Below are 288,358 nucleotides of genomic sequence, written 5' to 3'. Positions count from 1 at the left end.
GTGAAATTCCTATTCCGGGGGGGGGGGGTTGAATATTTGAATCTTTTTAAAGTAAATTTAGGAACAATTATGTTTGCAGCGACAAAAAGTGGGGGGAGGGGGTGAACCTTCTTTTTTGCTATTTGCCTAATGGTTAGGTCTAACTTTGCAAAAAGAGTGGGGGGGGGGGGGCTAAGCCCTCCTAGCCCCCCGGTTCCGACGCCTATGATAATAAAACAACTGAGCAAAGGGGACTGAAGATCCATGTTGCAATTTATTTCAGAGACCTTAACAACCTCTGTGTGAATAGTTCTGGAAGCATGCTTTTCAGATAAAAATCATTCAGTCTATTTAAACATTTCAACCAGAATGATTCATCAAAATATATTCTTTCTACAGAGAGTGGTGGCTTCAGTGTCCATATTACAAAATCACACCATTGTTTATTACAAATTGCCATTTGACCTTGTACCTGAAAATAATAATTATGGTTTGTTTTTAGTTTTAAATTTTGATTTTCATCAAGTGAACAACAAAATTCAGAATCAAGTCCACATTCAGCTGGTGAAAGGATTCGCCATCTGTCTGATGCTGGACATTTAATTTCTAGCAGACCAATCTCACCAGTTGGTAATGTAACAATACCATCAGGACTACAACCTAGATGAGGGTATTTTGGATTAACAATAAGTCCTGACTGACTCACTATATATGAAGGATATAGTTTACAATAAAATCTCCTAGCAGCAGGCTCGTGTTCAATTCCCCACCTGACAAATTTGTTGGTGGGATAGGAAACATTATACAAAAAGCATTTCAATAAATTTTGGGGGTCAGTTTCTGGCCTTAGCTTACAAATTTTTCCAAAATTTGAACTTGTCAACCTTCCTTTCCTGCATTCAAACCAGTTCTGACTTTTGTTTTGACCCTTTGTAAGTTTTTCAATTTTGGCACAATCAGCATCTGACACAGAGAGAGACTCAAAATATTTGCACAAATCACTTTGTACTTGTGAATTACACATATCTACACTATCATGATACATAAATAAAATATTATGAAGCAATGGTATATTTTCCTCAGTACCATCTTTTTTCTTTGCAAAATATGTAAGCCAGCCTGCTTTAGATTTTTTTTCAACAAGAGTTTTTCTTAATCTTTCTACGTTGAATGTTGTTGATGCTATGATGCTGTTAGTTGCAGATTTGCTGGTTTTATTTTCTAGAACTGATGAACAGCCAAATGAAAACTTTTTGAATTTTATTTCACTGCACTTTTTTGGACTAAGTTTTCTTTTCCTTGGGTTGTTCCACACACATTTTGTTAACGTACATGAAAGAAGACCACTTTTCTTTTTTTCAGCAATGTCAGCAATTGTATAAAGTAATGCAGAAATGTGGTTGCACGCCTCACCAAAACTGTGATTTAATGATCATAATAGAAAAATATATCTGTGATTATTTATTTAAAAATAACTTTACACTTTTCATGAGTTATATCTAAAGTGAAACAAGTACTTCATAGAAACACAAAGATTAAGTTTTTAAGTGTTTTCCCCATCTTTTTTTTACTTAAATTTTTTTTTTGGTAATTAAGATATTGATTATATGTATTACACTCGGACCAGTGCCAAGAGTATGTCAATTTTTTTTCTTTTCACTCTATATATCATTGAAAACCAACATTTTTTAAAGATTCGTTAAAAAATAACCCTTTAATTAATTTTGAAAAAATTGGATTGACCAATTCAAAATATAAAGTTCTCTATTTTTTTTTTTTTGGCATCATATTGATTGCAAAAGATATACAGTATAATAGAGTCTTTAAAAAATATCTTTGTGTTGTATTTGAAATATCATAATTTACAAATGAGTTGTCAAAAAACTATTTCAACTTTTGTCAAAAAGTGCAAATTGAATCTAATTAAATCAATAAAAAATTATTCAAAATCTGACAAAAAATAACAACAAAAACCCTTTTAAATATGTCTTGTTTCAATGAAATGTATAGGGAAAAAGGAAAAGTGTACATACTTCTGGCACGATAGTGTACACAATTACAATTAACATACCCTGCTGTACAGGTGCAATGTGCAGCGAACACATTGCCTGTAACCTTTGACAAAAATGTTGACACATCATAGTCAGGACGCTTGCTCATGTCAGCTGATGGGAATGATGGTATAACTTTACAACGTATGGCACAATGAGAACTTTCATTATTGATAGGGTTGTATTCCACCGAATGGACATGTTTATCTTCAAGGAACACTTTTGATTTAAGTTGAAGTTTAGTGTTCATTTTGATTACAAGATAATTATAAATATCTTTCTCTGAAAAATCGGGAATGTTAGTAAAATCTGATGACCAGTTAGACAGAGTGCGGATATCGGGTATAGGTTCTCCATCTGGAAAAGTTGACGATTTGGAGTTTTTCTCAGACTGATTGTTTTGCCCTTGGAAAGTCGTTAGTTTAAGAATAATAACGCCGCGTGCTCTTTCGACAAGTTCCTTTTTGCTACCTGATATTATTTGATTATTCTCTCTCAAAAATTCTCTTAGTTTGGCGATCGTCCAGTCATTAAATAGCGTTAATTCGGCGGAGGCGTCCATAACAACATACGTTGTAGTCAGCGGAAGTTACGCTAACAAAGAAGAGTTCCAATTTTATAAGGGAAATAACTCACGTTCTTGAAGTGGGGAATAGAGGAAGATTCTGGATCTCAGAATGATGCTTTTCCACTAGCAGTTCATGTTAACTAGAAGAAAATATCCGTGGATCAGTGTTATTGTCAAAGTTGTCCAAAGTGTCCTGCATTCAATGACAATTCTTATTTTTGATATCTAAAAACACCCATCGGCTGTTACATCAACCTTCAAACACCTAGAATGTGATGATCCCATATTTCACAAATTATCCATCTATTTTTGTCTTAAATCTTTAAAGTTATCTAAGGGTCAGCAATAAATAGATATTGAATCATTTTCCTCTCATGACAGTACAAGATTTTGCCGAACACACAGGCATAATTTTTTCTTATAAGTTTAACAAACTTGTACAAACATTGACCCCTTAATGAGCAGCAATATGGAGTTTATACGTCAGAGAAAATGTGTATCCTGGGTAAACATAATTAACCTCCAAAAACCTTTCACTGATAGCATTAAATTGAGAAATTCTAATGATAATAATAAACAAAAAAATTACAGGCCTCATTACTAAGTTTAGGTTTTAATTCAATACATAATTCATCCGAACAAATCCGTATTCGTACAAACAAATAAGTTTTTGTTTGCACAATTTGGGATTCGTTTGTCCGAACATATAACTTATCTGTCCGAAGAAATGGGTATTTTTTCCGAACAAATCCAATTTCGTCTGAAAAAATCCTAATTCGTCGGAACATATACGTCATATTCATCCGAAAAAAAGTTAAATAGTTTGCCATCTAGTTTGTCCACGCCGCCGTAATTATTATATAAAATATGATACACACAAAGCGTTTTACAGAGTTGATATCTTGATTTTGTTGTTGATTACAGGGGGTAAAGAAATCATATAATTTAAGAAGTCATTGTAATATAATCATCGCAAGAGTTTAGTTTTACCAATGAATTGTTTATACATTCACAGTTCAGAATGTTTTGATAGTCATATTCAATCGTAAATATACAAATAAACAATGCATAAAAGTTCACATACAAACTACGTTCGTGGTTAAGATCATGAGTATGCTAACAAACTTATCAGGCTTCACAAAATAAGAACACGTGACCAATTAAATTTATTATCCCAATGAACACACTGAAAATAAAGTATTTTGATTCATTTATTTAGCAATATTTGACGATACATATTAATTATTAGATTTGAAAACCCAATAATCTTTTTAAAAAAATTCTACAAAATGAAATGTACAAAACAATATATCCTGCAAAGTAAAAATAAAACACCAAGGATAAATGCAAATGTCACTAACAAAGCATTAACCAAAAGATTGTTTATAAAAAAATGTATTTCTGAGAAATTGCAATTATGCGTATGATACTTCAAAGAAAGCTGTATTTAAATGTTTGTGGCATTTATCACCATCTCTTGTCGCACTTTAATGTCCCATCCTGCCTATTTCTACTAATGTGTAAATCATGTCTATGTTAGAGAAATATATGATTATAAGTTATATAAATAACACAAATCCGAGAAAAATTAACAAAACTAGAAAACAATTAGCTTATATAGATTTGCATTTTATTTCTTATAAAAGGTATAAAAGTGAAACGTACTTAAACATAAGAAGTTGTTATCAACATACTCTAACGGTGAGTACAATATACAACCAATATGTATAATCTCACAGAAAATTGTTGCTTTAATTTGTTTCTGACACAGGTTTTAAAAAAAATAGATTTCGTATACACATATTGTTAATAATTATAATAAGACTGTAAATCAAAGACGTGTAAACGTATAAAAAAAATGTTCTACTCTTGTCACAGTTTCGAGACGATTATTTACAAATATGTTTAAAAAAATCTGGCTGGAAAAGTAGGTGAACAATAAACAACAATACAGGTTGTTTCTTCGAACTGTGATGTACGGCTCTTTAGCTGAAATAATATATTTTCCCTGCTCATACCACGTACATGTACCTGCAGACAATATTTCTGATAGCTTTTTGAATGTTGTTTCACTGTACGTAATGTCTAGAAAATATTTTTGTTCTCGTGAAAGCTTTCATATCATATACATGTCTATGAATAGTTGATGATAGGATGATAAAGTTACAGTATAATGAAATGTAAGATAAAAACAGGAATGCCGAAATAATCAAGCATTGACAGGGTAGGGGGGCTTCTTATTAGTGGTTGTCTATCTGTTACATGTACTGTGATTATATCAGTATTCTTTTAAAACCAAAATAAGTTTATTTTGTTGTTAAGTTGATCCACTAAATTTCATTAAAGTGCAATTTCTAACAACAAATTGCGTAACCACAAATTTACATATCAATGAAAATGTGATTTTCACTCAGTCCAAACAAAATATTACCCTCATATTTTTATAAAACTCCAAGATAAGCTTCTTTGACACCATTGATCACACAGTCACAACTTATGGATTTCGAACTAACGATATATTATTCAATGCAAAAAAATATTTTTAAAAATCTAATAAATTTCTGCAATAAAGAGAAGTTAAAGTAAGTTAGCCTTAACAAATGTCCACAAAACCAAGGGCAAGAGTACTACATTATAAAGTTGTCCAATCAAGCGCGTATTAATTAATAATGTCTAAAGATTTAAATATACTACCTCAGAATTATTTTATTTTTATGTAGAAAGAATATAATCAAATTAGAATTAGAATTGTAAAACTGCTTCTGTGCTATATATGTTTTACCAGATCTTACAAAACTATATAAGGAGTGGTATCAGAGCGAACTTTCAAAAATGAATAGACATAAATAGGTTAGCTAGTCAGATGCAAGCTTCAACAAACAAATTGTCTTTGAATCTAAGAATGACAATAATTTAATTCTACTTTTAACGTTTCTAATTAATAACGATTACAAAAATTAAACATAAGTTTATTAATGATAATTTCTTTCGTCAATGAAATTATGAATTGCATTTTTGACAGTTTAAATAATTAATTTTTTTAAAACTGAAAAATTTACGTATGTTTTTCAAGTTCCAGTTTAAAGAGGTCATCAGAGTTAAGAAAAAATAGTTCTTAAGCTGTTGAACAATGAAATTAATCTCACGACTTTAAGTCTCAATTTTACCAAAGAAAAAATATCAAGCTGTTGAAATATAACCCTTGTGTCAATATTCAACATTCAAAAAATGACTTACGAGTCAACCCGGTTTACAACGAGTTTACAACCCGGGTCAATTTTCTTCGTTACACCGACAAGGTCATCTTTCTAGTGAATTTTGATGAGAACTGAAAGTGTGTAGCAACTGTATGGTGACATTCCTCTGCTCCTTGTGTGCAAGTTATTTATCTCTAAATATGACGACATGCCAGATACATGTAAATATATGTTGACATTAAAGATAGTTACATGGTACTATAGACATATGGTAGACATTCTACCTTGTTCATTTCTTGTGCATCTATTGCGTCACGTAAATGGGTTACAATGTAATTCCCGAAACTGTTCATCAAGGATAGGAGTGTATATTCTAACGGGATACGCAACTCTCACAAGTCTTGCCAAATCACGCGGTACGTGATCTCGTAAGTCAATTTCAACTTTATATATCTATGATATGACTTGATACAAAACCTTTAAAAAACTATATTGAATTTTTTAAAGATATTTTTTATGTACTTTTTAACCCTGATTTGATCATTATTATGACGGAGTTCTCAAAACCCCGATACCCGTTTTTGCCCCATTTCCGAATTACGTAAAAATCAATGTTGATTTTCTTTCTATCTAACTTAATTCACTACATATTATTTAAAATGTTTGAAAAGCTATCCCATTTAACAAGAGGAGAAAAATTATGGAATAAAAAACGACATACTGATTTTACTGGGATTAAACAGAGTTTTAAAAACATGTCAAGGCTCGCGTGATAGTTTGGGAAATAAACATGTCGAATATAGAAGTTGCCTTTCCCGTTAGTATGTACGTCCTTGTCAAAGACAAGGGAAATTGTTTTTGGTTGTAACAAAGAATCCAATCTTTTATCTCAATCCTTTTTGTCAATAGAAGAAAAAATAAAAATATATCACGTCGATTGCTGATTTTTTTTAATTAGAATACAACTTTAAGTTAAGTGTTGTTAAGGCAACTTTGATACAGTATCCGTAATGTTATTTTACACAGTCGTATTCTATCCAAGTTTGCGTGTTTAGTGTTTTATCGTGCGTTATATATCGTTTTATAAATTAGTTTTTTCAGTTTATCCTATCGTTTTTTTTTTCGTATCTTCTTTATAAGCAAATTAATTTATTTTGAAGTTACAAGTCGTTCAGTATATTCAGTGTTCGATACAGTATGTAATTTATCGAACAGATATTGCCTAAATTTTATCAAGAATTCTATCAAACAAATATCCAAATTCGTTAGACCAAAAATTATTTAAACTCAAATCAAAGAAAAAAGAAAGTGTAACATATTTTTGAGTAATAGAGATAAATTTTAAAACAATACACACTCAGTAATAACAAGTTAGCAAATTAACTCGTATGTCGAATATATAAAATCGTACGCGGCGTTAACATTTACTCGTATAGGTGTGTAATTGTATACTATAATTATATAATATATAATATTATATATATATAATATATTTATGTATAATATATTTATATATAATATATGATATTATTAAGAATTATTTAATCCTGTTTTTATGTTCTGGCCGATGTACACGATAATTGGGTTAAAAATGAAACATTTCACACATTCTAAAATGCATAATTGTTGATTGCGGTCTTTTTCATTTTTTTAAGGAGATGCAGGTCGTTGATCACGGGACTTTTTGTTGATCACATGATAGTCATTATACGATAAAAAGAGTATAAACATTTTCCAGTCAATTTGTCTGTGATAACACTGCCAACTATTTTATAATACATTTTATTAATTCATTTTTCAATATTTGATGGAACAATTACTAAAAAGTAAACGTTAATAATATGAGTTGATTTAATAAGATCAGGCGTTATAAAATATATCCTAAAGCCCTTTGGGATTTATTACACCCCCCCCCCCCCCCGAAGGAGATGGGGATAAATTGTTTAACCTGTGTATGTCTTTCTGTTCGCCCAACTGTCTGTCCGTAACAAATATATTCCTGTTTCATTTTTCGCAGCAACTATAAATTGAAAATGCTTGAAATTGTAATACACTCATTATTTAGGCATGCATATCGTGGACTGTATTGCTGTAACAATAGGACGTCAAATTTCTTCTATATGACGAGTTTGCTAAATTTTAGCCTAAATTAAAAGCAATATATATATCAAAGATCTATCAGCAACTTTATATCACAGATGCTTCAAATTTTAAAACGTTGTTTAGGTACGTACAATATCATGGTTTATATTTTTGTACCAATCGGACGTCAACTTCTTGTTAAATATCTACTTTAATCATTTTTAGCTTAATTTTTTTTTTTTTTTTAAAATCGTCAAAGATTTCTCAGCAACTACTTATCTTAGATAATTTGAATTTTAAAAATTTAATATGTTTTTTTGGTGTAGGTATGCCATATTGTGTGATCTCAGTTTTGATTTGTTCCACATAAACCCAATTTTTCAGTTCTTGTTTAGTAGGCCTATATTCTGATCAGTTGTATTTTGTCAAATGTTCTTATAAAAATTACATTAACTTAAGGAAGTTTACAGTTCTTAATTTAAGAAATGCAGATGTAAAAAAATACTTCGGGTTAATTCCATCACCGATAAATTCTAAGTATTATTCTTTAAATGTTATTAATAATTTATTTATATATATAAATCCAAAGGATCTATTAGTTTTTTTATGTTTAAAGCACACACTTTCAACAAAAGTGTTATAATACTAGAAAGAGGAGCAGGGCTAATCCCTTTTTTAGTATTCTCATTTAATGCCAAGACAGTACAAGGCCATTAATTTTATACTTTTTAAAGCACATGCTAAGGTTCATATATAAAACTAGTAGGGGGATTTCATAAGTATTTGTCATATGCCATCACTTTCTGTTCAATAACTGTTTAAGAATCATTAACTTCAAATTTGAGTTGTTTTTTCTCAATACTTCTATAAATGTATGTTAAAAGAACAATGTTGTGTTAATTTTTAAAATTTATTTCTGTTCTCAGACCTATTGAAACAAATGTGCAGATATATTGCATCAATTAAGTTAATTATTTAAAGAAATTTTAATCATCAAACAAATTCATTATACCAGGTAATTCATATCAAAATAGATCATTTACAAAACAAGAAGTGGCTGCGAAATAACAAAAATTGTAGAAGATGTCTCATTCTTTTCATTAATGTTGATCAGTAAACAAAATGCGAAAAAGTTAATTGACAAGGCGTCTTCAATATCATCATAAACACCTCTGGACATAGTTAAAAGCTACTTTGTGCGCAAATCAGAACAAGATTAAGTTACTGTTTATTCAATATCAATAACAAAAACTTATTTATTTCCCTTGTCTCATGCAGATTACGCGAGAAACAAAGATGTATACACTGCTGTTCTTGGGTCTCGTAGTTGCATTTTGTTTGGCTGACGGTGATTTTACTGATGAGTATGAATATAACGACGAATATTCCGCACATGGCGTAGGTGGAGGATATCCCAGAGAAGGTTTTATAAGACAAAGAACAAGTCTTGGGGAAGGTATCATGAGACCTCTCTTAAGGGCGGTTACCGATGGTTTTGAAGTAATTGACGGAGGAACCTCTGTAGAAGGTAACGGAGGAAGAGCTGAAGAAGGTAACAAAGGAACTTCTAAAGAAGGTAACGGAGGAATTCCTGAATATTGTTATGAAGGACCTCCTAAAGAAGGTAACAAAGGAACTTCTAAAGAAGGTAACGGAGGAACTCCTGAAAAAGGTAAAGGAGGAACTCCTAAAGAAGGGAACGGAGGAACTCCTAAAGAAGGGAACGGAGGAACTCCTAAAGAAGGGAACGGAGGAACTCCTAAAGAAGGGAACGGAGGAACTCCTAAAGAAGGGAACGGAGGAACTCCTGAAGAACGGAACGGAGGAACTCCTAAAGAAGGGAACGGAGGAACTCCTAAAGAAGGGAACGGAGGAACTCCTAAAGAAGGGAACGGAGGAACTCCTAAAGAAGGGAACGGAGGAACTCCTAAAGAAGGGAACGGAGGAACTCCTGAAGAACGGAACGGAGGAACTCCTAAAGAAGGTAACAAAGGAACTTCTAAAGAAGGTAACAGAGGAACTCCTGAAAATGGTAAAGGAGGAACTCCTAAAGAAGGGAACGGAAGAACTCCTAAAAAATTAAGCGGAGGAAGTCCTAGAGAAGGTGCCGGAGGAGCTCCTGTAAGAGTTGACAGAAAATCCGTAGCGGAAGTTACAAGTCTTCCATTACTTCCAAGTTTGTATAAATGGTTTTTAAAAAATTCAATATTTCAAAAATGGAACGATATAACTGGAAAATTTTCTAAACAAAAAAAAAGGATCATACAATTTCGAACAAATTGATGTAAGAGTAAATATCCAATTTAAGGTATTCAAGGTATGTAATAATGAAGGGATTTCGATCATAAACAATTTTTAATCATTTTACATTAGTTAAATATTTACTAGAAGATAAAGATGAAAGTGATATAATCCAAATTCACATGACTGATCACATGAAGTAAGCTGGTAATTCTGCACCTAACACTTTTTTTGAAAAGTTATTTCATTTTTCTTTAAATATTTGCGGTAAATAATTTTTTTGTTACATATTTGAAAAAAAAGATAGTTTATGCAAATTATCACAGGAAAGTTGCATGAAATGAAAGCTATTTTTTACAATATCTTAATAAGCCATACGCTGCTCATATACTTTAATGTAAAATTTAAGGTGTACATGTAATTCATTAGAAAACATTCAAAATTTGAAAAATTCCTCTGTGGGGTAATTTTATTTGACATCACTTTCAAAACGATTCCATAATTTAAAATACAGAGCAATTTATTTATCAGGTACAAATATTGGTCGTTAAACATTAAATACCTTAACCCATGTAAATATAATTATGTATGTTTTATACATTAAAATGAATATGTTACATCGATGAGTTTACTCTGTAGGGTTAGTGGTTTTCATTTTGCGTTATATTGAGATGTAAGTCTCTGAGAAAGTTCTTTGATTTTATGCCAATTATTTTCTATTCTGTTCTGTTCCACTTACTTGTTCTTCAGTTCTAATCCTTTATACCAAAGTGTAATATTAATATTTATAATCCTTTTATAAGTCCATTTTTACTTTTATCTTTTTCCTGCTTGACAGTATATATATATATATATATATATATATATATATATATATATATATATATATATATATATATATATATATATATATATATATATATATATATATATGCTACTGACGATTTGTATTTTTATTTATTCTGTATATATAGTCCTCTTGTACCTTTTTTTTTTTTTGGTTTGAGTGAATAACCTAAAATTGATAAACAAATTATCAGAAGCAGAAAGCAAAAGTCATGTTGATATTTGTGTAGCTCAGACGTCTCTGATCAAATACTAAGAGTAAAAACAGAACTAACTTCTTTTTTTCTACCAATTATTACTAAGTACACACTATCAGAAACGTCTTCAACGTCTGATTGCCTTTGGTCAGGAGTGTAAAGTTATGTAATAGTTCAGTCGATAAATCTTCCAACTTCTATAAAAATACGGAAAATGAATATCGTTTTATCAATGTGAAATTTGTACTTTTGGTTAACAAAAACAAAACATTTTAGGTGTACCAAAGCCCGGGCGTTGCCCATCAAAGAAGATTTACCAGGAAGTAGACCTGGGCCCACATTGTAACATTGACGAACAATGCCCCGAATTACAGAAATGTTGTTATGCTGGAGACAAGGGTCAAAGATGTCAATATATAGCAGAACTCGAGCGCCCAGGTTCCTGCAGCGAAAACTATATAATAGTCGGTGGTATGCAGGTATCTTGCGGCTATGACGCAGTATGTCCATATGGAGGCAAATGCTGTAAACGATTTTCAACTGGTCTAGCTGGCTCATGCACATACCCGTCCAGTAAAGGTCCTTTACCACGTGTCCAAGGTGGTCCCAATAGAACCGGTCCTGTCTATCCATCTTTGGTCACGAAGGTCACGGAAGTCATACGTATCCCAGGTGGTTCCGGTAGACCCAATCCTGTCTATCCATCTTTGGTCGAGACGCTCACAGTAGCCACACGTAACCAAGGTGGTCCCAGTAAATCTGGTCCTGTCTATCCATCTTTGGTCGAGACGCTCACAGTAGGCACACGTAACCAAGGTGGTCCCAGTAAATCTGGTCCTGTCTATCCATCTTTGGTCGAGACGCTCACAGTAGGCACACGTAACCAAGGTGGTCCCAGTAAATCTGGTCCTGTCTATCCATCTTTGGTCGAGACGCTCACAGTAGGCACACGTAACCAAGGTGGTCCCAGTAAATCTGGTCCTGTCTATCCATCTTTGGTCGAGACGCTCACGGTATCCACACGTAACCAAGGTGGTCCCAGTAAATCTGGTCCTGTCTATCCATCTTTGGTCGAGACGCTCAAGGTATCCACACGTAACCGAGGTAGTCCCAGTAGACCCGGCTCTCTCTATCCATCTTTGGTCGAGGAGCTCACAGTAGCCACACGTAACTGAGATGGTCCCGGTAGACCTGGTTCTGTCTACCAATCTTTTGTCACGGATGTTATTCAGGCTACGTTAAGAACAAGCACACCCCAAAACACCGAAAGATCACTATACAAAGTTTAAAATGCCTGTTTTGTTATTCTGTATCTTTAAATTAAGTGTTTGATTTATATCAAGATATTGTGTATCACCAGTGGACGCTTATACAGTAATAAAAGTTAACTTTATCAGCTAATTCTTGGTCGTTGACCAAATATTTTGTGTTAGAGAGAAAGATCGACTCTTAAATGTTGACTAGTAAAACAAGACAACAAGTTATGTTTAGAAAACATATAATAACATTTATACGCAGGTGTTTTAAATATATGCATTGGATGTAGTTTAATTATTTCACTCGTAAATAGCAAACACAGGACAAAAGAAGGCGTGAGTAGTTCTAAATCAGATAATAAATTTCAAAAACGATTGCTACGCTCTTATAACTATAAATTGACAGTTTCGCGTGGAAATAAGACGAACAATATTATTGTATATACATGTGTAGTCAATTGTTGATATAAAATATTTCTATATCGTTCCTTACAGTTTTAATCTTCAGAACTGAATAAGAATTATTGGAAGGGTTTTTATGTAAGGTTAAGCCAAAGAATAAAAAGCATTGGCATGCAACTTAGTTCAACATTTTTCAACAATTATTATTTTTTCGTGACGTTTGCTACCGTATGGGTTTAATACTGGTCTAACCTTGAGATCATTATCTTGTTGTTGGGCCTAGCTTTAAAAAACTTCGAACTGACCAAAACGCGTTTTAGTTTTCAAAATTTTATCTAGAACGTGCATGGAATAAACTTTTACACGAGTCAGATATGCATCATATACTTTTCAAAAACATATATAGTGAACAAGAAATAACACTATAAACTTTAAGAATTAACATAATACATGTATGTGCAGATGTAAAATAAATCAATTATCAAACAGCTATTGTGTAAATAATGACATTTAAGCAACGCGTACATGAAAGGATTACTGTAAATTCCTAATTAAACGCGAGGAATTTATATCCGCGTAAAATCGCGAGAAACACCCCTCGCGGATATTAAAACCTTGCCATTTTTTTTCTGAGTTTGTAACGATAAGAAATATGGACAAATGTTCCGCGTTCGCGATTTTATATTCTCGCGATTTGATACAAAACAGCGGGATCGCGGAATTAAGTACTCGCGTAATATAAGGAATTTACAGTAATCATATGTGAATGCTTAAAATTCAAAGGAACTTTAGAAAATCTGTAATCACGAAATTTTACTAACTCAATAGTATCAAAACTTACAACTTTTCTACACTTTATACAACGGTTTTACCATTCCCTACGATAACTTAAAGGCAAGACTTTTTGGCATCATTGATAGCTGCTTTTAAAAAAAAAAAAAAAAAGGACCTCGTATATTAACTTACCTTGTCATTGGTCATCTACAAAACTATTTTGTTATTTGCCAGTCTAATTGCGTACACAAGTACTCAGATTATGAGATAAATAAAAAAGATGCTTGCGTAAATCTCCGTAGTTTTTTAAAAATCAGGTTTTCCAACAGTCTGTTCGAATTCCCATGGGTATCGGCTGTGCTCTATTTTTGGCAGACCTGTTTCCGTATTCATATACAGCAGAATTCAGTCAAAGACGTGTACATGAAATCAAACGTTGTGGCCCACAACTCGACATTTAGGTAAAAAGACGACGTATTATCAATTGATAATTGTTACTTTCAATCTTACATCGACTAAATATATCTTTGTGAATATGAAATAAAGGATACCACAGAGTACAAGTCATTTGTTTCATATGTAGGTGTTTTACTAAGAAAAATGTTAATGGTAGCTTAGCAAAAATACTTTGTGATAAACGTGATGACTTCAAATCTTTTATCGTCAACTTTCCTTATTTATGTAGCAATATACTTTCATCGCTTGCATATGATGTGTTTTTTTTTATCTCAGTTGAAACGATACGCAAGGGTATGCTCTATGTATTAACAATTTCTAAAATAAGGCAAGCTACTGACATACTAGTTGATGAAAGAAGAAGTTCCACGGACAAGTTATAACCAACATTCAGTTACCAAACGGTTTCTGTTCTAAAAGCTTGTCTGTCAAGTGCATGTGTAACATAATAGGCACCATTTATACAGGTCTGATGAGGTTAGGACCAATAGTAACTTAGCTATGGCTATCAAATGGCACATGCTCCAAAAACTTTAACCTGCTCCAAAAACCTTAACCTCCCCCAGAATTCAATACATGGGGGGACTCCAAGTTAAATCAATTTTTTGTGTGTAAAGTTAAGAAAAATCTTTTCCGTGCAAAGAGTACCCCCCTCCCCCTCCCGATGCTACGTGCCTGATTGAAATGAAAAATCCAAGGGTGTCCGATGCATTACGAAACCACCTCATGTGGCCACGAGTTTCCATACGGGTTAATTTCGACTAAACCTCTGCGAGTAAATGGTATGCATTTTAAAGGAAAACGAATAAAAATTAATCACAACCTGTAACATAAAGTAAAGCAAATAGAAATGAAGCAGTTTTGATTCGATACGTACTTTTGAATTTTGATACAAGTTAAAATGTCAACAATCGGTAAGAGTTGCCTCTCTTGTATTTGCCGATGTGAAAGCAAGCGTTCTGAAAAAGGGGATTTCAAAAAAGAAAACATTATCATGATCAATACATGTCCAAGACCAACTTTGTTGTCGATATCGACGATATCGACAACAAAATGGCGATATCGACATCGATATCAAATTTTGAAAAATGCTAAACCAATTACATGTATGATGTTGATATCGACGACATCGACAACAAAATGACGATATCGACATCGATATCGAAATTTTAAAAATGCTAAACCAATTATGATGTCGATATCGACGATATCGTTCACAACTTGACGATCTCGACATCGATTTCGACATACAATGATTAAGTTGCAAAAACTTCACCAATGCGCCTCACAGATGTTTCTTTAAAAATAAATTCTAATCTCTCAGTTTTGTTTACAATATTTTTATTTCTGATCCCAAAAAGTGATATTCGTTATAATAATCTAACGTCTCAAACGTTTGTTATTCTTAATAATTTTGTCTTGATTATACATGTTACACATCGTCAAATGAAACAAACCGTAGCTTGCGTAAGTCATCTGTTTTGTTGCATGCTTGCATTTTGATACAAATTTAAAAGTCTGTTCACACGCTTCAGTGTTCAGATTGCAGAGCTCCAGAACTTTGTGTGGATTTACGTTCTGCTTACACCATTTGTCAACATGGTTTTTAAAATGCATCTGTGAGACTAGCTAGGAACTTTCCTGCAGCTGTTTTCTGCCTACTATTCACAAAGCGCTTTAAATGGCAAGTATCGTCATATGCAAATAACTTTGGAAAAGTCGCTATGGTATACCAAAGCCATGTGAGGAATACGTACACCTGAGAAAGTGATTCACAACCAAATAACTCGGTTATGCCTACTATAATACCACGGTTATAAACTGCGCAGCAGATTCCAGCGGATCTGTGTTTGTTAGCTGCCTGTTTCCTCTTTTCGGTTTTACATTGGAGCTGATTTTCATTGTCTGTATGGCTCACCAAATAACTCTGAAAAAAGGAGTATGTATATAGTGTTTGTTGTCAGAATCGTATTTTACCTACCAAAAATATAATGACGATTTTGATAATCCCTACCTGTTCTGTGGAGATTGTAGAAAACTGGTGATTTACACAATAATAAGATCCTTTGATTGGCGTCTTCTTGCATCCCACCTATACGCTACCGATTTCCTCACATTCAATTTCACCTTCCGAGTAATCGCATACAAGTCTGGTGCCCTTCACATGGCCATCAACTATCATCGCTCGGCAGCAGTCTATTTCAATATAAGAAATTACATTTACCGAAATAAGATATTAAATTCTTAAAAAAAATAGTTTTATTTTTAGCATAGCAAATTAAAACGAATTATTGCATCTGATCTGGTCGTGGTCAATAAAACTATGGCTAGCTTACTTATGATCTAAATATTAATTTTACAAATCTTATTTTGATACAATGTTTGACGTCTTACATTACACACCTTTTGACATGCAGTTGTCATGATGATGATTCCCAGACCATTTTCTAGAAAAGTGCTCGCCTATATTTGTCATGTAACTCTGAATTTCAGCATCCACTTCAGCGCAAGTTAAGGGTTTTATTTCTGTTTCCCCCAGCTCTATCTTCCATTTTATTAAGTGCCTTTGGAACCAAGCCTCCGACAATCGTCGCCTATCCAGTACACGAACATCGCTTTGAAGTGACCAATCTTGTCCAAAATGAACGTCATTGTATGCATTTGAAATGCCTTCAAATGATAACCAATTCCTGTACCTAAAGTTAAAATAAGATCTGCATATAATTATCAGATTTTCTTTTAGATGTTTATAATACGCTGTCACATTAGGTTTTTGTATTCTTAGGATATGTATTCTACATATATTCAAATAGATTCTCTAAGCATTTTACCAATTATAAACCTATATTTATATTCATCGGGGGTTTTTAATTCATTAAATAACAAAACCCGAACGACAAAATTTGTATAGTTCACCCGTGTTAAATTATACAAAAGGAGAATTAAATACCCAGCGATGTAAACTTTACATAAAAAATACTATGCTATATACTTTTTTGTATTTGTACCAATACCATATATATGTAAAATTGTAAAAGACTTACATACGGTCAACAGCAAAAATCAAATGGTTTTCAAACACGGTATCCCTAGTACTCATGAAGTACCGCTGTTCCAAAACATCATTGTAGTAAGATTCAGCCGTCTCCTTTTTAAGCGAGTTGATGGAATATATGGTTTTGCACTTTTTGCATGATCCTGTGTAAATTAATCCGGGAACTCCTCCACTATTTTTCTCAAATACAATACATTTGGACGATAGTTTAAAATTCAAAGCTGTCCCACAACAGATTTTAACCGGAGGGAATAGGTTTCTCAATCCAACGTTACAGTCATTTCATGCATATCTTCTACAATTTTCTGCTAAGCTATGGTATGCGATTTTAATTGTATGCTATGATATTTGTATGCTATGCTATGAGATTTGTATGCTATGCTATGAGAAATTGAAATGAAGGCTTAATGATATCGTATGATACGTTATGCTATGAGATTTGAACAAAAACGCCTCCGTTCACAGGAGAGTTCCACACTTTTCGAAGTAAAATAATAAGATGCCAAAGTTTACCAAAAGTCTATTATGTGAACATTTAATTTTTCAAATAAAAACATTTAAAATCGAGTTAAAAAAACCTGTTGTATGCTATGCTATGCTATGCTATGATATGATATGACTAATGCGATTCTATGAGATTGTATGCTATGGTATGAGATTCCAATGCTATGCTATGAGATTTCAATGCTATGCTATGAGAATGCAATGCTATGCTATGCTATGGTGTATGTTGTAAAAGATCTGCTTGAACTGACTGTACTAGATTCCTTCTCCTTAATGTACGCCAACACTTCTTTTTCTACAACATTTTCAGAAATACTCATCGGCCGGTCCCCATATCTTGGCAGAATATCATCTAATGTTTCAGTGGCAATAGCTACTTCTTCCTTGGTATATATCTTTTTCCCCGTCGTTCTTTTCAGTACCTCAGCAATAACGTTTTCTCTATTAGTCATACCATTAGGAAAAATGTTCATCAAATTGATGCATGTCAGTATATCTTAGAGCCTACGGAAAGGTCGCAATACTATATTGAAATGCATTCCAGTCACATTAAACAACTGCTAACTTCTGATTGTTTGTTTCTTTGTCGTGATTCAAATAACGTAATCTGATTACGTTAACGTAATAATGTGGGAATTATCATGACACATTTTTATATTTAAAAACTTTTTTTCTCATTTTAGTTTGAAAAATAAAAAAAACGTTATGCATGTTATTTATGACAATTCTTTAACAACCAATAAAACCAAAAAAAAAAGAAACAAAAAAAAATCCAATTAAATAGTCATTTTTCAGTAATTTTTTTAAAATATAAAATGTATTTGCCTCTCACGCGAGTCACGCAAATTAAAGATTATTAATGGAAAATCATTTTAAAGTGTTGAATACATAGTTATAACCAAAATTCATTTACATTATACAGATTTTGATAATCTCAATGTGTATCCGCACAGTCAAATATTTATATCTACATGTATAAATAGATCTCCAATACTATTGTCTTCTTTTAAGTTGTTAATTTATCACAGTCACCTTCAAATAGATTTAATCCTCCATGATGAATTATTCAGTAATATCACATTCGAAATTATCTAAATTATGCATCTCTCTCTCTCTCTCTCTCGCTCTCTCTCTCTCTCTCTCTCTCTCTCTCTCTCTCTCTCTCTCTCTCTCTCTCTCTCCAATCTCTTATTTCTTCCCGCGAAACTGCCAAACAAACAACGCCTGTTTTGTGACGTTATTGACGCGGTTGCCACGTAACGCATTGTTTAACAACCGTCTCAATCAGAAAAAAGACTGGGTTGTTAAGGCTCTAACAGGATTTGCTTTTTTTCTACCTTTTCATATATAACCGAGAGAGGATGGCATTTTCGTTTCAAACAAGAGCAAAATTGTGCTATGAAGAACGAATATCAGTTGGGGAAGTGTTCGATTTCAAAACCGGGGAAACGTTGGAGAGTATTTCTTCCGCTAACAGCATACCACCCGAGTTTCTGCTGCCGCCCTTTTTAGCTGCCTGTGGGCATTTTTTAGGACAATCAGTTGTCTGTCCTTGGGGAACGTGGAAACAACCGGTGTAATGAAGAATAATGACCCCCGTAGAATAATGACCGGGGGTCATTTTGCGACGTAGAATAATGACCCCCCTAGCTGAAGAATAATTGGATTTTTCTGAAGAAAAAAGACCCAGGGGTTATTTTTCTTCATGTTAAACATGAAAAAAATGAACTCCCATAGAAAAATGACCTCCCCCCCGTAAACATGAATAGAAATTGGTTACCCCGTATCCAAGATATGACCTTAAAATTACTTAATTGTTCACTCTGTTCAACTGATTTTGAAGTTATAAACACAGAATTTGTAAATAAATCGCTGTATATAGTTTTTGATATCCGTAGCAAGCACACACACTCTTACATTGTCACAAATTGATTGTTAACAGTTACGTCACTTCTCTCGTCGACATACGGTGGGAAATGACGCAAATAAAGAAAGATTCATACACATTGAGGATATTGTGTGATAGTTAAAGAACAATAATCATGAAAGAATAATTGTTGTAATTATATAAGCAATATTCATCGGTGAATGAATTGTCAATCTTAGAACGATACATGTATATATCTTTATGGAAAGAGACTAAGGGGGCAGGTAACGTAGGAATATGAATACTTCTTATTTGCATTTCTTGAGGAAAGTGATTTTTAAACTCCTTTTGCGTTAGTTTTGTTCTCTTCTACCTAAAACATGAACATTAATATTCTAAACTTTTGTTGTAATGTTGTATTTGTGATCATGAACAGACGTTATTCTTTTAGAGGAAATGTGTGAATAGTACCTGACTATAGTAAATCTTAATAGATAATAAACACTGATCGATTATAATATGAAAAAATTGTTTCTAAAAGCGTTGATAAGAGGTTAGAACCCATGTTAGGGGTTTATGTCTCCCTTGATTTTGATCACAAGATCTTTATTGTATCCAAAGTTACCAATGCTCATACAAACTATTGATGCATTAAGGATATGTGAACCTGTCATGAAACTAATTGAATAATTGAAAAAATTGTTTAAACAGACTCTAATCGATTTGTTTTTGTCAAAAAAGACTTTTAAGCATATGTTCGTGAGTTCGTTTCCATGGCAACGACCTTCAAACTTACCCATGTTCAAAAAATTAGAACAAGAAAAAAAACCTTAAATGCAAATTAAAAATGTCATATAAGACATATTTACAATTAACTAGAAAACTTTTCTCACCAAAATATTAAAAAGGTTAATAAAATACTCTATTTATCTGAAAATGGATTATAAGAATTCCTTTTATTTAATCCGCAATTTTAGTTTGAATTTCCTCTGACCACTAAAAAAGTGACATTTTTTGACGTGACCAGAGCTAGAAAAATTGCAAAAAATACTATTTCATATATTTACACTCTTTTTTTTTAATGTAATTTTGAAGAAATGATAAATAGCAAAAAATTAATAATAAATAATTGGCATGTTGGTGAATTAGAAAAAAAGATAATAACGTCTGAATTTCCTCTTACCTCTATTGAAATAGAAGCTACAAACCCTACATGCTGTTAAAAAAGACGTATAATTCAGTTTTAAATGGCAATTTCTTTCAACTAGTTATACTGTGAACCTGCATAAGTTCTTGTAGAACAAAATTAATGGAGTTGTGTTGCAAATACTACAATTAATTGAATAAAAAAGGCTGAAAATCCGAATTTCCTCTGATCTGACTTTTACAAAAAATCACCCTGCACGCTTCATGAAAGTCAACACTGCCATAAATGGTTGTATTTCTAAAAACCAATCATATAAAGAGAAAATGATTCTTTCATTTAACAATTTTTTCACTTCCTAAAGAGTTTATTTTAATGGTAATTAACAGAGTGTCATAGTTGTGCATCTGATATAATCAAGAAACTCTAGTCTCTGTACACAAAAAAGAAAAACAAGCATGAAAACTTTAATACACACAATCTTTATTAAGCCTTTGTTGAAAGATTTAAAATACAATCAAACCATATAAATCACAGGTTTCATAAAAATCATATACTGTTTGTAATTAATTTGAATTTCCTCTATCAATCTTTAAAAGTTTTGTCTGATTTGCAAGGTATTGCATTAAAATGGGTGTCGGAAAATAGGAGAATCTTTTAAATTATTACAGGTATAAAATGAAATTTGATACTTAATCATAATAATTCTTTAAATCATATTATCTGATATTGGACTTAACAACACTGCAGATTCTGAAATGATTTATGATTTGTCGTTATGTATATACATGATTGTATGCAATCCTAAAATTCCTTTGAACTTTGAACCCTTCCTTGGTCCCCATATTGGTCTTGATGCTATTTATAATGTATGATTTAGACTTTATCAAATTGATTATGCAGGGTAATATATTACAATGGTTCAGCCTCAATTTGAACTAAAAAATAGAAAATGTGGAAGGCCACACCAATTAAATTTCTTTTTCATCGGATCCTGCATGCTCGTGTTTAAATAAAACTTTACAAATCTATCATTACAGACCGCCTAAAAATTTCGGCTACAAAAAATAATAATCTTATTATTTTATCGCTCGCCCGCTTTTACCCTTTTCCACTTAATGTCCGACAAGCAAGAAATTATATTGGTGTGGCCTTACTAGGATATGTATATTTTTTTTCATGCAAAAATGATAAAAATATAGATAAGGATAAGTTATAACAAAAATATTCTTATTCACAAAAATCATTTCAAAAAATATTTAAAATAAAAATTTTACTTAACCATACATTCATAACTCATTCAAAAACTCTGTAATTTAAGAGGACTGATATTTTCTGTGAGGCTTGTTGTATATAAGTGTCATAATGATGATCTCAACTTGATCTACATCAGTTACCTCATCAGGATTATAAAATAAAACAGACTTCAGACAGATAAATGGATGGACAGACAAACACTAATAGACAGAAATGATGATTTGATATACTATGCAATCATCAAATTAAACATAATTATAAACATAAGACATATATTTTAAAAACCAGTTTCTCCACATGAAGAGTATATAGCCATTACAAACTTCATTACTGCACTTGGTCAGTATAAACACCGTTTGATATCTATCTATATTGTATTTCTTATAGCATATGCATTATCATAATATATATTCTTTTACAATACTAATTCTTAATTGTATGCATTATATGTCCAAATTATTCATGACTTTTGGAGTTTCAGAAATGGTTTTCAAGTCCAAGTAAATGTAATAAATCATAAATGGTAGATTATCACTGGTTTGGTCCAGTTTAATATTTCAGGATATGTTGTGCTGCTTATTAATTGTCTTAATATTATATCATAAATGTTGAAATAAATATTGTCATCCTTAAATTACCAAATAAATGATCCTGGGCATCAATCGGGAAAGGCTTTATCAGGATGAACATAACAGAGACAATAATCTGATTATCAGCTCTTCTCTTCATCACTCATGGTTTCAGTTCTTTACATTAGTCTTATATTTTTCCGCATTGTGTCTTGTATTAGGAATGACCTCGTTAACACATACCAGTGATGTTCTCATCTCTTGGAGGTTTGAAAAGTCTGTATTAAAAAAAAACCCTGATATATCTGGTACTAATACTTATAACATATAAGAAGGACTTATATGAAAGGATGATTTTAAGAAGCTACATGTAGAAAAATAAAATTCATATAGGCATATTATGAAAGTGTATGCAACATAGACAGACAGAACCTTATATAAATGGATTATTCTATATAAAAATTTGATATCAGGTGAAACTTGTCAACATTTTATTCTAATCTTGAAAATTTAAATTAATGTTACTTAACTTGACAATTTCATATCTTATATAACTGTGTGTATTTAGAAATCTTGCGTTTTAATGATTTGAAAATAATGGGGAAAAAATAAGAATTTGTAACAATAATGAACCCAGCTCATGAAATCTAAATATGATGTGAGCAATTCTATCAACCGATAAACCATGATTGATATACTAATTTTTCTTTCAACTGTACTTTGATTTTTACAGTTCAATAAAGGTGAATATCAGTCAGCTATTCAAATGTTTTCACAGTACAGAGAATCAACATTATCAGTTATTGATAGTGAATAAAAGATTAATTCTTCATGTTTAACATGAAGAATAAATCTTTTATTCACTATCATGCACATTAGCTTGAACAGTATATTTGTAAGGAATAGGTTATATGTTTGTATTGATGATTTTTTTAGCACATAATATGAACTAATATGAACTATATGTGCTAAAAAATCATCAATACAAACATATAACCTATTCCTTACAAATATACTGTTCAAGCTAATGTGCATGATAGTGTTACACTAAAATATTTTGTGAGTAAATGTTAGTAAATAAGCTTGTCATATGCTAGAGTAAACTCAGGGCCCTCTATGCGGTTAACCTTACCATTTATCATCAGATGGTTAATTTCATTTAAGAAAATTCGAACTAAAATTGTGATTATTTTAATTACAAACACTGACTGAATTAACAATGAATAATTTTCATGTTTGAACAAATTAGGATTATTGTGTAGCTATTCTGCATATAGGCTGGGCGATATTGTTTTCACGTGGATAATATACGAGCATAATAATCTGTAATGTGAACATAATACAATAGCACATGTCATGATAAGACACCTACCATGCTTACTGCTTGCAAATGGCAGGTTTAGATCACAGGGAACTGGTGTATGGTCTCGTCCTTTTTTTCCATTCCCTTTTTATGACACCCGACATCAGTTTGTGTTCGCAATATTCGTCATACACTAATAATATCCATCTGTTTTTGTCATTCCGACTTGTTGTTTACATCGAGATTTGGGAAATTACCGGAAATCGGCGCAAGTATGTCGTAAACTTTCAGTTTGTAAATTATTAAAAAAAGTAAAACCCTTTGATGTAAATTTTGATATAAATAATATTTTATCCAAATTCATAAACTTACAGATATTATATCACTGTTTTAAATCTTAAATTAAGCAAATTAACCGTCGATGTGGAAATACGACAGCTCATCGCCAGACGACAGTTCGCGTTGCGCAGTGAACTTGTTTTTGTCAGGTTCACATATCCTTAATCATCTTGATATTAACTAAACTTACTAAACTATGCCGACGATAAAGTAAAATATATTTTCTGTACGAGTACTCTCAGTACTTTGATGATTTTCCTTATTGGCCGTTAACCTCTACTGGCGTAATGGCTGCTGTCAGTGCTTACTACCTTTAGCTTGGTTATAATGCCTAACAGTGGAGTAAACTTTTCATAATTTTGCTTTCATCATTAATTTTGGGTGATGCACTTGCATACCCAGCAGTTTGTAATAGTGAAAATCTTCAATGCAAGTATAATTCATGAAGAATATAGAAGATGTGACGGCGAAGATGCGAAGACGAAAGTGCAAAGTTGCGAAGGCGAAGAAGTGATACTACTATCGCTTCTTCGCCTTTGCAACCTCGCACTCTCGCCTTCGAATCTTCGCACTTTCGCCTTTTTAGCTCACCGAGACGGAGCTTATGCTATACCACCGGCGTCGGCGTCCGAAGCTGGTTAAAGTTGTTGTTGCAGGTCCTGTATCTAAGCTATTACTTGGCCTATCTTCACCAAACTTGCTAACTTTACCTAACCTGAATGGATGGTGTGTCTTATAATACAGATGCACCTGACAGGCTTGAATGCTGAAACTGAACCATAGGTTTATGATGCTTGATGAGGTTTAGTTTTTTGAACAGGTCACGTGTATTATTGATGATAGCTGGCATAGTTGATTTAACGATATTATAAATGAAACGCAGAGGTTGCTTCAGATGCAGAGCCTGATCTCCATTATCAAGGATGTAAAGAAATTTCCTACCTCACTCAAACCTGCTTGATAGATGGATGTGGTTGTTGTTAAATGATATAACATGATTCCTATGATATAGTATTGTATGACATGAAACACTATTGTTTAATATGATACAATATAATACCATATGTTATATTGTCAAAGGTTATTTAATACGATATAATATTGTATCATTTTTTTATATTTTATGATATGATATTATATCATGATATTGTTATGCATCGTATTGTATATTATGATAAAATATTGTATAATATTATATTGTATTATTAATTAATTATTTAATCACATGATACTATTACATATGATATTGCAATATATAATATTGCAACCTATGATATAATATTGTATATTCTATAATATTGTAACATACAGTATTGTATAATATGATATTGGTTTCTGTAATATAGAATTATATCAAATGAAATTGTATATATGATATTGTAATATCATAAAATATCGTATCATACGATATTATATAATATGATATTGGTTTATATGATATATTATCATATCACATGAAATTGTATTTTATGATGTCATATATAAATATTGTATCATATTATACAATATGTATAATATAATTGAATAATATAATATTTCATTTTATCCCATGATTTTGTATCATTTGATATGATACAATGCTGTATCAAATAATATTGTATCATATAATACAATATATTTTTTAGCAAATATGATACAGTATCATACAATACAATATTATACCATATTATATAATATAATATCATATGTTTCAATGTTATGATGTATTCTTGCAATATGATATTGTTTCATATAACACAATATTGTATTATGTTTAATGACATTGTATTATTTTATCAAATACAATAATGTATAACAAAATACAATGTCATATCGTACATGACAATATCATATCTCACAATTTTTTACGGTATTTTATGGTATCATATGATAGATATTGTAAGTATGATAGGATGCAATTTTTAATTTTATATTATTGTATTGATTAACATATGATCAAATGATTATCATACAATTTTTTTTAACAGATGATATACGATATTGTGTCAAAACAAAATCCATGAATATCCAAGATCATAAAGGATGGTTTTCATAAAATATGATAAAGGTGGTCTCATAAAGGTGATGCCTCATAAAGGTGATGACTCGTCTCGGTGAGCTTTGTAATGTGATTACCTATGTTTTATAATTGCGGAGCTCTCTATCGTTTAAGGATCCGAGGCATATTTTGGAAATTTTATTTTTATAAAATTAAAATTAAATTATCCAAGGGGATAGGGTCCGGACCCCCTCTCCCCTTTTACTGCCTGAAATTATTAATATTAAATTTTCCGGGGGTACCGACCCCCTCTCCTCCTCTAGATCTACATCCATCCATGAGCAAGGAGTGTCGCATAATGAAATTAGAAAGTTACTGTGTTTGGTCCACGGTAAACAGACGGCTGGTAAGTGACAGGAGTCTGGAAGTGCATATGTACACATTATGGTGGACATTAAATTTTGTGTGGAGTAGATAATGATTAGGCATAGCTAGCACTGGTAAACATATATGTCACATGTACACATTAAAATATTTATAAACATTCATAGTAAGCGCGATGGCCTAGCGCATGCGTACCAATAATAGCCTGGATTAATCGGAAAACCTTGGCGAGTACTGTGCCTGCATTAAATTCTATGTAAAAGACCGTGACTTGCTGAATGCAATCAAAAAAGGCGAAGGCGAAAGTGCGAAGATACGAAGGCCAGAGTGCGAAGTTGGAAAGGAGCTATAGAAGTATCGCTCCTTCGCCTTCGCACCTTCGCACTTTAGGCATCACATCTTCACTATCGCCTTTGCACCTTCGCATCTTCGCCCTAAGGTCGAAGTGGCCCTATCGGAACATATATATATATATGTAAATGTAATTGTTAAAGGGGCATGGTCACGATTTTGGTAAAATTCTATTTTTCTGTTTTCATTATTTACAATGCTTCAGGAAAGCATTTCTACTGATCAAATGAAATTTGAGGGTCAGTTTTAAAGTTATAAGCAAGATACAGGGCTCAAAATTCTTTGTCACATAAACAAGGCTCGGGCCCTGTTGTTGTTTACATAGGTTCAATATACAAGTAAAAATTCTTTTTCAAGGTGATTTGTCTATCTTCTTATTCATTTTAAGCATAAATAAACAGTTCCTTACGTTTAACACATTCATTAGGTCTAAAATTGGAATTTTCACTCCAACATTTAAAATGTAAACAAAAACTTTGTTTACATAGCAAAGAATTGCAAGCTCTGCAACTTGCTTATAACTCAAGGAATGACACTCAAATTTTAGTTGCCTATTGACAATGCCTTACTGAAAAATAATCGGAAAAATAATTTTTGACTAAAATCGTGACCATGCCCCTTTAAGATGATAACCATACCCCAATGCAATACGTCAATGTCTTGTTATAACGGAAGTATTTTTATTTTATAAGATATACCCCTTCTTTCACTTTAAGTTTATTTGAATATAAATTATAATTTATGTTACTTTCTGTAAACTGCAGCAGTAAAAATTGTAATAATGTAAAGATTATTTCACAAATGATAAAAAAAATATACTGAAAAACTTTAATCTACAAGGGGGTCATTATTCTACAGGGGTCACTTTTCTTCATGTGGAGTGTGCTAATTTTTATGAAAATGACACTTATTCTTCAGGCAAAGGGGTCATTTTTCTACGTAGAATAATGACCGGGGGGTCTTTTTTCTGCGTAGAATAATGACCGGGGGGTCATTATTCTACGTCGAAAAACGACCACAATTCGAGCGCGGTAAACAAATGAAACTATCCGGTCAATTTAGTTACTGTAAATATTTTGCACATATTTTACTCTTAAGTTGACATTTCACTGTTTATAAAGAAAAATAAAGAAAATCGTACGTTTGAAACATTCGCCCCTGAGAATCTTTATACAATTGTAAATTCTTTGAAAAGATACTTAGTAATGGGATAATAAATATTTGGTATATCTCAAATATTTATATGTAAGCCTTAGTGATAAAAAGTCTATTATCTATGATATGTAATTCCTATCTCAATTATTTCAGCCGCAACTGTTGAATCCCTTCTAAAGCAACTTACCCATGACAACAGACAAATCATGATGTGGGACGAGTTAAAAACCTGGCAGACAAGCCTTGGGCTTTACAAATCTGGCAGTGCATCGGATTATGATACAACTATTTACCTTACCGCTTACAATGGCGGATCCCTAAAAAGACAGACTTGCAACAGTAAGTGCGATGTCTTACATAATATACCTTGGAACGACATCGAAGACTTTGACTTTTATGAATAATATAAATTTTAAAAAAATGAATTCAACATTCATCACTCTCAACATTCCCGCAATACTTAATATACAAATTTAAAAATATCTGTATACAATAGAGTAAAATTTAAACACGTGTTTTTGTTACCTAAATCTTTTGTGTTTGTGTGTTTGGATCCGGGGGTGAAGGGGGGGGGGGGTACAATTTCTACGAACCAGTTTTTCTATATTTATAGTGTGTGGATTTTCAAAGCGTCATATCATGAAATAAAGGAAAATAATAAATTAATTATATATTTATATAGTTTTCTCTTTTAATTAGGCAACACTGCTATTACAAGTCCTGTATTAAATTTAACGGGAATGTTGCATCCCGGGGAAATTTGCAAAAAACTAGACGAAGAGAGAAAAACCTCAAACAACAATGATGGACTCTACTGCCGTTTTTTGATATGCATGCCACAACCAGTGTTTTCATTCGCAGACGAAGTACAAGACTTGAAAGAGGACCTACCAAGCCTAGCAAAGTAGTATACATGTATAACGCATTTTTTGAATTAAAATATCTGCGGAAGTTGAACTAGAACGGTTTAATTTTTATTGAACATAATTCAAATTTTGGTAATAATAAGCGTAGTTAAAATCCTACGGAAGGTAAGCCCTTTACAGCTTGATTTTCTGTCCGTAGAAGCTTTTGTCAAAGGTAACGATGAACAACAATAACATAATGCAATGTATTTCTTTTTAAATTAATGGTTTTAATAATATGTACATATGCCGTTTAAGTAACTATAAAGAGTGAAAATGCTCTAAAATTAGAAATATTTTCTTTTCAATTTCAATTTTAGGATCTTAAATTACCATGGAATTTCAGGTTATTCTATGTAGTAGAGAAATTGCATGAAGGAATATCCTCTTACTCATACGGAACCTAAGGACTGAGCATCGAGAAAAAATACTACAACGATCAGCACACATACCTGCAGACGAATCATCAAAATGACACATTTCTATCAGGTAAGCCACTTAACACAAAACAAATTCTCTAAAATCTTTTATACGGTTTATGATTTTTATTCATTATATGAATTCGTTCTCTTACTAGAGTGTCTTGTTTATGTATAATTAAAACACTGTACACTTTCTAGGACTGATTGGCAAAGCCAAGGGGCAGGTACACAGACTTGTAATGATATTCGAGGCCGTATCAAATGCACAAACCGTATTGCAGGAAATTGGAGAGGCAAATATCCAAAAAATTGATGAGGAATTCATAAGGAAAGTTGACATCCATTTGAAGGAAACCAGATATGCCAAAGTGATATCTGAATCCTCCACAATAAAAAGTATTGCTGTAAATAAATATTTTCTACAGCAAAAAAAAAAATCTGGCCGGGTATTCCAAAGACGAAGATTCAGTACCAGACAATTTGAACCCAGCTCTCACAAAAAAAAATCCTGCTTTGGCCAGGAAAAAATGTCAAGATGTAGCGCGCTGCTGCCGATCAAATGCAGAGACAATAAAGTTTCACATGAAAGAGCTAGCAGCCATCGGTCTTGGAGGAGTCAACTTGGAAAAGCCCATCGGAGGGGGTCGAATAACCGTTGTGTTTGACAAAAAATATGTGCCCAATTCCGATATGGAAGGAGCAATGGAGTTAGGGGAAAAGATGGTTCGTTATGGTGTCAAATTCGACGAGTACAAATCACAATTGGATAATAACGAAAATATTCTCTGTCCATCAAAGAAACAATCTTTAAATCTTTAAAACTGAATTGATTTTCCAATATTGAAAAATTAAATAATAATTGAAGTTTTCACAATACTTAGTACGTAAACCTTCAATCTCGAATAATACAATACATATATAATGAATATCAACAAAAATGATCATACAGTCTTATTAATTAACATGCATGCAAAACGGTTGACCTTACATTAAATGACATAATCGGAAACAACATGCTGCACAATATGTGAAATATCATACAATTTCATAGCATAAACAGTTTAAAGTAATTTTTAAAATTGTATAATGTTATCGAAGCGATATCCTCAATAGCGACAAAAATTATAGATTTGATTAGTCCAAAATTCAAAATTTGATTTACTTGTTTACATATACCAATCGATATCAATTAAATTTCAATTAAGGTACATACATAATCAGTTGTAAACATAGGCTAATCAATACTGAAATAACATCGTATATATCAACACCAAGATAAGACAATAACAATGAAGTTGTGAAACTCTTAATGATAGAATTTCACGATTGTAAAATGATAATATTGCAATCGTCTGTATCTTAAAAACTTAAGATAAGCATGGTACAGTTTTCCAAAGTACTTGATTACCTTGTGCACATATGCAAATCAATACGATACCCGAGATCGTTAAAATATGGTCAGTTGTAGTTTTCTATGAAAAACGATATCGCTACGATATCACCTATTGAAATAACACATGGATAGCTGTCATTGTGAACAAATGCGTCTCGATATCGATAAGATATCGACATTGATATAGACAACTTCAGTTGATGACAAAGAAAATCGATATCGATACGATATCGATACGATATCGTCGATATCGACATGATTATAGACAACTTCAGTTGTGGACAAAGAAAATCGATATCGATACGATATCGACGATATCGACGTTAAAAATGAACAGCTATAGTTTTGAACAAATTCGACTCGATATCGATACGATATCGTCCATTTCGACGATATCGACATGGATATAGACAACCTCAATTGTGGACAAAGAAAATCGATATCGATACGATATCGTCGATATCGTCGATATCGACGTTGAATATGGACAGTTGTAGTTGTGTACAAATGCGACTCGACATCGATACGATATCGTCGATATCGTCAATATCGACGTTGAATATGGACAGTTGTAGTTGTGTACAAATGCGACTCGACATCGATACGATATCGTCGATATCGACGATATCGACATGAATCTGAACAACTTCAGTTGAGAACAAAGAAAAATCGATATCGATACGATATCGTCGATATCGACGATATCGACGTTAAATATGGGCAGTTTCAGTTGTGTAGATTTGCATTAAGTTCTATATTATCAAAATAAGTGAATCGATACATGTATCGATATAATATCGTCGATATCATGGATATCGATACCACATCGTGTCTTGGACATAACTCAATAGTTTAAAACGAAAACAAATTTGGGGACTGATTTTCTCTAATTCCGGAAACATCATACGTTTTTAAATACTTCCCTGAATCCTTGTGTTGAGTTTTAGTGATTTGGTCGAGATTGACCGTTGGTCGAAATTACCCCGTTCTACCCTAATTAGCTTTTGAAAAAAAATCACTCTGGATAATCTTTCAGTTTTCATATCACACAAACACTTCGTAATCACTGCATTATTCAGTTCCAATTGCTTTTATAAAAAGCATGTTAGCACGATAAAAAAGATTCCCTTGAAATTATTCACTGGAAATTAGTGAATGCATAATACATAATCAATTAAACAAATAATGTAATTAATTGTAAATATAAAAGAACACGATTTTCGGATAGTATGAATTAGTCAATAAGGAAGCAACTGCCTTTGAGTTAGAATATCTGCATTTCGATAATGCCAAGACATTTGACAGATAAAAAGACATTAAATAAAAAGAGTTCAACTTAGTTTAAACTTAGTTCAATTTAACTGGTGCTGAAGTCATACAATACAAACTTCCCTAAATTGTTATTCAGTCTTAAACAATGCACATGTTTAAAATTATGTAATTAGTTAAAATTAAAGTAAGTTTGGACTATGATTGTTTACGTTGAATGTTGTTTTGTTGAAACACTCTGAATTCTTTAAAAAATATCAATTTATTAAAACATAAAGTTAATATTATATAAATAGTGCCTGTTTGCGTGGGTAGCAGTTGAAATTGACACCCCGAAAAAACCATTGTCAACCGACGCGAAGCGGAGGTTGACAATGGTTTTCGAGGGGTGTTAATTTCAACTGTTATCCTCCCAAACAGGCACTATTTATTTTGTTATACTGAATGTCTTAATTTTTAAGAAAATTTTACTGCTTTTATATAGGAATAACGTGAATTCTACAGCAAACAGTACGCGCATAATTTTCGCGCATGTAACATTTTTTACTGTTACCCGTTGCTAAGTGCGTTGCTAACGCGGAGGGTAATAGAAAATATTATTAACTGCGTCCTAACCAATCAGATTTCAGTATTTAACATGAAAGTATAACAAAAAGATTTAATAACTATCAGGTTAATATATAGTTTATTGTTGTCATTGTGTTGGTAGCATGATTGCGGTTTTACCCAGCATGCTACGTGCCTTTCAGGGACAACACATGGAAATGTTGTAGTTTGGGATGAGCCAGTTATTCGGCAGTCCCACTGTTGTATATATGTTGCAATATTATATGAGAACCAATGTAGCCAATTTAAGCCATTACTTAATACAACAGTGATGATTGTTTTAAATAAACCCCAAAACACTGCCTATATAAAACTCAAACCAATGAGTGAAAATGATAACATCAAAAAACTGAGTTAAATTTTCAGGTGTGCGGTAGTTAATAAACTGAATGACTCAACTGACCAGGATATGAAAGACACACAATTGCGTTATGTAGTTAAAAGAGATAAGCAGTTTTTTAGATCAACCTATGCTTAATTTGTAAGTAAAAAATAATTATTGTATTTTATTTGGTGTGTACGATATTTGGCGGAAATTAGTTTTGAACAAGTTGACGTGGATTTGAAATTCCGTAATCCTGAATGTGACTATACTTATTCATATATGCATAACATTTGGCGATGTGCTTGATTTAGCGGTTACCGCATTCCGCCAAAAGCGCTTAGAAGAATATTCAGCCAAATATAGGGAGTTTACAGTATTTGAATACAAGAGCAGAGCTCGTTGCAAAGCAACGAGTAGGTCTTCTGATGTTGCTGCGAGTTGAAAATATATATGATTTTGTGTCAAACGGTTATAATGTATAAACTCTCAGTTTTGCTTTTGTTATAAAAATGTGTTGTGATTGAAAGCTTGTATAAAAAACGTGTTTTGAAAAAGATAGGAAAAATAATGTTTTGGAAAACTAAAACAAAGTGTTATCGTTTCAAAAACTCTCTAAACAATGAGAAGTTTAAATTTTTAAAGGATAGCTAGCATTGTTATATACATGCACTTACGATTTATGTTAGGAACTGTATTTAAAAAAAAACGAACCCGCTTACAAAACACGTAACTTTTTCTTTAATAACTTCTGTATTTATATTGTTCTAATTTTTTAAGACTGTCCGCGAGTTTGAAATGTTGCGTGCTGTCAATATTTAGTAATTACATGTAGTCAAAATTGATTGCATCTCTGAACATTTCTATATGGAAGATTGTTTCGTCTACAGTCCCTACAAATTGCAAGCTTCTGTCTTGATTAGTTTTGGAGGAGATGCTTGTACATAATAACCCTTAAAAATCTACAAAATCGTCAACATCTGAAATCGGAAGAGACATCATCAAATAAAAATTTAAAAACAAGTAGCACCAATAATGCGTGCTTTATTAGTAATGAAAATATCATGCAAATCGGTTGAATAGGGTTTTTTTGAGAAATAACGCTCCAAAAAAGTGAGAAAAAGAAACGGATAAACTCGTTTAATACGGACGTGGATATAGCAAATTCTCGGATATAGCGAAGTTTGTAAGTCCCACGGGAAATTCTTATCAACTCTTTAGAATATTTTACGATTTTAACGAATTCGGATTTTAACGAATTTATGGATTTAGCGAACTGTTTTCGAGTCCGTAGAGATAAATAATAACGAAATTTAACAGTTTAATTACGAATTTCTTTTAACATTAAAAAAAAATTGCACTGCCATTTAACATAGAAGTTTGATTAAATTTATTTTCATATAATTTTTTTCAAATCACAATCAAATGTTTTAAGGTATCAAGGTAATGTATTTTTATTTTATGCCTCAATTAACAGAATAAATGGAGTACGTTGAAAGAAAACATGTATATAGTGAATTCGCTATATTTATATTACGAATTCGTTATACGGATATAACCAATTACGAATATAACAAAGTAAATCCATTAGTCCCTAGGACTTTGCTATAACCGAGTTTTACTTTAAAGAAACCGTATTATTTATGGATAGACATTATAAAATATATATATATATATAAATAAATAAAACATCAATCAACCAAACTAGTGTAAATCAACTACATGTCAGATCCGACAATCTAGACCACTAATGGGTGAAAGCTGAACACCGCGTGTTAATAGGCACCGTCACACAGGTACCTGGTATATAAACTTTTAGATTTGGTTACATCCAACTACTCACCTGAAACTCGTGGCCGACGTTTAGTATTTCTTTGCAGTCTTTGGATTTTATAAATTTATTTCTTATTCTCTATGCATATTCTGTTTGTAAATAATGCATTGACTAATTTATTTGACGTTATTATTCTCGTGGCTTGAAAAAGGTGCGAACAATTTGATAATTTTATTGCGACAGAGTAACACGGCGAGACAAGATATAGGTCAACACAGGTGAGGTCTCTACAGCAAATTGCTTTGAACTGTTTAGACGTCTTCGCCTTATGTACGGTCTGTAGGGACAGCAGTGATAAAATAAATATTGCGGACAATGCCTATTTACGAGCGGTGTTCAGTTTTAAATGATATAAAATGTTATTATGAAAGCATAGAGTGTGTTGAGTGTTTGTTAATGAAAATATCATTTTATTACTCTTAAGACCCTCTGTCAGGGGTCCACCTTATATATAAGTCTTTAGCTACATTCAAGTAACACTCGAGTAACTTTAATGTACTTTTACGTAGATGAGATATAATGGTTTCGTTTTAACCGACATCACACATTCACCAGGCGTTAATATATTAGTACGTGCTGGTTTTGTGGATTATCTTTTTGATTTTGATGATACCGCAGCCTGAACGAGACCTGCAGAGACCTGCGAGACGACAAAAAACATAGCTGTGGTCTGCTCCTTCAAACGCTGGTTTTCGTACCGTTTTTCAACCCAGTCGAAAAAACCACTGTAAGAGTGTGGTTAACTAAAAAAAATATTGCTTGATTAAAGAAAAATCAGGAGGTTTTTTTCTGAATTAGATTTTTTTTTTTTGGGGGGGGGGGGGGTCTCTTATGACGGGAATGATTGAAATTGTTAAGTTCTGGGTGTTTCATAATATCTTTGAGAAGATTTTTGTTATACAAGTGATAGCTAGCCTATATAAAACTGTGTGTATTGTTATGTAAACTGGTGTTGATCCATTCATTTTTCATTTTTTTTTTACAAAGTATATATGCAATATCTCAGATTTGTTCTTGTTTGCTTATTTTGTTTTAAGTAAAAAGTAAAGTATGAAAAAGTTAACAATAAAAATAAGTCCAACTTGAATGAAGCCTGTATAAAATTGAAAAATATTTAGTTAAGAAAAAGTTTATCTATTAAAAGATGATATATAATATATTGATGTGCATAAGTTAATTATTGTTAAAAAGTATTATCTCTTATTTTTAAGTTTAGTAATTCAATGAAAATGAAAATAAGTTTAAAATTACAAAATTGTGCGAACTTTTAGTCTACTCCAATAGAATGCAAATGTTGTGATTTATATAATCCTCAAAAATTAAAAAAGCTATGTACTAGGTTGTTTTACATTGCGGTTGTAACATACGATCAGATGATTTACTTTAAGAAGATAGGAGTGTCACTGTATCAGAAAATAATCAAAGAAAAGTTTAAATGATGCATTAGCAAAAATTCATAAAAAATATTGCAAGTTCCTGATCTATGTGAATTATGTCAATAATGCGTCTAAATACCTGCCAAAAACGCTTTATCATAATGTCAGCTTAATTTTCCTTGTGTCAATTTAAAAAAAAAGTTTAAAAGAACTAGGTTCATCGTATTTTTAGATCTAGTTTTAAGTATTTAATGTTTCAGAATCTACTAATACCAAATTAAAAAAATAATAAAATGCTTGCAATAATCAATGTTCTTAAGAGCATGTATACGATAAAACCATGCAAAAGGTGGTGGGAGCAAGGTTCTCTGATCAACTTCATATTTTGTGTGTAATAGTGTGCATGTATATGAAATAATTTGCCACAATTTTTGTTTTGATATGGTCAGTCTAAACTTGGTTCTGCAGCACTGTTACTTAAAATAGCATTTTGACCCTTTTAAGAATAAAAGTTTGCTTAATTCGCCAAATTATTGTTAAGAATCCTGGGTTTAGTTTAAATATAAATCAAAAAGTCATTTAGAGTTAACACTATCAAGATACATTTGTGTAAATCATTTTGTGAGAATTCCCAAATATTCTTTCTGTTTAAGTGAAGATAGGTCACGAATCTGGCATGTTTCCAACTTTTTGTAAAATTCTAAAAATATACATTTTTAAAATGCTTAAAAGTCAGAAAGTGGCACTTTAAATTCACTAAATCTATTTCTAGTTATTAAAGAACATTTATCTTTACAATTTATCAAAAATCTGTCTTTGGACCCTCAAAAATATTGCAAATATATTGTCTTAAAGTTGGACATTTATCTACTTTTAAAACTCTCCAGAATCTGTAGTTGAGCGTTAGCTTTACATTGTCACATGTATTTAATGAAAAAAAATCTGACATATTCGCGAGCCAAACAATATTTTACTGAACTGAAGGGTTGCTTCAATACATTTTAGGGTTTTTTTTTAAATCAATGCCATTAAAATTCAAGAAATCATGGGAGAATGAGAATTTGAATATACATGTGAGCTGAAGTGGACTTAACCATTTTTTAAAAAAAAATCTTATAAATCTCGCTATCAATGAAAGAAAAAGTAAGTAAGCTTACATACCCCCCAGACCCCATTATTTGCCAGTGCTACACTTTAAGACAGGCAGAGTAACCATTTGATACACAAATGAATAATTACAGGGGCCAAACTACAAAACTCAAAGTACTGAAGTATTTAAAGCCGGATCTTTTGGTGTGTAATTTTACAAACTGTTTACTACAGATTGACAATCTCTCTCTCTCTCTCTCTCTCTCTCTCTCTCTCTCTCTCTCTCTCTCTCTCTCTCTCTCTCTCTCTCTGTGTGCTAATTCGATAAACATAGTGATACATGTATTGATATTGATCTTTTCATTTTTTTTATACTTGAACTAGAGATTTTTTTAATTCAAGAAGTAGGACCAAATTTCAAAGCAACCCCCCCCCCCCAAAAAAAAACACCAAAAAAAAAAACACGTCAAAACAAGCAAAAAAAACAACAAAACAAAACAAAAAGATCACCTCCATGGAAAAAAATGATGAAACATATATTTGTTGAATTTAACAGACGATTTTTAAAATGACAAAGTGGTTGGAACCCATTACCAATGAATGTCCATCGCATTAAAATGATCATAGAATGAGGAAGATTTGGTAATCATTTTTGTCCAACAGTATAGGGGATTGAACTTTTTTTGTTTGAGGGATGGAGGGACCCAATATCAAGCCTGAAAAATTGTTTATAAAAATATAATACATTATAAATTACGCTGAAAATTAAATATCAGCATAATATCAGCGTAATATAATATAGCGACACATTTTATTAGCATTTCATTTTTTCAATTATTTTAATCACAAGACAATAAGAGAGCGTAAAAAATTTGCCTTTTTTATTAGACTGCTTCATAATTCTGGGACCAGGTCTTCTTATGATAGGTTTTACGTAAATAACATCCCAAATAACAATCCGACAAAAACACATTATGATGTCTTCATTAATATTTGGGATAACTTTTTCATAGTTTATGTTTATATTTATATGCGGATCCCCGGAGGAAAGGGTCAACTAACACCTCCTTTTTTCCTTTACAACTACATTTTAATTTTAAGAAAATGTACAAACTTTATTTTTTTCAAAAAAGGAGATAAACTGCTAATAGAGAGGTAGGGAGTAGAGCTCTTTATTTATTTCATTTGTAGTTACTGTGTTACATTCTCAAGAACTAAACAAACCCTGGCCCCTCCCCGTCATTTCAAGATTCCATGCATATTATAACTTAGAAAAAAGTCTGATTCATAAAAAAAATTATCTAAAAAGAAGGATCGAAGAAATGAACCATAGCTTACATTATAAATTCTTCCATCAGGCGGATCAAAACTTGCAATGATACTGCGTACAGGTATACTTATATTTGATAAAAGTGATTTAATTATGATTTAAAAATTTAAATGCGAATCACAAAAAATTCAAACAGTCAAAATTAATGCTTATAGGAGTCTAACCTTAACATCTGCAGGGTGGTTTAAAGATGGCTAGTGAAATATGCACGTACAAATATTACAACAGACTCCGATGATAACGATGAAAAATTGCACGAGACATTCCTAGTGAATTCCGAATGATTTCAACATAGAAAGAATAATTTTACCAAGACCAGGCTAAGCTCAGGTCAAACCGAGTCCGTAGGACATCTCTCATTTTAACGATATATAATTCTATCCAATTTCAACATACCCCATTATAAATTAAATGTTTGTAAGAAATCAGTACTCGTTTTGTGGATTTTTTCGAGTAAAATACATGTATGATAATCTGTGAATGAGATTATCTTGGAAAATTTTCCCTTCATCTATTTTAATTGCACTTCTATCACAGGTTTGTATATTTTGATTAAAAGTCGCCCAAATGTGCTGCTTAAATATTTCAGGACAGAAAATAGCAGTTTATAGACAAGATACAAGTCTCCATTAAACTTAAATATGTGATATAGTGAATAACAATATTCACAAGATGGGGCAATTTTTGTGCAATTAAAATCATTCAATATCATTATATATTGACAACACTCACAGCATTTCTCAATACTGTGCCTGAACTTGAACTTGTATAGCTTTGTCAACATTCTGACTAGTTTACCTTCTCTACAGAAAAGCGCAACAGGGAAGACAATTCTAACAGTATTAATGAAATGCAAATGTAGTGAATAAGAATTTTTTGAGAAACAATGATACAAACTATGATTTTTTTTTAAAATTAAAAGCAAAATAAGGTGATTTTTCATGATTAATTACATTATTGACTTCAGTGGATTAAAATCGCTTGTAAAATAAAATTTTAAAAACAAACAAATTTTTATTTTATTTGAAAATGGGATGTTTTAGTTAATTTATTACTTTTTAGTCCTTGAGTGTCCAAAGATGGATTTTATATTTTTGTAACAAAACATCAGACAGTTTCTTATTAACTCTCTCTCTCTCTCTCTCTCTCTCTCTCTCTCTCTCTCTCTCTCTCTCTCTCTCTCTGTGACAATATATCCACCAGCTCAATTAACCTATTTGTCCAAATATCATATTTGTTCGTGCAAATTCTATTTCGTCCGAAGAAATAACTTATCCCTCCGAACAAATAGAAAATTCATCCGAACAAATATTTATTTGTCCAATCAAATAAGTTTCTTTTGTTTCCACGAATTATGATTTGTTAGGACGAATTGCGATTTGTTCATCCAAACATATAACTTATCTGTCTGAAAAAATAGGTAATTCGTCCGAATAAATAAAACTTCGTCGGAACATATCCTATTTGTCCGAACAAATACGTCATTCGTCCGAAGAAATCACTATATGTTTTTATCTGTTTTTTTTTTAAAACCAATATATTCTGCAACGTAAATTTTACATAATAATATATCCCGAAAAATAAAATAAAAATGCCAAGGATCAATGCAATTGTCACTAACAAAGCATTAACCAAAAGACTGTTTATGGAAAAAAATAGGATTTCTGAGAAATTGCAATTATTATCAGTATGATACTTCATGGAAAGTTATATTTGAATGTTTGTAACATTTTGTAACATTACCATTTGTTTTCTCTCCTTTATGACCCTTACTGCCTAATTCTAACGTATGATTTATTTCCATCCGTCATAAAAGCACATCCACGTATACCATCAGTTGTTTGTAAAATTACAACATATGCTTTCTAAGTGTAATATGTGCATAACATAACAAATACTAACGTATATATCATGTCCATGGTAGAGAAATATATTATTATAAAAATAATATTCATCCGAGGAAAGTATGAAAAATTAGAAAGTTATTAACTTGAGGCTTGCACTTTTTTTTCAAAAAGTATAATAGTGAAAAGTACATAAACAAAAAAAAGCAGTTGCTACTGCCAGACTCTAACAGTGAGTACCATATAAAAACAGTATGTCTAATCAAATGAAACTTGTTGCTTTAATTTATTCCTGAAACAGGGTTTTGAAATTATTTTCGTATTCTATATGGCACATTTAATGTAAAAAATAATAATAATGTAAAACAAAGACTTGTATCAAATTAATATTGACTTTGGTGATATGTTTTGTTTCTGAATTTATGTATGTTCCACTCTTGACACAGTTTCGAGATTTGCATTTACATGGTTTTTTTTAAATTTTGCCCGGATAATTTGGTAAACATTAAACAGTAATACAGTATGTTCCTCCTGCTGGAATGTAAGGCTTTCTTGCCAAAACTTTAAGACATATTTCCCAGCCCATACGATACATATATCTGCAGACTGATATATTATCGAACGTTGTTTCACTATATTTAATATCTAGATGGTATCTTCAGAACTATTAAATAAGATTTGCAAATGAATTTCATCAATTTAATGAATTATTTGAGGAAATTATATTCGTCCGGGAAAAAAAATCATTATGCCAGAAATTCATATAAAACTACATACATGTATATCATTTACAAGAGAAGAAAGTGCCCGCAAAAATAACAAATATTGTCGAAGACATCTTACTTTTTTAATGTTAATGTATACACAAAAAAATAATTGACACTTTTTTACACTTCAACGTTCTGATCCCGCTTAAGCAAAGAATATCTAAAATGCTTTTATTCAACATTTCAACATGTTTACTTAATTTGACAACCAATTTTTTTTTACAGCATAATTTTTTTGTAATATAAACTTATATGTATAAGCAGGTCGACAAAAATACACGACATCACTTTTTAAAGTTTGATACAAGATGAAACAAATAGTCATAAATATCTTCAATACTTTCTTTAAACGCTTTTAAACAGAGTGTTAAGCTACATTTTTCACAAATCAAAACAAGTTTAAGTTACTATTTGTTCAATAACAAAACCTTCTTGACTGTCCCTATCTCATACAGATTATACAATTACCAAAGATGAATACATTGCTGGTCTTGGGTCTTGTAGTTGCCTCTTGTTTGGCTGACGATAATTTTACTGAAAAAGATTACTATATCGGCAACTATTTAGAAGATGATGTAAGTGATGGTATAAAAGGAGATTTCAAAGGAGAGAATGTAAGAGATGTAAGTGATGGTATTGAAGAAGATGTCAAAAGAGATAATGTATACGTAGGAAACGTAAGTGATGGTATTGAAGAATATATCGAAGAAGATAATTTAAGAGACGTATGTGATGGTATTGAAGAAGATGTCGAAGGAGAGAATGTAAGAGATGTCAGTGATGATTTTAAAGAAAATGTCGAAGGAAATAATGTAAGAGATGTCAGTAATGGTATCGAAGAAGATGTCGAAGGAGATAATGTAAGAGACGTAAGTGATGGTATTGAAGAGGATGTCGAAAGAGATAATGAAAGAGATGTCAGTTATGATTTTAAAGAAGATGTCGAAGGAGAAAATGTAAGAGATGTCAGTGATGGTATTGAAGAAGATGTCGAAGGAGATAATGTAAGAGACGAAAGTCATGATATTGAACAAGATGTCGAAGGAGATAATGTAGGAGACGTAAGTGATAGTATTGAAGAAGATGTCGAAGGAGATAGTGTAAGAGACGTAAGTGATAGTATTGAAGAAGATGTCGAAGGAGATGTCAAAGGAGATAATGAAAGAGATGTAAGTGATTGTATTGAAGAGGATGTCGAGGAAGGTCTTGGAAGAAATGTCAGAGGAAGTCCTGGAGAAGATGTCGGAGGTGGTGCTGCAGAAAATGTCACGGGAGGTCATGAGAAGGGTGTAAGAGAAGGTATCGATGAAGGTGAAAGAGGTCTTAAAAAATAAAAGAGGAGGGAATGGAGAAGAATGGAGAAACGGAAGTGTCAGAGGAGGTATTGGAGGGAGTCTTAGAAAAAGTGTAAAAGAAGGTGTCGGAGAAGGTGTTGGAAGAGGTCTAAGAGGACGTGTCAGAGGTGTTAGAGGGGGTCTTGGAGAAGATGATAGAAAAGGTCTTGAAGGAGATGTTGTAGGGATTTTTAGACAAGGTGTGGGAGGAGGTCTTGGAGGAGGTGTCGGAGGAGGTCGAGAAAACGGTTTTCGTAAGATTTAATGACATATCATAACAAATGTTATTCACAAAAAAGATGGTGGTAGTTTTATTATTCTGATCAATGATTTGCCCGCAGATTATTTCATATAATTTAAAAAATATATTTAAAATCATGTTTCAGTTAATCAATAATGCTGAGCTTTTTATTCTAGAAATGATAATTGCAAAGTTATCATTGTCTGTTTACTAAAACCTTTTTTTAAATCCATAGTTCAGTATCCCAGCTGCATTCCTTGAAGAAGAAAAACAAGAAGTACGGTATTCAGTTGGTATAAATGGTTTTTAAAAAATTACAATATTTACAATATTTCGATATATCTGAAATATTATTATTTCAAGTAAAATAAGTAAACCAATTTAACCAATAAAAGTATTATTATGTATTTTTTATACATAAAAATCATTACGTTATTTCTGTGAATAAACTCGTGGTACCTGGTGTTATTTTTTTAATCTCTAATAAAACTATGTATATTAATTTTAGATTTTTAAAACAAGAAGTACGGTTTCCAGTTGGTATAAATGGTTTTTAAAAAATTACAATATTTAAAACATAGGTCGATATATCTGAAATATTATTATTTCAATTAAAATAAGTAAACCAATTTAACAAATAAAAGTATTATTATGTATTTTTTATACATAAAAATCATTACGATATTTCTGTGAATTTACTCGTGGTACCTGGCGTTATTTTCTTAATCTCTAATAAAACTATGTATATTGATTTTAGATGTTTAAAACAAGAAGTACGGTTTCCAGTTGGTATAAATGGTTTTTAAAAAATTACAATATTTAAAATATAGGTCGATATATCTGAAATATTATTATTTCAAACGACATATTAATGTAATAGTAAAAAAGTAAACCAATTTAACCAATGAAAGTATTATTATGTATTTTTTATACATAAAATCATTACGTTATTTCTGTGAACTTACTCGTGGTACCTGGTGTTATTTTTTTAATCTCTAATAAAACTATATATGTATATTAATTTTAGATTTTTTCAATTCTCTTTGTTCCTCTTAGTTGTTTTCCAGTTCTAATCTTCCGAAGTCTTACATAAGTTTTGATTTTATTATATGACCATGTTTACTTTAATCGTTTTCCTGTATGACAATGTATACATTATACAATGACGATTATGTTTTCTTATTTTGTATTTTGTAAAGATCATCTTCTACCAAAATACTTGTTTTGTATGAATAAACTGAGCTTGATAAAGTTATCAGGGACAGAAAGCAAAAGTTATGTTAAGGTTTGTGTAGCTCGGCTTCTCTGATAAAATACTAAGAATCAGGTTACAGAACATAATGCAGTTATTCTAACATTTATTAAAGTATATTTTATTAAAGTATACTTTATCACAAAAGCCTTCAAAGTCTGATTGCCCTTGGTCTGGATTGCAAAATTAGTAAAAAGTTTAGTTGATAAATCTTTAAACTTTTCTACCAAATACTAAAATTGCATGTAGTTTTTAAAGGGGAAATATGTAGTTTTAGGTGAAACGGTGAAATATGTCGTTTGAGTTAACAAAAACAAAACATTTTAAGTTTACCAAAGACCGGACTTTGCCCAACAATGCCACGGAGTACAGAAATGTTGTAATGATGGAGACAATGGTCAAAGATGTCAAATACCAGCAGAACTCGAGCGCCCAGGTTCCTGCAACGAAAACTATTATTCATCGGTGGTAGCCACGTACCCTGCAGCTATGACACAATATGTCCATAAGGAGGCAATTGCTGTAAACGATTATCGACTGGTCAAGTTGACGCATGCACATACTCTTCGTGTAGCTCCTTTCCCAGGTATCCAAGGTGGTCCATAAAGACCCGATCCTGTCTATCCATCTTTGGTCCACCTTTACTAACGGAGGTCACGGAGATCATTGAGACCCGGAATATGGACAAGCACACCCTTAACGTTAAAATTCACACAGTTAACTCAGTTTGGAAAGTCCATCTTTGTTATGAAAAAATAAATTATTATTCTGTATCCTTAAATTGAGTTATTGATTTATTTTAAGATATTGTGTATCCCTAGGGAAAGCATATACAATGAAGACAATTTCATCAGATAATTGTTGGTCGTAGACAAAATATTCTGTGTTAGAGAGATAAATGATCTAATGTTGACTAGTAAAACATGACAACAAGAAATTATTATTAAGCAAGCATTTGTTACCAAAATAAACACAGGTGATTTGAATCTTGCATAATTTTTGTACTAGTATATAGCAAAACCGGAAAAGAGGAAGACATGAACAGTTTAAGTAAGATTACGAGTATCAAAAATGCTTGTTACATAATACTACTACTGATAATAATAATAACATCCATCAATCAATTTTTTATATAAAATAATTGTCTATCGTTCATATTATCATGTTTTTATCTTCAGTGCTGAATCAGAATTATTGAACGGCTATTAATGTAAGATAAAGCCGAAGTATCAAATGCATTGGCATGCTATTTGAAGTTCAACTTAGTCTTATTGTTTTACAATTATTTTTGGACCTTTTCTCTCGTACGGGATTAATAATGGTCCAAAACTGAAATTAATATTCTTTTGTTGCTTGACCCAGACTCGTTAAAGCTCTAACAAACCAATACGCGTTTTAGTTGTCAGACTTTCATCTAGAATTTGCATGGAATAAACTTTTACGTGAGTTTGGTATGCATCAGCACCAATGGTCTGATTCTAACTGACTATAGTTTACAATTCAGAATCATATATAGTAAACAAGGAAATAACACAATGAAGGATTACCATAATATGAACAGATGTAAGGAAATCAATTATTAAATAGCTATTGAGTAATTCCTTAGATTACATTTTACCAGCAAATATATAAAGGGATAAAAAAATGAAAGATGAGTTGTAAATAAACATGAACAGAAGGCAAAACAAAAGATTAATTGTTTATCACTGACTATGCCTCAGGTGGAATAAAGGCTGTGCTGAATTTAGAACGTCTTTAAAACAGTTGTCGTAATAGAGGAATTTTTTTGTGTTACAAATAACACAATTAAAATTAGTCCGAATGATTAAATCCCAACGTGACACAATCAAAAAAGAAAGGTTTACATTTACCCGATGAAAGATATAAATCTGCACAATGAAGCTTTAATCTCTTCTCTCCTGTTATCGTTACATAATCTTTATTTCATGTTTAGCGTCCATAATAGACCTTTTAATTGAAATACGACCTTTTTGGGCAATGTAGAAGTCAGTAGATAATAATTGGATTGACATATACACCATTAAGTCATTGTGTGTAAGAAAATATGCGATGACTACAAGTTACATATAATCACAAAAACACGGATCTAAAATAATGAATTAATTACTGTTAATCTCGCTTTGCATATTTAATCTCATTTTTTGACCACATGACCCCGTCTATTTGTTTACTGTTAACCGAACCTTCAAACTAAAAGAAGCGCTTAGAACAAATCAATTGAATCTAGTACGCGATAGAAAAGAGTGCAAAAAGTGTTCCTGTATTTCATTTAATATAATATAAAAAATTAAAAAAATTAAATCTTTCTTGGTATCTTATGTATAATCCAATTGAAAATCTATTTTAAACAATAAACAAATGATAGAATTTATTGGTAAAAATATTCTTGCTCGGGATTAATAGTTGGATGATTTGTGAAATGGGTTACCTAACTGAATGCACATAGTCCTTATTCTTTCAGTTTCTTGGACGAGTTCATTTTTCTTTTGAGGGGTTGAAGGTTGAATCGTACATCTCTCCAACCACAGTAAAGTTAACAACTTGAAGGAATTCAGCTATTTTTGAAAGGATGTCGATTTTATTATCATTATATCACCTGAATACTAACCGAACCTCATGTTTAAGCTTTGCATCTGCACGGGGTACACACAGCTGTCAATTAAATTTAATAATTTCTTTAATTTTTTTCTCTCAAAGTCTAGTAGCCTACGAATGCACTTACATTGTATGATATGAACACTGTTTTCGTATTGTAAAAAGATTTATTTTTGATGCCATTTTTCCCATTTTCCCCTGCGTTCACCGTAGGCTCACAGTGCGTTCACTTGTGCTCTCCGCTCCTTTCGCACTCGCCGTTCACAAAGCGCTCATCAAGCGCTCACCGTGCGTAAACCGTTCGTTCAGCGTTTACTTATCGCTCAGTCATATACTTTTATATTTAGGCTGATGACAACACATACAGTCATGTAGTTTATTTGTTATTTTTTACCGACGAAACACAATGTAAGGAAAACTCCCGAGGCACTCAGAATAAATCGTTCACCATGATTTCATATAGTGTTCACATATCGTTCACCGTTCACTTTGGGCTCGCATTTGCACTCCGTTTGTGATCTGCGTTCGCTCACCGTTCATCGTTCATAAGCTCTCACTAAATTCCATTCAGCGTGCGCTCACCGTTCACTCAGAGTGCGCTCACCCTTCACTTACCGTTCAAGGAGGAAAGTAAGTTTCAGGAACAGTACTGTACCTGTTGCATACGGCCTGCATCACTCATACGTTCATCATGAACGGAAATACAATCTTCTCCATGCAATGCTGGAAATTGAAATTTCTTGATTCTCACAATTACTTACATTTGCTTTGTAAAAAATGCCTTCGGTATTTGGATTCCAGGAAGTAAGAAGTAAGGATATTTCCCCCATTTTTTTCAATATGGAACCAAATCAAAATTATGTCTGACCCTATCTCCCGATGCCTACTACAATCAGGACAATATGACAACCTCGGGGCGTCAAGCATTCTATGATTGGTGGGAGCAGCAACAAGGAAAATGTTTGATTTTCCAAAGGAATTCTTGGAATACTGCATGATGGATGCTGACCTTTTTACAACGTTGCTGTGCGCAATTTAAAAAGAACACCCAGAGCTTGGAGCATGTAAATCTCTTTCAAGAAGCCATCCCTTTTGCTAGCGCCGCCAGTTTAGCCCAACGGAGATCATTTATGCCCCATGAGAGTATTTCTATCATTCTCAAAATGGGATACGACCCAGCGCGACAATTTTCAATGAAACCCTGTCGCTGGCTATCCTTGATGAGTCGCAACGGTAGAGTCATTCAACATGCCCTAAACGGAGGTTAAATGCAGATTGGGCCCTACACGTTGGACGGATACAATCAAGAGACCAACACCACATACAAATTATACGGTTACCCTTCCTGTCATCCTGAACTTGAGACCGAAACTCACCCTCATTGAGTCGACCGTACTTACGGTGCCTTGTACGAAGAGACATTAAGACGAGAACACCATTCAAGGGAACAGAGATACGAGATGGTGATTCTCTGGGAACAAGACTTTGTACAAACTCTAAATTTTCAAGATCTGTTTAACCCTGGGAAGCTCTGAAGCGGGGGATCACCAATGCCACGCAATTGTATTGTATTGAAGGAGCCATCAGATAAGTAAGTGTTTTTCCTATACTCATTTGCCCCGAAGAACAAACATTTCCAATGGGGCAACCAGAATTTATCACTGACCCCATGATGATCAAAGTTATTTTGGTATCATAAAGTGTCGGGTCTTACCCCTTTGAGGGCTTTATCACACTGTGTTTCCGTAACGCACTGGATGGAAATTATTGTCTCCCTTATGTCGAACATGTGTCAAGGAATACCCTCAGGATCCCAACTACAGCTGTCAGCATTCAAATTCGGAACACCTTTTGACGGAAACCTTTACAACGACCGAGCTTCACAGAGCCCTAGAATACGGATATCTGATAAAGAAAATGTTTGAAGTGCGGCGTTGTCCTCAAAACAACTGTGGTCTACTTTGCGGTTACGTCGATACTGAAAAATAAACAAGAGGCCTCTGGGCATCCCCCCAACTGTCAGACGGAGGAACAAATGCGATCTTACAAAAACACAATCGACATTTTTCAGCGAGAGAAATTGGTACTGGATCCCTTACAGAATGAGAAAAAACCCTGTCAAGGAAGATATTTTCCATCTCTTTTTAAATTGTTAATGTGACAAATTTGATCAACAACTTCAATTACCAAAAATTCATTATTTTACCGAACAGGCAAATCTCAACAAATTATTACAAGACTGTGCCATTCATGTAAAAGGAATAGAACTGTTGAATAACCAGAATCAGCCGAAATCGGACATAATATATATCAATTTTATAAAAAAAAAACCCAACAACCAGGAATTTATTGATGACTGCTCATTTGGCAATGTCGTGTTAGTTGCTTTCACCTCAGCTCATGCTCGTTGACACCTGTACAAGACGTTAGAAAGGTATTGATATCGTGTCCTTTAATTATCTATCAACATGTCGAAGGACAGTACAACCACACCATTGTGAACATTTAAGACGGATGAAGAGATGAACTGATGATTGATACTTTCAACAACCCAAAAATATATACCGGTATATAAAAAAATCACAGACTGCACGTAATTACGTCAGACTTGAATTACCACACATAAGCATGAACCATTTCTTTTATCTTACGCACTGATGCACCAAACAATAATCCATTTAATTAAAGGAAGTGAATATGAAAATAAAATCAAGGGCTTAAGTTTCTAAGTTTGATTTATATAGATGTAATGGTTATGATCAACTATCCGAATTTCGAATCTCAAAATTTGAATCTCGAATGGGCTTTCTGAGCTTTTCTAGGAAGTGAAGAGTTAGCTTTTTTAAACAGAGTTTTTGAAGGAAGATTTTGGATCTCAGAATAATGCTTTTCCACCAGCAGTTCGTGTTAACTAGAAAAAAATGTACCTGGACCAGTGTTATTGTCAAAGTTGTCAAAAGTGTCTTGCATCCTAGGACAATCTTTATTTTTTTTTTACAAGTTTGTAGGAACTTTGACCACGTAATGAGCAGCAATGTGCATTATATACATCAGAGAAAAGGTGTATGCTGGGAAAATATATATTTACCTCCATAAACCTTTCACTGAGAGTGTTAAATTGAGAACATCTCATGATAGAAATAAATAAATTACAGACCTCATAATTAAGTTTAAGGTGGCTTTAAAATTTACTAAACAATATTTTTTCTTTGATTTTACTTACTCTTCACGCTTGATCCATTAATTTGTTTTAAAAAAAATTAAGTATAAATAATCCAAAAGTACTCTTTTTGAACCTATTTTGCGTGCTTTGAGGGCAGCGATCGTTGCAAAAATGATGGTGAAAGTATGAAGACTTTTTCTACATCAATTACATTTAAGTAATAGCGAATCTTTCTTTTAGTATCATAAGATATTACATACAAAATTATAGCGTTTGAATTCACTAGAACAAAAATATATAGAGATGGGAGTCGCAAAACATTAAGAACTGTTTTTTGTCTGAGTAGCTTATTCACTTGTGTCGTCTGGAACTCCCGATTTGATTTATTTTAAAATGTACTTTTCAATGTGACGTTAACAACATTGCTTATAAATAAATGGTGATCATTAATCAGCTGTTGAATTTTTAAATGGTGTAATGTATTATAAACATAATTAATTAGATTAATGCTGATTACGTAGCTGAATTGATAATATGCTTTCTTGGATCTGGAAGAGTTTTGCTTGGAAATAATGCTAAATTAAATTATCATGAAAATTAAACGTTTAATGGAGTTTCAAGATACAAAAGGAACTGGGCCAGAACAAATTACAGTTGTATAAATTGTTTATCATAAAACTGCTTTATGTACTGTTTTACAAAGATATGCTCACTCTGTCATTTGGTTAATAGATAAAGAACAAAATATACATTTTAAAATGATGTATAACAAAACATTTAAAAAATCTAAAGAACATTCAATGTAATTGCTTTATTACACATTGTTAGGTACGATAGAGTATACCAAAGCAGATCCTGTAATCCTTTTTAATTACACTTCTGGCTCTAAAAACCCCCGTCTGTATGAAAATCCCCTGACTTCAAAATACAAAATACTCCGTACATGTAAAATTCTACAGGTACCCACATATCTCTAACGGTAACACTACAGGCTCTAAAAACCCCTGTCCTTTTGTTCACCCCTGTCTTCCCCTGTCACACCCTGTGTTTTCACTGTCATTCCCTGTTCACCCCCTGTGTGCCACTGTACAGAGCCCCTGTATACTCTGTCATCCCCTGTGCACCCCTGTACACATCCCTTGTATGCTACTGTAAGCCTATGATACCCCCTGTACCCCACTGTCATCCCCTTTAAGCCACTGTATACCCCTGTGCATGCCCCTGAAATCCCCTGTGCAATCTTTAACTGCCCGCTAAGTAAATAAATAGATTTAATTAACTCGGATTTTTAAAATTTTTATTTAGCATTCATGTTTAGACGGTGCTTGTTTTTTTTTTACATTTTTTATAGGGTAATATTATTACAAACGTGAATAATTTTGACTCAATATTGACACAAATAAAAATATATTTGTATACCGATAAAGCACTTATTTTATTACATGCATTTAAACAAATGACTGGTTCTGTGATATGTACAAAAAAAGAAAAAAAAGGGGAGTGCGTGAAATCTGCAATTTTCTGTGCTATGTAACCTGTCTAAGCTGAAGCGCTTAAAAACACACAACATGATCAGCATTTGCAGATAACCACACACCGATCGAAATGATGAAATGATCACCTATATTTTGACTGTTTTGCCCAGTGTAATGATGCATAGAATTAAATAGTATTTTTGAAGTTCATGTAAATTGCTGATATTTGTGTCAGACTTTTTTTATAAATCATGAGAGAGAGAGAGAGAGAGAGAGAGAGAGAGAGAGAGAGATTTGATTTTTTAGGAAGAGGGAATAGACCGGTTCATTGACACTTGTAACTTCTATCAGTGTGCATTTTCCAGTTTAGTTATTTATATGCATTATTATATAGAATTGTCCTCATACAATCAGCATATAGACCAATGATACGGGTAATGAATGATTTAATTCATGACTGTATACAAATGCCGGTAACGGGGTAACATATATACTCACATGCATTTTCTTAAACAATGTTCTGGGTTTCGGATTAGAAAAGATATTTTTTTTCAAAATTGATTTGATTTGAAAAATAAAAAATATAAAAGAATAATATATAGTTTTAATTAACATTACTGTGCCAAATAATGTTCTGAATTTAAAGTTCTTTAATATTTTCATGTTTGAAATTCTCAGAAATGACAAAATCGAAATTTTCAATTTATTATTTCCTTACTTGACAGACCACTTTAAATATATGTTTATATATATATATTAACACTTTAAATATATGTTTAAACACCATATATTGCATTATTGTGTAACATTACCGAGCATCCAGAACTGAGGACGTGTGTGTATATACAAGTGCACGTGTGTCTGTCACCTCATTGTTCCCAATCTCGCTACCTCGCACTACAAATTGTCAAGGAGGGCTGTATACAGCAATTATATCATAACTGACCGACCATTCAGATCTTAGGAAGTGTGTGTATATACATGTGTACGTGTGTCTATCATCTCTTTTTCCCTACCTCGCACTGTGCACTGCAAATTGTCAAGAAGGGCTGTGTAGAGTAACTGTTGTATAATCACTGACCGAGTGGAAAAAAAATGTCAACATCCTCTCCTTTGAAAACTGTAGCTTCAATCAGCTAGTTGTTAATCATGTGTCATCAAGATTTTTGATGAATTGATCTGGTGTAGAATAAAACATTGATGAATTAAAAATTAATTTGACAGCTCTTAGTTAATCTAACTAATAATAAGAGAATTGGATATGACAATTAATAGGATTGCATGTCTTCTTATAAGGAAATTAATTCACAGGTAAACTATTAATAACTTTTAATTAAAGGTCAATGCAAACTCTCTCTCTCTCTCTCTCTCTCTCTCTCTCTTTCTCTCTCTCAGTATTTTTATAAACTCCTTAGGCTACATGTATAGAAAACACTTGTTTTACATTTACATGTATGTTGTGTATGTTCTGACCAGGGCTGCAGGATGATACAGAATAGGTAATGAAATTAGGATTGGGTGTTTACTTATTAGAAAATTAATTCCCGGGTAAACTATATAATTAATAGATTTAATTCAAAACCAATGCAAATTCTCTCTCTCTCTCTCTCTCTCTCTCTCTCTCTCTCTCTCGCTCTCTCTCTCTCTCTCTCTCTCTCTCTCTCTCTCTCTCTCTCTCTCTCTCTCTCTCTCTCATGAGTACATCTATAGAAAACACATTTAAATGTTCTGACCTTGGCAGCAGATTTCTGTTCACTAACAATTAATCAAATTATCTTTGATATCTTCCACTTTGCAGTGAAAAGAAATTTCATTTTAGAAATTAATGAAATTGATTATGAGAATAAATCATCTTTTTAAATTCAATTCAAGAGTCCAATAAGCCGGTCAGTAACAAATTAAACAAACATACTAAATGATTTCTTAGGCAAACCCATATAAGCTATTGAAGCTTTATTTTGCTATTCACTGGAAATTAATAAAGGTATAACCAAGAACTTGGTTTGAAAAAAGAAGGTGTACTCTATTTTTACTCGGCTATTCATAACCTCTACATTCTGACTGATTTATTGGTTATAGTGCGTACCTATATGATTAGATCTTTAGATATATACACAATTGAAAACTATGTGGCGCGCTTGATCTTAGTTTCCAGTATTATGTTTATTACCAAGAATCATGAGTCAAGGTTTACGATATTCATAAGTAAAGTGTACATATATCTGTAGACAACTTTAAAAAATGAATAATTCACTCTATGCATGTTGTATTTTTTATGTCTGTTTTTCAAACATAAGGGAGTAGCGATGTTCCCGAGCTTTAAAGGACTATATGCCCCGAGGGCTTCCACACCTAATATAAAAATACCCCCTCCACTCACTTGAGGTTAACCACCCGGTGAATCTCAAATCTTTGGTTGTTGACATGGATATTTAACTATCGATAAATTATCAATTAAAACATATGATTTCTAAAATTACGATATCAGTTTGACTTGTGATTCGGTACTGTTGAGTGCAAATACTGACTTATACCTCAAAACATAAAATATGTGATTTCAATAGTTGAATTAAGAAAATAATATTGAAGAAAAACCCAGTCAAAAGCCGCACTGGGGATGTCAGGGACATGTACAGGGGTATACAGTGGCTTACAGGGGTTGACAGGGGCTTACAGTGGCACACAGGGGATGTGTACAGGGGTGAACAGGGGATGACAGGGTATACAGGGGCTCTGTACAGTGGCACACAGGGGATGTACAGGGGAAGACAGGGGATTTTCATACGGACAGGGGTTTTTAGAGCCAGTAGTGTTACCGTTAGAAATGTGTGGGTACCTGTAGAATTTTACATGTACGGAGTATTTTGTCCTCTTTTTCTAAAGCAAATTGATTGTTATTAATAGGTCTTTAGAAACTGACTCGGCTGAAATCTACACGATTCAGCTCTCGATACTTGATCGATTAATACTTTCAACAACTAAAAAAAAATGATAAAAATATCACGAACTGCCCGAAATAACGTCAGACTCGATCTCCCACACAAATAACCTTGAACATTTCTTCTTTCTTACGCACTGATGCACCTATCAATAATTCAGTTGATTGAAGGGAGTGAACATGAAAACATAATCAAAGGCTCAGGTTTGTAAGCTGGATGTATATACGTGTAATGATTTCTGAAAACCATCCGTTTTTCAACTCTGGAATTTGGAATCTCGAATGAGCCTTCTGAGTTTTCCTAGGAAGTGAAGAGTTATCATTTTGAAACAGAGTTTATAGAGGAAGATTTTGGATCTCAGAATAATGCTGTTCTACAAACAGTTCATGTTAACTAGAAGAGAATGTCCCTGGATCAGTGTTATTGTCAAAGTTGTCCAATGTGTATTGAATTCAAGGACAATCTTTATTAACCTTTCACTGAGAGTGTTAAATTGGGACAATCTTATAATAGTGATAAACAAAGAAATAACAGACCTTATCACTAAGTTTAAGTTTTAATCTAGTAGATAATTCTTCCGAACAAATTCGTATTCGCACAAACAAATAAGTTTTTGGTTTGCACAATTTGGGATTTGTTCGTCCAAACACATAACTTATCTGTCCGAAGAAATAGGTTATTTGTCCGAAGAAATCTAATTTCATTTGAACAAATTCAAATTCATTCGAACAATTACGTCATATTTGTCCGAAAAGAAAGCTAAATATTTTGTCATCTAGTTTATCCACGCCGCCGTATTCATTACATGGTAATATGATAAACACTTAGTGTTTTAGAGAGTTAATATCTTGATTTCGTTGTTGATTGCAGGGGGTAAAGAAATCATATAATTTAAGAAGTCACGGTAATATAATCATTGCAAGAGTTTAGTTTTACTGATGGATCTGTTTCTTGTTTATACATACACAGTTCAGATTGTTTCTAATAGTCATATTCTATCGTAAATAGACAAATAAACAGTGCTTAAAAGTTCACATTCAAACTACGCGCGTGGTTAAAATCACGAGTATGCCAAAAAGCTTATTAGGCTTCACAAAATATTAACACGTCACCAACAAAAATCAATATCCAAATCTTATTTCTTAAATGAACACACTAAAAATAAAATATTTCGATTAATCTATTTTGCAGTATTTGACAATACATATTAAATATGAAAACTCAATCATTTTTTTTACAAAAAAATATATTCTACAAAGTAAAATTCATTAAACAATATATCTAGCAAAGTAAAAATAAACACAAAGGATCAATGCAAATGTCACTTACAAAGCATTAACCAAAAGACTGTTTATAGAAAAAATGTATTTCTCAGAAATTGCAATTGTGCGTATGATACTTCAAATAAAGCTGCATTTGAATTTTTGTGACATTTATCACCATCTGTTGTCTCACCTTAATGTATCTGCCTGCCTATTTCTGCCGTATGATTTATTTTCCTTCGTCATAAAAGCACTTTCACGTATACTACCATTTCTGTTTTGTAAAATTACAACACATGATTTCTAGGAAATAATATTTATATTATATCTATAAAAAAATGTGTAAATCATGTCTATGCTTTAGAAAAATATTATCATAAAGTATAAAATTAATACACTTCCAAGAAAAAATATAAAACTAGAAAACAATTAACTACAGACTTGCACTTTTATCTTTATAAAAGGTATAAAAGTGAAATGTACTGAACAAATACTATAAGAAGTTGCTATAAACAGACTCTAACGGTGAGTACAATATACAACCAATATGTATAATACCACGGAAATTGTTGCTTTAATTTATTCCTGACACAGGTTTTAAAAATACTTCTCGTACACATTTAATGTAAATAATTATAAAATGACTGCAAAACAAAGACTTGTATCAAATAAACAATGGATTTGGTGATATGTTTTGTTAATGAACACATGCATGTTCTACTATTGACAGTTTCGAAACGTGCATTTATCAATATGTTAAAAAGAATTGGCTGGAGAAATTGATGAACATTAACAGTCATACAGTCTGTTTCTCCTTCTGAAATATAAGGTCCTCTTGCCGAAAAAATAAGATACATTTTTCCAGCCCATAGCTTACATGTTCCTGCAGACATTATTTCTGATAGCTTCTGGAACGTTGTTTAACTTTGATTAATATCTAGATGATATGTTTTCGTAAAAGCTTACAGGAACACTGGAGTTTCTGTTTATTACACATGGTTTTTAAAATCTTAACATTTTTTCATAATGCAATTTTTTATTAAACAAAACAAAGTTGGCCTTCTTTAACGTAAATAATTGATAAAAACACTAATTTTTCGCAAATGCACTAAAAATACGTGTCAAATTCATATGCACTTCTATGGATTGTTGATGATAGGGTCATAAAGTTTCATCTAATGAAATGTAAGATCAAAACAGGAATGCCGAATGTTTAAATACAATCGGGCAAGATCAAATCAATCATAAAGCCTTTGAGGTTTATTATGCCCCCACTCCAAAGGAGAAGGGGTATACTGTTTCACCCTTGTGTGTCTCTCCGTCCGTCTGTCTGTCCGTCTGTATGTTCGTAACAAATATTTCTGTCATTTTTTTTCCAGCAACTAATTAAAAATTGCAAATGCTTGAAATGTTAATACACTCTTTGTGTAGGCAATCCATATCGTGGGATGTATTTTTGTACCAATTGGACGTCAATTTCCTATTAAATGACGATTATGTTTATTTTTAACCTAAATTATCAATCAAATTTTGTCAAAGATTTCTCAGCAACAACAGATTGAAATAGTTTAAATTTTAACACACTCTCTGTTTAGGCATGCCATATCGTGAAACATACTTTTGTACCAATCAGACGTTAACTTCCAGTTAAATGTCGACTTTATTTTTTTTTAACCTAAATTTTCAAACAAAATAAGTATTATTCTATAAATCATGTTAATATATAAATCCAAATGATGTATTATTTTTTAGATTAAAAACTTTCACAAAATGTTATAATTCTAGAGGTTAGTGCTGACTCCAATTTTAGTATCTCCATTTAATGCCAAGACACTGACCATTAGATTTATACTCTATAGAGCACATGCTAAGGTTGTTATATAAATTAGTGTGGACATTTCATTAACTATTTCTTATATGCCACCACTTTTTGTTCAAGTTAAGAATCAATAACGATGAATTTGAGTTGTTCTTTTTTTCAATATTTCGATAAATTATAATATTGCTATGTTAAAAAATGTTGTAATTAATTTTGAAAATCTATTTTTGTTCTCAGATCTATTGTATAAAATTTGCAAATAAATTCCATCAATTAAATTAATTATTCCAGGAAATTTCAATCGTCAAACAAAATCATAATGCCAAAAAATGGGGAAATTCATATCAGAATATCTCATTTTCAAGACAAAAAGTAGCAACAAAACAACAAATATTGTGGAAGATATCTCGTTGTTTTCATTAATGTTGATAAGTAAAAAGGGGAAATAAATCATTGACAAAGCGAAAAATATTAATATTGCTTTTATTAAGCATGCCAGTATGTTTAATCTATTGGACAACCAATTTATTTTACATCATGATTTTTTGGCAATACATATATGAACATACATGTATAAGCAAGCTGACAAATATACACAACATTACTCTCTAGAGTTTGATATAAGATATATAAATTTCTTAAGTACCATCTTAAAACGCATATGAACATAGTTTAGAGTTGCATTGTTCACAAATCAGAACAAGATTAAGATAGTATTTATTTGAAAAAATAACAAAAACTGCTTGACTTTCCGTGTCTCATGCAGATTACCACATTACCAAAGATGCATACATTGCTAGTTCTGGGTCTCGTGGTTGCCTCTTGTTTGGCTGACGATTATTATACTCAGTGGAACCCTATGATCCTGGGTTATGGCGGCACATATTCAACATATGAAGTAGATGGAGGATATCCCAGAGGAGATCTCATAAGATGTTACAGAATAATTCCTGGAGGAGGTGCAATGAAACTTTTCGAGAGAAGGGTTATCAAAGGTCTTGATGGAGGTGCTGAAAAAGTCCTGAAGAAGGTGCCGGAGTAGCTACTGGAGGATTTGTCGGTCCTTTTGTAACGGGTCTTCCAAGTCTTCCAGATCTTCCAAACTATGAAGTGTATTTAAAAAATCATGAAATATTCTAAAGATAGAACGGTATTATACCTTATATATTTTCTATATAAACAAAGCTAAGAATTATTCAATTTCAAACAACAAATTGATGTAAGAGAAAATAATTAAACCGATTTAAGGTATTCAATGGATAATGAATGGAAATTAAACAATTGTTTATAATTTTACATTAGTTATTAATAAATATTTACTAGAATATAAGGATAAAAGAAATATAAACCCAATTCACATGACTGATCACAACAATTTTTTTAATAGAAATCTTCCTCTGAGGAAAAGGACAAAATTTCACTTTTTTTTAAAATATGCAGTAAATAATTAATTTATTTTACATATCTGAAAAAAGAGATTTCATGCAAATATTCAGGAAATTCAAGATATTTTTAACATTATCTTAACAAATCATACGCTGTTCATATACTTCAATGTAAAATTTAAGGTGCAATTGATAAGACAATAATCAAAATTTTGAAAAATCCTTCGTTAGGTATTTTTATTTGATATCACCTTCAAAATGATTCCATAATTTAAAATATTGAGTATTCATTTATCTGGTGCAACTTTTGGTCGTTATTCATTGAATACTTTAACCCATAGAAGTATAATTCTGAATGTTTTATACATTAAAAACAATATGTTACATCATTGAGCCTACTGGAAGAAAACTGTGTGTTTTATTCAAATATTTTCTATTCTGTCTGTTTCACAGACTTTTTTTTCCAGTTCTAATCCTTTATACCAAAGTCTTACCTAAGAATTGATTTGTCCGTTTTTACTTTTTCCTGTATGACCATGTATGTATACATCTGATGATTGGTATTGTTTGCGTATTCTATATATATATATATCTTCCTCTTGTACAAAAGTATTTGGTTTGAGTGAATAAACGGAACTTAATAAATTTATCAAAAGCAGTAAGCAGAAGTCATGTTAATATTGGTATAGCTAGGACGTCTCTGATCAAATACTAGGAGTCAGAACAAAACACAATGCTTTTCTTCTACCATTTATTACTAAGTACACTTTATTAAAAAAGTCGTTAACATCTGATTGCCTTTAGTCTGGGGTGTACAATTTTCTAATTGTTCAGTCAATAAATCTTCCAACTTTTGTTAAATTACGGAAATTGAAAATCGTGAATGTGAAAATGGGAAATGTGTACTTTTGGTAAACAAAAACTAAATATTTGATGTGTACCAAATATCGGACGTTGCCCATCAAGGAAGATTTACCGGGAGCTAGAGCTTGACCCACATTGTAACAATGACGAACAAGGCACGGAGTACAGAAATGCTGTAATGATGGAGACAATGGTCAAAGATGTAAAAAAAAAAAAAAAAAAAAAAGCCAAATTCGAGCGCCTAGGTTTCTGCAACGAAAACTATAAAATCATCGGTGGTAGGCACGTATCTTGCAGGTATGACACAATATGTCCATATTGAGGCAAATGCTGTAAACGATTTTTCGACTGGTCAAGTTGAGGCGTGCACATACCCGTTCCCCTTAGGTCCTTCCCCAGACATCCCAGGTGGTCACAATAGACCCAGTCCTATCTATCCATCTTGGGTCACAAAGGTCAAAGAAGTCAAACGTTTCCCAGGTGGTCCTAGTCCTTTCTTTCCACCTTTGGTCACGGAGGTCATGGGGCCATTGAGGACCCGGATATGGACAAGCACAACCCAAAACGTCGAAAGTCACACAGTAAACACAGTTTGGAATCTCGGTCTTTGTTATGAAAAATGAAATTTTTATTCTGTATTCCTAAATAGAGTTATTGGTTCACTTCAAGATATTGTGTAACCCAAGGGGAAGCGTATACAAAAAGGTCAACATCATTAGCTAATTGTTGGTCGTAGACCAATTATTTTGTGTTGGAGAGATAGATGATCTAATGTTGACTAGTAAAACATGACAACAAGAAAAATATTACCAAATTAAACGCAGGTGATTTGAATACATGCATAACTTTTTTACTTGTATATAGCAAAACCAGTTAAAAGGAGGACATTAAGAGTTTTAAGTGAGATAACGAGTATCAAAAACGCTTGTTACATAATAATAATAATAATAATAGTTATAATAATAACAATAATAATGTTTGACGGAAACTTTGGTGACGACCATTTCCAAACTCAAATTTTGAATCTTGATTGAGCCTTCTGAACTTTTCTAGAAAGTGAAGAGTTATCATTTTGAAACAGGGTTTATGGAAGAAGATTTTGGATCTCAGAATGATGATTTTCCCCAGCAGTTCATGTTAACTAGAAGAGAATGCCCCTAGATTAGTGTTATTGTCAAAGTTGTCAAAAGTGTCTTTATTGTGTTATATCTAAATTCCGTACTGACATTCACTGATAAACTGACAATGTACTGACATTACTGATAAACTCAGAAAAGTACTGACGTTTTACTGACAGTACAGAACAACTTAAAAAAGTACTGACAAACTTAGAGAGTACTGATAAACTTAGAGAAGTACTGACACTCTTTACTGACGGTACTGAAAAACTTAGAGAAGTACTGACAAGTACTGAAACAATTGTTCATACTCCCGCTAAAGCTTAATAAGTGTGAAATTGTATTAAAATAATGTATATTTTTAATTATAATGAAGAACTAAATGTTTAATCTTAATGATAACATTTTCTTTGTATGAAAATGTCATTTTTATTTGTAATTTCATAGTGAAGAAGAAATTGCGCACTGGTTTTTGAAAAGAAATTGACGGATTCTATAATATTTATGATGTTAGCATTGAGTTTTGATAATTATTTAGAAACGGTAAATCAGTAAAAAAAAAAGTACACTCGAGCTAAACATCAATAAACTTGATCACCCATAACAACACCTGTTTATTGTTATTAGCATTCAGTGTACCCGTAATACCAATGCGTAGATTTAGCGGGGGTCGGGATATCTGGACCCCCTCACCTTTGCACCCTCCATGGAAAAATCTAATTTATTAAATTTGCTTAAATATGGCTCAAGAAGCCTCCCCACAACCCGGAAATGATTTTTGGGTCCGCACATTTTACATAGTAAATTAATACGCTGTCTGTCCGTATACTTATGCTGTATTACATATATTTAAAACCGTGTTCTGTAATTTGTAAAATAAAAAATAAAGAAGGACGAGTGCGGGAAAATCATGAGAGAGAGAGAGAGAGAGAGAGAGAGAGAGAGAGAGAGAGAGAGAGAGAGTGTGTGTGTGTGTTGATTGTTATTTTTATTTGAGATGGGCCCGGGGTATTAGTATGTTCCTTTGACACTTTTAACTTTTATCAGTGTGCATTGTCCAGTTTACTAATTCATATGCATTATTGTATAGAATTGTTCTCATGCATATAAAGCAATGATACAGTTCATAAATAATTTGATGCATGTTTATTAATGCCGGTAACGGGTAACGTAAATACATACATGCTTGATTTTAAAAAAAATGTTTCAGGTTTAGGTTTAGCAAAAATATGATACAGTTATTTAAATTTGATTTGAAAATGAAAAATATAAGAGAGCAAATAAGTTTTAATTCATATCTTTGTGTAAAATGATGTATCGAATTTAAAACTCTTCCTTTTCAAGTTTGAAATTCTTAGAACTTTCAAATTTGGTTTTTTTTTTACTCGACAGACTGGGGAAAAGAGTATCAAGGGATTTAAAAACAACTTATGAAGTTGTTGTTTAGCATTACGAGTATTCAGATCTTAGGACGTGTGTGTATATATAAGTACACGTGTGTCTGTCACCTCATTGTTCCCAATCTCGCTACCGGGTACTGCAAATTGTCAAGAAGGACTGCGTATAGTAACTATTATATAATCACTTCCTGACCATTCAGATCTTAAGGAGTGTGTGTATATATACATATACTCTCTCTCTCTCTCTCTCTCTCTCTCTCTCTCTCTCTCTCTCTCTCTCTCTATATATATATATATATATATATATATATATATATATAGTTATATTAACTCTATGTATAGAAAACACTAGTACTACATTTACACGTTGTGTATGTTCTGAACGTGGCCGCGGAATGATAAAGAATTGGTTATGAAATAAGGATTATTAGGAAATTAATTCCCGGGTAAATTATTAGTAAATCTAATTCAAAATCAATGCAAACTCTCTCACTCTCTCTAAGTTTCTCAGAACTGTCAGTAAAAACGTCAATACTTTTCTAAGTTTATCAGTAATGTCAATGCATTGTCGGTAAATGTCCAGGTTTATCAGTAAAAAAATAGGAATGTCAGTACTTTTATGACTTAGTGGTGTACAGATCAAAACGTATGGAAATTTTGAATCAAAATTATGTCCCAATTTTCGAGCCTAGGCGATTTACAAAATATTGCGCCACTGGCGTCAAAAAACTGCATTATGCACAACTTAAAACTATGGTCTACCTATCCTGAAATTTTCATAATTATTTCTCTGATAGCTCTTGACTTTATGTCTGCACAAAATTGGCCATTGAAACTTACAAAATCGGCTGTAAATCGGAATAATTACAAAATGGCCGAAAATCTGGCACCGGAAGTGACTACGAAAAAAAACAACAAAAAATGTATGAAGTTCACGTCCAAACCTCTGTAAAAAGACGGAAGACCTTAATGATAATAAGAAGAACCAGTACGAAAACAATAAGATCTTCCGTTTCAAACGGAAGACCTTAATAAGAAGCGGTACAAAAACAATAAGGTCTTGCGATAAAAACGGAAGACCTTAATTAACAACCGAAACGAATATACAAAATTAGAAAGCTATTAAATAGAGACATGCATAATTTAGTAGGTAAGGTATAAAAGTGAAACACACTTAACAAAACATTCAATAAGAAGTTTCCTAGGACAGAATCTAACAGTGAGTACAGTATACAATCATTATTCGAAGAATATTTTTTTGGTTCATATATTCCTGAAACAGACCAAGTTTTAGAAATACTTTCCGTATACATATAATGTAAAAAAATGAATTAAATAAAAACGTTTGTCAAATTAAGGACGTTGTTTACTCAGGGTTTGAGTTCTCAAATCTGGATTGTTAAAAAGTTCAATTTCTTGAGTAAAATTTGTTTTAAATACAAAAAGTATTTATGAAATGAATTATTATTGACAAAACAATCGATATGTTTACTATATTATGGAATTAGGCTCTGACAGTTTTGAAAGTTTGACTTTTAGCAAAACAGAGGAAATTCGGACTGAATTTTTCAGAATTTGTTTTCCACTGAAATATTTTAGGTAGTACTATAAAATATAAAGTTAAGATTTTATCTGTTAGTCAACGTAATAATTATTTCTGTTGGTTTTATCTTGGTTTTTTTTCGTTTAGATAATCGTATGGCACGCACTTCAAAAATATTGAAAAATGCTTAAAATTGATAAAAGATACCATATCTTAAAATTTTGATCATTGACCTCATATAAATTTAATTCCAGCAGAGAAAGGTCCATATAATTAGATTAATACTATAAATGTTTTAGCGTTATCATCATTCAGTTTTTGTTATATTGAATCAAAATTGGGTAATAATTTGAAAACTGATAAAGGAAATTCGAACTATAATATCTATAAAAAATGTTGAATGAAAACTTAAGATTTTGTATCTGTTTAATCTCACTACCGTTTATAAACTGTATTTGATATGTTGAAGAGTTAAGCAATTTGTATTATTTTCACTATTAAGAAACTCTCAATCATATTGTAAATTTTTTATGAATTTTTCTTAAATTTTCAAAAAATATTTAATGGCCATTAACTCAAAAAGTAGGTCATTGACCTGCTTTTTTGAAAGTGGGGAATAACACTACCATGTAAGGTCTATAACACAAAATACTTGGTTTTACATTATCATCAGTGGAATTGTTTTTCATTCTGAGTAAACCTCATCCTTAACCTTGAATTTGCCAATATGTATTGTTGGTGAACTCAGGTATGTTATCCTCATTACATAGATTTTGGATTTGCATATACATATACTTTTGAATCAATTAAATCCATGGCGGTCAATTTTCATGGATTGCTAACCATTTATATCAATTCAATGTAAGAATAAATGATTGAGGAAAGGGTCTGGCTACGCAAAGTCGTCAATTTTTCTAATATTTCATACATGAACACACTTAGATGTAAAACAGAAAAAGACAGTAAAAGTTTAATGTTTGAAATACAATGAGTTCAAATGATGCATATGCTATTTTTTGCTATATATATAAAACAAACTTTAATGTCAAAAAGAGGTATTCTAAGCTTAATTATTACAACAGCAGAGAGGGGTGGTAAATATAGATTTTAATCTGATGCGGTTTTTTTACATCAAGTTTATTTATTAATTAATTACTTGTTTATATTTTTCATATCATTAGTTACAAATGTCATGAATTGAGATACGTTTTCTTTTCTCTCTTATATTGAAATCGGGTTTATTATAAATTTCAGATCATCTTGGATTGTTTCCCCCACTTTCTCAAACATGAAGACTTTGGTGGTAATGTGTCTAATATTTGTGTCCTGCTTTGCTGACGACAACCCTACTACCGTGCCTAAAAATGTAGAAGATGATGATGGGGGACATGATAACGGTCAACATAAACCTGACAATTTAAAAATGCAATCATATGCAGGTGGATATGGAGGATTTGCTGGAGGATTTGGTGGAGTTGGTGGAGGATTTGGTGGATATGGTCGATAGGGATAACTGAGGGTGGATACAAAATGTATGAAGTCGGCGATGATATTAAAGAAATGTTGGCATTGAGATTTGAAGTTGGAATCAGTAGTGCTGTTGCTGGTATTGGGGACATTATGTGAGGATCTGTCATTTGTAAATTTCAAGATCTAATGAACATGTCCTTTTGATTTAAAGAAATGGTACAAGCCTATATAGCTAGATGTTTCTTCCTTTATTTAAGTTACAGCTATTTACTTATTAAATCAGTTTTCGAATTTCAATTACTTATCTAATAAATACCCGATAGGTTGAAATAAAATCACATTATCAAAGAGCATAATTATACATGTCTTTGTACAACTTTCTTCTTACATAAAAATTGGCTGCAACCGAAGATGACATTATTTATGTCGAAAACAAATACGCATTTTATAAGTGTTTCCCGATTTACAAAACATGTAATGTTTTGTATTAATCATAAATCTATTTATAGAAATTAAGTATGTTTTTCTATTACCTAGAATATATTTGCAACCTAGGTCTGTGTTGATGACTGAAGTCAATGTGACAAACAAATACAAAGTTTGATGTACTTCTTTGATTCATCGCAGAAACACCAATTGATAGATTCATAATTATGTCAGTACGACAGTTCAGATTGAAAAAAAACTTTAGAGAGATTTATGAGCGTACAAACAAATGATTAAATGAAATTCCAGCGAAGGAACAAAATTCACTGTCTAGGACAAGGTGGAATTTCACTATACCAAACGAGTATCTTCCTCTGATGAAAAGAACAAAATTTCACTATTTTTTAATATATGCGGTAAAAAATTTATTTATTTAACATATCTGAAAAAAGAGATTGTATGCAAATATTCACCAGGAAATTCAAGATATTTTTAACATTATCTTAACAAATCATACGCTGTTCATATACTTCATTGTAAAATTTAAGGTGCAAATGATAAGACAATAATCAAAATTTTGAAAAATCCTTCGTTGGGTATTTTTATTTGATATCACCTTCAAAATGATTCCATAATTTAAAATATTGAGTATTCATTTATCAGGTACAACATTTAGTCGTTATACATTGAATACGTTAATCCATAGAAGTATAATTCTGAATGTTTTGTACATTAAAATCAATATATTAGATCAGTGAGCCTACTAAAAAAAACTGAGGTTTATTCAAATATTTTCTATTCTGTCTGTTTCACTGACTTGTTTTCCAGTTCTAATCCTTTATACCAAATCTTACCTAAGAATTGATTTGTCCATTTTTACTTTTTCCTGTATAACCATGTATGCATACCCCTGACGATTTATATTCTTTGTGTATTCTATATATATATATCTTCCTCGTGTACCAAATTATTTGGTTTGAGTGAATAAACGGAACTTACTAAATTTATCAAGCAGTAAGCAGAAGTCATGTTTATATTAGTGAATCTCAGACGTCTCTGATCAAATACTAGGAGTCAGAACAGAACACAATGCTTTTCTTCTACCATTAATTACAAAGTACACTTTATCAGAAACGTCTTCAACGTGTCATTGCCTTTGATTTTGGCTGTAAAATGTTGCAATTGTTTAGTCGATAAATCTTCCAACTTTTGTAAAAATACGGAAATTGAAAGTCGTTTTTAATGTGAAATATGTACAGTACCGATCAGATCCAACCTAACAGAAAGTAAACCCCAACTAAATCTGGGTTTACTTTCTGGGATTACTCTGGGTTTACTTCGGGTTTACTAGAGTGGACCCAGAGTAAACCCAAAGTAAAACCAGAGAGTAAACCCAGTCAGAGGTATACCCCTTAAAACAGATTCTAACTGTGTATTTGGAATATACAAGGGGCAGAGATTACAGGCAGTAGGATGGTTAGATACGGGTCTGCTTCACACTTCAGTGCGTACATTGACTTCAAAAGCAAAATCCAAGTAAACCCAAAGTAAACGCCGAGTAAACCCAAAGTAAACCCCATGTGGACTCTATTTAAAGAGTAAACCCAAAAAGTAAACCCGGGGTTTAGTTAGGGTTTACTCTGGTGTAAGGTTGGGTCTGATCGATACTGTACTTTCGGTTAACAAAAACAAAACATTTGATGTGTATCAAAGATCGGACGTTACCCATCAAGGAAGATTTACCTGGAGCTAGAGCTTGGCCCACATTGTAACAATGACGAACAATGGCACGGAGTACAGAAATGTTCTAATGATGGAGACAATGGTCAAAGATGTCAAATACCAGCCAAATTAGAACGCCTATATTTCTGCAACGAAAACTATAAAATCATCGGTGGTAGGCACGTATCTTGCAGCTATGACACAATATGTCCATATTGAGGCAAACGCTGTAAACGATTTTTCGACAGGTCAAGTTGACGCGCGCACATACCCGTTCCCCTTAGGTTCTTTCCCATATACCCCAGGTGGTCCCCATATACCCGGTAATATCTATCCATCTTTAGTCACAAGGGTCAAAGAAGTCAAACGTATCCCAGGTTGTCCCGGTCCTTTCTTTCCACCTTTGGTCACGGAGGTCATGGAGGCCATTGAGTACCCGGATATGGACAAGCACAACCCAAAACGTCGAAAGTCACACAGTAAACACAGTTTGGAATGTCCGACTTTCTTATGAAAAATGAAATTTTTATTCTGTATTCTTAAATAGAGTTATTGGTTCACTTCAAGATATTTTGTAACCCAAGGGGAAGCGTATACAAAAAATCAACTTCATTAGCTAATTATTGGTCGTAGACCAATTGTTTTGTGTTAGAGAGATAAATGATCTAATGTTGACTAGTTAAACATGACAACAACAAAATATTATCACATAAAATGCATGTGATTTAAATACATGTTCTAAATGAGATAACGAGTATCAAAAACGCTTGTTAATTAATGATAATATAAATAATAATAATAGTAACTTTATCGATTTATTTTTCAGATAAATAATTGTCTGTCGTTCATATTAACAGTTATAATCTTCAGTGCTGAATCAGAATTATTGGAATGCTTTTAATGTAAGATAAAGCCAAAGTATCAAATGCATTGGCATTCTGGTTAAAGATCAACTTGTTTAATTTTTACAATTATGTTGGGCTTCATGAAAGCTCTAACAAGTCAATACGCGTTTTAGTTTTCAGACTTTTATCTAGAATGTGCATGAATAAACTTTTACGTGAGTTCAGTATGCATCGCTCCAAAGATCTGATTCCATCTGACTAAAACTTACAATTCAGAATCATATGTAGTAAAGAAGGAAATAACATAAAGGAGGATTAACTTAATATATACAGATGTAAGGAAACCAATTATCAAACAGCTATTGAGTAATTTATTAGATTACATTTTCGCAACATGAACATAAAAGGATACATTAGATGAAAAATGAATTGTCAATAAACATAAACAGAAGTCAAACATAAGCTAACTGTCCATCTTTGACTGTGCCTCAGGTTAAATGAAGGTTGCGCGAAATTTGGAACGTTTTTAAAACAGTTGTATAATAGATGAAATGTTTTGTAACAATTACCACAAAGTACGAAAAAATTGATTTGCACAATAATTAAAAATAGGCCGTATAATTGAAGTTCACACCATGGTACATTAAAAAAGAAAAGTTTATTTAAGTGCGAAATTTACCCGATCTGAGAAATAAATCTGCACAATGAAGCTTTGATTTATTCTCTCCTGTTAACGTCACATAATCTTTATTTGACGTTAAATATCAGTGATCGACCTTGATCATTTTTATTGAAATGCCAGCTTTTCACCAATGTATTAGTCACTTAATAATAATTGGATTGACATCTACAACATGAGTCATCGTGTGTAAGAATAAATACGATAACTATAAGTTACATTTAATCATAAAAACACAGATCTAGAAAAAAAAAATTACTTACTTTTACTCTTACTTTGCGTATTTTGAATCTCATATCTAGACAGGGTCACTTGACCCAATCTATTAGTTTACTGTCAGCCGAAGTTTAAAACCGGAAGCCGCGCGTAGAACACATCAATCAAATCTACGCAAAAGAAAAGAGTGCAGATAATTTTCATGTATTTTATTAAATATAATATTCAAAATACACAAACTAAATCTTCCTAGGTCTTTATGTATAACCCAATTGAAAATCTATTTTAGACAATTAACCAATAATACAATTTATTGGTTGAAATATTCCTGCTAGGGTTAAACAGTTTGGGGATTTGTGGAATGAGTTAAGTAACTGAATGCACATAGTCCTTGACCTTTCAGTTATCGGACGAGTTCATTTATCATTAGAAGGGTTGGTGCATCTCTCCAACGACTGTAAAGTTAACAAGGCATTCTGCTATTAATCCTCCCGATTAATTTATTTTAAAATGTACTTTTCCAAGTGACGTAAACATTATTGCTTATAAATAAATGGTGAATATTAATAAACTATTGCATTTTTAAATGGTATAATTTATAATAAACACAATTTATTAGAATGATGCTGTCTACGTGTCTGATTTGATAATATGCTTTCTTGGAACTAAAAGAGTTTTGCTTGGAAATAATGCTTAAACTAAATTATCATAAAAATTAAATGCTAAATGAAGTTTCAAGATGCAAAAGGAACTGGACCAGAACAAATTGAATTACAGTTGTATAACATACATGTATATTATAAAACTGCTTTATCTACTTTTTTTTTACAAATATATACTCAGTCTTCCCTGAACTATTGGTTAATAGAAAAAGAACAAAATACATATTTTAAAATTCTGTATAACAAAACATTTTTAAAATCTGAAGAACATTCAATGTTATTGCTTTATTACACATATAAGGTACCAGAGAATATACCAAAGTAGATCCTGTAGACTTTTTTAATAATCGTAAGAGATAAGTGGGTATATGTTGATTTTTACGTGTACCGAGTATTTGTCCTCTTTGTTTTTAAAGCAAATTGATTGTTATTTATATCTCCTAAGAAATTGACTGGGCTGAAATCTACACGATGCAGTTTTAACCAGATATTTAATCGATTGATATTTCAAAACAAAAACAAAATTTTAAAAAATTGGTCACGGACTGCACGAAATTACGTCGGACACGATTTCCCGTACATATTAGCATGACCATTTTTTCCGCCTTACGCACTGATGAATTTAACAACAAGTATTCCTTTTAAAGGAATGATCGGCAATAATGATATATTGATAGCAAGAAGCAATCAAGATGATCAGTTTGATGTAAAATAATTTAAAAAGTATTGTATTTTTAAAAAATATAGAATATTTTGAATCTGTACACCATAATTTCATCATTATAAACCGTCAACAAATTTAATTTTGAAATAAATTTGGGGAAAGCCGTTCGTAAACTCCTTGTCTAGTTTAATATTTTTAACGTAATTATTAAATGTTAACATATCTTCTTCTTCAGAATACTGAGTAGGACTCTAAAAGAGCTTTAACACGTATACAAAGAAAGAGTTGTATTAAAATAATTTAATGCGACTGAAAAACATTGAATGCCATCATAACTTGCTATTGAGGTCGCATTACAACGCAACCTTGTTTATAAATCAAGCCGTCTTCCTAGCTACTGTTATGCAACATCAATAGATCGAGGTCAGTTCATGGAGCATCTTCTTATGATTGAGGTCAGTTCATCGAGGTCAACTGCATTACTGAATGAACCTTTCGATCGAAATTCTTACGCGTGAGACAAAATGTGCAATCTTGAAGTAACGGGTCGAACTGTATTTTATGTATGTTTGCATCTCTTAGGGTAAATGAACTGAAATAAAACTGAGTAAAATGTTATATAAATACAAAACCAAACTTCAAGTTTTAATAAGAACTACTTATGCAAGCGTAATGTGTGCGCACGTGGAAGCATTTGCCGGATGCCTCATATGGACACAATAGTGATCGGCCGAAGCCGATCACAAAAATTCAGTTGATTAAAGAAAGTGAACATATAAATATAATCAAGGGCTCAGATGTTTTAGTTTAATGTATATACGTGTAATAATTTCGGTAAACCGTCCGTATTTCAACTCGGGAATCTGGAATCTCAAATGAGCCTTCTGAGGTTTTAAGGAAGTGAAGATTAATCATGGAAGATGTTGGATCTCAGAATGATGCTTTTCCCCAGCAGTTCATGTTAACTAGAAGAGATGACCCTGGATCAGTGTCATTGTCAAACTGTCTTGAATTTAAGAAAAATCTCTCTATTTGATAACTAAAAACACTGATCGAATGTTACATCACCCTACAAACATCTAGAATGTGATGATCCCATATTTTACAAATCATCCATCTATATTTGCCAAAAACCATTAAATTTACTTAAGGTCAGCAATAAAAATATATTGAATCCTTGTCCTCTCGTGAGGGTACCAAGTTTTGCTTAACATCCGCGCATAATTTTTCTTAATAAGTTTTAACAAGTTTGTACCTGGCATAATCAAAATATACGAAAATTTTTGCCATGGCTATGTTATTCAAAGTCACATAATTAATAAATTCAGTAGACATAATTTAGCAATTGGTTCAAACAATTTGAAATTTAAAAATTCCATAGATTCCTTTATTTCTAATAATTATTTAGAATCTTATCTTGCAAAAATGAGGTCACGCCGCACAGTCAAACTTTGTGTTCTCTCAACAATAAACCATATTAAGTTGAAAGTAATATATCCATAAATTCGGCTTAGAACCAAATATTATTAAAACCTAAAATCAAGAATTATCATGATATTCTATGCACCAAAATTTGACGGAATATAAAGATTTGTTGAACAGATATCAGTAACTAAAGGTACATAGTTGTCCTTAAAATTGAAAAAACCGCTGATGTCGCCGGACGTTACGGCGCAACAGAACGTTTAAACAGAATGGATTTAACTAAAAAAAAAAAGCCGATAAAAACAGTGAAAATGCTCAATGTTGTAAAAAAAAATAAGTAAAAAATATATGCACATTTGCGTGTAACTCTTACACATTTAGTCGGGGTTGTGACAACTGTGTTTTGGTCATCAAACAAGAGAGAGTACGATATAACTATGTAAATATTTTGTTAAAAGAATAATCAAAGTTATCTGACATTTAGGGATTTTTTTTTACTGTAAACGAAGAGACATGTGAAAAAATAAGAAAACTACGAGGAACAAACTAATGGTTTTCGAAAAATTGTAAACAAATTAGACGTCAAGTGATTTCAATGTTACCGTGCGCAGTGGTGACAAAACATGTTGATTTTAAAACCGGGTAACAGAAATACCTTTTCATCAAATGTTTTCGTATTTTTTTATTGACCCTTGTGTAAACATTGACCCCGTAATCAGCAGCAATATGGAGTATATACTTCAGAGAAAAGACGTATGCTTGACAAATGCAAATTACCTCCATTAACCTTTCACAGAGAGTGTTAAATTGAGAAATTCTCATGATAGAAATAAACAAAATAATTACATACCTCATTTTTAAGTTTGAGTTTTAATCAAATTGATAGGTCATTCGAACAAATCCTTATTTGTCCAAACAAATAAGTGTTTTGTTTGTAAGAATTGGGATTTGTACGTCCGAACATAAAACTTATATGTCCGAAGAAATAGGCAATTCGTCCGAACAAATTATTTCGTCTGAAAAAATCCTTATTTTTCCAAACATATACGTCATATTCGTCCAAAAATATAGCTAAATATTTTGTCATCTGGTTCTTCCACGCCGCCGTAATTTTCTACAATTTAATATGATAAACACCTATGGTTTTAGAGAGTTGAAACCTTGATTTTGTTGTTGATTATAGAAGGTAAATAACTCAAATAATTCAAGAGGTACCTACAATATACATGATATCATCGCAAGAATTTAGTTTTACTGATAAATTTGTTTGTTGTTTATACATACACAGTTCAGAATGTTTTAATAGTCATATTCAATCGTAAATATACAAATAAACGATGCCCAAAAAATCACATACAAACTACACACGTAATTAAAATCATGAGTATGCCAACAAGCTCATTAGGCCTCACAAAATATGAACACGTGACCAACCAAAATTAATATCCCAATGAACACACTGAACATGAAGTATTTTGAGTCTTCTATTTAGCAGTAAATCTTTGACAGTACATATTGAATATGAAAACTCAATAATCCTTTGCAAAAAATATATTCTACAAAGTAAAATTTACAAAACAATATATTCTGCAAACACCAGGGATCAATGCAAATGTCACTAACAAAGCATTAACCAAAAGACTGTTTATAAAAAATATTTTTCTGAGAAATTGCAATTATGCGTATGATATTTCAAAGAAAGCTGTATTTGAATGTTTGTGACATTTTACACCACCTGTCGTCTCATCTTAATGTCCCTTCCTGCCTATCTCTGCCGCATGATTTATTTTCCTCCGTCATAAAAGCACTTCCACGTATACCACCATTTCTGTTTTGTAAAATTACAACATATACTTTCTAGGAAGTAATATGTACATTATATCTAAATAAAACTAACTAATGTGAAAATCATGTCTATGTTTGAGAAATATATTATTATAAATTAATAAAAAAATAGATATCCGAGAAAAATATACAAAATTAGAAAACAATTAACTATACAGACTTGCACTTTAATTTCTTATAAAAGGTATAAAAGTGAAACGTACTGAACCAAAAAAAAATACTACAAGAAGTTGCTATAAACAGACTCTAACGGTGAGTACAATATACAACCTATATGTATAATCACATCGAAATTTCTGCTTTAATTAATTAATTTATTTTCAAAAACACTTCTGGTATACATTTGATGTAAATAATTATGATATTTAAGTAATACAAAGACGTGTATCAAATAAACAATGGATTTGGTGTTACGTTTTGTTTATGAACACATGCATGTTCTACTCTTGACACAGTTTCGGGACGATCATTTACAAATATATTAAAACATTCTGGCTGGAAAAGTTGTTGAACATTAAACAATCATACAGGTTGTTTTCCAACTGGAATACACGGCTCTTTTGCCGAAATAATATATTTTCCCAGCTCATACTATGTACATGTACCTGCAGACAATATTTCAGATAGCTTCTTGAATGTTGTTTCACTGTACTTAAAATCTAGATAATATTTTTTTTCGTGAAAGCTTAGACATCATATGCATATCTATGAACAGTTAATGATAGGATGATAAAGTGTGTGGGGAGGGGGGAAAATGAAATCATAATTCATTTTCTAGTATATAGGTACATGAAAACATTATTATGCACACAGTAAAAAATATAATAAAGCATACATAATTATTCATAATGTATCGTACGAAAACATAATGATACCTGCAATTATTGGAATGTTACATTGATTGGTTTACGTAGTAAAATAAGTTGAAACACTGGCTTACCCGGTGGACATAACACATACATATGCATACAGTCTATCACTACGTCCCCGGGTAAAGCGCTAATACACATATACAGTCCCTATGTGTATCGCGTATATCATAGTTTTGAAAAGAATTACAAATATCAAAGTTTAGATATCAAAAGTTGAAAAAGCTCATTTTCTTTTGTATTTCTTAGCATTTTCAGAACTGCACAGTGTGTCGTAAAATACTCTTTGAATGAGTTTGTTATCAATAAGATTGATTCGGGTAAATTTTCAAGTCTACAATACATTTTACATTCGTATATTCTATATGCAATAATGACAAAAAATAATTATATATTTTGGTGACCTGTGTTTCTTCCAGGTAGAACCCCACAACAATATGCTTCCAATTAATATAAGTTTATTTTGTTGTTAAGTTGATCCACTAAACTTCATTAAAATGCAATTTCTAACAACAAATAACATGACCACGAATTCACGTATCAATGAAACTGTGATTTTCACTCAGTCCAAACAAAATGATACCCTCATATATTTATAAAACTGCAGGATAAGCTACAATTGCTCACATAGCAACAGTTTCTGGATATCGAACTAACGATAAATTCTTCTATGCAAAAAAAAAAATATTTTTAAAGATCAAATAAATTTTTGCAATAAAGAGAAGTAAAAATACGTTTGCCTTAAAATGATGTCGACAAAACCAAGGACAAGAGTAGTAAATTATAAAGTTATCTAAACAAGCGCGTATTAATCAATAATGTCTATATATTTAGTTATACTTCCTCAGAATTATTTTTTTTATTTAGTAATAATATAATCAAATTAAAATTAGAATTGTGAAACTGCTTCTGTGCTATGTATGTTTTACCAGATCTTACAAAACCATATAAGGAGTGATATCAGAGCAAACTTTCAAAAATGAATAGACATAAATAGGTTAGCTAGTAAGATGCAAGCTTCAACAAAGAAATTTTCTTTGCATCTAAGGATGACAATAATTTAATTCTGCTTTTAACGTTTCTAATTAATAATGATTACAGAAATTAAACATAAGTTTATAAATGATAATTCCTTTCGTCAATAGAATTATAAATTGCATTTTTGACAGTATGAAATAATTTAAATTTTTTAAACTGAAAAGTGTGGAGAACATGGTTTAGTGGTCATGGGCGTAAGGCCAGTAACCGAAGTGTCGCTGGTTCAAACCCCGCTGTTGTCACTTGATGTGTGTTGTGCACTTAGACAAGGCACTTTATCTACATTGTCTCAGTCAACCCAGCTGAAAATGGGTACCGGCTTACGCTGGGGGTTAACCTGCGATGGATGGACTGGTGTCCTATCCAGGTGGAGTCCAATGACTCTCATCCGCTTAGCACCACGGAAACCGGGGATAAGCACCGGCCTTATGTGCCTTCATGGCACGGAGAAGGATTTAACTTAACTTAATTAATGATAATTGCTTTCGTCAATGAAATTATGAATTGCATTTTTGACGGTATGAAATAATTTATTTTTTTAAACTGAAAAGTTTACGTATATACATATGTATTTCAAGTTCCAGTTTAAAGACTGAATCAATTTTCAACGTGTCGAGGTCATCAGGGTTAAGAAAAAATATTTCTCAAGCTGTTGAACTATGAAATTAATTTCACGACTTTAAGTCTCAATTTTAACATTGAAAAAATATCAAGCTGTTGAAATATGATTCAGCATTCAAAAAATGACTTACGAGTCAACCTGGTTTACAACGAGTTTACAACCCGGGTCAATTTTCTTCGTTACACCGACAAGGTCATCTTTCTAGTCAATTTTGATGAGAACTGTATGCGTGTAGCAACTGTATGGTGACATACTTCTGCCCCTTGTGTGCAAGTTATTTATCTCTAAATATGACAAAATGCAAGATACATGTAAATATATGTTGACATTCAACTGAAGACAGTTACATGGTACTATAGAAATATGGTAGACATTCTATCTTGTTCATTTCTTGTGCATCTATTGCGTCACGTAAATGGGCTAATTCCCGAAACTTTTCATCTAGGATAGTGATGTTTATTCTAACGGGATACGCAACTCTCAAAAGTCTTGCCAAAATCACGCGATACGTTATTTCGTAGGTCATTTTCAACTTCATCTATCTATGATGTTACTTGATATAAAACCTTTAAAAAACTATCTTGAATTTTTTTTTAGATATTCCATTTAACAAGATGAGAAAAATTATGGAATAAAAAACGAAATATTTTACTGGGATTAAACAGAGTTTCAAAAACATGTCAAGGCTCGCGTGATTGTTTGGGAAGTAAACATGTCGAATGTAGAAGTCGCCTATCCCGTTAGTTTGTATGTCCCTGTCAAGGATGTGAAAAAATGTTTTTGGTTGTAACAAAGAATCCAACGGTATCTTTTAACTAAATCCTTTTTGTCAATAGAAGAAAAAATAAAAGTATATAACGTAAATTGTTGATTTTTTTAAATAGAATAGAAACTTTAAGTTAAGTATTGTTATGGAACCTTTGATACAGTATCCGCAATGTTATTGTACAAAATCGTATTCTATCCTATTTTGTGTGTTTACGATTTTATCGTCTGTTATATATCGTTTTATAAATCAGTTTTTCAGTTTATCCTATCGTATTTTTTTTCTAAGCAAGTGAATTTATTTTGAAGTTACAAGTCGTTCAGCATATTCAGTGCTCGATAATTTATCGAACAGATATTGCTTAAATTTTATCCAGAATTCTTTCAAACAAATATCCAAATTCTTTAGACCAAAAATTATTTAAACTAAAACCAAAGAAAAAAGAAAGTGTAATATATATTTCAGTAATAGAGATTAAAAAAATACACACTCATTAAGAACAAGTTAATATATTAACTCGTATGTCGGATATATTTTAAATCGTACGCGGAGGGTCTAACTGCATTAACATTAACTTCTATGGGTGTGTAATTTTATTAAGAATTAATTGATCCTGTTTTGTTTTGTTTTTTTGTTCTTTCCGATTTACAAGATAATAGGGTTTCAATTTAAACATTGCACACGTTAAAAAATACAAAATTGTTTATTGCGGTCTTTTTCATTTCTTAAGGAGATGCAGGACGTTGATCACGGGACCTTTGTTGATCACATGATAGTCATTATATGACATATAGAATATTAACATTTTCCAGTCTCTTTGTCTGTGATAACACTACAAATCTATTTTTTAATACATCTCATCAATTAATTTTTCAATATCTGATGGAACAATTACTAAAAATTATACGAAAATAAGTAATAAGGAATCATTGAAATACATCCCCCCCCCCTCTCTTCCAAAGGAGAAGCGGATAAAATGTTTAATCTTTGTATGTCTTTCTGTCCGTCCTGCTGTCTGTCTGTCCGTAATAAATATATTCTTGTCACATTTTTCTCAGCAACTATGAATTGAAAATGCTTGAAATTTAAATACACTCTTTGTTTAGACATGCCATATCGTGGAATGTATTGCTGTAACAATCGGACGACAACTTTCTTTTATATTACGAGTTTGTTTAATTTTAGCCTAAATTAAGCAAAAAAAAATTATCAAAGATCTATCAGCAACCATTTTTCACAGATGCTTGAAATTTAAACACTCTTTGTTTAGGCATCCAATATCGTGGTTTATATTTTTGTACCAATCTGACGCCAACTTCATGTTAAATGTCGACTTTAATCATATTTACTTTAAAAAAAAAGGCAAAGATTTCTTAGCAATTATTTATCTTAGATTATTCACATTTTAACATATATCTGTGTGTAGGTATGCCATATTTTGTTTCGTTTTTTTTGTACAAATCGGATTCCAACTTCCTGTTAAATGCATATGGCTACATATTCACATCAGAGCGGGAGAATTACTAATGAGCATTAGCTCACCAATACCTGTTGGATTGGATCACCCCCGATCGTATTTTATATCACCTCATTATACTCAAAGAATGGTTGATTTACTTATACCTTACATTCATGGTGATAGTTTTTATTCATTTTTGTAGTCAAATTGTTTTAATTGTTAATATATAACCTAAAAATATGATAAAGTAGACATCTCAATTTGATTTGTTCTACATAAACCAATTTTTTTAGTTCTTGTTTAGTAGGTCCATATTCTGATCAGTTGTATTTTGTAAAATATCCTTATTAAAATCACATTAGTTAAGGGAAGTTTACAGTTCTTAATATAAGAAATGCAGATGTACAAAATTGTAAGTGGTTAATACCATCACAGATAAATTCTAAGTATTATTCTTTTAAAGTTATTATAATAATTTATTTATTTATAAATCCAAAGGATCTATTACTTTTTGGATGTTTAAAGCAAAAACTTTCAAAAAAATGTGTTGATACTAGAATGAGGAGTATGGCTGATTTCTATTTTAGTATCTCCATTCAATGCCAAGACAGTGCATGGCCATTACTTTTATATTTTTTAAAGCACATGCTTAGGTTCATATATAAAACTAGTAGGGGAATTATTTGTCATATGCCATCACTTTCTGTTCAATAATTGTTAAGAATCAATAACTTCAAATTTGAGTTGTTTTTCTTTATACTTTTATAAATTGTAATATTGCTATGTTAAAAGACCAATGTTGTAATTAATTTTTAAGATTTATTTCTGTTTTCAGAACTATTGAATTAAATTTGCAGATAAATTCCATCAATTTAGTAAAACATTTAAAGAAATTTTAATCGTCAAACAAAATTATTATGCCACCAAATGGGGGTAATTCATATCAAAATAGCTCATTTACAAAACAGAAAGTGGCTGCGATATAACAAATATTGTCGAATATATCCCATTTTTTCATTAATGTTGATCAGTAAACAAAAAGCGAAATAAATAATTGACAAAGTGAAAAATATCCAATGTTTATGATTATTTATGATTATGATTATTTTTGTTATTTAGATTATTATTATATTATCTATATATTCAAATATACAGCATGCCAGTATGTTTAATCTACTTGAAAAAAAAAATTTACAGCATACTTTTTGGCAAAAACGTACATGTAAAAGCAAGATGACAAATATACACAACACCACTTTCTAAGGTATGATACAAGATGATATATTGTCTTCAATACCATCTTAAAACGCATCTGGACATAGTTAAAAGCTACGTTGTGCGCAAATCAGAACCAGATTAAGTTCCTATTTATTCAATATCAATAAAAAAAACTTTACTTCCCTTGTCTCATGCAGATTACCAGAATAACAAAGATGTATACGTTGCTGGTCTTTGGTCTCGTAGTTGCCTTTTGTTTGGCTGAATGTGAATATAGTAATGAGAATGATTATAGCGACGATTGTAACGGAGGAACTCCTAAAGAAAGTAACAGAGGAACTCCTGAGGAAGGTAACGGAGGAAGTACTGAAGAAGGTAACAAAGGACCTTCTAAAAAAGGTAACGGAGGAGCTTCTAAAAAAGGTAACGGAGGAAGTGCTGAAAAAGGTAACAAAGGAACTTCTAAAGAAGGTAATAAAGGAAGTGCTAAAGAAGGTAACGGAGGATCTTCTGAAGAATGTAACGGAGGAACTCCTGATGAATGTAACGGAGGACGTGCTGAAAAAGGAAACAAAGGAGCTTCTGAAGAAGGTAACAAAGGAACTCCTAAAGAAGGTAACGAAGGATCTTCTGAACAAGTTAACAGAGGAACTCCTGAGGAAGGTAACGGAGGAAGTGCTGAAGAAGGTAACAAAGGACCTTCTAAAAAAGGTAACGGAGGAGCTTCTAAAAAAGGTAACGGAGGAAGTGCTGAAAAAGATAACAAAGAAAATTCTAAAGAAGGTAATAAAGGAAGTGCTAAAGAAGGTAACGGAGGATCTTCTGAAGAATGTAACGGAGGAACTCCTGATGAATGTAACGGAGGACGTGCTGAAAAAGGAAACAAAGGAACTTCGGAAGATGGTAACAAAGGAACTCCTAAAGAAGGTAACGAAGGATCTTCGGAAGAAGGTAACGGACGAAATCCTCAGAAAGATAACGGAAGAAGTGCTGAGGAAGGTAACAAAGGAACTTCTAAAGAAGGTAACGGAGGAACTCCTAAAGAAAGTAGCAGAGGAACTCCTGAAAAAGGTAACGGAGGAACTCCTGTAGAAGGAAACGAAGGAAGTGCTAAAGAAGGTAACAAAGGAACTTCTAAAGAACGTAACGGAGGAACGGTAGCCACACGTAACCGAGGTAGTCCCAGTAGACCCGGTCCTCTCTATCCATCTTTGGTCAAGAAGCCCATGGTAGCCACACGTAACCGAGGTAGTCCCAGTTATTCTGTATCTTTAAATTAAGTGTTAGATTTATTTCAAGATAGTGTATATCCCTAGTGGAAGCGTATACAGTAATAACAGTTAACTTCATCAGCTAATTTTTGGTCGTAGACCAAATATTTTGTGTTAGAGAGACAGATCGATTCTTAAATGTTGACTAGTAAAACAAGACAACAAGAAAGTGTTGTTTAAAAAACATGTTACCATTTATACGCAGGTGATTTAAATATATGCATAACATTTTTGGTTGTAGTTTAATCAATTCACTCTAAATAGCAAAATCAGGACAAAAGAAGACATGAATAGTTCTAAATCAGATAATGAATATCAAAAACGATTGCTACGCTCTTATAACTTGAAATTAAGTTTCACGTGTAACAAAAACGAACAATATCATTGTATATGCACGTGTATTGTTAATGATATGGCATATAACTCCCGTCAATTGTTGATATAACATATTTCTATATCGTTCCTAACAGTTATAATCTTTAAAACTGAATAAGAATTATTGTAAGGGTTTTAATGTAAGATAAAGCCATAGAATAAAAAGCAATGGCATGCTGGTTGAAATTCAACTTGGTTCAACATTTTTTAAATTAATAATTTTTCGTGACGTTCTCTTCCGCACAGGTTGAATACTGGTCTAACCCTGATATTATTATTTTGTTCGTGGACATAGCCTTATAAAACTTCGAACTGACTAAAATGCGTTTTAGTTTTCCAAATTTTATCTAGAACGTGCATGGAATAAACTTTTACACGAGTCAGATATGCATCATATACATTTCAAAAGCATTTAATTTAGTAGAACTCATTTTTAGTTCATTTTTAGTATATAGTGAACAAGAAAATAACACAATAAACTTTAAGAATTAACATAATATGTGCAGATGTAAAATAAATCAATTATCAAACAGCTATTCTGTAAGTAATGACATTTTAGCAACACGTACATGAAAGGATTAATCATATGTGAATGCTTAAGATTCAAAGGAACTTTAGAAAATCTGAAATCACAAAATGTTACAAAACTCAATAGTATCAGAACTTACAACTTTTCTACACTTCATACCACCATTCCCTACGATAACTTAAAGGCAAGACTTTTTGGCATCATTGATAGCTGCTTTTTGTTTTAAATGGACCTCGTATATTAACTTACCTTGTCATCGGTCATGTACTATTTTGTTGATTGCCATTTTGATTGCATACACAAGGTAACAAAGGAACTTCTAAAGAAGGTAACGGAGGAACTCCTGAAGAAGGGAACGGAGGAACTACTAAAGAAGGGAACGGAGGAACTCCTGAAGAAGGTAACGGAGGAACTCCTAAAGAAGGTAACGGAGGAACTCCTAAAGAAGGTAACGGAGGAACTCCTAAAGAAGGTAACGGAGGAACTTTTGAAAAAGGAAACGGAGGAACTCCTGAAAAAGTTAACGGAGGAAGTCCTAGAGGAGGTGCCGGAAAAAGTCCTAGACGAGGAGCCGGAGAAGCTCCTGTAGGAGTTGACAGACTTTCTGTAGCGGGTCTTCCAGGTCTTCCATATATTCCAAGTTTGTATAAATGGTTTTTTAAAGAAATTCAATATTTTGAAAATGGAACGGTTATCTGAAATATTGTCTAAACAAAAAAAGAAGTATTCAAATCCAAACAACAAATAAATGTAAGAGTAAATATTTGATTTAAGGTCACAGGATGAATGACCATCTTTAAGTCCTCCTTAAAGATAGCTTAAAGGTGTTTAAAGGTAGCTTAAAGACGATCTTTAAGCCACCTTTAAGCTATATGTGTTGCTTAAAGGTGGCATAAAGAAAGCGTAAAAATGACTTAAAGGCAGCTTAAAGACTATCTTTAAGCCACCTTTAAGCCACCTTTAAGGACAACTTATAGGTCCTTAATGTCCAAACTTCTTTAAGCCACCTTTAAGCCACCTTTAAGCCATTAAAAAAATTTTAATTCAATATTGTGCTTAATTTCCAACAAAATGTATTAACTTAATGAAAGAAAAGGTATTAAAACGGTTTTTGTTCTAGAAAGAAAAATGAAAAAAAACCCACAAAAAAACCGGCCACGGCGATAATTGAACCCGGGACCCTTAGTTTACTAGTATCACCACATTTCCACTGCGCCACGGCAACTTACATATATATGAGCGTTTTTATATCCTATATATCAGTGGATATTGAATCAATGTATTGAACGTGTTTACTTGAAAAGATTTTGACAAACCATTCAGTTTGTAACAATCAATTATATCTAATTTATAAATTACATGCATGCATGTATTTAGAATGAAATACGGAACTTGGTCTTCAGTGAACAAAAATATATTATACCTAAATGGAAACCGTTAGGTTCACTATAGAAGGCTTTCTTAGTTAATAAATTTAAACCGAGTAGATATACGTTCATCTAATTTATAGCTATAATAATGTAAGAAAGAAAATGAAATCATTTCTTTTATTAAATGCATTGATACTATTAGGGTATTTGTTCAATTTCCCGCAATTTCCCGGTTTTCATGATCGCGGCGCCGTTCCAATATGTTTAAATATTTACATGTAATTGTATGTACATGATTTTTAAACTATCAATTCTATAACAAACAAAATTACCAATTACCGGTGACGTATTTACTGCATGTGGAAATTGCAAATGACTTGTACATACAATTGTATGATGTGCCAGGCTGGGTATATGTGACATATTTACCCTTATACATATATTTTAATAATCAACCCCTATTTATGATCACCCGTACATTAATTAATTAGCCTCAAGATTTTACTCTTACATACATGTATCGTTAATTTGTAGACGTAACATGAAACCCAGAGCTAGGAAATAATACTTTGAAAATGAATTACAAATGTAAATTAACTTTTATTCACTAGACTTATATTATACTCGTACATACTAAGATTCAACGCCTTTAGAAACCCTGACGTGCACCTGGGCACACGACACACCTGTTGTGTATATCTTGTATATTCTGTGTTAGTTCCAGGGGTTTTCTTAAGTTGGACAAACAATATACTTTAATTAAATATACACAAACATGCACCTGGGCACACGACACAACTGTTGTGTATATCTTGTATATTCTGTGTTAGTTCCAGGGGTTTTCTAAAGTTGGACAAACAATAGACTCTAATTAGATATACACAAACGAACAAAACTGTGTCTAGACAAACAAAGCAGTAATATCCCGCCCGATATAACAAAGGCAGTTGAGAGTCTTTTCATCTTTAACATGTATCTAGCAGATCTAGAGTTAGAAATAATGAAAATTGAAAAAAAAATACAAACCTTAAACTGATTATCAAATTAACTCATGCATTTTTGGTTCATTATCTTTATTTTGTTTAATAACCGGATGAACTGAGAGAGAGAGAGAGAGAGAGAGAGAGAGAGAGAGAGAGAGAGAGAGAGAGAGAGAGAGAGAGAGAGATTTCACCGATTAATTTTTAATAGGAAACAAACATACTTTAATTAGTTTTATGCACATATTAAGATACAGAGACTGCGCTCATCCCTACAATAATTTTGAAACCCCCAAAAAATTATAAAGAATTTTATAACGGCAATCTGTGTCCATCGGAGCGTTGCTGATGATAGCGATCTGTGTTTAATGGAGCGACGATTAAAACCGCCTGGAACACCCCCCCCCCTTCCTTGTAAATTATATTATCACTCGGATGACCCCCTTCCATCCCTATAAAAGAGCTTTTGCATTTGATATATGTTTTTATTGTTCAGCTTGATCAATATTGACTTAAAGGCCACTTAAAGACAGTGTAAAGGCAGTGTAAAGAGAGCGTAAATGCCACTTAAAGATGCTTAAAGGTGGCTTAAAGGTGGCTTAAAGGTGGCTTAAAGAAGTTTGGACATTAAGGACCTATAAGCACTTGCTTAAAGGTGACTTAAAGGCGGCTTAAAGGTTGTATAGCCTTTAAGCTCCTTTAAGTCACCTTAAAGCCACCTTTAAGGACTTGCTTAAAGATGGTTTTTCGCCATGTGGGTATTCAAGGTATGTAATAATGAAGGGATATCGATGTTAAACAATTTTTAATCATTTTACATTATTAAATGTAATTTACTAGAATATAAAGATGAAAGTGATATTATCCAAATTCACATAACTGATCACATAAAATGAGCTGGTCATTCAGCACCTAGCACTTTTTTGAATGGTTATTTTATTTTTTTTTTTAAATATTTGCGTTAAATAATTGTTTTACATATTTGAAAAAAGAGGGAGTTTATTCAAATTATCACAGGAAATTTGCATGAAATTCAAGCTTTTTTTTTTTTTTACAATATCTTAATAAACCATAGGCTGCTCATATACTTCAATGTAAAATTTAAGGTGTAATTGATTAGAAAACATTCAAAATTTGAAAAATTCCTCTGTGGGGTAATTTTATTTGATATCACTTTGAAAAAGATTCCATCATTTAAAATACAGGGCTATTTATTTATCAGGTACAAATTTTTGGTCGTTAAACATTGAATACCTTAACCCCTGGAAGTATAATTAGGTATGTTTTATACATAAAAATGAATATGTTACACCGGTGAGTTTACTCTGTAGGGTTGGTGTTTTCATTTTGCGTTATATTAAGATCTAAGTCTCTGAGAAAGTCTTTGATTTTATGTCAATTATTTTATATTCTGTTCTGTTCCACTTACGTGTTTTCAAGTTCAAATCTTTCTTACCAAAGTCTTATATTAGTATTGATAATCCTTTTATATGTCCAGTTTTACTTCTATCTTTTTCCTGCTTGACAGTATATTTATGCTTCTGACGGTTTGTATTTTTCTGTATTCTGTATATATGGTCCTCTTGTACCATTTTTTTGGTTTGAGTGAATAAACTAAAATTGATAAACTTATCAGAAGCAGAAAGCAAAAGTCATGTTAATATTTGTGTAGCTCAGACGTCTCTGATCAAATACTAGGAGTAAAAACAGAACTCAATTCTTTTTTATACCATTTATTGCTAAGTACACTTTATCAGAAGCGTCTTCAACGTCTGATTGCCTTTGGTGAGGAGTATAAAGTTATGTAATAGTTCAGTCGATAAATCTTCCAACTTTTATGAAAATACGGAAATTGAATATCGTTTTTCAATGTAAAATTTGTACTTTTGGTTAACAAAAACAAAACATTTTAGGTGTACCAAAGCCCGGGCGTTGCCCATCAAAGAAGATTTACCAGGAGCTAGAGCTTGGCCCACATTGTAAGAATGACAAACAATGCCACGGAGTACAGAAATGTTGTTATGCTGGAGACAAGGGTCAAAGATGTCAATTACCAGCAGAACTCGAGCGCGCAGGTTCCTGCAACGAAAACTATATAATCATCGGGAATATGCATGCGCACGTACCTTGCAGCTATGACACAATATGTCCATATGGAGGCAAATGCTGTAAACGATTTTCGACTGGTAAAGTTGACGCATGCACATACCCGTCCCGTGAAGGTCCTTTCCCACGTATCCAAGGTGGTCCCGATAGAACCGGTCCTGTCTATCCATCTTTGGTCACGAAGGTCACGGAAGTCATACGTATTCCAGGTGGTCCCGGTAGACCCAATCCTGTCTATCCATCTTTGGTCGAGACGCTCACGGTAGCCACACGTAACCAAGGTGGTCCCAGTAAATCTGGTCCTGTCTATCCATCTTTGGTCGAGACGATCAAGGTATCCACACGTAACCGAGGTAGTCCCAGTAGACCCGGCCCTCTGTATCCATCTTTGGTCGAGGAGCTCACAGTAGCCACACGTAACTGAGATGGTCCCGGTTGACCCGGTTCTGCCTATCAATCGTTTGTCACGGATGTCATTAAGGCAACATTAAGAACAAGCACACCCCAAAACACCGAAAGTTCACTATACAAAGTTTAAAATGCCTGTTTTGTTATTCTGTATCTTTAAATAAAGTGTTTGATTTATATCGAGATATTGTGTATCACCAGTGGAAGCGTATACAGTAATAAAAGTTAACTTTATCAGCTAATTCTTGGTCGTAGACCAAATATTTTGTGTTAGAGAGACAGATCGACTCTTAAATGTTGACTAGTAAAACAAGACAACAAGAAAGTGTTGTTTAAAAAACATATGTTACCATTTATACGCAGGTGATTTAAATATATGCATTGGTTGTAGTTTAATTATTTCACTCGTAAATAGCAAAATCAGGACAAAATAAGGCATGAATAGTTCTAAATCAGATAATAAATATCAAAAACGATGATACGCTCTTATAACTATAAATTGACAGTTTCGCGTGGAAAAAAGACGAACAATATTAATGTATATACATGTGTAGTCAATTGTTGAAATAAAATATTTCTATATCGTTCCTAACAGTTTTAATCTTCAGAACTGAATAAGAGTAAGAGTTAAGGGTTTTCATGTACGGTTAAGCCAAAGAATAAAAAGCATTGGCATGCATGCTGGTTGAAATTCAACTTAGTTCAACCTTTTTCAACAATTACTAATTTTTCGTGACGTTCGCTACCGTATGGGTTTAATACTAGTCTAACCCTGAGATCATTATCTTGTTGTTGGACCTAGCTTTAAAAAACTTCGACCTGACCAAAACGCGTTTTAGTTTTCAGAATTTTATCTAGAACGTGCATGGAATAAACTTACACACGAGTCAGATATGCATCATATACTTTTCAAAAACATATATAGTGAACAAGAAAATAACACTATAAACTTTAAGAATTAACATAATATGTGCAGATGTAAAATAAATCAATTATCAAACAGCTATTGTGTAAGTAATGACATTTTAGCAACACGTATATGAAAGGATTAATCATATGTGAATGCTTAAAATTCAAAGGAACTTTAGAAAATCTGAAATCACGAAATTTTACTAACTCAATAGTATCAGAACTTACAGCTTTTCTACACTTTAAACAACCATTCCCTACGATAACTTAAAGGCAAGACTTTTTGGCATCATTGATAGCTGCTTTTTTTTTTTTAAAAAAGACCTCGTATATTACCTTACCTTGTCATTGGTCATCTACAAAACTATTTTGTTAATTCAGTCTAATTGCGTACACAAGTACTCAGATGATGAGATAAATAAAAAGATTTTTGGAAATCAGATTTTCCAACAGTCTGTTCGAATTCCCATGGGTACCAGCTGTGCTCTATTTTTGGCAGACCTGTTTCCATATTCATATACAGCAGAAGTTATTCAAAGACGTGTACATGAAATCAAACGTTGTGGCCCACAACTCGACATCTAGGTAAATAGACGATGTATTAACAATTGATAATTAGGGTCTTCCGTTTTCCATCAGAATATGTTTTAAACTAATCAAATTTTAATATGAGCAGGTCGTCCGTCACTTCCGGTCGTACTGAATACAAAACTGAAAACCGTTTTAAAATCGGACAACGCATTGCAGAGATATTGAAGTGAAAAATGACGTTTTCCGGAAATCTGCATTTCTCAGTGTAGGTTGAAAAATTAGTTTAAAAGGAAGTTAATATGATAGTAAATCGTACCAAATGTCAACAGTTGAATTGAACCCTATCAATTCAAAATCAAACGAGACCCACTTGTTGCTCGCAACAAGGTGCTTTCAGGTAATTCAGGCATTCTCCAGAAATTAAGCGTCAAAGTTCTGAAGCGAGAGTCTGAGTAGCTCAGTCGATAGAGTCGTGGACAGGGCCCAGGTGACCCGGGTTATAGCCCCGATTGCCGCAATTTTTTTTTTACTATTTTTCGCTTAGATCTACGATTTTATCTTTGAAGTGATAAGTTTAATCTAATCTATTCAAAAATCGGACGGAAGACCCACTCGTTGCTCGCAACTATATCGTGTCTAGTTGTTACTTCCAATCTTACGTCGACTAAATATATCTTTGTGAACATGAAATAGAGGATACCACAGAGTCCAAGTCATCTGTTTCATATTTAGGTGTTTTACTAAGAAAAATATTAATGGTAGCCTAACAAAAATACTTTGTGATAAACGTGATGACTTCAAATCTTTTATCGTCAACTTTCCTTATTTATGTAGCAATATACTTTCATCGCTTGCATATGAGGTGGGTTTTTTTTTTATCTCAGTTGAAACGATACGCAAGGGTATGCTCTATGTATTAACATTTTCTAAAATAAGGCAAGCTACTGACACACTAGCTGATGAAAGAAGAGTATGAACAGTCTGATTGAAGTCATCATATCTTAAGTTTCACGGACAAGTTATAACCAAGACTCAGTTATCAAAGGGTTTCTGCTCTAAAAGCTTGTCTGTCAAGTGCATGTGTAACATAATAGGCACCTTTTATACAGGTTTGATGAGGTTAGGACCAATAGTAACTTAGCTATTGATATCAAATGGCACATGCTCCTAAAACTTTAACCTGCTCCAAAAACCTTTACCTCCTCCAGAATTCAAAACGTATGGCTAAGATTAAGTTTTTAAGTCTGTCAAGTGCATAAGTATTATTTGACACACCATCCTGCCAAGTATTGCGAAGTTTAAAGTAGTAGTAATTGAGATAATGGTCATCAAAGGGCACCAGCTCCAAAAACGTTAACTTGCTCCAGCATCTGCAATTCATGTCCCAGATTCAGCATCCAAATCTTTAAGGTCCTAAGTAGGTCCAGATGGATCATCTATGCAAGGTTTTTAAATATATAGGACGAGTAATAAGTTAGATACAAGGCCTGCTACAAAAAGTTTAATTAAGTCCGGACGCTGACACCAAGGGTATAGCATGAGCTCCCCCGACTTTGTTTCAGTGAGCAAAAGACAAAATAGACCACAATGATGAGATGAGTAAAACCTGGTCGCAACATCAGATAGATTGATGACGGCCAATCTAGCAACTGTGTAATAAGAATACCCCAAGCTGGACTGAGGGCGAAGACGATATGAGCGGCAGCATCTGACCACACCTTAATCAAAACAGTTACTCCATAGTTCCCAATCCTTCTATCACAAACAATTTTATCAATATAACAACATTCTTTAATATAACTTAAAGTCAACAATAAAATATCCGAATCAGATATGAACTTGTCAGAACAAGCTTATTGAATGAAATGGCTTCTCCAAGCTTGTAAAAACGAGGGTTTATATTATGCCATTTGTTCCAGGAAGGGTAATTTCACGGAAAACGAGAATAACCAGCACTACGTATGGGAATACGGCTGCGACGTAGACCACCTACGAAGTACATATAGATGACACATTAGTGAACGCATGGTAATTCCTTTCCTTACTGAGAGACAAAATCTTTTGTTTTTCCTTGTTTATTTTGAATTTTAATTTTTTTTTCATAGAATTTGGTTAGGATGTATATATGACACAAGATGACTGCATCAAATGCGGTTATGTTTGCTTGGGACAGGACATTCAGCTTACTGTTTGAAACGTCAACAATATGATCTTATCAGTAGTATGTATTGTGTTGCAGAATAAAGTTGTAATTAACCTAAATCAATTCTGGCTAATGACCTTTTTTAAAATACAGGAATTGCTAATTCCAATTGCTTGTAATATTTCAAGTATGCATACACATTTTATGGAAATAGACTTTTCATGCAAACCACTTTTCAAGTAGATTTGACACCTTTGCTGAGAGCTGCAAATGTCATTATTCGAGCACACAAAAAGCATAAACTGATTTTCTACCTATGAACTCCAATGCTTTAAATACCTTTAGACTGATCGGGTACACAACACCTTAAAAAAAACCCAAAATACATTCTTACATAGATGCTAACAGTTTTATTGATAAAATATATTTTTACGTCGGTATTGGACAACTAATACTATATTAATGTAAAAGTCATAACGCAGTCTGAATTTCTGATGTTCAGCTTTATATTGCTTTATTACAAATGTCTCTTTACTTGAGGAATTCTGAGCGGGAGATGTCTGGTGACATTCTGGTTCAGTGGGTTGAGGTTCCGCTCACAGGACACAGTGACATTATAACAAATTTGTATGTAATACACCTGCCCCGAGACCTGCAGACACAGATTTGCCTCCTTGAAGTAGTATTAATCTAAAATCAAATACAACAAATGCTATAAAATCTGAAGGCTCTTCCAGAAGTTGAGAAACACGTGGGAGTTATCTTCCTTTTAAAGTATCAAAGATATATTTGACCATAATAAACTTTCAAAAACTTCCAATATACCAGGTCTTTGAAAACCTGGAACAGACTGTCCAATAATCTTTCACATACGTTCAGTGGCCAATTCCGGGTGGCATTTTTCCCATGGCAGCTCACTGGTGAAGGAGGTGAAGAGGTACAGGATACACTAGGCGATGATGACAGTGTATCCTGGGATACAATCCTTAATACACTGATCATTTCCATTGCCCATACCTGCATAATTCAGCATAAATCTGAAACTGCCTTAAGAGTTCTGCATATCTCAAAACAACGCATACATGTTTCTTATATTAATACAAGTAATAGTTATTGGGAACTGACGTTACATAAGTTTGATACAAAGAAATTGAGGTGGGTTTTTAATACTTATTAGAATGCTGATCTTGCCTGAATGGTTATGATCAATATTTATTAAACTTTGTTTTATAAACACACTGGCAAAAACAAATATACATTAAAACAGCTCTTAAATTCTTAATAACTGAGTTGGCATGGCATAAAGGTACAGGCAGTGTAAGTAATGAACTTTTTAGATATAGTGAAAAAATGACTTAATTGAGTTTTTTTCTTGATAATTCACTTTAAAGTATATTTGCTTCTGCAAATTAAACACTGCTGCAGTCAAATGATAAAGCTTTGTAATGTACATTTTATCATGTGTACTCAGACCTCTCCTATTATGAAGTAATAATTTCGGTCGGGCGTGATCAAATCTATCATAAAGCCCTTAATTGGATTTGATCACGCCCCGTCCGAAATTATTACCTCACAATAATCAAAGAATTATTCCTTATTTCGTATATAAATGCAATCAAACCCACATCCACGATTGTACCTGTGCCTGATAAAAAAAAAAGCATGATCCATGCTCTATTAATGCAATGCATTTAATATCTTTGACTTAACTCGTGACTGATCTTTTAATAACGTTCATGTCTGTACTCGTCAAAAAAGCAATATAACTTACATTCACGAATGAACATGTCATAGAAATGCATTCAAACCCACATCCACGATTGTACCTGTGCCTGATAAAAAAAAAAAGCATGATCCATGCTCTATTAATGCAATGCATTTAATATCTTTGACTTAACTCGTGACTGATCTTTTAACAACGTTCATGTCTGTACTCGTCAAAAAAGCAATATAACTTACATTCACGAATGAACATGTCATAGAAATGCATTCCAACCATCATCCACGATTGTACCTGTGCCTGATAAAAATAAAACCACGATCCATGTCCTATAAATGCAATGTATTTAATAACTTTGACTTTACTCGTGACTGATCCTTTAACAACGTTCATGTCTGAACTCGTCAAAAAAGCAATATAACTTACATCCACGAATGAACATGTCCTATAAATGCAATCCAACCATCATCCATGATTGTACCTGTGCCTGATCAAAAAAAAAAACCACGATCCATGTCCTATAAATGAAATGCATTTAATCATTCATGACTGTACTTGTCAAAAAAAAGCAATCTAACTCACATTCACGAATGTACCTGACCTATAAAATTAATGCAAAACTGCTTACATCCACGACTCTACCGTGCTTTATTAACAACGTCCACGAATGTACCTCTCTAATAAATGCAATACTACATACATCCATGACTGTATCCGCGATTCGTTAACAACATCCATGACTCTACTAGTCCCATGAATGCATTATAGCTTACATCGTACCCGTGCCTGATTAACAACACCCATGACTAAACCTGTGCCTGATTGAAAACATCTAAGACTGTACCTGTCATATCAATGCAATTATTTAGCCAAAACAGTTTGAAGTTTATGATTATTGAGATTTGGATGAATGGCGAAATCTTTGTTGAAGGAAATAATGATATCAATTAAGGCTGCCAATGGGAAAAAACGATGATAATATTGTTTGTGCATAGAATTCGTTATTATATATGCATAGTTTGATTGTTTTATAAATGGGTTTTTTTTTCAAGTGTCAATGAAGTGATTATAACATTGTTATGTGTTACAGATTGACAGGTTTGACATACAACTTATTTGACAAAAATTTAAAAATACATACATACCTGTAAAAGTAGTTTTAATAATATTTGGACATATTGGTCAGCTCATATAGATTCAAAGACTTAGTGAATAATGCAAAATAAGGTATATAAACTTGGTAATAATGATATTAGGATAAAGTGTTTCGCCATAAACCCACGTGTTTTGTTAATGACCTTTGTATAAATCTTTCATGTTTTTTCATGTTTTTATGAATCCAGCGTTTAATAATTTTAGATTATCAATTTTCGAGTTTTATTTTCCTCTTTTCTATTCTGAGTAAATATAATGCTTTTCGCACATATTAGGTATTTATGGCTTGTTTTCATTTCAAAACAAACATTTCATTGATCTTAATGCATAGGTGTCGGAACCAGGGGGGGGAGGGCTAGGGGGTCTTAGCCCCCCCCCCCCCTCCACTTTTTTTGCAAACGTAGACCTAACCATTGGGCACATAGCATCATAGAGGGTTTAGCCCCCCCCCCCCCCCCCACACACACACTTTTTATCGCCGGAAATATAGTTGTTCCTAAATTAACCTTGAAAGATTTAGAAAGTTTCAAGGAACTCCCCCCCCCCATTCGCAATATTTCTGAGGATTAGTCTAGCCCCCCCCCACTTTCAATTTGCTTCCGACGCCAGTGTAATGATAAGAATGTTACTATATTCCACAAAAGCATTGCAACGACCAAAAAACCCTTAAAAATATTTTCTTCTAACTTCAGAATGTAAAAATTAAAATTACACTGATCCTCAAAGATCATACGTTTTATTAAATTTCAAATCTTGAATTAAACTTTTTTTTCTTAAAATATTTTTTCAACACCCTTTAACGATCTGTTTCCTTATGTACATTTTTTTTTAAAAATCATTGTTTTATTTCCTCGTCTTAATGTTAAAGTAATTCTTGTTTATAAATAAACACATTAATTTGCATACGCAAATTCCGTCTTTTACAACCTCTTGGCCTGATAAGCTATAAATACCTACATTGATAGCAAAATATTCAAAGTATGAAATAATTCATCAAACAAACGTCAAAAATAAATTTATGTTGCAATGTATAAATACATAACATGTACAATTAACGTAAAAAAAAGAACGTCGCGATATTCTATTTCAATTTTATTTGACTTCCTAAATTTATCAGTTGAAATGTTAGGTAGTTTTTTGGGGGTTTTTGTTCAAATAGAACTATGATATTCCGGTATGTTCTCAAATGTGTAAGAGTTATGAATGAAATTTTATAAAACGTAATCATATATTTCCCTATGTTGATGTTAACGAATGGTTGCTAATGATCTCAAATTGTGTATGTTCTGAAGACATACTGTGAAGAGATTTCATTGGATAACATTTCTGTACCAATCAGAATCCTTCCTTAATTCAATTTTAAATTAAGCACTATATCGGCCTTTGTGATCAAACAATGACTTTTTGATAAACAAATACAAATAGTCTTCATAAAGATTGAGCATATACCTATCTTTTTAAATCGCTTCTCTATATCATGAACACGATATTTTACATGTATGAATTTGCACACCCAAAACACAAAAATAAAAGGTAAAAACAAAACAACTAGGCCAATAAACCAACATTAATTCAATTAATAAACGTCATTATACCCATAAATCATGCAAAGCACAAATTTATTGCACAAAATATTTGAAATGTCACAAGGGGTCAAATTAATTAACTAAATCAATTAAATGTTTTCGGTTTACCTATCGTGAGCATAGATGGAAAGATTACTGCTTCAATTTCAAACTTATTTTACAATTTTCCCCTGCATATTTGAAAAGTATCATTTCGCAACTATTTTCATTAAATTTAAGATAAGTGTTCATGTCCGTTTCGTGTTTTTTTTACTCAATTAATGCAAAAAATTCAATATATATAGAAACTGCAAGGCATTATGAATAATTCAGTAATGTCACATAATATTCCTTAATTGCGGTTATAAATTTCAAAGCAACCTAAACATAAATAATCCATCCAAAAGTATTAAGACTCCTTTAAACAATATTACCTTGAAACAAATTACAAATTCTCATCGCATAGGGGTTTTTATCACAAGTCACCTAAAAGTCAAAGTTCAAGAGATAATTAATAAGATGAAGAGTATAAAAGAGGCGATCATTTCTTGTTTCAGTATTCCAGTTTTTCCTTTCGGAATCAAAAGGTAAGATTTGCAATGATATTTACATGGTTATTTTCAGTAAGTGATTTTTACCGATAATCTTAACTATTGCAGATTCTCGATCTGTTTAAAATGGCCTTAACACTGATCAAATTACAAGTAAAAAATCAAAGTACTGACGGGAGTTGATTTTATCGATATCAATTTTTAAAATCAACTTATCTTGCGTGGCAATTAGTTTCTAGTCTGTATTTAAATTACGTACTTTTTTTTTAATATGAATTTTCATACGACTTTTCAGACAAGAATTTAGAAAAACCCCATATGAATCATGTTGTGTAATATTTAAAGATAGATTTCAAACTATGTATAAGTAATCGAAACAATTCTAAAAGCACTATTGATATTGAACTCCAGTTTCGTTCAACCATGCAGACTCTCAGCTCTCTCTGTTAATCTCCGACAAGCAAGAGAGCGTCTCTGTTTGTCGGAGATTTACGGAGACAGCCGAGCTTTTGGTTGAACGAGACTATATTAAACTCTGGCGTATAAATACATGAGGCTACATAAATATCTAAATTGTTCGTATTATATAAAATTTTACTATTTTCAAAGTGTTTATAGATAAGTTTCCTTGAAAAACAATGCTTCAGCATACATTACATCGAATTTTTCTATCATATTCAAGAACTAAGTAGTGTCAGCGTTGATGATTTGTGCTTAGGTCCAAATACTGTTTCACTTTCGGTTTGCCAGAGTGACTGCATAGGAGAGTTGATTAAAATCAACTCCCAAAAAAGTAAATTGCAGTTTTTAAGTTTCGATTTTAACTAGATTGATAATATCTTACACGTAAAACAACAAGTCAAAAATACTCTAATGTTTTATATCTAATGTAATTTTTTATTGCTAACGATTTGTATTTGTATAACAATTTTTAAAAATATATCCATGTACACAGTACTTTAGTTTTAAATATTATACACATGATTGTTCTCTTGTATTGAAAGTCCGTGTGGAAAAAATTCTAAGAGAAATTTGGGTTTTTTAAAATTAAAATGAAGTACATCGCAAGAAGTTAAACGTGTTCCTTCCTTTTCATTTTTTTTTTTAAATATTTCTAAAACAGTATTTTTAATTTTAGAAGCAACTATGAACGCCTTTGTGATTTTATCCGTGTTGGTGGCATCTTGCTACGCTGGGTACGACAAGAAACAAGTTGGAGGCCCATTCCCAGGCCCATACCCTTTACCAGGTAATCATCAAGTTGCATTTATATCTTCTGGTATCGCATATCATCAACGTATAATCTCGGAGGAAGTCAATGAAATATCATAATCTACTGTATATTTATGTGAAATAAAGTCGTCTTCAAAGTTTTGGTCAAAGAAAACTAATTCAGGATTTGATGTGCCATTTTACCCTAAGTGAATATGGTAATGATTAATTTTTACAGTATTAAAAGTCTTCTACATATAAAATATTCTATCGTAGGTGGTGGTCAAAAGCCAGGAACCTGTCCCTACATCTCTGAAGCTGGCTCCCTTGGAAACTATTGCTTCAATGATTATCAATGTCCAGGCCAACAAAAGTGTTGTTACGTATATTACTCTGCACAAAGAAGATGTCAAGTTCCCCAGGAACTTCAAAGACCTGGCCAGTGCCCTTACCATTACTTTGGACAACAATTTGGAACTGGATATTGCAACACTGATTGGCAATGCCAAAACGGATATAAATGTTGCAGTGGCGCTAATGGGGGCGTAAACACATGCAGAAGAGCTACGTACGGATACCAAGGAGGCGTTAACCCAGTCGGAGGTGGTGTTTACCCAGTCGGAGGTGGTGTTTACCCAGTCGGAGGGGGTGTTTACCCAGTCGGAGGAGGTGGTGTTTACCCAGTCGGAGGAGGTGGTGTTTACCCAGTCGGAGGAGGTGGTGTTTACCCAGTCGGAGGTGGTGTTTACCCAGTCGGAGGAGGTGGTGTTTACCCAGTCGGAGGAGGTGGTGTTTACCCAGTCGGAGGTGGCGTTTACCCTGGTAGTGTTTACCCAGGCCTTAAGAAGAAAGTCTATTAACCATCTCAACAATCTGTTTTTTCTACTCGTTAAATCGTAATAAATAATACTTCAGCAGAATTCTTTGTGCATGTTTGTCTATATAAAATCATCTTATACTATCATAGCATAATACATGACTCGGCAAACAAGGCGGATGCATGAACAATGCACCACAAGGTCAATAATTGATTTTTCTTAGACTATTCAAAAACTTGCAGCACGCCAATGACAGAAAATATATCATAAAAATATAAATATAGATATTGGAATTTGTTATTAGAAGATTTCTTAAGTTTGTCTTTTTTTTTTTAGGTTTAAATGATAACATTATTATTACTGTGATTTATCAGATTTAAAAAGGTGCACCCAGATAGTCGAAAAGAACAATAAAATGTAGCTGAATCTTTTTTCATGACTTTGATCATCCCTCAAGCGAAATGTTCAGTAAGCCGCTCAGTTACCTTTTTTCAGTCCCATTTTTTCACTTTAAAGATGACTGATTTGCAGGGAATTAAAATGTGGAAACTAAATTTAAAGATAATAGGTTTACAAGCTTGAATTTGTCGTGGTAATACATGGTGATACATACACTAGGCAAAATTGCTAACGCACAACTTACTATATCTTTGATTGTTTTTGATCTGAACGCAACAAAGATTGATTAGTATATTATCTTAACAGTTTATTATGATACAGAAAATGAAACATCATTTGTTGCAAACTTATTGACCAGTTGCTTTGAGTACTGTTCATGAAACATTGGTACCCCCATTATGTGATTCACATATCAATATCGGGTGTGGGCTCCATTTGCTCGGATAAATGCGATGTGTATGTCTTGTCGCCTAGTATTTACGCGGCACTTCGGAATTCTTGCTCGGTCCCTTACACTTCCGGTTTGTACAAATTTCCGGTACAACCATGCAATTGACGTGTGGTGCCTTTTAAACACTGTCGCTACCTAAAACGACATTGTTTTTATTTGATAAGTATGCTGCGTCATGTTTTAGCCAATATCACCGGTAATTGTTATATTATTAACATATTTTCTAACCTCACTAAAGGAGCATCTTGCAGAGCCATACCAACTACTCTGCCCTGCCACGCTCTTTTGTGGTCAAACGCGCCATACCGCCATACCCGTCAAGTTTTTGTGAGGTTTTAGTAATGCATGCATCAATTATAAGATCACAAAAAAAAGTAAAGATTTATCTATCCAAAAGAAGTGTGAGCACGATTTGAGCATTTCTAAAGAACAGTTACGCTACGGTTAACATTGCATCCATTTATCCGTTTGTGCATTTAAATGTCTTATTTATAATTAAGGTCACCTATTTAAACATTGAAAACATCTTTTAAAAATTTTAGGATGTAAATATTATTTTATTTTAAATAATGCGTTAGCACTTTTGTCTAGTGTACATACGTGGTAGTACATCTGACGAACTGATGGATTCGAACTCATGGTCTGCGTTTCACAAACCCGATACTTTAACCAATGATCTTTAACGATATACTACCAAATCGAATCATACCAAGACTTTACAAAAACATTTAAATCGTCATCTTGAGACGCAGTGTGTTAAAAAGTGTAAGTCTAGATGTAGTTAGGTACTTTAAAGTACCTTCCTTTTGTCACACTCCCTCATCTCACATTTCTTTCCTCAATTCGTGGTTCGGATGATTCTCCAATCACACAATGTTATGTCTAAAGTTTTCAGTTTTAGCCAATGTTGCAAGTCATTCCGTTGGTTTGCTTTAAGTTCACTTGACGGCTCATCGGCCGGATATGTACAGTGATGTTTACAATCAGCGCCCAGCTTTTCAGCAAATTCTAGAATACCAGTAGAGTTTTCAATAGCTTGCTGGGTTGTTCAATAAGGTATACAAGTTGTTCAGTCAGGTATCATATTAGATTTGAATTTAAGTCATGTAATTACGTGACATCAAGAAAGTGAGTTATATATAGCAATTATGTACACTTTTTGAGGTTTGAGATTTGAGAGTCGAACTATTTTGGTTAAGAATGTATTTTCTACATAATTTATCCAACAGCATTGTTTTAGTTTGAATATTAAAACTAAGCAGTCTTGGCGCAAAAATACTTTTAGTGTTCTTCATGTACCATCAATTGATGAACTAAAATGTACATTAAAAAATCATATTTTTCATCTTTTACTTGAAAGTTTCACTTGAAGTTTTCCTTTTGTTCCTTCAGAAATGACTTTTGAATAACATGTAACAAATATTTTCCACAAAATACTGAGCAGAACTGATACACTAAAATCCAGCGCTAATGTTCTTTTGAAAAGACTAAGAATAGATAACTAATAATTGGAGAAAGTGTTCTAGTCTCGAGGCTTTTTTGTGCAATATGAATGGATAGCAATCTACACTGGAGCAACCACAAGACCTAGATTGATGTGTTACCCTGCTGACCAAATTGAATACAAGTTTGAGCAATCCAGCAGGCTATTGAAAACTCTACAGGAATTCTGTTATTTGCTGTAAAGTGAGTTGTCCAGTAGTCAGTCCGCTATCTGGTTGTTATAAAGACAGTAAAGTGATGAAGTTTATTGTTACCGCCCACCCTATAGCTAGGCAAAGATATTCTTAAGTTTAAAGGCAGAAATAATTTTATGTTTCTAATGGATTGTTTTAACTCACCTTGTATGTACACTTTGCTGTGCACGTTGCTGTACATGTCGCTGTTAAATAACGAATTTCAAATGATGTTGTGATATGTGATACCTGTCCATTGATAACCAATTTATACTCTATTTTCATATACGATGTACAGTTTTAATACAGTAGCTTCTGCAACACCGAGAAGCTTTGAAATGCTGAGTCCTGATTACATATTTTTTAAAACAAAAATTGCCTCTGTTCTCCCTTTTTCCATTTTGCCCTTTTTTTGTTTATTTTTTTAAAATAGAGATGTTGTTTTTTCTCATTCACATGATAGTGTTTTTGTGCATTTACATGTTGAATACAAAAGCTATATCGAAAGAAATATCAAAACAATAACAAATAAAGGAAATTTCAATCTGACTTTTGTTTTAGTTATATTTTTATAAACCTTCTCCTCTACTGCATAATTTTAGCTGTGCAGAAACATGATATCTCGCTCTATACAACTGTACAACTAAAAAGGATTATGCATTTAGCTTTAAAACACATGTATAGAAACTCGTGAATTATAAAAAAAAAAAAGTCGAACTTTATATCCTGAATATTGATTGCATGGTTTATTCTTTCCTAACCAGGTTTTTCCAAAATGACATTTTTAACATTATAAGAAAAAGGTTCCCAAAAACTTCTTCTGGTTTTCATTTAAAATAATGTTCTAATCAATCATAAGCCTTTGATTAATTTACTTTCTACTGTGGTATTTTATGTCATTAATTTTTTTTTGTAATTTATTGTTACTAATGATTTTTTAACATAAACATTTGCACTAGTGGTTTCTCTGCTTAATGTTTGGAAGCACTAAATCTTAATACAAATGGCGTTCACTACTTATAAAAACTCACACTCTTTTTCATTAATTAGTCATAAAAACCCTATTTTCTGTTTTCTTTTGTGTAGGATAAATTTTGATATCTAAGTCAATGAAAACTGTCAGAATATTTTTTTTTTTTTAATTTAAAAGAATAGTTTTTAAATCAACGCATTTGGTTTATAAACACAGACAAAAATATTTCAACACAGTATATTTTAAAGTGTGAGGGCAATAACTTATCTGTTCTGAGAATAATTAACTTTAAACATTTCCTTATTTAATAAAAAAAAAAGCAGCAAAAGTATACATATATATTTAATTTATGTTTACTAACAGATAAAGGATGCATACCCGGCATATTACAAAAACTAAGAATATAACTAAACTGTTTTGGGAATGGTTAACTAAAACATGTCCTAAATCACACATTACATAGAGAATAATACATACCATTTTCCATATCACGGCTTGTATCAGCCCAAGACTCCAATGTCAGCCGGAGGGCCGAAGGCCCGAGGGATGATATTGGTCGAGGGCTGATACAAGCTGTGATATGGAAAAGGATATGTATTAGTAAAAATAAATTCTTAGTAATAAAATTTCAAAAGCTATCGACTTGAACAAATTTATTTTACCTTTTACTTGAAAAAAGTCTGTACAAGTACATGTTTTTAATAAAAAAAAATGAGTTCTAATTGTTTAAACAAATACAGAGCTACAGAACAGAATTTCCTCAGGTTTTAAAATTTGACTTCTTCAAAACATTTGCTAGCATTTGAAGTTTTAAATTGCACTTAAAAATGTCGACTGTAAAAAATGTTTAATCTATTTTTGAAAACATACAAAAATACCGAGGCGAAAAAAGGCAGAGGAGTTCCGCAAGGGGTGTGATACGGATCAGTATCAACCCTGGAAGGCTGATAACCTGTATCAGCTCCGGAGGCAAAAAAACCTGTATTTATTACTAAGTATGTAATAAAATACATTACATGAGTTTATAAGGTTGATCAATATTAAAGATCCGACTTAAAGATATCGATAACCTTTCTTGTTGGCAAACATGCTTGACATGTTTGCTTCAAATATAATGCTTTCAATTCCTGCAATTGCGTATCGACAATATTTATGACTCATTAAATTTTACAAGTGCATTTATTAAGGACATAAATTGTTTGAACTTCTGTTAATAATGAAATTGTGATGAACGTATCTGCTTAAACCTTCGGTCACATTTTAATTAGAAAATGTCCAAGTTGCATAATGCACTTTTTATTTAAATGTTCGTCAACATAAAATGTAAAGTGCACAGTTATAAAATTATTTGATCCATATTAGCCCTAGATTCAATAAATTTTGACGCATTACAGAAATGTGTACTTATACAAATATTTTGTTTGCTTTTAATCTATAAATATCAATTCTAAAACAATCTATCCGGTATTAAATTTGTTTTCAATAGGTTTTTTTTTCTTTTTTCCAATGATTAAATGCATTTTCCACCAAAGCATTTATTGGTAATCTCAGTATTCATGTTTCTTCCTTAAAAAAAACTTGCTTGTTCCTATAGACTGAATATAATATTTATCAATTAACTACTGCTTAGGTCCTAACATTTTTGAAATTTTCTCCTAATAAGTCATTTTCTACTCTAAAATGCTTCGAATAAATGTCAGTCAGATTATTTTACACATGATGGATATTCAAGGTTAGAAAATTAGGTCCTTATATGGATCAGATACCTTAAAGGGACATGGTCACGATTTTAGTCAAAAATTATTATTTCCGATTTTAATATTTACAATGCTTCAGAAAGGCCTTTTTAATGGGCAACCGAAATTTGAGTGTCATTTGTTGTGTCATAAGCGAGTTACAGAGCTTGAAATTCTTTGTAATGTAAACAAAGCGTTTGTTTACACTTTGAAAGTTGCAGTAAAAAATTCAGTTTTAAACCTAAAACGAATGCATTAAACGTTAGGAACTGTTTATCTATGCTTAACATAAATAAATAGATAGACAAATAAGCTGGAAAAAGATTTTTTACTAGTATATTGAACCTATGTAAACAAAAACAGGGCACGAGCCTTGTTTACATGACAAAGAATTGTAAGCCCTGTATCTTGCTTATAAATCTACGAGTGACTCTCAAATTTTATTTTATCATTCATTTAGAAATGCATTTCTAAAGCATTGTAAATAGTTAAAACATAAAAATAGAATTTGACAAAAAACGTGACCACGCCCCTTTTAGAGAGCTGGATGGTCATATTCATTTAGAGCTTTATTGAAATCCTTTAAAAGGGGAGCTCAGTATTGAGATAAAGGACAATTCTAAAATTTTAAAACCGATAGTTTTGGGTCTGGAATATCAGATTTAAAAATTTATGGTAAATCTGGTGGTTACTTTCTTGACTGCCTCCTTAAATCAGCAAACAAAAAAAACACATGGAATAAAACAAAATTGATGGTAATTGACCTTTAAAGGCATAATGTGTATATATATATATATATATATATATATATATATATATATATATATATATATATATATATATATATATATATATATATATATATATATATTTATCACATGTTTATCCCAATATACGGTGGATATCACTCATGGGATAAATTTTTGATATTCCACTGTGTGTTCTTACGCCACGTGACGTCATAGTTAATCATTACGTAGGTTTAGACGGTTGATTGACGTAGAATGAAAAAGTAAATAATTAATTCAGTTGAGGGGTGTTGAGATATAAATTTTAAACATTTAATGTTGTTTCAGTTATTTGTCATGAATTCATAAAAAAAAATGTTCGAAAATGAATGTATGTTTGTTATACTTTAAGGAACTTTTTTTCCATGCGTAACGTTGTTGACGTGTTGTAAATAATGTGTTGTGCGGCTCACAATCACAATTTTTACAGAAAAAGTTGGGATTAACAAAATACTTCGTAAAACATGTGATAAAAAGAATCTCTCATGATTTGCGATGGTATATGATTTTTATCCAACTCGTTGTGTGTTTTTTATCCCCTCGCCAAGGCTCGGGGATAGAAAACACACAACTCGTTGGATAAAAATCATATACCATCGCAAATCATGAGAGATCCTATATATATATATATATATATTCTACAATAATTATTTTTATCACATGTTTATCCCAATATACGGTGGATATCACTCATGGGATAAATTTTTGATATTCCACTGTGTGTTCTTACGCCACGTGACGTCATAGTTAATCATTACGTAGGTTTAGACGGTTGATTGACGTAGAAGAATGAAAAAGTAAATAATTAATTCAGTTGAGGGGTGTTGAGATATAAATTTGAAACATTTAATGTTGTTTCAGTTATTTGTCATGAATTCATAAAAAAATGTTCGAAAATGAATGTCTGTTTGTTAAACTTTAAGGAACTTTTTTTCCATGCGTAACGTTGTTGACGTGTTGTAAATAATATGTTGTGCGGCTCACAATCACAATTTTTACAGAAAAAGTTGGGATAAAAAAAATACTTGGTAAAACATGTGATAAAAAGAATCTCTCATGATTTGCGATGGTATATGATTTTTATCCAACTCGTTGTGTGTTTTCTATCCCCTCGCCAAGGCTCGGGGATAGAAAACACACAACTCGTTGGATAAAAATCATATACCATCACAAATCATGAGAGATCCTATATTAATCTATGTTAATAAATTTCTTCAATTCATCAACAACTTTTTGGGGGGTTTTTTATCTTAATATTTTGGTTCATCGATGCGATGTGTATAACTTCTGCCAAATACACATAATATCACGAAATACAGGTGGTGTGTCTTGAAACAGAAAATTATTAAGAAAAATTAAAGTTACCGACAATGTTTCTAACGTTGGTTAATAATACTCTCGAATTCACAGTGTTATTCTATAATTCATATAATTTAATTTATAAAAAGGTGCATATCTGTATTTGTTTCTTTGGTGAAATCCAAAAGCTGTATAAAATTGTATATATTTCATCAACACTTGATATTTAGTAGTTATTTACAAAAAAAAATGACTAAATGACTGACAGGCTAAAACTGTCATTTTTATTCAAAAGTGATAGAATCATAGCTATAAATTTTGGTTATATTCATTAAAAAAATCTGAAATATATTCCCTCTTCCTTATATGATGAAGGAATAGCTAAAAACAATAGACCACATCTAAATGTCGATGAAACTTTCACGGTATCACGTGATATTTATCAGCAAAAAAAATTAAAGTGGAAACGTTTTATAATTACAATAAAAAAAACAAGTCAATCAGAGTATCTTTTTTATATAATGTTTAATCATTTCCGTCTAATTAATATGCTTCTGAGGCTAATAGATGATCGATCCTCAATCTCTCTGACAGATAAGTCACCCAATGTGTGCATTTTCCGTGGCAATTGCAAGGTATAAAAGCTCTGCAGTCTCCCCTTAGTGTTGTACGTCTACTACTGGAACACACGGTAAGTTTCTTCAGACAATTTCCGTTAAGCAAATAAGTTTTCTTAAATAATTAATGTTACAAGAAACCTTATTTTGAACAATTTTAAATTTGATGCATAGAAACTTCTAGAAGTTTGATTCATTTTGAGAAAAAGAGGGAGAATGTTTCGGAATATATCATAATCGGTATGAGTTTGTGGTAGAACATAATTTGTTAATTTGATAAACTGAATGATTTCTTTCATCAAAATGCTCTTACTTCATCTCTCTCTCTCTCTCTCTCTCTCTCTCTCTCTCTCTCTCTCTCTCAGTGTGTAGGTATTTCCTAAATCAACATTAGAGTTATCCACATATAGAATGTTCATTTCTTTTCTTTTTAGAAATCGTCATGAACACCCTAGTCGTCTTCTCTGTCTTGGTTGCTTCATGCTTTGCCGGCTATGACAAGAGACCCCAAGGGGGTAAGATCAAAAACAGTGTCTATCAAATCAACGGTTTAGAAAAAAAAATAAAGAAGAAGGTATTACAATTTCATTTTTTTTTACAGGCTACAAATATGGAACTTGCCCTTACTTCATAGACTATGGTGGAGTTGGACAATCTTGCTTTTCGGATTACCACTGCCCTGGCGCCCAGAAATGCTGCAACTACAGATGCCAAGTTCCTCTAGAAGCACAAAGGTATGGTAGCTGCCCAAACAATCCAGCCAGCCCAGGAACTGGACAATACTGCAACACAGACAGAGATTGTTACTACAACCAGAAATGTTGTACCGGTATTTACGGCACCGTCAACACATGCAAGTACGTTGGCTATCACGGATATAATGGACCAAATGTATTCGGTTCCGGTCAATTCGGAGGCAACCTGAATGGCCTCCCGGTGGGACCTTTTGGCACAGGACTAGGACAATCCGTTGTATTTGATGACGATTTCAGTGGAGTTGGCGTTCCCGCTTTGGGAGGCGGAGTTCCCGTTTTGGGAGGCGGAGTTCCCGCTTTGGGAGGCGGCGTTCCCTTTTTAGGAGGAGTTTCCCCTGTGGGAGGTGCTCCTCTTTTTGGAGGAGTCCCCGCTGTAGGCGGTGTTCCAAGCTTTGGTCCAGTAGTACCAAGAAAGAAGACCTATTAACAACGTACGCCTTAAACATGTCCTTTCTGTCTTAGTTCTCAATAAACCATATCAGCATTTTATTATATTCTTTATTCTTTCTTTTCCTGGTTTTTTTTTTAACATAAGACTGATTATCAACCTTTATTTTTGTTGTTTTTTTATATATTAAAATAAGTACGTCGGAACTTTTTTTGCGAAATCCGTAGAAGATATTGAATAAAAAGTTTCTCAAATCAAGAGCAATGTATACTCTATATTTGTATTTTCGTGTTTAAATAATGAAAGTATCAAGCAATTTTTCGTTGACAAAGGTGTAAAATAAAAACGTTAACAATTTTTTAAACATATCGTTAGTGTAAACTTCCAACAAAATCAAAGTAATATGCACATCTCTGTTATATTTGTACAATCGATCTGCAAAATATCAACTTCCTATTTTTAAACTGCATTTATCCGTGAAATAGGGGTACATGTACCCTTTTGGCAGCCACCCGCCCCTTCACCCCCGCAATTTTCATGTCAATAATTGGATTTTTCTTTCGAAAAAACACATATACAAAACTAGGCAAAAATATTTTTTCATGTCCTTAACATTGTCTGTATATAAATGAAACTTCAATAAACATAGTTGTATCATTCTTATCTTAGTGCAAATTTACCGTATCGTTTACTCAGCATTTACATAATAAAGGGCCATTGCGAAGCACAATGCACCTTCTTTACTTCTAAAACTTTAATGTTAATTAACATAGCCAACTATATGACAGTTTACCTTTTCAAAAACGCAATTTTGAATCTGTTCCTTCTAGTATCGCATCTTTACATCTTTAAACTCTATCAAAAAGAGAGAGAAATTAAAAGCATCAGATTCTATTTTTTTTTTTTGCTCTTCTTAAAATACATGCATATGTGTCACGTGTATGAATCATTTCATTTTCTTCCAAACAATGAAACTACAGACCAAAAACCTTGTCCATTATAAACTACAGCATCGTGATTTTCTTCTATTGGTACAAGGATCTGTAATCACACATTTCGAATCTGAATATGTCCAGACCATAATTGTGGCATTATATACAGAGCCTTTACCTACACCACTCCCAAAAGACACGTTTAAGTGTGCGTTAAGTAGGTCAAAATGGCGATTCAAAATGGCAGACGGCCAATCTTCAAAATGTTCTCTTAAAGTCTCTTCAATGGGTGAAATAATGACAAACACTAATGAATTGATCCAAAATAGTATTTCATCATATCCAATATGTGGTGAGTCTTACCAATTATGCTGGCTTTCCACAAATGTGGTTAATTAGGTCAAAGTGGCGATTTAAAATGGCGGATAACAAAATTTGGTTAATTCGTCTACTATTTCTGAAATGGACATAAAGCGTGAGACAAACAATAAATATTCAGTCCAGCTAAGTTTTAAATCATAACTTATGTGTGGATAGTCAGGAATAATTTGCCATTTTCAAGAAAATGTCGCAAATTGTCTAAAAAAGAATGGCGATTCATAACGGTGGACATCCAGATTTTATATTTTTCCCTTTAGTTTCTTATATGGTGAAAAAGCGAGAAAGAAACAATTATAATTTTTCAAATAATTCTTTAAATCATAAATAAGGTGTGCTAAGTCGGAGGAATCATGCTGGTTTTCACTAAAGCAATGCTTTTCATGTCAAAATGGCGGACAGCCAGATTTCATATTTTTTTCTTCAAAGTTTCTTAAAACAGAAAAAAGCATGAGACCAACCAGTTTAATTTGGTCCAGCAAAGTTTATCAATATAACTAGGACAAGCTGAGTCTTAAGAAATATGTTAGCTATGACGGAAATTCCTTAAAATAGGTCAAAATGGCGATTTAAAATGGCCTACAGCCAGATTTCATCATTTTTTTAACAAGAAACAAAGTATTAAAACAATTATAGTCCAATCCAACAAAAAGTTTTTATTCATAATTAGGGAATACTGAGTTTGCTAATATATGCTTACTTTTACAAAAATTGCGTTATTTGGGTCAAAATGGCGTTTCAAAATGGCCGACAGCCAGAATTCATAATTCTCTTTCAAAGCCGTTTACAGGGATGAAACGTGTAAGTATTACATTATACAAATATGCACATGAAAAATTAGATTGGAACACTTTAACGAAGAACAAGAACAGTTCCATATTTTAATTTTTTCCGTTTTGTCTTATTAAGGCGTATACCGGTATCTTATTTAAACATTCTGTGTTCATGCTTTTCAATATCCGTCTTGTTCATAAACCTTTCTGGGGTTTTTAAAATTATACTTTATGTACCGATTTCTTCGACCTGCAAGTTCGTGAAATACAACAAATGCTTACAAAGCAAAGATTGAGAGAGGAGAAATATTTCTGCACTATAAAACTGGAGTTTTTAGGCTTTATAGACATCGATGGCAAAACCTTATATGATAACGGAGATACAATCAGGTACTTAGGAACAGTGTACGGCATGAAGAACTATTCTAGTATTTGTCTGTCTCTTCCTTTAATACATTTCCAGCAAATAAATCTAACTAATATATCATGATATACACTGGAAAAGCTCGTGATTCAAAATGAGTCGAGATCAACATATCGTCCAGCTTTATATATTAGTGATAAGTATGCGCAAAATGTTTTAGGCAACTCAAAGAATTTTACTCATTTTAACATCACTTGGGACAATTTATATATTGTAAAAGGAATCAAGCTGTCTATGTCTTCGTTAAAGATAAAAGAACCTCTTGCAAAATTGTTAAAATATGTTTGGCCAAATGTGCTGAGGAAAGTATAGCAATGCGTGTCCATATTCAGAGGCAAAGTTGAGGCTTTTTTATGCTAGAACATGTCATTGTTAATTTGCAACTTATCCTCACAACAAAGTTTGCTGATGGATGTATGAACCTCTTTAAAGCCAATAAACATCCCTGTCAATGTTGTTCAAGATAAAATGTTCCATTTTATAGAGCTTTGAATTAGCATTTGGTTCATTTCATTCACTGATATGGCGTGACACAACTTCTTATTTCTACAGCATATCGAGAAAATCGACATAATAAATGAACAGAAACAAGTATGAAAATGGGAATTTACTGACCAGAAAATCAAATAGTTTGAGAAGTTCTTTAGTTATATGGATAACCAAGACACATTGCCCACTGAGACGGTTTAATTTTCTTTCTTCCTAAAATCAAAGCCCGGGAATATGTCCCAACTTGGGATTTGCCTTACGTTGCTTATGACACAAACACACACCAAGGTAATGGAAGGGAGACAGGCATATATAAGCATGCCCATATTACCATGCCCAGCCGAGATGGGATAATAAAATTTAGTGATGGATGTTTGTTGCTGGAACTAATGACCTTAAGATCTTATACCTAAAGCTTTCTTAGATTTGATAGCTTGCAACTGCTCCACAGGTTGCAGAACCTGTATGCGTGAATGTAAACGTGCCTACTTCCCGGGTAAAGACATTTGCAAATTTCAATCACAATATTATCATTTTAAAAAAAATTGTATAAATAACATAATTATATACTGTAGCTTAATTAGGGAAAACAGAATGGGTTTTTTTTCCAAATTAAAAGCTGGGGGGGGGGGGGGGGTTCTATTAATACAAGTGTTCAAATTTGATTGTCAGTTACATCATTAGTATTGGAATTATGATATTCAAACATTTTCCCCATTTAAGATGCCTTTAGTAGTCTATATAGAGATCAATGAAATTTAGTTACTAGTAAACACCAATTTGAATTGCCATTTTGACAAAATTAACGTCATTGCAAACACATTTAATCAAACTTGACACTACCTAATTATGATAAATATGTTTGCTAGACCAATATGTGATTTTGTATTGTTATTTATTTATTTTTTCCATTAAAGAGACTATGAGACGAAAAATGATGAAATCTGGCTGTCCACCATTTTTAACTGTTTATCGCGATCAACATATTTTGTTGGACTCAACACACCTTAGTTATGATAAAATGCTGTGCTGAACCAATTTATCATCGTTTGTTACCTCAATTTTTAAGAGAATTAAAGAATTTGCCTGTCGACCATTTTGACCGCCATTTTGATCTAATTAGCGCCATTTCTGTCATAGCAAGCATATTTATAGTTTAAGAAATATTTTATCCAAAATATACATATAAGTATATAAACGAATCTGAATTGAACAGCAGGCAAAAATAGTCTATATTAGTTCTCTCCATCTGAGATTAAGGTATAAATATTTATAATACTAATAGTATATACTTTCCAAAGATTTACAGGAGTATCCACATCTTAGACATTTTGATGATTCAACTAAATCATGATTATACAAGACTGCATTAAGGTTACTTGAAAAATTTCTTCACTGGCAATGAAGTATATTGAATTTTTTTTGTCCATGGTTGTATAATTTAGATTTTATTTTTTCTACAAGTTTATTGTTTTGCAAGCCTAGCTTAAATTTTGCTATACTTGTTGCAGATTTTAAACCGTTTGGCAAAGCATATTTTTTGGACTAAGCACGTCTAATGCAAAAATAACTTTGTTGGATTGAATTATTATTGTTTTTTATGCGTTCACCCAAGTTTAAATTTTTTAGGAAAACAATTATAAAATCTGGCTGTCTGCCATTTTGATTTGCCATGTTGACCTAATTAACGCTTTTTGGGGAAGGCCACCAAATTTTTTAAAACTAAGCACACTTTAGATATGATAAAATACTAAGCTGGATCATTTCATTATTGTTTGTCAATAATAAAAAGACTTTATATATATATATATATATATATATATATATATATATATATATATATATATATATTATATATATATATATATATATTATATATATATATATATATATATATATATATATATATATATATATATATATATATATATATATATATATATATTTGGTTGTCCGCCATTTTGAATCGCCATTTTGAGCTACTTAACGCCATTTTCATGAAGGCCAGCATATTTTTTTGGAATCAGCACACTTAAATTATGTTTAAAAACCATGCTGGACCAAATAATAATTATTTTGCCGTTAAAAGTTTTTTTCGACTAACTCGGACTAGACTAAAATATAAAAAAAATGTTAATATATTCTTTATTTCACAATATAGAATAATAAGGTTTGAATGGTCGTCGTAACTGTTTAATTTTTCATTTCATAAGTATTTTATTCAAGTATATAAGAATACATGAATTGGATCGAACAGGAGGCGCAATGCCTATATAATATGTTTTTTCCTACAATCAAGGTACGTGTATAATATTAATATACAGTTTTACACAGAATGTGTTATCATTGTCATGCATTTCAATTTTGTATAATAGGTCAATATCATAATTAGCATTGGAAGGAGGTACAACAAAAGGACAAAAAATATATATATTTAAAAGACTGTAAATACTTCAATTCACAATATAGAATAACAAGGAGCTGATGGATGTGACCAGTTTTAGACTACATATATCAATAATATAACTAGAGTTTTCTGTAGAAAGATTAGGACTAGATAAATCAGTTCTAGAACATGAATACTGGGATTCTGTCTATACAAAATAATAGTTAGGGGCTAATTAACATATCCTCTTGAAATTTCCAGTTGGATTTGATGGGGAATTTGTTGACCATTCAGTCCCCTTTAGGTAAGTTTATATATTTTATATATATTTCTTTTTTTTTACAAAGACATACACAAAGATTTGTCGACAAAAGTATTGAAGCATTAAGATTAAGATACATTTATTGAAATATGGAATTCCGCCTTTTCCATCAACGTGAAATATATTTGACACCTAAGGTTCTGACACCTAACATTTTAATTTTCTCTTTAATAATGATTTAATTTTGAATTAAGGTGATATTTTTTTCGTTTCTAGCGACCGGCATTCCTTATGCTGTCTCAACACAACGCCTACGGATGACGCCTCTGCGCTGCATGGTTGTTATTTTCCTTTCCTTTCATTTATATGGTAATTTGCTAATGTTTGTTTTGTTCATTAGTATCTGTATGCTGTTTATAATGAATGCTAAAAATTTTTACAAAGAACAATCGTGCAATTGAGTTTCGCAAATGCATCTGTATTAAGACTATGGAAAGGAACCAAACATTTAATCAAGATCATTGGATTAGAAAAGACAAAGGAGTAAGTTTATCAGCAGCAAAAAAAATAACCTTGACGGCAAATAGTAAGAGCAAATTTGATTCTGCCGCAGAGCACTTCATTAGGGGAGGAATGTTCATCAACTTTAAAGAAATTGTTGATTGATATCCACAAATCATTAAAAAACCACAGTGTCACAATAGGTTAACGTTAATGAATATATCTGCCTGGCGGATTAAATGATTCACTTTTCAAGTATATGTACATAATGATTATTGAACACAATTAGACATTAACAATGGAGATAAATCAATCAACATGCATAAAGAGTAACGCTAGGTTAATGATAACACATTTATCATTTGGCTGTTCTTTTTAACATGTACTTTAAGATTTTATCAGTGTGTGATTAGAAAACTTTAGAATGTGTATTAGCATATGAAATTCAAAAGGGGTACAGTCATAATTATCAAATTACTTTGTATTGTAAAAGTGTTTTGAATAATGTAGAAGTTCGTGCAAAAATAATTGCCGACGGCTACAATTGATCCTCATTTCACACTTTCAACCTTAGCACAAGTAGGTTATACAAGAGGTCTGTTGGCTATATATACCAAACTTACAAATGTACTTAGGTAGTCAACCAGCTTCCATAATTCTGGACAACAATTCAATTAAACAACAAATTCATTCTAAATGCATCGCATTAAGTTTAAGGATTCGTTTTCTATTGATTTTGGTATCGTTTTTATAACCCAATGAGTCCGTTTGCTCATATTCCCCCAACGCCAATGCTGTTGATACAATAAAATATGAATATGAGGAAGTTCTGGGAACAACAATTTTTAAATTCTTTGAAAATTCTTTTTGAATATCAAATTGGAGAAAAATAATACAATTTTACAAAAAAAAAATAAAAAATAATACTTGTATTACAGTTTTTACTGAATGACTTCCTATCTTATCATTTAAAATAAGTTTATCTTCCATTCGGTTTGTGGTCATTTGCAAATCTTAAAGAAAGCTTTAAAAACTTTAAAGCGTTTTTAAACAAGATTTATTCTTCAAAACTTGTCACCTCCAATTACAGTTACCATCATTTCTGCGTTCAGCAGACTTTTTTTTCTAAAATATAATTATTTCTGACAGGTCTCTACTCCTACCCCACCCCCACCCCCTCCTACAACAGTTGTGGGCCATTCACTGCAAATAATTTTACACAAAAAATATCATCCTAGCTTTCCACGGTATTGATAATAAACATCTTTTCGTTCAAACTCATTTGAAAGTTGTTGTGTGAAATTGAACACTACCCTGATCCCTCTCACACACACACACACACAAGCGCGCAATTTATTGTTATTTTGGACGAATTATAAAGGAGTGATTGTATATTAATTTAATTTCATTTTCTTCGAACTGGCTTGTTTCCATATCATTTTAATATGATAATATCGTCCATTTTCTTTCAGAGAGCTTTTTTTACCTTAATTTTGATTTTCGAAATTGTAGTCAAGCAGCCAAACGCTAATATTTTTGACCATGTCCTGAGGTAAAACATTTAAATAGACATTCTTTAAGGCACTTTATCATAACGCATTTTCGTTTAAAAATTTGTGCAATAAAAAACGCCATCACGCAGTGATATCAGTTTGTATTTATGAACATTTTTGGGAGAAAATACCAAATAATAAAACAACGTAGTACTACGTATATACATGTACAAATGCACATGCATGAGTGTTCTAATTATTAGATTCTAATATAAAATAAAATTCATGCAAGGAAGCATAACTTCTCACATATATCTCAAGAAGGCAATTAATCACAGTAATATATGCAATATAATTACAACAATAATTAATCATAGTTGAACCTTGCTCTAGACGCCATCAATATGTCAGAGAATGATTTGTGTAATGTTAATTGGCCATTGTTGTCACCTTTGAAGAGCGACAAAAAACGAGTTGTCTAGTATCATTGAAAGTACGCTTCTTTATAAAACCTGATTCAGATTTTGAAGCAATGTGATATTCATTGTCATTCTTTTCTTTATATTGAGACATCTGTAATACCTCATAATTTATGTTGGGACTTTTGTAGGGTTTTTTTTTCGAAACTAAAGATGCCATATCTTTCAATCTTTGAAAAAAAATGAAATAACTGCAATTTGTTTTACTATTTCATATTTGATATAAATATAAATGCAGATAACATATTTTGTTCACAAACATATTTCCTGTGATGTATTATGCCGTAGTTAGTATCTAATACTCTGAAAAATAAAACGTTTTTATCAATAGACAATAATAATAATACAAAAAACACCTTTTATGTTTTAGAAGCATTTAGTAGGAGTATTGATTCATCACAATGCATTATGAGTTTTAAAATTGCATACCTGTAAACTAATGTTACAAATTAAAATGGTTGTAATGTTATCACGCATTGAGAAAATAAATTTAAAGGTTTTTTTTAAAATTAAATACTTACGTGGCTTCCCATAACTTCCTCCAATAGCTCCTACAAAGAAATTTAAAATAAAACCATAATTAATACATTGTCTTTGTAATCTTTGACAATTCACATTTCGTAAGTGTTGAGCAACAAATGTGTGTGTTTTGCATGATAAAAGACAATTTTATACCCCCTTTCCTGCCCATCAATCCGCCATGGCCGCCTCCTATTAGTCCACCTCTTCCACCCGCAATGTATCCAGCACTTCCTGAATAATCGTCATAGCCATATCCGCCTCCGATTCCACCGATACCACCAACACCTCCAATACCACCAACTCCACCTAGTCCGCCGTATCCTCCACCTAGTCCGCCATATCCTCCGCCAAGTCCACCATATCCACCTCCTATCCCGCCGTATCCTCCTCCAAGGCCGCCATATCCTCCTCCTCCTCCTCTCCCACCATATCCTCCTCCTCCAAGACCGCCATATCCTCCTCCTAGTCCGCCATATCCTCCCCCAAGTCCACCATATCCTCCTCCTATCCCGCCATATCCTCCTCCTCCGAGTCCACCATATCCGCCTCCTATTCCACCATATCCTCCTCCTATTGCACCATATCCTCCTCCTCTCCCGCCATATCCTCCACCTATTCCTCCGTGTCCTCCCCCTATACCGCTATATCCACCACCACCATAATATGTTGCAGATACTGCTACGAGTAGTGTGCAGAAAATGAAAGTGGACCTCATTCTCTGGCGAAATTAAGAGCAATTACTGTTGAATCATTTAAATTTGTTGCCAATTTTGGTGAATGGTAGATTTTTTGCTTATTTGTGGGGATGTAATTTCGTGGATGCGTCGGTTTTCAGTTTACGTATCAAAGAGTACTCTTCCTAAATTTGTTTTCGTTAAGGATATAAATTCGTGGGAAGGGGGGGGGGGCGCTACCCACGAATACCACGAAAATTGAGCCACCACGAATTCTAATGATTCCACAGTATTTCCACAAACATTCAAATATGGCAGAAAAAAGTTCATTCTTATTTGTAATTTGTATCATTTTTAGTGACCAACTGGCCTGAAAATCACTTTGTGTTTATGACTAGAAAAAAACATGGAAAGCATACGATATTTGAAACAGTGAAAAAACAGGAACTTTAAACGATCAACTTTCTTTTCTTTCGATGATTATAGATCATTACGGGCCGCCAGAAGGCGGTCCGTTATTTGATATACATTTAAATATTGTAACTGCGTTTCGGCGGGATAGCTTTTTGTTTACAGATTTGATACTATGCTTATTTTTATGAATTAAAAGTAAATTTGCACTTAGAAATATGTTTTATGCTTTCAAAAAAATAGTACATATTTTTTGTTTTGTTCGTAAATGTAAATTAGGTCATAGATTGTCTTGTTAGGTGCATTTTTATCGAGACTATATAATCTATTCGGAAAATTTCGGAGTTTTTCATTCTTTTCAAGACAATGTAACTGGATCGGTATACGGGACATACTTTAAAGACCCGTAATACAAAAGACCTGAATGACATAAAATTTTATATAAATGATATTACTTCATACTATGGCAATGATCATACAATTACCGTTAGAAATGCTTACAGTAACGAACTCGATTCTTAATAATAGTAGACAAATGTTAAACTTCAAAACTTGTTGCTGAGAATATACGAGTATTAAAATTTACCATAAAAATTAGTACAACCAACTCGTTATTTTCTTCTTTGTGGTGTGTTTTTGATGTAAACAACCAATGATGATTCATACAACAATTATATTTTTTGCGGCCCATTTGACGCTTGGTTCAATATGATTCCTTGTAAGTTATTGATATAGAATTTACTACTTATAATACACTTAAAAAATTAAGTCTATTAAATTTTCTCTAGCTTTTGTTAAAAAATAAAATAAAATGATTAAATCCTAATATTGATAGCGAATTATATTCCATAAGTTAATTTTCTTACCGTTGGGTTGGCTTGTGGACTGGACAGCTGGTCTTTGGGCTAGAGGACGACCCGTCGCTATTTATTGAACACCGGTCAGAAACATCGTGTGTTAACCTGTCAGGAACATGTGTCCATCTGACGATTAGCAGACACTGCTCTTGTTCACTTGAAAGGTAAAATGTTTTATGCAGTGACTCCTGTTATAACTCTTTCAAAATGGACCAAAAACGTCTTACTTAACAGTTCATTGTTTCATATCAAAATTTGATTCTTATTGTATAGATAAGTGCTATTTGTTGTAGCTGTTCTATCTAACACGTCTTCAAGTTATGTTTTAAAAGTTGTACATGGTATGGATGAACAGTCTGTAACCTTTCTTGATTTATAAGTAAATTGCTTTACGTACAAGTAATAGATTATTGGTGTATCTCACATGAAATTGTTTAAGAACTATAAATATTAGATAACTTTTTAAATGGTCGCCATTATTACAGAAATGGTTGGTACAAAGTAATATACGTATGTATCAAAACTATGATAAAGTCGTAGTAATGTTTTTTTAAATATTTTTTCTTTTTCATTTAAACACTATTTTATTCAGTATAATTAGGCATCAGGCACAGCCTATTTTAGACATTTCCCTACATGAAGGTCAAAGGAACAAATTGGAATGTTCAATACTCATAATACTATTCAAACTATAGCAAAGATTCAAATAAAAAAGAGAAGAAAATACATGATACTGGAATAAAAAGAAAAGTTAAGACTTTAAGTAAATATTTTTTCACAGATATTTACTAAAAGCGTTTTGTTGCTGTAATAAACGTATACACTGCTTTCAATATTTTAGTTAAGAAAGTTGGCGCAGAAGATTGTAAGCTTGAGGAATCATTGACACGAATGTCTATAACCTCGAAAAGTTACAGGTTTGAACAAAATTTATTACTCAAATATTGCAAGTTACATTATGTTGAGATTTGAAGTACGGTACATGTTTATTCGGTATAAAGTAGTACTGAAAAAACATATTCAAGATTTTTGACATGAGCTATAATTATCATTCAAGATTTCTTTTGAAAAAGTGCATAATTAGTCAACTCTACGTCACCTCTCAATATTTTTTTTTCAAAAAGCGACATTTTTTATGTTGAAATATGTCATCTACATGGTTCAACCTTGTGAATTAAGAGAAGACCTAGAGACAACAACAAAATCATTTAAAAACAGCATCAAATACGTCGTGTTGCTATATTTAGACCTATAATATGATTATAATAAAACCATTTTCATTTCAAACATTTTTTTACCCATTCCACTACCAACAGAACCCAAATAACGGTTATAATTTAACCGATGGAATTTTTACTCCCCCTGTCCGCTGAGATTCTTGCCGAATCTATACATCTTAATAGCTCACTTTCTTTGCGTGAATGAGATACATATTTAAAAAAAAATTCAGACTACAGCCTCGCATTTGCCTTACATGTAGGTGACATTAAATATCATTAAAGATGACAGCTTAATTTTATTAATATGCAGTCAGATTGCTTTATTTTCTGTCTATATACATGTATGCAGTCAGTCGTAGAGGCCATGAATTTCATAATTTAGGTAGAGGAGCTTGTGAACATCATAACCATGCATTAAGTTTTTTCCCACATGTGTCTGAGTAAAGAGGATTTTTTAAGATTCAATACATTTCACCATAAGACTATATTGGCCCCGCCCTAGGGCCTAATCCCCTGACCCAGGGGTCATTAATTTCACAATTCAGGTAGAATATTTCGTGGACGTCATAACCGTTCATTTAGTTTTTAACAAATATACATGTATATGGGAGTAAATATATATATGGTTTCTAAGATTAAATACATTTTTATCATATGGTCATATTGGCCCCATCCTAAAGCCTGAACCCCTGACCCAAGGGTCATGAATTTCAGAATTGTGGTAGAGGGCCTCATGGACATCATAACCATGCATTTTTTCCTCAAATGTGTTGGAGTAGAGAAGAAGATTTTTTTTTAATTCGGCTTTTTTTTGGCATACTTGGCCAGTGGCGCCCTGGGGGTAGTAGGGTCATGAATTGCTCTTACCATAGAGATGCTTCACAACAAAAATGGTAACCATTGGCCTTGTAGTTTTCAAGAAGAAATTGAAAATGTAAAATTGTTAACGCACAACGCTCACCACACGACGACAGACGATTAAAACAACTGCAATAAGTCACCTTAGTGACTCGGGTGACTTTAATACCCCCCGTTTTGTTTCTTTTTATTTTGAAACAGATCAATTGATTGTAATGAACAGGTTAATTGTTAATAAGTACTATATTGATCAAAATATTGGTCTTACGACCGAGTCAATATTTTGAAAAGTGTATATAACTGGTTATTTACTACATGTATAAGAACAAGTTCGGGATGCTTCGAGCTAATTACCGACACAAACACAAAAAGTTGTTAGGAATTGCAAAGAAAAATATCTATTTTTTCTTTGAGATTTTGAAAAAAATTGCAAGCATGTGCTTACCATGTTTCAATGTACATTTAGATACGCCATTGCAGAGTAAACACATAATTATGTCTTAACTTTTGGTGTAGGAAATTATAATCATAAACCGCTAACACAACTTTATCCTTTTGGTAAAATTCAGAAAGCAAATTCTAACTATAGTTTTTTGTTTTTGTTTTTTAAAGAGTTTGGAGATTTGGGAAGTAAATATTGCAAAAATGTATAATAAAAGTGATTTCTTTCTCGTTTCAAGAAAATAACAAAACTGTACTGCATGTAACCATATTCTATATCATCGTTTATTATAACAAATAATAACAGAGAATATTCATCATAGAGTTAATATTGGAGCAGTTTCATCACTTGGTCTGGGGTCCTTGGTACGATTCCTTGGGGCTCTTTGTATTCATTGGCTGGATTCTTTATCCTGTCAAACAGCAGTCTATAGGATTCATTGATAAGTTCCATAGATCTTTTCTTTATTGATTCCCTGGAAACGGAAAAAGAGAAGTAAAGTATTTTTACAAGCTTCTAATTATAATACATGTACATGAATCTTAACAGTTTTCAAGGTTTAAAAATGAGTATCAATATATTAGATTTCATTGAGGATGGCGAACAAGTTAACAACGGTTAACATTCAATTTATTTGAAATCTGAACTTTTTCTTTTACAGGGACATGGTCACCATGCTTTTGGTAAAATTCTTTTTTTATTACTTGCAATGCTTTAGGCAGGCATTTCTAATGATCAAGTGAAATTTGAGAGTCAGTCGTAGTTATAAACAAGATACACAGATCACAATTCGTTGTCATGTAAACAAGGCTCATGCCGTTTTTGTTTACATAGGTTGAATACACCAGTAAAAAATATTTTTCAAGCTGATTTGTCTACCATTTAATTCACCGTAAGCATAGATAAACAGTTTGTAACGTTTAACAAATTCATTTTAGATCTAAAAGTGAAATTTTCACTTCAACGCTCAAAATGTACTTAGTCTAAATAAAAGCTCTGTTTACATAGCAAAGACTTGTAAGCTCTGCAATTCGCTTATAACTCAACAAATGACACTTAGATTTTGGTTGCCTATTAAAAATGCCATACTGAAGTATTGTTAACATTAAAATTGAAAAAATAATTTTTGATCAAAATCCTGACCATGCCTCTTTAAATTCTTACATGTAATTACAATGTAAGAGGTTTATACATTTTGTATGAGAAGTTTGATATCAGAAAATGACATTTATTTTACATTAAAAAAAAAATAAATCTTAAAAAGCTGATTACAGTGATTTTAGCATTTCATTTTTATTTTGATTTTTTTTCATAAACAAAAAAATGTACTATTATAATGGTTGTATCTTTTCCAAAGCTCTTACCGTATTCGAGCACTTAAAATTAGACTGCACTGTGGTAGAACCAGGGCATCTGGATTGGCCAGGAAGCTGTCAAACTGCATCTGCACAACAAAAAGAAAAAGAAGCACATTAATTTTACACAACGCTTTTTTTAATTAGCTTTTTACATTTGAGCTACTTGACTTGCACATGTATATTCATAAAACAAATTGTATTGAATCAAAAATTTAATCAAATGAAAGAAGTTACGAATAATTTATGCCAACAATTAACATCATATTAGCAGTACAGTATAAACTGTTCTCTCAGTAGAAATTTATCATATTTTAAAAGAAAAAAAAATGAATTTCTTTCTTATCTTTACACAACAAAATGTATAGATCTGAAAAAAGCATGCCATTTCTTACCATTGCAGATTTCAATGTCCCAGCATCCATGCCTTGGAGAGAAGAGAGAGGACCCTGAAGATATAGGTCAAAATATCCATTCTAAATAATCATCAGTTTCTTGAAGAAACGTATTAAATACAAGTTTAAAAAATACATTATGCAATAAAACCATTTCATATACAAGTCTCATAAAAGCAACATTATATGACAGATGTGAACTAAGTAATGGTACCCTGCATTACCTGTTTTGGTTGATAGGCTTGAACCATCTTGTAGGCCTCTGCCAGCCCAACCCTATTCAGTACCATTGCTGCTTGTTCATTTACTAACGTGTCCAGCTGTGCCTCAACCTGGAGATGAATGTCAACAACAAAATTTTCAAGTTTTTTTTTGTGCATGTTTATTCATAAAATTTCAATTTTTGACCCAAAGACAATAAAATATGAAGTCAGATTGATTTTGAATACCTTCTTCTATTTCTGACAGAAAGGTTTGTAAAATTGCCAGTTTGCAAAATTTGTAAATGCAATTACATGATCAAAATATCATTTCTTTTTAGGAAATTATTTAAATTTTAGTGCAGGTAATTTCATGACTATATTATTTCAAATGCTGACTTTTTTTTTCAATTCTTGGAACCAGATCTCCTGCAACAAACCCCTAATGCACAATTATCTAAATGGCATAAGCAACAAAAGAGTAATAATCTGATGACTTACCTGGGCTTGCAGCATTTCTAATCTAGTGTCTGTGAATTCATACAGAGACAACGTGGTCTGCATAATGTATATACAGTTGATCATGTAACAGGCCATGTCTATGGCATTAAGTCGACTTGCAGACACTGAGCACATCTGGACAAGTGGATCCACTATACAAGACAATATCTGTAACCAAACGAAAACATGTCAAACTTAAGCCTGTAGAAATTTCTTCCACTAAAAAAACCACATAGCTCTGAATTGAAGCTAAAACATTTTATATTCAACTAATCACTAAAATGATTTGATTTTTTCTTTTTATTTCAAACGTTTTGAGTTAAGTTCCCAAATTATGTCAAGAGATAGTCCGTTTATGGTAGCTTTTTTGATAAGTATGAGAAAACAAAGAGATGAGCCTACCAAGTGTTTCCATCCTTTGACATAATACAGGGGTTGACTTTTCAGTTAAGCTTTGCTATAATGTCAACTCATTTAACATATCATTTAACATTACAGTAATTCTAAAATTACTGACGTCTGATGAATATTTTAAAACCTGTTTAAAGTCCTGTTTCTTGTCATCAATAGCCACAACAGAGGCATCATGACAGGCAAGTACATCCTTCAACAACTGCATTGTCTGACTGAGTGCTGCTGGGGTCGAAAGGTCAGCCGGAGGCAATTCCACCTAAATTTATCCAAACAAAATTAAAACCATGAACTGTCAAAAAAGAAATTCATGAAGCATCAGCAAAGTATTCATAGCATACAAATTTAAATTTTTTTTATAACAAATCATGCCGACAATAAAATGAAATACAAATCCACACATCACAGAGAAATGATAACCACATCTAACTTCATTATTTCTAATTTTAAAGAATTTACTAATTATTCAATCTAATTAAAATTAGAACTACCATCCACCCCCCGGTTTAACCAACCGAGAGCGGAATGAAGTTCAAAATTTAATTAAATTGGTAATTATTTTAACGAACTTTGCTGGTACATTGCACAGATTAAAAAAAAAAAATTGTCAAACCTTGTCTAGAAGTTTATTGGCATGACAATTGAGACTGTTGAAGAACATCCTGTGACTGAGATCTTGGATTTCTGTGATGGTAGTCAGCAAGGAGGCCTCCTTGTTCACTATTTGTCTGTGTTGGAAAAAAAATATCAAAATTTAAAAAAAAATCAAAATAATTACAATTAAATTTGTATTGAAATAACATTCAAAAATAGGAAACTATACAATTTTTTAAGTATTAGTATTAATAGTGAATTCTTATACTGTCATGTAGTTATATGCAATAGTTATAATTACAGCTCAATATTTTGCAGATAAAATTTAAGCACTAAATTTAAATTTTATTGATGCTTCAAAATACACACTTTATTTTATTGCATAATTATATGTCTTTAAAAGCAACCAAATCAACTCAAATCCCAATAAAGAATATAAAGTTACTGTATTTAAATAACAAACTTTGATTAAAAAAGCTTATAAAGATAAAACTGTTGTGTTTATAGCAGATAGAACATGTCATGCTAGGGATACAGAATTTGGCCCCTTTCAAGAAGCTTAAAGTCAAAAGAATTTCATTGTTGCTGCAGAAAAAGAGATACATTGTACTTGTGAAATTTGATAGAATGAAAAAACTACTGAAATTACAGCTGATCTTAGGTAACCATCTATTTCATGAATCAAAGTGTCCAAAACATATACTTACCTATGCCCTCTATTTGGTAATCATATAACTGACAATTACTATACATGTATGTAAAAACAGTAATTTTGGGCTTTCTTTAAAAATTCCATTAAAAGATTTTTTTTCCCTTTTCTTGGTGTCAGTAGGAAAAACAGACCTTGCGAAATTGGCCACTCTGACATTGATTTTATCAAATGGCTTACCCTATTGTATTGTGATAGAACTTGAGTAGGTTGTTTAGCTTGTACAGTGTGACTGCATCTTGTTCGGACACCAATACTTGCTCCACCCTCACCTGAAAATGAGACAAGACTAAGACAATCACATTACCTTCAGTTGCTTTATGCACATCACATTTATCAAGACAAAAAATTTATACTGTTAAAATGTCTTTTGGAGATTGTACCTACTGTCAGGAAAAAATACAATGAATCTAAGGGGGTCTAGGGCCTTTTCAATAATTTAAGATCTTCCATGGGGGACCACCACCTCCCTTCCCCTTCCTCCCCACCTCCCACCCACCCCCCTCTAGATCCATGTAAAAGGCAAAATCATGTCTTCCATGGTCTAAGTTTACCAGTCTTATTAACTACTTGGACTCTCAGAGCTGTGAGAGTAGCATACCTTGAATGGTCTACAGACGCCCTCTGTTATGTGTCCAAGGATATCCTGTACTTGCTCTGTGGTTACTGAAAATAAAATAATTCATGAATATTTTAAAACAGAAATTTTCAAAACTTTAGCTATTAATCTGATCTACGTTTTCTTTAATTTGAAATCTTGACCAATGAATCAAAAGTTGAACATTTTGAACATTGATGAAATTCATTCAACTGGTATCAATCATCAATTTGAAAATGTTATTTGCTTTTTCCACCTGTGCACTTCTTGAGCAGAGAGTGAACATATTCCTTCTCTGAGGCAGCTGCTTGATGTAACCATGCCAACATGTCTCCAACGTACCGCAGGGGATCATGGGAATGAAGTTCAATAGGTCGTGGGGTACCACCAGGTCCTATCAAAATCATCAAAATAAATATTTTCATATTAAGATTGCTATTTAAAATCATGTTGAAATCATTGCAATAGGTAATACATATTTATTTTTCGTAACGCATTGAAAATATGATTTCATAAATTGAATTTCTTGTTCTTCAAATATTCTAGTCTGCCATTGATTTTAGGAAGATAAAAATACCACATAATTTTTTTCACATGTGCATTAATACTGTAGTGTGTATTACATGACTAAATACCTTGAATTTTTTATCAGATTAATTAAACAGCAGGATTAATTTGCATTACCAAACACTAGAACATCATTTTTGCAAAATATACATTCTAGAATCATATTTTTTACACACTATTAAAATCTAGGCTAAATGTACTGCCATGTAAACATTTTTTTTAATCTGATCAGAGGTACAATACATGTATAGGTATTTCGACTCATCTATGAAATCAATACAGAACATATTCCAAGCTTCTACTGTTATACACTCTGACAGTAAACCAATGATAAAGAAACTTAAATTGCACTAAAAGCATACATTAGAGAACATTTGAATCAAAGTTAATATACCTTTGCCAAGCATATACTATGAATCCTTTTAGTACTTTGATTTGGACCATATGAACCCAATACTCACCCCCTCTAGTGAGTGCATCTATAAGACCCCTAACTACAGCTGTTCTTCTTGCTGTCCCATACTCATCTAAAGAATATCTAAAACAGAAACCAAGATTGGAAAACTGGCATAAAAAGGTCTGATTCTCATAAGACAGCTAAATGTAGTACAATATGGGGATATTTTGGGCCACCAATCCAAAATCATTATAAATGTAGTATACATGATCAACACACAGTCATATGGTAAGCAAAACAATGTAAATATCTACAAAATTTCTGAATTAGTCAAAATAGGTTTTAAGGCACTTTGACTTGAGTTATCTTTCCTGTCATACAAATCAAAGGCCGGAACGGCCACAAAGGCGTCGAACTGACATTTAATTCTTTTATATAGAATGATATCAATAATTTGAATTTCTGTTAATTAAATAGTCGTGTATCAAATAATTTTAGACATAGAATAGAGAAGTATATGAATTATGTTTTGTGCTGCTTTAAAAACAAAAATAAGTTTATTTTCTTATAAAATAGGTATTGGTGCTTTTACAATGCATAACTCATTATGGTTACAAAATTCGAAGAAATTTCAAAGTTCAAATAAATTATTTTCTTTAAACAATTTTCACGGGTTCATGATTTGAATACATTAACAGTATGTCCCTAATTATAATAATAAAACATACTTTTATTTATTTCAATTCCCGTTTGAAACAAGATTCCCTATGGTACGGTTGTTTACAAACAAATCCACGACACATGCTATCTAAAATGCTCGACCAGACCAACTACATTATCGTGTTTATTTTTAGCAACAAAGTCACTAGATACGTTTATCGCTTACATTTATTTTGGAGACCGTGCCCGATAACAAATAAATTTACATCGCAAATTTTATTTCTATCGGGCACGCTCTCCAATTAAAATGTAAGCGATAAACTAAAATAATATTTAGTGAATTTTTACACCTGATTGTATTCATCCGCCATTTCTTGATTAAGCAAATTTATACTTATGCAATGAGTTGTCAATAACCAGGTAGGCAATGTTTTTTTTGTACACAATTTAGTTTGATAAATGGAATAAAAATCGTGTAATACGTTTAATACTTTAAGGAACTTATTTCTTATGCACATTTAAAAGGCGGTGCAGAGCATGAATTTGGACGATTGCCAATCCAGACGATCGCTAGAAGGCTGTCGAGCATTAGCTCGACGCCTTAAAAAACTATGCTGAGAATTCAACAGATTTGGAAAGCAGTTAAATCCTTAAAATACAGGGCTGAGTCTTATACAATTGATGTTCTATAGTGTATAAGCAAGACAATTATATGTTTTCAAGTCTAAAACTAAAGAGAGGGAATATTTTCAAATAATATGCAAGTACAATATGTAGCATAGTAAAATCTAACATCAGATTAGTATTATATGTATTACTTAAATGTTCAGAAAGAAAAAAAGTTACAACTGTCCCCCACATATAACAGTTTTGCATACTTCTTACCATACTTACTGAAATATTCTTTTTTATTAAAATTAATAAACAATTCATATCTTTGTAAAGGTGATTTTCTGCACATAGACGTAAATATGCAAGCATGTAATATATCATGCTAATATAATGCAAATGTAGACTTTTAAATAATTGTCACAGATTTTCTGGTGATTTACCTAAAGAGCACCGGCCTGTCCTGCAGGGCTTCCATACTTTGACAGAGCATAGGGGAGATGTCAGGGGAATCTCCTGTTAAAGTTCTGCATTCATCTATAAGTACAATCCATAATATTCAATGTTATTTGCTTCACTGCAGAGTTAAAAATAATATATGGGTGCATGTGCCCAGCAACAGGATCATTCGCACACTTAAATGTAATGTTTTAAAATTTGTGCATTTATATATACCTTCTTGCCATTTGATTTTACATATTTCAAACCTTATTTATCTAAAAATAAATATGTTCATAAAATAAGATTATTCTGTATATGTTACTGTTATAAAATAAAATAAAAATCTATGTACTACATGTTTTTGGTAGGTTTTTTTTATTCTTAATAGGATACAAGTCATGAACATGCTAATTTAATGCTTTCAGATACTTGCATTTACATATATATGCTACACATATCAATTAAAAAACAAAATTACAGAATTCAAAGGGAGCTTACTCTGAGTCCATCTGTATAATCTTTCAAAGGCAGATTCCTGATGAAGGGCCATTGCCTCCATTATTTCCAGACTGTACAGTAAACATAGGTTTTTTAATTACAGTTTTGTTAAAGATCAATGTTATACAAATAATGATTGTAGTTAAAGGCAACACTCATCAGATTTAAGCCCATGAGGGATGATATATTGCCCTATACGAAGCTGAGGGCACTTTATTTGTCCCAAGAGGCCTAATATAATCAACGTTGCCAAAAACACGGTCAACATACATAATAATATGAATACTTGATATTATAATAATAAGAACTATTAAAAACTGTATGCAGATTAACTTTACATATGTATCACAGCTTAGTTAATGCTTTTCACTAAATAGATTTGTATGAAAATTGCTCGATCCTACCCAAAATCAAACTTAGATATTGTTCTGATATATCTCTAAACTAAATTTTATTTCTGTACGTGCAACCCCTGCGAAGTAAATGAATGGAAACAGAAAATAATTGAATTTTTTTTTAAGTCCAAGGGGCATTACTTTGTTGAAAATTGCTTGATCGTACAAACTTGACCTAGATATTGTTATGATAAATCTGTATACCAAATTTTATTTCAGTACATACAACCTCTGCAAAGAAAATAAACAGAAACTTGGTGGACTGACTAACAGACAGAGAGACAGACGGACAGCAATATGCCCTCCCTACTTCGAAGAGGGGCATAAAAACAGCAACAATATTAATATCATATGCAATGGCAAATAACTCTTAGACTAGTGGTTGAAATATGACAACAATACAAGATCATTTTAAAAGCAAAATATGTGAAGAGCCATAGGGGGTCTCCATTCATTACCCATCTTATCTCTTGACTTTAATTTTGTATCAAATTTAATATTTAGAATATATGGTATAAAATTAGAATAACCACGAATATCACATTTAACCCTTTCAAAAATACACTGATAATGTATTTTAACTCAATTTTTACTCTTTTTAGAGTCTTTATTGAAGGTTATTATATATACATGTAACATTACATATGTCCATACAAACCCTGCAGTTTGTTGATTGGTCCTCAACAAGATTTTACAGTCATTGTGAATCGTCTTGACTTTATTTAAGCTGTTGAAAAACTCCTACAAGAGAACAGACTGTGTGTATGCAATTTATCTACATTTTTATGGACGTAAAGATTTGTTCATATACAATATGCAGAGAGAATTTGACATTTGTCAACTTGAGGTTTTTTTTTTGTCCAGAGTTAAGCGAAAATTAGATCATCATGAAAATTACTAGACATAAGGTACCCATGAAGGTCAAGATCTTGTAAATCATTCCAGAGTGTCTTATTGCTCTAGAACCATAATGAGTCATTCATTGATTTGTTACATCTTTTAACCGTAGTTTACGGTCTTAAAGGAAATATGTAGAAAATGTAACAATTTCTTGACATTCTATATACTACATAATGGGAAAAGTAATCCCGATACCTATATTCAATCTGACGCCATTTTAAACCAATTTTAACAAAAATTCAAGCCCTGATACACTCTATAACACAAAGCTATTGTTATGAAGCATCACTGAAAGAACTTATATCTTGGATTTCATAAACTTGTAGGCACCTTTCATTTTCTAGATCTTGACCTTAAAACAGATCACTTACTTGGCTCAAAGACCCATCTCGGTTTCCACGAAGGGCTTTAACCTCATTAGGTTTCAGTTGAAATTTATCCAGAAAAACATCAGCCACCTGTAGTTTCATCTGCACCTTTTGACTGTAATAATGAAATGTATAATAGTCATCCATGAAACCAATACAGTAACTGAATATTAAATTAGCTTATAAATATAAGGATGATCTATTATAAACAGTCATGGGTGGTAGACAAACCTCTCAGCATGAAGCTTAGTAGTCTGGGATATCAAGTCGTGTGTCTGTTCTTTTGCTGCCTGAGGAAATGAACATTTATTTCAATTACAATTCTGCATCATCATAAGACTGAATCTTCGAACAAGTAATGCCAACATAGGATCTAGTCTTATAAGATTAAATCTTAAGATCTGGTATTGCAAGTGAACAACCTTTTAATATCATTAATTTGTGTAAATACTACAAATTAATATTTATTGGAGATACTTTATTTTATAATGAATTAGTCACAAACTAGCACAAGATGACTTCAATAGTAAAGGAAAAAAATCTAAAGACTTTAGCATTAAAATATGAACATTTTCCTTTATCTTTATATAGTCTAAGAGCTCTTGTCTAAAGAAGGTAAATATAGCCTAAAAATGCACACAACCATCGAGCACTCTTAAGTACTTCTTCCTGATGGAAGTTATTTGGTTGGAATTGATTTAAAAGCAGAAGATACCTTCAGACGTGATGTCATGTCCTGGCAGCAATCATTCATTGCTTTCACATCTGCATACACACTGTCAAGTTGCTAAAAGAATTAATTATTAAGACTTGATTGAGATTAAACATTTCAGATTTTTTTATTCAAACAAAGTAACACAGGAAAAATGGGAAGCATTTTGGTATGTTTTTTAATGTCAGTACAATGAGAAGATCTTAAGTCAATATCTATGATACATTTTGTATGCACTGTCATTTGATATTTTTCATCAATGTGCATAGCATTACAAAAATGCCTCTTTAAAGAACCATTATAACATGTATAACAAGACCTTGGACTTTCAGAAGTACAAAGCTATCTATTTCTTGCGTCAAAACAAGTTAAGAATGACGCTGTTTCAAGCGAAATATACACAGATTGCATAGTCTTAGCTCAAAAGCCAGACAAATCGTGTTTATTTCAAAGAGCCATGGCTGAATGGCCAACAATGAAATAGACAGGCCTACGTCACATTGCTGTTTGACACAACTACCAAAAGTCCAAGCTATGTTATAACGGTTCTAATTATAATCATCATGATTATGAATTTAACAATAGAATGTAACATAATATACAGGGTTATTTTCGCCTGTGCTATTTTCGTCCTTCTTCACTTGCAAACAGATTTACCTTGTCTTAAATTTGTCCAGACAAAGATGTGTTATATGAAATAGAATTTGAGACGTTGGAATTCGTTGGCATTTTTCCCTGTACACAGTATTACTCTAAAAATGCTACAGTTTTCTTAAAACTTAATTCATGATTTCAGTACAAATTTTACTCAGTTTATCAAAATAATTCCATACCTCTTTAACTCCTTGAAAAGTTTGTAAAAACTCTTCATTAATCGACAGACTTCTACGTTCTATATCACTTCTGAGGTTTCTTCTAGTTCGTAAGCTATTTTCATTGAAAAATGTGGATAATGCCTTAAGTGATTCAAGCATTTCCTGAAATGGAAAGAATAAGAATGAACTGTTTCTTTGTTTGAAACTCATCAACCAAAGTTTCAAAAGATCTCTGAAAGCTCTGTGGACTAAAGTATAGAACAAATTATAATAGATATGCCTGAGGATTATACATTCATCCTAATTTTTTTTTCTTTTAAATTCTAGTCCATTACCTCTCTCCCTGAACAGCTGAAGGTTCAGACAATAAAAAACACATGGATATCTGGAATTTAACCATGACAACCCAGCAAAGTTAATGTCAAATTTTCAGACATGAATTAAGAAGGAGTGAGAAGATTCCAAGATTTAGTGTAGCTATCAGTGCAAAAGAAGAGCTGAATCTGGGAGTCAAACCATCAAAGCATCAATTAGCCTGATTTCGCACAGTTTATGGTACCACAAAACGCAAGTAATTGTTCCATACCTTGTCATTGTCAAGTCTTGTTTCTAAAATTTTGTTAAGCTTTCTTGAAAGAGGATTAGCTGCTGAAGAAGAAGCAGAATCCGTAGTTGTAGCTCCATCTCGGTCTGTCATGTTGGCAAACAATCAGTGTTGAATTTACGCTTCCTTCTTAATCTTCATCACGGAAACGCTTAAAACACGAATTGCGAAAACCCAGAACGCACATAAAATTTCCGGATAATTCGTTGGTCTAAATATCCTCCAAAATAGAAAGAATTATTTATATATCTTTGGTATATATATTTATATACAAGCATATTTCAAAAATTCTTATTACAGACTTTAAATAAAAACTGAATACTCATTAAAATTTCATACGCCCTCTACTTATAATATTGCATGAAATATCCTGCTTGCTGAATTAAGATCAAAATTCGGTGGCCACGCATAGTCACAGATTTTCTTCATACTTGACAATTTCATAGACTTTTGATTGACACAGCAATTAACACTAATCAATTTCACTTGCGTTTCTTTTTTATCTACTGGTTTTCAAAGTTTTATTTTTGAAAATATTTAAATTTGTATAAATTATGATCTGCTTAGAGCAGCACTGTTGCACCTATTTACTCAAATGGACCCAAATATACCCAAATGAACCTAAAAATGATGACGAAATTAATTTTAGACAACTTATTTTTCATTACTAATCGGGTTTGTCCATTTGAAAAATCTTGAACCAAATTTTTTCCAGACATGTGTACATGTTGCAAATAAAACGACAATTAATTGCTTTATTGTTCACGGGAGGGGGTGGTGGTTAAAGGACATGCATTGCTCGTGCAATTCTCTCAGAATGTTTGTTATAATAGTTAATAACACATTGATATGAAATGAAAGTTTCCAATGGCATTTTACATACCAGATTTTATCATTATGGCCCATGGGATAGTTTAAAACAATTTTCAAAGCATTTACGTGTAATTCAACCGATCATTTGGGATGTTTTTATGGATTCCTGCCTCTTGGGTCCACCGTCTTGAGTTTTAGAATTACACGTACGTTGACCATATACACAATAAATAAATCGGCTGTGTTAAATGGCAATAACATTTTTTTAATCGAAGGTATTCACAGGATAGATAACAAATAAGAGCCGTTTTTTAGGGGTTTTGCACTGAATATTTGAGAGAATTCAACGCCTAATCTTCTTTGCTTTTCCAACATCACACACATTTTTTTGTGTCTTGTGTGTTTAGCGACAAAGTGGTAATTTTGCACCAATCGCTCACTGACTAATTGTTATCCGGTTATATGTAATTTAGTAGTATTTGAAGAACAAAGTTCTTTGCAGTGCTTAAATTATTTACTTCTTTAGAAAGTTACGCACGAATAACACATTACATTTTGTATGCTTTCAATGTAATTGTCAATTGTGGCGGGGTTGGGGGAGTAAACCATAAAGAAATTCAATTTGGATGTAATACATATGCCTGTGTCTATCTTCTATTTTTTCTTGTTGATAAATCAATGACTGAAACAAATAAAAGTTGTACTCTCCTCTACACATGAAAGCTGCAGGTTCAAAATGGGTCTAGACTCCACTTTAATAAATCAATAATCAAAGTACTGAAGTACTGACGGGAGTTGATTTATCGATTATTATTTATTTTAAAATCATCGATATATCTAATTTTGCATGCATGGCAAGTAAATACCTATAAGTATTTGAATTACGCACATTTTTATAATATGAATTCTCCTACAGGAATTTTGTGAAAATCCAATATCAATCATGTTGTGTAAAATTCAAAGAACTATTCCATCAAACTACGTATCAGTAATCGAAATAGTTATGAGAAATTGTATGGATCCAAGCAAAATTGAATTCTAGTCTCGTTCACCCAGACGCTCAGCTGTGTCCGTTAATCTCCGAAAAGCAAGAGAGACTCTCTGCTTGTCGGAGATTTACGAAGACAGCCGAGCGTCTGGTTGAACGAGACTATATTGAACTCTGGCGTAGGAATACATAAAATGTACGATTTTAAAAAATATCTAAATTGTTCGTACCATTTAAAATCTGACTATTTACAAGGTATCTATAAATTAGTTTCCTTGAAAAACAATGCTTAAAAACTCATTACATCGAATTTATTGATTAGAACTAAATGTTGTCCGCGGTGTTGATTTGTGCTTAGGTCCAAACACTGTTTCACTTTCGGTTTGCTTGAGTAACTGCATAGGAGAGTTGATTAAAATCAACTCCCAAAAAAAATGAATGAAAGGGAGAATAACCTTTAAATAAACTTTAAGTACTTTTAGGATGGAGTTTAGAACGATTTATACAAACTGTTTGCAATTTAGCACGGTAAATTGTCAAGTAAGATTAAGGTATAAAACACCGTGACCTTAGTTTGGAAACCTATGCTTCTTAGATTTACTTTATGAAAGCACGTTACTGACCTGCATCGTAAAATTTTTAGTTTAAACAATGTCTACAAGTCAAAAATAAATATATTGAGCAACTGGATATGGTTTTTTTATTGCTCAAAGTGGGGAATATATTTATAATGCATTGTACGCCCCTATCCTTTAATATTTTCCTATATCATTATGTGAAGCACTTCTAAAGGTGACAAGATACAAGAATAAAAAATGACTCTCTCAATGAATATATAAACACACTACCTAAAAATTACTGTAGATTTTGAAACACTGTCAGTGGCGGATAATTATACCAGTGCAACGGTGAATTTTTTGCAAACGCTTAAGATGCAGTTTTGTAAAAATCAGTGTTAACCAAATGATAGATTATTGCTTAGAAAGAAAAAGAAGTTTTTTTATTCTGAAAAATTAGGAAATTGTATTGGTTCTATATATAAAAAAAACCAATTACAAAAGTGATTATAAGTACTACATGTAGTAATAATTTACAATGTATGCCGAAACATTCTGTATGAAAAAATATCAGAGAGTTTCGAGGCCCGTTAGGGCCCAGAACTGTCTGATATTTTTTTTCTTCATAAAAAAGTTTTTGAGGCATATATCGTACTTAAAACACTGCCATTGAATTTCATTGTTGATTTTCCCGAGAGTGTCTCTGAGGGATATCAGTACTGTTACCACTGGTAACGGTCTGATATAAAGATATAAAGAAGCTCACTAATATCGGACTGTCACAGATAAAATTTTAAACTGCTAGAACAAAGGAATAAAATCATAGCAGTGTTTTAAGCAATTCTATCATGTTTGAATTTGAGACACGCACTTTCGACGGATGCAAAAATGCCACATTGGCACTGGCATAATTATCAGGAACAGTGTTGATAAATAAATATGTATAGCAGTTTCGAAGATAAATATATAGAAATGATATTGATACAATTTAACATTCTAAAAGATAACTAAAATTGCTTAAAAATATGCCCTTGACATAAGCCCAAATTCTTCCGCGGCGTCGGTTTACGCATTGTAATTTGATTCCACACCCATCTAGATCTTTTAGGTCGAATAAATTAGAAGATGGGTTACAGTACTTTTTAAAAAATAAACAATTTACTTTCTGTTCAGGTTTTTCAACAGCATTAACCCTTGTCCTGACAGTGAAAAAAAAACACTCAGTAGAGTTTTAAAATTTTATCGGAATATCAATTTTGTTAAAATGTTCATGAATAAACAATGTATAGTATATTTTTGACAAATACTATTTGCCATGGGTTCATTTGTCGGAAATCCGTTGTAAACTTTAGATTGAATGCTAAATCCAATTACATGTTCTATGAAAGTTTGTTTTCGTGAAAACTTGATGGGATATATGTAAATGATAAGTAAACAAATTGGGTTTTTTTTATTTCTGAGGCTGCAAATTTTAATTTTTTAAACAAAAAAAATAGTTTTGGTTTCAAATTGTTATTGGTTTTATTCAGGCACGTAGCTTTTTTTGCACCACTTTTTCCCGCAGCAACAAATTTTTTAAAATTTACATATAAAAAAATGAATTATAATGGAGTTGGCCCCCCCCACTTTTTTGGAAGTTTGTAAAAAATTGATATGAGAATAAGGAAATGAGTAGTCAAATTGAAGTTACCCTTCCCCCCCCCCCCCCCCCCCCCTCCCCCGGATTAGGAATTTGATGATTTGGAAGGAAAACAATTATGGTAGGGAAAAAAATTTTTGGAACTATAGTTGAGTTTCCCCCCCCCCACGGATTAGGATTTTGAAGATTTCTGGAAACTTTAAATTTCCCCTTTTTTTTTTCTTTTTTATTTTTTGGGCTTGTCAAGATTTTTTGGATAGGTCTGGCCCCCCCCCCCCCCCCACTTTCAAAAACGATGCTACGTGCCTGTTATTAAGGAAGATACCAACTTAAACGTTCGCAACTTTTGTGTTTGATTGGATATCGCCAAATCTATAAAAAAAAAAAAAGAAATAAGGAAAAGTAATCATTTCCGGGATAGGGATAATAATGGTAAAAGTTCCTGGATAAGGTAGTTATAAAAGCACATTCAAAAGAGAGCGGAAATATTTTAAAACAGGAAACAAAGAGTTTTTTACGGGAACCATAATTGATTAAGACGGTAAGGCGTTAAGACATGATTGTGTTTTTCCTTTCCATATCCTTTATATCGTTGCTAACTGAGGCATGCTACTACAGTCCCAAGTGTGAAATTCAGGTAAGGATGACCTAGGGTTTTTTTCGTATTTTTTAAAAATACCGTTTTGTTTCCATCGCATGTGCATATATTTTCATGCTTTGCCTCTAACATTGCTTTTTAATAAGATCGGCGACACTGCGGTATCATTTTCTAAAGCATCTACTGTTAGTATCACATGTATTTTGAATGCTAAGTTTCAGGACAAGGGTAGCATAATTATGCATAGTTTTAACGTATTAAATACATTAATTAGGATACAATTTATTTTTATTTAATCTTCATTTACAATTGTATCTAACGATTTTAACTTAAAACGGCGAATGCATGCGCGACAAAGGCTAGAAGAAAGAGAAAAGAGTCGTCAATGTTTCCGTGTAAACCGGTAAAGGAACAATGCTACCTGTTATGTTGTTATCAGGAAGAAAAATTATTACGTCCTCGTATTATTGCGTCTTTAATCAGGTCCGGGGACCATAAAAAGTTAGACGACTAAGTAAGATCACTCTTAGATCCTAGTCTCACTCTCATAATTTTATGGTGTTGTTGTGAGATTGTTTAAATCAATTATGCCAGCGTTATTCTAAATTGCACACGCGAGTCTTAATTGAAAAAATATACTTAAAAAAATCGACTTTGACTCTGAAACCCAATGTCTTAATGTGTATATTGACGCACGAATAATAAAACGTGTATGCACGTATCTTTGGGGAAAGGGGCTGTCTCCCCCCCCCCCCCCCTTTTTCATTTTTTTGCGCAGCAAAGATTTTTCTGAAATTTATATACAAAAAATTGAATTAACATGGAGATGCTATGAGCCTGTGCTGCCAAATGTTGAATGTGTATGTAAGAGTTCTAGCTCGTAAAAACACGCTGCTAATTTTTACATTTGAAATGCCAGATAGCAAAATTAAAGGGTTTATGCAGTGAAATATTTTATGATATATAGATTATTACATGACATAAATGTCATGTTGTTATATCGCATCCCATACTAACCCAAACTCGTTGTATATCAGCCCTAGATACGTATGATGGACAGCGACTGAAAGTCAAGTTGCAAAAATGCCATTGCATTGGCATTTCATATACACGTACTAGTCTAGCGCTATGTCTTAAATCATTCCTACATGTATAATTTAATTTATTTTTTTCTTATTATTTATAGAATACTAATCATGGAAACTGTTACATGAAGAGAAGAGGTATTTACAACGATATATAAACAGTTCATTAAATCATCCATTATATATATTAAATAACTCTCAATATCTAGTATGTTATATTTTTCATTCTAATGATAGACATGCATTTTGTTTAAAGCTATGTATTTTTATACTGATATTTGTACTCAAATATTTTAACGTTACGATTTTATTACTCAGATATACACAGGGTAAAGCCCTATGAGTATACCGGTAAGCTGTCTATAAAGTATTATAACGTAACAACGAGCACGCAGGCAAAACAAAGACTTGGAAAAATACAGCTTAGTATAGAAAGAGGTGAGACAGTCATTGATTTCTAGTTATATATCCTCATAGGCGTCGGAATGGGATGGGAGGCTAACAATTGATCCTAGAGTTACCTTAAAAAAAATAAAATAGTAATAGTAATATTGAAAACGAAAACCTATATTATAATATATCACTATCATATATGAAGCTACATCATACCCCCCCCCCCCCCTCCGATTTTAATTTTCATGACTTTGGGAAATAGTTTTAGTGGGTTTTTTTTTTGGCTTGTCAAGATTTCTGATGATTAGTCTACCCCCACCCCCAACCTTTCAATTTGCTTCTGACGCCACTGTACCTAGATAAGGGGTGTTTCTATTTAATCATTTAAATTGTGGCAACCAATCTACGGAGATTGTCTTTTAGAGTGTTTTTGGAAACGTAAATTCAATTTTTATAAAATACAACGTTTTAATTTTTGCTGAATTTTTTTTCTTTTTCAGGCACAAAACGAAATCTCCGATATATAACGATAGGAATATATGAAGACAGTCTATCGTGGAAATATCTTGTTAAGATTAACAACACAAAGGTAAAAAAAAAACAGTTAAACACAGGATAGAAATTTAATTTTCAATTATTTGCTGTAATATAGTTACCTTAGTAAACATATGAGTTAAGATAATGTATTTTTAATAGTGGTTAAGTACAGTTTATAATCGGTGCATTAGCTTTTTTTCATTGCATTTTCCATTTCGAGTTGAATATAAACATATGTATATTCAAATGATAAATTTTGGTTCTTCTGTTTGAATTTGTTGTTGTTGTTATTTTGAGTACAGTCATCATTTTAAAGCTTATTAAGAAATTACCTTTTATGTTTCCAACAGCCATTTGATGAGAGTCATATGGAAGTTCATGTCTCCTGTTTAAAGATGTCTGACCAAAGAGTTAACATGACAATTGCGCTGAGGGTTAAAAACCCAACGAGAATAAAGCCAACCAAAAATCGACAAGGCAGACGAAAATACAAATTACAAAACCACGAATGTTTACTGATCATATTTAAAACAAACCCTCAAATGATGGCGATTACAGTCACTACAAAAAACCATCGCTTGTGTCAAAGGAAAAGAAGGTTCAATAATAAAGAAAATATGCGATGCATATGTCGAAGAAAAAGAAGAAGGAGAAGGAGGAAAAACAAAAGAAAAAATATTAAAAATTCTAGAGGAGAATTAACAGATAATCGTCAAACAAAAATCATGTATTCAACGCCTAAAAACGAAAAACAGATTTTACCAAAGGGTAAGCTGTTGTATAAAGGGGACTGGATGGTTGTTGCTATTTTTGGCTTTACTGTGGAATCATTAGAATTCAAGGTGGCTCGATTTTCGTGGTATTCATGGGTAGCCCTCACTCACGAATTTACATCCTCCACAAAAACTAATTATAAAATATTAAGTTTTCCTACTGAACTGAAAACCGATGCATCCACGAAATTACATGTACATCCCCACGAATAAGCAAAAATCGTATAATCCACGAAAATTGACCCCCACGAAATTAAATGATTCCACAATATTTACATTAACGTCCTTAAAATGAAGAAATCTGAAAATGATAGCATTAAGCATCCAAGGCTAATATATGTATTAACTTTATTCACCAAAACAACAGTTTTTAGCTTAAAAAATAGTTTCTAGAAAATTTTTTTTATTGAAGATCTAAATATAAATGTTTAATTTGTTAACCACCCAACCTCCTTATGTACAGAAGTAGTTTACGTCCAACTTGCTATTTCCTTATAATGTTTATTCGATCGTTTTTTTCATTTTGGAGATTGTTTCAAACAATTGAAATGTTCTTTACTTAATATTTCAGAAAACTGCATAGTAGATACCCATAAAAGAACTACTTCGTTTTGGTGGAACAAACAAGACCAAAATATTCAAATAGAATCATGTGGAATTATGAACAACGCGTCAGAGTTGATCGTTGGAAAGATAATTGAAAATGGAAATGTAAGAGTCGCTTTCCTTATCAGAAAAGCCTTTGTCAATGGAAGAATGTTGGAAAGACTATTGTTTTGTCTTTAAATTGGATTTAAAAGAATCTAATTGGCATGTTTTTGTACTCTAGATTGTGTCTTGTCTTACGCCTTACAAGAAAACGGAAATCTATTATCCACGGGTAAGTGTTGGTTTCTATAATTTGCATATTTTGGTGAGAATTTTAAGTTAATTCTTAAAACAGTTATATTTCATGGGTAAGTGGTGGTATCTATAATTCATGTGATTTTTTGTCATGAAAGCTTATTTTTAAACAGTTAATATCTGTCAGTCTATATTACAGATTTATTACTACCATAGACGTATGAAATCATTTGTAAGTCCATGTGCTTTTAAGAAGAAATGAGTGGAGGCTCATATTACATGTGAGTATTGAAAACAAGTATGCAAGTACAATATATAAAGCTAGCTATTGAGCAATACTTCAATATCTGATTTTGCATTATTAAAAATGCTTTACTTATATATTCAAAGTTCAACAATTTGATGATGAAGTATTATGATAATTAGTTTTATTTTTTGGCTGATTTTGATTGAATAAAAAAATATCTGTTGCGTCATTTCTGACGTCATATACTGCCAATAAATACAAATAAATCAAATAAATACGAAAAAATATACATATATCACGTTATATCAACTTTCCTAAAAAAAAAATAAAAAAATTAATATATACCTGAAACACTTAAAAAATGGTAAATTATGGGGGATAAATTTGAATCATATGATTTTCAGTTTTTTTATCAGTAAATAGTGCATGTTAAAGTTATAGTAAAATTGGTTTTTTTTCATTTCACAGAAAAAACATACAGATGCAGTATCTTCAAGGAGTATAGGTGGGAGTATCAGTGGACTCGGCTATCATTTTGCATGTCAATCATATAACTATTTTTACATCTACCGATTTTTTATTTTTTAAACTTTTTTTCTTTCAAAAAACTTGTGTTCATACAGCTACATGTACTGCCAAAAACCAAATTTTGATCATTTGTCAGCTATTGAATATATTCATTTCTTTTATAACTGCCTTCAAAGGCAACATTTAGCAATGTTCGATTCCTAGAGTATCGTTGATTTATAAACTTATGAATACAACATGTAGCAATGTTTTGTTGACTCAATTTGATTGATTTATTCATTCAATAATTATATACAGATGTATATGGTACAAAAGGTACCAATTAAATACTTATTATATGTATATATTTACAAGCAAATGATGTTTGACATGGCTGTTCTTTGAAAGGCATTTTTAATCAAGAGAATGTGCAAATGTATATACAATTCATTAATTTTTTTAACTTTCTATTATTATTGTTATTGCTATTTTATACACTTACGTTGAAAGCCCAGACTGCTTAGACTGAAGACATATATTTCATCTCAGTATTTTCTCTTACATAGGCACAGTAAACTATGTCATAGTTTATAAAGTAATCCTCACGAACCAGTCCTAAATTATTTAAAATATATTTAATTTATCTTTATTGGTGTACACCAAAACAAAATATTTCATGAAAATAATTGTTTCTATTGTATGTCATTGTTTGATGAGAATTATCGTTGAAATAAAATAGGTTTTGAAGATATGTTTTGAGAACTCATTTTACGTTTAGCAGCACATTAACTAAGCTTTAATAGAATAGAAAAAATATTTTTGTTTCTTAACGGGAGAACTTTAATTGTATGGTGTGGTTTTTTTTTTACTTTTTCATTTATTTATTTAAAGGACTGTTTTCATGGTTGTTTTGTGGTTATCTATGGCGTTGACCTTGAATAAAATCTTAACACGCTTCTGAAAAATATTGCAATGAAATAATGACAAACCAATTTTTTAAAGTGCATTTTATTGTTTCAAATATTTAATTTAATTTCAATTTTTGTTTTGCAAAAAGACGTCCTCTCAGCTATAATTTAACAAAACCAATAACCAAAAAAATTGTTTTTAAAAATATCAAAATGTTTTTGCGTACACTAATGAAATGAATCAGTATTGTATTTATGATGGAAACCATGTTAACCATTATTTCTTTGTTGACAGAAAAATTTATTTTAATAATTTTACTTCGTTTAAACAAAATAAAGTGTTTTAAAGTAAGTAATAGCATACAACACATTCTCTGACCTGTGAATTTTTTGCAAGATATCGTTTATTTAAATAATTCGTTATTCATTGATTACTTTTCTTAAACAATATTGAACCATACTGTGCAGTCAGTTTTATTCATGGGGGTCAAAGTTCGTGGGTAGTCAAAATTTTCATGGTTTTTAGCTCACCTGAGCTGAAAGCTCAAGTGAGCTATTCTGATCACATTTTGTCTGTCGTCCGTCTGTCCGTCCGTCTGTCCGTCTGTCCGTAAACTTTTCACATTTTCAACATCTTCTCAAGAACTACAAGGTTAATTTCAACCAAACTTGGCACAAATCATCCTTAGACAAAGGGGATTCAAAGTTGTGAAAATTATGGGCCACACCCGTTTTCAAGGGGAGATAATTAGAAATTAATGAAAAATTTCGAGAAATTTTCAAAAATCTTCTTCTCAAGAACCAGAAAGCCAGGAATACTGAAACTTGTGTGGAAGCATCCTCAGGTAGTGTAGATTCAAAGTTGTGAAATTCATGACCCCCGGGGGTAGGGTGGGGCCACAATGGGGGGTCGAAGTTTTACATAGGAATATATAGAGTAAATCTTTAAAAATCTTCTTCTCAGAAACTAAACAGCCAGGACAGCTGAAACTTGTGTGGAAGCATCCTCAGGTAGTGTAGATTCAAAGTTGTGAAATTCATGACCCCCGGGGGTAGGGTGGGGCCACAATGGGGGGTCGAAGTTTTACATAGGAATATATAGAGTAAATCTTCAAAAATCTTCTTCTAAGAAACTAAACAGCCAGGACAGCTGAAACTTCAGTGGAAGCATCCTCAGGTAGTGTAGATTGAAAGTTGTGAAATTCATGACCCCCGGGGGTAGGGTGGGGCCACAATGGGGGGTCGAAGTTTTACATAGGAATATATAGAGTAAATCTTTAAAAATCTTCTTCTCAGAAACTAATCAGCCAGGAAAGCTGAAACTTGTGTGGAAGCATCCTCAGGTAGTGTAGATTGAAAGTTGTGAAATTCATGACCCCCGGGGGTAGGGTGGGGCCACAATGGGGGGTCGAAGTTTTACATAGGAATATATAGAGTAAATCTTTAAAAATCTTCTTCTCAGAAACTAAACAGCCAGGAAAGCTGAAACTTGAGTGGAAGCATCCTCATGTAGTGTAGATTGAAAGTTGTGAAATTCATGACCCCCGGGGGTAGGGTGGGGCCACAATGGGGGGTCGAAGTTTTACATAGGAATATATAGAGTAAATCTTTAAAAATCTTCTTCTCAGAAACTAAACAGCCAGGAAAGCTGAAACTTGTGTGGAAGCATCCTCATGTAGTGTAGATTGAAAGTTGTGAAATTCATGACCCCCGGGGGTAGGGTGGGGCCACAATGGGGGGTCGAAGTTTTACATAGGAATATATAGAGTAAATCTTTAAAAATCTTCTTCTCAGAAACTAATCGGCCAGGAAAGCTGAAACTTGTGTAGAAGCATCCTCAGGTAGTGTAGATTCAAAGTTGTGAAAATCATGATCCCTGGGGGTAGGGTGAGGCCACATTGGGGGGGGGGTGTTATAATTTTACATAGGAATATATAGAGTAAATCTTTAAAAATCTTCTTCTCAGAAACTAATCAGCAAGATGATTCTTTATAATTGTTAAAGGCTTTGGCTCCAGGACAATTCTTCGGCCTCACGAGAAGGTTCAGAGTTTGATGTAGCTAAATATCCCATATACATGTATAAACAATTGTAAAGGATCTTTTTGAGAACTGCAATACTCAACATGTGATATGACTATAAAATTGAAGCAGGCAGCTATTTTTTCATTAGAATCTTTTTGTATTACTGTATTGAGTTATTGCCCTTGATTTATTGATTCTTGATTATTTTAATTAATGCATCCACTGTTAACCAATTATTGTGATGATTATTTTTATACAATAATAAATATTCAATGTATATAAGTTGTTCTGCATAAGTAGTTTTGGGTTAGGCCGGATTAGTTTGTTTATTTTTGATTTCCAATTTTTCGATACTATGAATTATTTTAGGCCGGCACATATATAGGGACAGTGTCTATTGCATTATGATGAGCAACTGTTTGGGGTTAAACTTGATCAGGTACGGATTGATTGAGGGTGTGGACATCCCTGCTCTGTTTAATCTTCGTGTTTTCTAACCTACAATTCAGAGTGTGCGGTCATTCCTGCCCTGTATCCCAATAATACCAGTGTGCGGTCATACGTGCTTGTATTGGTGGTGGTTGCGGCGGAGCATTAGTGTATGGTCATCCCTGCTGGTGTTCTGGCCTTTCTAGCGCGTGTGTGGCACTCCCTGCTTGCGTTAGGTTGAGCTGCTTGCGTTAACGTTGGTACCTGTTGAGTTGTGTAGGTGTGCGGTAATTCATGCCTGCGTAACGTTGAGTCCCTATATATGTGCAGGAGCGGTGATTAAAGTCTGCTCTTGTAAATATTGGCAGCAATCAGGGCTATCCGAGTTCCAAGGGGGAAAAGGGATTTTATCTATACAAGATCTACATGTATTATTGTACATTGTCCAATTGTTTGTATTATGACTCCATTAAGCTGACTTTATCATACCTATTGTTCCTCAGGTGAGCGATGTGGCCCATGGGCCTCTTGTTGTATTCGTAATTTAGTTGGTAGCAAGTTCGGGATAATTTACAATAGATATTCAACAAATGCTTTTATATGCGTTCGTGGGAATGTAAATTCGTAGGTAAGAGTAAGAATAGTAGTGAGTGAGGGAAAAATTGGGTCCACTCGGGGTTTATCTAGTGTTTACTTGTGGTTTACTTGGGTTAATTGGAAAGTGCCTTTGAGGTAAACTGTACGCACTGAAGTGTAAAGCATCATACTGCATGAAATTCCTGTCCCTTGTATATTCCGAATACACAGTTAGCGTCTGCTTTCAAGGGTATACTTCTAACCGTGTTTACTTTCTGTGTCCACTCTGGGTTTACTTTGGGTTTACTCTATGTTTACTCTGGTCCACTCTAGTAAACCCGAAGTAAACCAAGCGTAAACCTAGAAATTAAACCCAGGGTTTAGTTAGGTTTTACTTTCCTTGATATTGGGTCTGATCGGTACTGTATGTATTTTTTAAAAAGTGAAGAAAAAGATATAATTTCAAAGTTGACAATGTGTAAAAGTTTGGTCAACGCCCACTAATCGTCAGAAGGTTAATAACGTGGTCTTACACCCATTCTTCCTAGTTAAAGTTTCACTACATACAGTGCCGATCAGACCCAACCTAACAGAAAGTAAACCCCAACTAAACCCTGGGTTTACTTTTTGGGTTTACTCTGGGTTTACTAGAGTGGACCCAGAGTAAACCCAGAGTAAACCCCAAGTAAACCCAGAGTGGACACAGAGAGTAAACCCCGATCAGAGGTATACCTTGAAAGCAGACGCTACATGTGTAATCGGAATATACAAGGGGCAGGAATCACAGGCAATAGGATGGTAAGATAAAATACAGGTCTGCTTCACACTCCAGTGTGTATAGTTGATTCCAAAAGCAATTCTCGAGTAAACCCAAAGTAAACCCCGAGTAAACCCAAAGTAAACCCCGAGTAAACCCAAAGTAAAACCCGAGTGGACCCACATTTTCAAAAAGTAAACCCAAAGTAAACCCGGGGTTTAGTTGGGGTTTACTCTGGTGTTAGGTTGGGTCTGATCGGTACTGTAGCCAGACTGTCCGGGGGTGTGGGGGAACTCACTATATTACCAGTCTTCTAGTGAAAGTTTTATTATATATTGTGTAAGTCAATCTATACAACACCGGTTTTCAACCTGCCCTTTTGTATTCACTGTTATGGATGAGTTTTAACCCCTAGTATCTAAAATACATTAAATATGCACCTTATTAATACTATTATAATTTATTATTATTGAATATCTATAAATTGTCCTTTCTTGATACCGTCGATTTTAAAAGTGTGTGATCCTTTCGCAACCAACAGCACAATGCCATTAGGTAACTTTTTTTGGTAAACTAGGAAGTAGTGCTTTGACTTTATCATTTGAAAACAGGACATATTTCAAGGTAACCGAATCTGTATCTGTATCTGAAAATGAATAAACTCAGTGTACTGAGAAGTGCAATGTATTATACCTTTAATTTTTATCACGTAAAAGTAAAACAAAGCATTTAGGTCTATAACATATCAACACAACTGCAATGGTTAATTGTTTGATTTTGTTAAGGAAAGCATTGCTTCAGTTAGATTTTACTTTTGATAGTATTAATAAGTGAGGCTTTATTGATGTTTCCAGACGAAGAAGAGGAATAATAGTTTAAAGCAATATGATCTGTATTTTTTAGAATTTTATTTTGCTTCAAAAACCTGCTAGTATGTAAAGTCTGCATGTAACTTAAACTTTTATGATAAATAAGATTTGAAAAAATCATTAGTTTTTGTTAGTAGAAAGATTTCTCTTCTAAGGAAGATATAGTAGATCAGTTTTTGTACAGGACTACAATAATTCATTTTTGCTTCAATTAAGGCCTCTTTACGGCTTTTACCACAAAATAAGGCTAACAAAAATTTAAAAACCATGATATTTTTGTCATTTTAGTAGAAAATAACATTTGCGTACAAAAACAAATTCAGCATGAAAATTGCAGCTCATAATGCTTTAAGCTGAGATTAACTATCGGAGATACAATGAATGATGAAAGCATTCTTTGTATTTGAAACGTTTTCTGCTATACGTTTATGTATTTGTTTAAAATGTAGCATTTAACAATCTTCTATTAAATATATCAATTTTGCATTATATGAATAAGAAAGTTTGACAGTATAAATTTTAAAACACTCGAAGAATGAATGAACGCAGAAGGGTATTTGTATTTGTGCAAATCATTTTTTACTCTTTGACCAAATCATATTGCGAAACATGTACCAACAAAACACTCGCTTCATCAAGACCGAAAAAGACGTCACTTTTGTTTGTTATTTCAATATTATCTTTGAGTATGTATCATCTATCAGACTCACATTGCAGTCCTGTCCCGGAATATTTACAATCTATAAAAATAATGTTCTTCATTGATGAAACTGTGAGACTAGCTATATAGGTGGGTAGTAATAAATGGGTAGTTTTAAGTGGATATTACAAAATGGATAGTACAAAGTGGATAGCAATATGTCTGCAGTCGTGCAATTAAATAGTTGGATATTTTATGAGTGAACGGTTTAGATTCTTTAATTCAGCTGATTAGACACATTTTGTGTTTTTTAATACATGTAATGCTAAAAAACCCAAAGGCCAATGGGTAAGATATTTCACGTTAGTTTTTAGTTACGCTTTCTGTATTTTCTAAGTTACATAAAACTCTAATGTTGGATTTACACTTCCTACAAACTTACAGCTATAGTTCCAAACCCCTTTGTTAATATCAAGTTGACAATAAAACTATCACCATATCATATCTACACTAAATCAGAATATCTCCACACATGTGCGTGCCACAAATCATTGGTTAGTAGTTCTATAGAGGGTAGTTTTTATAAAAGTTTTATTGTACATCTCGGTATTGTACATTACGGTACCTCTCGTGGAGTCATGGCATTGATTTGGTGGTCATTTTGTAGACAAATGTTTAATATTTACTTTAATAAAATGTCCGCATAAATATACTAATGTAACTAGAAGTAGAAGTAAATCTTAGGCTTTTTTTAGAACACCTATTTGTTTATCAGTTGAAAAATAAAAATATTATTAGGTCCTCTTCGTACGATTTTATGTTGTGCAATGAAGGATGCTGTACCATTGTAGTTCTTGAGAAGATTTTTAATGAAAGCATAATTATCATGAGAAAAAAGATAGGCATTTAAGTACAAGGCATGCAGTTATGCTTTTGTTTTTGAGATCGCAATATTCTTCAAAATTTGATTGAAAATAAGATATTTGTTGTAGTTGAATAATTAGAAAAAAAAATAATATAATAAAGAAATTATGATAGATATATTTGACGAACACGTTATCAACTACGAACGGATATAAGATACGACAGAAACACAAAAGCTTTTAACCCGGAAAAATACTATTGTCTCCATGAGGAAAGATTTATTACACACTATAAGGAAATTTCCAAAATTTCCTGGATAGGAACTTAAGGAGGCCGACTTTAGTTATCATTGTGCATGCATATTTCTGCGCTTTCATGTAGAGTACAGTTTTTTTTATCTTTTTAGTGGCGTCGGAAGCAAATTGAAAGTCGGAAGGGGGGGGGGGGCTAGATTTATCAAAGATTTTGACAAACAAATAAAAAAGGTCTTTGGTATAGTTATGTATTAATATCATTGCAAAAATGTGCCCCCCCCCCCCCCCTTTGGACGCCTTGACCTTTTACGATTTTTTTAAACCAATGAACAATATCAATAAAATAGAGTTAAAATTATTTTCCGTTGTTCCGTAGGAGAGAATTGCCATTGTGCTTTTACGACGTTATGATAAAATGAAGCTTTGTAGGAGTACTAATTATAAGAAATAACAAAAAAGAAAAAGTAATAATTGTACACCTTTAAAATTTTACACATAAAATAATGCTATCTTAAAGGTTGTTTAAATTTTCTTTATTATCCATAAATTGTGTTCAATAATTACAAAGATCTAGTAATATGGCAGAGATGAAAACCCAGATGAGATCAATTGATCTGAAATAACTCCGATTAAACGGGTTTTTCTTTTGAAATGCTGAAAAGTATATGCTCACTTAAATGTGATAATGTTAAACTATGACTCTGATACACACTTTGCAAATATCAACATCAGGAGGATAATGTATATACAGTTTCGTCGTCTTTGTATGCTTCGTGTTATAAAACATTTTTAAACGCCAGAAAAAGAAATTGTTACGAGTTTAAAAAAAACATAGAAACTATCTCCATTTAAAGATGTGGTTTTTATTTTTTTAAATCGGTTAACACGACACACAAAAAAGGAAAACCCGACTTCGTAAAAAAAAAACCCGATGTTATCGGGTAGCTTAGCTGACAGGTAAAGGGAAGTATTTAAAGACCTTGACATCAATCGAAACTCTTCCGTAGCGTCTGTTTACAGGTGACAAAACGACTCAAAGCGCCGATTTGTAAAAAAGAAGAAGTCATGTTTGTCTGATTTTTTACTCAATTTGATAGCGTTTCTCAGTCCTATGTGCTTTAATTTTCTTGTATTTCTGTATTTGACAATAAACTTCACTCAACCTATAATTTTTCCCCTTCAATTAAAAATTGTTTGGGGGTTCAATACGTGATAAAATAAATGTTTCAGTGTTATAGATGCATGCACAAAACAACAACCCAATATTAAGCCAAAAAAATGTTTTATAGAGTAGCATTTAAAGAATAATAACTTACTAATGCTATCATGAAGACTTAAGATGCAGTATAACAAAAACCCGAATTCTGAAGTTAGTAAGGATGTTTACGTTTAATTGAAAAAATGTTAAATAAATGAGTAATCGAGATCAGTATCATTTTGACTATGATACATTTGCCCTAGTCCTTTAAATTTGACTTATTAGAGTATTAATTATGTGCACACAATCAAGTTGTGATGATACTTATCATCTCACAGCTGGGGATAATTTTGTAAAAGATGGCTGGTAGTTGCTACAGGATATTTCATTTCAACTCGCATTGGTTGCATTGATAACAACGGGTCTTTGAATATGCAAATAAGCAGGAAATATTTCAGAATATGAGGAAATTCTCGTTTTGCCGTGTATCATTATTGATTATGTCGTTATAGCGTGCAGACATGATTATTATTCTCTTGACGCTGTCTTTTATCTCGGTGTTAACTGAAGCATGCGAGACGCCCAGGTGTACTATACAGGTAAGAGATTTCCTTTTACGTTTGTTTAGTTGGAAAATTGCCTTTTGGAAATATCAGTTGTAGTACCGTAGTAATTATAGTAGTAGTAGTAGTAGTAGTAGTAGAATATATGTAGTAGTAGTAGTAGCAGTAGTAGTAGTAGTAGAAGAATAGGTGTATTAGTATTAGAAGTAGTATCAACAGATGTAGCACAGATGTATATATGTGTAAAATGAAAGAAGAAGTGGTGCATGGAGATGGTTCAGATTTAATGTAAGCAGTAGAAACAATCGATGACAGCAGTTAAAACATAAAAAAAATGTTAAGTTTGTTGATTTACATGTTCAGAATATTCATCAATATTTCTTGGTATAATGCTCCTTTAGTGGTCCTTGTGGAAACAAGTTTAGTAACTCTTTGGTTGAACTAACTCTTGGTGTAAAGTTTCGTACCTTTTTAATTACTCCTTAATAAACAAACACATTTTCAATATTGCATTTCTTAATTTAAAACTAAGTTTAACTGATTCTTCTCCTACTGACACCACTACCAGTACTTCCTCGCTATTGGCATCCACTACACTAAAATGCATTTACCATATGAAAAGTACATTTATTTTAGCTTTTCAAGTTTGTTACACTGTAATATAAAATACACAAAATGTTCTTTAAAATACAGTCTACGTTTGGTAACAATATCTCCTTGCAATGCATAATAATGTTTTATGCCACAAGGCGACGTGAAAAAGCGCTTACACACGGCGTCCTTTTGACATAAAACAGGAAAATGCAGGTCAATATTTAAATTAGTATCCGAGGTCAGGTAATTCTGGTGCAAAGATTGGCAAACGCTACCTGTAGTTGATGTTTATCCGGGAAGTTTTATTTAAAGTTTTCCAGTATTTGTGTTGTAATATTAAAGAAATAGCTTGATTTCTTTAGTATTTGCCTGTTTGAAGTAGAATACAGCAACAATAACCGAATTCAGAATAACGTTATTTAAAAAAAGAACGTGTGTTTGATCTTCAAGCTCTTCTGTCAAAGATGAAAAACACTTTAACGTTGACTGGAAAATTGATGATTACATAAGAAAACATATTTTGATAGATTATATACTGATCACCCATATTAGTGAAATAATGATACAGGTTATTCGTTCAAAGTGTTAAATCAAGATTAACAGATGTATATAGCCAATTTTTTACAAATAGCCTTTAACTATAGAAAAAATATTTTGCATGTGTATATTATATAATTTGATTGAAAAAATTGATTATAGGTCTAATGAGCCTGATGCAGTTTATTTGCAATGTTTATAATGCACAGAGCCACTATAATAACGATTGCTTTCTTATCTATTTCAGAACACAAACACTGGATCCTGTCGTGTCGACAAAAAAAGTATAGGTATGGCTCTGAATTTAATGTGCATTTTGTTTTGAATTTGTTTCATTTAGAAAATGTTTCTTATTTTCAATAAACCCAACCAGTTTTATTGATTTATTGAATTTGTATTAAAAGAGATGTTGTTAATCAAAACACTGCACTATTAAATGCATGTTCTATTTATCATTTAGATAAACAAATGATACAGCCTTATACAAATAATGGAAAAATCTCCGTGAAATTTTACAATGTAACGACAGAGCCCAAGCATACCAACAGCAATGAAAATATTCAGATAAACATTAGAAAAGGTGAGACAATGCCAAAATAACAATTAAGACTCTTCGTTTAACCTTGCTTGAAAATCAATTGACTTAGCAGAACTAAAGTGATAAGAGCAGTATGATTAATTGTAATGTAACAGATAAAACTTATACATGTAAACTGCTTATATCTACTTTATTTTGTTCTTGTTATCGTTTGAAGTTACCAATGGCATGCCAGGTACAAAACAAAATCTGCAGTTTATAACCATGGAGGTTAAGAAAAACAATCTACCATGGAGATACATCGTGAAGATACAAAAGAAAGAGGTAAATTAACTGATAATATGGTTGTTTTGAACATGGAGTAATATAACAAACTGACATAATTTTGATTTTAACCAAAAGCGTTATTTCTTTTTAAAAGACGGTACAAAAAGACAAGGAGGTGCTGGTTATTTTGTCTTGTTTACAAATGTCAACGTCTGCAAGCAAAAGCAACATCACTATTGCTTTAGAATCTGAGCCATCAAAAAAGCAAAAGAGAAAAAAGAAAAGTCACGCAGATAGAAGTCATAGCAGAAGAACTACCAGACATATGTCAGAAATAAAGACAATCTCTTCTCAACAAATGAGATCAAAATCAAACGAAAGCGAACCAAAAGAAAATAAGATGAAACGATCTGATCAAGGTATGATGTTATTACCTCATGTAAGATCAATGCAGATATCGAATTCTCATTTAATCATTGTAGGGACTTTTTAATTGCTTTATAAAATGTCATGGTAAATTATATTAAAAGGTAGCGAAAAGAATTGTATTGTGAATTTTACTTCGAAAACAATAACGTTCTGGTGGTCGAACGAAGAAAATAAAAACGTATTTGAATGTGGATTGATGGATTCTGATGCCCACTTCACCGAAGGAAACAAGACTGAAAAAGGCAAAGTAAGTCTTTCGTGATATGATAGTGGTTAAATATATTATTTGATTTTGAAAAAAAAAAGTATTTCTATTTAAAATACATGTTCTTCTTTTTAATGTATCATTTATGTTTGTAAATATTGGCGCTGTATTGAAATGAACAACAGCAGTATGCAATTGAGGAGACTGGATGGTCAAAAAATTAACCGTTAGATCCAACTTTAATTTCAAGTTATAATTAGTCAGTAAGTGATATTTAGTAAAGAAATTTCTTGAAATTTAAGCTAAAAACTTTAAATATTTTGTATATCTTTTTACACAGTTGTCCCTCTAAAGGAGATAAAGCGCATATTTTGCGTATCTTTATATGCAGCCTCCTACTTCCACAGAAGATAATGTGCATATTTCTTATATCTTTATATACAGCCCCCCTATTTTCTAAAGGAGATAAATATAGTCCCAAAATAGTCAAGACCACATAGCCCTCTTAAAAAGGCATGGTCGCGATTTTTGTTAACAGTTTACCATGCTTCAGTAAAGTACATTGTATTTCTAATAGTCAGCATTTTCAGTATAACCACAATTTTCACAGATTGAATTATCAAAAAGGGCACCATTTAAACTTCTAGGTTTTGCGTCTTAATTGACAATATATAATATTTTCTCTACGATTCCCAAATTAAAAAGTTAATTTGGAGTTTTGAAATATTGTTTCTTAAAAGAGCATGGTCAAGATTCTGGTCAAATTTTATTTTTCTCTTTTTTTTATTTACAATGATTTAAGACTACATTTCTAATGATCAAATAAAATTCGAGAGTCGTTTGTTGATTTATCAGCAAGATACAGGGCTTACATTTCTTTGTTATGTAATCACTGCTCGTGTGCTGTTTTTTGTTCAGATAAGTTCAAAACACCAATAAAACATCTTTTTTCAAGCTGATTTGTCTCTCTTCTTATTCATTGTAAGCATAAATAAACAGTTCCAAACGTTTAACACATTCATTAAGGTCTAAAACTGGAAATTTTACTTCAACATTAAAAATGTAAACAAAAGCTTTGTGTAAATAAACAAAAGAATTGTAAGCTCTGTAATTCGCTTATAACTCAACGAATGACACTCAAATTTGGTTGAATATTTAAAAAGCTTTACTGAAGTATTGTAAACATTAAAGTCAGAAAATTAATTTTTGTCCCAAATCGTGACTATGCCCCTTTAACTGAATATGAGAAAGAAGTCAAAGATGGGAGACCTCTGATGTCCAGAGGTAATTCATTCCACAACTTATTGTAGAGGGTATAAAACGTTTAATTAAGATGAAGTTCTGGCTTGAGGAATGACAAAAGTAAGACCATCATGACTTCTCAAGGGATAAGTGATTTCAGATGGAATGCATGGTTCTAAATTAGATTAGTAAGTAATTAAAATTAGTAAGTTATCTGGCATCATACCATTAACCATCTTATAAAACAGAATTAATTTATGGACTTTCCTTCTTTCTGATAACTTATCCAACCCTAGTTCATAATACAAATTTGATCTGGAGGAGTTATTTCTTAGACCTGTAATAATCCAAGCAGCTGTAATTTGAACATCCTCTAATAAAGTTGATTCCCTATCATTGCAATTGTCCCAAATTATATCCCCATATTCTAATCCTGGTCTTATAAAAGACATATATATATTTTTATTAATGCATCTCGACAAAGACAGTGATTAAGTATAAGCAGATGAGTTTATCCTATCGACTGCAAGGCTTTAAATGTATAACTTGAGTATGCACTTTCCAACGGGCATTAGATTGGAAATTTAAAACTTTTGAACATTTTGAATGTTGAAGTAAAATTTCCAGTTTTAGACCTAAAATGAATGTCTTAATCGTTAGGAACTGTTTATTTATGCTTAAAATGAATAATAAGATAGACAAACCAGCTTTAAACAGATTTTTACTGGTATATTGAACCTATGTAAACAAAAACAGGGCACGAGCCTTGTTGAATTTTAGATTACTAATAGTAATCAAATTAATAAAAAAATATTAATTGTTTTTTTCTTCATAATCAATCTCTATCAGGACTGAGATGTTGGACAAGGTTATTTATTATTTACTAAACCGACGAGTATATAGCAGGAATCTTCGACATTGTTATATACAATGCATTGGGAAAAAATGTTTTATTTGTTTTGATCTCTCTCTATTAGTAAAAAAATATATATATATTGTCAATAGAAATACTAAGTACATATATATTAATTGAATATTATTTCTATTTTAGATTGTTTCTTGTGTAACACGATTTGATGAAGAGAAGCAGTATTATTCAAGGGTAAGTAAAATTTATCTATGATAAGAATGTAGAATATCTATATTAAATCTATTCAAATCGTTTTGTATTACTACTAGTATTATCAAACATTTTTCTTTTTAAAGATTTTCATCTATGACGGGAAAAAGTCCCACGTAAGTCCATGTACATGTAATGTATCAGTGGATATGAGAACTCGGGAAAGTTATAAACGTGAGTATTTTCAATTTTTGATTAAAATACTTTTAGATATGGACTAAAACAAAATTTGGAAAAAAAACATGAATTGATTACAGAATATTATTTATATATACTAGACTTTGAACCGTGAGTGCACGGGTTGATGTTGCATATCGGACATTTACAAAACAGGTACATCGACACACTGTATTATTGACATTTACACAACAAAGCTATAAGCCTACAATAATACTATTAAATTTCACTACACTTTCCTTAGTTTGAATAATCTGACTGTGTTTCGGGAAAGGCCCTCACCACAGTTAAAATACCTTCCTTATACCAGTAATGTAGCAGAAAATTGCAGAATCGCTCCGGAACGATTTTGGAGAAAATTTTAAAATGAAGTTGCCTTGAAAATAACAGTCCAATTCATCATAATAAACCTTTTTATTCATACAAATATGGATATTGTGGAAACATATACTAAAGATCCCGTTAGCGTGACTGTATTGCGCAAGCGCAAGACTGTAAAATCCAAAAAATCCAGATGATTTCCGGGATTTTTTGATAATTTTCGTTGATTATTAATTAGCGAAGCTTAACTGAGAAAAAATAAATACAAATTGGTAATCTCCAAGTACCAATGACGTTTAGAATATTCAAAACAAAAGAAAGCATTCTTCCGATTTATCGGTATTAATGACCAAAAATTCGAGTCTATTATTTTAATTTAGTAGTATAGATTGAATAGAAGACTCTAATCATTCCGGATCAATTGCATCAATGAAGGTTTAAGACAAATGATCCATAAAACTAAATTTAAAAACAGTTAATCATTTTTCTACAATCAAAATCTTACAAAAGCTAATGAATTTTAAGGTTCATAAACTCGTTGTTACAAAATGTATCGATTTTTTTCTATTATATATATATATATATATATATATATATATATATATATATATATATATATATATATATATATATATATATATATATATAATTATTATATGCTGCAATGATTCTTCACTACATCGTTTATGCAACCAGCAATTCGTTTGTTAAAAAATATGTTCATCGCGTTAGTTACAAAGACCATTTTGGTTTGGGTTTTTTTTTCAGTAGCCTATCTAAAACCATATTAAAATAATCATTAATCTTTACTGAGAACCTAAAATACGTCTTCCGGATTTTGATTAGTTATGAAAAGTAATTTGCTTTCTTGCATTTGGTTAATATGGTCACTTTATTTTCAGCCAATGAAGGCGACCCTGCCCCTGTCGACAGCACACTTGTTGCCGTTCTCGTTATACTTTTCACCGCAATGTGTATTCTTTTTGTCTTCATTATTTGCCTGTGTTGGAGTCGAAGAAAACTACAACACATCATTGAAGTAGATGACAGTATGTATGCCATGAATATAACGTACATTTTGAGTTTTCAATGTGTGTGAATGAAAAATATTATACTTTGTAACAAACACGTACTTATAATTTCTAAATATCATAAAGCTTTACCGTGAAATATTATACTTTGTAACAAACACGTACTTATAATTTCTAAATATCATAAAGCTTTACCGTGAAAATGAACATTGTATTTATAAGAATTCGTATTAGATTAAAGTTTTAAAAATGTAGTTTTGACCTTTTGACTTGCAGTTAAATATTGTTTATAATAACATGATTCTATGTTTTTAAATAGAACAATATCAAAGTCCGAGCAGATCATTCAATGGTAAGGTAATACTTGTGCTCAATTGTTAAATCATAATTACCTTCAAATTATTTGTCAATCAAAATGAACCAATTCAGTAACTTTTATATATTTTTTTTAATCTAAAGGATAAACGAAAAATATCAATTATGCCTAATTTTGTTTTAATGTAGCCCTATATTTACCGTACTTTTTTACAGTGTCTTCTGATCCAAAAGCAATGATTGTGTCTGTCAATGAATTCGAAAACGGTATTCCCCAGCTTGTAAGTTTATTGGAAGGAGCGAAGATAAACGTCGTAACTGTTGCATCTAACGTTAAAGAAAATATGTTGAGTCGACATGACTGGTTGGAAAAAACTGTCGGCGATTGTAACCACTTCATCTTTATTGTTACAAAACAGATGGGAGAGATTTTAAAAAGGATGATTACCGATCATCCAAAGCAAAGAGAAGCTGATTCCTCAATGGATAGTGAAGGAGAGACATGTGCATACACGATAGCTTTGATAAAGAATAAGTTTATAAAGAGCTTGAAATACGAAGGGTTTTGCGTGAATTCCTGTCATTTGGTAAGTTTTGACGAAAATTACTGTGACGGCATATTGCGATCACATCAAGGTAGGGAGTTGTTTCCTTGCATCAAAACTCATTCCTACAATCTGTACTTAAAAGAAAGGTTTCAGTTTAGCCATGCCTGTCGTATTATCAACAATATCAAGAGGAGCGAAAAATCTAAAGCCAGAAAAGTTCGTCAACCGACTCCAAGTCTGATATGCAAACATCCAAAGGAGAGCATGGACATCGAAAGCGCGTTTATCTCTATGATACCTTCTACAAATTGTAATTTTGTTCCTGTTAGCCAAACTGAAAGCAACGAAAACGATTCGGACATTGACATCGATGTTACGAGTGATTTGTTGGGCTATGACATGATTTGTTGAGATCTGTTTCTATTTTTCATGTCGTAAAATCAAAATAATGAGTTCCACAGCGAAATTTTATTTATGTATATGAGTCTGTCTCAGAATTTCTTACTTGCAATAAACTACATAACTGTACACAGGGTTATTTTCGCCCCATGTTATTTTCGCCCTTTTTTAATTGCAAACGTTTAATTCTCGCCATCTTGAATTCACCCAGGAATTACAGCTGTGTTTAACGAAATATATGAGACGTTGGAATTTGTACAGTCTTAAATTCGCCCATTGGAAACGAGGGCGAACATAGCGAAAATAAAACGGGACGAATATTTCCCTGCCGGCATACAGTATAACCAAAGACGTACATTAAGTAAATGAAGTGTATTGAAAATTGATTTACACCGATTATCCGTTTAACAAACTAGTCAATTGTCTCAAAATTATTAGTCAACTTAAAAGCAGCTTATTCAGAGTCTCATTTTTTTAATGATAACTGAGTATTTTTACAACGTCATTACATATTTTTATATCAACATGAACATATGATGAAGTGTGTTTATCATTCATATTTGTTTTTTTAATATTTTCAGTTGTATTTTGTATAGCATACATGTTCATAAATAATATAATTTTTCAATCATTATATTAGAAACCGCAATGTTCAGTTTTTATCGTGTAATAATGTTATCATTCTATTTTTTATGTATAACACAAAATTGTTTTTAATATATTTTGATCTCATATTTATGACGTCTCTCTGAGCTTCATATCTGCATGAAGAGGAGGTTTTATGACAGTATTGTCTCAAATATTTGACATCTCCTCAATGTAGAAACATTTAGATATATAAGTTAAACGGATGAAGATTTCTTTTAAAAATAAAGACATTGTCTTTAAAGAAATGCGAGCAAAAGAATCAAAGAAAAATTTTAACGATGGAAAAGAGGAACCTAACCATGACCTCGTCACGTCATATCGACAATCATTTATTTTCAAATTATTTGCGTTTTAGAACACTTACTAGCTTGGTTGCATTACTCCACTAGCTCAAGAAGACGTGTTCAGTCGTTTTTATAAGGCGCCCCTGTTCTGACGCCCTTGTTATTATTTTTACGTATTAAATCAATGTTATTTTGCTTTATATATACTGCCATGTGTTCAGCTGCAATATTCCTTAGACATGATGTGCATTAAGAATGTAAAAATCTCATTTTTTTTCCTTTATTTGGTTTAATTTTCAAGTGTTATGTGTTCATATTTTCATGTTCAATGTATAAATACAAAAATAAATTAAGTTTGAAAAACTATTTTATTCCTTATTAAATAATTAATCTACTAGAGCAAATTTATATTTTGAGTTGGCTAGATCATATTTATAGAAATTACGTTTATTATGAAAATACTTTTTTTAAAATGTTAAATGACCGAATTTAAAAGATAACATCTTTTTAATGAGGTCTAGAGACGGTTCTTGAACATTTTCTTTAAAAATTTGTTCTACAAAAAACTTGACGATCTAAATGAAACAAAGTAAATGTTTCGATAATACTTGCTTATAGCAATATTCGTGAAAAAACAATTTTGATTCGTTTAAAACCGTCATCATTTTTTTTTTTTTCAAATAGCTAAACTTTGAGTTCTCACCTCTGAAATCAAATCCTTAAAAGAAAAATTTATGAAGTTGAGGTCATCATTCAGACTTCAGGCAGGGTATTGTTTTGGGAAAGTTGGTGTCGGCGGGCCCTGATAATGATAAGTTTTAAGTCAAGGGAAAATGATATGGACCCCACCGTTAGTGTGAATTCAATATAATCGTGCTCGAAGCACTAACCATGTTTTGACTTTGAAATAAAAAATGTAATTAATATATTTTTCTTGAATACATCATCGAAACAATGACCTAAAAGTTTTTCAATATTATGCATCCAATGTTAATTTTTAGTCGATGTTCGAATTCATAGGTGTAACAACTCAATTAGGTTTCACTATTTTTAATGCATATAAATATTAAAAAAAGATTAAGATAATAATGAAAATAAAAAAAAACCATTTGAAAGGCAATAACCTCTATCAAACATTGATTGCAATGAGAGGAAAAAATCAATAAATATTGCAGAATTTAAAACATTTTTATCTTTAACATTCATCATTCAAATGAAAAAAGTATCAGAAGTACCATTTTGAAAATGATATTCCATCGAATCAAAGCATTAGCGAGTTTTTTCAAGGATCATATCATCTATATAATTATCAAAAAAGGAAAACGCTTGATTATTATGGCAATATGACTAGACTTTAACTTGTACATGTACTAAGGTGCACAGGAAACGTTATCATTATCAAATTTTATTAAATCTTATTTATTGCTGATGTTTTTTTTTTCTCGAAATACCTTTGATATTAGCAAGATGTAAGCAAGACCTATCTAATCAAAAAGAAATCCTGAAGCAATCCAATACTGAAACATCAAGTAATTGGCGCCTTTTATATTACAAAGTGATCACTGAATGGGCGTTATTTACTACTATACTCGTAAAACCGAGTTAAAATTGCCTGATTCCCTGTTATCTAAATTTTGAAGTATTGTTGACTTCCTTGAAACATAATGTCATATCTACATTGTATTATACAAATCATAATCGAAAGGGGGACTTCTAACAATCAGAATAAAAGATCCCTGTTTTACAACAGTTACTGTAGTAACTGCATGAAGTCATTGAAAAACATTATTAAATACTATATAGTGATATAAACTCTATTCTAATACTATAACATACATACACATATTTTTAACATGCATATATAGAAGCAGAAGTCAGTGATGATAATTCCTTCAAGTTGATTAAAGAGTCATAGAAACTTGCTTAGGAGCGGACAATGTTAGAGAATACTGTTTCGCTTTCACTTAAAGACAAAAGAATAACAACGCAATTGTGACAGAGGTTATACTATGTTAATTGTAAGAAAGTCTTTGGCTTAACAAAGTTAATATACAGTCAAATATACATGACAAATAAGGTCAACATGCATACACAAGAGTATTCTCTCAAATCCCCTGCCCCCTCCCCCAAAGAAAAAAACAAATAAACAAAAAACCACTTTCAGACTAAACATCCAAGAATAATTCAGAACACGTTTTATCTCAGGATCACATATCAGTGCATTGTACATGATTTACAATTTACAATGTATAAATAATGAATATTTACATATTATTAATTACCGTTGAACATTATGATATGCAAGCTTAACAAAAAGAAAATGATAACTAACAGTAAAAACAGGAAAATAGTAGAAAATAATCTAATTGTAAATACACATGTAAATTTGTATAACACGTTACATTGTAGCATTGAAGCTATAGTCAATTCAGGGATAAACTGAACAATGAGCATCAATCTTATATGAATAACAAAGTCAAAAACTCTCCGCTATATTATGATTTAAATCATAATCTTCGACTGAAATACCTCCCTGACACTCAATGTGTTTTGATAGGAAAAAAAATATTATGCCATAATAAAAACATTACCTTCAGTTGTATTGTGAATTTATTAAAATCATCTGAACTTCTGTACCTTTTATTTCCACAATTTTCTCTTTTTTGGAACATTTCAGTTTTTCTCAATTTTGAACTTTCAAGAAATTTTAAATTTTTGTTTAAAAATAAATACAAGCAAAAATATTTTTAGAAAATGTCACCTCATAAATTTTGTTATAGGATATCATTTACGGTACAGGTAAATTCAACTAGAGGTGCAGTGTTAACCCTTCAGTTCTTTGGAACTTAAATCACATTATGTGCGATACATTTCAAATCCTATTATCAATCAAAGATTTATTATATTTTCAGACACGTATTTATCTTGTCTTTATACATTCACACATTCATGAAAAAAAATGCTTAGAAGGACCCTTTTTTCATTAAAAAAAGACTATCAATAAAAAAACATTTGATACATAATTACTAGTCATATAAATCAGTACCCTTTAGTCTTGCATCATAAAAAACACCTAAAGTTGAAGAACAAATCCTCAAAAAGGCAGCACATTTCACTGACAACAATATTGCGAAAGAAAATGATATGCACCAATAAATGTCTAATGTTTACCATGGTCCTTTTTGAGGATACGGACAAGAACCCCCTCCAGCTGGAGGAGGGGCACTGGGGGCTCCAGGAGGGGGGCTAGCCCAGGATGGCATAGGTCCCTGATTTTGCGGGGGTGGTGGGTTTTGTCCGGGAGGTTGGTTTTGTCCGGGTGGTGGGTTTTGTGGGGCTGGACTCTGCCCAGGTAGAAGAACATCTTGTCTGGGTGGTTTGGGGGCAATCTTATTGGCTAGCATGTACTGTACCACTTGGTCAGGTATTTCAGCGAGGACTTCTTTGGCAAGAGCCGCCTGTGAGATCTGAGCATTGCCTCCATACTGTCCCCCCATGAAATCCCGGAAGGGCACAAACTGGCAAAAAAATATTAACACATTACGTATAAATACTACATGTACCCAAAGATTGACAAAAAGTTTTTACAAATGACAATTACAGTTTGTATATAAAGGTATGGACAGCAAACATCATTTTGATTTCCCTACAAATAAGATTTGCTTAAAGTGTGTTTGTTTATTTTACCTGCACAATATCTCTAGCAGCATATTTTCCATTTGAACACAGTCTCTTTTCATCTGCATCTAGTATGTTCATTGCTGAAAAGATATCAAATTAAAGTATAACTTATCAAATTAAAGTATAACTTTAGAAAAAAAGAATAATGCTTGACAATGTAAATCAGCCAAAAATAATAAATATTAAATAAAAATTAAAATCAATAACGATATGACCGTAAAAATTTCCTTCTACAATATAATGTGTTTGTGAGCAGACTCTGCACTTATTATATAAAATTCTGAGTGAATTACCTGTAAAATCGGCGTTTCCAACACCAACAATGATGATTGACAGAGGCAAGTGAGATGCCTATAACAAAATGAAAGCATTGCAAAATTTAAGAAAAAGCACGGATGTGACATGAAACATTCACTGACATTGCAAGCACTGCCTGAAATGTGCGCTTACATTGACTATGGCATCAATGGTGTTCCTTGTATCTGTGATTTCTCCATCTGTCAGAATTAGCAGCACAAAGTAGTTGGAGCCATCTCTTATAGAGGACGCAAACCTGTCCAACGATAAATGCACATTCACCTTACATGGAAGCAACAGCAGACCAAAAATTGTATGCACTTTTAACGAACGTACAAATACACTGCAATTTTAAAATACTGGTAAACATCCTTTTTGAAAAGAGACTTGGATTTTTAAAGCAGCTAAAAAATTAACAATTGATTCAGAAATGCTTAATAAAATTGATATAAAAAATCTAAAATTAATTTTTTAAATATTTTTTTTCCTTAAATATTGATCATACTTAAAGTAGTTAACTACAACTTAAAGACACATTAAGGCACACAAAAAATCAAATCAAGTCGGAATTTCTTTTTCCATTTCATACCGTGATACATGATTTATTACAGGTGAGAAATTTGTAGGACCATAAAGTTGCACTCTTCTGATAGCATTTTGGTAAGCATCTAAAATACCCGCAATTCCTTGAACATAGGGATTGGCAGCATTAAACGTCTGCAATGCAAAATATTTACATTTGAAAATATAATATCTTCTTCTCATAGGAACTTGATAAAGAGCAAGATATTTGTTTCTGTGTGAACATATTCATGGGTCATGAAGTCATATCTACATTTACAGTAAAACACGCTTAAAACAAAGTCCCAGGAACACGCGATTTTACTTTTATATAAGTGTAATTCATTTCATCCATTAAGTTTGCAACATGTAATAAAGTCTTGAGGAATGAAAATCACTTCGCTGTATGCATCAATTCATTATAGGCGTGTTCGTTAAAACCGTGTTTTTATCTATGTGCAAAAGGGAAACTTACCACAGGAAATTCATGTGACACAGAACCATCAGGTAACTTTGCTCCAAATCCCAACACCGGAAAGAGCTTGTCACTGTACGAACAGAGAGAATACTGTTAACATATGGCACGCCATAGCTGCATTATGTGGTTATTTTACGAGAAGATGTTGCTTTATTATATTTGCTGTGGTTATTTCATGTGAAGATGGTGCTTTATTATACATGTATGAAGATGGTGCTTTTTTATATGATAGTGCTTTTTAATGTGAAGTTGCTTTTTTTATATGATGGTGCTTTTTAATGTGAGGGTGCTTTTTTATTTGATGGTGCTTTTTAATGTGAAGGTGGTCACTCAAAACTTATTTTTGAAGACCAAGTTTAACATTAATTATCAAAATCTATTATTTTTATCTTATATATATATATATCTAGTTATTATAAGGTAGCTGTGGTGTTCCATATTAACATATCACAAGTGTCTGTGTATTATGCAATTTGCAATTTCCATTTTTAGTGGAATGTCGCTTCCACCAAGTACATCACCAAATGTAAAACATACATAAATAAAAGTATTTAGCAGATTCAGAAATTTGCTAATTAATTCAAACCCAGGCTAACCAGTTTGGAGAATCATTTTTCTGCCTAATATCATATATGCTAAATATAATATGGTTACAGTGATATGTTATGTGTATTATTGCAAAAGACCATATTGAGAAGTAATGGTTGTTTTAACACATCATACTTATATATTACCTTTTTTAATGACATGTAAGAGACAAAAATGCCGATTTGTGATAGAGAGGTAAAATATTTTAGTTTGTCAATGAAGTCTATAATGACTTGTTGATTAGGGACTCTATTTCCATGGATTTGGGGTGTTTCTATCTATATGTTTGTTTCTCCCCTTCCCTGCCCCACCCCCGACTCCAAATTTTTGGGACAAGCAAAACTACAAATCTGATGAATGTGTACCATCCAATCTAAAAAATATCTTTATGTAAACAGACAACCTAATATCTTCCCGTTTTAGAGAATGACCTACCTATCGTAGTCCTGAATAATCTCCCCTACTGCCTGAATGGCCGCTACATACTGGTTGGGCTGGTAGGGGTTGATGTAATGCAATGAGTTGGGGGAGGAAGGGTTTCCATTGGATCCAGTAAAGTCTATTGCTACAGTGAAATTCAGCTGTGTACTACAAGCAAAAAGAACAAGAAGAATATAACTCTTAAGACATACATCAAAACTCAAATAAGTTCCTTTTTTTAATCATTATTTATCATTATACAGTTGAACTTCGATATCTCCAACTCTGATATCTCGAACTAAATGGATATGTCAAAGTGATTTGTAAGTCCAAACCACTTATTTTTTAAGTATTTTACCCTCAGTATCTTGAATATCTCAAAGTTTATAAACAGTCCCAACTAGCTCGAGATAATGAAGTTTGACAGTAATGTATCTCAATTGAATGGTCACAGTATGCATAGAATTTTATCTTAATCATTTTGGTTTCTTTTTAATGTTATTATTTTCTGGTTGCACTTACCCGCCTTTCAAATAATCCAAAAATGATGGTTTTATTTCTTTTTTGACACTGAGTAAGTAAAGCTGAAAAACAAATATGAATGGATAGAACAAATGAAAAACAAACTACCGTTAGTCCTTTAAAATGTTATTCTTCTTGCCCAATAGAGCTGTTTTAACAAAAGCTTGAAATATGGGCAGTACGTGACAAACTCTGATTTGCGGGAGGCGGGGTCTAATCATGGTAAACTGTCCTGTCATTGGCTAATAGATACATGTATAAGTACATCTGAATGCAATGACTGTTGTATGACTTCATCCAATTTTAGTTGAAACAGTGTCATCTTTACATAAAAGAGCAGATCTTTCCTATCTGGACAGTCTGTGAATATTGATAAGCTTTACTTACACTGTAGCAAATTAGAAGTCAGGAAGTAAATATTTGACACCTTGTTTTGATGGGCAAACTACCTGGTAAATAGTAACCTCCCATCAAATGTCCAAGCTCATGTTAAAAATGGCTTTAATAGTCTGATATACATTCTTACACATGGGACAAAAATTCATTCAATAAATAGAGCTTGATGGTGATGGTCACTTTAAGACCATACATGCATTGATATTCTTGAGACAAAAGCTCTGTATTAGGATACCAAAAAATATTTAAATTTTTAAAGAAAAATATTTGAATTTTTTCCTTTATTAGATAGAAGTTTATACTAATAGATATCATATTTCAAATTTGCAGGAAGATCTGATGGGTAATTTGTAGCACCATCCAGCTTCCGTAAAATGAAATACAATTTACCTGTCCTGAATTTTTGTAGCTCTTCTTCTTAGCTCTTTTCTTTTGATTTATCAGCTGAAATAAATTCACATGTAGTAACAATAGAGTAGCCGATGTGCATGCATATTCCATGCACATTACATAAAACAGATTTTAGTTTCACATCATCTCTCTTCATGTTTCAGTATTGTGCAATCACTCTCTTCATTTTTAATTGAAAATTCTATCACATGAATTTTGTGGAAGTTTTTTTTCTTTCTATTTTTTATGTAAAATATTGGAAAAAGACAACAGAACTACATTACATACATATAGTGATACATGTACATAGTCTGTGGTTTATAATGATTGTTTGTGCTCTGATCAGTGGGTGATTCCCCTATGAATGCAAAAATATCCATTATCAGTTATCTTACTCTCCCAGATTGTATGGGTTCTGTAATCATGCCACAGTTTTTAAACCTATCTTACCTCAAAGCTTAGGTTTGGTTTTTCTGTTAGTTCCCTGACATTGGTAGTGCAGTCTCCAATAAAATCATGGCTGCTAAAGTGAAACAGAGATCCAATTATGTCAATTGTAAAACAGCAAGACCTAATTAACATTTTTACATGCTATGAGATTGTTTTTGAGAATGGAGAGTATTATATGTTTGATGTGCATTAATAAAGATGCAAGTTGTTTGCAATGATGGATCATGGTTCTAATAAATTATGCATGCATGTACATTTAATTCATGAAATGTACACTCTGCACTCTGACTGTTAGTGATGGTTCATTCAGTTCATATTTAACTAAGATAATGATATTAATAACAAATAATAAAATCACCTTCCATCACTGTCCCAGTCATAACATTCTATTTTCACAGTCCTACAAAAACAAAAAAAATCATCAAAACATTTACATGTAGTATCATAAGTATGGATTGAAAATGCAAAGGTATGATTGGCATCTCTACAGAAAATTGTCCAATCTGGATTTCTCTAAATACAATGTACATGTCCCTATTTCTTAGCCTAAGTTCAGGTTAAGAGGTACATGTATGTACTTTTATTCCACACACACACAGTAAAGTAAAAGGCCATGCACGTATACATACCTATCATAATCTCCACTGCACAATTTTGCGGCTGCTATCTGGAATGGTCGCCATGTTGGGTTGAGCGTATTTTTTATCACCTCTGTCTTGTGGACTGCTGTAAAACTGCAGGAAAAGGAACCTCACATATAAGTAAGTGCAAGGTCAAAATAAGTCAAACTTTAACTTTATTGTGTTGCCATGAAAATTTATTGCATGCTTGTTATTTTAGTTACCATTTAGAGTCATTTGGTGAGAACTAGAAAATTATTAAACCTGTCCAGTAAATGTGTGTATTAGGTATGAATCGTAAGTGACTGTACCTTGTCACTTAACTTTGAACGTTTTGTTTTTTTGCATCTGAAGAAAAATGAAATTCTTAAATTAAAGAAAACATAAAAGAATTAGAAAAATTTCTTGGTACAAACCTGTTATCTTCATTAGCTTTATAGAAGATCAGGAAGGGATCAGATTTTCCTAGGAAATCTTTTTTATCTAATTTGGTCCCACTAAAGTGAAGGGTGAGGAGTTCCTGTAGGAAAAAAAAAAACACCAATAGATCGTAAAAAATTAGGGGGGGGGGGGGGGGGAAATGCAAATGATAATTATAATAGATACTAACATAAGATGCAATATTCTATAGAAACAATAATCCTTGTAAATGTAAACTATCATTATTGGTCCAATTTCATTTAGTAATTTTAAATTCTAACATGTCCAAAATTGATCAATATACATGCACTGGAGGTATGAATAGATAGATATGGAAAGAATATGTCCAGGGAAAGAATGTGTTTTGGCAAAAATATTTTCTCAATCATGGTACATATGTAGTCGAGCATTTTCAGAAAAGCATTTTCATAACAATAAAAGTTTCATACCTTAGAAGAGCTCATTTCCTCGGCTCTTACTGAAATCACCAAAAAGAAAAATATGTTAAATGAAAACAAATTTCTTAAGCGCCTTCCAAATTAAGTGAAATGAACAAAATATCAAGGAAGCTTTTTTTACATCAAGAATTTGAAAGCTTAAATCATTGCCGGGGACTGAACATTCTGTACAGTACATGTTTCGTATTATGATCTAGGCATTTTTTAAAAATTTAACTCAGTTCTGCCTAATATCAACTTACCAATAATCTGTCCTTTTCCACTGGCACCCCTACAATTTTGAAGATCAAATTTCTTTATAGGTTAAACAAATTATAGTTTCAGCTACATTTTACACTGAGTTCATCAATATTGTGTATTAATGATAACTCATCACACAATAGTAATCTAAAATCCATAATACTATCTGATTTAACTAACTGAAGCTTGGCATCCATTCTCCCACTAGAACCCCCTACTATTTCACCAAGAGTACATTCCAGTCTTCCCAGGAAATCCTGTAAGCGATAATGAATATGAATTTACAATGTACTTCCCCGTAAATCCTGTAAAAGATAACAGAATTAGCTGAATTTCAGACTTCAAATCTTGCAAAGAAGAGGATCAAATTCTTGGACAGAGCATAGATAAAAACTATTTCATAATTTTTACGTACATATATTAATACATTTTCCAGTGTCTTTGCCTGTGATAACAGTGCAAATCGATTTTGTACATGTACTATAAAACCCAAATGACGTATAATTGTGGCGCAAGTTGGGTTTGCTTATTTATACTCAAATATTTAATCGTACAATGGCTTAAAATTATATAAGGAATAAGGAATCATTCTTTGAATATTATGAGGTGATAATTTCTGCCTCAGGGCTTTATTTGCTTTGAACATGCCCTGACCAGAATTACATGTCTCACCTCATAATACTTAAAGTATGATTCCTTATTCTTTTTAAAGTACTTACATGAGATGAAAGAGCTTGCTTAGGAGAGTCTACATCATATCTGAAAAAATGATATCAAGACAACAATGCTAATTAAAGCTCATACCACCGATTTTTACGATATATACACTGTAAATGTAAACTGTAATTCATCATATCAATTTTATTAACTTTATAGAGTAAATAAAGAAAATAAATTCATACACATTTAGAAGTCTATAGAAGGATATCCAATTTTTACCATTTTCTTTTAAAATAAAGGCTAATTGCCTAGAGATACCTAGGGGTTTTTGGCATAATGATTGTAATCTTATTCAGGCTTTATAATATATGGTTTATTTGAGTAATTTTCATTTACAAAATGGTTCTTGAATCATATAATGCATGCATGGTTATCTAAACCTCTGCCCTGACAAAGGTATTCGATTTCTGGGTATGTATGTGGTCTTTTCATTGAAACCTGTGTATGCTGGTATTCTTACACTTCAAATTTTAGTTTCTGGCTTTCTTCAAAGAAATAACTCATCACAAACTTGGTTACAAAGTCAGGATTTAGTGTGTCCTTTATCATCTCTGTTCTACCAAACTAAGAACCAAAAAAAAATTAACTGTTTGTTAAACCACATCTAAAAAAGAAAAATATCAAGCACATACAGATGGTTTGGAATATGCAATCAAGACTGTTTAATTAACACAGTAATATTTTGTGGAGAGGACCATTGTTATTCAGTTCTGAGTATTCTGTTATCCTTTGATAATGTATAAAACTGTTTACAGTTAATAAAAGAATGTTATTTATTTTTCATCCAAAGTCAGTTAAAGTGCCCCAAAACCAGTTTTCGTTGTCACAAGCGATTTTTGAAAACAAAATTCTCCATCTTTAATTGTTAAGAGGATTAAATTTAATATCTAGGTATGACTGACTTATGAATTAAGATATTACGATGTATTAATCCCATTTACTGTACTAAAATAAAGAATTTATAAGCCAAATTTGATCAAAACCAAATGTCACAAACGAGAGTGGTCGTATTTAGGTACCAAAAAATAATTTAAAAGCACCAATATAGGAAGCAAAGTGATGAATATTATTATGATCAGGGGATAGACTTTACATTTTTTGTCTATAATTTTCTCCCTGTTGGCCGAAGAAAAAAATACAATCCAAAATTTGAGTGTCCCATTTAATGCTGTGAATTACGTTACGATTTTCTTGCATCAATAATGAAATTGTAATAGGCGTTTACCGTGAGGTTAAATGGATAAAACTGATCACAAAGTTACAAAGATATGAAAAAAATTATGACTCACTAACAAAAGATACCATTTTTGAAAAAAGAATGACAAATTTCGAAAAATTTCCATATTTACATTAAATTGTGAATTACGTTACGCAATCTTGCAAACAGTTCCTGAATGCTACAAACTTCAACTATCCAGACTGATGTACACACCGATGCCTATCATTGTTACTACATACACAATGCTTCTAACTGCCACAGTTTTATTTCGTATTCTGATTAAAAGTCAAGACTGTGAACTACGTTACAGTGAATTACGTTATGACCGATTTACTTTATATTGTAAAATAATCCTAAAGGGGGGCAAAATCACCATGAATCTTTATTCATTGACACCGCTTAACGTACACGCACTTGTAGAAAGAAAGTTTACATGCGGTAACCATTTTGACTACTACAGTTGTGTACGCAATCGTCAGAAGTGTGATAATGCTTATTTGTGACTGAAGAAAACTTTTTGGTTTTTAATGATGTTATTGGAATTTTATATTGAGAATGAAGAATAAAGGTTAAACTTTGATATCATAAATATGAAACATTGATTCGTTTGGTGTTTAAATGAGGTATAAGTCTATATTAGAGTGTAACGTAATTTACAACAGTGTAACGTAATTCACGAACAAACATAACTACTGTTTTAATTTAATATAATGACTAGAATGAAATATGCAAAGCTTTAACAGAAATCCTGGGAACAAAAAAGACCAAAGGTTAGAGAAAACTATCGCAAAAAAGAGGTTACTATGCTGTTATTTCACGGGGTGGGGGAGGGGGGGGGGTTGTGAGTTGTAATAGCCGTGCAGATCATGTTTCTGGGACGCAAGTTTCAAAAACGTCAATTTGGTACCATGTGGCTTGCAAAGAGTGGGTAACTTGTTGTATGAGCTCTGTTCCTTGGCAAGGCAGTGAGGGTAACACCCCTACCAATAGTTTTACAGAAAGCAAGCACTGGAACATATAATTATATTGTTGGTGATTAGGTGAACGCAAGTATCAAGTAGATGCGTGCATGTTGCCACCATGTACGATGGTTTATAGTACACTGTATGTTGAAATAATTATCGAATAAGACCAGGGATATCATATCACATTTATGATAGGTGGGGAAAAGTCCTTTAAATGCCTGAACAGACAGACAAAACTTGGATTCCTAGTACAGAGAAATAGTGATATTTTTTGCTCTTTGAACGACCCAGTATAGCAGGAAGAAATATGCTTAAATTTTCTGAAATATATGAAGAAAAGTTCAAAGTTTGTGTGATTAACTATTAAAATCCCTTTAATAAGTTAACTTTATTTACTTTTTATTTTTATTTCCATATTGACTCTTACAACTTCGTTCGTGAATTACGTTACGTTGCTTGTTTTATTCTACAGACTTATTTTGAAATATAATTCATTGCCCATTCCCATCAAATTTATATGGACACAAGAAAATATTGCTTTATTATCTGTAAGTAAGTAGTTATTATGTTCTTTAAGAACATGCACCTTTTGAATTTCCCTGATATTTAACAAGATAAGTGAAATGTGCCATAATCTGATTTGAAACAATCATAACACTTTGGAGATATATTTTATCATTTGCATAGGTATTGCAATATATATTTTTTTATTTCCCATAGTTTCATTTGTAAAAATACTGCTGTTTAATCATAAAAAAACGTATTGATTTGCACTTTAAAGAATTAATGTGAATTACGTTACAAAGAAGACCAAAAAAAAAATGTCTAAAAAAAATATTTCCTCTGAGTTTCAACATAACAAAAACTTAAAAATCTCTTCGTAAAAGGTATACAAATGAAAGCAGATGCATAATTCTCTGTTGAATTTAGTATGTAAGTTTTAAAAAAGAATAAATAAAATAAGTTTCTTATAAGACAACATTTTTTTACTTTTTACCTTACAGATACTATGTGGTAAATGGACTATTTTAGAATTGATAGTCAATTTTCCATTGAACTATGGTTTTTAATTGGATAGTTACTCTATCTGCATCAAGTATTATTACTTAAAACACTATTTTGAATGCTACAATAAAAATTTATTTTACATTTTGTATAGTATTCCATGAAGTTACGTAATTCACTTCTAAAATTACACTGGATTTGTTAAATATGTCTGAAAAATATAATATCTGATTTTCCAGAGCTCATATATGTGTTTTCTGGTCATTCAGATATTGCTCTATCCAAATTTATACATTTCTTGCGATATCTGTTCTGAGCCGTTTTTTGAAAATTTTTGGGGCACTTTAACTGACTTTGGATGTTTTATGTTTAATCTGACCAAGTAGAGAAAAAAATATATAATTTAACATGTAAAAGCTATCTACATGTAGTCCTGTACCTGGCCAATACCCTTACCTCATGATAAGACCCAGATCTCACATCCTTGGTGAATAATACACACATAGGGTCGGATTTGGAGAATGTATCTTTGTCCTGAAGATTTCTGGTGAATGCAATAAAATAACAAACAAATTACAACCGATTGCTATTATGGATCCTTAGACATGTTACGTATACGAATACTATTATAAGATATTTACTGAAACTGAAGTGTTCATTTGAAATGAAAAAAAAAATTGTGTTTACACAATAACATTCATTTAATATGATTGCTGTGTATCAATATTTTCTTGCATGTCCAATACAATTAAAAGAGTGTTTTGTAAATTTAATAAAAAAAACATTAGTTGGTACTGGTTCTTCATTGATTTGTTTGTAAATGAAAATTAATATTGTTTTAACTTTCATAAAAATTATGTCACTCCGACTCACTGACTGTTCATGCATTAAACCTCACACTAGTCACTGTGAAGATTTTTAAAATGAGAGAACCCTTTGGAAACTCCTGTCATTTTGAAATATCAGTTTGAACAATCATGACTCACCCACAATGACAGTGTACCTGAATGGATCTGTGTCGATGTATTACGTAATTACCAACATCTGAATCAGATGTAATATATTTTTCCATGTATTATAATACTGTGTATTATAATACTGTTAACCAACTTTTATTCACATGCGAGAAATTTTTGCGAGGTGTGCGAGAGCCTCGTCGTAGCGAATATTTCTCGCCGCGATGTCGTCTAGTTATTATAAAAAAACGGGTCTGGAAATGACTTGATCGTGAAATCTGGTTGTCCCGAAACACTCTTGCATGAGTAAATCATGAAATAAAGTCGTCACGAATAAAAGTGGGTTTACAGTACTTCTGAAAAATTAACATTTGGAGCAGTTCTATATAAGGGCAAGTCAAAACCCCTTGCATTGCCCCCTGAATTTCAACTGCTGACAAAACACCACAAAGAACATATTTGCAGTACATGCACATGACAGACTTCCTGCTTTAACACCCCCCCCCCCTCCCCATTATAATCTAGTAGTCTTTAGTAGTATCTATGATGTTTTTACTACTTTTAATAATATGTTTTAGATACCTTTGAATTGTATCGAATTGTCTACATGTACCATATTATAACCGTTCTTATTCTTAAACATGACTGTGTTCGACATTATCAAAATATACAATCCTAGGAGTGCCAAACAAGTCCCCCCCCCCTTCCCCCACCCTCGGTGCTCATTCCCTGTTACAGATATCGGGTGGATGGAGACTGGAATCCTTAGTATTTCTGAACGTGTACACTTCTATAAAAATAATAACAACAACACTGACACAATTTATGTATGATTGATGAGGACATGAAGATGGGAGTGTCGATTATGTTTCGGAGGAGGGTTTTCACATAGAGGCATACTGCATATATTACCTGCATGACACACTTATTTCTACTTGGGTGGAGGGGTTCACGGCTGACCCAGGCACAAATCCTTGAGCCATGGTGCGTCCTTTTTGAGCGTGCACTAATGTGGCGACACCAAACTGATTTACAAATGTTCCAGTAGCAGTGATGTTTACACTTCTTCACTTCCGCTAAGATGTAAACATGATAAACCCCAAAACGAATACGCAGTTGACAGTTCCGGAAAATGAGGAAGAGGGAAGTTGATTTGTAAAACCCATCTTTCAGGAGTCGGCAATCTTATCAATAAATAATACCTAGCATAGGCGTCGGAACCGGGGGGCTAGGGGGGGGGGGGCTTAGCCCCCCCCCACTTTTTTTGCAAAGTTATACCTATCCATTAGAAACATAGCATGATAGAGGGTTCAGCCCCCCCCCCCCCCCCCACTTTTTATCGCAGGAAAGATTATTGTTCCTAAAATTACCTTGAAAGTTTGAGAAGTTGGATTCAGAAGCAAACTAGCCCCCCCCCCCCCCCCCTACGGATTAGGAAATTCATGATTTTGAAAAAAAATTTGGGTAAGTAAGTTGAAAGTATAGGTATACTTCCCCCCCCCCCCCCCCCCCCCCCCCCCGGATTAGGATTTCCATGATTTTGGGAATTACTTTTTTCTCAATATTTCTGAGGATTAGTCTAGCCCCCCCCCCCCCCCCCCCCACACTTTCAATTTGCTTCCGACGCCAGTGCCTAGAGTCAAAATAAGTAAGAACCCAGCCATGAGCTTCGCTCACGAAGTGCGTGAGTGCTTCATTTAAAGGGGCATGGTCACGATTTTTGTCGAAAATTATTTTTTTCGATTTTAATGTTAATAATGCTTCAATAAGGCATTTTAAATAGGCAACCAAAATTTGAGTGTCATTTGTTGAGTCATAAGCGAGTTACAGAGCTTACAATTCCTCTCTATGTAAACAAAGCTTGTGTTTACATTTTGAATGTTGAAGTGAAAATTTGGGTTTTAGACCTAAAATGAATATGTTAAATAAATTGTTAGGAACTGTTTATTTATGCTTAAAATGAACAAGAATATAGACAGATCATCTTGAAAAAGATTTTTACTGGTATATTTAACATATGTAAACAAAAAACAGGGCACGAGCCTTGTTTACATGATGACTGAGAATTGTGAGCCCTGTATCTTGCATAAAAATCATCGACTGGCACCCAAATTTCATTTGATCATTAGAAATGCATTCATAAAGCATTGTAAATAATAAAAACAGAAAAATGAAATTTGACCAAAATCGTGACCATGCCCCTTTAATTTGAGAATTGCTATGAAATATGAAAATTTAATTATATAACATAAATAAAATTGAAATTTGTTTTTATAGATATTGAAAACAAAAAATGAAATAGAGCGGGAAATCAATTGCTTAGAAATTTGAAGTGGAGAGAGAAATTAATTGCTTAATAAAAATTAAATTATGCGCTTGTAGGATTGTAAATTTTGGGTTTTTAATATGCATGATGTGCTTACAGTAAGTGAGCCAGTTTATCAATTAGAGGTACATGTATTAACTAAAGTTAATGTATTTTATTAACCGAAATTTGTCACAAAAATTGAATTTAAGTGGTAAAATAATTGCACATAAAGTTAAGATCTTTAAGATACATTGTTATGAATTTCATTTTTTTTTTTTTTTGAGAGAGAGAGAGAGCAAATTTGTTGGAACCAGTTACAAATACAATGTTTAAAAGAGTCCAATATACAGCGATATTCATTGAAAAATTATCAGATCAACTTTAGAAAAAGAAAACCCGAGGGTCATACAGTGAAACTTAATGATAAAAAGATAAGTGTTAGTGTGTTTTAAATTAGAACAACGAATACTAGTACTTTTTGTTCTTAATTTGGATTCACTGACCGTTCCAAGCTTCAAGGTTCATGCTATTTGTATTTATGAAACTTGATATACGAAACGTTACACCTTTATTGCGAAAAGTCTTTCCATGGCAATACACAATTAATTGCCGATCAGTGCACGGTGGAGTTCGATTAACAATGGCGAGCGGTACTGTTCAAACAGATTCGACGGAACATTTCCCTGACGAAGAACCAATACCAGATTCCACACCTTCCAAAAAGGATGACGCCAATTCAGATGCACAGAAACAGGACACATCGGTGTCCAGCCAAAATACCAGCAGTGAATCCACCCCTAGAAAAATTTCAAAGAACCTCAAGTCTTCGAACGGAATCGCCTCCAAACTGGGGTACACACCTGGAATCTCCCCCAGAGGAAGAGCTGGGCCGTCGGTGCGGAGTGGGGCTTATGCCTTTGGCAGTAAAGTTGCTTCTTCGTCATCGGAGTCAACCACGCTTCCGTTCCTAATGGACAGTATATACACAGACACTGTTCTTGTTGTGGAAGGTAAACGGTTCTACATACACCGCTCGTTGCTAGGGTACGCGTCCGAATATTTTCAGAAACTGTTTGCTAACGCGCATGCTGCTTCGGGAGAGAAATCTTTAAGGGTGAAACCAGAAGTTGTCATCAAGGACAAAAGTTACAACGACTTTTTGGAACTTCTTGCATTCTTTCACCCGGGAGTTATACGGGATCTAACAGGTACACAAATGCATTTGTATTTTTCTTAAATCATATATGTTGCTCTCTCTCTCTCTCTCTCTCTCTCTCTCTCTCTCTCTCTCTCTCTCTCTCTCTCTCTCTCTAGAATTTAAGAGAGAGAGAGCCAGAGAGAGAGAGAGCAACATATTTTCCTCCTAATTATGTATTATATACACGTACTTAATTTGACAATCATGTGGAACTCAAAAGTAATGTCGATTATTTCTATTTTATTTGTAAGAGAAAACGGCCGTTAGATTGCTACCCATCGCTGAAGAATATGAAATGCTACCACTAAAGAAACGATGTGAAAGTGTCCTGGTGAATTATCTGAAGAAAAATTCTGCCATGTTTAGCACCACGTCCAAAGGTCCTCCAACACAGCGATTCCGTCGCGACAATGCGCCGGATATTTTATTGAAATGCACAAAAGCGGCCGACAAGGGGAACTCTAAGGTTGTCTTGGAGCAGTGTCTGAAAGTATTTGCTAATCCGGATATTCCTTTGAAAGATCTGAAAACAAATCCTGAAATATCTGACCAGATTAAGGCTAAGATATTCGAGACACGCGTGGATACCACGTCGAACAAATTATCTAAAGTTTTTGGTGAACTCGAGAAAGAAAAACACGAAAACCATATTCTGAAGAAGCAACTGAACGACAGATACCATATTATACAAAAAGCTGGAGTGCGCATGTCTATCATCACCTCAGATGATGACAAGGCACATCCTGTTCCTTCGTCAGTTCCGGTTCTGCACACCCATCACTATCACAGTCACCACCGACAGAAGTTAGATTCGGAGAGAGAGAAAAAACAAAAACCCCTGCCTTCAACGAAAAGAAATTTAAAACATTAACACTCGATCTACCGATGATTTATTAAATAATTTAATTGTAATTAAATTATACCGTGTATACATGTACATATATGATACATGTAGTTGTATGTATACTAGACAGAAATTTTTTAAAATCTATGAAGATATTGCAATATTTAGTATCTTAATAGACAACCCAGTAAATTCAAAATTAACTATATGACAAGGGGGTTTCGGGAGGGGAGGGGGGGGCTTCCATATGAAAAAAATCTAATACATACACCGAAAAGATTTAATTAGTTATGGGGCATTTATTTTTATTATGAAAAAAATCATACGAGTAACGTTCGTCAGGTGCCTGCGTACAAAAGGTGTTTGACTTTATCAAAGTTTTGATCGAATAGGAAAGATCTCAATATCATACGATACATTTTTTCTCTATGGCAGTTTTTTTCCTTCGTAAGTACAAAAATCTTTTCGACAAGTTTTATTTCTAAAATAGAAAATTAAATAAAAGATTATATGAACATCTCGTCATTTAAAACAGTAATAATGTAGATATATGAGATCTTTTCCCGAAGTTACGAAATATACAATTATTCGCCTACTTGATTTCCGACTGGTAGATGGTATGGATCGACTTTCTGTAAATTACAGGAATAGTACTCTCTGTAACACTTGTAACTTAGCGGACGAATTTTCCCTATATTCTACAGTAAACATCCTTTTCAACTTTACAATAGAAATTAATTTCTACCTCGCAAGAATTGTCACGAACTAAATCAATACGTACAATAAAACTGAGAACTGCATGTTAATTGAAGATGCCATACTTAAAACATTGAAAAAACTAAGCACTTTTATTTTTAAAAAAAATCCAGGAGCAAGACTGTTGTCCAACTAAAACTTGCATTGTTTTAGCATTTGTTATTCTTCTTTATGTATATTTACGTAACCCCCCCCCCTTTTTTTTTTACTCATATGTTAATGTAGCTTGTATCGTTATGCTGTGTACATGTATAATTAGACCCTTGACATTACTATTCATTGCCAGCATACAATTTGTACCTCACAGTGCCATTTTATATATATATACATGTACATGGGTAACTGGTTTGAGTGAATACGGTCACGAATTGAATTAATCAGTCGATAGCGTAAAATTTCAGTTACATGTATATGCGCCAGTGTAACGAAGAATTTTGACCCGGGTGGAAAATTGACCCGGGGGTCATTTTACCACGTTGAATATTGAGACCAAAGGTGTTGAATAAAGACCCTAATCCGTTGAAAATTGACCCGCATCGTGGAATTTTTATCATGAAACCGGTTTAAAATTCAACAACAAAGAAGCACAAATTAACCTTGAGTTTAACTATAACTTGAGTTTATTTAATTAAAAATTATCAGTTTTTACATATTTATTCTTTAGATTTACATGTTTACATGTTTAGGCGGGGGGGGGGGGGGGGGTGTTGGTAAAAAATGAGACTTAAATAATTATTTTTTGAAATTACATATTATCCCTTTAAATATGTAATAAATATTTGATTAAGTGAATCAAAAACGCTTTGGAGCTCTAATATAAGTATAAACATGGGAAACAATTTTACAGTTTTATTTAATGAAAAATCAGAACTACCATAAAGTAAATAGTTCATATAAAAAGGTACACTAATGTAAATAAGTTGTTTAAAAATTTCGTCTCATTGTTGAGTTTACCATGGCTATCCAGGGGAAAAATCTCATTTCCATCAGATTCAGACTCACAGTATTAACATCGACTATCATCAGTTAAAAAAAATCCTTAAATAAGTAAGCTTTACTAGCTTTATTCCGTAATTGACGTAAAATAATATTTCCTGTTCCATTCCGAAGCAAACGGTCATCTTTTTAGCTTTATTCACATAGTATTGTAATGATACATGGATATCATATTTTCCGCGGTCTCAAAACTAAATGATTAATCGGACATATCAACCTGAAAGAAATTAGCCACGTCCGCATATGTATCGGACAGTATGAACATTTTAAAACTGAAACTTTCAAATATGTGCATGATTGTACATTTAAACCGTGTAGAGTAAGTTCCAGTTCAGATAAAAACTCTGAGGTTGAGGTCATTTCTCAACAGGTTCAATTTTCAACGTGTCGAGGTCATCAGAGTTTAGAAAAATCTTTCTCATACCGTTGAAAAATGACCCCGGGTATAAATTTCACGAATTTGGTCTCAATTTTCAACGTTGAAAAATGACCCCCCCCCCCCCCCCCGGGTCGATATTCAACGTTGAAAAATGACCTCCGGGTCAATTTTCAACCCGGGTCAATATTCTTCGTTACACCGGTCTTAAAAGACGAAAAAAGTAATTTTGATAATGAGATAGTATCTTGACATTAAGAAATAATTATCCTGCATCTATGGGAATTTGTTTCTTTAATTTGGCACCCAATTTTATGCAATTCAGCATATAATTCGTGCGTGCACATGTCATTTTTAATGATATTGAAGTATAATGGCATGATTGTGATTTGGTTTAATTATCTGTGGCGTGGTGCAATTTTATCTAACAGTTGTGTGTACTACCGGGATTCAATCAACCTTAGGCAAGAGAAAATATCTATAGGCCGAAGAATACCATGTACGACCTAACAAAGAATGCTAAAAAGAAAACCAATATTTGGTTTCGGTTTCTTTCCGTGAGAGATCCTCACTGAAAAAAGAAATTCAGAGTCGATAATGCTAACATAAATATGACTGTTGGTTACGTCATATATAAGTGTTGGCAGCAGTGGAAAGTACAAAGGTAAATATGCATCAACTTGTTGCAATAATGGATCTCGAATTGCCTCAGCTCGAATTTCCTCACAGCTGTCACATGCAATGATAATTATATTTAATCGTTATGAAATTTGAAAAATCAAGTGTGTCTTATTACAAATTCATAAAATATCAACAAATCAAGTTTATTTTTAATAGATTGATTTAACTAGCTTGGTTTAACAGTATAATGTTTATTTAATACTACAATCTTTAAACGTGTTAAATTGACAGAGATTTTGTATCATTTCAGGGTTACACGGAATATTGAAGCCTATTGTTATCAATGTAAAATATTGGTCCGTTTAAATTTCAATGTGGATGATTCGGATAATTACGAGATCTTGCCAGGAAAAATCATTCGACTCAAAGGAACGTGTTCTCGGTGCAATTCAAACATTGTCATGAATCATATCCTCAAGGGATGGCAGAGAGGACTCTTCTAGAGAATAAATAAGTGATTTGAAAATCAAAATGGAGACTTCAAAACAACGATATTCTGTCGGTGATTCTGTAATAGAGGGGAATGAAGCACACAGTTGATGATGGTTTTGATTAGTTTAATATGTTCTGTGATATATTTATCCTGTAGTCCTAACGTCCTAACCACACCAACATCATTCTGTATTGTTATACTTTCATGTTAAATACTGAAATCTGATTGGTTAAGACGCAGTTAATAATATTTTCTATTACCCTCAGAGTTAGCAACGCACTTAGCAACGGGTAACATTAAAAAATGTTACATGCGCAAAAATTATGCGCGCACGGTTCGCTGTAGAATTCACGTTATTCCTATATAAAAGCAGTAAAATTTTCTTAAAAATTAAGACATTCAGTATAACAAAATAAATAGTGCCTGTTTGGGAGGATAACAGTTGAAATTGACACCCCTCGAAAACCATTGTCAACCTCCGCTTCGCGTCTGTTGACAATGGTTTTCTCGGGGTGTCAATTTCAACTGTTACCCTCCCAAACAGGCACTATTTATATAATATTCTGTTGTTTAATGTATAAAGACATAGAAACTAGATATTTTTACCATGCTATGTATAATTCAATTATGTATGGAATATATGCAAGTTTTAATCATGGTTATTTGAAATCTTAGAAGAATGCATGCGTACAAAATATTAAATCAAATTTTATTAATAACATGTTTAATGGGTTTTTTATTCTTGATTTAGTACATGACTTTAATTTTATGGTTAGCATGTAATTTAAGAAATTATGACGATATTACTCATGGATTAATGCATGTCTAATACAATTAGAACACTCCGATAAACCCTACCTCCACCACAAATATTACATAATCATTAATTTAATTTAGCTGGTTAAAGTTTTTTTACTGCAAGAGTAAAGTAATCAATCTATGCATACCAGTATATGCCCGAAGCCATCAAGGTCGAAAAAGAATTTTCCATAAATCTTGTGTCCTGCTTGCATGATCTTGAATTATATGAACTTGAATGATGAGGGTAACCACAACAGGGGAATGATTCTCATTTTTGTCTGGTTTAAACTTCAACTTGTCTTTAGTTAGGGCCCCATTCTGAAAGACTTTAGTGCTCTACATGTATAAGAATCAGTCTGACTGTCTATCAGACATCACTTGTCCATAGAACTGTTCTTTCCCTTTGGCTCAATCAGACTTATTCCTCACCCACAAAGTGCCTTTGGGCAAAGGGTGTGCAGTGACCTTGAACCAAATCTCTACATGTAGGTCTAAAGTTTAGAATTTTTTATAATCATTGTCCAAATTATTTACTCCTAGCTGGGCTCAGTTTTTTTTCATACTTCAACAACAGTGTTTTTAGTTAAAGGATGCACAGTGACCTTGACCAATGTCTATAGGTCAAAGGAAAGGTAAAATCAGACCACATAAAAAATCATTGTCTGGTCCAGGACAATAATTTTTGTTTTTCCCATTAGCTCTACCTGGCTTATACTTTACAATTAGTGCTATTGGATAAATTTAAACCATGTTCCTTAAGTGAAAAAATGAAGGTCATAGTAGATCTCCTTGAATTTATTTTGGTCCAAATTTCTTTCCCCTTGACCCACACTTGTTCAGATTTGACTAAATTCTGCATGTAGGCAAGGGGCTAACAGTGACCTCTAGTCAGAAGTTATAGTCAAAAGCTATTTTCTCTTTCTTATACAAAAAAAAACCTTTTATTGAATAAACAATTTATTAGCAAATAAATCAACAACTGAATAACAGAATTTAAGGTAACCATCACTATATACAAGTCTGACCAGATTGATAGATAATAGCTCATTCTGTGTTTGCATGTGTACCAATTTTTTTTTTTCGCAAACATATGATCAACCTGACAAATTTATTCCTGAAATCAGATTATAAAATTATTATATAAAATCCCTCTTATCACTTGTATGGTTCATTCTTGTGTAATTCTCAAGTACATGTTATTCACATTTTGTGTAAATAATGCACAAATTCACTTCCCATTCAATTAGTTTTGATACAGATAAAAATCATGACATTTGAATAAATATGGTCATCATAATAGGCATGTTACAAATCAAGCATAAAACTTTAAAACTTTAATTTCACTTAATATATTCTAATTGAAACACTATTTTCCAAAATGGAAAACTAGCTGTCCCAGTTTACAAGAGCAAACTTATTCTGTGATAATTAAGTCACACAAGCATATTAATCAATTTTCATGTGTTCATTACACATAAATGTAACATTGTCAAATATATTAATGGAGTAACTTTGAATATTAATTGAGGACATTTGTCACATTTTTTAAATCCACTGAGCCAGCTAGAACTCGATGAATGAAAAAACAAATTTTACATACTAAAGTACCGGTATATACCGGGTAAAATAAAACTTTTAAATCAATATATATCACAGCTCTACACGAAATGATGCAAGAGAGTTTTTTTAAGTGTCATTTCTCTTATATCAAATTGAAACATTATAACGTCTGTTGATTCACAGTTTTTTTCTTCACAATCACCAAGTTGATTTTTAAAAAAAAATTCAGTACATAATCATATGATGTCTCTTGGTAAACCATCAAACTCCAATCTAATTCAGAGGCAGAGATACATCTCTACTCTTGAACATCCAGAGGTCCTATAATTAAGATGAAACAAAATAGTTTATTTGATGCATTTATGAACAAAATGCTAATTTAATACATGTACATGTATAAATTATATTTGTAAACATGCAGTAAGATTGCATCTTGGGGTCTTTACAATTTTTTATCAAAAGTTGTTTCTGTGACAAAAACAAATACTCCGATTTGTTAAGAGGTTTTAAACACCTCTACAAGAAGTCTTTCTGTAAAAGGCAGTATACACTGGTAAGGATGTATCAAAAAATTCCAGAAGCCTTAATAAAATTAAATATGATACTTGTATGCTATTAAAATCAAACTGATTTTCAAATTTATAACACTTAGTCTAGTAAATTTTAATAAGTGGAATCATTTAAATTTCGTAAGGGCCAATTTTTGTGGATTGTGGAAATTTTTGTTTATTTGTGGGGATGTAACTTCGTGGATGCGTTGGTTTTTCAGTTTCTGTAAGAAAACTAACTCTTTCAAAATTTGTTTTTGTCGAGGATTTAAATTCGTGGGTGAGGGCTACCCACTTAAACCACAAAAATTGAGCAACCACAAATTATAATGATTTCACAGTACAGAGCTGAAATGTGAAATTTTAAACAATTAAAAACATTTCTAAAACCAATCTGATTAAAATCAGCAATTCTGATACCATCAGAACGGCTGATTTTAATTACGGTAATCAGATTGCTCTAAAACATTGTTAAATCACCTTCATTGTCAATTTCGTGGGGTCAACTCCTCTGGCAACCAGTTTTTTGTGAACCATTTCAAAAACTTCCTTTTCCACCCCATCTTGAATGGAGCCTTTGACATCAATGTAGTTAATGTCAGCAGATGCATAATGGCATGAAATAGACTGAAAAATACAATTTAAACTTAAATTGAAGACATTTAAAGTGACGATAATTATGAGTAAACAATATCTTATAATGTTTATTTTCAACATTTAATATATAGTGTATAACATATTTTAAAGAAGTGTAGTATGAACTTCTTAAGTTTTCATTATTTTTAATACACTTGAAATGTGTCCACACTGAAATATGATGAGTCACAATCCTAAATATCAATGGATTAAAGTAGTTGTCCATTAAATGCCAAACACCAGTAATAAATACTGTGGAATCATTGGATTTCGTGGTGGCTCGGTTTTCGTGGGTACCTCGCATCCATGAATTAACATCCTCCACGAATTAATAAATTAGAGTAATAAGGTCATATTTCCTTTATAGGTATAAGAAAATACATGAAATAACCTCCCCACGAACCTGTAAAATTTAAGCAATCCACAAAAATTGATAGTTATATAAATAGAAGGAATAACAACATTTTGCAATAAGCATAATAAGCCAAGAAAATTTAATGCATGTATTTAAAGACAGTGCTTTAAATTAAGATTTGCTAATTACAGGCATCAGCTGAGGGTAAGATTTTTATGATGTTAGTCTACTTTTTTCTATGGATATATATATTAACATCGTTGTTATTGTTCATACTAGGTCTTATCTAGACTACATATTAATATGTAAAGTGGTACCTTTCGGAATCCCTTTGTCTTGTTCATTCCTGATCCATGAATCAGCAGAGGATGGAAGAACACAGTGTCCCCGGTGTCCATGGGCAGATGGACTCTAGGAGCATTGGGATCAAAGTCTCTGACCCCATGGTACATCTTGTTGACACCTCCCTGCATGAAAAAAAGAAGAGTTTGATGGTTTTTTATCACATACAAAACATTTGTGTAAATGGCCATCTTTGAAAAAAAAATTTTGCTTGCTCCCATCCAAATGACAATAAAGATGACTGGTAATTAACTCTTTTTTTTGAGATTATTATAATATGAAGATACATCTATATATACTGGTATATTCTTTGTTAAAATGTAATTGTTTTACTTTTAATATGAAGATTTCACTTTCCTGCAACTAAGATTTTTTTTTTAATTTCCCAACCAAATGACATATTTTAAAAGAGAGAGAGAGAGAGAGAGAGAGAGAGAGAGAGAGAGAGAGAGAGAGAACAAAAAACCGAACAACTTTTATGAATTGACATTAGTACTTCTGTCTTCTCCTTATTTTTAGTCTGACCTTGACAGCTTGAACTTGATGAGGCCACAAAAAATAACTAATCAAAGGATCAAAGCATAGACTATTACATGTTATAGCATACGTCATGTGATATAGTACATGATGTTTTAAGAATAAAAGGTCTAGGAGTTATTTTTTTTTTGTAAATACGTCCATATAAATTGGAATGATAAAATTCGTTTACATGCTCCTTTTAATTCGATTGTCATGTGATAATCATAATAAAAGGAGCATGTGATGAAGGTTTGATTTTAATCAGACTGGTCTAATGTAATTTGATGGACAGTTATTAAAACTCTTGATCTTTAATACTAGTACATGTATCATTCAGACATATATGTTTAACTTTGATAAGATATGAAGTGAGAGCTGCCTACTCTACCATTAGAATAGAAGAATATTGTCCCACTGTAGCTATTCATTATCTAGATGTGATAAATATGGGTGTCTGAGCCACCAATGTACTTAATCATCAATAATTGTTCAGCATGTTTTGTAACTGATCTAGTTATCTGATAACAGGACCATTGGTTTAAATGATAAAGATACAAGCCCTGATATTTACCATGTATATCAATGTAAACATCTGTACCAAACCAATACACCATGTTGTCTACATGCGAGTTCTCTGCCCCCCCCCCCCCCCCCCCCCAAAAAAAATGATCATGCAGGCATATTAATAAACAAATGTTTCTTGTTTGTCTGTAGGGAAAAAACCCACTTAACAACCTTATTTCATGTAGATTTGATATTGTAAATAACCTCAACATTTTAATTAAAATCCTCAAATATGAAAACCATTATGATGTATAACAAATACATGTAGTGATAAAAGCACAGCAAATTACTACCAAACCAATGCCCCACAAGTTGACACCAGGTACTCTGTAAATTAACATTTGTGATTGAGATTATCTTAATATCCCTTGTTCACACAATAACTTAGCCACATTCAGGTACATTAAATCAAGTTAAAAACATATTTTAAATGAAATTTATATCCACCTAGCATGATTACCTGTACACAGAGGCGGATCCAGCAATTTTGAAAAGGGGGGGTTCCAATTGATGAAAATCACTATGTGCAAAATACATTATTTGTCAATAAACAAGGCCTTTTGAACGTTTTCCGTGCGTAAATTTAATAAACAATTATCTCATCAATATCTATTTCACATCTATTTTAATATCAGAGTGCACTGCATTATTGAGCGTTTTGGTTTAGGAAACGAAGATTTGCATATTTTTTAGCCTTCAAAAAACGAGTCTCCAGCAATGAGAACGTGCGTCTATGCTATGCTTAATAGAGAGAAACGCTAAGAAACCAAAAATAATTCAGACTTTTTACAAGATATAAAAATGAATTTTTGTTAAAAAAAAAAATTATGTCTTTGATGTTTAAACTCTGAACTATTTAATATTTATTGATTTTGAGTTCTATCGATTGCCCTCTTAAATAAAGGTCTAAATGATAGGATATGACAAAAATGGGGATAGTTTATCTGCTGAATAGATGGAACATGTGTAATACAATTGTACAAGCAGTAGTCGTCCCACGGAACTTGATGTGACCTCTGTATAATGGGTGCGCCACATCACCCGGCACTAGTACTGATGCGATCTTATTCAGGAAAGTTTTGAAAAGTTGTGCATTTTCATGATGGTTTAAACCCCTTACACGGTATTTTGTAGCATAATTTCCGATTCTTGGAAACAAATCAAAAAAGGGCTTTCTTTTGTGTTTCATGTGGGTACGAGGTACGGTATAGCTAGCATTCCAGAAAAATAGCATAACTTGCATAAAATTAACTATAATTGATTTTTTAAAGAAATAGAGTAGACAATACATTGTAGATGTAATTATAAATCTGTGTTTTAGTGACACTGCTTAGTTATTTTTTTTTAATTTTCCACATGTTTACTCACAGATGTACCTGTTTCGAAAAAAAAAATCGTTAGGGTTTTTCATATGTAATACATGTACATGTAAATTACGGTGCGTTGTAAAAAATTCTTTAAATTAGCAATTTTAAAAGCATTTATTTGAAATAATTACAGTATTTATATTATAAATGGGGACAATTGCCTTTAAATAGGCATTACAAGTTTTTAAAAAAAATTATATGCTCCAGAGAAAGGGGGGGTTCCGACCCCCGGAACCCCCCCTCTGGATCCGCCAATGGTACATGTACTTCAAATAGAAATTGATTGCAATTCATAGCTCTGTAAAAACTGACAGGACTGAAATCAACATGCCCCATTTACTGATTGGCGAAAATCTTCAATGATCTATGAAAATTAACTCATAGACTGCACGAAATGATGATGTCTGCAGACTCAATTTCCCAAAGAAGACAATTTGGCTGTTTCTTTAACCTAACATACTGATGCACATTAGCAATAATTTAGTTAATTTTATTGTTTACATAACTTTAATCCTATTTAAAAGAATGTAATTGATTATTAAAATTAATACACAATATATATAAATATGAGGGTTACCTCCCATTCAGGATAGTCATGTTGGAGTAGTTCCCCTTTGTGAGTACCAGGCAGTACGACCAGGCAGCCATTTTCTCGGTTGACCTTCTGCATGGCTGTCCAAGAGCAGACAACCCTGTCCGCTGGTCGGAACGGGAAGTAGTGCAGGTCCTGGTGTAAAGGGTGTCTTGAGGTTTTCTTGCCTGAAAAATTTTGTATATTTTTAGTTCTCTGCTTTTATCAATACAGAAATGATACCCAATGTTGTCCTAAAAATCAATAATTTTATACTTGGACATCAAAAAGCGAGGATTCGAAGCTACATGTACCTGGACATGTTTTTAAGATCTAAAAATAAAAGCAACAAAATAATACAATTAAACTTTGGTTTGGTATAAAAGAAAATGTACCATATTTACATTAATTTTTAGTAAAATTATAATTATACATCTTTTTTTGAAATTCATGTATGGATAAACAGAACAGATACAGAATATCTTTTTTAAAACAATTAAATGCATTGTATTTTATGTTAGTAGTCATTAAATATCATTAAATAAAAAGTACATGTACTATATTTTGAGTCTGAACATGAGTCAAGTCTTAAATTCATAGCCCATTTTTTGGCAGCTCATACCTGGATCTGGGGGTTTGTTGATCAACATGGTGTGCATGGCCTTGACTTCTTTTCCTGTGAACGTCTGCACATACTTGATAATCTAAAATAAACATTTCTTTTGTCATTGCTTTGCCCTTTGACTTGCTAATGAACGGCGATAATAATTTTAGTTTTGATAAAAATAATAGCACTTTTTGATATTGCACAAACATAATTATTTACCAATCACTGAAAAGTTTGATTAAGAATATTAACCTTTTATTAGAGTCACCCACTGTATGGAGTTGTTAGTGTACAATGCACAATATACATGTACCGGTACTCTCAGACTGATACAATGTACAGTACTGTAGTACAATGTATGTGTAACGCTTACATACTTATTATCATTCAACTTCTAAGTAATAATCGTTAAGTTCTTTCTCCTTTTAAAAATTGATACCCGGTACTTATAATAGTAAGACTAAGTATTTTCTATTGGTTAAATGTTCCTTGTTTACCATATGCTACATGCACCATATCTAACACCTTCTTAGGAGATGGCTTATTTAGGCAGATTGCCTGTTGCTCAATCCTAATATCTTTATACATATGATAATACATTATTCTTCATTGATTGGTACCTCTGGTAGTTCACAATATCCAAACAAGACGTCGTCATTTTGAAACTCCTGAAGTTTGGTCACTGCCTGTTCCCCTGGAACAAACTCTGACCGAGCGATAGCTACATCTCTCATTATGGTCAAACCAGGAATTTCAACTTCCCTCCTGCATATCTGCTCAAATCGTTCTCTGAAATAGGAGAGAAAAAGATTTTCTGTTTACAGGGTACTGGTACATGTACTTGAAAATTGTAAATCAAACTTGCTTGTACATCCTACAACACTGTGCTGCACAGGGTTTTGACACAATCCATGCAAAAAAAAAATTATATATAGTATAATAGGGGAGATTATACTATATATACATTTTTTTTGGCATGGATTGTGTCTAAACCCTGTGCTGTGTTGCAATCAATTCATTAACTCATGTAAACTCCACCAAGTATGGATCTGATGCTAAAAGCACTCACATCCATTACTTTTACATTTAAAATTCATGATTTCAATTACAGAATTACCCTAGTACTAATTAAGAAAGAATATAATTATACAGAAAATGGAATTTGACAAAATATTTTGCCATAATTAAGCTAGGATCAAATTTATTTTAAAAAAAAATGAATTGAACACCTACCAGGAAGAAATAAAAAAAAATTTCCATATAACTTTACCTATAGACATCTAGTTTTTCCTTGGGTACCAGATTCCTTATCACTATGTATCCATTGTCCTCGTAGAACTTCCTTTGCTCATAGGACAACACAGGATTGTCTAATGTGTACCGAAATGACTGCAGCCCAGAGTGAACTGCACCAGAGGATGCTGGACTTGGCTGACATGGCATTGAGGATACATACAGTTTGCTAATACACGTATCATTTTTAAATTTACGGAGAAAGCAGCTAAGATTGTATTATTCTTTTTTTTCGCCTACTATTTTTTTTTTTTAGATATAAGTATTATAAGATCAGTTATCAATGTTAAAACAGGGGAAAAATCAATACTTGCAAAGAAGTTTCTTGAATACCATCACAATCTTAATATTCATAATGTATAGTGATCAGTTTCGTAAGAATTATGTTTAAAATATATATCGTAAGTATCAACGATTATAATAATTTAATAAATATTTTTTTCTTGCATCTCACTCGACCTTGCAGATTAAGATCACACGAGCACGTACCCAGGAAAACATACTGCTGTAAAAACAACCTGTCAATGCTGTGAAAAAGGATACAGATATAACAGCATCAGAATTCAGATGCCCAAATATTGTTTTCAGCCTCTCTGCCATTTTTCCATAACACACAACTCACTACCACATAAATGTACGCAGTATTTGACCTGCCCTGTGTTGAATGTAAACAAACTATGGACTTTGTCCAGTGCCTCTAATCTGGTCTCCAAACACTAAAGAGTTCCACCAAAGGGGCGCAAACTTTTTGATCTTGCCAAATCTGTTCGCAACACATGCAAACATGATAAACAACAATAGACTGTTTTATTCTTGTATTTTAAAAAATTAGGAATCTAAAAAATTATTCCCTTTGAGCTGATACACATGATTAAAATTAATCATGTTCGATAAACAGCTGATAAGACTAGTGTCCCTATAATAATATATACAGTATACGTTTTCGTGTGTAATTTATGCAAACATATATGAGCATGATGACTGAATGATGTTATATACATAACAAACTTTGCTATCTTTCACTGGCGTTTCTTTATCGCTTTAAGTTCATTTTTTTTTATCCATATTACATTAAAAATGAAACGTTTCTATTAACAGTCAGTGTTTAATCAATTGAAATTATATCGACTAATCATTTTAAACACTAAGATTTTTTTCAGTCATCGTGTTTTTTCTAGAAATCTAAATTGTGCTACCAATATTTTATATCTTTAAAGGTTGTAGATAAATATTCATGAATGTAATTAGTAAATGCAACTGTAATATGGAAACAGACACTTACTATAACAATTATTGGATATTTCCCTGATGGATACTCAGGGTAGTTAGTGTTAAAATGATAAGAAAACACATATACTAATAGATATAAAATTCTAATATATATGGCAATACACCCCCCCCCTACGATATTGGGATTGGGTGTTGGCCTTGTCTTCAAGCACATGTGAACTCAAAAGGCACGTACTGGGATACTTGTATACATGTACATGTATATTGTAATACGGTATCTAAGCAAAGTCCAAATAAAGTGACAGATAACGTTGTGTATAGTTACGTATCAATTATATGATTGTGTACATGTACATATGTACACAATATATATACGCTGCACTGGCGTCGGAAGCAAATTGAAAGTGGGGGGGGGGGGGGGGGGGGGGGGGGGCTAGACTAATCCTCAGAAATATTGAGGAAAAAAACCAATTCCCAAAATCATGGAAAAATCCTAATCCGTGGGGGGGGGGGGGGGGGGGGGGGGGGGGCTAGTATGCCTATGACTCCAACTGCTCAATCTTTTAAGGTAAATTAAGGAACAATTACCTTTACTGCGAGAAAAAGTGGGGGGGGGGGGTGAACCCTTTATGATGCTATGTCCCTAATGGTTAGGTCTAACTTTGCAAAAAAAAATGGGGGGGGGGGGGCTAGACTTATCAGAAACCTTGACAAGCCAAATCAAAAAAGGGGAATATGGTTTTGTCTAACTTTGTCCACAAAAGAGGGAGGGCTCAGCCCCCCCCCCCATACCATAAACAGTTTCCATAAAATTAATATGATTTACATTTGTTATTTATAAATTTAGTCTGCACATTATGCCAAGTATGAATTTAGTTGAGATTAAGAAAAAATATAGAATACGTATCAAAAGGAGAAATGTGCAAGAATTGGTTAATTATTGAATCGTTTAGTTGTGTTGATAAATTTGTGCACAGCTTGAAATATCATCTTGTCCAAACTTAAGATAGGATAAGTTATCATCACCATAAAGTATAAGGTTTCAGCAGTTACAAACGTACAATGTATGTCATCTTTCCAAGTCAAGGTTTCTGATCCACTCCGCTCTACATAAAACATTTTTGAAAAAATCATATCCCCTCTATATATAAACACTTACATATAGAGGGTATATGATTTTTGGGAGTTGATTTTAATCAACTCTCCTATGCAGTTACTCACACAAACCAAAAGTGAAACAGTGTTTGGACCTCAGCACAAATCATCACCGCTGACAAGACTTAGTTCTTAAAAATAATCGATAAATTCAATGTAATGTATGCTGAAGCATTGTTTTTCAAGGAAACTTATTTATAAATACCTTGAAAGTAGTCAGATTTTAAATGGTACGAACAATTTAAATATTTTTTGTAGTCGTATATGTTCCTACGCCAGAATTCAATATTATTTTAAAAGTCTCGTTCAACTCGACGCTCGCCTGTCCCCGTAAATCCTTGTCGGAGGTTTACGGTGTCAGCCGAGCGTTTGGTTGAGCGAGACTAGAGTTCAATATTGCTTGGATCCATACAATTTTCGAAAAATATTTCTATTACTGATACATAGTTTGATTGAATTATTTTATCTTTTAATATTATTTAACATGATTCATATGGGGGTTTCTCGACATTCTTGTCGAAATGTCCAAAAATCCATATTATAAAAATGTGCGTTATTCAAGTTAGAAACTACATGGTCTTGTCATGCAAAATAACATATCATTGATTTTAAAATAAATAAACATCGACAAAATCAACTCCCGTCAGTTCTTCAGTACTTTGATTTTTCAAAATGTTGTTTTAAAGAAATTTTGTGCAATGATTGTATATATACATTAGATTATAAATTTGTCATAAAAAGATAATTTAAAGAATTAAACATATGGGTAAAGTCCTGGGGGTTTAGATGCCTGGGGTGGGGTGGAAGGGGGCGGTCGGTCCTGTCCTCAAGCACCTGTGGTTGATGTCACGAGGATAAAGATGAAGGTTTTAAAAACTGTATTCTAGTCAAAGTCTAGCATGTAAAATTTGACCTTTACGAGATGCAGAATAAAAGTAAAAGGGTACAGTGTGAGAATGTAATAGAAGGAAACTTTTTTCAAATTGGATATAGATATGGGTGTTGTTATAAATGTAGCAAATTATAAGGTAGGTAAGGATAAGGGGGGGGGGGGGGTAATCAGATTGGGGGGATATTAATTTACATAATGATAATATATTTTCTGGACCCTCGCATATGTTGGGTGAGAGAAAGAAAAAATACTATTTGGTGAGAAAAAGTCATGATTATCAGAAAAGCGAATAAGCTAATTTCGAAGAGCCGATTCAAAAGTGGTCATACATGTACATGTAATTAATGTAGAACAAAATTAATATGCTCGAGTTACGTGCGACAATTCTTTCCATCGGTATTTAAAGAACTGAATAATGCATGGAAAATTTCATTTTTGTCCAAGTGGATGATTTATATTGATTAAGCAAAAACGATGTACGGCAAAATAAATAAATAAATGAAAAAATTAAATCTCGACTTCTTGGGATTAAACCCACCATCGTTGAGGTCTGCAGAAAAAGCCCGAAAAGTACCGATTGAATAAGGACTGCATGAGCTGTACTCAAGGTGTTGGGACTGTTCGTGTAGATGAGCACTGGTCACAAGACTTTGTACACTTCATGAACATGTAGCTGCTTACAGATCTAGTCGGATAAGCTGTATTCGAGGGTGTAGGACTGAATTCATTCCACAGAAGGTAACATTGCTTTAATTTTTCAAAATTATTTCACTCATCCATTTTTTTTATAAGAGAGAGAGAGAGAGAGAGAGAGAGAGAGGAGAGAGAGAGAGAGAGAGAGACTTACCAATTTTTCATTGGCTTTAAATAATCTAACAATTTTCCAAAAAGAAAAAAAAATACTTGGTAATTATTCTAACCAGTTAACCATATTAAGCTCAATGGGATATCAAAATGAGAACCTAAGGAGTTCTCAGCTACCTTGATAAACAGTTCATCGATTAAAAAGTTTTCTCTAAAACTCATGTATAGTTCAACAGTTATCACAATAAGAACAATTCGTAAGATTCGTATTATCCAAATACATGTAGGACATAAACCGCTTCGCTTGGCAGCGGTTCTTTTTGCTGCTGTGTACATGCGTGCATTTGATAAGTACGTTTAAGGAACAGAACAAGTTGCTGTCCTTTAAAAAAGGACTGCAATACGTGGACCATTTGCATGTGTTTCCATCGAAAACGTGAAAGCCTTACAATTCAATAGTTAAATTTTAATCTCAGAATTTAAAGGGTTCATACTTCTAAAATAATTATGATCTATATTAATGAAGATTGCATGTATAGTATCAGGCATTCGGCGAATTCTACTATTTGCGCACACATTACGATTTGCATTACTTTGTTAACTATGCAGTGACAACTTTGTGTAAATCTTTTTCATATTTTGATGCATTTTTCTTGAGATTTAAACTTTTATACAGTGACATAATTATTCAATCATGTATTATATACAGTCACATAATTATTCAATCATACTTAAATGCTTAAATAATTTTAATCGGGAAGTACTCTAGCCTCGCCATCTATAAAAGTAAAGTTCAGCTACATGTGTACTCGGAAAACAACAAAACATTGCAAATTAAGCTATTTGATGCATGTTATAGTTTCGGCATGATATTACCTTATTTCATAATACTGACAGTGTATGTCACATGCCGATCATTCCTTTAAAAGGAATACTTTGTTTCTGTAATGTTTACCGACAACTTTACAATTACAGCGCCTTTCAACTTACATGTGCATATGGCATGGAATCCCGATCCCGATTTAAATAAACCTGTGCTAGCCTGGTTCCCTGAGCTACCCATTAAGCACAGGAACCAGGCTAGCTCATGCGCAGACTGAATTTTCCCCATAGCATCCGGTTTAACCTCGCTTATATATTTTCTGCGTGGACCTCAGGGTCCACGCAATAAAGCTAAGATTTTTTTTACGTTCTATTTCACCCGTTCAAACGAACATAAATAACTTTAAAACATTAAAACTCAAAACTCCGACACATGGGGCATCTCTCCCAGGCGAGTGCAACATACTTTATTATATCATATGTACAACCAACCTTTCGTTTTCTTTTATTTAACATTCTACAACATATAAAAAACCATTTCATTAACGTCAATATCACAAATACAAACAAGAGGTCCATGGGCCACATCGCTCACACGAGGAACAAATAGGTATGATAAAATCATATCTGGACAATGTAGTACAATACATGTTGATCCTGTATAAATAATCCACCCCCCCCCCCGAATATTCTTATGTTTATTCTCATTTCTTTTCTCATGCCCTTTTCTTACCTGATGATATTACAGTAATATCACATGTTGAGCATTGCATATAAGATATTAACCTACATCAAACTCTGAACCCCTTGCGAGGCCCAAGAATTGTCCAGGGGCAAAAGTCTAAACAATTTTAAAGAATTACCTGATCAACTACATGTAATTAGTTTTTGAAAAGAAGATTTTTAAAGATTTACTCTATATATTCCTATGTAAAATTTCGACCCCCATTGTGCCCACACCCTATTCCCGGGGGTAATAATTTTTACAACTTTAATTTAAACATCATGAGAATGCTTCCACACAAGTTTCAGCTTTCCTGGCTGATTGGTTTCTGAGAAGAGGAATAATGAGATTAACTCTATATATTCCTACAATGTATGTAGAAATTTGACCCTCCCCCACCATTGTGGCCCCGCCCTACCCCCGGGGGTCATGATTTTTACACCGTCGAATCTACTCTACCTGAGGATGCTTCCACACAAGTTTCAACTTTTCTGGCTGATAAGTTTCTGGTAAGAAGATTTTTAAAGATCTACTCTGTATATTCCTATGTAAAATCGACCCCCATGTGGCCACATCCTACCCCCGGGGTCATGATTTTCAAAACTTTGAATTAATCTACACTGCCTGAGGATGCTTTCACACGTACAAGTTTCAGCTTTTCTGGCTGATTACTTTCTGAGAAGATGATTTTAAAAGATTTATTCTATATATTCCTATGTAAAAAATTCGACTCCCTCTTATGGCCCCACCATACCCTTGGGGGGGGGGGGGGGAGGGGGTCATGACTTCAAAACCTTAAATCTACACTACCTGGGGATGCTTCCAACAAACTTTCAGCTTTCCTAGCTAATTGGTTCTTGAGAAGATTTTTGAAAATTTCTCAAAATTTTGTAATAATTCCTTGAATCCCCTTTGAAAAAAGGGTGGTCCTAATTTTTCACAACTTTAAGTCCACTATGTCAAAGGGTGCTTTGTGCCAAGTTTGGTTGAAATCGACCCAGTAGTTTTGAGAAGATGTTGAAAATGTGAGAAGTTTACGGACAGACAGACGGACGAACGGACAGACAGACTACAGACAAAATGTGATCAGAAAAAGCTCGCTCAAACGAGCTAAAAAGAAAAAAAAATAGTCCTGGTGTGCAAGGGTCAATTGAACGATAGGTAGCGAATTCTCGAATTTATACTTCTACTACTTTAAGCACATACCTATAGGTAACTTTCGAAATATTGAACTTTTAAAGATTCATTTTTTACAGACATAATAGTACATAGAAGACAAATAACCTTGCTCAAGATGAAAATGATCATCATATTTGCTGTCGTGACCTCCTTGCCCTTTGCCTTTCCCAAAGATAGTAAGTTAATTTGTTCGTATGATGATTATATAAAGATGTGTGTTTATAATATTTGCGGTGCAAGATTCAGACTGTTTATGGTAAACAAAATACCCCAGTTAATACTAGTACTGTGGAATCATTTTTTTGTGGGGGTCAATGTTCATGGGTATAGCCAACATTTTTCTAGTTAATTCTTGGGGACGTAATTTCGTTGGTAGTGTAATCGGGATAATTTTCATAATTAAAATATTAAACAAATGATTGTGTAAACGTTCGTGGGGATGTAAATTCGTGGGCAAGGGTTACCCACGAAAGCCACGAACATTGCTCACCAACGAACAATGATGATTCCACCGTATTTTTAATCGTAAGCTTTGTAATTTTTTGAAGAATAAGTATACATGATAAAAATATGGATTGGCATGTTATCAAATTAAAGAATAAACCTAGTATCTTCATATATTAATAAATGCTAAATATGTTAAATATTAATAAATAATATGCTAATATTTTTAAAATTACTGACCCCTTTTTATATCAATCATAGCGAAACATGATCATTCAATGGCGTTGAACCGTTGCCTTTTTAGTTTGGTCGTGCTTTGACGCTATTATACCATCTCGTGGAATAATCAAAGAGGTGTCACCCGATTCGCCGGTGATCGTCAAGTTCACTGGCAGGGAGAATAAAGCATGCCACATGTTTTCCGCGATTTGCAAAGATGCACTTCCAGAAAACTGTGAGGTCTGCGCCACCGTAGTAGGTATTAAAGAAAAAGATTGCTCGGTTCAACTTGAGTTCCTACAACTCTTGGGTGTTTTGCTTCCGAAGACAGTTCGTGTAAGTTGATCAATATTTTCTATACAATTACATGTCTTTCAATAATCATTGGTTGAATAATTGATTGATCGTGTGTTGTTTTACGCCCTCTCAACGATCTAGATTTTCAATGCCCTGATCTAGAAATATGTAAATATGCATATTATTATAGTTAAACTTTTTTTTTAACTTAATGCTAAAGCTGTTATTTTTTTCAATTTTATATATATATATATATATATATATATATATATATATATATATATATATATATATATATATATATATATATATATATATATATATATATATATATATATATATATATATATATATATATATATATATATATATATATATATATATATATATATATATATATATATATATATATATATATATATATATTTACACTCACTCAACAAAACTTCTAAGTGTTCACCCGGTATATAATGTATTTTCTATATGAAATAAGCACATTTATTTGGCTTGCCGTTAAGGAGACTGATTTCCACTTTACTTTCACATTGTTAAGAAGGATGCATTGACCTTGACCTCTTTGGTTGCGACCCGAGACCTTATCATATGCTAAATATCACTAACGCTACCAGTTTGTTTGAATTTCATGCAGAGCTTTATTTAAAACAATATATGCGGAGGACAAAATAAACCTCAAAAAAGTTAGTACAATTCGTTGTAGAAACATTGCAGATATTAATATTTCAAAGTCGCTGGCTGTGTGTTCAATAATCATTTTGACCATGTTAAGTGGATTTCTTTTTAAACTATCACCAAAGACTAATATCAATCATAACAATTAACATTCATACACGATACGCAGAAAAAATACCAATTTAAAGTTTTGACGTTTTGTCACGGATAAATGATTTCAATCGGTGTTGTTTTATTTTTCATCCGTGTTATTGATGAGCAAACATAATTATCAGTTACAAACTGTTGAAATTTTCACATCATTTCAATTTGTTATTTCAAAATTATTCTTTTTATTACGGTGAACACTAAGAAGTTTTGTTGAGTGTATAATTTGTGAAATTAACCTCTGATAGTTATTTTCATTCATTGCTATTATCATAGCTTTTTGTATGACAATTAACGTCCAAAACCTACATACACATACATCATACAGTTTTATATTGTTTGAAGATATCCTAACTTTTAGTAATTTAATTATACGCTGATTATTGATCCAGTTAAACTTGCCTGTACAATTTATTAGTCGTATATATACATGCAAACTTAGCTCAATATAAAATGGATAACACTCATGTAGTAAATTTTTTATATTATATACTCTGTGATCTTACCCAAACCATCATGATAATTTTATTGTGAGCCGAACAACACACACTTACTACAAGACGTCAACAACTTTACGCGTGAAAAATCAAAGTACTGAAAGTACTGTTAGACGGAGGCGCCGTTTCAAAGTGGCATATTACATGTATGTAAATTATTGTTGTCGAAAATCCACAGCCAGCGTCTCATACATGTACTAGCACAACTGGTCGTGAGTGACTTACATGGATAATTCTGTGGAAATCGTAGTTGTGTTCACAATCCACACTTTACAAATGTTGTGTCTCCTTATCGTCATCTTTTGGGGAAAATCCATAGATTTATCACAGTAGCCTTTGTAGTATAGAAGTTTGTATCTATATGTTTGTATCTATATGTTTGTATCTATATCAGTTGATATTAAAACTCCGTTTTCGGTAATATATGTACTACACAAATGTATTTGATTGCCCCAGAATGACTCATTAAATATGTGGGTGGCCACCACATATTGAATGAATAAATCAAATCCAAAGCGATTTCATCACAGTACGCCAAACTATTTCATTGTATAAAGAAGGGGAATTTTGTTTTTTCCCTTTTGACCTTTGGGTCTTTGACTTTTGAAAAGTGTTGATTGAACTTTTGTGCTTTAAAGATATTGTAGATTTCTCAAAGTAACGAGAACAAATAAAACTTTAGTATGATGAAATACTTATCAGGTTTTTTACTAACTATTTGGGCATACATGTAGTATGTTTATTGTCCCTCTCGAGAGCATTTCCCTCAATTTCTTCACGGGGAAAAAGTTGCATCATCACACTTGCTTGTGGACTATCACACTTGCTTTTGTCTTCATAGTAAGTTATACATTTAGGTGTACAGAAAACGGAATGGTTTGCAAGAACCTGTTTGATAAAACTGGTATTGCTTTTGGAATGCACGTCATCATGAAACAGAAGAGTAAATCAATATTTTATCTTCGACTGTAGTGGATTATTTCCATTTGCTCACAACGGAAGTGAATAAAATTTTGAGAAAAAAATATCATACAATATTCAGTCGCGGCAGTTTCATTAATCAACGTTTTAAAGTACGTTTGTCTAATTGTATTTAGCTATAGATTTATTCAAATCATTTGAATGAATTTGGGAAAGTCACATGTATATTTTATCGCTTCTCAGTACACTTTAACACGCATAATTTACTTGCAACATTAAACTTTTCTAGTAAACTTACAAGAAATATAGATTAATTATTCAAAATTAGTTTTTAAAAACACCAAACAAACAGAATCCAAGTTAAACGCATGTTTTTCTGACCGTACAGCTGTGTATATAAATTTCATTTTATTCTTTGCATGTACTTTAGTCTATACAATAGATCTACGGTCCGCAAATCCCGGCAATATTTCCGGAAAGCTATTGTTCTGAAGCTCAGCAGAATACTACAGTCATCTATGAAGCACATTTTTTACCTTCATGTTTCATTATTTATCGCAAATATAGCATGGATGTATACGCTACGGCCGATGTAGCATTTCGTTGAGTGATGACACTTATTTCGATTGCGAGTCGCAACAAACTGGTGCATTTATATAGGCCCGCCTATTTGTAAATGGAAACAAATGTCGAAGAAAGCTCATATGTAATAGAGTTGTACTCGCGAGTTAAACATTATTTGAGAACAAAAGGGGTGATATTTACGTACATGTGTAAATAATGTTATCTGTTTGCGAAAAAATCCCCTAAATCCAAAGAAAAGGTTCTCTAATAGCAGAGACGGGTGCATATGAATTAAAGTCGCAGATTGTACTTCGCTCATCAAATTGCGTTATTTCAGTTTAGTGTGAAAATTTCGTCAGAAACTGTTAATTGAACAAAATTATTATATCTTACATTACCGTTCACAATGTACCATAAATTTATATGGAATATTGCATGAGTTTAACCGATTGTTTTTTCTCACAAAAAAGCTAGCGTTTGCTGCAAATTAGACATACACGAGCTGATACGCCGTGAAATCCATAAGACGTTTTACAGCATGTCTTTAATCCCTTATATGCTTACACAAAATCTGAACTGAAAATCTTTGAAACATCGTAAAATGTTGTTTGTTTATACATGTACATGTAAAATGGCGACTTGATTTGCACGTGAATTTTACAATCCGAGGTCGATCGATCAGCGTGTTTGAGAGAAAATCAGCAGCAAGTAAAGCGTCAACATCTCCAGTAAATATTGTCTGATGAATATTGAGGTGCCTGTAATAATATTAATGTTCCTACAGACTGAGTGGGTTACAAAATTAGGTAAATCACAGGACAGTCCAAAATTGAACACATTTGTATCGTAAATTTCAAGTTTTTTGTTTGTTAAAAAACACATGAACACTTGTAGAAGAAAGTGTGCCATTGATCGGTTGACGTTCAATAAAATGTAATTTATCTAATATTCATTATCAATATCTGTTGTGAATTCTTTAGAATAAGCTACCAAAAAATAAATATTCTTCCTCAACTAAAATTAATGCGTTGAAAATGAATGAATTTATCGATGAAGCATACTTGCTGAAATATGAAATGGCAAACCTTTTAAATTGTGTGTGTTTCTGACAATTGTTTACATCATAAAAAAAAAACAAGAAGCGATTATTGTGAGATCTCTTAGCCAATTATCGCAGTGATATAGTTTATGCAGTCCTGATACAGAGTTTAACGTCACAACTGGCAGTTGGTGCATAAATTATCGATACCGCGTAAGCAGACAGGGTAACGGCTCATTTAAAATAATTATAAAACACAATTTCATAAATTATTTAAATATACTCGTATGTACAAAATGATTACCAGCTATCATGCTTAAAATATCTGATAAGATTAAATTATTTATCTTACTGAAATCGACACATAGATAAAACATTGCGTGTAACACTGCATACCTAACAGAGTTATCGTTCGTTATCCGCTAGGGTCCCCGTGAGAAATACTCTTCCGGTCAGGACCGTAGCAATAGACCGTGGCTATTTATAGCCACCGTCTAAAAAGTGCCAACCTAACAAACATTGAATTTTCGAACATATTCTTATCAATTTATGAAAATGCTTCACATTTATTACGCTACACTTTTCAACTGTAATATTTTGTTACTTTTTAATTCATCTGACTAACGCCTAAGTAATTAAGTGTAAGAAATAACGTGGTAAAAATCTCCCATGATTTGCAATGCTATATTTTAAGAATTAATTAAAAGTTAATAAGGCACAAATGACAAATTTCCAGATTCGTGGTAAGCCTGTTCCATAATGGAGTATAATAAATCTTGTAAAATCCAAATCATGAATTGTTCGATTGGTCTATAGGTGACTTTCATAACGATTTCCGACTTATGACTTTCACATTAACTCTAGACGTGATCCTTTTAAGGATCAGATTAACTCCAGCCTAACAATTTGATTAATTGCAATTGATCATGGATTGGTTGATTTTACAATCTTTTTACGAAATAAATGTGATAAATTATATTGATTGATTGAACAATATGATGTTGATGTAATGATTTATCTATTTACTTATTGTGCAACCATATACATGTACCTGCTCACCAACTGACTGTAGGTCGGTCTTTAAAGTGAGATAAAAAAAAATACGCGGGGGTGTTAAGGAAGCATATGGGCAATTTAGCGTCTTATTTTGACTGTTATATTCAAAATCGTGACATTAAATAATTATTTTGAATAAGATCAAAAACTTAGTATTATCCTTTAAAATAGATGTCAGTGCAATAAAATCGGGTATAGTCTGTCCCAAGTTATTTTTGCTGCATATTTGAACGATTTTTAATAAAAATACACATACCTGTGACTGAAGTGCAATTAAAATCGATGGAAGGGAAAATTCCCAAGATAACTTCATTCACACATTATCATTTTTCCCTCGTAAAAATTCACAGGAACGAAAACAGATTTCCTACGGAGATTTATAATGGGGAATGTTGACATCTTTTCTCCATTCGGAAATACTCGGGACCCCTTGCGCAATTTTTCAACGTTATCATCCGGGCGTCTTCATCTCCTTGGCAATGGAAAAACCTCGTAGACTTTTTATTTTTAGCCGTGTACTGATACCCGACAAGCTAGAGGGGGCGTTTCAAAGGGGAAATCTTGGGATTTTTTCATACTATTGAATGAACATCGTCTGAACCAAGAGGTATTTATAGATATTGAATAATTTAAGAAAATATGCGGCAAAAATATCTTGGGACAGACTATAGTACATAAATGCCACATTGGTGCATTATCACGTGACAACTATAAATAGCCTACGTATATTCCTTAACATAAAATGAGATAGAACAACATTACCCCGCGGTTTCAAAAATAAAATAAACATACCAAGTGAAAGCAAAACATCTCCGTTTAATCAAAACCGCTGCTAGAATCCTATGTTTTTCCTTATTAAAAAGTTATTTATCCGGTTCTCTTAAAACCTTCCCAACTTTTATATAGTTTGCACGGAAAACGGCAAATTGCATCAAAACAACACACAACATGGGATTCTAGCAGCACTTTTCAATTTAAGCATTGATCAAACTAACGATACGTATAAAGTTTTCAAGTTCAATATATACGGGGTAGTGTTGTTCTAGTCGGATTTTTATATCGTAAACAACGACAGAGGAAAGTCTGGCCGAGAAATAAAAGCAAATTTACATACCTTTTAGCGAATGATTGATAAAACTAACATCTCCCCCAGTATTCTTATGTTCAATTCTCAATAAATCACACCAAAATACTATATTGGAGTTCTTAGATTAGTTATATTTTAAATATGTTTACAATGCTTTCCGATCAAATTCACACGACATTCAACTTTTAGTCATGACGTCATCAATGTGTAAATCTACGTAATACAAACTCTGGAAAAAAATTGTCTTCAGTATTTTTCATTTGTTTTTTATCTACGTTTAGTTGTTTAGATATTTGAATATGTACACATTTAATTAAGATTTGTGATTTCACGGAATTACATGTAACTCAGATTCCATATGCTTCCTTAATTAACACCCCCGCGTAATTAATACTGTTGTCTTTCATATCCAACTCGTTGGGTGTTTTCCATCCCCGAGCCTGGCGATTTACTTTTGATAATCTGATATTTGTCCCTGATGATGTCAGATTTGAATTGAGGATATTTATTATTTTGCAGACCGAGACATGCTTGGAGAGGGATATTGAGCCATACTGCTCAACATTCTCTCTTGGAATGATAATAACGAAAACAGACAACTCCCTGACTAGCGCTAGTTTTGAGATCCTTCTTACAGCGAAAATTCCCGCCGAAACAAGTAAGTCGATTCATAGACGTATACAAATGTTAAGGTGGTATGGGACACTTCCATGTTGTGACGTAAATGTATTGTTTATCGAAATAAACAAGAAAACCAAGTGTAATTATATATTAAGTATTTTCTTTCCCCATATTGTCATCTAACTCCGTAGCGCGGTGAGTTAGAGGGTTTACTGAGAATCTGAAAGTCATGAGTTCGAATCCCGTTGGGGATTTTACAATGTTTTACTTCTCAAAATATTTTTAAACGATATTTTTTTGGTTCAATATTGTAAAATTTGAAAATTCTAAACCGGTGACAGATGTCCCATACCACGTGAATGAGATTATGAGGGTTGCGTGGTTGTAACCATTTTACATGTAATAAACAAATGAGAAAATCAACAAGAACAACGATGGTCATCATTTAATCGTGGTGATAATCCTTTATATCTTCAGACTGGGGAGCCATAGCCGGTGTGATCGTAGGATTAATAGTGATAGTGACTGTCGTTATATCGATCATTGTCTATTTTGTCGCCTGTAGGAAACACAGGGCTTGGAACCAAAGGCAGAGTCCAGCTGGGAGCACAGGTACCATACAATTTAACATATGCTTTACAGTTCAGAATAATCATTATGGTTTAAAGAGGCTGGATGATCAAGCTTAAGCGAAGGCCTCCTAACAAAAACTGAACGAAGGAATGGTGGTCGTGGAAAGAGCAACAACAGAATAAACAAAGAGCAAGGTTTGAATGAGATTGTCATTATTCTTCTTGGACGTATAATTATTATTCTTTTGGAATAAAAAATATAGTCATACATAGATATGTGTAACGAAAAAAAAAATGGGCATGCTTTGAATACAAGTTGATTGGTACATGGCATTATGTATATGAAAGTATGATAAAAAGAAGAAAGTAAGCTTAAATGTATGAGGAATGTAAGCTTATCACGAACCGATGACCAATCATGCGCTAAGAGAATGTTTTTCACTAGACCTTAATTAAGTTTGTTTTTCTTGAGTCCTGTATGAGGGGAATTACAAATTGGCAGACACGCATCTTGTGCTCTTTATATTTAAAATCAATTCAGAAATTTGACCTCCGGAAAGAATCAAATGCAATTTGTTTCAAAAGAAGGTAAGCAATATTCAATATATTGCTAGCATGTATACCAGAAGAAACATCTTCTTTAACATTAGTTTTCTCGTCTTCCTTCTTGAAATAAGATTTTTAGGACCCTCAACCAAAAAAAAAATACAAAACAAAACAACCCCCCCCCCCATTCCAAACAAACAAAAACAAAAACCAAACAAAACAAAACTAAAAAAAAACAGACACAAAAAACCTACAGCCCAAAAATGTCTTTGGTCATCAGGTGTGATAAGAAGTTTGAATGATTATATGTTTTCCCCTTTCAGCCCCGTTGACACATTTGAGCAGCCCAAGCTACCAAATGGACGAAAGCTATACCATCCAGACTTCGAAAGGAAACAATAACACAAAACCGCCAAATTGACGATCCTCCAGGAATCCAAACCCCAGCAAGGATGAATATACTTGAAATAACGGTCACTACATGTACCACAATGAATTTGTATCATATATTTATAAAGCTTGAAATGGATTCTTGCATGTTCAGGAATATGTTCTATGCATTCTATGTATCCTCTGCTTCACTGCCAACAATATATTTTTACAGCAATGAAAAAAGTAATAGAACACATTACAACAAGAACAAATGAATATCTCTTGTAAATATATACGTAGGTTTAATGTTTTGGTCATTGTCAATACATTTGGTCTGTATACTTTAAAAATTGATGCATGGAGTTTGATCTCAGACATTCACTCGTCAATAGTCTTGCAAATATCATGTATTATTATATTAATTGTACATACATATTGTTCAAGTTTACTTTGTTCAAAACACATTTTCTTTGTTTAATATCACGACTCTATTTATTGCATAAAATTCGATATGCCACACTTGTTTTTTTTATTGCAAAAAACAAATGACCGTCATTGGTGATGACATCATTGGGAAAAGTCCCGTGTATACATGTACACTTATTGACTGTGCAACAACTCATTGGAATTTTTTATTTCTTATATTTTTATTATTCTTGATTCGAGTAATGAGAAGGCGGTTTTCTTAAGGTGTTTTAAAGTCTGAAAATTGTGATTGTTTTATGAAACCATGCCGTTGTTAAAGAAAATGAGAAATGTGAGTTGCTCCACTGCCCGTAGATTACCGTGGAATCATTAAATTTCGTGGGGGCCAATTTTCGTGGATGGCTTAAACTTTACAGGTTCGTGGGGACATAATTGTTTGTATTCTTAAATATCTACAAAAGGAAAGGAAATATGACATTATTACTCTAATTTATTAATTCGTAGAGGATGTTATTTCGTGGATGAGAGGAACCCACGAATTCCACGAAAATTGAGCCAACGCGAAATCAAATGATTCCACAGTATGTAAGACTAGTATATACGTTGTGTAATATTAGCTCACTATCCTTTACAGAAATTAAGATTGTTTAAAATCGAAATTTGCACATATACAAAGAGGTATAGCTCCCTTTCCCATGTTTTCGCCGTCTTTGGTTTTTAAACGGGACCGGAAGTACCTTTTTCTATAAATAGAAATACCATGTGCGTTAAAGTGTAAGGCCAAGTATATGTAATGCTTTGCTTTACATCGGAACTTTTTTTAAATATTAATGTTTCATAATAATTTTTGTTTTATAAATATATATAACTATCATTTGAGATGATTCATAATTTATTTTTATATTTTGAATAATATCCATTATATTCTAGCTACTCACTGTTATTCATACGCAATAATCAGTTTTTTCTTTAAGACGAAAAATCTTGTAATTTTCGAATTTTCTCTCCTTCTAGGTTTCCTTTTTCTATCGAGTTTGAAAATCTCGTGCAGGTAGTGGCTCGAGAAAACTGACAGTGCGGTACTAACGTTAAAATATGTTATGAGTAATGTCTTTTTTTAAATTATAAATGCACGTGATGTGGGTGGTTAAAATATAATAAACATCAACTAAGACACTTAAAACAAAACAAAAATTGACAATACTTATACTATCATAAATAAGAAATATAAACATGCACGTAAAATGGGTGGGGATTGAACCCAGGGCCGTAAAGGCAAAAACAGTTCGCTCAAACCACTACACCGCGCACAGCATAACAAAAATCGGGTTTCATTTCACTTTAAATGGTACCGTACAGGTGTATTCAGGAAAAAGAGGGTTATGGTTTTTAATGTGAATTTCAAATACGAAGACCACCTTCAACCAAAAACGGTTTTGTAAAATAACAGAGCACGATATCTATTTCACCTAGTAGTTTATTCTCTAGTTTTCTGGTTTAAGGTTGTTCAATTTCTTAGCTTTGAATTTTTTAATTGCATATGTAGCAATTTCCTATTTGATTAATACACCATCTTCATATTTCACGAGTTCTTTATGTTATATCCATGAATTTTTTTTTTCGCAAAAAATGCTCTATTTGCGATTTTTTTGATAGCAAGAGATAATTAATTTTGCTTTTAAACAACACAACAAAATACACTTATTAACTGTGTGCCAACTCATTAGACTTTTCTTGTTTCCAAAGGAAAAATCCGGTTAATGAACTGGTGAAAATGGCGGGCGGACTGCTGCCAAATGATTCCCCTATTGTTCATGTACTGATAATTCCTCATGCAGTTTTCAAGACAGGGAACTGTTGTTTTGTAGATCAGTTGTACATATATCAAATATGTGCATATTACTTAGATTTTGATTTTTGAAATTTTTTGGATAAATACCAGAAAAACAGAGCCTTCAACAAACGTAGCAAAACTTTATCAAGCACGGACTTACGCTTTTTCCATTTTGGAAAAAGTATTTCAGAGGAAGTAATTCTATTACAGTGTATCACGTACCCTATTTCATCAAGAATGTTTTCAATATAACATACTTCATTCTAATAGTAATTGCGCAAATAAAAGCAAATCTTTGATTGGAGGAAAGAGTTCTCTTAACCAAAAAGGAATACTGTTCGAACAGATTACGCCTTAAGCCTTAGTCAAAACTGATCGAAAGTCTACGGATAGTCTTCAGGTGGATTTTAATGAAAAATCTTACGAGATACGCAAGTGTATAGATCTTACAAATTTCGAAAGATGCACGCATGGGTAGCTGTTGGACATGCACAACCAACATCAAGATATTTACTTGCAGGATCTGAAAACGTACGCTGCACTTGCGCTTTAACTAAGGAACTCGTAAGATAACTAACTGTACGATCTGCGTTGCACCAATGACGTAAAGAAATCTCACTTGACATGCGACAATTCTTTTATCGGTATTCTAAATAACTTAATAATGTGAATTTTTAATGTTTCTCCAAGTGGGAAATTATTAAAAGCAAACACGATTTACGGCTAAAAAATAAATAAATAAATAATAAAAAAAATTTAAAATCTTCACTTCTCGGGATTAACCTACCATCGTTGAGGTCTGCAGAAAAAGCCCGAAGAGTACCGATTAAATTAAGGAGTTCAGGGACTGAGCAGTACTTAGGCTGTTGGGACTGTTCGTAACTAGATGAGCATTTGTCACAAGACTTTGTACACTTCAAGTACATGTCGCGTATAGCTGCTTACAGATCTAGTCGGATAAGCTGTTTTCGAGGGTATAGGATAAAATTCATTTCACAGAAGGTAACATTGCTTTAATCTTTTAAAACCTTTTTACTCATCCATCTTCTTTATGAATCATATGCCGATCAATAATCGAAATATTTTTAAAAAATTGTAAGGATCCAAGCAATATTGAACTCTAGGCTCGTTTAACCAGATGCTCGGCTGTCTCTGTTAATCTCCTACAAGCAAAAGATAGTTTGTCGAAGATTTACGGAGACAGCCGAGCGTCTGGCTGAACGAAAGTACATTGAACTCTGGGGTAGAAATACATACGACTACAAAATAAGAAATCGTTCGTGCTATTAGATCTGACTATTTTCAGGGTATTTATAAATAAGTTTCCTTAAAAAAAAACAATGCTTCAGCATAAATTACATGGAATTTATTGATTATTTTTAAGAACTAAGTCTTGTCAGCGGTGATGATTTGTGCATAGGTCCAAACACTGTTTCACTTCCGGTTTGCTTGAGTAACTGCATAAGAGAGTTGATTTTAAGAGAGTTGATTAAAATCAACTCCCAAAAAGTTACAAGGAAATGTCAACCTGTATTTGTACTGAGTAGTTTTATTAAAGCAACTCAGAGCAAAAATAGTCAAAGCATCGCTGCTTTTGAGCAGTTTTAAGAAAAACACGCATTTCAGAATTCATTGAGTTACTCTAAGACTCCTTGTGTGCGATGAGGCATATATAAGTGTGATTACTTCACATTGTGCTGAATTATTACCAATCATCATGTTAACCAGAACTGTTCTTCTTTATTATTCCATTTAAGAAGTTGCTGTTTTGGTAACATAAAAACAGTTCATACATAGCCCCACAATTTTTACAACTTCGACTGCATTTGCACAAAAGAGCAACATTTTTAGGAGTGTTTTTTCATAAATTGTTTTCAGATCTGTTTAAAATTGAAAATTATTGCCGCACCTAAGTGGGATTTTTAGAACAAATGTCCATTTAACAAAATAGTATGATTGAGTAGCTAAATAAATCTTTCTGGTAGGTAAATAAAGCTAGCATGTAGGTAAATCAAGCTACATAGTTAAATCTAGTGATTGTACTGGACCTGTTTAATGCAGCAGCTAAGCTTTTTTATGTTCTTATTTCCCCGTTCAAACGAACATAAACTATCTAAAAACTAAAACTCAAAACAGCAATACTAGTACATAGAAACAGCTCGCATGTGCGAGTGCAACAGACTTTATAAAATCATATACATTGATACAATCTACATTATAAAAAGACCAAACATTTCATTAAGTAAACGTCGATATTACAAATACAAAACATAGTCCTGGTGTGCTAGAGTCTGTTGAACGATTGGTAGTAAATTCGAATCTATACCTCTTCTAATTTAAGAACATACCTAGGTAGCTCTCGACACGCCTGAGTTATACAAACGACCAATCAGAGACACGCCTGAGTTACACAAACGACCAATCACAGATTGGATATAGAAACTACAAAATTCAAACACGTGGTACTTGTATCATTTATAAATATATATTGTACTTTTTTAAAATTCATTTTTTACAGACACACTAGTACATACAAGTCAAATAACGTTGCACTTTTATTGCTCAAGATGAAGACGATCGTCATATTTGCTGCCTTGACCTCCTTGCCTTTTGCCTTTTTCGAAGATAGTAAGTTAATTTGAACGTATGATGATTATAAGACATATTTTTATACAATTAGCAGCGCAAGTAATTAAATCCTGTTCAAATTTTGAATAAAATTTATGGTAAAATAATAAGAAAGAAACCCAGTTATTAATATATTTCCTAGGACTCTCACTCGTAAACTTTGTTATTTTTAGCTCACCGAGACGAAGTCAGGGCACAGGGGCATCGTATCCGCTCTACACTCTATGACATATGTATAAATATTTATATATATTTATGTCATAAAGTGTAGAGCGGATACGATGCCCCTGTGATGTATCTGGACCTACTTATGGACTTGAAAGACTTGGATGCTGTGTGGCAACGCACTTTGAAAATTTTTTTCAAAGTGCGTTAAATTTTGAACCAAGTTAACCCACTTTGAAATTTTTTTTTTTAAAGTGCGTAATTTTTCAAGGTGCGTTGAAACAATGCTGAGTCTGCATGGGCCATTGATTTTAGATGCTGAAGGATGTTGAGGTTTTTGGAGCAGGTTGAAGTTTTGGGTGCAGGCGCCCTTTGATAGCAATTTCTAAGTTACTACTGGTCCTAACTTCACCAAACGTGCAAGGATAGTGCGTCATATGATCCTAATGAACTGACAGGCTTGAATGCTGAATTTGAGTCATAGGTTTCGGATGCTGGAGGAGGTTAAGGTTTTTAGAGCTGGTTTAAGTTTTTGGAGCAGGTGCCCTCTGATGATTATATCTTAGTTATTACTTGTCTTACCTTAAGGTTTTTGGAGCAGGTCAAAGTTTTTGTTGCAGGTGCCCTTTGATAGCAATATCTAAGTTACTGCTGGTCTGTACTTCACCAAACTTGCATGGGTGGTGCGTCTTATAATACTGATGCACTTGACATTCTTGAACGCTGAATCTGAGCCATAGGTCTCGGATGCTAGAGGAGACTAAGGTTCTTAGAGGTGGTTAAAGTTTTTAGAGCAGGTGCCCTCTGATGATTAAATCTTAGTTATTAATGGTCCTAACTTCACCAAACTTTCATGAATGGTACGTCTTATAATACTGATGCAATTGATAAGCTTGAATGCTGAATTTGAGCCATACGTTTCGGATTCTGGATGAAGTTAACTTTTTTGGAACAGGTCACACAATTATTCAATAGATGATAGGACTATTTCAAACCTGCATAGTTGATTTAAGTATAAAATAAATGAATCGCAGAGGTACTTTCAGATGCAGAGCCTGATCTCCATTATTAAGGATACTAAAAATATATATCTTAGTTATCACTGGTCCTAATTTCACCAAACTTTCATGGATGGTGCTTCTTATATTAGTACTTATACTAATGCACTTTACAGACATAAATACTGAACTATGTTTTCGTGGATTGTAGGATTTTTGCTTATTCGTAGGGACGTAATTTCGTGGATGCGTAGGTTTTCAGTTTCAGTAGAAAAACTTAATTCTTTCATAATTAGTTTTTTGTGGAGAATGTAAATTCGTTGGAGAGGGCTACCCACGAATACCACGAAAATTGAGCCACCCCGAATTCTAATGATTCCACAGTATGACCCATAGGTTTCAGATCCTGGAGAAGGTTAAGGTTTTAAGAGCTGGTTCAAGTTTTTGGAGCAGGTGCTCTCTGATGATTATATATTAATTATTACTGGTCCGTTCTAACTTCATCAAACTTGCATGAATCATGTGCCTTATGATACTGATGCACCTGGCAGGCTTGAATGCTGAATCTGACCCATAAGTTTTGGATGCTGAATAAGGTCTAGTTTTTTGAAACAAGTCACATGTTATATAGATAATAGCTTGCATAGTTGATTAAAATATAATATCAATGAATCGCAATGGTACATGTAGCTTCAGATGCAGAGCCAGATCTCCATTATCAAGGATGCTAAAAATCTCCTACCTCACTCAATCCTGCTTGATAGATGTGTTTGTTGTTTAACGATATAACATTATTTCTATGATATAGTATTTTTTGATATGATACACTATTGTTATATATGATACAATATTATATCATATCTTATTTTGTAAAAAGTTAGATGATACGATAAGATATTTTATGAATTTTATGGATTTTTATGATATGATATTGTATCATGATATTTTTATTAATAGTATAATTGTATATTAGGTAATACAAAAAAAAAGACCGGGTGTCTATATTGCATATATTTTTGATAATAACTTACTGGCCCCTTTTAATATCAATCGTAGCGAAAGGCTGTGAATTCCTGATCCAAATGGTGCCAGATGATCCGCCTGTGACCCTCAAGTTCACTGGCAGGGAGACTCGAGCATGTCACCAGTTGGCCGCGATCTGCGCAGATGCGCTCGCAAAAAACTGTGAGCTCTGCGCCACCGTAGTGGGTAATAACGACTCTGATTGCTCGGTTCAACTTGAGTTCAAACAGGACGTGTTTAAGCCGACAGAACGTGTAAGTTGATCAATACTTTTATACAATTACATGTATTTACATAATGATTGGTTGAATGACTGATTGATTCTCTGTTGTTTTACTGTTTTACAGACGACGATCTCACTTTACATTGTCCTGTTCTAGTTTGCGCAAGCAATACGTAATTATGTATTAGAGCTAAACTTTTTTATTACAACTATAATGTTTTCAACACTATATAAATATATACAGTACAACATACTGTTGGGTTGTTTAAAGATCCTAACTTTTGAGTAATTTAATTATACGCTTTTAATTTTTTTTTTCACCAATTATACTGGCCAATACAAAATGTACATGTATGACATATATGCATGCAAACTTAGCTTAATATGCGGTGGATATCACTCAATGAAATGTAATCTGTTTTTAATATTACTTTGTGATCTTAATAACATCATAATAATTTTATTGTGAATTGCACAGCACACTACAAGACGTCAACAACTTTACGCGTGAACAAAAAAATAGTGCCAACCTAACAAACATTGGATTTTAGAATACAATCTTATCGATTTATTAAAAAAGATATAGAACATGTGTAACAAATAACGTGGTAAAAATCTCATGATTTGCAATTCTATTGGAATGTATTTATAAAGATAAATTAATTCATACAAACAACAAACAGCATTAACTTTAGATGTGATTCAACTAAGGATCAGGTTAGCTTCAGCCTATCAATTTGATTAATTGCAATTGGTCATAGATTGGTTGATTAAACAATCCTTTCACTGATGTGATTGGTTTATAATGATAGATTGAACAATTTAATTGTTGATGATTTATCTATTTACTTATTGTGCAACCATATACTGTGGTTTCATTAATATTCGAGGGTATCAATTTTCGTGGTTAAAGTAAAAATCACAGTTTCAAGGATACGTAAATTCGTGGCCAACCGGCCTATCAATAAAAAATATTAATAGAAATTGCATTTTAATGAACATTAAATTTCGTGGATCAACTTAACAACGAAATCCACGAAAATTGGTATTCAACGAATATTGATGAAACCACAGTATGTACACGTACCTGCTCACATATGTGTGGTAGGTCTGTCGTTAAAATGAGAAAAAATAAATAAGCCATAATCATGACCAAAATCGTCAATTGGTGTTGTTTTTCATATCCAGCTCGTTGGGTGTTTTCAGTCCCTGAGCCTGGGAATTTCCTTTTGGGATTCTGGTAGGCTATTTGTCCCTGATGCTGTCAGATTTGAATTGTAGACAATTATTATTTTGCAGAACGAGACATGCTTGGAGAGGGACATAGAGCCATACTGCTCAACATTCTTTCTAGGAATGAATATAACGAGAAAAAACAATTCACTGACTAGCGCTAGTTTTGACATCATTCTTACAGCTAACATTCCCGCAGACCGTTACAAAACAAGTAAGTCGATTCGTAGACGTATACCAATGTTTGTACTTTTAGTGTTAATGAGTTTATGAGGGCCCCTTTAGTTTTAAAAATGAAGAGCTCTTTATAAAGAATTGGGGAGATTTTCAAATTTTAAAAAAGCTAAAAAGTAAACTTGAATAATAGTTTATTACAATAATATTCAGTAAAATAATTCAAGTTTATAGCGTATCTGTTAGTTATTCAATAATCAAACCTACTGGTATGGTTTCTTTTTGATGACATCCACTCACAGTTTTCTAATAGTTATGTAACGAAAGAAAATTTAGTGCATGGGCCGTCCTGTGATGCTCATGTTCTAACAAAGTGTATCTACAAGCTAATTATTATGTATATATAGTATAGAAGCAAATTAAGTTATTCTATATCTGCTTATTATCTAAGAAAAGCTAGGCAAATCTTACCCACGTATGCACATTCTCTATTAATAAAACGATAGCGTTTCTGTAAGCCCTTAAACAAAATGTTATAGGTATTATAGAATTGATATGCATAGATGTATTTTGGGTACAAGTATTTTTACTTGGGCCAATACATTTTGTGGAGGATTAATTGAGCGAAATATGCATTTATATATGTGTAACGATGGGCAGAAATTATATATGTGAATGTGTTTTTGCGTAAATGGTGGAAAACACTCTAATTATTTCACCCTAAGCCAATACGTTTTGTGACGAAAAGCAACAATTTTATACACCTGAATTTGTTTGTTTGATGCTCATTGTGATACTGTTACATATTCTTATTTCAAGTTCTTTATTTCTGTAATTTAATCGTCTTTAAGTTTATTGAGCAAATGTTTTTAAAGTAATTCAACTAGGACCAAACCAATATAGTAGACAAATGAGAAAATCTACAAGAACAACGATAGTCGTCAATTACTAATGATCGTCTTAATGTCATGTTGTAAATGTTGTATTTACTGCAACCCGATAAATTCAGAATTTACAAGATGACAATAATATTCTTTGATGTCTTTAGACTGGGGACTTATTGGTGGAATCATAGGCGGAGTGATTTTCGGAATAACAGCCATAGTGTTTGTCGTGCTATGGATCATTGGCACTTGCAGGAAATACAGGGGTGGGGAGCAGAGGCATAGTCCAGGGAGCACAGGTAGTTCACTATAACAGATGCTTTATAGTTCAAAATACTGGTTTAAATAGGCTGGATGGTCAGGCGAAGGCCTCCATATGAACATTGAGCGAAGGAAAGGTGTTCGTGAAAAGAGCGTCAACAGAAAAATCAAAGAGCAAGATGTCCTCCTGGACATATAATTCCTTTGTGACAAAAATATAGTCCTATATAGATATTTGTAACGACCGAAAATTGGTCTTATATGTACTTTGAATACAAGTAACTGTAAACCGACACAGAGATCGTATTTGTACATGTACAAGTACATAAGTATGATTAAAACACCCCTGCGAATGTGTTCGGAATGTTTTCTTTATCGTTGCTAAGTAAGTAATAAATCCAGAGGTGCTCGAATGAAAGTTCACGAGACTTCACCGATATTTGTTCACTTCCTGTGAAATTTCGAGCGGAAGTATAAGTGTTCGGATAATATTCTCAAAATACGTAAGTACTGGTCGTTTTTCATATCACATCCTACTATGATTTATGTTAAAACAGGAAAAGCTTTCAAGATGTATGTCTTATTTTACCATCTAGCAGTTATTTATATTAAACGATAATATTCAGAACAGAGTTATCGTTCGTGTTCAAACACGTGTAAAGTGGTTGAAAATATAACCATTGGATTGCTTGATAAAATCATAGCCATGTTTGATGCTTGTGGTGTGCAATACCATGTTTTAAAAAAAAATAATGGGTGTCTGTTTTGCATTAAAACTTAGTATATCGAGCCATTTTCAAGGAACATTCTGCATAAAATGGTATAGTCTGTTTCACTATTGATGTTATTACTAGGTCAGGCGCGGATCGAAAATTAATCCTCAGGAGGGATCTCTTTTAAACATGTTAGTTGTTGCAACAGCAGACAAAAACAAATTTTTGTATAGTCACATTTATTTCTAGAACACATTTTATTCACCAATTAATGAAGATAAAGTTTAAAATCAATAAACCTCTAGATTTTATATTTGACTACTATATTAAGAACCTAGATACATGTACTGTGAAATAGACTTTATACACGAGGTACGATTTTTACTGCGAAACTGAAAGGGTCAAATAAAACCACGTGGTCTAAAATTTGAATGACAATAACATTCGCAGGGGTGTAAAAGAAAGTAAGAAGAAAGTAAGCTTAAATGTAAGTCTAGAGGAATGTAAACCTATCATGAACCGCTAAGAGATTGGATTTTTTGTTGACACGACTTTTGTATTTCTTGACTCCTGAATGCCGGAAATTAAAGATAGGCATACACGCCTCTAATGCTCTTCATGTTTTAATTCAATTTAGCAAATTCAATCTATCTCGACAGCAGGTAAACAATATATAAAAATTTTGCGTGCATGTATCGTAGAAGGAAAACGGCTTAGTTCTTTTCTTGTCTTCCTTCTTAAAATAAGTTATCTGAGGACCACCCCCCCCCCCCCCCCAAAAAAAAGCCAAAAAAAAAAGCCAAAACAAAAAAACAACAACCCAAAACTGTCATTGTGATCATGCGTGACAACAATTATAAATAATTAAATGTTTTTCTCCTTTCAGCCCCGTTGAAACATTAGAGCAGCCCAAGCTAGCAAGTGGACAAAAGCTATACCTACCAGACTTTGCAAGGAAACAAGCACACATAGCCGCCATATTTTGACGATCCTCCAGAATCTAAACCCGAGCAAAGATGAATATACGACAGACTGTTACTACCACAATGAATTTGTATAATTTATATATGTATAAAGCTTTAAAATCGATTCTTGCATGTTCAGGGATATGTTCTATGCATTCTATGCTACACTGCCAACACTATGGCGACTTTATCGGGTATTAACAGCAAGGAAAAAGGTAATAGTATAATTTACAACAAGAACAAATGAACATATCATTTGTAAATATCCAGTAATGTACTAGCTATAATATTTTGGTCAATGTTAATACATTTTGTTTGTAGATTATGTATACCTAACTCTAATATTTGATGCATTGAGTTTGATCACGGACATTCAGCCGTCAACGGTCTTGCACATGTCATGTATTATATTTATTGAAAAAAACCCATATTGTTCAAAATTTACGTTGTTCAAAACACGTTTTCTCAGTTTAGCACATTTCTATTTATTGCATAAAATTGGATATGCCACACCATGATGTTTGTTTTATTTGCAAAAAACAAATGACCGTCATTGGTATGCCATCGTTGGGTTCTCACGGCCAGTCTCGCATATATGTTTATTGACTGTGCGCCAACTCATTAATTGAACTTTTAATATTAATAATTATCAATTCAGTAATGCGAGGGTGGTTTTCAAAAGGTGTTTGAAGTCTGAAAAATGTGTCCATTTTATGAAGTCACGGTCATAACTTGACCGTTATGAAGCTATGCCGTTGTCAATGTACACGAAAAATGTAAGCCTATTGTCTTTTACACTGTACAAAAATTTAGATGGTTTAAAATCATTTTTTTCAAATGACAGGCAAGTACACATTTTGCTCTTAATTATTATAAATATTTGCTAAGAACAGTATTAAGCCTTAGAATAGAAATTGGAACATTCTGAAAATTCGTGATAGTATTCTATAGCACGTTACAAAATATATGACAATTATCACAGGGTACCAATATCATTTTGATCAGTGAATATTTACATTCCATATGTTTTTTGCATGTAAAGTGTGTTGAAAGCTACGGCAGTTATAACACTGTAATACACACAGGGTACTCAAAGGTTAAAATGACGAGTTTTATTGTGACGTCACAAACGTTGAACACTGTAAACTGCAACGTCATAAGCGACAATTAAAGTTCACGCTTGTGGCTGTTACCACAGGCGCCTGAATTTTTATCAATCAGTCGCTTAAAAAGTCATATATTGAAAAATTCTACCCCTTCTATATATAAATACACAAGGTGTGCAACGCCATTTTGACCCCCTCGTCGATTCAGGCTTCAATTTGCCACATAAATCAGATATGCCTACCGGTTTGCGTGTAACATTGAGTTCAAATGTGATATTGAATGATCTAATACATAAACTTTTTAAAACATATGTTAAGTAAAATGAGGAAAACAAACAACACATTTTTTTGGTTTCTTTAGTGTCTCTGATCTTAGTTTGTCAATGAAATAAATTCATAATTATTGTTTTAAAAAGTTTATGTATTAGATCATTCAGCGCGGAGTTGAAATTTCGTGACGTCAGCTGATGGCTATCGAGCCTCGGGACGAAAATAATAGTCTGCATGAATTTTAGTTGATAGCATTATCAATGCGTTGGATTTAAACTTTAGGACGAAATGTATAGTGAGAAATATCACATTTGAACTCAATGTTACACGCAAACCGGTAGGCATATTTGTTTTATGTGGCAAATTGAAGCCTGAATCGACGAGGGGGTCAAAATGGCGTTGCACACCTTGTGTATTTATATATAGAAGGGGTAGAATTTTTCAATATATGACTTTTTAAGCGATAAAAATTCAGGCGCCTGTGCTGTTACTAAGGCTCTTCCAACTTTAAAATATGAACTTACTATTAGGATAAGATATAAATCACTTTCGCAGACAAAGGCAAGAAGTTAAAAAAATGTAAATATAAGCATTAAATCATGATTTTTTGAAGTATACATTCTCATAATTGCAGCGATGTGTGAATACAAATTGAGTAACGCGTGTTATGAAAATTTGTATGCCCACACCGCTGAAGTAATGATACTGTATACTTCAAAAAATCACGATTCAATGCTATATTAAGGAGGATGGGGGGTCAAAATATAATATAAAACCATCAGATTTATTTGAAAATTTTATATGCGATTTCTGAAGCTATCAACTACTATTTGATAAAGAAAAAAATCATATATTTTAATATAAAATTTCATCACTTCCCATTATCTTTATATGGAGCTCTTCTTTTAAAGGAGATCAATATTGTCTAAAATGGCAGCTACCCCCCAGCCCCCTTAACAACAGAATGGTTGGTGTGCGTTTCAGCATGGGTGCATACCTTATCGTCGGAGAAGCCTCGATTTCGCTTACTACTAGTAACAGATTGTATACAATCATTCTGCTTTCATTACTGATATAAGTGATATGTCTTTGTTACTACGCTGTGATAATTGTCATATATTTTGTAACATAAATTAAAATGTTTGTTTTAGTTCTCAACTTAACATAAATAATGCCTAACTCGATTGGCGGTATCGAAATGGTAGAAACTAATTTGGAGTTTACTATTAGAATAACAAAATATAATTCCATCGTCGCAAATCACGGCCTATAGGATTGTCTCCCATCTGGTCGTGTTTGCATGAGACAAATATTGACCTATACGAGTTATCATATTTGAAAACTGGCCTCTGATGCGTCCTTTGATCAACAAATCACAATTTACGCAAAAAACTGTAATATATATCTTGATGCAACAATTGCCACCCATCAAACTTTCGTCTGTTTGAAAGCAATATTTTTTTCATTGCCTAAAGAGGAAAGTCGATCCGTATTTGGTGTAAATATATAAAATTTCAATGATTTAGCTATAATTCCAGCAGTCAGGAGAGAGAGAGAGAGAGAGAGAGAGAGAGAGAGAGAGAGAGAGAGAGAGAGAGAGAGAGAGAGAGAGAGAGCTATGCTACTGCAGACAGTGGCTTGAGACGATGATCATATTCAGTAGATTTATGAATTTTATTTGAAAAATAAAAATAAAAAAAAGACATCACTTGCATAAAAGTCACTCTATGTCCCTAAACATTTTCGCTATTCTGGCTTAAAGGATTGAAGTGCATAAATGTGTCAAATATAAACACGAGTTGTATGGATGTTTTTAAGATTTCAGATGTCACTTCTGCAAAAAATGTTTCTTTAGATGAATTACAAGGTTTCATTTTCCCAATTTTAAACACAAGTTCATGAAAGGTGCATCTTAGCTGGGTAACTTAATTGATCAGTCATCATTTGGATACCGTACATAACCATTATTCTCACGGTGAGGATGCTGATTGTGACCAATATTTTCTGAATGATTGAGCTGTCAGTAATTCCAGCAAGTTACTTCTTGTAAATCTAATACAGTGTATCACCTCTATTTTATCACGATTTCTTATTCATTATAATATGCTCCATTTTAATGGTAATTGTGATTATAAAAGTAAATCATGGTGTAGAGGAAATGAATACTGTTGAGTGCGAACAGATTAAGCCTTAGTCACAACTGGTCGGACGTGCTTCTACGGTTGATCTACGGGTAGATTTTAATAAAAATATTGCAAGACATGCAATTGCATCTTACGATTTGGCTGTTGGACAATTACAACGGTTTCCTTGCAAGATTTGAAAACGCACGCTGCACTTGAGCTCATAAGGAACCCGTAAGATAACCGTAAGATTTGAGTTGCACGAATGACGTAAGGAGATCTTACTTGACCGACCCCTTAGTTACTCGTTCGTTAACTGCAAGTCGTATGTGCTGACCATCAACATATCAATTGAACGCACAGTACATATACGTCTTACTTACATGTACGTCAAGTGTACACTAATTGCTCGTGGTGCATGCGAATCGTCCGTAAACACGATTTTTATTAAAAAAAATGATTATGAAGAAAAATCCCAGTAAGGATAAGAGAATTGACAGTTTTACCATTCATCATAATCAAATCAAAAATTCTAGAAACCCACTTGTAAAAACCAAAATCAATCAAACAAAAACCTTCTTTTCTACAAAAAATATGGAAGGCAAAGAAGAAAAACAGGACCAGAAGAAACTGAATATTGCAGTAGATTGTAGAAAAATGCATAATATTCCCAATCACTTCGACTTGCGAGCGTGCGATTATAGAAACATATACTAGTACATTTTCTGAATAAGGGGACGAAAAATATATATATTGTTATCATAATTGTATCAAAATCAAAACACCAGAAAAAAATTGTAGACTTTGAATTTTAAAATTAATAAATGATGTCACTCTTTTAATAATTATTAGAAATTAGATTTTTGCGCAGACCTTCTTCAAGAATTCAGAGAAGTTTTCAACAGTTTATGGTAATAGATACAAAAGATAAATTATGTTTTCAAAATATTCTTCATTTGTCTCTTCCAGTTTAGCTAGTCTAATCACCAAAGCAGCAATTACAGAATAACAGGTTTTTTTTCTACCAGTTCTTTTGACGTTTCAATATTAACTTGCTGACAAGAGATGTATTTCAGCACATCCCCGGAGTAAAAAAAAAAAAGTTATTTAAATTGAAAACCAATAATTGTCCAGGTAGCTGTCGTGGGGCACAGAAGGACGTCGGTACAATTAAATAGCAGGTGACTTACATGTACGACACAAATGTTAATACTGCCTCTGGTGCCCGATAATCATTAGACGGAAGTACGGTTCCTACAGGCATCTCACGTTGCAAGTGGCAACCCGTCTTTAAACGCCAAAAAAAAAAAAAAAATAAAAAAAAATTACGACTGGCAGGCCAAACGTAAGATTGTCTTACATTGAACTCTCAATAACTTCGATACGATATATCACGCTACGATCGGCCACGGGAGCCACGCCTGGGAAACCCCGTGGCACATGCACGAACACCAAACACTTACGGCCAGTTTGGACTGAGGCGTGTTTTTACTTTGTTTGCAGGTAATATCCTCATTATGTTATTCATATGTACATCTGGTATTATAAGTGATGTGTTTTGTATTGACTTCATAAAGTTGCTGTATTGAACTAAGTTAAATGTACTATGGCTGATCAATAAAATGGACAATTTTAATGATGCAGGATCATTGAACCAACAATATCTCCCAAACTTTATGTACACGTTACTGTATATATGCCAGAAAACATGAATGTTACAGTAATATATCTACACTCCCAATGTTTGCATTATAAATATAGATCTGCGACGTTCAATTTTCTATATTTACATCTACCGAGTATGATTCTCTCTATTTCTTACAGAAACGTATAGTTAATTCATAGCTCTATAGAAACAGTCAGAATACACGCCCCGTCTATCCATCGGGACCGAAGAAAAATCACGGACTGCAAGAAATAAGCATTATGATGTCAGACTCAATACTCCCATAAGAGACGATTAGGCTGTTTATTTTAGCAAACGTACTGATGTACATCAACAATAATTTAGTGAATTTTGCTAACCGTTTTCGTCCGTCGTCGTGCGTTGTGCGACGTGCTTCGTGCGTTAACAATTTACATTTTTAACTTCTTCTTAAACACTACATGACTGATTGTTACCATTTTTGGTGTGAGGCATCTCTGTGGTACGAGGAATGTATATTGTGAAATTCATGGCTCTACCATACCCGGGGCGCCACATGTGGGGCCAAATATGCCCTAAAAAAACCAATTTTTCAAAAATCTTCTTCTCTACTCCCACACAGGAGAGCACAGGGGCCAAGCTCGTTTTAACATTAATTTCAATGTAACCATAAACATTGAAATTAATGTTAAAACGAGCTTGGCCCCTGTGCAGGAGAGGAAAAATCTGGTTGCATAGTTATGATGTCAATGAAGCCTTCTACCAAAATTGTGAAATTCATGGTCGCTGGGTCAGGGGTTCTGGCTCTAGGGTGGGGCCAATATGGCCATATAGTAAAAATGTATTAAATCTTAGAAAATCTTCTTCTCTACTACCATATATATATTTTTAAAAACCTAAATGCATGATTATGATGTCCATGAAGCCCTCTATTTAAATTGTGAAATTCATGACCCCTGGGTCAGGGTTTCAGGCTCTAGGATGGGGCCAATATGGCCATATAGTAAAAATGTATTAAATCTTAGAAAATCTTCTTCTCTACTCCCATAAATATTTGTTAATAACTAAATGCTTGGTTATGATGTCCATGAGGTCCTCTACCAAAATTGTGAAATTCATGACCCCTGGGTCAGGGGTTCAGGCTCTAGGGTGGGGCCAATATGGCCCTATAGTAAAAATGTATTAAATCTTAGAAAATCTTCTTCTCTACTCCCATATATATTTGTTAAAAAACTAAATGCATGATTATGATGTCCATGAAAGCCTCTACTAAAATTGTGAAATTCATGACCCCCTTTTAGGGGTTCAGGCTCTAGGGTGGGCTCAATATGGCCATTTAGTAAAAATGTTTTAAATCTTAAAACATCTTCTTCTCTACTCTCACACATGTGGGCAAAAAACTGAATACATGGTTATGATGTCCACTAACTCCTTTACCTAAATTGTGAAATTCATGGCCCCTGGGTCTGGGATTCAGGACATGGTGGGGGGGGGGGGGGGGGGCAATATGGCAATATAGTGTTAATGCATATAATGTTTAAAAATTTTCTTCTCTATTCTCACACATCTGTATTAAAAATTGACTAATAATTATGTTTACCAGGAAGTTTTCTACTGAAATTTTAATTTTCATGACCCCTCGAGGATGGGTTTTGACTTTCGGGCAGGGCCAAAATGGATGTATAGATGTTAATGCATATAACGTTAAAAAATTATCTTCTTTACTCCCACACACCTGAAAGGAAAACTGAATTCATGATTTTGTAGACCAGATGTTAGAGTTTTTTGCCAAAATTAAAGGTTTCACAGTTCTTTTTGAAAGATTTCTGGCAGGGAGGTGGTCGTCATTACAAATTTTCTACTCCAGTATGAAACCTACCGGGGGGGGGGGGGGGTGTTAAGGAAGCAAATAGGCAGTTTAGCGTCTTATTTTGACTGCTATATTCAAAATCGTGAAATTTAATAACTATTTTTGAATAAGATCAAAAACTTAGTATTATCCTTTAAAATAGATGTCAGTGCAATAAAATCGGGTAGTACGTTACTGCCACATTGGTGCAATATCACGTGACAACTATAAATAGCTTACGTATATTCCTCAACATAAAATGAGAGAGAACAACGCTACCCCGCGGTTTCCAAAATAAAATAAACATACCAAGTGAAAGCAAAACATTTCAGTTTAATCAAAACCGCTGCTAGAATTCTATGTTCTTCTTAATTAAATAGTTATTCATCCGGCTCTCATAAAAACTTTGCACGGAAAACGGTATGTCGCATCAAAACAACACACAACATGGGATTCTAGCAGCACTTTTCAATTTAGGCATTGATCAAACTAACGATACGAATAAAATTTCAAGTTCAATATATACAGGGTACTGTTGTTCTAGTCGGATTTTTATATCGTAAACAACGACAGAGGATAAGCAAATTTACATACCTTTTAGCAAATGGTTGATAAAACTAACATCTCTCCCAATTTTCTTACGTTCAATTCTCAACAAATCACACATTGATACTTTATCAGAGTTCTTAGATTAGTTATATTTTGAATATGTTTACAATTCTTTCCGATCAAATTCACACAACATTCAACTTTTAGTCATAACGTCATCAATGTGTAAATCAACGTAATACAAACTAAATTCTGAAAAAAAATTGTCTTCAGTATTTTTAAATTGTTTTTGGTCTACGTTTCGTTGCTTAGATATTTGAATATGTACATAATAACTAAGATTTGTGATATCACGGAATTACATGTAACTTAGATTCCATATGCTTCCTTAAAGGGGCATGGTCACAATTTTGGTCAAATTTTGTGTTTATGTTTTTATTATTTACAATGCTTTAGAAATGCATTTCTAATGATCAAATTAAATTTGAGAGTCATTTGAAGAGTTAGAAGCAAGATACAGGGCTCACAATTCTTTGTCATGTAAACAAGGCTCGTGTCCTGTTTTTGTTTACATAGGTTCAATATACCAGTTAAAAAAAAATTCCATCTTATTTGTCTATCTTTTTATTCATTTTAAGCATAGATAAACAGTTCCTAACGTTTAACACATTCGTTTTAGTTTTAAAACCGAAATTTTTACTTCAACGTTAACAATGTAAACAAACGCTTTGTTTACATAGCGAAGAATTTCAAGCTCTGTAACCTGCTTATAACTCAACAAATGACACTCAAATTACGGTTGCCTATCAAAAATGCCTTTCTGAAGCATTGTAAATATCAAAATCGGGAAAATTAGTTTTGCCAAAATCGTGACCATGCCCCTTTAACACCCCTGCGTAATTAATTAGATGCATATATGAGACTCCATGACAAGTTTGTGTATGGGATATATGCTATTAAGGTGACCGTTAATTGGCCTCTTGTACTTTTTAAAATCAGTTTTTTTATTTGTTAAAAGGAAGATGTAAATATAAACAATAAAATGCTTTCTTTGGTGATTCGTGGCGAGTAATTAAATGAACGTAGCAATGTAGCTAACGCGGGTTGTATGTATATCTTATGCAATGTCGTCACCTTCATACCCCACATGAATCATGAAAGAAAACATTTTAATAATTGTTTAAATGAATACACTTTGCTAATTCATGCGTCATGAGCACAAATATAAACGTCTCCACTTGTTTTGAGCATATTTAATACAGTAAGATTAAATGAAATGGTCAATTACACATAACCAAGTTGATATTTACCTTGAAAAAATGATCATTAAATTGAATCTACGTCATACTCCATAATAAAAAAAATATGTTTCCCTTCAAAGTTTCTGGCACTATATTTTTAGTCGCAGAAGCGAACTAAATAACATGTTAATATGACTGTTCCATATATGTTTCATATCCCTGACTTGGATACACATATATTTCATACAAATTAACATCAGTTTGAAAATATTAATATAAGTATTGGATGCTTATTTTTGGATGTCATCGGTCCTGTAACATACCAAGCAGTGCAGACAAATTAAATTACTGCGCTAACGTAATACCTTAATGAACAATAAATAAAATATGTATGAATTGGACCAAAATGAAAATGAACTCATTAAGTTGAGAACAAATTACACCAATCAATTTATCTACCATCAGAGAATAAAAGTTTAAAAGTAATGCAAAACTATTAATATTAGAATACTACTGTTAGATGGAAAACAACCTTCTTGTTTAATGTTGAAATGATAAATCACTTCTATAGTTTGAAAAAACTGCAAGGAAAGAAATTCAAATAACGTTACTAAAAATATTTCATTTTAAGTTGGTAAGTAATGAATTAAATAATTTAAATACAAGTAAAATATGTAGCATGATAAAGAATAAAATTGTAAGCGTGTGTGCTGTATTAGAAAAAAAGAAAAATCAGCTTAAAAAGAAATACACGGGGGACATTTTCGTCACTTTGGCGTTGAAATGGTCAAGGAAGCATAAGGGCAGTTTAGCGTCTTATTTTGACTGTTATATTCAAAATCGTGAGATTGAATAACTGTGTTGAATCTGATCAAAAAGGTAGTAATATATTTTAAGATGGCAATGCAATAAAATCTGGTAGTACATTACTGCCACTGCGGTACATTATCACGTGACAACTATAAATAGCTTACGTATATTCCTTAACATCAACTGAGATAGAACAACAATACCCCGCAGTTTTCCAAAATACAATAAACATACAAAGTGAAAGCAACACAACTGAGTTTGGTGGAAACCGCTGTTAGAATCTTATATTCTTCTTAATTATATAGTTATTCATCCGGTTCTCGAAAAACCTTCTCAACTTTTATACAGTTTGCACTGAAAACTGTATGTTGCATTAAAACAACAAATAATATAGCATTCTAGCAGCATTTTACAAGTTAAGAATTGATCAAACAATCTTTAAGTGTAAAATTTGAAGTTCAATATATACTGGATAGTGTTATTAAAGCCAGATTTTTATATAGTAAACAACGACAGAGGAAAGCCTGGCCGAGAAATAAATGCAAATTTAGATATACTTTACAAAATACTTTATTACAGTCCTTAGATTACTTATATTTCGAATCGCTTCACAATGCTCTCCGATCAAAGGACTATGTGCTGTATGGTCAAATATCTGTCCCCAATTTAAACCAATTTTTAAATAGTATCGTATAAAAACCAAATCTTCATAAATCATTGTTTAGTAGACGCCTATCGCTTTAATCTTGATTTTAGTCACCATTGCTCATTCGCTGATTATCTATGACGTCACTTAAATGACCTAATTCCTGCAAATTTGCCAAAAAATGAAAATATTGTCATTTTTGCTTTATATTTTGCATTCGGAAGTATAGAGCGCAGGTCTGCTCAAGTACGATTTTAACATATGTTTTTCTTCAGATAATTATACACATTATATTAAAAAATGGTACTTGAGCAAGCCTGCGCCCGATGTTTCCCAGTTGAAAAACGATCAGAAAACACCACAAAACATCAATTTATCAAAATAAGGCAATCTTTATGACGTCATTTCTACATTATGACGTCACTGTGGTGTTAACTTTGTACACCCTTATTTTCAAGATGATTTTAACTATCTTCCACCTTATTTTTAAAGCTCTTTATAAAACTTTAATTTTGGGGGCAAAAAATCCATAAAACCGCACACAATCCTTTACACAACATTCAACTTTCAATCATTTCAGTCATGGCGTCATCCTGACACAGGTGTAAATCTACGTAATACCATCTAATTTTGGAAAATATTGTCTACAGTATTTTTTATTTATTTCTTGGTTTATGTTTTGTTGCTTAGATATCCGAACATGAAGATAATAACTAAGATTGGTGATTTAACGGAATTACATAATTTATTCTTTCTTTTATAACACCCCCGCGTACCAACATTCGTGATGAATAACATTGTGAAAATAATGGTGTCTATTTTGAATACTTAATTTTCTTTATGTTGCGATTGTAATCGCACACAAACAAATTGTCATTATTGTCCACACATAAACTCCAGGGTCTCTCTAGATCAATGTTATCAATAAAACGGAGAAACAGTCCATTCTGATCCAGTATGTGGATACAATGGTTGTCAAGGTCTGCTGTCAGGATACGACTCTGACTGTCGGTTGTGATACCATGGGGATTAAAAGGTTTGTTCTGAGCAGCTGAAGGATGACCGGTGTATTTAAATCTAAGTCTGCCATCCTTATTAACCACTATTATAGCACCATTCTCACTGTCAGCTACACAGATGTCATGGTTTCTGTTCTCAGTGATGTATTTACAGTTAATATTTTCTGAGTACAGGGGTATACCTTCATCATCAAATTGAACTGTTTGTTTCTTTGTTGATCCCGAGTAATGGACAACTTTGGATTGAGTTTCATCATCACTGTACATGGTAACCAGGAGATCTCCAGTAGAGGTGATACACAGATTACTAGGCACCCATTTCTTTAATCTGATCACCTTTTCTGCCTGTCCGTTCTTTATTCTGTTCACTGTACTTGTCGTCCCGCAAGAGTACAGTAAATTCCCATCACTGTCTACAACTATATCATAAGGATATGATCCTGATTTTGTCTTTAATGTTTGGAGAAGAGAACCTTTCATGTTAAAGCATTTGATATCATCGCCCCATCCACTCGTCCATATCCTATCATCATTGTAATAGGCAACACTATGTAGATCGTCACCTTTTGTCTGTATTGTGGTAATAATTACCGGTTTATCTAGTAGCCCTCTGACTAGAGTGTTGGATTGGTTTAGTGATAAGGCGTTCTTTTCTGTAGCTGTAGCTAGTGGTGTGATCTGTCCAAGTAAATTACACAGCTTCTCACTGTTTATCGGTTTTGGGATAACTGTTGGCATTTTGACAAATATCATAGGTGGTAATTGGCTGAACTCTTGAACTTTAGAATTGTATTCAATTGTTTGGGATACTTCAGTGGAGTTCTCAATTTCTTTTATTGCAAGTACTGTTTGCTTAATGAGAGACTGCACCTGTTTTATTTCACTCAAATGTTTCTGTAAAAGTTCTTTGTGTTTTATCTTTATCTCATTGATTTCAGTTTTCATTTTGTTGATAACAATATCGATTTCTTTGTGCCATTTATCTCCTAGACTAGAAATTTCCGATGTAAGTTTTTGATATCCTTCATCCAGGTTGGCAATCTGATTTCCCAAGTTGAGAGCAATTTCTTCGTATTTAGGACTAATAAGATGTTTTAAACTCTCTGCATCCTTTTCAATAGACTCTTTCTTTGTTTTGTAAATTTTCGCAACTTCTTCAAATATGTGACCCCTGTGTTGTTCAGATGCAGTACAGAAGGAGCAAACAAAAATGTTGCTACAATTCTGACATTGAAATTTGCAACTTTTATTAGGATGCGTTCCACATTTTGGATATATGAGGGTTGATCTTCGTTCATTGAAAGGAACTTATTTTATGTTTGTCATATCCATCTAAGATGTGATCTAGTATGCAAGGTCTGCAAAGGTTAACATGACAAAAGTCACAGTAGCTGTGTACTATGGCGGTCTCACAAAGGTCACATCTGTGCACATCCTGAGCACTAGAACGGGGATCCATGGTTCTAAATGTACAAAATATTCAACATTTGACTTGTTTCAATGATATAAAAAGATGATATAACTAAAACAGCCACTTCTGACAAGATTCTTATACTTTCTTATTATTTTCTTTTTAATTTAAACTTAAAGGATGGCGAACAAATACTGGATTTCTTTAAAATTTTCTTGGAGTAAAATTTTCATAGAAGATCCTGGTTAGCATTACATGTAGCAGGTTAAAACATTTCAAAAGAAAGGGTACACCGTATCAACCAATGCAGCTATAAAAAAAAATCAATTATTTTGAGAAAGAAAATCATAAAGATTATTAGAAACCTCTGGTAGTATTCTTTTAAACGCTACGGCACGTTTTTTTTAAGGAGGATGATTTGATATACATGCCAATAAACCTGTCCCGTTGGTACCCTAGCGGCTCTGAATAGGCGTTTGACCAACCGTGGGTTGTGTCAAGCTGCTCTTGAAGCTGATCATGAGCTACAACAATGTTTGCGTTGGTTTTTGGAGAGAGGACAGTGTACGTTAACGTAAGTAAATTATGTAAATATATAAAACTTTATACAAAGCAATTACTTTTAATAGTTGCATAAACATCCACTGCCCGAAAGATTAAATTCTTTGATGTTAAAAGTTTGAAGATCAAAAGTGAAAGTAGATATTAAATAAATATAATTTATAACTTTCATGTCGTTTGACTATATATTCAAGACAAGTTAACTTAAGTGGCAGATTTGTAAAGAATATAGTCATATAGAGAGGTGTACATACCGTGCTGCTTCATTTAATCACTACTTAGACTACCCGAAATCTTTAACATGACTGCATGGGCGTGAACAAAACGTGCTATTGAAAAACATTAGAGTTACTTCTCTTGTCTTGTAAGTTGAGTCGATATATTTATATAATTTATTACTTTGAAGATTTAAAATAATTCAAATGAAACACATGGTAGAATCGAAAAAGGTCAATTATACAAAACGACGATGAATTGTTTTGTATAACTATAAACAACATACCGAGTAACTAAATATATTTCAAACAGTTGTAAAGCATCATAAAAAAAACGTAGCCACGATTCAATGGTATTGTATTCAATTCATGTGATCATATGCATTACTTTCTAGTAAGTACGTGTATAAACAAAAATTGAATGTATGCATACTGATCTATATACATCAACTGCCAATTAATTATTGCATTATCATACATATTGCAACGTGGGGGAAGTTTCTCATTTTTAAAAGTCTCCGTAGGGGTTATTAGTTACTAGTTAATTTAATTTATTTCGATTGCTAGGAGAGAAATTTAAAAGTCCCGATCACGCATTGCTTTCATTTGAGCTGGCAATAAATGCAGAAATTCCGCACCTAACAGCTGATAAATGTTTAACCCCAAATGCGGCAAAAAACCATCGCTACAAGTTGCGCCAAATTCCACCTGACTTCATGAAATCAAACATAGCAACAAGTGCCATTTCACGCTTGATAACCAACATTGAACAAAGCAGATCAACACAAAACCAGTCCGACGACTTATACAATGACCTCTGTAACATAATAATAATAGAAATGGAAGATGTGATCCCAAAGTTTGATTGTACAGCGAGAACCCGTAAGAAATTCAAATATCACAAACCGTTCTGGAATGAAGAACTTACCTCTTTGTGGAAAATAGCTAGAGAAAATGAAAAGAAATTCCTGAAATGCAAACAAAATCACAGAGAAAAACAAGAACTACAGAAAAAATCTAAATATTCGCAAAATAAACTTGACAGAAGACTCCGATATTATGATCGAAAACGGCGCAAAGGAGAGAGTTTAGAAATAGAAGAAATTTCGGTGAAAGACCCGCGCAAATTCTGGGACAAAATTAAACACTTGGGCCCAAAGCGAAAATCTAAAATCCCGTATGAATGCTATATGGAGGACGGTAGTGTAACAACGAATCCTGAATATCTTAAACAAAAATGGAAATCTGAGTTCTCCAATCTCTACAACCCAAATACGGACTCCTCATTCGACTCCGAATTTAGAAATACGGCTATTATCCAAAAACATGCATTTGAACAAAACATGCTTGATCCATTATACATCTCCAACTCAGAGCTTAACAAAACTATAGATATAAACGAAATAAGGAATATCGTACTAAAAAATAAAGACGGGAAATCTACAGGAATTGATCAACTGCCAAATGAAGTACTAAAAAATGACACTGTTATAAAAGCTCTGCACAAAATGTTCAACTTTATATTTAAAAATCACAAAATACCGACCATTTGGAAAAAAGCGATCATATATCCCATCTTAAAAGACCCAAATTCTGACCATAGAATTCCACTGAATTACAGGGGCATCAGTCTACTCTCGGTCATATCCAAAGCGTATAGTTCCGTTTTAAACAACAGATTAACAGCTTACCTAGAAGACAACGAACTCTTAGTTGATGAACAAAATGGTTTTAGAAAAGATCGAAATTGTGAAGATCACGTTTTTACTCTGAACAGTCTAATACAAAATAGACATACCACGTTCGTTACATTTATTGACCTACAGAAAGCATTCGACACGGTTGACCGGGATCTACTACAATACAGTCTCCTAACTAACGGAGTGGACGGTCATTTTTACAACAATGTTAAATCTTTATATCACAATACAGAATCTTGTGTGCGCATAGGAGATCATCACACCGCATGGTTTAACTGCACCTCCGGAGTTAGACAAGGAGATAACCTATCGCCAACCCTTTTTGCCCTTTTTATTAACGACTTAGCTAGGGAAGTTAAAAATACAAAAAAGGGAATCCCTATTCATCATACTGATGTTGGAATTCTTCTATATGCAGACGATATAGCTCTCATCACTGAAAATGAAAGAAATATGCAAGACACTCTTGACGTTGTAAGTAACTGGTGCAAAAAGTGGCGCTTACAAATCAATTTAGCAAAAACAAAAATCTTACATTTCCGAAAACGAAACAGTAAAAAAAGCAACTTTACATTTTACATAGGAAACACGAAATTAGAATATGCATCAGTTTATAAATACCTCGGAGTGTTATTTAACGAAAACAGAGACTTTAAAAATAATGCCGAAAATCTTTCTAAATCTGGAGGACGAGCTCTTGGTTCCTTAATATCCAAAATCCACAGCTTGAAGGACATTGGGTTCACTACGTTTGAAAAATTATTTTATAGCTGTGTCGCCCCGGTAATAGATTACTGCAGCGGAGTATGGGGATACCAAAACTTCCATTCACTGGACCAAGTGCAGGACCGAGCAGCAAGATATTTCCTGGGAACACATCGTTTAGCACCATTACTAGCCGTACGAGGAGAAACCGGATGGGCCCCTGCTAGCTCCAGACACAAATCTAATATGGTCCGCCTTTGGAACAAATTTCAGACAATGGACAACAACAGGACGGCAAAACAAGTTTTCATCTGGGATCAATGCCTTAACAACGAAAGGGGATGGAACTGCCAACTAAAAGCTGTGCTAAATTCCGTGAACATGTCAAATATCTATACTAACGCAATATGCTGTGACGTCCAACTTTTTATCCAAAACCAACACTCGACATCAGAAAACATTTGGTTCGCAAATCTTCAAAACTCTCCCAAACTCAGAACTTACCGTCTCCTAAAGCAAAACTTCTCAACAGAAAATTATCTTCTCATGAACATTCCAAAAAATCAAAGATCTGCCCTAGCTCAGCTCCGATGTGGAATTCTCCCTTTACGTGTTGAAACTGGACGCTTTCGAAATGAACCTTTAACTGACAGACTCTGTGTTTTTTGTAATTTAAATGAAATTGAAAATGAAATTCACTTCATCCTAAAATGTACATTATATAATGATTTACGAAATTTACTTATTAGAAATACCACTGGCTCAACAAATTATGAAGAATTTGAATTATTCAGAACTTTAGTATGTACTTATCCCCGGCAATGCTCTCAATTTATTATTAATGCTCTAAAACTAAGACAATCAAAATTTTCACGTTGACTTTTAAATATGTAATTTATATAACCAGTGACATATAGGTCCGATGGGCCGGGTGCTATTATCTTGTATTATTGTTTCACTGTATTATTGTAACATGCAAAATGCACATGTCACTATAATAAATGATTTACTTACTTACTTACTTACTTAGTTACCTATGTTAGAAAATGTATTGAACAATTGAATCGCCTTCAGCATGCGTGGGCAGTTTCTTGTATTTTTATGCTTCTTTATGCTTGCGGTTTTTAAAGAAACCATCTTTCATAAACCTTTGAAGAAAATACTACGTGCTTGTACAGTGAAGGTGAAATTATGCTGGATTGAAAATTATAGAAAAACATTTCTACGCTTTAGCAGACGTTCGATCTGAAGGCTACCACAACTAATTTCATCCACTACTGCTTATAATGATTGAACACTTACACATCTGGAATTGATGTTGAGTACTAGATAATTTTGTTTTCGGTAAAATGGAATTTCCCATGAACGATTTTAAAGTTCTATAGTCTGTCCCAATTCATTCCTTCCATATCACTTTTTGATGACTTTGAATTAAAATAAACATACTTGTCAATGAAATATAATTCAAATTGATACAGGAAGAAAATCCAAGATTTCTCATTGATACATCATCTACTTTTACCTGAAGAATTTCACAGAAACGTTACATTGTACGAAGATTCAAAATGGGAAATGTTAACACATTTTCTCCATTCGGAAGTAATTGGTAATCGGGACATCTCGCAAAATTTTTAACTTTATCATCCGGGGTAATTTTATTTTTAATTGCAAAGCAAAATCCTCGTCGACTTTTTATTTTTAATGTGTTATTAAACCTAATGCAGTTAAGGGTGCGTTTTTAAATTATAATCTGAATTTCTCTCATTTTCATGAAAAATGGATTTACTCAGTAGTTTGGGGCACAAATTATCAAGATATTACGCAAAAAGTGGTGTAAGCAAAAACTTGGCGCAAGGTACAGTTGTTGAAATCTATATTTATTTAGACAAAGTTCATCAAGGCATGCCATACAATAACAATCCCGGATAAACGTTAATTTAATATTGTAGATGAACTGGGATCTACCTACTATAAGTGAATATACACAGTGTCATATATAATTATATAGACGAACCAGTATCAATTATATCCCGAGTGTTGGAAACAAGAATTAACATTATTTTATATTATCATATACGTATTCTTTAAACAATTTGGTTTAGTGTTAATAGAATTAATTGTTGATAATCGCTAGTAATTCAAACTGCTGAATGTTTTACAAGGCATTTGACCACGCGTCTTGGAAACATCACACGTTTCGAAACTATTGACGCGTGCAAATTAGGCGATGCATAAGCTTCTTCATATCTTGTAGACGTCCTCGAATTATGAAGGCAAAAAAGGTCGACTGCACATCAAGCATAAATTGTCTTGATTGCCGATTTGAAAAATTTAATATAAACGTATTTGTGACGTCCTACAATATAATAATAATGAAATGGACTTGGTGTCGATTTGACGTAAAATTACAAAACTAAGAAAGCTTCCAAATATAAATAATTGGAGAAATAAATTGATTTAAAAAAATTAACAATGATTATGAATTGTATTAAAAGGTAAATTATTCCATAAAAAAACCTAAAAAAAACAACAACAAAAAACCCTCAAACGATTGTAAAGAGTTCAAGTAATCACCTCATTACTGAATTTATTAACCGTTCTTAATAACGACCTAGAAGCGCTGCCCGTTGATATAATTATTTCGTATTATCCTTATATGATATAATTGTTATTGAGTGCACATGTACATATAAATGCAGCAACTAGTTATCACACAAGTAGTTAAGAATCATAAGCTTTTAGGTTACAATACGGATTCAACATGCAATCGCCGTTAGGTAAGAGATCAGAAGATTGAAGATTGTTATGTTATACTTTTTACACAGATAAATGAACTAAGAATAATTAGCATACATTTTATTGACTCATATAACTAAATCTCAAATTAGATTTCTAAATTGCAAAATAAGGAATGTTATTTTGAATATAAACTTTTTATATGTTAACTTAAGAAAATGAGAGGTTTCGAAACTCAATTGAACGTGTGTTTTAGAATCCCCAAATACCGGCATGATGTTTATGATGTGTATGATGCACAAAAGAGTGTTTCAAATCAATAAACATTCGAAAGTAGCTAAATTGGAAAATGAGACTAATGAATTTATTTTGAAATTCATTATGTAAAGGTATGCCATTCGCATTATATAAAAGTTTATTGTGGCAAAATTTTAACGTAAACATTCCTGAATTATAGATCAAGAAGATGTTCTTTTTACGTCACCGTACAGATCTATGAAATGTAATCGTAGTGAAATGTAGATGATATCCTGTAAGTGTACTTGTATTTGACATGTACAACTACATGTGCAAGTTGTCGATCGAAACTTCTCTCTAATAATTGAATATAGCATTACATACATTGTGAATATTTTAGAGGCATACTATAAAGTTTAAAGAATACACAGTACTTGAAATGCATTCGTGTATGTTATTGTAACCCATATATGCTATGTTTCAAATTAAGACTTTCTTTAAGTTAATAGGGCTAATTTCTGTGACTATATTAATGCTACAATGTATTGAAGTTAGATGTAAAAAATCCTACAATTTTGTATAATACCGGTAATTTCGCAGGTAAGTGCAGACTTGTCCATGTACAGAAAAAAAACAAAGTTAGGTTTGTTACGTTTGATTAATTATCCATTCAAAATATGTGTGAACGATACTTTGTATCATCATAAACCTCCATTGGTGACTTTGTGCCATTTGAAGAAACAGTTTGTGGGATAAAAAATTACTGCAATATCAATTTACAAATCAGGAACTTGATAACTAATGTCGAAAGCGTTACGCAGTACAGTTTTTAATTTTGTCTTGTTTTTATTCTTCAAAGTATTTTTGTATTATATTAGACGACATAAGTTTATTTGAAATTAATTTGACGATGTAGTAGAATATAGTTTAAAAATTAGAAGCTGACAATTTTGATATACATTGATACATGTATCTTCTATTTATGTTTACTGGTAACTTAAAATTTTACAATTGGAATGTATCTACATGGAAAAAGCGTTTTTATAAGAGTGTGTAATACTATAAGAACTTAACGTGAGTCTTTCAACTTTCTGAACCATGTTCAAAAATAGTTTCACATTTAACAGTCATATAGTTATGAGTCTCATTCACTGTGTTTTGTCGTTTACAGGCATCAGCATCGTGGTGATCTTAATTTATACCTATGGCTTACGAGAAACAAGAGCGGGTAAAATCTAATCTCATTTAACCTCAATTTTGCAATTTGTTAACATTTAATAGTAATTAGCAATTATGTAACTAGGCAACACTGGTATTTAATCATTGATCTTGTCATCATGATGCTCAATATACGTGTATGATGTGTTCCGTTATAAACATGTTGACGTGTAGTCTAATGTATGCGTTAAGAAGAAGATAAATTCAAATTTTAAACGTGATCAAACTTGAAAAGATACTAGTTGCTCTAAAACTACTGAGTATTTCTCTCTGATGGAATTATCGTTGATAGCGTTGAATAATAAAACCAAATGGTTTCAATAATTGTATTCAATTTGTTTGCACATAAACAAACACATTTATTGTACTTCATTATGCAGAGGCTCTAGGAGCTGACTGCGATGTGAACCAGGGGGTTCCATTGGGAAGAGTAAAAGTCATCACCTTCAACGGATCGGCACCCCTCAATGTTTCCTGTAATGACATGACCTTCAGGAGCACTGATCAACATATGCTGTGCATCAGAAACCGAATCTTTAACGACCCCGACTGTGCTGTCAATCTTCAATTTACTGATACAAAATCTGGGCAGGTAATTAACACACAGCCTGGTATGTCATCCAGTCAGTTATTAACTTAATATACAAACTAGACTTTGACCCGTGCGTGCACGGGTTGACGTTGCAAATCGAACATGTACGAAATAGGTACATCGACACACCTTATTATTGACATTTACATGTACATAACAAAGCTATAAGCCTACAATAATGCTATTAATTTCACTACACTTACCTTAGTTTGAATAATCTAATTGTGTCTCGGGAAAGGCCCTCACCACAGTTAGAATGCCTCCCTTATACCCGTAATGTAGCAGAAAGTTGCAGAATCGCTCCGGAACGATTTTGGAGAAAGTTAATGAAGTTGCCTTGAACATAACAGTCAAATTCATCACAACAAACCTTTTTGAGACTGCAAATACCTTTCAACTAAAACTTTTAATCCATAGAATGGAAGAATTCAACACCTTTTCACCAACGTTTACGTAAACTTATTTTTTTTTTGTAAAACTGGGTCCGTGGGACATTATTCATTTTTACGATAAAACATATTCCATCTTCACTCTCCTAACAAATATAATGTATCTCTTTTGCATATAATCAAATATATTTTGTCATCACACAGACAAAAGTTAGTACTGAAATGAAATGTATATTTGTTATTTTATACTTTCTCTCATAAGAAATCATATATATAATACATTATATGAACAGAATATATAGCAAAAGTCCAATGAAAATTTACCCGTTTTTGTATTATCATTTCTGAGTTTATTCATGCAGATGTGATACCGTTAGCATGAATGTATTGCGCAAGCGCAAGATTGTAAAATCCAAAAAATCCAGATGATTTCCGGGATTTTTAAAGGAATTTTCGTTGATTATTAATTAGCGAAGCTTAGCTAATAAAAAAGGGAAAACAAATTGGTAATCTTCAAGTACCAATGATGTTTAAAATCTATAAAAACAAAAGACAGTATTCTTCCGATTTCTCGGCATTAAAGACCAAAAATTCGAGTATATTATTTTAATATAGTAGTATAGATGTATATTTGTATGCATCTCTGAAATAATAAACAGACACATTGTGTCATACACGTACATATGTATGTAAATGTAGTTGTATATTTGCCCCCGTGTTATTTTTGCCTCCTTAATTTCCGTGTCTTTTTTCATCGGATAATTTTAACCAAAGTCAAATATGATAAAATTTTGTAGGGTAACCGAAAGTTTCACTGCCTGAGATTATAACATCGCAAAACTTAGTAAAAATATATTACTGCGGTGCCAAAAGTAACATAAGCATCAAAAAGTAAACTAGCATTGTTACGATTTTACCATTTCTATTCTTTAATTAATAAATATTGCAAATATGAAATATATTTCATCAGTATCGTATGAGATCTAATAATACTGATGCCAACGTTGATTTTAACACAGGAAAAAAATAAAATGAATTTTTTTTTTTAGATAAAATGATTTTAGCCATGTTTCATTGCTCAATATCATTTTGATAGGTTGGAACGTTCAACTGTAATCAATCTGAGATCTTTTGTACAAAACCGAATGGAACACTGCAAATACAATTTGGCCCTCGTGACAACAAGTCACCTAGAAATGCCTTGTTGACATTGATTCTGTACACAAAAAATGGACCTTTGCCAGAAAAAGAGAATAACACATCAGGTAAGAACAAAAAATATCTAGTCATCAATGGCTTAAAATTAAAACTATACTTATTACAAAAACTGCTTTCATACGTGTATATAAACTTTAAATTTCTAGGGATTAACTGCAATGTGACCTGGAATGTGCCATTTGGAAGAACTTATCTCATTAATTTTAACGGATCGGCACCTAATTCCTGTAATGAATTGAAATTTAGAAGCACTGGTCAACATAAGCTTTGCATCAAGAGTCAACTATTTCAGGATCCTGGCTGTGCTGTCAATCTCCGATTAAATGATACAAAATCTGGACAGGTAAATCACCATCGTCTTATGGGAATGAGTCTTCTCGTTATCAAACATACTTCTTATCATAAAAAATTCTTGAAATGTTGACACAGTCAAACAGATCATATGACCAAATGATTCTATCAGTTTAATCAAATTTGTATTTGCATAAAGGTCAAGTCAAGGTCACTACCTTTTTTCCTCAACTTAAAGGATGATAAAATTAAGTGTATCTCTGCAGTTTTGTAGATATTTGTTTAATATTTGAAGATTCTATTCTTCAATGAAATGATAGAATATCAGAATGTCTATCAGCTTATACTACTAAATTGGAATAAATATTTATGTTTAAATTGATATTGCTTAGCCTCATTTCCTCAAATTTTCTTAAATTTTGATTTTTTTTTATGCTTCCAATTATGAAAAATTTATGATTTTTATGTATTATGAAGACTTTATATAAAGATATAAATTGAAAGAAAAGCTAGTATATTGACGATTTAATAAGAGAGAAAAACTGATTTTAGTGATTTTTTCACACAAATCAATGTATAGAATGGGCGCTTTAAAAAGCTTATAAAAATGTAATTTGAAAGGCAAATCATATTTAAAAACATAGTTTGAAACCCAAGTATCATATCATTAGTTCAAATTAGTAAAAAAAAGTCCAACATTAATGTTCTTGTTTTAAAAATGCGAAAACAGACTCATTAATAATATGCAGTAATTCTGAATTGCGAAACATGTGATATTTTCCTACGCCAATATTCCGCAATAAATATAGTCCGTGTTAGATTCTAAACATTGATTACTTTTTCTATGCCAAGTTGTATGATAGTGAAAAAGACAGAAAAATATACTATTCTAATTTCCATTCATCTTGATTTAATGAACAATTAATCAAATTTACTTTTGACAGTCGAAGACCAGAAAAGACTCCTTCCTTAAGGTCAAAATTTAGTAAATGATTCCAGAGTGTCTTTTTGATGCTAGATCCGTTATGACGTCATTATTGATATGTGAAATCTTTTTCCCGTACTTTACGGCTTTAAAGGAATCATGTGGAAAATGGCACAGTTTCTTGATATTATATATTAAATATTTTTCCATGGTTTAACATATTATATGTTAAACCATGGAAAAAGTAATTCTAATACATTAATTCAATTTGCCATCAAAAGAGGAGGTCAAGACCTGTTAAATGTCGTTTTTGGGGAGACTGTAGGAATATTACACACATTTCATCATTCAAAATTGGATAAAACTCTGATATATATATATTACTTATTTTCTTCATATTATATAGAAATTGACAGTAAAACATGATGTTTAATCGTGTTCATCATAATTTAAGCCCCGGTACACCTTTTCAATCAGCTATTGATATGAAGCTTCATTAAAAAAACATATCTTGAATTTCGTAAACCTGTAGGCATCTTTCATTTACTACATCATAATCTTGATCCACGGTTCGGATTTGCGAGGAAGATCTACATAATGGTCGTGATTTGCGACGATAGTAATTAGCACACATTATGTAGGTATTATGTCATTCCGTCAGCCAATACATAAATATGTTTGAAATAAAAAAACAACAACTATGCTTTAGACATATAATCACTAAAATCGTATAATTGACCCCATGTTAATTAGCTCACTTATTTTCCGTTTTAGTTATCTAAAAAGCCGTTTTTGCAGTACAACACTGTCATATTTTGGGTAATGAGATTGCAAAGTCGATAGAAATTGAAATCTAATTATCATTCAACTACTGTACAATTTTCACACATAGACTTTCTCTATTTGTGAATATGATTAAATTGGGGAATAGCTTGGTAGGATGCCACTCGGCTTTCTACTGGTTGCTAATGGAAAAGAGAAACAATTCCGTAAAATTAAAACAAGTTCTTTATTTTTTAAACGTCGGATGGAAAGTGCACTAAAACAAAAACATATTTCGAAACACCCTGTAGTAAAACACAGCAATGCGAGAAAGCGAGATCGTTTTTACGATTATAATCTAAGGATCGATAATTCCGCATAAGTATGAAAATGCATAACGCTTATGAAATGTAAGAAAACTAGAAAACAAAATATAAACTGTTGTCATTAAATAATTAAAGAGGAAATAACTTACAAATATTACTTAGCTGACGAATTTCTACCGATTCTTATATTCACCTTCTCGCACTGAAGAGTTCACTACAGGTTTACAATAATTACGCGGCGAATTCAAACTTTATAAAAACAGCATTTAACAGCATAGTAATTCAATAATAAAAATCACACATTTAAACGAAATGAAGCAAAATTATTTATCATGGCATAATAAACAATGACGCGAAATATCTTTTATAGAAATGAAAACTAAAATTCTGGAATGACAAATTCATAGTTCCGCCGAATAATAAGAAATATATCGTTAATCAATGTTCTTAAGTATTTTAAACAAAACAAACTAAAATTTATCAAAATTAGCAACAGAAAAAAAAATATAATAAATACTGTAATGAAAACCTAAAATACTGAAAATAGATAACATTTCATTCAAGCTTACCTAATGGAAAAGAGAAACAATTCCGTAAAATTAAAACAAGTTCTTTATTCTTTAAACGTCGGATGGAAAGTGAATTAAGTAAATTCACCAACCATCCGGCTTAATTTGGAATTGCTCTCATTGACCAATCAGGATACTTGATTTAAATGCTAGCGGGCTAATTTCACAGAATTTCTTCTATGAGCTGACACTGATTACTAAAGGCCAAAAAGGTGATAAAGTCAATTAGATGAATTTCGATGTACGTATGTTAACAAAGAGAAGATTAAGTAAAGCCGAAACGAGTAAATAAGTTTTCTGACGTAATGAAAATAGAATAATCTTCGCGAGTCGCTAAAGTGTCGCTCTGATAACATAAATAATTTATCTTCAAAGGTTTGCCTGACGAGGAATTTGTCAGTTTATTTAACAAATCAACTTAATGTCCGACAATCTGTCGTAACTAAATAATTTCCAGAAAAGTGTCAAATTGTTTAGATGCCATGGTTATACAATTAAAAAGTAAAACGCTACCAATAAATTTTCTCGATTAAGAAATAAAGTAAAACTTTTAACAGTGAGAAAAAATACAAAGCATTTAAAATAAGTAAAATTTAAATGATTTTGAAATAAAAATTGTAACTCTAAAATGCTAAAAATAGAAAAATTAACTTGTGCTGAGTTAACACTCAGAAATTATAACCAAATTGTTATAGATAGTTTTAAATTCTCTGAATTTTAAAACTTTAATGTAACACAATCGTAAAAAACTACAGAACAGCGAAAAGTAAAGATAATTGACACTCTTAAATTGACAATTCAATTGACTTCATATAATCTTGGACTACAGTAAAAATTTCAGCAACGATCTAATTGATAACATTTGATTTAGCATTGTTGTTATTTTTCTGCATACTTGTACGAAAAATACCCTCAGGGAAAATATTGCAAATATGTGATGTAATGATTTCCATCGTTATCTTATAATACATCAGCATAATGATGTACACATAAAGGAACTTAACATTTTCATTTTCCTCAAGTCGTAATCAAAGTAAAATTTTATTTTAGCCACGTTCCCTCAGGTTATTAATTATCAAAATAAAAATTGATTTTAGCCATTTACTATTGTTTTAAAGGTGGAAACATTCACCTGTAATAAAACTGAGACATTTTGTACGAAACCGAACGGAACACTGCACATACAATTTGGCCCTCGTGACAACAAGTCACCTAGTGGCTCCTTGCTGAATTTGATTCTGTACACAAAAAATGAAACTTTGCCAGGAAAAGCGGATGACGAAACAGGTAAGAAAACAAAAAAACTTATAAGAATTCTCTTTTGTAAAGATTTAATTGTATTTCAAGACGACTTCTCAACACTGGTTCCAAAAACTCTTTAATTTTTAAGAATGAATGATACCATAATTTTGATATTTCAAGACAAGAAAGGGTGTGTACAGTGTAAATAAAAAAAATAGGAAATCGGTCATTAAAAGACATTTTTTTTTTAAAGAATAATATTTGTTCGATTTTTTTTAATATATTAACATCTTTATGTTTCCATATAAAATCGAGGCATTAAACTTGTTAACAGCTTCATTTGAAACTCATACAGATTGGAAACTCCTGGCCATTCTTTTAAGAATCCTTATACCGCTGTTTTTCTTCTTGGTGTTCGGAGTTGTTTCTGGTGTCTGCATCTATATGCACCGGAAAAAGAGACGCGCTCAATATATGGGTAAATCTGCTGACGGCAGTACGCCAACGCCGTTCTCATTTGGAAGTCCAGCTCTTGAAAACTACCCAACAGCACCTCCACCTCAACAGTTTTCTTCTTCCGAGCCAGCTAAATCCTACTAGTGATGTTTTCCCCGACCACTCTAAGTTGTGTTAACGTAGGCATATTTGAACGTATATTTCACTTTAAATACGATGTAGATTTCAATGTATGTTTAAAAGAATGATTTATTTCCTTTTTGGAAGGAAAAAAAGCTAGCATGGAATCTGCTTATGTAATATGATTTTTTGGTTGTCAAACAAGGTATTTGAATAACAAAGAACTTTTAAGCTAGCTTGTGTTGAGATAACAATTAATTATGTATATACTGGTATATATGCAAGTATTACATTATTTTCTGTTCTGCATATACTATGAAGTTTTACATGTTCCGTTTATATATTCGGTTTCAGGTTAAAGGTGTACAATGTAGATATTTTTTTAAAGTGTTAGACATTAGAGGACTCGCTTGTTACACAAATCCATATTAACGTATGTTTTGAGTTTTCTTTAAGGTTTCATTACCACAACATGTGTACGTACTCATTATCTTAAACAACAAATAACATGCTATTTTGAGATTCAATATGTAAATACATATTTCCATGATTTGAGTTAAAATTGTTAGTTTGAAGCGTATTTCAGTTTTGATTTTTGGTTTCGCTTTTTCATGCTGATTGCAAACGTTGGAACTTTTCCTTTAAATAAAATTATACTTTTTATGATATAAATTGGCAATTGTTGAATACATGCATTCGATCATAAATAGATTACTCAGGCATGTAATGTGCATGTAATGATTTGTTTGACAAAGGGAAAACAAATCATACAGCAATACCGAGTTGATTCAACTATCATCATGTTAAACATTTGGTATTTGAGCTAGTGTATCTTTATTGGTCGTAGGCAACACAATTGTAGATTAACCGTATTTTAAATGTTTACTGCAATCTTGAATAAAACAACCACACTCGTCACAGGGTGGTGATTCCAGTAGTATAAACACTTGGAGGTAAGCAATTACTAGTGTATTGAGTTTGTATTTTCTGAATACAGATGTTTGGGTGTAATAATTTTTGGAGTTTATCATACATTTGTCAGTTTCCAGGGAGGAGTTGTCTGTTAAAAATCTTAAAGGAAAACGGCGAGAAAAAAGATTTTGATTCTAAAGTTGTAAACAAAAAAAATGCCGGGTCTTGTAAAACGTTTATAGTACAGTGCTTTATGAAGACATATTCTTAAGATACATTAAAGTTGATCGTGTTCCACTTCTCAACTTGCCAAAATGTTCGAGTCTATGAATATCAAACATGTGTATAAAATTCGAGAATGTTTAGGGTAGTAACAATAAATGTCTTTCCGCCATGAAAAAGGAATTGCAAAAATGAAAGAGGAAGTAAAACAGGTTGTTTATGCTTGTCGACGTATTGTACATCTCAATGTCTGATAAACTACTGTAGATGTTGTTCACCTGAATTTCTCAGTTTAAGTAGGGATTAGAAAGTATCTAATATACATTGATAGCTTATTGACATTAATTCGTAGATGTACTTAGTTAGCCTGGCGGATACTGCTGATATTCATGTAGGATGTTAATATATCATTAATATATGTAGAAATGACGACACGATGTTGACTTCTATACATAACACATTGAAGGAATCAAAGGATATTTTTTTAAAAACGTTTTTAAATAATTTCATAGCAAATATATCTTTTTCAAATAATATCTTTCCATATTAAGGACTTTTAAAAACAAAGACATCATCACAGCAATAAGTCTCAAATTTTCTTTCAATTACTTCTTCCTTTCAGTTTTTATAACCAACACTAATGATATTCTTCAATATCCTTTAATTTTACTTTGTTTTTCGTTTTTCTGTCTCTAAGTAAGAAAAATAAAATGAATTCAATAATGCAATATCTCTTATATACTTAATCACTTTCTTGACCATATATTTTCCTTTGTACGAACATTTTGTGCTTCTCTTTAGACCAATGTTTACAAGTATACATAACTATGACGATCATGGATTCCTTTTCACCAACGTTAGTTACCTGCCTCTTCATTAATGTCTCTAACTTTTTCATCGTTTGAGGAATCCAAACTATGTGAGTACATTTTCTATCAGTTTGAGTTTATAATTAAGAACAATGATTTTTTTTTCAATGACAATTTAAAGTTTTCATTCCCATAGACGGGCACATAATATGCATTACTTGTAGAAGAAACACTCAGGGGGGGGGGGGGGGGGGTATAATACAATGAATTACTTTCTATTATTTATATCTTGACTTAAACAATTTCAAAAGTTCAACCTTATGATTACAATAGTTGATAAAACTTGGTCACTTAGAAACTGCTTCTTTTAAGAAAAAAAATATCTATACCGCATCAAATCAAGCTCTTATAACATTTAATCATCAGGTACCTTTTACGAATATCCGAACACAACTTGATTAATACAAATGTAATCGATTATTAATTTTGATCACTAATTAAATCATTTCTGTCATATTTCTGCAATTTCTTTTTTCTTGTTGACAAAAAAACAGTTACACAAGACAGCTACACAAGACATTTGATAATCTTCGCTTCTGTGCTGGGTTACCTTATACTGGTATCACTCTTTGCAATTGTTGTATGGTATTGCCTCGCAAAACCCAAGTCAAATCAACATAAGAAACCCGAACCGACAAATGATACAGGTAAGAAAACGCGTTTTGGTCCCGTTGTATCGCATTTTTTTTCTATGTCGACGTTTTGATATACTTGCTATCATTCATTTAATTTTAACCAAATAGCATTGCCAGTTGTTCTCGTGATCTTTATTGTAATAATAGCTAAAGTACCGAGAATAAAGTTCACGTATCCTCAATGAATGGATTTAAGCATATCAATCTGTCATTTTTAAAAAAATTGCCAGACATTGCAACGCCTATAGCGACATGTCAACTTTTTTAATGTAATGTAATCGACGAAGACGTTCATTAAATTCACCATGGACATTATAATAAGCAATATTCTTTCTTTTTCTAGATCTGCAGTTCCCTTTCGTCACCTATCCTGCACAATCGGAAAGATACACCAGCGCACTCGATAATTTTTGCAGTGTCGATATAAACGAGTATGCACCAGCTACAGACATGTCATCCTTGGGTACTGACGACCGACGATCAGTGGTAGACAATGAGTCTTATGTGGATCTGAACAATATGCACGTGCATTTCGATAACGCTGGCTACGTCGAATAAACACGCCATTTAGAACAACGATACTACACAGTATTTTTATTCTATGAACTATGTTTTGTGGCGAATGCAAACATGATGCAATTAGAGGCGTGTTCGACAGAGCGGGTACTCGCGAGTGGTCGCCCCAATATATTCCCTTTAGCTAATATACTCACAACACAAATTTCGGCTCGTTATACTGAATACGTACTGAATAATGTACATGTATAAATAATGTATCAAAGACACCTAGAAATTGATTTTTACTTGTTTATGTACATGTGATAATTTTAATTAAACAGCTATACGACTAAGGATTCGCCACATCCTACATGTATACAAGTATAAAATGCATTAAACTCGTACAATTACTTGTCTTTGTATCAGCTACATTGATATCAACATTGTTACTTGTAAGATCTTACATTATTAACTTGTAAATTTGTAAAATTCAAAAATTTTGTTTTTAAACGTGTATTTTCAAATAATTTTAAAAAAACCCATATATCAATATGACAACATCGAATTGACTGTTACACATTTCGATAAACAACACTGGTTACAATAATACTGGTTTTTATAAGGGGATGCATGGTTAACAAATTAAGCATAAGATCTGCCTTAAAGTTTTAAATGTGATATATCTGGCCATAAACTTACCATTTTGTAAAGAATAATGAATATTATAAATTAATTTTTAAAAAATACTTTTCTTTAAACAAAGTTTTTCACCTTAATGAGATAAATTTCATTTAAAATACGTATAATTATGTGATAACGACCATTCAACCCCCTAACGTGGAATAACACACCTGGAAAAAGTCACTCAAATTAACAGGAATTTTTTTGATAATGAAAGATATAATGATACTTAAAATGTACAAATGTCAAATAACCGAAAAATTTTCAGTTTGGGGATAAAAAAAAAGAATATCTAAAGTAATTATTCCAGCAAGTAACAACAAAATCCCCTGCGGGATTCGAACTCGGGATGTACGGATCAAAAGTCCGACACTTTATCCACTCGGCTATGGAGTAAGTAACATGTTCCAGTCCATGAAATCCTTTTGATAAAACGAAATGTCGTTTCGATCAGCGGTCAGCCATTTTGAGATGATGTGTTATTCCACCTTAAACGGCCTTCAACATTGCGAAGACATCTCAGTGATGGGGACAGTCTGTCTCGCATCAGAAAGAAAAAAAACTTGTTACTTTTTGTCTTCTTTGTCAGGCACAAACACTTTTATACATGTATGATAGTGGTATGATTTTTCTTATTAGAAAAACAAAACAAACAAAGTGGCTAATATAATCGTTTATGTCTGTATTAGATTGTTAGTTAGGATAGTCTGAAAAGAATGTACATGTATAGTTTGTATTGATATTGCATTAAAACCTGTATTTTTTTTCACAAATTTTGCGTTCTTATTTTCAGTTTATATACCGGGCATAATGTCTGACAGAGTTTTTAACTTCTTACTTAGCTGACTGTTTCATTCCCGACTTAAGAAGAATAAATTATGGTACATTTCACACCGGGTTCTTTAAATACTTATGTCCGACATTGCACATTGACGTTAAAGGTATTATCGGGCAATGGTTGAAGGTACGTGTTTTGACCTCGATATACATCTACATGTATGTAAAGGCTATTGATATAATTTGTTTCAAAGTTTATACTCATCGTAAAATACAGTATATGTATGTTTTCAGATTTGTGTACTAAACTTTTCTGACTGTAACAAATGTAACTATGCTCCAACGTTTGAAACAAACATAGGTACATTTTTTTCTAATACATAAATATGCATAATTAACAAAGTAACACAGTAACTGTTTATTCAATCATCCTAGTTTTATCTTATGAAATTATCTTTATCCTCAATGTATACAGGTCAACAATACAGGACGAGGGAAATTTACATGTAAGGATACAATTATTAAGAAATCGTTACAGATATCCTCTATCCTGTTCCATGCAGTGGACATTTAAAAATTGCCCTGATTACGTTACTTCTGAATGAATTATTTGATTATTGTTGCCTGTTTAAAGGTATTAAGATTGATCTACATTCAAACAAAATTGTAGTGAAATCAACCATGTTTTACTATCGGTCCAGATTGTTCTCCATTACACTAGTACTAAAAAAAATGATTTATGTAGTACGTATTTAATTACAAAAGATGCACTGGGGGTGCGCATTCCATATTTGAAGATTGGTTAATGTTGTGAGAAGAAAATTACTTACGAATGAATTTAGAATCAACTCAAATAAGTACGGTTGGTCTTTTCCCCTAACGGCTACTCCCTGCTTCAAGGGGAGTAATAAAGAATAATAAAGAATTTTAGTTAAAAATCTTTGTTAATAGCACTGACCTTATATATAACTGTCAAGAATTTCCCAAATGTCCCCTGAATAATATTTTTGAATATAATTGCCAAATAAATTCCTAATGATGTTAAGATACATGACTTGAAGTCTTTCGTTCGCGTAATACTGATTTTCGTTCACATTGATAAATCACATGTATACGTCCATTTTATGGTGATGGAGACATCATTTTTACTACCTCTAACCGGGTCAGTTAATTGGTGGCTTAATTGTAAACTAGCTGTACGGGCGCATGTGTTAGTTTTGTTAGTTCCAATTATTAAGGTTCATGAGTTGGTTGTTGTTGTTGTTTTTGTTTTTTTTTTTTTTTTTTTTTTTTTGGGGGGGGGGGGGGTATAGTATAAATATAACTTCAATATAACTTTAATTTTACTCCTAATTTCATTACTTTCATACCAATTTTTTTTCGTGCTCCCAAAAAGTGCAAAAATATGTAAATTTAAAAAAAATAGATGCAGCGAGAAAAAGTGGGGGGGGGGGGGAGGGGAGGGGGTGGCATGAATGGCGTGGTATACCATTGTGCCATAAGGCAGCAATTTTGTATCGTGCTATGACCATGCAACAACTAATTATAAGTGTTGATACTGCATTAGTAGAAATAGAAGAAAACAGGACTTCAAAAAATGTCTTATTTACCAGTGCAATTCTATTATGTATCCCAGCTCTACAAATTATTCATTTTAAGTATGCGTTTAGTCCAGTGCCACTCTCTACCATTGTTCTTTCTTTTCTACAGACAGGAAAAAATGGTTGTTTCATCGTTTGTGTTGGTAATCAGCGCCATTTTGACCATCTCACTCCGATCTTTAGGAGTAAAAGATCAAAATACATGTATGTTATATTGAATCGCCAGAGAGAGAGAGAGAGAGAGAAAGAGAGAGAGAGAAAGATGGAGAGAGTTTAAAAGAAAGAAAGAAAGAGGAGAGTGAGAAAAAAGAGAAAGATAAAGAGATAAAAAGAAAGGATAGAAGAGTAGGAGAGAGAGAGAGAGAGAGAGAGAGAGAGAGAGAGAGAGAGAGAAAGAGAGAGAGAGAGAATCTCTTAACTTTATATATTAATAAATCTTAATTATAGATGAATTCGGAAATGACTGCCTTTCGTTTACTGAAGATCTTAAGGAGGATGACAAAAGATACGTTAGGTACAATGGAAAAGATGTAGATTCCTACTGCGATTACTTCAGATTTAGAGGAAGAGATGATGACACTTCAGACAAGTATTCAGTCTGTGTGACTCCGCTTTATTTCAACGACTCTGACTGTGCAGTCGAAATACAGATCAAAACATCTCTCAGCGGTGTCACTGAAAACGTGTGTATAATAATTTAACCAAAGATTTCTTCAAAGTTTATAGTACTGTTATTATTGAAAATCCTATTCAATTTAGTCATATCTTCGTAATATATTTTTTATATAGTAAAATATTCACTTTTTTCTATATTGCATATGAGAAAGAGAAGTAAAAAGATGGATAGAAAATAGGTCGTTATTTTTATTGTAGAAAATAACATGTGATAGAAACCAAAGTGATAAATATTGCGGACCTAAAGAAGAAGCACTGTACATAGTTTTTAATGACCGTTATGGCAGACCAACATCCGGTGCCAGTTTTAATCTATGGATCACTGTTAAAAGGAAATCTGACTGTAAGTAAAGATGTTTCATAAACTGACATATGAAATGGGATGTAGTTTTACCTATCCGTCTGACAGATCTTTTGTCTGACCAAATATCTCGTATAATGATGTGTCTGTTTTCCATCTTGTCTGTCAATCTGTTTGTTTTTCAGTTTGACCAGCTGTTGTTAGCTTAAAGGCAATGTCAACTCATTTAGTAATAATTAAAACAAATAGATATTTACAGCTTTATATAAGAAATTCTTATATTACATGTACTACCTAATATTTCTAATAATTTTAATTATTTTAGCTTCTGAAAGTCTTGTTCACCTCGACCGTGTCGAATCTTGATATACATGTATTTGGATGTTTGCCCTGGGACTTCATTCTCTCTTACACTTTTCCGAATTTTTTAAAAACTAGATAACAGAAACAAAGGGTCAATGTTTGGTGGTGGCATGTGGATTATCATTGGTGCAGGTGTCCTTGGTTTGATCACTGTCTGTATCATCATCGTCTGCTGGCGAGTGTTTAGACAGGTTTCCTGTCCGAATTCTAGAAAAAGATCTGCTAGTAGACACAAGGGTAAGAATGTATAATTGATGTAAAATATCATAACGATTAATCACAATTTAATGGCATCCGTGTATAATTTTAACTGTTTTATATATATGCTTGCGGCGGGTATCACCCATGCATTTTAGTTTTAAACATTAATTTACATTTATTCAGTGTCTTTGATATAATGTTATATACACATTTGACCTAAATTTTCAAATTGACGAATTTATTTACTTACTTAACACTTTGAACCATTTCCATCTTACCTGTTGCTTATGATAACGACACACCAAGTTCTTTTTTTTTTTTTTTTTTTTATACAATTTAGTACTGCAAACATGTTTGTTTTGCCTCGGACTAGAATGTCGCGACGTCATTGGATGAAACGCGTCACGTGGCTGCCTTACAAATTTCTTTAAAAGGCAAGCGTCAAAATTTATAGGGCAACATGGCGGACGTAACGTTATTTGTACTGATTTTCTACACAAACGTTTGTTTACATATCAAACTTTAGGTCCTCGACAAAACAAAACACTTATCAGGTTTGTTACTGACTGTTTAAAGAAATTTGTGGGGTCGGTAAAGTCCATAGAAGGCTCGGCTCCGCCTCGCCTTCTATGGACTTTACCGACCCCACAAATTTCTTTAAACAGCCAGTAACAAACCTAATAAGTAATAATGTTTGGTTGGTGCAAAATATCCAATGACATTAATGAATACTTTGGTTTTGTTCTAAAAATTTGAATTTACCTGGTGGTGGTAAATATAAAACCTATGACTGTCGAGTTGCATTAATATTTTCACACGTCCAACTTGACCGATATCATGATATTTTAAACCTTTATTCTCAGAACCACAAATAGAAATCGAACTAGCTATGCTATAGAGAAAGATGATGTTCTATGCCATCCCAGATTTCGATCTCTAAAATGTGCTCATCCAATGGGATCGATAAAGAGTTACAAAGACAAAGACAACGTGAAAGCAGAAGTTTGATGCACCACAAGTGAAGAAAAAAAAACCCCGCAAAACAAAACAATACAAAAATGACGTCGTTGATGTCAAGCAAACCACATGTTAAAAAGACAACCGAAGAAGCATTTAGCGGCCATCTTTGTTCCTTCTCACAAATGTTCTTGGATTAATTTACGGACTTTGATTTGTATGGGATTTTATTAGAATAAAACTAATTTTCTATGTAAGATCAAGATTACAGCCTAATATGCTATCGACATGGTTTTTATTTTTATGAGACCAAATAAATCAAATTTTACAGGTATAAATAACCAATCGATTTTATCTAAAAAAAATAGCATGCTAAAATGTTCACAAGTGTTTTCTTTGCACCGTGTTGTATTGTGTGTTTTAGTTTGTATCCAATTACATAAAACGAAGCGATGTTAGAGCAAGCTGTTATTTAGATCTGATGCAAAACGAAAATAAAGCGTGAAGCTATAATTACATATACAAACATGTAGATAAGCATTATCCTTCTTCCAAAAACAGAATATAAAATTAACACTTAACGCGACTGAATAGTCAACATCTAAGACAAGAATTCTTTATCCCTACCTAAATTGTTTTCTGCTCAACTAAAAGCAATCTTTTTATTGTAAATACATTAATTTATGGAACATCTGTACATAAAATTAGCTCTTCATCTACAGGAAATAAATAAAAAGTCCAAAATGGCCACAACAATTCGGCTGTCTTAAAAAGCGGTCACGCCTTTCCTTTTGACAAGAGAATCGCCAACCAGACCATCTTCTATCACAGCCTCTGTTTTCTGTTTGTAACCTGTTAGACCGATCGCAACTTCTCTCGCTTTTTCGATAAACCTTGATAGAAACGTCCGAGAAAGTGCGTTTGCGAATCAAAGTAACTTGTACATTATATACTAGTATGTTGAATTGAGTTTTATTTACCCCATTATAATTATATATCTGATATCGCAGGATGAAAAGTCAGTGATAACTTAGGATCATCTTTTTAAAAAAATATAGGTGAGCTAGAACTGTACTCGATTTTATACACGCAAAGGATGATTTTTGATCAATTGGGTTATTTTGCTGAATTCTTAAACGTTTCATTCTGAAGAAGAAGACAGTATGCAGAACCGGGGGGGGGGGGGGTGCTTTATATATATGGTAAGGTGGAATTGCAGTTTTATCGGCAATGGCATGTTAAAATTTGTGTATATACGTTAAAGTAAGAGATATATTTTAATGTATATTAATCCTTATATCTAAATAATACACTGTGCACAGACTTTTATCTGTTAGTATATTTTCAAGTTTTTTTAATTCTGAAAATAACAACCATCTAACAGAACCATTTGCCACAGAAATCGTACATGCCGCGTCGGTAGGGTCATAATACAGCCCTGGCTGAATGTCGCTACTGGCCTCTGAGCGTCTCTCTCTCTCTCTCTCTCTCTCTCTCTCTCTGCATAAAAAACCAATCTTACGTTCTTTGACGTAGCAGATATATACATGTACAGATTAGACGTAACATTTCCGTCGTAAATGTCGTTTCTTTGCTCGGATTTCTTCGTATGGAAGATTAAAGCCAAGTGTCGTTTCTTTGTTTATAACTATCTCAAAAAAAAAAAGAGATAAATAAAAATAGTAATACTAGTATCACAGTGTAGCGCTGCAACGTATCAATCGCCCCTTTGTTTTTCCGACAGACTCTAATTTATCCTGTGTTTTTTTTTATTTTAGCATGGCCGAATTAATAGGATGGTGTGTAACTGTAAGGAACTATATATTTAGCAATTAATCTCTACAATCTTGGCATTTCATGTCCTATTTTTTTTTCTTGCACGTTTATGTGTAGGTAAGACAGTTAAAAAAACATGTACATACAGGGAATCAGTGCTCGTTTTTAAGCTCAGCGATGATGTAGAGATATTTAGACAAGATAAACAAGGGTTATCCTCTATACTGGAAAGTCGAGAATAAGACGTAATTCTGATATTCTTCTATATAACATAATATATACATATTTACTGGCTATGAGGACGATACAGGTAGCAAGTCAGGTAAATAAGTATTTCACTATACCGAGGAAAACTTTATTTGTCGGCGATGTAGAATTTCTTTATGGTAAACACATTAGAGTTATCGGACTTTGAAGTTTTATAACGTTAATGGTTTTCCGTGATTTAAATGAGGGAAATCGAATGCCGCCGGTGAATGGTCAGATAGAACGGTATCTATTTCACAGTTACATGTAGATAAAATATGTCCACATGTAGATCAATTTAAAACAGGCTAAGACAAATGTCACACCTGAAATACTTTATCTTGTTTAAACAGACTTTCCACCCCCTTAATCCATCCGCCGATGCTAGGCCGTACAAAGGTACCTGGCGCTAGATGTATTTGATAACATGGTTAGAGGTATGTATAGTGTATTTTTAAGAATATGTCTGTATGTAGATTCTGTTAAAAGAATAGAAATCGAACGTTAAGGCCAAAAAAAATTAATGATTTGTTTCTCAGGCACCGCCGCATCAGTAAAATCATCGCCGCATCAAACTTTTTTATCGTTATTTTTCCGGATTTTTCATATCTTATCATTGTCGGTTTTCTCTATTATGGATTCAATGTAAACAAACACTCAGAACAAATGCTTGTCTCTGTCAGTGAAAAACGTTATTTTATCTGAAACATCTACCCAGTGACCAACCTAGGGGGGTACCTGGGCTAAATACAAGTTTATGTAAATATAATTACTCGCTTTGTGGTCGGTAACTTCGCCAGAATTTCCTCAGAAAGAGAGGTTGAAGTTGCACTGTATTCTGAGTTCACGATCGTGAAAGTTAACCCCAAATGCAATAAAATGATAATAATCTAATTTAAAATACATTTTCATAGCCTAAGTTAACCCCTGTTGTGATTAATAACTAGCGACTGTCTTATCTTTAGAGGTTATAAACACGGTTGATGCAACCACATACTGTGCACTGGAAATTACAACCGATGTGTATAACTTTAGGTGTTGGTATTACAATTAGTTGGTAACTTGTAATTAATTAAGAACTCTGCCTAGTTAGTGCTAAAATATTCATAAAACCGTTTGTCTACAGTTATCTATTCTGACTACTAGTATATGACGGTAGTAATTGGGTTCAAAGGGTTGACTAATACCTCCAAAATACACTTAAACACATAGACTGATTTTATTTGTCATTTAGCCAACACAAATACGAAACATTTAAGCTACAAAATATATGAATACACATAATAAATTAAATTGTAAAAATTAGATAAGATTTTAAATTTTTTAGGAGTTGTTTTATTTTTAATTGACTTGCTTCTAATCAAATTCAAATTAAGGTTAAATCTAAGCCCCCCTCTCCCCCCCCCCCCTTTTTATTTTGCAAAGTTTTTAAATTTACCTTGAAAGATTGAGAAGTTGGATTCAGAAACACACTACCCCCCCCCCCCCCCGGTTTAGGAATTTCATGATTTTGGGGGGGAAAAAAAGTTTGTTTTTTTTTGTTATTTTTTTGAAGCATAGGTATTGTCCCCCCCCCCCCCCCCCCCCCCCCCCACCCCCCGGATTAGGATTTCCATGATTTTGGGAATTACTGTTTTCTCAATATTTCTGAGGATTAGTCTAGCCCCCCCCCCCACTTTTAATTTGCTTCCGACGCCAGTGAGCATTATGCCATTGTCAAAGAATGGAAGTCTACCTGATTTCTCAAATGTCTCCCTATTTTTCTTTGAGAAATGTCAGAAGTGAAGTCTCCCTAAACTAAGTTTGCTCTGGGTTGGTCCCTGTTAACACAACCACTGAAATTTCTCTGCAATCTTCAGAAATTGAAGCCTCTGTGATACTGCATAGAAGCAGGAATAAAGGACAATTGTATTGTTTGAAAATTTTATGATGACTAATTTAATTTTCCTTGATTTCTGTCCTCAAGGCACTGAAGATTGATAAGAAAACACCCCCAAATGAATGCTTTATTTTAAATTTTTATATGCGCAGTACAGTTAAGGCGGTCAATAAAAATATGGGCAAATGTTTGTGATGAAAACACGTATACTTTAGTTAAACTGGCATGTCCTTTTTAAAATCAATAACAGTCACTCAAATGCAATATATTTCTAAAATATATATATAACAGTACAATATTTTATGTTCATAGTGGTCACGTGATATGGCAGTCGCATGGTACAAGCAGATGTATTTGTGGTTTTGAGGTCATTTAAAAAAATCAATATTGCAAGGGCATAATCATGTCAAAATTCACAACTGAATTATGAAATAACTTGATGTTATATCGTAGATTTTGAAAAACGGTGCGAACTTTTTAAGATAAGAATATTTGTTAGTAGAAACCGTAATTTATAATGCATATGTTGAATAATTTTGAAGGTCACAGGGTTAATTTCATTAAAAAGTAATTAATTTGTAAGATTTTACAAGGATCGTAGAAGTTTTTAAGTTACATAGCATATTTCAAATTCACATGTAAAAGTTTGTCGGGATCAGGTAAGTGTATGCCCTTGCAATTAAGTGATTTATTTAGGTACTCAGATTTTAGATATACGATATTTTATACAAAACCGAGGTGGCTTCTTTATAAGATGCATACTTTTAACAAAATGAAAATAAGACTATATAGGTATCATTCTACTAATAATAATTTTAAACAAAATATTCATTTATACTTTTCCGTTAATGTATGACATTTATTTTTCTTCGCTATAAAACTGCACGATAGCCTTCAATGATTTAACTTAATGCGTCATTTTGGAGCATATGACGTCATATTTTGTAGTACAGCGAGAACGACATCTCGCTTATATTTCAGTGTGTAGGATATAACGGACATCAAAATTGTAAGTAATAGCATTTGTTGTTTTTAATTAAAAGATTAGTATAAGTTAATTTTACTAATAAATAGATTAATAAGTGCTTTCGAGGTTTGTAATATACTGTGATGTCATAATGCACATTTCCCGTACTTTTTGTCTGAACGGAGTTTATTGACAACCTTAACTGTGCTGCGTGGCAAATTCAACTGTAAAATGCCATAAGAAGTCCCTTATTTCAGTTTAGACTTCTGTTATTACTGTGAAGGGGAAAAATGGGTGGCAAAATGAAGCAGGGGCACAAACCATTTGTCATTTTTGTTCATCTGCAAAAACTCAACCTTTGAAAAGGAAACAGAAACAGTTTAAACTAAAAAGAACAGATTAAAACAAATGTTTAAACTTTGCCAATGTATGAGCTTGATGAATATCTGCTGATGAATACACAAATAAATCATAAAGTATGGGTTGCCGTCATTATAAATTTTGTCTCCAAAAAAAAAAAAAAAAAAAAAAAAAAAAAAAAAAAAAAAACCTGCCTGCCTCGTCAAAATTTCAAAATTTTGGCCCGAGAAACTAATGATTATTTTTTTTTGGCCTAAGATATCGCTACATATAAAGTACATATATACTGGTTTATGGAACGCCATAGCTGCCTTAAGATCAATTTCATATTATATGAACTGGTATCTTATTTATATGCAATAGTAATATCATTATATGCAGTGGTAACATCATTATATGCAGTGGTAACATCATTACATGCAGTGGTAACATCATTATATGCAGTGCTAACATCATTATATACTATTATATCACCATTATATTCAGGGGTAAAATCTTTATATGAAGTGGTAACATTATTACGTTATGTCGTAAGATCATTATGTGCAGTAGTTTATTCATTATATGCTATGAATAAATCTTTATATGATATGATAAACTCATTTCATACAGAGCTAAACTCATAATGAACTCTTGTTCAATCGTTATGTTATATGGTACACTCTTCATGTGCAGTTGCAAAATCCTTTTATGCAGTGCAACTTCTTGACATTAGGTGATAAGTTCATTCTATGCAGTACTAACATCATGTTATGGTGTATTAAAACCATTATGTATGGTGGTAAAACCTTTATGTATTGTGGTGAAAGCTTTACATGCAATTGTAAATCCTTTATATGATGTGACAATTTTATGATATGCCTGTTGAGTCATTATATTATGAGGTCAGTTCTTTACATGATGTGATCATTTCATTATATGGAGTGGTAACTTCTTTATATGCAGTCGTAACTCTTTATGATGAGGTTGTAAACTGGTTCTCGCTGAAAAGTTTTAATGGGGAAGAGGTCCAGTTTTATTTTTAAAAAGATGCCGCGTTCGTTGTGACGATGCACATTTCCTGGTCAACTTGTCGTTTGTTTTGAAGAGAGAGAGAGAGAGAAGGATAAAATCAGAGGAGTCTTCTTGCGCGGCAAGAAAATTAAATCGATTTTCTCGGATGTTATCGTACCAAAGTGACCGCCAGATGTTTTCTTCCGTCACAGTTACCTAGCGAGCGGAGTGGCACGATACCTTTCCTCTTTTTATATGCAGATTGGGGTTGTTTTTAATAAATACTAGTTTATTTTCAATTAATTTTCAGATATTTGATATGGAACAAGTGTACAGGAATTTCATAAGCGTTGGGGGGGGGGGGGGGGGGGGGGGTTCATAAAATCAAAGTACTGAAGAACTGACGGGAGTTGATTTTGTCGATGTTTATTTATTTTAAAATCAATGAGATGTTATTTTGCATGACAAGTACATGTAATAACATGTAATTTCTAATTTGAATTACGCACATTTTTTAATATGAATTTTTGGACTTCTTCGACAAGAATGAAGAGAAACCCTCCATATGAATCATGTTAAATAATCTTTAAACATAAAATTAATTCAATCAAACTATGTATCAGTAATAGAAATATTTTTCGAAAATTGTATGGATCCAAGCAATATTAAACTCTAGTCTCGTTCAACAAACGCTCGGCTGACACCGTAAATCTCCGACAAGGATTTACGGAGACAACCGAGCGTCAATTTGAACGAGACTATATTGAACTCTGGCGTAGGAATACATACGACTACAAAAAATATTTAATTTGTTCGTACCAATTAAAATCTGACTATTTTTAAGGTATTTGTAAATAAGTTTCCTTGAAAAACAATGCTTTAGCATACATTACATCGAATTTATCAATTATTTTCAAGAACTAAGTCTTGTCAGGAGCAATGATTTGTGCTGAGGTCCAAACACTGTTTCACTTTCGGTTTGTCTGAGTAACTGCATAGGAGAGTTGATTAAAATCAACTCCCAAACATAACAAGTGTTTTGAAAGTTGAATAATCTTTTTCTTTTACGACGATCTTTATATATTTTAGATAACGGTATTGTAATGTTCAGCTGTAATTTTCTTCTTTTCTTCCCAACAGAACCAGTAAGATGCCTATAACGTTATCTTTATCGATCACCATCCTCTTGCTCATTTTATCGCACGTAGCTTTAGTGTCTGGATATGGGACCACATGTAAGTATATGAAGACACAATTCCACTGATAAATGACAATATTTTATGTACATGTACCGGTCTGTATTTCTCCATAATGAGGGAGAGAGAGAGAGAGAGAGAGAGAGAGAGAGAGAGAGAGAGAGAGAGAGAGAGAGAGAGAGAGGGAGAGAGAGAGAGAGAGAGAGTTTCTGGCTAGTTGCCAGTTTTTACTTATTGTAACATCTAGCATTTCTTCTCAACTTAGATGAATTTGGAGAAGACTGTTCCGATCTTTCTAAAGATGTATATGAGAATAGTGAAAAATACGTTGAATACCATGGAAAGAAAGTCTCTTTATCTTGCGACTACTTCAAATTCCGTGGAGAAGGGGACGATATTTTAGACGAGTATTCAGTGTGTGTCACTCCTCTTTATTTCAATGACACTGACTGTGCAGTCGAAATAGACATCAACACATCCTATTCTGGCGTCACTAAACACGTATGTATTCACATGCATCATACTATCAATTGATATATCTAGCATCAATTAAAGATATTTTTATAGAAGGATTTGTCATTACTTTTTGTTTGTAGTCTTTTAGTAAATTAGAATTATAGCACGTCTTTGTCACGGATCCGGAGCAAAAATCATCAACTGTATCTACATATGTGAGAGAGAGAGAGAGAGAGAGAGAGAGAGAGAGAGAGAGAGACACAGAGAGAGAGAGAGAGAGAGAGGTTTTTTTTTCTTAATTATAAGCTTATAACTTTTTAATTTAGAGAATAACATGTACTGAAAACAAAAGAGCAAAGTATTGTGGACCGCAAGATGAAAGTCTTTATATAAAGTTCAAGACCCGGTTTGGCAGAGATTCGAATGAAGCCAACTTTAAATTAAAGATCACATCGAAGAAAGAATATGACTGTAAGTAATAAAGTTAAGTACTCTGATAAATAAACGTTTTCTAAAACTGTATTCACCGCATGTATAATATTCATTCCAATGTAGGTTTAAAATATTTAACGTGAGAGAAAATAAAAGGAGTCTTTGTTGTACTTTTTCTGACCCCTTGTCGTTTTTTTTATCCATCTGTCCGTCTCCTTGTCTGTCTGTGTATCTCTTTGGTAACCAAATATACGTTTTAATCTTCACCTGAACCAATGAGCCATTTTTGATTAAATTTAGAACAGTAACGTTTAAAACTGAATTGTGTATAAATAAACAGTTAACATTGTAAAAAAAAACAAAAAAACCTTATACATGTACCCCCCCTCCCCCTCCCGAAAAAAAATCAAGATCAACGCAAGGTATGTAGGGCACTACTTGAGAAATCATTGTTGAAACAACATAGTAAAGATAGTATATTGTAGTTTCAATTATGTTTGTACCTGAACTCTGTTCCGTTAGTATTAAAACTCCTAATTTAGATTATATGCAACATCATAGGTAAAAAGGAACATTTCTTTTATGCCCTAATCTTCTTAGTATGGTGGCATATCAACATATTTATCTTGCATGTCGACATATTTGATAGAAAAATAACTTGCACACAAGGGGCAGAGATATGCCACCATATCTTAGCTTAGAACACTGTTAATTTGATTTAGACGGTTACTATCTAATTTAAAATTCTCTAATGGTAGATGTATAATTGCTACACCATGATTGACTTATTGGATAAATAAATATAAAATAGATGTAAATGAAATATTTATAAGCACCACAAAAAGCAAATGGTTGCACGCATTGATTAAACAAGTCATGACTGTTGTTAAATAGAGAAAGCACTAACTTAATGCCATGTATTATGAATTCGTTTGACGTCATGCACACTCCACATTTTACTTTGTCAGTTTTAGACACAGATGATAGCGTAGATTATTCAGCTCTGGTGGGTGCCATAGTTGGTGGCGTCATCAGCGGCCTCGTTCTCATCACAGTGTGTATTGCTTTAATTTGCTGGTGTGTGTGTAAACGGAAGCAATCCCCGGGGAGAGTTGTCAACGCAACTCAGGGATATATGGGCAAGTATTTAAATATTATGAGTAAATTACAACCTCTGGCCAAGATAAAATAGCTTATCCCGTATTATTAATTTTCTTCAGCTTATATGTGCTTTCTTGACTTTTGTTTCTAACATGTAACAAAACACGACATTTTAGTAAATTTTTTTTTTAATTAAGAAAAGTGTTGCAGGAATTTTTCGAAATGTGTAAACTTATACATCTTTGTTTTTAAGTTTACAAATATAATGACATGTATATATATATATATATATATATATATATTATATATATATATATATATATATATATATATATATATATATATATATACGTACATGACAATAAATAATTCATATCTACATGTATGCCGATATCTGTGTTTCAATACAATCAATTACAATAACATGTATAAGGATCTAGAATGATGAGTTGTTTTTCCTTATTCAAAATTCATCGAAATTTTATTTACCGCATTTTACATTTTACATTATTATACTTTCATGTTGAATACTGAAATCTGATTGGTTTAGACGCAGTTGGTAATCAGTTCTATTACCCTCAGCGTTAGCAACACACTTGGCAACGGGTAACACAACGAATTGTTACATGCGCGTAAATTATGCGCGTACGGTTCGCCGTAGAATTCATTTCATTTCTATCTAAAAGCAGTGAAATTTTCTTAAAAAATAAGACATTTAGTATAATAAAATAAATAGTGCCTGTTTGGAAGGGTAACTTAAAATTAACACCCCTCGAAAACCATTGTCAACCTCCTCTTCGCGTCGGTTGACAATGGTTTTCTCGAGGTGTCAATTTCAACAGTTACCCTCCCAAACAGGCACTATTTATATAATGGGATTCTTTTTTTAAGGAGGCTGGGTGGTCAACAGAGTAACCTTTGAACCTGTCTAAAAATTTTATTTATGATGTGTTTTACCATTCACTAGGATTTAGTAGAAAAAATCCAATTATAAATTATTAAATTTAATTTTTGACCCTATGCCCAAATCTATATACAGAACTCTTTGTCAGAATGAGGTAAATAAAGCCTAAAGATAGCCATGAACGTCCCACCTTCCTAGTAGTGGTAGAGGGAGTTATCACATATGCAATGCTCGTTTGTAACTGGGTTTTTTTCTTAAATTCTCGTTTTCTTTCTCTCGCAAGACAGATGAAAATTTGTATTATATCTCGATATGAAAAAGAACACGAACTTTGAAGTTTATGAAACAGATTTACATGTATCAACTTGAACATTAAACCTTCTGCAAACTCTTTTCTCAGTTTTATGAGTCTAGCTGTGTGAGACATTTTTAATGAACAGGTGAAACAAAAACACAAATCTTAATAAATTGCCTTAAATCATTTTACATGTGATTGGATTTCGAGATTAAAACAACAGTATCCCATTTTACGGCAAATTTAAGAATGTCGAAGCAGAAAAAATGCTATAACTGAAAATAGATATGATCATATATGTACATGTAGTTTTTATTTGTTTGATTGCCTTGATACATTCATCAGAAAATTACTTTTCATTTTTTTCTTTATGTGCTAGCATTATGATGTACATGTATATGGAATAAAAAATGAAATAACGATGAATGTAAAATATTTTTGCAAAATGAAATATAATATTAAGTGATTTTTTATGCTTTTCTTGGTCTTGCATCTATTGTAAATTTTTTTAATTATGAAATTAAAAATGAACTAACTAACGTAAGATGTCTTTGTAAAATAATTTATAGGTGAAAATTATTCTTGATAACATTTAATAACTAAAGTTTTACTTCAGTCTTTAATTGTCAGTTACAGTAAACCCATATGTGGCCCATGCTGCCCAAACACAACAGAACACAATGGCGACGCCCTCCAGTATTTCATCTCCAGGCGTTTATCCCATGACAGCATATTTACAACCAGGGAGGCTTGCAGATCAACAGACACATGGAAACAGTTTTTCCGATGCACCACCAAACTATGAGGCGGTGACGGAGTCATCATCCTCACACGTTTGTGACACAATTCAAGAATCGTCCATACCGCCAACTAATGACGAAATCGTTCACAAATAACGTTAAAATAAATGAATGTCTTTCTTCGGTTAAAAAAACGATGCCTTGACAAGGAATTATGACTTGCACATTCCGGTAATAGTCGTTAATGTTTTATTTTGCAAAAACAAGTTAAGATTAAAGTTCTAAGTCAAAGAAATGGGATGAACTAGTTTAAATATTATGTTAATTAAAAATCGATAATACTTTGGTTTAATATTTATGACAGCTTTTAAAAATTGCATATATTGAATGCATGTAACATTTATGGAGTTTAAGAAACTTCATGGTAAACATGTTAATGTCTTTCAAATTTGTCGCAGCTAAATTAACCATTGAATAACAGAGCGAGAAATACTCTTTCTCTTATTCAAACAGGGTTTCCTCAACTTTTTAAGGGTCCTATACTTACATTCATTCTCATCCTATGACAAGCTTCCATAAAACTGTAAAGTTTTGATATAATGTCTTCTTACACAAAATTATTCTTTTAAAGGGGGGGGGGAGGTAAAGCATATATTTGACAGAGTATATGTTTATAACCTCACTTTTGTATTTTCCCCCTGTTAAAACTAATTGAAAAGGAATAAATGACCATAGTGTCATGTTTCAATAAAGGGAAAATTCAATACGTTCCACAACCTAGCCATTGACGTCATTCGAATGTGGAGTTCAAAATTTTGATAGTTACCTTTCCTTTGAAACTATCCTCTTTTATCAATTATCAATTTAGGAATACAAAGCTTTGAAATAGAAATCCAACAGTTAAAATTTCTTGCCCTAATTTTATCATTGCTAATTTGTAGACATTTATGTGACATTGACACATTAGAGTAATGAAACGTCAAAAATGAGTTTGATTTTAATATAATAATCATAAAATTACAATACATAATGCCATATTTTGTACAAAACAATTTAAATTATTCGAACTTGAAGCTCAAAATTTGGATACTTATAAGTTAACTTTCCTTTGAAACTATTCCTGTCATTAATATTGGAATGTAAAGTTATCAAATAAAAACCAACAACACTGGATATATGTTGCCCTGAATTTGTCATCGCCAATTTTAGAAACTTAAGTGACATTGCATTGATGCATAAGAGTAAAAAAGGTCATAATTAAGTTTGATTTGGATATAATTGCCATAAAATTACAATATATATCGCCATATTTTGTATTTATTGCTCACTTTTTACTACCACAATGGTCTGTTTTGAAATGTGCAGTTTTTCGAATAAATTCTAAATTTAACTGATCCCGTGCATTTTTCTTTTGTAATCTAATTTAAAACTGTTACACAACTGAAACACATATCAACATGCTTAGTTTGAGTTTTGTATTCATTCTAGCACCATTTAAAATTAGCATTTATTACAAATCTAATTGATCACTTTATTTAAACCTTTTAATGATAACTCAAACATGTTTTATATATAATTCATGCTTTCAATTCAAAATCTAGCATTTATTCTATTCGATAACTATGTATAACAGATAACGAGATAGGAGCGATTGCTATGTATAGCAAAAAGCAAGATGAAAGGTAAAGTTCTATTCAGATTAAATTAGATTTGACTAAATTTATGAGTATCCTCAATTTCTTTATATTTGCAACAAATCTGATCTTTTCTTATTATCTTTTGACACGTTTTTCCCTTTGAGAGAGAGAGAGAGAGAGAGAGAGAGAGAGAGAGAGAGAGAGAGAGAGAGAGAGAGAGAGAGAGAGAGAGAGAGAGAGAGAGAGATTAACGATGTAAATGATTTATGGAGCTTTTAATGTTTTTACTGTTACACGTAGGTGATATGATTTTAAAAAAATGAACTACAAGCGTGCAGTTTTGGAATAACTTTTGGAGGGGGGGGGGGTGGGGGTACCGTAGCAAACCCAACCCCCCCTCCGCACTTTTTTTTAAAGAGAAGAAAGTATATCATAATGATTTGCATTGAAAAAAGTTATATAAAATTGAAAAAAATCTAAAGTGTGAATAGCTAACTTAAGCATTTAGAAATAGCATAAGAAAAAAAAAGATTATATATTATGTTTAATACCTTAATGATAATTAACTATTTCAAAGCAATACACGAAACAGGTGTGATCTGTCAATTTGTTTGAAAAATTCCTTAAAAGAGTAAGTTGAGGGATCGCCACCCTGACTTCAGTTTGGATTTTACGTACATGCATCGAGTTAGTGATCCTGTAGGCCCCCTTTATTGGTGAGCGGATATTTAAACAACGGTTATCCTACGATAATCAAAAGCAAAACACGAAAAAAGGTCTGTGTGAGTTAAGGATATGTTAATTTATTTTTAAAAAAATTCTTTAATGAGTAGGTTAAGGAATCTCCGCCCCTGACCCCAGTTGAGATTTTTTCGTACATGCAGTGAGCTAGTGATCTCCGCATCAGTGAGCGGATATTTAAACAACGATTATCCTACAATAACTAAAGTCTTAAGAGTCAAACACGTTTCCGACATTTTTGTATGATCCATGATTCATACATATTCATTTAGTACGCATTTTACTTCATTTTAGCCATTCTGGGCTTGTTAAAAACATTTGTTAAGATGAAGAAAATACTAATTAGACAAATGCTTAACAACATCTTTTGGAACACTCCCCCTTGATCCACCCGCTCGGGTGCTCTAGAATCGACGGAAGGTCTCTGACGCTACAGGTAATGGATAACCTGGATAGAAGGTATGTATTTATTTCAAAGAATACGTCTGTATCTAGATTTTGCTGTAATGACTACATATAAAGCAGTAAACATTATACCATTAAAGTATATGCTTATTCGTCAAGTACAGTTTCTTCAAGTTCAATGGAAACAACATTTTTTAATCGCGGACATGTTTATATTGATCAAACCTACACTGTTATTTATTGACATTCTGGTTAATATTTCCTCTTTGCTAATTTTATATATTAAACCATGATATTAAGAAAAACCATGTATACGTGAGAAGGGAACCCAAATTATTATTCATTATCCTCGATATTTACATTCACTCAGGAATTTCGAAATCGTTATCATGGTTGAAAGCGCTGTGGACCCTATATACTGTACAGATAAATGACCTAAATATAAGGATGGTGTAAATAAAAGAAATTTTTCTGCGTGTTGAAACTTTTACAACCGTTCTGTTTATCTTCTATTATAATATTTCTATTCCATCAGATAACGGTATCATGTAGTATATGTGTACTACGTTTTAATTTTGTTATTTTTTCCCCCACAGAGCCGGTAAGATGTCTGTTTTATTATCTTTATCGTTAACCAGCGTTTTGCTGATTTTCTCGCACATAGCTTTAGCATCTGGATATGAGACCACATGTAAGTATTTTTCTGATGAATGACAATGTAAAGAATTGTACAGGTACCACTTTGTGTTTATCCAAAGATGAAATAAAAAGAGAGCTATCTGCGCTAGTTGTCAGTTTTAACATAAAGTAATTCTTCTCAACTTAGATGAATTTGGAGCGGACTGTCCCATATTTACTAAAGATGTAGATGAGGGGAATGAAATATACATTGAATACAAAGGAAAAGATGTTGAATCTTATTGCGATGACTTGAAATTCCGTGGAAGAGGAAATGACATTTTAGACGAGTATTCAGTGTGTGTGACTCCTCTTTATTTCAATGACGATGATTGTGCAGTCGAAATAGACATCAAAACATCTTTTAATGGAGTCACTAAACACGTATGTAAAAACATATCTTATAAACTCAATTGATATATTTAGCATCAATTAATAGATATATTTTATATTACGCATCAATTAAAGATATTTTTTATGATAGAATTTACAATAATATTGACGATAGTGCCTTTAATTAATACACGTAGTAGAGCTTTGTCACGACCTAAATGCATAAATAAGAGAGAGAGAGAGAGAGAGAGAGAGAGAGAGAGAGAGAGAGAGAGAGAGAGAGAGAGAGAGACTATTTCATATTTATATGCACCTAAGTCTTGTAATTTAGAAAATAACATGCACTGATAACAGTGCCAATTACTGTGGACCACAAGATGAAACTCTTTACATAGTGTTCAAAAAACGCTTTGGGAAATCTACAAGAAATGCAAATTTTAAGCTAAAGATCACAACAAAGAAAGAATATGATTGTAAGTATAATTATTCTTTTTATGATTTCACTATCCGAATAAAGTTCTTTAAAATATCAATTTAACTGAGAGGGAAAACAAGAAAATAAAATAAAAGAATTCCTTGTTTTAGGTTTAGAACCAAATGTTCTGTTTAACTTTTTCTTTCTAGACTCATGTCGTCTGTTAGTCAATCTGACAATTTGTCTGTTTCTCCTTTTTTTTGTCAGATAATCTTTTTAACTCACCTGAACCTGTTTAATTGAATACAAAGTAAAAGGAAAACGATTAAACTTTGAATTGGTGTTTCATAGAAATAAATCTGCCCTTAATTAAAACACCAAGTGATGTCAAAACTTTACAAATTTACAAAACATAATTACTCTCGATCGCCGCCCCCTCTCCCATTCCCCGTGAAAAATGTATTTGATTTGTCATTGGGCGAGAAAGAGGACAATAACAGAAAAAGTGTATCATGGGGTCAATGTCCAATTTTATGTAAGCACTGTAAACCAATCAAAACACAGCAAAAGGACATTTTCTAATACTGTTGTTCAATAAATTGACATGGAAGCTTATTTTAAGGGTGAAAAAGTTTTAACTCATTTTGTAGTATGATTTCTTGGCTACAAGTACTAAAGGGCCGGGGACCTCGATCTTATTGTCTGTATTTGTTTTTGGTGAGGAATATTTAATTTAAATCAGAGAAGAAGTTTTGTTGTGATTTTTGAATTATTACATTGAAACATGAAATATTTGGTGGCCATAAAAACAACATAATCCCTGCAAGGATATTATATACTTTGTGGCTGATATTAAATAGAAACTCATTAATGCAATGTTTGATTATATCATTTTTACAAATTATATATATATACAAAATAGCAAATTACAAAATTTACTGACACAGATTTTTGACACAGATGATGAATCTCATGCATATCTGATTGGTGCCATAGTTGGGGGCATCATTGGCGGCCTCGTTCTCATCACAGTGTGCATTGCTATATTTTGCTGGTGTGTGTGTAGACGGAAACCATCACAGGGTACAGTATTCAATCCTGCACAGGGATATCCGGGTAAGTTTTTAAATAATATAAACATTACAAGCTTAAGGTCATAATAAAATATCAAATCTGCTCTTTACCCTATCTGCGAGTTCGTTATTGATGTTTCTAACATGTGAATTACACAAGGACTAGTTGCATTTTTAAAAGGTGCTGCAGGAAATTTTTGAAATGTGTCAACTTATACTTGTCGTACGTATACTGTGAAAATAATCATCAGAAATGCACATGATATTGAATAATTAATATTTATGTAAATATTCATAGCAAAAATTATAATCTAGAATAGTTTGTTATTGCCTATTCCAAATTAATCGACATTTTATTTACCTCCATATACATTACACCATTTGACTCTGTTAGAAGGGGTTTAGATGGTCTTCAAAAAAATCTGTAGATATGCCATAAAATTTTAATAACGTTATTTTGGAAAAATTCAAAAAATTTTTGCATTTAAACTTGGAACATATTCCTAAATCTTATAAAGAACTATTTTTCTTAATGAGGTAAATAAAAACATAAGATAATCACAAACATTCAGACTTATTAATAATAAAAAAAGGTGTCATCTCTGCAATGCTCGTCTAGCTAATTTTACTTAAGTTTCCGATTTTTTTAAGTCAACAAATTGTATTTAGCCTCTAAAACATGTACCTGAGGGTTATGAAATAGATTTACATGAATCAGCTTGAATTGATCTTAAAATCTAGACAATCACATTTTTGCAAACTCCAATTTCCGTTGAATGATATATATGAGAGTAAACTTTTTTTGTTGGACGGGAGAAGCAAAAACATTTCTTAAAAATTGCATTAAAATATTTTATATGGGACTTGGGTCTCGTGATTAAAACAACATGATCACATTTTACGGAAATTATAAGTCTTTTAGAATGTCTATGCAAAAGTAAAAAAGTTAAAACTGAAACTAGGGATCATATACTGAGTGTGCATTGGTTTGATTACCTTAATAAAATTAAATGTAAATTGCTTTTCATGCTTTTCATCATGATGTAAAATTTTGAATTTGGAAATGAAATAACGAACGTAAGATGTCCTTAAAAAATAAATTAGAAGTAAGAAATATTCATGATAATGTTTTATGTTTCATTATTTTCCATTAGGTACAGGAAACCCGTATGTGGTCTATGATGCTCAAACACAACAAAACACGATGACAACTCCCTCCAGTATTTCCTCTCCAGGGGTTTATCCAATGGCATCATATCCAGAACCAGGGGGACCTACAAATCCTCAGACACATGGAAACAATCTGTCCGATCCACCACCAAACTATGACGCGGTAACGGAGACATCAACCTCACACGTTTATGATACAATTCAAGACTCGTCCAGACCGCCCACTAATGATGAAGTCGTATGCAAATGATTTTCAAATATATGCCTGTCGACTTTTTTGTTTGTTTGAAAAAAAAGGCATGACTAGGAATTAGGACACATATTTCTATAATAACTCTTTTTTTGTTTGCAAAAACAAGTAAAACTTTAAGTTTTAAGAAAATATTGATCATATTGTGTATAGATTTTATGGCTGATTTCAAAAATTGCCCAGTGTTCTGCATATTTAATGATTATATTTCTGTTATTAAAGACTCTTCATAGAAAACATGTATAAATAAAATCTTGCAAATTTGTCATAACAGCTAGAAAAAATAGGAGAATAGCTACTATTTGGTGTTTTATGCTAACATATAGTATCAAACTTTAACAGACGTGAATAACAATTGTACAATTTAAATATAATGTCTTCTTCTTTTTATAAGTCATGTAATGATTAAACATCTCGTACAAAATTCTTTTCGAGTTTCAAACATTAATTTCGCATTTTCTCTCCTTAAAAAGTTTATGAAAAGAAAAACATGACCTTATGGTGTTAAATTTCAACAGAAAGGCAATGCGTTCTACTAAAAAGCCATTGAGTCATCGGAACTCCAAGTTCAAAATTGTGATAGTTGGTTTTCCTTTCAAAGAGTTCTCTTTCATTAATATAGGAATATAAAACTTTCAAATAGGAAAACAACAATTGCAAAATCTTGCCATGATTTTATAATTGTTAATTTTAAGAAACCTTTGTGCCATTAATGCTTTTTTTTATTTTTGAAAGTGACCAAATGGAGTTTAATTTCAATATCTTAATGATAAAATTACAGTATTTCCAATTGTATTTTGTATTTTTCGCTATTTTACTACCACAATAATCTGTTATGGATGATGCGGACTTTCTGATCAACTCAACTATTAACTAATCCCATACATGTTTCTTTTGTAAGATAACTTTAAACTATTAAAACTTATAAAAGATATCAAACGTTAAGTTTGTATTTGTAATCAAACGAGCATAATATCAAGATCGTTTTTATTACGTATTTAATGATCACAATATTTTAACTTTGGATGAAAGCTATAGCATGTTTTGATATTTCAAGCCTTCAATAAATATTTTTGCATAATTTCTGTATTATCTTGTCGAAAATTTAATTAAATTAAAATTAGACCTTTCTTCTCGCTCTTTGTCATATATGTACTTCCATAAACAGGATGAATAATGAATAAAAAAATAAGATAACCTTGTATACGCATACTTTGTATGTGTCATTAAGGATGACATTTACTGAGAGTGAAAACAAATCCACTGATAATAATGAATCAAAGTACTGAAGTACTGAAAGCCGGGCTCTTTTGGTGTGTCTTTATGCATATTGTGAAGTAAAGACTGAAAATCTCTCTCTCTCTCTCTCTCTCTCTCTCTCTCTCTCTCTCTCTCTCTCATGCTTTTAATGTCGGCAAAGCATCAGAGAGCGACCAAATTTTGTAAGCGGCTATAAACAAAAAATACGGTATGTCTGTCTGGTAGAAGTTAAAAAGTTCAACAGTTGCTGCCTTGAATTTTGCAACAAGCATTATATATCTTCATCGCGCAGCAAAGTAGTTCATGAAAATTCATGCGCATTGTATGTGTCCAAAATACATAGTAATGTTTTAAAAACACGTTCTTAATAAGAAAACTCAAAAAGATAGACAATTCATTCGAAATTTAAAAAAAAAGAAACAAAATGCCAACACTTTTGACAAAACGTGGCTCTTTGTGTAACTATTTGGTATAGCGGAAGCTTTACCTTGACGCTGTTTGGTTTTTTGTTTACTTGTGCTATTTATAGTAACATTGGCGATTTGCCTGCCTATAGCCATCTTTACAGCCATTTGTAAAGACAAAGTTTGAATCTTGCATATTTATGTTGTAACCTTGCCTCAAAATTAGATACCAGTCGGCATGGGTCTTATTTTAAGAACAAGAAAAATCTAATCTATACTTAGAACTTATATCTATAAAGGCACATCAGCGTCACATTTTCATTAAAAATAATTTTAATTTAAACAATCTGTGTTTGATGTTAAAGTCATCTCTATTTCAGTCCAGATTTTTTTTTTATTTCTAGAATGATAAATACATTCTTTTTTTAAAGTGGGATCTTCTTTTTTAAATGCTCTTTGAATTAGAGTTAGATATGGGAAAAGCATATTAAACTATATGTAAATGCAATCAACCGGAACTATAACTTAGTCTAAGCACGCTTTGTTTGAGCACAAAAATCATTCACTCTGCGTTACTCGAGATAGGTGCCACGTAAACAAAAAATACATGTCGAGCAAATAATGTTATATGGCATTGATGCACTTTTACAGATTATAGAAAAGCAACGGTAAAAATAAGCAAAAAATACATAAAATTAGTAATACATGTATGCATTACCATTTGTTATAATAATAAACTGATGATATATACATGTATTGCCAAGTACTTGTATTTCTTGCTTATTTTTTGTTGTTATTACTAATTAAACAATTTTTTAATGTGAGGTGCCTTTTAACCAAAACGAAAAAGTTGCACATATTTTTAAAAATACTATTATTTTTTTTATATAATTAAAAATCTATAAAAAAATGTACACAAAAGAAATATTTATATTTTCATTTGTGAAGGTAAATAATTACGTTCGGTTTATACTCCATTCATCATAAGGTCGAGAAAAGACAAACCAAGAAATATGTATTAAATGATGCTACTTCAATTTATTAATTTATAAAATGTTTGATTCCATTCAAACTAATGTAGGCTTGTAGGAAATGTACGTTCTGTAGGCTCACTTATCTAAAGATATACATAACATAGCTTACACGAACATTAACAATGCCATCTCCTTAGATCCATCGGTGCGTTGGAACCATACAAAGGTTTTACGTCAGCACATGTGAATGAGGAAATGGGTAGAAGGTATCTATTCGGAAGCATCTGTCTTATCTAAGTTGTGTTATTATGATAATGGCTACAGATGTAACGGAAAACCTTAAATTGTTTAAATATGTGCTTATTCGTCCTGTAAAGTATCATCCAAATGGTTAGAGCAGAACTCGAAATATCGATTCAAACGTCCTTGTTTACTTTGAGCGAGGGATTCTGAAATCAATTCAAATATCAGAAATAATTTATGGATGACCTATATTTTGGAACGGTGTAAAAAAAGGAATAGTTTTTTGTTTGTTGAACGTTTCACGACAGTTTAGATTTTGTTACGATTTTTTATATACAGTTAGAACTGTGTATTGTAATTCATGTAAAATTTTCTTCTAGAAAGCCAAAAAGTAAACTGTTTTTTCATTTTTATTGACAAGCAATTTTTTGCTAATTATCGTTCACGTAAATTTAGTCTTCGGATATGACACCACATGTAAGTATCTTGAACAATATATATCACATGTTTTTATCGATATGAGGTAGTTTGTATGTACATGTATTTTTTGTAATATTGTTGCATTTAAAAAAATGTTGGTAAGTCAGAGAGAAAAAAAGCAAAAATAGAGAAACATAATGAAGTTGCTCTATTATAATAGATACCAGGCTTTACATTGAGCAATTATTATTACTTCAAATGAATTTGGAGACTACTGCTTATCATTCCTTAACGATATTGATAACGATGATTAAATGTACGTTGAGTACAATGGAAAACCAGTTAGTTTCATTTGCGACAACTATGCATTCAGAGGAAGTGGAGATGACGTCTTCGACGAGTACTCAGTCTGTGTGACTCCTCTTCATTTCAACGACAGTAACTGTGCAGTCGAATTAAACTTCAAAACATCCATTATCGGAGTCACTAAACACGTAAGTGTTTATTTTATTAAATGTATGTTCAAGTGATAGTTGTAACGTAACTTAAATATATATTTGAAGTTTTGGTATCAATTATTGATATTCTATTAGATAAATTTACCGTCTTATTGTCTCAGATAACGTAAACTATTTCAAATATATGATAAAGCTTTGTCACAGACCAAAATCATGCATGATATGAATTGAGAAAAAGATATTTATCCTTCAATATGGGCAGGTATGTATCAATTTGAGAGTTAATCATTTTTTTTTTTTATATGTATTTCATAATAAAATGCCCATATTTTTTTTATCTTAGAAAATTTCATGCACTGAAAATAAAAGCGCCAAGTATTGTGGAGCGCAAAACGAAATTATCTTCATTGAATTCAAGAACCGGAACGGCAGAGAAACAAGTAAAACAAAGTTTAAGCTAAAGATCACAGCGAAGAAAGAATATGATTGTTAGTAATATTGTTTGTTTTAATAACCATTATTTTAGTTAGGTGGTTTAAAGAATCAATAAGTTAATTATCTACCATATTGTAGATTTTAGAAAAAAAATTGAAAATACAATTTAGGGGTGGTTAAAAAAAGAATATTTATTTTGCTTAAGTTTTTGAAACAAATGTTCAAATTAACTTTTTTTTGACCCCTTGTTGTCTGTTTTTGCACCCTACAATTTATCAGTCTTTCAATGTGACCTAAAATTGTTAAGGGTGTTACCCCACATATACAGTCAAATACATGAACTGTTACTCGTGTAGTTGCTCAAGTGTTTCTGACTAAAGTTACTTATTGCGTTAAGGACTCACGTGAAGTTCCTTAGTTTAGGTAATTATTCCAGATGAATTAAATCTTCCTTATTTGCATTTAAACCTGTTTATACACAAATATTTTAGGTACATAACCAGACTATTTTTTAGATAAAATATATTTTCTATACCTTGCATACAAATCACAAAGGAATGCTTTGTGATTAAGTAAACGTGTATATTTTTAATCAAAATTATGTATATAAAAAGAAAAAAGAGACGTATAATATAATATGAAAATATAATTTTGGAATAACTTAAAAGAAATATTCACATTACTGAGATAAAGAAAATTAAAAATTAAGGGAAGATTTATCTTAATGCCATGTTTAATGCCTTCATTTTCAATCACGTTAATTCCTATATCTATTTTTGACATTTTTCGACACAGACAACAGAACCGATTTATCTGCTGATGCATCTGTTGCTGGTGCCATCATTGGAGGAGTCATTGGCGGCGTCTTTCTTATCGCAGTTGGCAGTGTTATAGTATGCTGGTGTGTAAGTAGACGGGAACCGTCTCAGGGGAGAGTACTTTATACAACACACGGATATCCGAGTAAGTATTAAAATGCTACACGAAAATTTCAAATGTTGCATGCATTTGCTTCAATTTGTCAAGTTCCGTGTATAACTGTCAGCCAAAAATATGCAAAACAGAAGACATCAAGGACATTGATGTAATCATATGTACATATATTTACATATATTGTCTCTGTTATGTTCATCCTGATAAAGCCTTTCCCGATTGATGCCCTGGATCATTTATTTGGTAATTTAGGGATGACAATATTTATTTCAACATTTATGATATCATATTAAGACAATTGATAAGCTGCACAACATATCCTGAAATATGAAACTGGACCAAACCAGTGATAATCTACCATTTATGATTTATTACATTTACTTGGATTTGAAAACCATTTCTGAAACTCCAAAAGTCATGAATAATTTGGACATATAATGCATACAATTAAGAATTAGTATTGTAAAAGAATATATATTATGATAATGCATATGCTATAAGAAATAAAATTGATAGATATCAAAAGGTGTTTATACTGACCAAGTGCAGTAATGAAGTTTGTAATGGCTATATACTGTTCATGTGGAGAAACTGGTTTTTTAAAATATATGTCTTATGTTTATAATTATGTTTAATTTGATGATTGCATAGTATATCAAATAATCATTTCCGTCTATTAGTGTCTGTCTATCCATCCATTTATCTGTCTGAAGTCTGTTTTATTTTATGAGGTTACTGATGTAGATCAAGTTGAGATCATCATTATGACACTTATATACAACAAGCCTCACAGAAAATATCAGTCCTCTTACATTACAGAGTTTTTGAATGAGTTATGAATGTATGGTTGAGTAAAATTTTTATTTCAAATATTTTTTGAAATGATTTTTGTGAATAAGAATATTTTTGTTATAACTTATCCTTATCTATATTTTTATCATTTTTGCATGAACAAAAATATACACATCCTAGTTAGGCCACACCAATATAATATCTTGCTTGTCGGACATTAAGTGGAAAAGGGTACAAGCGGGCTAGCGATAAAATAATAAGATTATTATTTTTTGTAGCCGAAATTTTTAGGCGGTCCATAATGATATGATTTGTAAAGTTTTATTTAAACACGAGCATGCAGGATCCGATGAAAAAGAAATTTAATTGGTGTGGCCTTCCACATTTTCTATATTTTAGTTCAAATTGAGGCTGAACCATTGTAATATATTACCCTGCATAATCATTCTGATAAAGTCTAAATCATACATTATAAATAGCATTAAGACCAATATGGGGACCAAGGAAGGGTTCAAAGTTCAAAGGAATTATAGGATTGCATACAATCATGTATATACATAAGGACAAATCATAAATCATTTCAGAATCTGCAGTGTTTTTTAGTCCAATCAGATAATATGATTTAAAGAATTATCATGATTAAGTATCAAATTTCATTTTATACCTGTAATCATTTGAAAGATTCTCCTATTTTCCGACACCCATTTTAATGCAATACCTTGCAAATCAGACAAAACTTTAAAAGATTGATAGAGGAAATTCAAATTAATTACAATCAGTATATGATTTTTTATAAAACCTGTGATTTATTTGGTTTGATTGTATTTTAAATCTTTCAACAAAGGCTTAATAAAGATTGTGTGTATTAAAGTTTTCATGCATGTTTTTCTTTTTTGTGTACAGAGACTAGAGTTTCTTGATTATATCAAATGCACAACTATGACACTCTGTTAATTACCATTAAAATAAACTCTTTAGGAAGTGAAAAAATGGTTAAATTAAAGAATAATTTTCTCTTTATATGATTAGTTTTTAAAAATACAACCATTTATGGCAGTGTTGACTTTCATGAAGCGCGCAGAGTGATTTTTTGTAAAAGTCAGATCAGAGGAAATTCGGATTTTCAGCCTTTTTAATTCAATTAGTTGTAGTATTTACAACACAACTCCATTAATTTTGTTCTACAATAACTTATGCAGGTTCACAGTATAACTAGTTGAAAGAAATTGCCATTTAAAACTGAATTATACGTCTTTTTTTAACAGCATGTAGGGTTTGTAGCATCTATTTCAATAGAGGTCAGAGGAAATTCAGACGTTATTATTTTTTTTTCTAATTCACCAACATGCCAATTATTGATTACTAATTTTTTTGCTATTTATCATTTCTTCAAAATTACATTAAAAAAATAATAGTGTAATTATAGGAAATAGTATTTTTTGCAATTTTTCTAGCTCTGGTCACGTCAAAAAATGTCACTTTTTTAGTGGTCAGAAGAAATTCAAACTAAAATAGCGGATTAAATAAAAGGAATTCTTATAATCCATTCTCAGATAAATAGAGTATTTTATTAACCTTTTTAATATTTTGGTGAGAAAATGTTTCTAGATAATTGTAAATATGTCTTTTATGACATTTTTAATTTGCATTTAAGTTTTTTTTTTCTCGTTCTAATTTCTTTTAACATGGGTAAGTTTGAAGGTCGTTGCCATGGAAACGAACTCACGAACATATGCTTAAAATGTCTTTTTTGACAAAAACAAATCGATTAGAGTCTGTTTAAACAATTTTTTAACTATTCAATTAGTTTCATGTCAGGTTCACATATCCTTAAACTAATGTGAACTAATGATAAGGTATACCTGGATTTAAGAATATGTTTTTAAAATATGATTTACCTATTCATTTACATTTTTATTAACTTTTTAAGCGTTTATTCTATAGATATATTTTTGTGAAAAAAATCATTAAAATCGGATTTTCTTTCTTAGTCGATGGTGGATATATTAGATTTTCATTCAATTTATATCTGAATGCAATGTCTTTATAATATGAAAAATTCCGAAATATTTTAATATTGGATGCATAAAAAAAATTTAAAATATTATCAAAATTTACGAAAATTATTATATTAGTTTAATATCAATTCCACTTTAGTAGTATAACTGATAGACATTGCGAAATTCTATCATTTCATTTAAGAATAGAAAGGACTATGTGCGGTTTTACGCATTTTTTGCCCCCCAAATCAAAGTTTTAGAAAGAGCTTTAAAAATAAGGTTAAGGATAGTTAAAATCATATTGGAAATAAAGGTGTAAAAGGTTATCACCACATTGACGTCATAATGTAGTGATGACGTCATGAAGATTGCATTATTTTGATAAATTGATGTTTTGTAGCAAAATATGGGTGTTTTCCGATGGTTTTTTGACGGGGAAACATCGAGCGCAGGCTTGCTCAAGTATCATTTTTTGTATAATATGTATAACTATCTGAAGAAAAACATATGTCAAAATCGCACTTGAGCAGACCTGCGCTCTATACTTCCGAATGCAAAATAAAGAGCAAAAATGAGAATATCTTCATTTTTTTTTTGCAAAATTGCGGGAATTAGGTCATTTAGGTGACGTCATAGATAAACAGCGAGTGAGCAATGATGGCTAAAATCAAATAAAAGTTATAGGCATCCTCTATACAATGATTTATGAAGATTTGATTTTTATACGATACTATTTAAAAATTGGTTGAAATCGGGGACAGATATTTGACCATACCGCACATAGTCCTTTCATATCTAAACAGATGTCTACATACCTGCAGATTACTACATTTATTTTTATCATCCTTTACGTTGAGAAAGAAGGTAGTTACTTTGAAGGTCAAATCGAATAAAGCGATTTTTTTACTTTTTAACACATTTAAAAAATGTCATCAGATCATGAAAATAAGCCCAGCAAGAGGAGGTATCTGTATACAATAAAAAGAGAAATATAAAAACTTTAAGGTCATTTAGTTAAACAACATGCACTTTAATATTTTTATATACACATACCTGTATTGATTTCCACGAGTGGTAAGAGATAGGGAGGGAGGGGGCGATGAATTAATAAAATATTCGATACCCGCCATGATTTTGATAATTTAATAAAAATATAAACAATATCTAAACTGATGAATATAAAATAGTTCTGTTTATCAATAATATTATTGTTAATTCATACATTTCATGTTCATGAAATATTCTTATCGATAATACCCTCTTTTGAGACATTGTATGATATCTTAACAAGGTGTCAGACTGACAATTTACTTGGTTGATCATTTCGATATTCACACCTTTGGATCTACTAAAAGTATGTATACTATACACAGAATTATACTGCTTGACTAATCTCCCCGTGAGTAAATCTTTGAAAAAAACCCAGTTTGATGTCATAACCGGTTAGCTTTATTCTTTATTTCTAATAATCAATATCATAAAAATATTTTTTTATTGTTGAATCAAAACTCCAACCAAATATGTATATGTATTAAAAAAGAATTATGCTGATTTCATTCTACAATATGTAAATATCTAAATATCTTCACTTAAACATTTATGCTAGTTCCACTCTAAGACGTTATACAAAGGGGTAGGTAGAATTTAAATTTCCTATCATTTACAAACTACAAATATAAAAAAATAGGTCCACATACCCAACTCCCCACACCCTCAGAAAACATGGATACATCTAAACTTCAGATCCCCTCCCCTGAAAAAAAAATTCTGAATCCAAGCAGCGCGCATGTAATGATAAATTTATAGAAAGAGATCTCTTCTTTAAGCAATAAGAAAAAAATCAATCAAATTCATGCAAGTAAATCTCAAATACATGTTGTATGCATTTTCAAACGAAAAAAATTATAAGTTCAGTTTTTAAACATCGTAACGAAAAAGTGCAATTGGGGCAGTACCATACAGTACGGTACAGTGTATCATGTACACTGTTGTGCAGTAGGGAACAGTGCTGGTCACTGCCCGTACAGTGGCATACAGTGGAGTACAGTGCTGGTCAGTACCCGTAAAGTGGAATACTGTGGGGTACAGTGCTGGTAAGTACCCGTAAAGTGGCATACAGTGGAGTACAGTGCTGGTCAGTACCCATACAGTGGCATACAGTGGAGTACAGTGCTGGTCAGGACCCATACAGTGGCATACAGTGGGGAACAGTGCTGGTCAGTACCCATACAGTGGCATACAGTGGAGTACAGTGCTGGTCAGTACCCGTAAAGTTGCAGACAGTGGAGTACAGTGCTGGTCAGTACCCATACAGTGGCACACAGTGGAGTACAGTGCTGGTCAGTACCCATACAGTGGCATACAGTGGAGTACAGTGCTGGTCAGTACCCATACAGTGGCACACAGTGGAGTACAGTGCTGGTAAGTACCCATACAGTGGCACACAGTGGAGTACAGTGCTGGTCAGTACCCGTACAGTGGGACACAGTGGAGTACAGTGCTGGTCAGTACCCATACAGTGGCACACAGTGGAGTACAGTGCTGGTCAGTACCCATACAGTGGCACACAGTGGAGTACAGTGCTGGTCAGTACCCATACAGTGGCACACAGTGGGGAACAGTGCTGGTCAGTACCCATACAGTGGCACACAGTGGAGTACAGTGCTGGTCAGTACCCATACAGTGGCATACAGTGGAGTACAGTGCTGGTCAATTCCCGCACAGTGGCATACAGTGGAGTACAGTGCTGGTCAGTACCCGTACAGTGGCACACAGTGGAGTACAGTGCTGGTCAGTACCCATACAGTGGCATGCAATGGGGTACAGTGCTGGTCATTATCCGTACTGTGGGGTACAGTGCTGGTCAGAGGGTAGGTAAAGTGCTGTCAAGTGAAGTACAGTGGCGTACTATGTCTCTGTACAGTGGGGTACAGTGGGATACAGTAGCTCTGTATAGTTTCGGGAATATCAGGAAATTCTGAAATTCTGGGTACAGTGCTGGTCAGTACCCATACAGTGGCACACAGTGGAGTACAGTGCTGGTCAGTACCCATAAAGTGGCACGCAGTGGAGTACAGTGCTGATCAATTCCCGTACAGTGGCATACAATGGAGTACAGTGCTGGTCAGTACCCGTAAAGTGGCATACAGTGGAGTACAGTGTTGGTCAGTACCCATACAGTGGCATACAGTGGGGTACAGTGCTGGTCAGTACCCATACAGTGGCACACAGTGGAGTACAGTGCTGGTCAGTACCCATACAGTGGCATACAGTGGGGTACAGTGCTGGTCAGTACCCATACAGTGGCATACAGTGGAGTACAGGGCTGGTCAGTACCCGTAAAGTTGCAGACAGTGGAGTACAGTGCTGGTCAGTACCCGTACAGTGGCACACAGTGGAGTACAGTGCTGGTCAGTACCCATACAGTGGCATGCAATGGGGTACAGTGCTGGTCATTATCCGTACTGTGGGGTACAGTGCTGGTCAGAGGGTAGGTAAAGTGCTGTCAAGTGAAGTACAGTGGCGTACTATGACTCTGTACAGTGGGGTACAGTGGGATACAGTAGCTCTGTATAGTTTCGGGAATATCAGGAAATTCTGAATTCAGCAGTGTCAACAAATGATGGCGTCTTACGCAAATCATGCTGTTTGAAATGACCGATGTCTGAATTGAGAGTAATGCTATATACATCGCAAAAGTAACTGTAAATGTTTAAGTAACAATTGGTTAAAATGTGATCTTCTTATGCGGATTTTTAAAAGTGTAAATTTTGTTCTGCATGTATTTTGCATTTGGACTTCCGATCACTTATAAAATTTAAGACATCTAAAAAAACATGAACGACTTAGTTACAGCTAGGAATAGCGGCCGATTGGTGGAGAAATGGATAAAATCTACTGTACTATAACTTATTCTGGATTACTTTTTTTTATTTTTTGTATACTTGTATTTACTTTTGAACTACCTTAACCTTCATGACAATAGAAGAATTTCGATATCATGTATTCTGTACCCTTCAAATCACAATTTAAAGAGATGGATTCATTGTTTTTTTTAACTTTAGTGACATTTCTCAAACATTTATTCCGGATATAGAATAATAGATCGGGGTTTTGCAATCCCCCCCCCCCCTTTAAGGATCTGATACAGCTATGAATGAGGAGTCTCTTATGTAACGTTTCTTAAAAGATATCAAGTACTCAGCAAATTAACTCACTTAAATTTGACATTAAAATTTATAATATATAGCTTTCATTTGAAACTATTTCCGTCACTAAATATTCAGATTGAACTCTTTTTCTCTTATTCTTGCTAACAAAATGGTTTTGATTGTTGTGTGTCTTTTAACACAAAATTCAAATTATGATTTGAACACATTTTCTTTTCTTTCTTTTTTTCTTCTTTTTTTTAATAAAATATAACTGTTGAAATAAATCAAACAACAAATAGAATGTTTTCTTTATCTTTTTTCAATGATGAACATGCTAGATAGTTCGTTTTCTACTCCATTCATCATGAGGTCATGAACAAACAAACTAATAATATCTATTGAATGATTTTAACTTAATTTTTAATTTTTATGTTTGACTTTATTTAAACTAATGATTGCTTGTTAATAAAAGGCGACTTGACTAAAGCTACACATAAATAACATAAGGCTTATCATACAAAAATTACTAATACTATCCCTTTGGATCCACCCGCCGATATTTTTGGTCGTAAATTGTTTACGTAAAACACAACAGGACTATTTAAAAACATGGGCCGAAGGTATGTATTCTGAAGCCGATGTCTGTATCAAAATTTTATTAAATTGACTTAAGATCTAACGTAAAACTGTAAACTATTATTTATATCTTTAAATTAAAATGAGTCTTCGTAAATGTTTGTATTGATCGCATACAACTATATTTTTTTTTCATTCCATAACATACAAACGTGTGTACTACCAAAGATTGTAAATATGTTCCCTTTGATAGTAAATGCTTTCCCAAATGTTAATTCTATTTCACACTAAGACAAGGCAATAAAAAACCTAATGAATTTATTATATTTTTTAGAGAACATAAAATACCAACTTAAACGTCGATGCTAACATTGACCGAGAAATTGCGTATATAACACATGGATGACCTAAATTCTGGATCGGTGTAAACAGAGATATACCATGCTAGCGGATTTTGTTTTGTTAAGGTGTGGGTTCTTCATTCGGCCCACTACTTCCTTTAAAAACAATATCGACAAAGTTTCCACATTAAGAGATTCTCTTGGATCAAATATGCCAAAACTAAACACGGAAAACTCAAACTTAGGTCGTCGAATAAATCTCATAAAAAGTCATTTTAGAAATTTACGAAGCATAATGTCATGTAAATACATTGCCATCGCATTGTTAAATGGCAAGTGCCCTTGATTCCACATATCTATAATGATTTGATTAATAATCGTAAACTCTGATGCAAATAAGGATTACTATGTAGTTGCAAATGTAAAGTTTCTAAGTGTTTTGGTATAATTTCACATATTTTATGGTTGTATTATTTTGTGTCTAACTATATATCACTGGCTGGCAAGCAAATTTAATAATGTAAAAAATACATACAAATAATTCTAGATAGAATTGCTCAAAAATTTGATAATTGACCTTATATAATCCCCCTCCCCCTTACCATGATGACCACGCGCACCGGGTATCTACACAAAACAAACAATATGATATGGGTAACTACTACAGCTATTTATTTTGCACTGAAAGTTGTACAAACAGTTTGGTTTAATTACGATGTAGATGTATACAGATATAACGATGTTATATAATTCAGCTTTTATATTGTCAAACAGGACCAGGAAGAAGACTGTTCCGTCATTCTTATTGATAACCAGCTGTTTTCTGATTTTCTCCCACGTAGGTTTTGTGTTTGGATATGAGACCACATGTAAGTATATGAAAAATGGTTTTACATAGTATACTTTTTTGACCAATAAATTGCAGTCTATATATACATAAACTATTTTGAATTTGCATTTTACATTGCATTTTCCATTTTGTATATTATATAATACATGTAGTTATGCATTTTTTTTAATTTGTTGAATAGTAAGAGTACGTAAGAAAGCCAAACTTAGTAAAAAAAAAAAAGGTTCATATATAAATTATTAAGATATACAATTCAGATGAATTTGGAGAAGACTGCTTATTCACTACTAAAGACGTGGATTATGATGAGGAAATGTACGTTGAGTACAATGGAAAGACGGTTGACCTCTCTTGCGATTACTTCAGATTCGGAGGACCAGGATATGGATTTTTTAACGAGTACTCCGTCTGTGTGACTCCTCTTTATTTCAATGACAGTGAATGTGCTGTCAAATTAAACATCAAAACATCCCTTTTTGAAAGCACTAAACACGTAGGTATTTATTGTTTAAGTAATGTTTATTTAAGGCTGTTTGCTCCGATTTTCTTTTTGGCATTTACATGTAATGGATCAAATAATTTTCCATACAAACCAATCATCTAAAAAAGTTGTAGACTTTGCCTATTTAAACCAGCAGATTCGGTCTGCTGTCAATGTTAGAAATATTCGAAGTTAATTAATAAAAACCAAATGCATAATGGTCATGTTTCGAAATGGGAACCATTTAATTTCTTCCCAAAATGATTAGGTTTAGTGAACCAACATATTATGCAATATTTGTAAACAAAACAAACTTTAGAAATTATATTGAACATAACGTACACCGCTTTATTTTTGATTTGCAAAAAAATGACTCATTTATAGCCATATGAAAGTCGTCATACAGTCATACTCGCATGGACGTCTGGTGCGAATTTTCATATTGGGCGAAAAAAAGCGCAGTTCCTCTTAATTTCAAGTGTGTTTTGTACACCATTTGTTCTGATAGAATATGGCTTAAGATACCGGAAAACCTACTGCAATATAAATATTTATTATTATACATATTCTTAGCAAAACCATTGCTTTAGCATACAAAAACTTTTATAGAAAATTGATTAAAAAGATCAAAAGAAACTTTTGCTGTCAAAGAATGATTTAAAGATGATATTTGTAGCCAAAGTTTGAAAAATGTATAGAAAAAGATCTCAAGCACTGTACATTAAAATACTATTGCTTTGCTATGAAGCAAAATAATGATTTATATAATTATATAAAGAGAGAGAGAGAGAGAGAGAGAGAGAGAGAGAGAGAGAGAGAGAATTTTTTTTATAATTATACGCATACATACCTTTTTGATTTAGAAAATAACATGCACTGAAAACAAAATCGCTCCGTATTGTGGACCGAAAAATAAAAATCTCTACATAGAGTTCGAGAAACGGTATGGTAGGGATACGAATGGAGCGAAGTTTAAGCTAAAAATCACAACGAGGAAAGAATATGTTGGTTAGTAGTATTATTTGATTTCAAAACTTCAGTACCCTGATAGGGTTTTTAAAAATCAATTTATAGAATATCAACCAGAGTGTAAATTTAAGGGGAAAATGGTGTTGAACTTATGGTTTAGCAGTGGAAATGATAAAAATATTTGTTTTAGGTTTAGAACCAAATATTTAAGTAAACTTAATCTTTAATGACATTTCATCGTATAATCTCACAATGATTACACGTTATAAAAACGCAAATAATCGTTAATGCATTGATTATAAACTCTCTGACTGATTTACATAGGGCATTGATGCCATGTTTGAAAACTTCGTTTTGAGTCGTTTAAATTAAAACATTTAAGCTTAATGGGTTTTTTTTGGACACAGCCAAGGAATCCAGTTCTTCAAAATATGTCATTGGTGCCATAATTGGAGGTGTCATTGGTGGCCTCGTCCTCATCACAACGTGCATTGCTATATACTGCTGGTGTGTGTGTAGACGAAAGCCATCTCAAGGGAGAGTACTCAACCCGACACCGGGATATCCGGGTAAGTACAAAAATGTCATTTAAGGTAACAACTTTGCATTGTGAACAAGTTTTACATGCAATTTGTGAAATGTGTCAGTTTATGTGTATGAAACTGAAAGCCAAACATACAAATAGAAACATGATAAAGTGCTTTGTGTCTCTTAAAACCTTTGGTTACTCAAGTCTTTTTAACAAATCAGTTACATAAATCAACTTTAATTAGTAATTGAAAAGGAAATTTAGAAAATCAATAATTTTGGAAAATATGTTCTCAGTTGTACATGGAATAGTGTAAGAAAAGATAACAACGGAGCAAGTTAGGCCGAACGCAAACACTTTATGAGCATGAGAGACAAACTGTAACATACAATATACAACCACCTTTAAGTTATTTTATCATGAAATAACATCTAAAAGGAAGTATCAAGTCAATCTCACATTTTACATTATGTGTAAAAATATCGATGCAAAAGAGTGCTGAAACTGTAAATAGTGACCAAAGGTTTTCTGTGTATTAGTTCGATTGGCCCAGAAATGATAACGAAATGTTTTTCTCCATGTGCTTGCATCACGATATATCTAAAATCAAATAACAAATATAAAGTATAACCGCACAATAAATTAGAAATAATATAAGAATCATATATTATTTTTCTTTCCAAAATCAGCTACGTCAAACCCATATGCTGTCCAAGCCGCACAAACACAACAAAGCATAATGGCAACGCCTTCCAGTGTTTTATCTCCAGTTGTTTATCCAATGGGATCACAACCTTCACCCCAAGGAACAGCAAGTCCACAGACAATTGAAAACAAGTTGGCCTCTGCACCTCCAAGCTATGACGCGTTTACGGAGTCATCAACCTCGCACATTCATGAAACAAACTCAGAATCGTCCAAAATGCTAACTAATGAAGACACTGAACGCAAATAATGCCCGAATATGTTTATTGACACTTTTTGTAATAGTTAGAAGAAACAGGGACTCTCTCTATCAAATTCGAACGAGTTTTTTATCCACGTTTTATGAGTACCATACATGCATCCAGTCCCGATCTTCCATAAAAATTTGAAAATAGAAAATTTTGACCTAAATCTAGCTTATTCTTTCTTTGGAAATGTTATAAATGAATGACCTTTTTTGACCCTTGAAGGTTATATTCCAGTAAAAAAGATTTCGATTCGACCACCGTCCAGGTGAACCCATTCCAATATAAGGTTCAAAATATTGAAATTTGCATTTTCTTTGAAAGTATTCTCTGTCTTTAATATGTGGAGTTGAAATAAAACCTTAAGAGAGGACAACAACGTCAAAATATGTTGCCCTTACACAACATTTAATCGTTGCCAATTTATTTAAAGATACTTACGTGCCATTTATGCCTTTTATAGAATTTACAAGGAAATTGTAGAACGATTGATGATTATAATAATGTGTTAAAATTATAAGTTATAATCATAAACGTAATTCAAATACTGTCAGCTACATGTTTTTGTATTTCATGTATTTTTTCTTCTTTTTTCTACCTACTGATACGTATTATAGATGAATGATGTTTCTCCTTTTCATTTTTAGAACGTATTCTACTTTTTTGGATAAATGAAACCTTAAAATAAATAGCAAAAAGAATGCATTACAATTTGTTTGTTGTACAGAAGAAATATACATATAAAATGTGCGGTTAAAGTAATTAAAAAAAAATGATCGGATGTCATGCATTTTATCATCAAAACCTAACATTAAAACTTGTGAAAATTTAAAAATACATATCAAACTTTAAATATAAGATTTGAATTCAATCTTGAATAAACATTCCAAATACTAGTGCTCAATACTATAAAACTTTAAATGATAACAAATTTTTTGTTTAAAAATAAGGGTTTTTTTTCTTAAACACTATACATTCGGATTCGAGATAATACCACTGAAGATAGATTGGATTCTTACAGAAGCTAGATAAGAATTCTTACAATAGTGAAGGAGAAACTTCAAGAGTACTGTACAACAATATACTCCAGATGTGGTGTGAATCAGATGTGGATACTAAAAAACTCTAAAGAATAATTAGAAACTTTGAGGTCACGAAATCTGACCAAAATCATTAACATCAAAACGTACGTTTTTTTAACGCTTTATACAACCATTCCCCATAACAAATTAAAATCTAGGCTTTTTGATGTCATCGACAGTTGTTTCTTAAATAAATTTGGAAGTCGTAAAAATGCTTACCTTGTCATTGGAATCAAAAAAAAATATTTTGTTAAAAACTTTTCAGATTGCACACATGTACTCTGAAGTTGACATTAAAAAGATACTTGAGTTTCTAAAAGACAACATCAATGTAGTATTTGGAAATCAAGTCTTCCAAAAATCTGTTGGAATTTCCATGGGTACCAATTGTGCCCCATTGTTAGCAGACCTATTTTTGTATTCTTTTGAAGCAGAATTTATTCAAAACCTTGTACGTGAAAAAAATAAATCGCTCGCTGTCTGTGGCCTTCAAGTCAACATTGACGATGTATTATCAACTAACAATGGTTATTTCCATATTTACGCCGACTCAATATTTCCCAGTGAACTTGA

The 288,358-nt window shown here is 32.4% G+C and overlaps 20 protein-coding genes and 3 long non-coding RNA genes across 38 annotated transcripts; 16 read left to right on the top strand and 7 right to left on the bottom strand.

The window, feature by feature from the left end:
- Positions 1–9,161: 9,161 nt before the first annotated feature.
- Positions 9,162–12,530, top strand: LOC136275150 (mucin-19-like). Of its 2 annotated transcripts, none has more exons than XM_066083480.1 (2): positions 9,162–9,861; positions 11,438–12,530. In XM_066083480.1, exons 1-2 carry the CDS (start codon positions 9,174–9,176, stop codon positions 12,334–12,336), a joined length of 1,587 nt encoding a protein of 528 aa, XP_065939552.1. In that variant the 5' UTR covers positions 9,162–9,173; the 3' UTR covers positions 12,337–12,530. The 2 variants fall into 2 exon arrangements, with proteins under 2 accessions (XP_065939552.1, XP_065939551.1); XM_066083479.1 differs by having other exon boundaries at positions 9,162–10,053.
- Positions 12,531–22,650: 10,120 nt separating this feature from the next.
- On the bottom strand, positions 22,651–24,139 carry LOC117689632 (uncharacterized). Its single transcript, XR_010713017.1, has 2 exons — positions 23,818–24,139; positions 22,651–22,723 (listed from the first exon to the last, which is right to left on the bottom strand). It is a non-coding gene; the product is annotated as an uncharacterized lncRNA (long non-coding RNA).
- Positions 24,140–27,952: 3,813 nt separating this feature from the next.
- Positions 27,953–29,346, top strand: LOC136274580 (uncharacterized). Its single transcript, XR_010713016.1, has 3 exons — positions 27,953–28,294; positions 28,655–28,859; positions 29,207–29,346. It is a non-coding gene; the product is annotated as an uncharacterized lncRNA (long non-coding RNA).
- Positions 29,347–41,585: 12,239 nt separating this feature from the next.
- On the top strand, positions 41,586–42,446 carry LOC136275030 (S-antigen protein-like). Its single transcript, XM_066083284.1, has one exon. The coding sequence runs from the start codon at positions 41,586–41,588 to the stop codon at positions 42,444–42,446; it is 861 nt and encodes a 286-aa protein (XP_065939356.1).
- Positions 42,447–79,734: 37,288 nt separating this feature from the next.
- On the top strand, positions 79,735–82,213 carry LOC136275029 (axoneme-associated protein mst101(2)-like). The gene is made up of 2 exons (XM_066083283.1): positions 79,735–80,520; positions 81,929–82,213. Exons 1-2 carry the CDS (start codon positions 79,735–79,737, stop codon positions 82,211–82,213), a joined length of 1,071 nt encoding a protein of 356 aa, XP_065939355.1.
- Positions 82,214–90,510: 8,297 nt separating this feature from the next.
- Positions 90,511–92,275, bottom strand: LOC109617787 (uncharacterized). 2 transcript variants are annotated; one of them, XR_002198815.3, is made up of 3 exons: positions 92,218–92,275; positions 90,945–91,088; positions 90,511–90,761 (listed from the first exon to the last, which is right to left on the bottom strand). It is a non-coding gene; the product is annotated as an uncharacterized lncRNA (long non-coding RNA). The 2 variants fall into 2 exon arrangements; XR_010712638.1 differs by lacking the exon at positions 92,218–92,275 and adding an exon at positions 92,031–92,194.
- Positions 92,276–95,061: 2,786 nt separating this feature from the next.
- LOC105321667 (uncharacterized) lies at positions 95,062–97,194 on the top strand. The gene is made up of 3 exons (XM_034450308.2): positions 95,062–95,098; positions 96,201–96,311; positions 96,551–97,194. The coding sequence occupies exons 2-3, from the start codon at positions 96,209–96,211 to the stop codon at positions 97,132–97,134; spliced, it is 687 nt and encodes a 228-aa protein (XP_034306199.2). The 5' UTR covers positions 95,062–95,098; positions 96,201–96,208; the 3' UTR covers positions 97,135–97,194.
- Positions 97,195–105,029: 7,835 nt separating this feature from the next.
- On the top strand, positions 105,030–106,275 carry LOC105348973 (uncharacterized). Its single transcript, XM_020062606.3, has 3 exons — positions 105,030–105,105; positions 105,466–105,546; positions 105,633–106,275. The coding sequence occupies exons 2-3, from the start codon at positions 105,474–105,476 to the stop codon at positions 106,211–106,213; spliced, it is 654 nt and encodes a 217-aa protein (XP_019918165.2). The 5' UTR covers positions 105,030–105,105; positions 105,466–105,473; the 3' UTR covers positions 106,214–106,275.
- Positions 106,276–114,091: 7,816 nt separating this feature from the next.
- LOC105338075 (uncharacterized) lies at positions 114,092–116,876 on the bottom strand. The gene is made up of 4 exons (XM_011443052.4): positions 116,765–116,876; positions 114,967–115,531; positions 114,813–114,842; positions 114,092–114,594 (listed from the first exon to the last, which is right to left on the bottom strand). Exons 2-4 carry the CDS (start codon positions 115,526–115,528, stop codon positions 114,587–114,589), a joined length of 600 nt encoding a protein of 199 aa, XP_011441354.3. The 5' UTR covers positions 115,529–115,531; positions 116,765–116,876; the 3' UTR covers positions 114,092–114,586.
- Positions 116,877–119,531: 2,655 nt separating this feature from the next.
- On the bottom strand, positions 119,532–131,145 carry LOC105338074 (conserved oligomeric Golgi complex subunit 6). Its single transcript, XM_034450311.2, has 19 exons — positions 130,987–131,145; positions 130,419–130,562; positions 129,589–129,660; positions 129,105–129,163; positions 128,877–128,988; positions 128,264–128,346; positions 127,211–127,281; positions 126,715–126,808; positions 125,067–125,143; positions 124,295–124,432; positions 124,042–124,106; positions 123,621–123,712; positions 122,751–122,865; positions 122,265–122,396; positions 121,727–121,894; positions 121,250–121,357; positions 121,026–121,079; positions 120,640–120,719; positions 119,532–119,750 (listed from the first exon to the last, which is right to left on the bottom strand). Exons 1-19 carry the CDS (start codon positions 131,095–131,097, stop codon positions 119,600–119,602), a joined length of 1,926 nt encoding a protein of 641 aa, XP_034306202.2. The 5' UTR covers positions 131,098–131,145; the 3' UTR covers positions 119,532–119,599.
- Positions 131,146–136,703: 5,558 nt separating this feature from the next.
- On the top strand, positions 136,704–139,511 carry LOC105338073 (uncharacterized). Its single transcript, XM_034450312.2, has 7 exons — positions 136,704–136,822; positions 137,003–137,122; positions 137,578–137,666; positions 137,965–138,382; positions 138,959–139,098; positions 139,217–139,267; positions 139,430–139,511. The coding sequence occupies exons 1-7, from the start codon at positions 136,810–136,812 to the stop codon at positions 139,490–139,492; spliced, it is 894 nt and encodes a 297-aa protein (XP_034306203.2). The 5' UTR covers positions 136,704–136,809; the 3' UTR covers positions 139,493–139,511.
- A 9,461-nt stretch (positions 139,512–148,972) lies between these two features.
- Positions 148,973–158,087, top strand: LOC105338072 (uncharacterized). Of its 2 annotated transcripts, XM_066081729.1 has the most exons (11): positions 148,975–149,102; positions 150,445–150,487; positions 150,658–150,777; positions 150,953–151,059; positions 151,157–151,421; positions 151,533–151,678; positions 153,930–153,980; positions 154,085–154,172; positions 155,399–155,545; positions 155,847–155,879; positions 156,059–158,087. In XM_066081729.1, the coding sequence occupies exons 1-11, from the start codon at positions 149,025–149,027 to the stop codon at positions 156,799–156,801; spliced, it is 1,821 nt and encodes a 606-aa protein (XP_065937801.1). In that variant the 5' UTR covers positions 148,975–149,024; the 3' UTR covers positions 156,802–158,087. The 2 variants fall into 2 exon arrangements, with proteins under 2 accessions (XP_065937802.1, XP_065937801.1); XM_066081730.1 differs by lacking the exon at positions 155,847–155,879 and having other exon boundaries at positions 148,973–149,102.
- Positions 158,088–160,714: 2,627 nt separating this feature from the next.
- On the bottom strand, positions 160,715–173,215 carry LOC105338071 (copine-8). 2 transcript variants are annotated; one of them, XM_034450313.2, is made up of 20 exons: positions 173,020–173,215; positions 171,608–171,695; positions 168,423–168,526; positions 167,962–168,001; positions 167,423–167,499; positions 167,245–167,273; positions 166,994–167,022; positions 166,541–166,644; positions 166,134–166,238; positions 165,863–165,904; positions 165,505–165,577; positions 165,055–165,108; positions 164,269–164,330; positions 163,762–163,914; positions 162,736–162,808; positions 162,289–162,416; positions 161,853–161,955; positions 161,696–161,753; positions 161,409–161,482; positions 160,715–161,239 (listed from the first exon to the last, which is right to left on the bottom strand). In XM_034450313.2, exons 1-20 carry the CDS (start codon positions 173,088–173,090, stop codon positions 160,889–160,891), a joined length of 1,818 nt encoding a protein of 605 aa, XP_034306204.2. In that variant the 5' UTR covers positions 173,091–173,215; the 3' UTR covers positions 160,715–160,888. The 2 variants fall into 2 exon arrangements, with proteins under 2 accessions (XP_034306204.2, XP_034306205.2); XM_034450314.2 differs by having other exon boundaries at positions 165,505–165,574.
- Positions 173,216–174,825: 1,610 nt separating this feature from the next.
- On the top strand, positions 174,826–176,639 carry LOC105338079 (uncharacterized). Its single transcript, XM_011443054.4, has 2 exons — positions 174,826–175,623; positions 175,865–176,639. Exons 1-2 carry the CDS (start codon positions 174,939–174,941, stop codon positions 176,482–176,484), a joined length of 1,305 nt encoding a protein of 434 aa, XP_011441356.4. The 5' UTR covers positions 174,826–174,938; the 3' UTR covers positions 176,485–176,639.
- A 4,800-nt stretch (positions 176,640–181,439) lies between these two features.
- On the bottom strand, positions 181,440–189,568 carry LOC105338069 (phytanoyl-CoA dioxygenase, peroxisomal). Its single transcript, XM_011443044.4, has 8 exons — positions 189,406–189,568; positions 188,840–189,000; positions 188,190–188,358; positions 187,585–187,666; positions 186,969–187,150; positions 183,917–184,066; positions 183,089–183,235; positions 181,440–182,381 (listed from the first exon to the last, which is right to left on the bottom strand). Exons 1-8 carry the CDS (start codon positions 189,460–189,462, stop codon positions 182,334–182,336), a joined length of 996 nt encoding a protein of 331 aa, XP_011441346.3. The 5' UTR covers positions 189,463–189,568; the 3' UTR covers positions 181,440–182,333.
- Positions 189,569–192,719: 3,151 nt separating this feature from the next.
- On the top strand, positions 192,720–205,257 carry LOC105338066 (uncharacterized). The gene is made up of 6 exons (XM_034450318.2): positions 192,720–192,877; positions 195,746–195,844; positions 196,417–196,667; positions 203,149–203,287; positions 203,728–203,862; positions 204,692–205,257. The coding sequence occupies exons 2-6, from the start codon at positions 195,784–195,786 to the stop codon at positions 204,787–204,789; spliced, it is 684 nt and encodes a 227-aa protein (XP_034306209.2). The 5' UTR covers positions 192,720–192,877; positions 195,746–195,783; the 3' UTR covers positions 204,790–205,257.
- Positions 205,258–207,842: 2,585 nt separating this feature from the next.
- Positions 207,843–216,347, top strand: LOC105338067 (uncharacterized). Of its 4 annotated transcripts, XM_034450320.2 has the most exons (7): positions 207,862–208,002; positions 209,342–209,462; positions 209,568–209,628; positions 211,848–212,068; positions 213,337–213,484; positions 214,493–214,627; positions 216,189–216,347. In XM_034450320.2, the coding sequence occupies exons 3-7, from the start codon at positions 209,568–209,570 to the stop codon at positions 216,203–216,205; spliced, it is 582 nt and encodes a 193-aa protein (XP_034306211.2). In that variant the 5' UTR covers positions 207,862–208,002; positions 209,342–209,462; the 3' UTR covers positions 216,206–216,347. The 4 variants fall into 4 exon arrangements, with proteins under 4 accessions (XP_011441344.3, XP_034306211.2, XP_065937800.1 ...); XM_011443042.4 differs by lacking the exon at positions 209,342–209,462 and having other exon boundaries at positions 207,843–208,002; XM_011443043.4 differs by lacking the exon at positions 209,342–209,462 and having other exon boundaries at positions 207,868–208,002; positions 209,519–209,628.
- Positions 216,348–227,177: 10,830 nt separating this feature from the next.
- Positions 227,178–229,838, bottom strand: LOC105338065 (uncharacterized). The gene is made up of 2 exons (XM_066081722.1): positions 229,752–229,838; positions 227,178–228,988 (listed from the first exon to the last, which is right to left on the bottom strand). Exon 2 carries the CDS (start codon positions 228,468–228,470, stop codon positions 227,322–227,324), a length of 1,149 nt encoding a protein of 382 aa, XP_065937794.1. The 5' UTR covers positions 228,471–228,988; positions 229,752–229,838; the 3' UTR covers positions 227,178–227,321.
- LOC105338064 (uncharacterized) lies at positions 229,361–244,061 on the top strand. Of its 2 annotated transcripts, none has more exons than XM_066081724.1 (7): positions 229,361–229,510; positions 236,262–236,318; positions 236,689–236,900; positions 238,386–238,554; positions 238,654–238,850; positions 242,499–242,667; positions 242,978–244,061. In XM_066081724.1, exons 3-7 carry the CDS (start codon positions 236,793–236,795, stop codon positions 243,220–243,222), a joined length of 888 nt encoding a protein of 295 aa, XP_065937796.1. In that variant the 5' UTR covers positions 229,361–229,510; positions 236,262–236,318; positions 236,689–236,792; the 3' UTR covers positions 243,223–244,061. The 2 variants fall into 2 exon arrangements, with proteins under 2 accessions (XP_065937796.1, XP_065937795.1); XM_066081723.1 differs by lacking the exon at positions 229,361–229,510 and adding an exon at positions 234,806–234,894.
- A 7-nt stretch (positions 244,062–244,068) lies between these two features.
- LOC105338062 (uncharacterized) lies at positions 244,069–252,525 on the top strand. Of its 3 annotated transcripts, XM_066081727.1 has the most exons (8): positions 244,069–245,251; positions 245,696–245,848; positions 246,180–247,979; positions 249,503–249,597; positions 249,841–250,076; positions 250,267–250,411; positions 250,808–250,969; positions 251,797–252,525. In XM_066081727.1, the coding sequence occupies exons 4-8, from the start codon at positions 249,513–249,515 to the stop codon at positions 251,829–251,831; spliced, it is 663 nt and encodes a 220-aa protein (XP_065937799.1). In that variant the 5' UTR covers positions 244,069–245,251; positions 245,696–245,848; positions 246,180–247,979; positions 249,503–249,512; the 3' UTR covers positions 251,832–252,525. The 3 variants fall into 3 exon arrangements, with proteins under 3 accessions (XP_065937799.1, XP_065937798.1, XP_065937797.1); XM_066081726.1 differs by lacking the exon at positions 244,069–245,251 and having other exon boundaries at positions 245,600–245,848; XM_066081725.1 differs by lacking the exons at positions 244,069–245,251; positions 245,696–245,848; positions 246,180–247,979 and having other exon boundaries at positions 249,357–249,597.
- A 1,674-nt stretch (positions 252,526–254,199) lies between these two features.
- LOC117682812 (uncharacterized) lies at positions 254,200–264,629 on the top strand. 3 transcript variants are annotated; one of them, XM_034451239.2, is made up of 6 exons: positions 254,200–254,349; positions 259,252–259,346; positions 259,573–259,808; positions 260,090–260,234; positions 261,170–261,334; positions 263,126–264,629. In XM_034451239.2, exons 2-6 carry the CDS (start codon positions 259,262–259,264, stop codon positions 263,389–263,391), a joined length of 897 nt encoding a protein of 298 aa, XP_034307130.2. In that variant the 5' UTR covers positions 254,200–254,349; positions 259,252–259,261; the 3' UTR covers positions 263,392–264,629. The 3 variants fall into 3 exon arrangements, with proteins under 3 accessions (XP_034307130.2, XP_034307131.2, XP_034307129.2); XM_034451240.2 differs by having other exon boundaries at positions 261,164–261,334; positions 263,132–264,629; XM_034451238.2 differs by having other exon boundaries at positions 261,164–261,334.
- Positions 264,630–265,922: 1,293 nt separating this feature from the next.
- Positions 265,923–270,086, top strand: LOC105338076 (uncharacterized). The gene is made up of 6 exons (XM_011443053.4): positions 265,923–266,072; positions 266,615–266,709; positions 266,845–267,080; positions 267,361–267,502; positions 268,405–268,560; positions 269,672–270,086. The coding sequence occupies exons 1-6, from the start codon at positions 266,053–266,055 to the stop codon at positions 269,935–269,937; spliced, it is 915 nt and encodes a 304-aa protein (XP_011441355.3). The 5' UTR covers positions 265,923–266,052; the 3' UTR covers positions 269,938–270,086.
- Positions 270,087–273,564: 3,478 nt separating this feature from the next.
- LOC117682813 (uncharacterized) lies at positions 273,565–287,402 on the top strand. 4 transcript variants are annotated; one of them, XM_066081720.1, is made up of 8 exons: positions 273,565–273,732; positions 274,040–274,184; positions 274,927–275,094; positions 283,699–283,793; positions 284,032–284,267; positions 285,119–285,263; positions 285,632–285,793; positions 286,443–287,402. In XM_066081720.1, the coding sequence occupies exons 5-8, from the start codon at positions 284,088–284,090 to the stop codon at positions 286,706–286,708; spliced, it is 753 nt and encodes a 250-aa protein (XP_065937792.1). In that variant the 5' UTR covers positions 273,565–273,732; positions 274,040–274,184; positions 274,927–275,094; positions 283,699–283,793; positions 284,032–284,087; the 3' UTR covers positions 286,709–287,402. The 4 variants fall into 4 exon arrangements, with proteins under 4 accessions (XP_065937792.1, XP_034307134.2, XP_034307133.2 ...); XM_034451242.2 differs by lacking the exons at positions 273,565–273,732; positions 274,040–274,184; positions 274,927–275,094 and adding exons at positions 282,558–282,627; positions 282,918–283,050; XM_034451243.2 differs by lacking the exons at positions 273,565–273,732; positions 274,040–274,184; positions 274,927–275,094 and adding an exon at positions 282,550–282,627.
- Positions 287,403–288,358: the final 956 nt, after the last annotated feature.

The sequence above is a fragment of the Magallana gigas genome, chromosome 4, assembly GCF_963853765.1.
Source record: "Magallana gigas chromosome 4, xbMagGiga1.1, whole genome shotgun sequence".
In the NCBI taxonomy this organism is placed as follows: Eukaryota; Metazoa; Mollusca; class Bivalvia; order Ostreida; family Ostreidae; genus Magallana; species Magallana gigas.
The sequence above is the reverse complement of the archived record's forward strand: the minus strand, read 5'-3'. Positions and strand labels throughout refer to the sequence as shown.

Excerpts from the sequence above, each read along its gene's own strand:
- LOC105338065 (XM_066081722.1), bottom strand. The coding sequence starts at position 228,470 with ATGAAAACTGAAATCAATGAGATAAAGATAAAACACAAAGAACTTTTA.
- LOC136275030 (XM_066083284.1), top strand. The coding sequence starts at position 41,586 with ATGAATACATTGCTGGTCTTGGGTCTTGTAGTTGCCTCTTGTTTGGCT.
- LOC105338064 (XM_066081723.1), top strand. Across the intron at positions 236,319-236,688 it reads CTTACGAGAAACAAGAGCGG|AGGCTCTAGGAGCTGACTGC; the intron begins GTAAAATCTAAT and ends TTCATTATGCAG. Across the intron at positions 242,668-242,977 it reads AAAAGCGGATGACGAAACAG|ATTGGAAACTCCTGGCCATT; the intron begins GTAAGAAAACAA and ends AAACTCATACAG.
- LOC105338066 (XM_034450318.2), top strand. The coding sequence starts at position 195,784 with ATGAAAATGATCATCATATTTGCTGTCGTGACCTCCTTGCCCTTTGCC. Across the intron at positions 195,845-196,416 it reads CTTTGCCTTTCCCAAAGATA|TTTGGTCGTGCTTTGACGCT; the intron begins GTAAGTTAATTT and ends TTGCCTTTTTAG. Across the intron at positions 196,668-203,148 it reads TGCTTCCGAAGACAGTTCGT|ACCGAGACATGCTTGGAGAG; the intron begins GTAAGTTGATCA and ends ATTATTTTGCAG.
- LOC105338072 (XM_066081729.1), top strand. The coding sequence starts at position 149,025 with ATGATTATTATTCTCTTGACGCTGTCTTTTATCTCGGTGTTAACTGAA. Across the intron at positions 150,488-150,657 it reads TGTCGACAAAAAAAGTATAG|ATAAACAAATGATACAGCCT; the intron begins GTATGGCTCTGA and ends TTTATCATTTAG. Across the intron at positions 151,060-151,156 it reads TGAAGATACAAAAGAAAGAG|ACGGTACAAAAAGACAAGGA; the intron begins GTAAATTAACTG and ends TCTTTTTAAAAG.
- LOC105338076 (XM_011443053.4), top strand. The coding sequence starts at position 266,053 with ATGGATAACCTGGATAGAAG. Across the intron at positions 266,710-266,844 it reads ATCTGGATATGAGACCACAT|ATGAATTTGGAGCGGACTGT; the intron begins GTAAGTATTTTT and ends TTCTCAACTTAG. Across the intron at positions 268,561-269,671 it reads TCCTGCACAGGGATATCCGG|GTACAGGAAACCCGTATGTG; the intron begins GTAAGTTTTTAA and ends ATTTTCCATTAG.
- LOC105348973 (XM_020062606.3), top strand. The coding sequence starts at position 105,474 with ATGAACACCCTAGTCGTCTTCTCTGTCTTGGTTGCTTCATGCTTTGCC. Across the intron at positions 105,547-105,632 it reads TGACAAGAGACCCCAAGGGG|GCTACAAATATGGAACTTGC; the intron begins GTAAGATCAAAA and ends TTTTTTTTACAG.
- LOC105338075 (XM_011443052.4), bottom strand. The coding sequence starts at position 115,528 with ATGAGGTCCACTTTCATTTTCTGCACACTACTCGTAGCAGTATCTGCA. Across the intron at positions 114,843-114,966 it reads ATTGATGGGCAGGAAAGGGG|GAGCTATTGGAGGAAGTTAT; the intron begins GTATAAAATTGT and ends ATTTCTTTGTAG.
- LOC105338074 (XM_034450311.2), bottom strand. The coding sequence starts at position 131,097 with ATGACAGACCGAGATGGAGCTACAACTACGGATTCTGCTTCTTCTTCA. Across the intron at positions 124,107-124,294 it reads TCTGCTCAAGAAGTGCACAG|TAACCACAGAGCAAGTACAG; the intron begins GTGGAAAAAGCA and ends TTTTATTTTCAG. Across the intron at positions 122,397-122,750 it reads CCAATAAACTTCTAGACAAG|GTGGAATTGCCTCCGGCTGA; the intron begins GTTTGACAATTT and ends GGATAAATTTAG.
- LOC105321667 (XM_034450308.2), top strand. The coding sequence starts at position 96,209 with ATGAACGCCTTTGTGATTTTATCCGTGTTGGTGGCATCTTGCTACGCT. Across the intron at positions 96,312-96,550 it reads AGGCCCATACCCTTTACCAG|GTGGTGGTCAAAAGCCAGGA; the intron begins GTAATCATCAAG and ends ATTCTATCGTAG.
- LOC105338069 (XM_011443044.4), bottom strand. The coding sequence starts at position 189,462 with ATGGCAGAGAGGCTGAAAACAATATTTGGGCATCTGAATTCTGATGCT. Across the intron at positions 184,067-186,968 it reads ATGACTATCCTGAATGGGAG|GGAGGTGTCAACAAGATGTA; the intron begins GTAACCCTCATA and ends TTTTTCATGCAG. Across the intron at positions 183,236-183,916 it reads AGACAAAGGGATTCCGAAAG|TCTATTTCATGCCATTATGC; the intron begins GTACCACTTTAC and ends TGTATTTTTCAG.
- LOC105338071 (XM_034450313.2), bottom strand. The coding sequence starts at position 173,090 with ATGGCTCAAGGATTTGTGCCTGGGTCAGCCGTGAACCCCTCCACCCAA. Across the intron at positions 168,002-168,422 it reads CAGAAACTAAAATTTGAAGT|ATATGATGTAGACTCTCCTA; the intron begins GTAAGAATACCA and ends TCATTTTTTCAG. Across the intron at positions 162,809-163,761 it reads ATTATTCAGGACTACGATAG|TGACAAGCTCTTTCCGGTGT; the intron begins GTAGGTCATTCT and ends CTGTTCGTACAG.
- LOC136275029 (XM_066083283.1), top strand. The coding sequence starts at position 79,735 with ATGATTATAGCGACGATTGTAACGGAGGAACTCCTAAAGAAAGTAACA. Across the intron at positions 80,521-81,928 it reads CAGAGGAACTCCTGAAAAAG|GTAACAAAGGAACTTCTAAA; the intron begins GTAACGGAGGAA and ends TGCATACACAAG.
- LOC105338079 (XM_011443054.4), top strand. The coding sequence starts at position 174,939 with ATGCTATTTGTATTTATGAAACTTGATATACGAAACGTTACACCTTTA. Across the intron at positions 175,624-175,864 it reads AGTTATACGGGATCTAACAG|AGAAAACGGCCGTTAGATTG; the intron begins GTACACAAATGC and ends TTTATTTGTAAG.
- LOC105338062 (XM_066081725.1), top strand. The coding sequence starts at position 249,390 with ATGTCTTATTTACCAGTGCAATTCTATTATGTATCCCAGCTCTACAAA. Across the intron at positions 249,598-249,840 it reads AGTAAAAGATCAAAATACAT|ATGAATTCGGAAATGACTGC; the intron begins GTATGTTATATT and ends TCTTAATTATAG. Across the intron at positions 250,412-250,807 it reads TGTTAAAAGGAAATCTGACT|ATAACAGAAACAAAGGGTCA; the intron begins GTAAGTAAAGAT and ends TTTAAAAACTAG.
- LOC105338067 (XM_011443042.4), top strand. The coding sequence starts at position 207,925 with ATGTCGCGTATAGCTGCTTACAGATCTAGTCGGATAAGCTGTTTTCGA. Across the intron at positions 209,629-211,847 it reads TTTTGCCTTTTTCGAAGATA|CGAAAGGCTGTGAATTCCTG; the intron begins GTAAGTTAATTT and ends TATCAATCGTAG. Across the intron at positions 212,069-213,336 it reads TGTTTAAGCCGACAGAACGT|AACGAGACATGCTTGGAGAG; the intron begins GTAAGTTGATCA and ends ATTATTTTGCAG.
- LOC136275150 (XM_066083479.1), top strand. The coding sequence starts at position 9,174 with ATGTATACACTGCTGTTCTTGGGTCTCGTAGTTGCATTTTGTTTGGCT. Across the intron at positions 10,054-11,437 it reads AAGTCTTCCATTACTTCCAA|GTGTACCAAAGCCCGGGCGT; the intron begins GTTTGTATAAAT and ends AAAACATTTTAG.
- LOC117682812 (XM_034451238.2), top strand. The coding sequence starts at position 259,262 with ATGCCTATAACGTTATCTTTATCGATCACCATCCTCTTGCTCATTTTA. Across the intron at positions 259,347-259,572 it reads GTCTGGATATGGGACCACAT|ATGAATTTGGAGAAGACTGT; the intron begins GTAAGTATATGA and ends TTCTCAACTTAG. Across the intron at positions 260,235-261,163 it reads ATCGAAGAAAGAATATGACT|TTTTAGACACAGATGATAGC; the intron begins GTAAGTAATAAA and ends TTACTTTGTCAG.
- LOC117682813 (XM_034451242.2), top strand. The coding sequence starts at position 283,025 with ATGCTAGCGGATTTTGTTTTGTTAAG. Across the intron at positions 285,264-285,631 it reads AACGAGGAAAGAATATGTTG|CCAAGGAATCCAGTTCTTCA; the intron begins GTTAGTAGTATT and ends TTTTGGACACAG. Across the intron at positions 285,794-286,442 it reads CCCGACACCGGGATATCCGG|CTACGTCAAACCCATATGCT; the intron begins GTAAGTACAAAA and ends TTCCAAAATCAG.
- LOC105338073 (XM_034450312.2), top strand. Across the intron at positions 137,123-137,577 it reads ACAGCTTAGTATAGAAAGAG|GCACAAAACGAAATCTCCGA; the intron begins GTGAGACAGTCA and ends TTTCTTTTTCAG. Across the intron at positions 137,667-137,964 it reads TTAAGATTAACAACACAAAG|CCATTTGATGAGAGTCATAT; the intron begins GTAAAAAAAAAA and ends TGTTTCCAACAG.